At 43.3% G+C, this 264,851-nt stretch overlaps 2 long non-coding RNA genes and 1 other non-coding gene across 4 annotated transcripts, besides 11 other annotated features; 1 reads left to right on the top strand and 2 right to left on the bottom strand.

Moving 5' to 3' along the window:
* Positions 1–24,489: 24,489 nt before the first annotated feature.
* On the bottom strand, positions 24,490–24,592 carry LOC124901532 (small nucleolar RNA U13). Its single transcript, XR_007059963.1, has one exon. It is a non-coding gene; the product is annotated as a small nucleolar RNA U13 (small nucleolar RNA).
* A 14,608-nt stretch (positions 24,593–39,200) lies between these two features.
* LOC124901237 (uncharacterized) lies at positions 39,201–41,300 on the bottom strand. The gene is made up of 3 exons (XR_007059394.1): positions 41,266–41,300; positions 40,088–40,162; positions 39,201–39,251 (listed from the first exon to the last, which is right to left on the bottom strand). It is a non-coding gene; the product is annotated as an uncharacterized LOC124901237 (long non-coding RNA).
* Positions 106,446–107,021: an enhancer, noted in NCBI's record as "NANOG hESC enhancer chr6:1104324-1104899 (GRCh37/hg19 assembly coordinates)". NCBI's record gives its function as "activates a minimal SCP1, AML or CMV promoter by ChIP-STARR-seq in naive and primed H9 embryonic stem cells {active_cell/tissue: H9 hESC(naive and primed)}" and the evidence as "EXISTENCE:reporter gene assay evidence [ECO:0000049][PMID:30033119]".
* Positions 109,467–110,666: an enhancer, noted in NCBI's record as "BRD4-independent group 4 enhancer chr6:1100679-1101878 (GRCh37/hg19 assembly coordinates)". NCBI's record gives its function as "activates an origin of replication core promoter dependent on BRD2, P300/CBP, MED14 and CDK7 cofactors, and independent of BRD4, by STARR-seq in HCT116 cells {active_cell/tissue: HCT116}" and the evidence as "EXISTENCE:reporter gene assay evidence [ECO:0000049][PMID:35650434]".
* LINC01622 (long intergenic non-protein coding RNA 1622) lies at positions 109,778–250,107 on the top strand. Of its 2 annotated transcripts, NR_027115.3 has the most exons (5): positions 109,778–111,397; positions 205,582–205,712; positions 212,638–212,744; positions 248,821–248,974; positions 249,781–250,107. It is a non-coding gene; the product is annotated as a long intergenic non-protein coding RNA 1622 (long non-coding RNA). The 2 variants fall into 2 exon arrangements; NR_027116.2 differs by lacking the exon at positions 212,638–212,744.
* Positions 143,778–144,977: an enhancer, noted in NCBI's record as "CDK7 strongly-dependent group 2 enhancer chr6:1066368-1067567 (GRCh37/hg19 assembly coordinates)". NCBI's record gives its function as "activates an origin of replication core promoter dependent on BRD2, BRD4, P300/CBP, MED14 and CDK7 cofactors, with strong dependence on CDK7, by STARR-seq in HCT116 cells {active_cell/tissue: HCT116}" and the evidence as "EXISTENCE:reporter gene assay evidence [ECO:0000049][PMID:35650434]".
* Positions 182,506–183,019: an enhancer, noted in NCBI's record as "NANOG hESC enhancer chr6:1028326-1028839 (GRCh37/hg19 assembly coordinates)". NCBI's record gives its function as "activates a minimal SCP1, AML or CMV promoter by ChIP-STARR-seq in naive H9 embryonic stem cells {active_cell/tissue: H9 hESC(naive)}" and the evidence as "EXISTENCE:reporter gene assay evidence [ECO:0000049][PMID:30033119]".
* Positions 196,858–196,997: an enhancer, noted in NCBI's record as "active region_23862". NCBI's record gives its function as "activates an Ori minimal core promoter by ATAC-STARR-seq in GM12878 lymphoblastoid cells {active_cell/tissue: GM12878}" and the evidence as "EXISTENCE:reporter gene assay evidence [ECO:0000049][PMID:35858748]".
* Positions 197,138–197,197: an enhancer, noted in NCBI's record as "active region_23861". NCBI's record gives its function as "activates an Ori minimal core promoter by ATAC-STARR-seq in GM12878 lymphoblastoid cells {active_cell/tissue: GM12878}" and the evidence as "EXISTENCE:reporter gene assay evidence [ECO:0000049][PMID:35858748]".
* Positions 208,797–208,876: an enhancer, noted in NCBI's record as "active region_23860". NCBI's record gives its function as "activates an Ori minimal core promoter by ATAC-STARR-seq in GM12878 lymphoblastoid cells {active_cell/tissue: GM12878}" and the evidence as "EXISTENCE:reporter gene assay evidence [ECO:0000049][PMID:35858748]".
* Positions 208,967–209,126: an enhancer, noted in NCBI's record as "active region_23859". NCBI's record gives its function as "activates an Ori minimal core promoter by ATAC-STARR-seq in GM12878 lymphoblastoid cells {active_cell/tissue: GM12878}" and the evidence as "EXISTENCE:reporter gene assay evidence [ECO:0000049][PMID:35858748]".
* Positions 215,392–215,911: an enhancer, noted in NCBI's record as "H3K27ac-H3K4me1 hESC enhancer chr6:995434-995953 (GRCh37/hg19 assembly coordinates)". NCBI's record gives its function as "activates a minimal SCP1, AML or CMV promoter by ChIP-STARR-seq in primed H9 embryonic stem cells {active_cell/tissue: H9 hESC(primed)}" and the evidence as "EXISTENCE:reporter gene assay evidence [ECO:0000049][PMID:30033119]".
* Positions 248,982–249,482: an enhancer, noted in NCBI's record as "H3K4me1 hESC enhancer chr6:961867-962367 (GRCh37/hg19 assembly coordinates)". NCBI's record gives its function as "activates a minimal SCP1, AML or CMV promoter by ChIP-STARR-seq in naive H9 embryonic stem cells {active_cell/tissue: H9 hESC(naive)}" and the evidence as "EXISTENCE:reporter gene assay evidence [ECO:0000049][PMID:30033119]".
* Positions 249,483–249,983: an enhancer, noted in NCBI's record as "H3K4me1 hESC enhancer chr6:961366-961866 (GRCh37/hg19 assembly coordinates)". NCBI's record gives its function as "activates a minimal SCP1, AML or CMV promoter by ChIP-STARR-seq in primed H9 embryonic stem cells {active_cell/tissue: H9 hESC(primed)}" and the evidence as "EXISTENCE:reporter gene assay evidence [ECO:0000049][PMID:30033119]".
* Positions 250,108–264,851: the final 14,744 nt, after the last annotated feature.

Here is a 264,851-nt window from a genome sequence, read left to right as displayed (position 1 = left end):
TTACGTTAAAATTAACCGTAAAGAAATATTAGTAGGACTTAGCTTTGAAGCCAGCTGACTCTGGGATCTTTTTCAATGGTAGGTCTTTAATCATTCTTTAAATGTCTCCTATGGTAGTAATATATTAAAATTTTTTCTTCATTCATGGGGAGATGTTGGCATTTTGTATTTGCTAGAAAATTACAATTTTTTTGTAGATTTCAACTTCATTGCCTCAGAGTTACACATGCTACTGACTTATTATTCTTATAATCCCTTCCATATTCGTATTTTTTCTTCCCTGTATGCTCCCCCTGTTTATGCTCCCCCTGTTTATGCTCCCCCTGTTTATGCTCCCCCTGTATGCTCCCCCTGTTTATGCTCCCCCTGTATGCTCCCCCTGTTTATGCTCCCACTGTTTATGCTCCCCCTGTTTATGCTCCCCCTGTATGCTCCCCCTGTTTATGCTCCCCCTGTATGCTCCCCCTGTATGCTCCCCCTGTTTATGCTCCCCCTGTTTATGCTCCCCCTGTTTATGTTCCATCACACCCATGGAGACCTATTTTAATTCTTTCCAAATAATCACCTTTAAAATTTATATTTTCTACTACTTTTTTCTTATTTTTATTAATTTCAGCAAATGTCTTTATTGATTCTCTCTACTTTTAAAAAATTTTGGCTTTATTTTCATAGCCTTTTTTCTAATTTCTTAAGATCAAGTAGTTAGTACTGCTTTAGCTATATCTCTACATATAAATATATCTAGAGAGCAATTATTGGATTGCTTTCTACATGTATTTAATTTTAAGTTCAAGTTCTAATTTTATTAACATGATTATGTAGAAAGATATATTTTGGTTCCTAAGTAATTAAACTATTTTTGCTGTTCTTTTTATTGTATTTTTCTAATTTTATTGCATTATGATGAGATACTATCTTGTCCTTTTAAAATTGATGTCTAATTCTCTGAGGAGTGTGTTAAATTCTTCTATAATTTTTTTTTGGGGGGAAACACATGTTTGTGACTGTTATATAGTCTTAATCTTGCTTAATGTTTTAAAAAGCCCTTTAAATACCTTTAAACTACTTCTTTCTTGAAATTAATGTTGTGATTCCTGCTTTCATCTTGTTGCCTTTGTCTGAAATCTCTGCCCGCCCCCTGCTACCTCTCTGCTCATGTGTTCTGTCCATGTTTAAAGGCTAGCCTTGTGCATCAACATTATAACAAGGTAACATACAGATATGCATCATAAATTCTTCCCAGAACAAGGAGGAGAGTGAATGTGAAAGGAAGAAAGAGAGGAAGAATGAACAAACCAATCAGCCAATAATGGAGGGAAAGGTAGAGATTTAAGCATGAGGCCAGGCAAAGCATATAATAGGCAAGATAACTGAATATGCTCTGAAGTAAGCATCTTTTATTTATTTGTCCTGGTTCTCACTTCAAACCAGGCCTTTGTTCTTCTATAAAATAGTTATTAATTTCCAATATATGTTCATACACACATATACACAATACATCTGTCATCCGTATGTATTGTATATAATTTATACATATTTTGAGAGAGGTAGAATAAGTGCTATCTCAATTTAGCAGTCAGTCCCTATAAAGGATCTCATGAAGAGGAAGACCAATTCAAGATGGGTTCCAGTTTGTGGTTTGAACTTGTACAGTTCAGTTGGACCAAACTGAACATCCAATAAGGTGTGCTGGGAAATGTTTAACAACCAGCTCTGGGGCATGGGTGGAGGTGAAACACCCTGAGTTGTGGTGTTCGTGGATTTCTATGGTGTAAATGCTGGTCAACTTCAAGCTATCTATGTGATGTCACTGGACATGGAGTTGGGGACACAGCATTAAATCCAGTGGAAATTTAGATGTTTTATTCCCCAGGATAAGTTTCAGGGGGAGTCCCTGACTCCTGTTTCCACCAGCAGCCAGACCTTACTAGACTAGTGGGCATTACTAGATGTGGGCATGAAAATAACATGAACTACCTGATGGACAAGCTTCCCAGACACATTCCTGTGGTTCTCCAGTTGTTTTGAGCAATTTAGTCACCACTTTAAGTTTCTAATTACAGAGTTTTGTTTTTATTTTTAAAAACAATGTGGTCTCGATGGAGGTAATCTCTTTAGTGTACATTCTCTGCATTACTCACAATCTTTTCTTAACAAATACGGAGTAGTTATAGTCTGCCTATCCTGACACTTCAGAGAATTTAATTTTAATGCTGGAAAGAGTTGCAAAGGTGATTTCTTATTGCATATACTTAAGGAGAGTGCTAAGGAAACGAAGTAGGTTGCGTGAGGACCCAAGGCTGGTTATTATCAGAGTTGAGACCTAGAACATATGTATTTGAATCTCAGTTTGTTCTCTTTCATTCTATTCACCCAATTTTAATATGATTTAATTTATATGGCTGTAGGGGCAATTAGGCTACTAATTTATGCTAGGAAAAACACCTATCACCTCAATAGGAAAATATCGGCCTAGAAAAATTAACTTTAAATGTCTTTTCATAAAGTTTGAGTTACATAATGAAGAAAGCAGGATTGGATTGAGATTATTCTGATAAAAAAAAAAAAGATGGACATTCATTAAACATCTCATCTGCCAGGCATCACTCCAAGTGTTCTGTGTATCTTCTTTCTTTGAATCCTCACTTCTGTCTTAATGGCCTTATTTCATCCAATGAGGGGACCAGGCACAATTACATAATTTGCCCAAGGTTGGTGTATTAGTTTGTTTTCACATTGCTGTAAAGAACATCCCTGAAACTGGGTAATTTATAAAGGAAAGAGGTTTGATTGACTCATAGTGCTGCATGTTTGGGGAGGCCTCAGGAAACTTACAGTCATGGTGGAAGGGGAAGTAGGCACCTTCTTCACAAGGTGACAGGAGAGAGAAAAACGAAGGAGGAGATTCTGAACACTTATGAAGCCATTAGATCTCATGAGAACTCACTCACTATTATGAGAACGGCATGGGTGGGGGGGAGCTGCCCCCATGATCCAATCACCTCCCTCCCTTAACACATGGGTATTACAGGTCCCTCCCTCCACATGTGGGAATTCCAATTCGAGATGAGATTTGTGTGGGGACACAGATACAAACCATTCAGTTTTTCACACAGCCAGGAAGTGGCTGAGCTGTCGTTTGACCCCACATGTCCTCTTAAACCACCACACTGTCCAATGTTAAAAGGTTTCATTGAAGGTGTCAGCGTTGGTACTTAGAGCTTCAGTAACATATTAGGATAAAGGAAAAAATCCCTGGACATAGGATGCTTCGGGGCAGGAGTCACATTCTCTACACAAGTGACTTTTGAACAGGCCACAGAAGGCAGTGCCTGCCCCAGAACAACCCAGCCCCATGTTTCCATCAAACAGTTACTGAAACTCCAGAGTTACATAGAGGTCGGAGGATGAGAGAGACGTACAATCTTGTGTGAGATTTGCTTTATTCGCTGCCACCCTGTTTTTTAAAAATGGTGCTTAATTTTTTTTTTGAGATGGAGTCTCGCTCTGTCACCCAGGCTGGAGTGCAGTGGTGTGATCTCGGCTCACGGCAACCTCTGCCTCCCGGGTTCAAGTGATTCTCCTGCCTCAGCCTCCCAAGTAGCTGGGACTACAGGCATGTGCCACCACACTGGGCTAATTTTTTTTGTATTTTTTTAGTAGAGACGGGATTTCACCATGTTAGCCAGGATGATCTCGATCTCCTGACCTTGTGATCCGTCCACCTCAGTCTCCACAAGTGCTGGGATTACAGGGGTGAGCCACAGCGCCCGGCCAGTACTTAATGTAAAAGACAGTCTTAATCAACAACAAGTTGAGTGAAAGATTAGGTTGTCGATCTTGTGGCTGACAGTGTTTCTCCTATTCTTGCATCAAATAGAATCTGAGAAATGAAGCACTGGTTTTCTCAAGCCAGTTTCTTCTCAGACACAGGAAGTTCAGCAACCATTTGATAATAGAAGCAAAGATGCCTTCGGATGGGATGGCAAATAAATCACAAAAGTCTTGGACTCACAAGTGTGTTTCTGGCTTGTGTATTTGTTCTAATTAATTTTCACGAATAAGAGTAAAAGAGCACATATAATATATTTAACATACAGAATAAAGGATGATAATAAAACAAATGCCTGCAGGAATTCTAATAGAGAAAAGGTAAGAAAGAAGGTTTCATGATAATAAGAACAAGCAAAAGCTTTGGGACTGATATAAAAAGGTGATTAAAATGGAAAGTAGGAAGAAATAAACAAACCAGCAAACAAATAACTCCTATTAGGTGATACCACTACTCTCTAGGGCAAAGGTATTTCCAGACATTTCCAGGTGGCTCCAAGGGAATGTGACACTCATGTCAGAATTATAGGGCGGGTGGGTTGGTAAAGGTGATTGGCAGTCAGTCACAGGAACAGGGACGAGGCCGTGGGGTGGTACTTCTAAGAGCCAAGGGAGGAAGAAAGCGCCTTAGTTTCCAGGGGAAATGAAATTCCCTTAGAACTGTACTTGGCCCTGCAGCTGGCCAACCGCAGGGTCTTGGATGTCTCTGGAGGCTCAGGCAGGGAAGAAGGTGCCATTTGTATGTCAGTAGCTGTCTGAGGAACTGAACATGCATACCTCTCTGGCCTGTGTACTTCAGTGTGGTACTGTGATTGATCAAATAGTAGGAGATTTAGCAAATAAAGAAGCCCAGCTAAACTTGAATTTCTGATGAAATAGAGATGTTTTTATTTTTAGTATAAGTTCCATGTGATATTTAGAACATACTTATACTAAAAAGTATTTATTGTTGATCTGAAATTCATATATAACTGAAGGTTCTGTGTTTTATCTGGCAACTCAACTGTGTACAGCAAAAAACACTGACATTTGGATGAGGCCAGAAATATTCTGGGCAAGTTAAGCTCTCAGAGGCTCGTTTTTCTGTAGAGTGATCCGAAGGTGATCTAAGTGGTAAGGCTGTGGTGGAGACTGAATGACAGGTCAAAGCATGATTGTGGGGCTGGTGCATAGCTGACGCTTAGTAGGGCCACCTCCAGCGGATGGGCACATCAGGGTGCAAATGAGATGAGAGGCCTGGAAAGATTCCGGCTCTGCTCACTGGTGCGCGTCCACACGGGCAGCCTGGACCGGGCTCACTGCTGCTGTTTGCTCCTCCAGAGACTGGAACAGATGCAGAGTGCTGTCTTCCTTCTCTTCCCTTTGTCTCTTGACCTCTTTCCTTCCTCCCTTCTTCCTTCCACAAGTGTCTATGTATCAGGGGCTGGGATAGAGTGGGTGCTGGGATAGAGTGGGTGCTGGGATAGAGTGGGTGCTGGGATAGAGCAGGTGCTGGGATAGAGCGGGTGCTGGGATAGAGCGGGTGCTGGGATAGAGTGGGTGCTGGGATAGAGTGGGTGCTGGGATACAGTGGGTGCTGGGATAGAGCGGGTGCTGGGATAGAGTGGGTGCTGGGATAGAGTGGGTGCTGGGATAGAGCGGGTGCTGGGATACAGTGGGTGCTGGGATAGAGCGGGTGCTGGGATGAAGTGGGTGCTGGGATAGAGCGGGTGCTGGGATGAAGTGGGTGCTGGGATAGAGCGGGTGCTGGGATGAAGTGGGTGCTGGGATACAGTGGGTGCTGGGATAGAGCGGGTGCTGGGATACAGTGGGTGCTGGGATACAGTGGGTGCTGGGATAGAGCGGGTGCTGGGATAGAGCGGGTGCTGGGATACAGTGGGTGCTGGGATACAGTGGGTGCTGGGATAGAGCGGGTGCTGGGATAGAGCGGGTGCTGGGATAGAGTGGGTGCTGGGATACAGTGGGTGCTGGGATAGAGCGGGTGCTGGGATGAAGTGGGTGCTGGGATAGAGCGGGTGCTGGGATAGAGTGGGTGCTGGGATGAAGTGGGTGCTGGGATAGAGTGGGTGCTGGGATAGAGTGGGTGCTGGGATGAAGTGGGTGCTGGGATACAGTGGGTGCTGGGATAGAGCGGGTGCTGGGATAGAGTGGGTGCTGGGATACAGTGGATGCCAACGGACAGGGCTGTTGTTTTCCAGCTCCCACAGCCTGGCGAGGGGAGAGGGGGCAGAGAATAAACACACGGCTAATTAATTACCAAATGGCTCGATCTTCTCTTGAAAAAGTTCGGTGGGCTGTGGGATGGTGTAGCTGACAGATCCCTAACCTGGTGGAGGTGGCTGTAACCTGATTGGAGTTAAAGGGACAGGAGCCATCCGGGGAAGCCTTAATTTCCCAGTTGCCGAGATCTGCGGAAACAGTGCAGCGGCTGTGAAACCAGCCAAGTGCAGACTAGCCGGGACTTTACATCACTCCTGCCTTTCTGGCAGCCCAGCCTGGCTGACCCTCACTCCCCTTGGAGACCCTGGGCAGGGCCTTCCCAGGTCGGAGAATTGCCCTCCTCAGACTCCTGGGACAGAGATTCTTGGCTTGGCCAAGCTTTAGCCAGGCTCCCGGGCCTTCCCCTAAGCCCATCCGTGCACTTCCTCATAAAATCCAGCTTTAGCAAAGAACATTGCTAGGCTAGCTTAGCCAGAACCTTCCTCCTTTGATACATCATCACCCTCCATACCCGATTGGGCTCCTCATTTTTCACCATCCCCGGGGCTGTCTGATCACCCTGCCCTGCCTTTAGCAAGAATCCTGTGAGGTCAGTTCAGTCAGAATTCCCCTGACCCCTGATGTCTCCTCAGCCATTTTCCATCCACTGACCCAAACCTGCTCCTTTACTATAAATCCCCACTTGCCCAGGCTGTATGAAGAGTTGAGTCCGGTCTCTCTCCCGCGCTGCAGGACCCTGTTACAGTAGTCCCTAACCCTATGGAGATGGCCCTGAATAGTCTTCCTCACTGAGCTGCAAAAAGCGTCACGGAGCAATTTCTTTCTGAACACCTGTTCCTGCGACATTGGCATTCCCTCAGCTGTACCCTCGGCTTCCTTCTTTCTCCCCTGCCCTCTCCCTGGGGTGGTCATATCCTCTCGTGTGTCTCCAGGACACCCCATAGGTCATGGCTCCCAGATCTAAACCCAAACCCACAACCTAGCCCTGAGCTCTAGACCTGTGGCACTGACTTGCCTCTGGTGTCTGCGGCCGGATGTCCCACGGGCATGAAAGGTGAACCACTCCCCAGGTTCTGCTTGTCCTCCAGCCCGTCGCCCTCAGTGAATGCCTTCATCATCTAGACAGCTGACCAGGCCAAAAGACTGGAAGCCGACAGTCTCCCTGCTCTTGACCAATGCAAGCATGTCCTGAGAATCAGCTTGCTTCTGTTTCTGGGCCACTCTCCCTGTTCAGGTCAATTGACTTCCACGTGGATGCCTACAACAGCTTCCTCGCTGCTCCCCAGCTGTCAATATCATTCTCTGAGTGTTCCTCGAGGACTCTCCTGAGATTCATAACTGAGCCTTCTTCCACAGCTCCAGAGAGGCTTGAAAATAAAGGCCGGAATCCCTAAAGTGGTGCCAGGCCCTCCATGGTCTCATCTCTGCTTACAGCAAACTGTATCTCTTCCACTCACACACACTCCTCCAGATCACCAAGCTCTTCCAGGTCTGTCAGGCTTTCCACATTTACCCTCAGACACACCTCAGCAAGTGTTCTAATTTGGGAGATCACTATTGCTGTGCATTGCACTGTATGCTTATGCAGAGGAAACACATTCAGTGATCCCCTCGATGGAAATGAAGCTTGGCAATGCTTTTAACTGACACCTGAAAGGAGGCAGTGGATGGGAAATAAGCCCTGCAGATCATGTTAGGGAGCCACCCCTGCAGTGTGCAGATGGATCCAGTCTCCATGCTTGACTGCACAGAAGTTTCGGGGACCTGCCCCTGGCTGCAACCTGTGCTCGAGTCACAGGTACGGAGGTGAAAGCAAGCCCCTACCTGAAAGGTTGCAGTCCAGCTGCAGGAATCTGACAAAACCCAGACAGAGTCTGAGATTGACCATGGGAAGGTGAGAAGGAGCTAGCACAGCTGTGTCCATGGGCCAAGAAGGCCCAAATTACACGGGACTGTAGGGCAGTGGGTGAAGCTCCGGGAAGGCTCAGCGGAGAAAGAGTGCCCGGAAGTGCCTCTGAAGGGCTTCTAGCAGTAGGTCTCCACTGCTGAGCCTAAGATCACCAGGGAAAGTTTTTATGAATCTCAGTTCTGTCCCCCACCCCTGACCAGAGGTATTGCTTCAGCAGGACAGACTTGATGTGGGGCATGCACCTGTTTAAAAAATGCCCTAGGTGCTTCAAGTGCTTATGCTGGGCTAAAGAACCACAGGATCCTTAACAAGGGGAGCCAAGGAAAGAGCACTAAATGCAGAGGCACGGAGGGAGCAAAGGCTCAGCAGCCATGTCGGGGGAAGGGTGAGCAGCCCATCTGGCTGGGGGAAACTGGGGCGGAGTAGTGCTGGAAGGCAGCAAGGAGCTGTGTGCTCCACAGTTCTGGGGTGCTAATGAGGAACCTGCACTTCTGTAGCTGGGTAGAGACGGATTGGTGTTAAGGGATCAGAGCTCTAATGGAGGGGCAGCCCCCGGCCTGGTGATTGCCATGGCTGGGGTGAGGAGGGAGAGCGGCCACAGCACTGAAGTCCAGGTGAGCAAGGCGAGAGAGCCTCACCTGGGAGAATGCCAGCGTGGGAAGCTGGGGAGATACCCTGACATCAGCAGGCTTCTAATCTTCACCCTGGCTGCAAATTAAGCCCACAATTAAGAGATAACACAGAAGATGTGTTGAGAATGAGCAGCTAATCACGTGGGAGATGTGAAGAGAGCATGAGATCAAAAGAGCCTCAGAGGAAGGTAAAAACCTCACCACAGGGCTTCAGGGGCAGGGAATGCAGCTTTGACCTTCAGCACATTGTTATTCAGACTATCATTATTACTAAGAAACGATCACTCATCCTTAAATGCGTGATTTGAAAAATATTGTTTTCCTTTTATTCTTAAAAATCTTGTATAGGGACAACTCTATTTTGCCAAAGCCCATTGCACGCTGTAGTTTAGATTAGGCCCCCAAATTTGAACAGGTGGAAAAGCTCTGCACGTGGCCACTCTTTCATGTGGGATTTGAGATGCAGGGTAGGCCTGGGGGCGGGGGCTGTACCTTCTGATGCATGGGGGCCAGTTCTGCTCGTCACCTGTCTGGGTCTCTGAGGTCAAGATGGGGATTTAACTACTCCGATGACTCAGAGATTTTGAGCTTGTGTTTTTTCCACTGGAAACATGAAGTTCCAGAAAAAGAAAGTCCCTCTAATAACAAAAGCTTCCCGGAGCCTCACCCACTCCCTACAGTCCAGTGTGATTTGGGCCTTCTGGGCTCATGGACAATTGCTCCAGAGTATAGGAACTGGTCTGCAAGAGATAAGAAATACCAGGAGAGCCAGGCTTCTGGCCGGGGCGTCATGCTGGTCTGGGGTTTGGAGATGCTCAGGTGGAAACTTACAGAGGCAGAGAGGAGGACGTGGAGGCCATAACATGGGGGCACAGGCACTGGCCCTCTGCCTGGTCCATGGCTGTCTCTGCTTTCCCTGGAGAGCCAGGCTTCTGGCCAGGCATCATGCTGGTCTAGGGTTTGGAGATGCTCAGGTGGAAACTTACAGAGGCAGAGAGGACGTGCAGGCTATGGCATGGGGGCACAGGCACTGGCCCTCTGCCTGGTCCCTGGCTGTCTTTGCTTTCCCCGCTCCCCTTCGTTACCTGGTAGCACGGGCTTGAGGAGGGGCTGGCTGGAGCGGTGGGGGGTCTGCTGTGCTCTGGGTGCCGCTCCTCCCCTCAGTGGCACCATTTTGGCCTCTCATGGTCATTCTGGCCAACACCAGGCAGCACAGCACAGCAGTTCTGCACATTGGCACCTACCATATCTGGGCCTGCCCTTCTCCTCTGCCACCCACTATCTGGTACGACCCTGAGCAAGTTACACAGCTTCCCGAGAGAGCCTCAGCTTCTCTGTCTCCCTTTGTGAAGATTACAAGAGAAATATATATGAGATGCATGTCACTTTGTAGACACTTGATGGATTGTAGCTTTGTTAGTAGCGGCATGTTCTTTTTCTGGAACTTGATGTTTCAAGTGGAAAAAACACAAAAGCTCAAAATCTCTGAGTCATTGGAGTAGTTAAATCCCCATCCCTGGGCCCAGCCACTTCCTTTCCTCTCCTCTTTCACATTCCACAAAGTGGCAGATCAAAGTGAAGTTGCACCCAGGGACATAGGGATTAGGGAACCCATTAGTGAAAAACTGAGGTTGCAGCCATACGATCCTGATGGCCGTAGGACAGCGAAGGCGAGCCCGTTGGGAACAGGCCTTGCGTGTGGTCATTGGCGTGGAGTATGAGCCGTCATCACTGCGGTATTCTGTGGGCTTACTTAGCGGTCACCACACCCAGACATTGTGCCATATGAGGACATATCAAAGTCACAGGGAAGCTAGGCACAGTTTACAAAAACACAGAGCTGATGGGATTTAACTTTCCTGTGGATCCTGAGGCAGGAGGTATTGATCATAAAACAACCGAAACTAGTAAAGAGCTGGAGCTGCTCCAGATTTGTATGTGGTGCAATTCCAAATGCTTGGTGGCGAGGCTCCAAGGACAGGAGTAAGGATTTGGTGAGTTTTATGACAAAGAGGGCTCTGGAGAAAACAGCACCATGACTCGTTCCACAAGGCTGGGCCTGACTTTGCTAACCCCCCGAGAGAGGACAGAGGATGTTTCCCAATCCAACAGGGGACAGCTGGGGAACTCAGCTCCCCTCCCTTCCTTGGGGCTGGTCATGCTTCTCCAGGTCTTCATAACTCCCAACTGCGCCTTGTAGCTCAGCAGCAGGGGTATGAACAGTGAACAGGTCCCACCAACTCTCAACCACTGCATGTGGTGAGAGAAAAAGGCTGGGCAGGAACCCTCCTTTGATGTAGCATTAAGGAGAAAGGAGATTTAAGACTGTTCATTGTTGAAATAACTGCAGCTCTGCTCACAAGCAGTGTAATTATTAACGTATATTTACAGGCCTATGCCTGGGAGGTATATTCATGAAGCAGGGATGCATTTCACACCATCACAGTCTACAACAAAATTCAGAATGTTTTCCCGATCAAAATCTACCTGACAGTGAGTCGCATTTAGCCAGGGTGATGAGAAGTTCACTCTGCATCTTTCCCGGTAGGTTCACTCCCCTGCTCTGCAGTCGGGTGAGGCCCAGCATCCGTCTTCAGAGGCTTTGTTGGCATCAGCCATATCTGGGCTCGCACCCCTCCCCTGCCGCTTGCTAACTGCTCCTGGGAGAGCCCTGGACTTTTGTGCACATTGGGTCACACCCCGTGGTCATCTGAAGGCGAGTTCTGACGCTTACTGGCCAAGTTGTGCTCCCTGGCTGGGCTGGGGGCCCTTGACCCAGGACACAGCCTCCTGGGTGGTCCTTGCAAGTTCTTCCCCCTCCGTGGGGCTCTGCAGATGATACGCTCCAAGTCCTTACTCCCCATGGAACATAAGCCACTGTCTTCTTCTCCAGTCTTGTCTCTTCTCCCCAAGTACTTGCCCCTCTACCCTTCCTTTAAGGGAGGGTCCCACTCATCTCCCTTCCCTGGGTCTCTCTCCACTGGAGGGTAGGGGGACAAAGACCAGCCAGACATCCATCACTGGTTTTCTCATCCACTCATTCACCTGCCTATCTTTGCGCTCACACCTGGGGAACAGAGCAGAAGACAGGCCCTTTTAGTGGAGAAAAATATGTCTCTGCCCTCTGGTCTTTCCCTCCTCCCCTCTTCCATCTCTTCTCATGAGATCCTATTGCCCTGATGGGACAGCCGCCATGACCCTGGCTTTAAGGAGGAAAATAAAAAATAATAAAGCCAAGGCTCTCTTACAATGCCACTTCACAATTTGACAAATATCAGAGGATTGTGAGTGCGAGCTCCACCTGCTCCCCACCTTGTACAAACGGAGCAGGGGAAAAATGGAAGGAGGGAGGCTGACTATGAGGGGAGACCTAACTCTAACTCTAACTCCAACTCTCTCCAGAAGTCTCTGTCTTTCACTTCTGAGGCTTGTTTGCTAATCAACCATCCTTTAACACAGGTTGCCAGTAATTTTTGTTCAAATGGCTCTGACCATGCAGAAACAAGAAAACATTCAAGTGGCATTGTCTCTTAGTGCTGCATGAAATAGGAGAGTTGTCCCAATAGTTAGACATGACATGGGTGAAAGCTTGGAATCCAGGCTAGGAGTCACAGTTAGGAGAAGGTCGACTTGGCTGGAGAGTTTTAAAAAAATATCTGGGTTGGATAAGAGATCATCTGCATTCAAATAATTAGAAGTAAACATGCTGACATTCCAAACTTTCTAGATCAAATATGTAAAATCTGTTTGATGAGTTGGGTTTAGAAGACTGCTCCTCCCCCACCAAGGAAACAATAATAGAAATGGAGGAAAGTGTATGCTTTCAGAAACTCCATGGAATGATACCATTTGGTAGTAAGAGGATGGAACCAGTTCATGGTTGACTATGGTTTCAAATGCAGGTACGGTTGTATATTAACACTGAGTGCTTTGTATGTGGCAAGAATTGTTCTAAGTGTAAGTTACCTTGGTTAACATAATTTAATTATCTAACCACCCTTATAAGGTAGGTTCTATAATTATTCCCATTTTGTAGGTTAGGAAATAAAAGCACAGGAAAGTTAAGTAACTTGACAAAGACCACACACCTGGGTAAGTGGCGGAGCTGTGATTTGGACCCAGGCAATCAGAAGCCTTGCTTTTAACCACCAACCGTTGCTCTCCTGAATAGCTGGGCATCCTATTTGACTATTTTCAAACACCAGCAGGACTCCACAGAGGTGCGACGTAGAAGTGCTGAAGATCATAGATACTGTTTTTTTCCTTTTATATGTATTAAATTCCATATACTTCCCTATAATCCCTTAAGCCCTATCCAACAACAGCTTGGTTATTATCTGGAATAGTTCAGTCTTAGTGATCTTTCTCTCTGAGTGTAAACATCAAATCTTGTGCTTCATCTGGTGTTCTCAAGGGAAGCAGTGCTTCAGGAGAGAACTTGCTGAGAAAGAGAATGCGAGATTCAGGAGCTATTGTTACCCTTGTGGGAATCCCACTGTCATTGTTAGAGGCCTCGGTATTGCAATTCCTTATTCAGCTCTCCCAGGTATGAAAACACAAGGCAGCCATTAATAGATGCCTGGCCACTGCCTGGAGGCCCCACGTGAACATCCAGGACCCGTTTCTTGACCCATCTCCTTGCCCCCCACATCCTGAGCTCTGTACCCCTCAGAAAGGAGTCTAAGCACACTAAAGCTACATCTTCAGCTCTGGTGGCTTCTCCCTAAATCTGTAGGAAGCCTTTGAGGTTGAATGTTTGTTTTGCTCTTTTGAATCCTAAGAATAGTAAGTGGAAGAAGTCAGCAAGATATCTAAAGAATGCTCATTTATTTAAGTTAGCTTAATTACCTCCATTAAACTTAATTGTCATAATTGTTGCTTCACTGTCATTATTGTTTTTCCTTTATAGGAAAGGCATTGTGAGCTTTGTGCAGCTGTTTACATGGTGTTTGATCCTATTTATTTTCTCATTGCTTACTTCCTGCTCTTCAGGGATTGCATAGTTTGCTCAGGACCCTGCCCTGTCTCCAGGCTCTTTGAGGATGGGACAAGTAATTGTGCCCATCCTCAGCCTATGATGGCATGACGAAATTAACCCTGCAGACACAGTAAATCATGTAAATACACAAATATTCCCCGGAAATGTTCTCATTACTGCTAGAAGCAGCTAACATTTATTGAGACCGTAAGTCAGGTACTTTACCTATTGCCTCTGATTTAATCTTCTCAGTGACTCTTAAGTGGTAGAAATTATTATCATGATTTTGCAGATGAGGAAACTGAGGCACAATAAAACAAAGGGCCAAGGTCACAGAGTTAGGAAGTGGCAGTGCTAGGATAAAAACCTAGGTGTATTTTAAGCTTGGAGACATCCTGTTAATTTATTTACTATAGAAAGTAGGGTGCTAGGCTTTTGTTCTTTGATTTCAGGAATATGATGTAGGAGAGGAAACTATCTATATCGTTCCTGATAGCTTCACCCTTAGAAGTCCTTCTTTTTCTTTTAAAATTGTCATTATTCTAGACAGACTTTCCCCCCTATTTTTCTATATAATTTTTTCTGCTGTCATGCTTTTCTTTTTTAGGTTTTTGTTTACAACAGAAAAATATTGGTGCAAATAAAACTTTAAAAAATCGGTTATCATTGGGAATCCCCAATAAGCCAAATTAATTTCATTTAATATGCCCTTTTAACAAGGCCCCTTTTGAAATGCCCATGGATTCTTGGGGACGATAACACCTGGTTATGTTGCCTAAGTCACTTATCCAGTTATTTCATTTCCACTTAGAATGGCATTGTGAAAGCGTGAGTTTTGATGGAGGTGCAAGGTCCAGGTGTGTTCAGTGTTCCTTAGTAGGTGCCACTGGGTAGAATGAAAGTAGTTGGTACAAATGTGGGGAAAGAAGCATTTGATCATGTCCCAAAGGATATTCGTTATCTTTTTTTCCTGCAGAGATTTCTACTTTCCTTATTTCATGGATTTGCTCACCATTTCCTCTGTTGCCTGATTGGAATAATTGGGAGTCAACCTTGACTTCCCTCTCCTTGACGGCACCTACTCCCCAATCCAACCTGTGACCAGATTCTATTTACTCCATTGGTATGTCTTAATCAAACCACCTTCTTCTCCTTTCCACGTTTCCTGCTTTCCTCCAATCTATTGTCCACAGACTGTCAGAATCAGCTTTCTAGAATACAGATTTACTCAGGCTACTCCTTTCTTAAAATTTTTCAGACTCTGCAGGCCTACTGGATGAAGCCCAAACTTCTTACCATGGCAAAGGAGACCATCTGTGATCCAGCTTCTGTGCCTGGTCTGTGTCTTCTCTTATTCTTCCCTTCCTGTATTCCATGCTCTAGCCATGCCCAAGCACTGACAGATTCCCAAATGGGCCATTCTTTCTTATGCTTCTTTACCTTTCCTTATGTTGTTTCCTCTAATGAGATTCTTTTCTATTCCCCATGCCACTTACTTGCATATATCTATTTTAAGGGCAATTAACTATCACTTCTTGAATAAAATCTTTCTTTTTGACTACCCATTTCAAACAGCTGAAAAAGGCTACCTCTCCATTTTGTCTTGTTTTCTCTTATACATATTCGCTCATCATTATCATCATCATCTCAGCTCTCACCGTTGAGCAATTACTCTCCTGTAATTGATTTACCAAGTATTTATTGGGTACCTACTATATGAAGAAAGCTCTCATACATGCTGGGTGTACAGTGCTGAGAAAACCAGATATCATTCCTGCCCTACTGGACTCATATAAAAGAGACAAATCCTAAACCAACCAACAACTACAAAATGATGAATTAAAATATAACATAAAATGAAAGAATGGGGAAATAGAGGGAGAATAAGCGTAGGAGGAAGCCTACTTTAAGTGTTAGGGGAAACATTTACTGAGGAAGAGACACTTTCCTTATTTCATTGATTTACACACCATGTCCTCTGAGACCTTATTGATGAATGTCTCAAAATTACAAGCTTTTATTTCATTGATTTTCCCTACTGTTCTCTGTTTTCTATTTTATTGACTCCCTCTTTAATCCTTATTATTTCATTTCTTATACTTATTTTGAGTTTCATTTACTGGTTTTTTCTTATGTAGGAAACAGATCTTTGATTTCAGACCTTTCCTCTTTCTAATATAGATATTTTAGTGCTATAAATGTTCCTTTAAATACCTCTTTAGCTGCATCTCACAATTTCGAAAATGTATTTTTATTTTCACTTAGTTCAAAATCTTTTCTTCTTTGATCCATGGGTTATTTAAAAGTATGTTATTTAACTTATAAATATTTGGAGACTTTCCAGATATCTTTTCAATATTCATTTTTAATTTAATTTCACTATGTGCTGAGAATATACTTCGAGACTTATTTTATGGCTCAGAATATAGTTTATCATGGTAAATGTTCTGCATCCACTTGAAAAAAGTATATTCTGCTGAAATTGGGTTGACTGTTCTATAACTATTAGGTCAAGTTGATTGAGTTATTCATGTCTTCTATGCCCTTACTTATTTTTTTGTCTACCTGTTTTATTAATTATTGAGAGCACTATTGAAATCTCTGAATATAATTGTGGGTTTGTCTGTTTCTCCTTGCAATACTATCAGTTTTTACTTTACGTATTTTGAAGCTCTCTTATTAGGGGCATTTATGTTTAGGATTATTATGCAGTGCTGGTGATCTTAAGGGGTTAAACTATTTCTTCTACTGCATACACAATCTCCTTCTGATATGATTATATTCAGGACTTCAATTATAATCAGTGTTTTATATTTCCAATTGCTTTATGAGTAAATTGAGTGGGATATTGTATGGGTGTCTCAAATATAAAATAATACAAACAACACAATATCCCAGTCAATTTGCACACAACTAAATTTTCCCTACTTCCTGTGTTCTTCATGTTAGTTAATGATGACTAAATTAGCGCTTAACAGAGCCCAAATAAAGTTGGTTGAATCAGGTAGAGATTTATTTTTAATATGAAAGACATTTGGATAAAGGAAGTCCAGGGCTAGTGCAAAGGCTTAGTGGTCTTTGGGACCCCAGGATACCTCTATTTTTTCTGTTTCATCACCCCTAAAATATGGATTCCATCCACGATCTTATCTATTGATGGAAGATGGTTTTTGGAGCTCTGGCCATTGCATCCAGTTTGCAGTTAGGATGTAGAAGAAAGGTGTAGAAGGGCAGCAAATACGCACACCATTTTCTTTTTAAGGAACTTTCCTAGACGTCCCATCTAGCAACCTCTATTCGTATCTGATTGACACCCCCGAGTTGCAGGAGAGGCTGAGAAATGTGTTGCTGCCCTGAAAGAAACTGAGGTCCTGTAACTACAAAGGAGAAGTAAACATGGTGAGTATAACTAACTGACAATACCATTGTTGCTAACAATGTATTGTATTCTTAAAAATTGCTGAGTTACTTTTAAGTGTTCTCACCACAAAAATAAGTATGTGAGATAATGTATATATTAATTAGCTTGATGTAGTCATTCCACAATCTATACATATATCAAAACATAATCTACATGACAGGTATGTACAATTTTTATTTGTCAATTAAAAATAAATTGAAGAAGTAAGTAAATCAAAAAAGAAAGAAGATAGGTGAGTGGATACTGGGTTGGCAGTGCTTGAATCCCAATAATTCCCTTAGCAAAAAAATCCAGGACTTCTCACTAGTTCCTCTCTCTCTCCTTTCACATTTGAGCACATACACACAGTCATGCACTCATGCATGCAACCAGTATCTCCACTTCGGTCGTGGTATCTTGGATCCATTCCTCATCCTCTTTGCTGAACTTTTCGGGAGTTACCAGTGTCCTCCTCTCATTTGTCTTTCTTCAATACTGCTGCTAGAGATACTTCACTAAGCGACACTTTGCTAAGGTCATATTGCTCTTCTGATTTAAAAGTTTCCATTATTTCCCGCTCGTGAAAGAAGAAAATCCAAATACCCTAGATTGTCTACATCACAAACCCTTTTCTTGCATGTAAACTCTCAGAGTTCTTCTCAAGCCCATGCTCCATTTACAACACTGAGCCCAAGGTCAAGGAAGACACAGAGCTGGGGTTCTAGCTCAGGATTGTGAGCCTCCAAATCCCAAACTCTATGCGTAGGCATCTACTCCCTGAAAAGGAGGGGAAGGAGAAGAAAGTGGAGGAGGTAGTCAGCATGATCGTATGGGTTAAACAACAACTTAACACCAGAGAGAGACTCTCCGGAGAGGCACTTGGGCCTTAGGTAGGGTGCATATAAGAACCTCAACTGGGTGATTTACTGGCCTTCTTGATTTCCAACTTGACATAAAAGTAATAGCTTGGAAAGTAATATGAGATAAGGAGGAAAGTGACATCGGGGTCTATTAAAATAGTATTTGTTGTATTTTTTTTCTGATTAAAATGATACACATAAATAGTAAGAATTTCAGAAAATAAAGACAAAGAAAATATTAAATCACTAGCATTTCTACCACATAGATATAAAAGTGTATTTGTTTCATATACATACATGAGTACATGGGTATGTATGTATATTTATTTATATGGATCTTTTTCTGTATTGTAAGATTCATTTTTAAAATAAAACTGAGATAAAATATAGAAGAGATATTTAGCTTCCTTTTTGCATTGAACAAATATGGTAAACATGTTCCCATGCCTCTGAATATTTTTTGCAACTTGATTTTCAACGGCTAGATACAATTCCGTTGCATGGATGAAATAAACATTCCTTTGTTGAGCCTTGCTTCTGGTATTTGCTATTATAATGAATCATCTTGATATACCTTTTTATTTGGTGTATATCTGATTGTTTCCTTAGATAAAGAAGTAGAATTATTAGGTCAAATGATATAAACATTGTTTTATACCAACTGCCCTCCAGGAAGATTATACTAAAGTGTACTTATACCAATAAGGTAGGAGAATTTTCCCTATACTCCATATGTTGTCATTTAAAAATATTATTGTTTTAAAAACACACCTGTTTTGACAGCTGATGAGCAGGTCCCATTTCATTTGTTTGCCATTTGTATTCTTCTGGTTTGAAATGCCTTTCCAAATTTTTGTTTCTAATTCCCTTGTGGTATTTAATAATAATAATTTATTTATTATATATAAATATAAATATCATGTATTCTTTTATTATACTAATGAATAATGATATAATAATACTTTTGATAATAATGGCAGCCACAATTTAGTAAGCCTTTACTATGCTAATTTTCATGTATTTTCTTTTATAATCCTTGCAATCCTCTGAAATATATTTGATTATTATCCCTATTAATATAATAGAAGTCTGAAATTAAATGACCCCCCAAAGTCACATAGCTAGTGATAGGCAGACAGACTTGTTAGAAGCCCCGTATGTAGAATTTTAATCACTTGCCTGTCAAATTGTTCTAACTTCTCTCCTCCTGGTTTATTGTTCATCTTTTAATTTAGTTAGTGCTCCTTTCTATAGAGAGAATTTCTTTTTTTAAAATTTTATTATTATTACATTTTAAGTTTTAGAGAGAATTTCTAATTTTCTTACAGTTCTACATAGTGTCCTTTCCTTTATTATATCTTCTTTTGTGCATATGCTTAGAAACACTCCCTTGACAGGGATTGGATAGGTATTTAGTTATATTGCTTTCAATTCTTTCATTGGTAATTTTCAGTATGCCACTCTGTAATCTATTTGAAATTTATTTTGGTATATGATGTGAGTTAGGAATAGAGCCCTATACTAAAGAATCTATTTTCCTTTCTAATGTTAAAATCAAACTTTTATTATATGTGTAGCTATCATTTGTATAGAAACACATTTGTTTAGAAATGTATACATTTGTACACATTTGTATAGAAATGTGTATAGAAATATGGGTCTGATCTTCTACTTTATTCTGTTCAATTGATTGGTTATTTATTCTTACTCCAGGATCACGCCATCCTGACCTCTGCACCTTTCTAACATGTGCTGGTGTCTTAGCGGCATGCCTTCTCTTTCTTCGTTCATCAGAGTGCTCTTAGCTGCTCTTCCAGATGGTCTATAATCTGGGCTCACTTCAGAGTGGATTTCTCCCAAGGCCCCGCCTCATCCACTTATACGTATTCTCCTGCCCCATAAACAAACCACTTGGTGCTTGGTTGGCCGACCAGAATCCTTTGAGGTGTCTTTGGAGAGTTTTCTGACTTCTCATTCCTTGCCGATGCACCGTCCTGTGTAGGCTCCTCCCCGGCCCTACATGGCAGCCTGGCACCCAGGCCCTCTCAGTGTCTCTGGACACTGGCAGGCATGGCCGGGCTGAGCATCTTCAAGAGTGTTGTGGACAGGTTGTGTCGCACTTTCTTGGCATCTGCCATCAGCACTCAGCCTCAGCTTCTTCCCCAATTGTGGTTTTGGTTAATCCACCTGAGAGTCACCTTGGCCAGCATTTGGAACGGGAGGTAGCGACCTCCACACCAGCACAGATGGTATCCAGGCTATCTCAGAAATCCTCAGAGATGCCTGGAGCAACATTAAATTAGAGCTGAAAGGACCTTGGAGATAATAAATTCCAACCCCATCATTGTCCACATGAGGAAAATAAAACTTCCCTCAGAATCCCCACACCTGCCTCCTGCCCAAAGCTTTGATCCTCCTAACAGCCCCAGGTATTTATCGTGGAAGCCAGCACTGGCACCCAGGTGTTCTGGTTTCTAGCCCACAGTTGTGTCCTCAAGCCTTGCTTCCATCCTGACCTAAAGCTGTCACTGTCAATGGCAAGGGTTAAATGCATCCCATCCGCACATGGAAGAGATCGCTCCTGTGACTCCTGAAGCGTTTCCCCAGTTCAAGCACACAGCTTCAGGCTTACCCTGATTGAATCTTGGCCAGCTCACTCTCAACTAAGCCCCTGGTTCAGCCAGGCAGGAAATGACCTCATCAGGAGTGGATGAAAGGGAGCGTGACTGCTGAGCAGAGGAGATTGCTATGTGGCTGATGGTGCAAGACAGAGGCTTCCCAACAGGACAAACAGTTATTGGCTCTGGGAAACGATGTCAAATTCCCAATGACTCAAAGAGGGACAGATGTCTATATATCCATCCACAAACACTGAAAACCTTGGTTACTTTTTTCCTTCAAATTAGTTACTCACACTCCCCTTTCCTTATAGCATACCTTTCATTCCTTCTGAATGTAGAATGGTACAAGAGACAACTGATTTTCATCTAACTAGCCATTTGGGAAGATAATTAGAAAATAATGTTTGGGGAAGTAGCATATAGAATTAATTTTCGACATATGTTTACAGAGCATGAACTGTTTTATGTGCTTGGTGGATAAGTTCATGAACAAAATAAAGACCTCTACCCTTATGGATATATATTTTTTAAGAGATAGAGTCTCCCTCTATCACCCAGGTTGGAGTGCAGTGGTATGATCATAACTCACTGCAGCTTCAAATCCTAGGGATCAAGTGATTCTCCTGCCTCAGCCTCCTGAGTAGCTGGGATTGCAGGTGGGAGTCACTGTGCCTGGCTCCTCATGGAGTCATGATTTTTCTGATTTGATCTTGCTTGAGACATCTCCGTACCATTTCTGTGAGACCTGGTGGTATGAAATCGATAAGATTGTGCAGTTGGGCACTTCTCATCCATAACTGGTCATTGTATTCATATGTTCTCATGCTGCTATGAAGAAATACCCAAGTCTGGTAATTTATAAAGAAAAGAGGTTAATTGACACAGTTATGCCTGAGTAGAGAGGCCTCAGGAAACTTACAATCATGATAGGAGGCACCTCTTCACAGAGCAGCAGGAGAGAAAGAGTGCCAGCAGGGGAAATGCCAGACGCTTATAAAACCATCAGGTCTTGTGAGAACTCTGTCACTATCACGAGAACAGCATAGGGGAAACCACCCCCATGATTCAATTACCTCCCAGCAGGTCTCTCCCACGACTCGGGGGGATTATGGGGATTACAATTCAAGATGAGATTTGGGTGGGGACACAGCCAAACCATATCAGTCACTGTTGGTGATGCTTGGTTCTCTCCGGTGTCTCTGAGATTTATGATGAGCAATGGACAAATTGAACCAGGAGCAAGTGCAAGGCACATGTTCTTCAGAGCTTCACGGTCTACCTAGGACATCGTGGACCAGACTTCTCGACTGAAATGGAAAGGTTGTGCTGGTATTGCAGAAAGATTACAGATGAGGACCCCAAAAGCCCATCATAAAGTAAAATACCAAAAAGTCTTGTGTTTTATATTCAAATTTCCTGCAAATTAGGCATAGTCCTGTAAGTCATCCATACTTCAATATTAAAAACACTGGACTTGCTCTTAAAGTGAAAGAACATTTCTTAACACCCCTTCCCCTAAATCTTCAAGTGAAACTTGCTCTAAAAAGATGTTCTAGGTATATTGTATAGATTCTAATCTCCTGGTTTACCTGTGCTTATCTATAGAAGTAAAGCCTATTCTAATTAGAGAAGCATGGATGTCTGAATCTTTTACAAGACCAAATTCTGGGCACCAAAGTGAAGGGAGGTCTGGGTGAGAGTCATTATTCAACTTCGTCTGCTAGTTGTGTTGTCCCTGGTTCTGCCTGGGCCTGCATTCTCAGGATGTGTTCATCCTATAGGCAAAGGTGGAAGAAGCAAAAATTTAGAGCATTGAAGATAAATGAAATCCAATTATTTATCTTCTCAATATTCCAGCCTTCACTTACAACTTTTAGCTGTTAATTAGATATTTTACAAAAGTCTGTTTATTTTAAAGGCCCAAATGTTTGAAGACTATAAGGTCACTGTCAGTATATTTCTGGAGAAGAAATGTTTGTCTCTTGTCTTCAAGGTTGATGTTTATTAGTTTTCCCATCTAAAGACTAGGTCTGATGCCAACAAATCAGACTTTTTTTTCCTGCATCTATGATCAAGCACTTGAACATTTCCCCACGAATGTGGATGCGCCCTGGGTTAGAATTGTTTTCTGCTGTGAGCCAAGGCTGAGTTCCAGCTCTCATTTACCTGCAAGGAGGAGAGGGATGCAAAGGATCGTCAGTGGTGGAGAAGATGCCACTTTTTTGGCTGTTTTCCACAGCATTCAGATTCATATCTGAGTTCAACATGCTTTGTATGTTTTCCCCACATGCTGGGACAGGCCTGTTTTTAAAGACAAGGTTGAAGAGTGGAGAGAAGAGGCTTGTTTATGCACATGGTCATCAGTACAGCACAATCTGTCTCCAAAATGGGAAAGGTCCCCTCACTAGGGATGAGCTTCAGTTTTGGTCTGTCTCTGGATTCTCACCTACCTGATTTTCCACTCTTATCCCCCAATCTTGGGCCTGTCCTTTAACTGAAAGAAAGACACCCTTTTCTACCCTTTTGATGTTTCATCTGAATCCTTGGCAAAAGTATAGCTTATAATTTTTTAATTAAGATGCCTGTGTTTGAGAAGGTGGTGACAACTGAACTCCAGGCTCATCTGGTTTATCACATGCTCCAGGACAGGTTTGGGTCTGGGTTTCAATCAGGTCATAACATGAAGTCAGTATCTGTGATCATTGCATTATTCACAGGAGCAGAGGCTTGTGGAAATAAAGGGAGGCACTCCAGTCCCCAACACACCCAGTGTCTTTTCACTCTGTCATTGGACGGAAATTTCTCCCCACTGGATCGGGACTTGAAGATTTCGCGAGACTTGTTGCTTACCTTGCAAGAGATCGTCTTTCTCTTTGGCACCCTGAATAATTTTGACTCACTTGGACAAATAATTCAGAGTATTTACAGATACCACTTGACAGGGGATTTGCCAATACTTAGGCAAACTTTGGTTTGGTGTAACTGGTGGGCTGTCGTGCAAAGCCAGGAGGCTAGCAGTAGCTTTACTATAAGTTCCCTACCAAGGAGCAGTAACTCATTAAGTCCTTCACAACTTTTTCATTTTAGCTCCTGTTGAGTGGTAGGCAGCATGGTCCTGTGGGGTTGAGACTAGAGTCAGCTAAGTTTGATTGGGACAAGGATTGTGAAATCTGAGCCTGAGGCTCTCAGTGAAAGAGTCAGGCACAACACAGTAGAGAGAGGTCAAAGTCAGCCACGGGACAAATGGAGAGGACTGCAAATGACAAACTTATTTTGGAGAGATATGTGGTGTGCATTAGTAGGCATGGCTGAGAGTTCCCAGAGGCTGAGGCCATCCCTTTAAGGACTGAAACCATAATGTCAGCTGTTGTTGATGTTCATGTCCTACACACTGTTAAATATTGCTAAGCTTTGGGAGGAAATGTTGGCCCCATCATATGTCACAGTCAACCCGGGGCAGTCTCTGTTTATGCTGATGGTCCCAAGCTCATTATTAACAGCACCCCTTTCATTCTCAAAAGTCTACTTGTTTGGAAAGTGCCTGGTATGATCACACCAGATAAGGAAAGTGGATGTTGCTGCTTTCTTTTTACATATCAGAGATACCTCAAGCTTTGAGGTGCTCCTCTCCCAACTTTAAGGCTCTCTTAAAATATCTTTTTATATCTTTAATATGCTCACATTTTTCTCCACCTTCTTGAACATATGGAATGTAGTTATAACTGTTTTGATGTCCTTGTCTACTAACTCCTGCATCTATGTTATTTCTGGGTCTGTTTATGTTGATCAGTTTCCCTCCCGCTCATTGTCCATTATGTTCCCTTGCTACTTTGCATGTCTGGTAATTTTTGAGTGGATGGCCAGATGTAATTTTTATCTTGTTGGATGTCAGATATTTCTGTATTCTTTTAAGTATTCTTGGTCTGTTCTGGGACATACTTAAGTTGCTTGGAAACAGTTAATCTTTTTGAAGTTTGCTTTCAAGCATGGTTAGATGGAACCAGAACAGCCTTTGGTGCAGGGATTTTTTTTTTTCCAAGTCAGATGGGTGATGTGCCGACATCATAACGAGGTTTGAGGGAGGCACATCTCACACATGAGCAAAAAACCCAATCATCACACTTATGAACCACAAAAGAACCTGGTCTAGGGGTACTTTTTTCCTTTTGAGGGCACGACCATGTATTACAAGATTTCTCCACTCTGCTATGGGGACATCAAAGTTCCTTGCCCCTAGCTCAGGGATGATTCCACCCACTCACTCCTGATGGGTGCAGCTTCTTCACATCCACACCCTGACCAGTACTCAGCTGAAGAGTAGAGGAACCCCCTTTCCATCTCCAGACTCTCCTTCTGTGCAGGTCTCTCTGTGCAGCTCTCTTCCCTGTGAAGCTCTCTTTCCTCCATTACTCTCCTCTACGGGGTTAGCCAGAGTGTCTCCCTGAATTCTCACTTGTGTCCATAAACCAGTAGGCTTTGTTTAGATTCCATCTTTTTGCACCATCACTTAACTGAAAACGCTGTCCACCTGGTAAGCCGGGGCATCTCAGGGCTCACCTTGCTTGTTCCCCCTTTTCTCAGGAATCTCTGTCCTCTGCTGCCTCTTTTCCAGTGTCTGAAATTATTTAAAATTATTTCCATTTGTTGTTGTTTTTTAAGGTAAGAGGGTGAATCTGATCCATGTTACTCCATCATGGCCAGAAGTGCAAGTCCTGAGTATTGGGCTGTTTCAGCTTCTGTATCTTTGGGACTAATGCATTCTCTTCTCTAATTTCAGTGTCAATGTATCTTCTCCCTCTGCACTGGTTTTGCTAATGGTCAACACCTTAGCAGCTATTGCCTTAGATCCTCTTCTTTACCATCTTCTGTTGTTCTCTTCACTTGTTTAGTTCTTGTCTAGTTTCTCCTCTCATTCTTCCCAGCTTTTGCACAAGGTGGCTGGTCCTCCACAGATATCACCATCTGTGGGATCAGACCATAAATTTCTTTTTAGCAGATCCCACTGACAGTCCATTGGCTTCCACCTTCCAAATGTCCACATTTTTTGCCTGCATTTATTTTTGCAACAGTGTTCTGCCACTGCAGCTTCACCAGCAAAACAGCTATGGCCAGCCTGTCTGTCTGTCTGTCTGTCTGTCTGTCTGTCTGTCTGTCTGTCTGTCTATCCATCTGTCTTTCTATCATCTATGTATTGCCTATCTATTTCATCTATTATCTATCATCTGTCTATCACCTATCATTTATCTATACATCGTCTATTTATCAATCATCTATTTATTCTATTTGATCTCTGTATCTATCATCTATTATCTATCATTTATCCATCATTTATCTGTCCATCATCTATCAATCATGTATCTATTCAATTTCATCTATCATCTATCCATCATCTACTTACCAATCATCTATTTATTCTATCTTATCTATCCATCCACTGCCTATCTTTTCATCCATCCATTTATCCATTATGTATTTATCTTTCATGATTATTATTTTTACCACTGCTTCTCCCTGGCTGAAGTTGTTGTGCATGGAGGAAAGCTCCAGCAGGCTGGTGTCACTTTTTGTTAAGGGTTATCACCAGAGTGCAGTGCAGGGTGTGCCCATTTTCACCAAGGCTTTATGCCAGACACTGTTAGACCTGGGATATTTACGGATTAGTTTACCCTTCAGCTGATGAATCCATTTGTCCCTTTAGGCAATTAAATATTTCAGTTATGATCTTTATGTTATTTAAATCGTTGAGATCAGGCTTCCTTTTATTCCTCTTAGTTCCCTGTTGAAGTCCCAAACTCTGAAAACATAACAGATCATCTGTCTCTCACAATTGTTAACATAATAGATCATCTGTGTCTCACAACTGTTAAATGTGCCTATAAACAAACTCTCCCCGATGTATGGTGTCCCTTTTTGCTTTCCTTTCTTCTTTTCTAGATTAATTCATTCCACAAACTTTTATTGACCACCTATTATTGCATGGACTCTACTAGGTGATAGATACAAAGATGAGTAATCCATGTCTGTCTTTTGGGATGCTAGCTTTGAAGATGATCACAACCCAATATGGTAAGTACCACGACAGAGGGGCAGAGGTGAGCACAGGGTGCCACGAGAGGAAGGAGATGGGGGCCAAGTCCACATTTTCTAGCATTGACCTTACCTTATATAGGAGTGTGGAGGGGTTAGCAGGGAAAGAGTGTGACAGATATGGGAGGATAAGCACAAAGATGAGCGTGAAGGCCATTTGAGATAAAGTACGGAGTTTGCTTTGACTAGATTGTGGAGGCACAGGGTAGGAAGGACAAGGGTCAAAAATGGAGAGGGTGGGCAGGTAACAGATCATGAAGGATCTTATATGGCATGTGAAGACTTTTGGACTTTATACAGAAGTGTCTAGAGTCAGTGAGGTGAAAGGACCAGATTAGAGTGGAAAATGGATTATGTTGGAACAAGACTAGAGAAAGAATAACTGAGGGACTTGGTGTACTTGGTTTAATTCAGATGAGAAACAATGATGAACTAAAGGCACCACTGCTGGGTGGAGAGAGAGAGGGAGAGAGAAAGGGAGAAATGGAGAAAGATGAAATCAGGAAATATGCAAGGCAAACCTGAGAGAACTCAGTTGTAGAGGGAAGAAGATAGAGAGGAGTCCAAGTCCGAGGTGACCCTTGGGTCTCCAGCATGAATGGTTGTAAGAATACCTGGGCTATTCACTGGAATAGTGGATATTAAAGAAAGAACGTATTTGGACTACAAGATTATGAGCTAAATTTTGGATACTTTTGATATATTGAATTTGAACTGTTTGTGACATGTAACTGGAGCCATCTGAAAGCTAATTGGATGTATGGTTTAGCAGCTCAGTAGAGACTTTGGGAGTGATATAGCAGTCTTCAGCTTATAAAGGATAAGTCCAAAGGATGGTGGAGACTGGGGGTGGAGGCAGGTCACTCTCATGCAACAAAATTGCACTTGCAGCCTGTAATTACGTGCTTTCCAGATCTTTACTGTCTTATTTTCTTTTCTAAAGAGTTGTGAAAACATGACTTCTGGCATTGTCTGTCTTTGTCATTACATCTGATAGCTATAAGAATATTTAACAATGAATTAAGCAATTTTTACATTTATACTTTCAATCTGCGTATCTGCATTTTTTTCTGCTGGCTAGGGAGAAAGAAGGGTGTGCCAACTACATTCCTGCGTAAGGCTGTGTGAGGCGCTGCACCACACCCCTGCACACTCGGCTCCTCCAGTGGAAACGTGGAGCCTCAGTTATACAAGTGACCCTCACTGGCTTGTTGGGTGTTTTAGTTTTTACCCCGTAACACTGAACTTTGTTACACAGAATGTCCTGTGATTTCCCAACACAGTAGGTATCTTCCTGAGTTTCTCGACCGGTAGTTTCACATTGGTCAGAATTCCTCTGTTGGCCAAGCTTAATCTTACACATTGATTGTTTTAGTGACCTATTGATGTGAAGGTGGAGTTTTGGGACTTTACTCAGGTTTCTCAGTGCGGTGGTAGAAAATGACCTTGAAAGTGAGACAGATCTGGGGTTGATCCCAGCTCTGTGACTGACTGGCTCTGTGATGAAGGAAAGTCTCTAACCTCTCTGAGACTGAATTTCTATAGCTAAGAATCAAGGAAGAAATAAGGTTGTCATGGGGTTGTTGCAGGATCTGATGATACGCGTGAAGTGCTCAGTGCAGAGACTGAAACCTGCAGAAGAGCTTAATGAGCTGGTCATTGTCGATGTCATTTCTGTCATACTTACTCTGTGCTCTGGGGGTCAGTTTTGCTCAGTTCAACTAGCGCTTAGTGAGAACCTTGTGCTTTGCCCAGGCCTTGCATTGGTGTTCCTCCTTGGGGGTGGGGGAAGCACATTCTAAGTTTTAAGAAATGAATTAATATCCTCAAAGAATTTACCCTAAAGTTAAGTTAAATCGCCGTTATTTCCTACTTTACATTTCCTGTGGTACCCACTCCCTTCCTCCATCCAAAGGAAATATTTTAAAAGGATTTCCCAATCTTCTTTGGACTTTGGGAGAATTTTGGTCTACGGTGATGAGGCTTTCCCACTCCATGTTGCCATCTGGAATTCTTTGTTCAGGCTTTGGCCAGAAAAAACACCGCCACCACCACCAACACACTAACTTAGGAAAATAACATTTGGCAGGAACTTGGCAACAATAACCCTTTGTTGCCAGAATCCTTGTTCACAGTGTGGGTGGCTCAGATGGCACTTAATTAAATGTATTTCCCTATAAATTCTCACAGTGTGCTTATTTTCACTGATGTCTAATAACCACCCTATCTCTAAAGCAACCAAATTTCACAGCCTGCAAAACAGGGAAATCAGCCTGTGTAAATAACATATTGCTTTTGTTAGTACTCAGCCATATTCCTCATCATTCTGAGTGACAGTGGACTTATCTGTTATTATTTCCCACTGAATGCTTTGTCATTCAGTATTTTCCTACTACCTGGAGTGACTATATAATAAAAATAATACCTACTATTTTCAGTGTCAACTATGAGTCATGCACTGTACTGGGCATGTATTCATTATCTCAATGAATCTTCACCGTCTTTGTGATAGGTACCAGTATTCTCATCTAAAAGATGGGAAAAAATACAGTGACTCCATCTCCACAAAAAATTTTTTTAAACAATTTAGCCACGTGTGTGGCACACACTTATAGTTCCTGCTACTTTGGAGGCTGAAGCTGGAGGATCACTTAAACCCAGGAGGTCGAGGCTGCAATGAGCTGTGATTGCACCACTGCACTCCAGCCTGGGAAACAGAGCAACGCCCTGTCTCACACACAAAAAAAGGAAAAAATGAGGAAAAGAAGCCTGAAAAAGGTTAAATATTTTGCCCAAGAACGTACCACTGGACTGGGAGTGATGGGCCTGGCCAACACGGCAAAAACACGTCTCTACTAAAAAATACAAAAATTAGCTGGGCATGGTGGTGCACACCTGTAATTCCAGCTACTTGGGAAGCTGAGGCAGGAGAATCGCTTGAACCTGGGAGGCGGAGTTTGCAGTGAACCAAGATTGTGCCACTGCACTCCAGCCTGGGTGGCAGAGCAAGACACTGTCTCATTAAAAAAAAAAAAAAAAAAAAAGAATTTGGCAATTATTTTCAGCATTTTAAAGACACCATCCCATTGTCTTCTGGATTCTACTGTTTCTTCTGGAAGATCAGCTATCAGCATAATTGTTACTCCTTTGAGTATGATGTGTGCTTCTCTCTGGCTGCCTCCAGCCCTCACCCTCGGCTGTTTTGAAGATTCTCCTGTGTTTTTTATTTTCAGCATGTGTGCCCATGAGGTTTTCAGCAAGATGTCACTGTGATGTATCTCAATGCTTATTTTTTGCCTTCTGAATTTATTCTGCTTTAATCTTGTAGAGCTTCTTAAATCTGCAGATTAATGTCTTTAGCATTTTGGGAACATTTCTGGCCAGTGCCTCTGTAAATATTGTTTGTGTCCCTTTATTCCCCAGCCCCTTTTCCTAGAATTCTAATGACCTGTACATTAGACCTTATCACTGTGGCTTATGTTTTTCAATCTGTGTATTCACTTATTTGCGGTTTCTTTTTCTCCAAATTCTTTGCTTCTCTAGTTCTGAAGCCTCAGTAGTCCCGGATTCCAGGTTTTGGAGTGAAGCCTCCTGAACACTGAGTCTCTGCCTTTGTGTTAGTGTTGCTTGGGAAATAGCAGATGCTTGAAGGGGAGAAGCAAGGAATGACATTGGACTCACCTGTTGGGGGCTTTTTCTCTGGCATCGTTGCCCCTCCAGTACTGGCTGACTTGGTTATTCTCTGTTGTCTTTCAACAACGTGTTTTTTATTTTGTGCAGCTTTTGTAGTTAGGATGTAGTGCAGGACGGTCGGATTGATGCACGTCACTCCATCAGAGCCAGAAATGGAAGTTCTGGTTTAATAAGTTTGAGTTAGAAGTTCCGTTTCTTTTCTTTGGTCTCATTTTTCCTAGTCAGGTAATGAAATACATATTACAGAGGCCATAGTACTGAAATTAAAATTTTAAAAACTAGATTTTCATTCTAGAATCAATGGAAAATTGCTTTGCGATGATGAGCCTTCTGGTTTCAATTTCTTTGTCTGTAAAATGGACACGATCTCATCTACATCATTAGCAGGCTATTGTTTTTTTTTAAAAAAAGTTTTTTTTTTTTTCCTGACAAAATGCTCTCATTATTCTTCCTCATTCTTTTGTAAGTTAGCTCCACGGGGAATTGAGAAATGAATTCTTAACTAAAAACCTTACAGTAAGAGCCGGCGGCAGCAGTCATGCTTACACTGTGTCATGCCCGTGTTTACCACCTCCTCACCCTCAAAGAACATGGGGCAGAAGGGCGAGCAGATGCTAACTCAGTGTGCAGCCAGTCGGAGGGCAGTGGGGGTTCAGTTTGTAATACCCGTACAGGCTGGAGTCTGCACAGCATTCGGAAGAGATTTCAGGTATTTTCTAACAGGAAAGAGAAATGCGTGTGTTCACAGAGGTGACTCTTACCTACATGGAACACCTGCGCCCATTTCAGAAAACCACAGCGTTACGAGAGTGGATACGTGCCTGTTAATTTGAGCACTGCTAAGTACATAAATAGATGATCCGTTAATGTACACAGCTTGGTCGTCTCAGTAAGCCAGAATTGAGTCAACCTTTTTCCAGGTTAACCTAATCTAAAAATAACACTTTCATCTCTTATTAATAGGCTAGTTGTTATCTAATGTTTTGCTGTGGGTTCAGGGTTCCAGAATAAATCATGCTTTGATTACAGGGTGGATCAAGTTAACGTTGACTTACTCAGGATGAGGCTGGGCAGAGCTGTGGCCTGTCCCAAGTCTCATCTAAGACAGAACTCATCAAATCCTAGGTCTTGTTTATGTCATGCAGGAGAAGGTACAGAAATGCTTGTATTTTATCTGGCAAGAGGCACAGTGTGGCTGGAGCAGGGGAGGGAACAAAGCATCTAAAAATATTCTTTCTTGCTTTTAGTCCTAGTAAGAGATTTTGTCCCATTATTAATCCAAGTTATGAACTAGAAGGATTAACCCCAGGGGCAGGTACACATCTTAGGTCCACTGGTCCTCCATTCGCTTAAAAACCCCTCCAGGTTCAAGGTCTCTACTTCATTTCCATCTTGACAAAGTCTTGTGGACTTTTTTTTTTTTTGAGACAGAGCTATTGCCCAGGTTGGAGTGCAGTGGTGCGATCTCAGCTCACTGCAACTTCTGCTGCCCAGGTTCGAGCAATTCTCCTGCCTCAGCCTCCCGAGTAGCTGGGATTACAGGTGCCTGCCACCGTGCCCAGCTAATTTTTGTATTTTCAGTAGAGACAGGGTTTCACCATCTTGGCCAGGCTGGTCTTGAACTTCTGACCTTGTGATCCACCCACCTCGGCCTCCCAAAGTACTGGGATTACAGGCATGAGCCACCACTCCCAGCCCTTTTTGGGGGTTTTAAGAGACATTTCAGAGTATCTAAGTTACTGTCATTTTATTTTGAAATTACACAGGTAAGAAAGAGAGCAGGAAGCAGCCCCAAGAGTGGCCTGGCTTGGCCTCAGGCAGGGAGGCATGCTATATAGGACATGAGACATCTAGGGATCAGGTGATCTTGTCATCCACTCAGCAGTGGGTGACACTTTCTACACTGAGCTCCAACATCATGGTCAAGAGCTCCCTGATGTCTTTCCTTCTTAATCTCCTGCTACTGCTGCCAGACATCTCCCTATTCTTAAATCATTCTCTAAACACAGATTAACTGAACACCTACCCATGAGCCCATGATGGCTCTGGGTAGCTGGGATTCACGGGAACACATCCAAGTTGGTGTTCTTTCTGCAGTGTGCTTCTGCTTGCTGATATCCTCTGAGGTTCATGGGTTCTGTCCGCTGCCTTTGCTGTGTTTCGCAACTGTCTGCCTCTACAGGTAGCACAAACACTGCAACCCAGAGCATGTGGTGGTTCCTGCCAGTCTGTCATCTGTATTAAGCACTCACATTGAGTGGAGCTCTTATTCCAGGCTCTCTTCTGGATCATACTTGGGCCAGACACCAATATTTGGTCTAGTTCACTGTGGCCAGGATAGCAAGGTCTCCAAAGTAACTATGGTGACTTATACCTCAGGAGACCCTGACCAGGAGGCTCTGAGGGTGAGATGTGACGGGTGCTCTCCAGAAAGTGTCCATTTACACCATACATAGCTTGTCCAGCATGGTAGTGATCATTATCCAGACAACATGGAGCCAAGCGTGTATCATAATATAGAACCATCCCACCTATGTATCTGAACTGAGCAAACAAATTTAAAAAGTTAAATATCCAACTCTCTTTTAGGTTCCCTTCTGACAACAGCAAGGGCTTCTAATGTGAATGAGGCTCAGGGGAATCTGCTAGCTATCTCTGGCTTCCCTGGCACCATGCAAAGACATGCTCCTGTAGAAGAGAATATTGAAAGCCATCCAGACCCCAGCTGTAGCAGCACTGGAAGCCAGAATGGTTTTCTCATGGAGAATTCCTGAAGGACCTCCTATTGAGCTCACCTGAGTGACATGGAAGGATGACATGTGGGACAATCGGAGTGAACCTGGGGTGGTGAGAACACTGCAGGCATCCAGTGGATTCCTTTAAAGCAGGTTGCTCAACTGTGGTCCTGTTGACGTTTCGGCTGGGTGATTCTCCACTGTGGGGCCTAACCTGGATGTTGTAGGATGGTTGGGGGCATCTCTGGCCCCCAACCACCACGTGCCAGGAACATCCAGTGCTCATCCCCAATGTCTCCAGACACTGCCCAGGGTCCGAGTGCCATCACTTTCAACTGAGAATCACTGCTTAGAGGGAAGCAATTTGTGGATGAGAAGCATGCAGGCTGTGACTCACAATTTCAAACCAATGAAGTTCAACCTCAGACTGTTGCAAAAAAAAGTACTCCGCACTCACCAACAGTCAACATAATTTCATTCAGCCAAATCTTGTGTATTTGCTAGTAAACTGTGCACCGAGTGAATTATTTGCAGCATTATTTAAGACCCTGAATTAACATTATCTAACATGTTTGGAAGCAGGGCAGCCCTCAAATCTCTGGTTAATGTGATTTCAGGAAAACATAAATAGGTTCATAGTGTTTTACAGACCAGAGTGGGTCAAAATTGAGGAAGAAAATCTGCTACCAGAAATCTATGCAATTAAGGAAGCTACCTGTGACTGACTGCAGAAAAGCTCTCACGACGTGGGACAGGGAACATATGAGCTGGAAGCAAACCTAGGGAAAACAGATTCTGGATTTCTCATGTGTGTGGGGCTGAGCAGGAGGGAGACTTGGGCTTGTAGGGAGCCAGGAGCTCTGGAGAGGGGATGGAGGCAGAAAGAGCAACCCTCGGATGTGGAATTTGGGTGGGCTGTGGCTGTGAGTGAGCAGGTGGAGCCTGGAACAGAGGTTCCTGTAACCAGTCTCCCTTGCAAGAGAGCTGGGTTTGTCGGGGGAAACCAAGGTCTATTTCCCTTCATCTACCTCTCCCACGCCAGGAAGCAGAGCAAAATCACACATGTAACCCTGCAACTAGACCCCCGGGCTGTGTCTTACCCATTTTTCATCCTCTGTACCTAGCACGGTGCCTGGCACAGAGGAGGCACTCAAGGGGCACTGGACTGAACCCAGTGGCTTCAGAACAGCTCCCAGGAGAAGCTGGAGTGACTCCATTCAAAGGGCACTGGAAAGATGCCTGGAGTCCTTTTCTACCCAGGCACAAGCCTTTTCTTTATTGCCCAACTCTGATGCCTGAGGTAAAGCAATAGCATGACTGAATGTCTTTCACATTAGAGTGTAATTTATCCACATCAGCCGCAGCCTTTGATCTCACCAAGCTGAGAGAGGAGAGAAGTGATGAGGCGTACAATGTGTACGAGGTGAGTGAGGTGTATGTGGGCTGCAGCAGCTGAAGGGAGGGAAGGGCCAGGAGGCTGCGGGTGTAGATAGAACGTTCCCGTTGGGACTTGGAGGCCCTTGGCCAGCACATACAACCCAGGAGGAGAGATCTGAGACTTGGTCTTGCCATGGTGGGCCATGTTTTAGTATTGTCTGCGTTATCTGCTGGGGATAACAGAGCTTCCTACAGGCTCCTTGAGAAGTGCTTGTGAACCTCTCTATAGTCGAGGCTTGTGGGCCGTCTTGTTATGCCCTAAGCCTGGATCCGCTTGCAGGTTGCTCTCAGATGAACCTGAGTGATGGCCTGTCTTTTGTGGGTCTGCTTTTCGGGACATGAAGGCCAAGAAATGATTGTTCTGGACTGCATTTGTTTTGTTCGATGAACACAGACTTGGACCTTGTTTTTCTTGACTGTCACTGTCTCAAAGGTTTTAATCAAAGGCTATTTGGAAATCATGCCAGCTAATTAATGTTGATGAGGCAACAAGGGTGACTCTTCCTTAGTGCCTTAAACCTTTCACCTGAAACACAAACATGCCACATTGGAGCTTTAATTGTCAAGGAAGATGAAAAGTATACCAAACCATTTGCTGGGCAAAGGCCTCCTGTTGATATAGGCAGCAGGAACCCACAGGCTTGTGCAATGCAGGCTTGTAGCTGCAGATCCATTTCTCCCCAAGCACGCTGCCCCATTGAAAGTGGGTAAGTGATGCGTCTGATCTCTAGCAAGCTCCACCGGGAGAGCACTGAAATCTTAGCCAAGTAGCCCTGTCTCTCCGTTGTTTTCATGGAAAGCCCTACTAAAAATCAGACTGCACAGAGTTCCTCTCTTGAATCAAAACTTGCAAGAGAAAGATGAAATAAGATTCAAACGTGTGTTGTTTCCTACACTTGGGTACTTATTTGTTTGTGGATTTATAAAGGGCCCCTCTTTCATTTAGCCAGTGACATTTATTTAGAAGCTAACATGTGCCAGAGACTGCAGATAAAAAGATGTGAATCCTGCAAAAAAGGGGCATGCAGTCCAGGATTAGAAACAAATAGCAGATGATCACAAAACAGCATTACAAGTGCACTGTTAGTACCACTTTGTGAGGCACTTAACTCAAAGGGGTGAGGATGAGAAGTAAGAATTAAGGAAGAGGTTTGCTTGCGTTGAGAAATATTCCAATATATATGTCTTGAAATATGGGTCATGGCTCAGATCAAAACTAGCAGGTTGATATTAGTGTCAGCCATATTCATTTGCTAAGAACCTGGATGTGTTCGGGCGGCAGTAAGTCTACCTCTAATCCAGTTCCTGCGCTCCGCTAACAATGTTTTCTGTCTAATCTTTATAATGCATCTTTTTCCCTTATCATTTTGTGGATGATGAGATTATCCAATGCTGATGTTAACTAGTCTCAACATAAGCCATTTTCTGGTTTGGTACGTGAGTGTCTTGTTAACTATCTGCGTTTATGTAATATAAGTCAATTGATTTTGAGTCTTGTAGTTGGCCTATGAGGTAATTTAGATAGAAGTTGAACTGATTCAACCTGAGCTATCAGCAAAAGAAAGGATTTGGTAAGTAAATTAATAGCTAAATAAAATTACTGGAATTTTAAAAGTTTATAACTTTTAAACAGAATCCATTGTTTAAAGTCTTTTTAAACTTGACAAGTATCCATTTACTTTCAAAAGAATTAAATAAAATTAAAGAGATATTTTCCTAAAGAGATATTAATATTAGACATAAATATGGTCATGCATCACTTAATGATAGGGATACACCTGAGATATGTGTCGTTAGGTGATTTCATCATTGTGGGAACATCATTGAGTGAACTTACACAAACCTAGGAAGTAGAGTCTATTACATGCCTAGACTCAATGGTAGAGCCTATTGTTCCCAGGCTACAAAGCTGTACAGCATGTTACTGTACTGAATACTGTAGGCAATTGTAACACAGTGGCATTTGTGTATCTCAACATAGAAAAGGTATTTTAATCTTATAGGGCCACCATCCTAAATGTGGTCTGTGGTTTACCAAAACATTGTTATGCTGTGTGTGACTGTATTAAATCTAGTTCTATAGGAATTTCTTGAATGTAGTAAAGTTGAATATCTTAAAACAATTCTGTAATTAAGATGAGTTGCCAAATCATATATAATAGTGTAAATTAAGGCCATTTTAACTTTTTTGTTGAGATGTTAATGTCAACAAAACGGTTCAAATGAAGGTCTTGAGTTGGTTGATGTAACAGGACCATTCTGAAACTTTCTAAGGACATGAACCCTTTTGAAAATCTGATGAAAGATGTGGGTAGACTTCTCAAAAAATACATGTATTACAGACCTTGCCACACTGTTTTTAATAGTTTCTGACTTCCCAGGAGCCTCTCATGATGTTAAAGCAAGTCCTCTTGACCTAATGCAATAATGCAGTTCACGTCAGATAGAGCAGTTTCTCATCTCTCCGCTATTTTCACGGAAAGCCTTACTAAAAATCAAACTGCTCTTCAGTTTAATTAGATCCCATTTGTCAATTTCGGCTTTTGTTGCCATTGCTTTGGTGTTTTATTCATGAAGTCTTTGCCCATGCCTATGTCCTGAATGGTATTGCCTAGGTTTTCTTCTAGGGTTTTTATGGTTTTAGGTTATATATTAAGCCTTTAATCCATCTTGAGTTAATTTTTGTATAAGATGTAAAGAAGGAGTCCAGTTTCAGTTTTCTGCATATGGCTAGCCAGTTTTCCCAACACCATTTATTAAATAGGTAATCCTTTCCCTATTGCTTGTTTTTGTCTAATTAAACTAAAGAGCTTCTGCACAGCAAAAGAAACTATCATCAGAGTGAACAGGCAATCACAGAATGGGAGAATTTTTTTGCAATCTATCCATCTGACAAAGTGCTAATATCCAGAATCTACAAGGAACTAAAACAAACTTACAAGAAAAAAAAAACAACCCCATCAAAAAGTGGGCAAATGACATGAACAGACACTTCTCAAAAGTTGGCTGTTATGCAGCCAACAAACATATGAAAAAAAGCTCATCATCACGGCTCATTAGAGAAATGCAAATCAAAACCACAATGAGATACAATCTCATGCCAGTTAGAGTGGCAATTATTAAAAAGTCAGGAAACAACTAGTGCTGGAGAGGATGTGGAGAAATAGGAACACTTTTACCCTGTTGGTGGGAGTGTAAATTAGTTCAACCATTGTGGAAGACAGTATGGCAATTCCTCAAGGATCTAGAACCAGAAATACCATTTGACTCAGCAATCCCATTACTGGGTATATACCCAAAGGACTATAAATCATTCTACTGTAAAGATACATGTGCATGTATGTTTATTGCAGCACTGTTCACAATAGCAAAGACTTGGAACCAATCCAAATGCCCATCAATGATAAACTGTATAAAGAAAATGTGGTACATATACACCATGGAATACTATGCAGCCATAAAAAAGAATGAGTTCATTTCCTTTGCAGGGACATGGTTGAAGCTGGAAACCATCATTCTCAGCAAACTAACACAGGAACAGAAAACCAAACACTGCATGTTCTCACTCATAAGTGGGAGTTGAACAATGAGAACATGTGGACACAGGGAGGGGACCATCACACATTGGAGCTTTTGTGGGGTGGGAGGCTAGGGGAGGGGTAGCATTAGGAGATATACCTAATGTAAATTATGGGTTGATGGGTGCAGCAAACCACCATGGCACATGTATACCTATGTATAAAACCTGCATGTTCTGCACATGTATCCCAGAATTTAAAGTATAAAAAGAAAAAATCAGACTGCACAGGGTTCCTTTCCTGGATTGAAACTTGCAAGAGAAAGATGAAATAAAATTCAAAGGTGTGTTTTGTTTCCTACACTTTGATTTTTGTTCGTGGATTTATAAAGGACCCCTCTTTCATGTAGCCAACATTTATTTAGAAGCTAACATTTAGAAGCTATGAAATTAAAAGAACTCTTCCACACACGGCTCAGGCAAGGAGCCAGTTTATGAAAAATCCAACAAACAAAGGCATTTTGTAAACTTAAAATATAGAAAAATAAATCTAGCCATCTCAAAAGAAGTTTTGATACATCAGCTCTTTTGTCATATGTACATGGAGTATACATGGAATCTACATGTGGGATGCATATGGGGTGTATGTATGGAATATACACATATACATTTCCAGAGTATAGTTTATGTTTTTCCTGTACTCTCATAATCAAAATGGCTTAAAAATTATATACCTGATCAAATATGCAAATACCAGGCTGGGAGCAGTGGCTCATGCCTGTAATCCCAGCACTTTGGGAGGCTGAGGCGGGTGGATCACGAGGTCAGGAGATCGAGACCATCCTGGCCAACATGGTGAAACCCCGTCTCTACTAAAATACAAAAAATTAGCTGGGTGTGGTGGCACGCACCTGTAGTCCCAGCTACTTGGGAGGCTGATGCAGGAGAATTACTTGAACCCAGGAGGCAGAGGTTGCAGTGAGCCAAGATTGAGCTCCTGTATTCCAGCCTGGCAACAGAGCAAGACTCTGTCTCAAAATATATATATATATGCAAATACCAAAACATGTCTCATAATCAATATGGCTTAAAAATTTTGTACCTGATCAAATCTGCAGATACCAGAATGTACATCAAATATGTCTGTCTATGGCCCAATCTTTGTCATTTTGTAAAACTTATCAAACAACAACTTGAGTGTGGACTCAGCAACTTCCTAGGCACTTTCCCTCCCATCTGGGAATGGTTCCTGCTTATGCTGAGGACTTCAGTTTTCACTTCGGGCTTTGACATTTGTACAGGCTATTCTTTTTCCTTAGTGAAGTTCAAACCTGTATGGGTAGAGGCAGAAAGAAATGTCAAAGTGTGATCACCTACATGGCAGGTAGGACCTCTTTGCTTTTGAGTGATTTCTGTTTTCTGATTATTGGGACCAGACTTCACCCAATGGTGGGATACCTTCCCTTAGAAAGTTGTAGGCCGGGTGCAGTGGCTCACACCTGTAATCCCAGCACTTTGGGAGGCCGAGGTGGGCAGATCACCTGAGGTCGGAAGTTCGAGACCAGCCTGACTAACATGGAGAAACCCTGTCTCTACTAAAAATACAAAATTAGCCAGGCGTGGTGGCACATGCCTGTAATCCCAGTTACTCGGGAGGCTGAGGCCGGAGAATCACTTGAACCTAGGAGGCAGAGGTTGCGGTGAGCTGAGATCGCACCATTGCACTCCAGCCTGGGCAATAAGGGCGAAACTCCATCTCAAAAAAAATAAAAATAAAAATAAAGTTGTAAAGTTGGGATGGGCCATGAATGCAGTAGATGAGAGATGGAAGCAGGGGTGACTTCCCTCCTTTCTTTAGTGCGTGTGTTGGATTATTAGGTAAAAGCAAATGGTGCCAGGGATGCTGCCCCCGGATGGACCTGGGCAGCAAATTGAACCACGGTCCAGAAGCCCTGATCTGCCTCAAGTCTCCCTGTCTCCTCAGTTCAAACCTAGGGTGCACTATTGCTCACTGAGGAGTATGTGGAAGGTCCCAGGATGGTGCCCCTTACCTTCAGAAAACTGTGTACTCCCTCCTCTTATCTAAACCTCCGGCAGAAGTAGCACATGAACAGTGGATTTTCAGGCAGGAAGGGGGACGTGAGAGGCCTTGGCAATGTGCCAGTACCTGGAAAGCACTCAAGGCCGTCTTCCATTCTTCGTAGAGTCAGCGGCTTCTGGCTGCATGAAGATGCTGTCACTGCTGGTGGCATGATCCATGTTGATGTCACTGATGAGACCCAGATTCTCAGCCCAGACCCCAACCCAGCACCTGTGACACTGCCTGGGGCTGGCACTGTTGTCCCTGCATGAGAATCGGTCCCTCCTAGCTACCGTGTTCTTGCATTTTCGGCTCTCTGTGCCTCGGCCGTTGAACACAGACAAGTGAGGTAATTGGGATCCCTGGTTTCATTTGTTTATACCCTGCCTACTTCAAGATGGAAGGACGCCACTCATAATAGAAGCACAGATGCAGTAAGAACGAGGTTTGGTAATGCAGACGAAGGGCCAAAAGCCAACAGTATGATGGGGAGGGATTTCTCTTTATGGACAGAGATAAGTACATCAGAGCTGGAAGGAACGCAGTCCCCCAGCACACAGAGAGTTTTCTCTGTTCTTTTTTCCCCTCCTGTCTTCACCTCTTCTCTGCTTTCGTTGCCTTTCCCTTTTTAAAAATTTCAGACCACACATGTTATAGTTAGAAGGAGTTCAGAGATGGTTTTGTCTGACTCCCCCATTTAACAAATGAGGTATCTGAGGCCTGGAAGAGGTATCCAGCTGCCCCAGCATTCTTGGGCGAGAGCTCAGGTCTCCTGAGGGGCCATCCTGAACCTATGGAGAGAGGGCTTTAGGCTGCTTGACCAGTAGCTCTCTAGCTGCCCTGTATTTTCAGCTGAGCAGCCCATAGGGACCGAGATGGCATGAGGCTCTGACCCTGGAGCCCTGCCCATGGAGCACCCTGGAGCCGCAGGGACTGTCAGAGCTTGGGGGCCTCCAGGCTCGTGCGGGGCTCCTCTCTCTGGCCCCATCCAGCCAGTCTGCATTTGCTGTTCCCGCTGCCACCCTGGTGGCTTTTTTCATAGGCCCCACAGCTATTTTTCTGGCCTCCATGGTCCTCAGAGGCGAATGGCAGCTCTCTGTGCCACTGCCACTGCCAGACCCAAGGTGTTGTTCTTCCTGTAGCCCACCCATAGTCAGCCATCTCCCCCCAGGCCCCTCCCAGGCCAGGGGCTGAAGCCTGCTGGGTACAGACAGGTTGGGGTGAGCTACACACCCCATCAGCAACTGTCTCGGAATGAACCTTACCTTCCGTCACCCCGGCTGTGCTTCCAAGACCATTAGTCCCACGCGTCTCCCTTCTCCTGAGCCTTTCTCTGGGGCTCTGTGTGCCGCGGGCCTGAGTAGGAAAGTCACGGCCCCTTCCCAGCTGTGTGACCCGGGGCTGGTTTCCGTGGCTCTGTGTGTCTGTCCTCTCATCTGTAAAGTGGGGCGATCACAGTACCGCCTCATGGGTTGTCCTGAGGATTAAATGGGTGAGTTGATCTGGAGCACTCTCAGCAGTGTCTGGCAGCGGCAGTCACGACACATTCGCTAGGATCTCTGTGTTCAAATGGTGTGTGTGGGGGTGTGTCTTGGAGGAGACTGTCAGTAAGTGGGTTTGTTACAGGAAGACATCTAGCCTCTGTTTGCGTCAGTTTCCTCATCTGTAAACTGAGAATAAAAATTCTGCCCTCCCCACGGTGTTATTACATGTTTCTTCACGTGAAGCCTACAGAACAGCCCTTAGCATGTAGGGTTTAATAAATGTTTGCTGTCATTGTTTTGCTTGTAATTCATTAATTACTCAGTTATCGTTAGAAAGCTGATCTCGTGTGCATGAGGCTTTCTTGCTCATAGGGAATCCATGGATGCAGATACATTTATAAGGTGGAGTTATAGTTAAAGCTTTGCGTCTAAGACCTAAATACAAAAGGATATTTTGTTGAAGGAGTGAAAGTTTAACTCCAGGGCAGAATCCAAGCCCTAGACTCTTGCCCAAATTCATTCGGAAAAGTGTGGATTTAAAACATTTGTTATTCTGGGCTGGGCATGGTGGTGCATATGCCTGTGATCCCAGCGCTTTGGGAGGCCGAGGTGGGAGGATTGCTTGAGCCCGGGAGGTCCAGGCTTCAGGCAGCTGTGAGCACGCCAGATCCACAGAGCGAGACCTTGTCTCTAAAAACAAAAAACAAAACCCCCAACATTTTTTATTTGGATACAGTACTGTATTAGTTTCAGTATTGTATTCAATATTGCTATCGTATCAAGTTACCACACATTTAGTGGGTTAAAACAAGACGAATTTGCTCTCTTACGGTTCTGGAGGACAAAAGTCTGAAATCAAGGTGTGGGCAGGGCTGGTTCCCTCTAGAGGCTCCCAAAGAGAACCCGTTCCCTTGTCGTGTCCAGCTTCTAGAGATGCCTGCACCCCTTGGCTCTCAGCCCCTTCCTCACCTCACCCTGACCCCGCTTTGTCCTTGCCGCTCCTTCTCTGATTTTCTCCCTCCTGCCTTCTTCTCGTAAGGACCTTGTGGTAACCTCTGGGGTTCCCTGGATCATCCGGGATCATCTCCCCATCTCCAGACCCTTCACTCCATCCCATGTGTGAAGTTCCTTTTGTCATAGAAGGTGACATGCATGGGTTCTGAAGATTAGAACATGGGCATCCTTGGGTGGGGAGGGCATTATTCAGCCTCCACAGACACTGAGGGTGCACCTTGACGATGTCTCTTCCAGATTGTCCCTGAAAACATAAATATTTCTGCAATGGGTAAAACTCTTCTGTTCCTTGGTCAGTGTAAGATTTTCATTCTGGTTTGCTCAGGAGAGTTCTAAATCATGCCTGTTGTCCTGGCATAATTGCCTTATTTATTTAATTCATTAAAAAATAAAAACCGTATATTATTATGGTGTACAACATGACATTTTGATATATGTGTACATTGTAGAATGGCTAAACCAACTTAATTAACGTATGCATTACTTTACCTATCACTTGTTTGTGATGAGAACACTTGAAATCTATTCTCTCACAATTTTCAAGAATATACTATGTGTTACTATACACTAGAGTCACCATGATGTACAATAGATCTCTTGAGCTCTGGTATAATGATCTTAAAAGGTATCATGATTGTAATTCATAATAATTAAAAATGATCAAAAGCATCCTCCCCCTTTCCCTTTCAAAAGTGTTCCAGGTCTGGGCAACAACTAGAGGGTCATGAATATTCAAAGTGGGGAAACTAAGAGGCCCTCCTTCTGCAGGGCTTGGTGGGAGAGCCCCCGCGGCGGGAAGGGATGAAAGTGTGCAGAAGCTCTCCGATGGCTGAAGCCTCTGCAGACGTTCTCTCTGTAATGTTAAGTCGCTCTACCGGGTCATCCCTTGGGCCCTGGACCCTCAGCCTCACCCACAGCAGCTGGTACACCTCAGACTTCCATGCTGGAGGATGTTCCAGAAAAGGGTCCTGCTGCTCATACAAAGCCAGCCGAGTGGAAACCTGGGAGCCCTTTCGCCGGCCGCCTTTCTATCGCGCTGTCCTAGAAAAGACATAGAAAGACTTGCCTTGAGCAAGTCCCTAAACTCCCCTTTAAAATGGGGGCAAATGATGAGTATTTGGCAGAGCTTTGGTGAATACTAGAAAAAGTATGAGTAAAAAGCTAACAAAGTGGACATATGTAGGTGCTAAAAAATAGGTTGTTATTGAGATGTGAGATTTTGGGGAGTCAAGGGGATCGGTAACTTATTATCCTAATGCTGTTCTTATGCTGTTGAGGGAAAGAAAATATAATTTCAGAGACTGAATGAATAGTGTGACAACTTTTGTGCTTCAGGTGCACAAAAAGGAACTAACTTCTGGGCCTCTTCGCTGGGGCCCTTGGGGATAGATCCTAAAGTCAGATTCCCCTGTAGTGTTTCAGGAGACCCAAGATGCAGGTGTGCTTTCCTGGACTGAGAGAAAACCAAGGGAAACAATGGCTCGGTCTTGGGATTCTCTGCTGTCTCTGCTCCACTCTCCCCAGCTGCTGGGTGGGTCCAGCCTGCCTGGAGTTGCTCTCATGACCTCTTTCCGCTCTTCCCCTGCACACAAGGATGGCACAGGCTTCCGCAGAGCCCTGGGTGTTAGCCCTTGCCATGTGTGCCTTTGCCCTCGAGTTGGGTCCATTCCCAGTGAGGCCCCACGAGAGAAACTCTCATTCCATCAATCTGCCAGTCAGGCACACGCAGGGGCTGGTTTTGTTTGCCCAAGGCTGGATTGCAGTCACACAGTTGTTGAGACCAGTGTTCCTCTCTGGATACACTTTTCTTGTCAGAGAGCACCTTTATTAACTTTCAAAGCAGAGTTACCATTTCCCAAGATGAATTCAGTCCAGACAGAGTATCACGGGAAACAGTAACTGTCTGGGCTCTCCTTTTCGAGGGCAGGGGAGGGGAGAGCTGGGGCAGCTTTCGGGATTACAGAGACCGAGAATTGGTTCATTTTATGGCAAGTGTGGAATGGAGATCATACCCCCTTAAATATTTGAGGGCATGGCTGGCGCACATTGCCTTCAAGGCTGCTAGATCTAAGATATTGGATTCTATACCAGCTTGCTCTGCTCTCAGAGATGTCAGCCGACCACGGAGATAGGCCGTGGGGAAGTCTGCACAGTTGGCCTCCACCAAAGCCTCCTCTCCCTGCTCATGCACCCCACTCCTTACATCAAGAGGAATAGTCTGATTCCCCTCCCCTTGCTTCCAGCCTGGCCTTAGCAATGTGCTTGGCTGATGGAAAGTAGTGGCATTAATACATTCTGGGACTTCAAGGCCGTGGCATAGCACTGCCTAGATTCACTGGAATGCTTGCTCTTGGGAGCTCTGTCTCAGAACCCAGAGGCCTACTGGTGCAGGGTATCTGGTCAGCAGCCCCAGCTGAGCTCCCAGCCAAGCATGTGAATGAGCCAGCCCAGCTCTATGGAGACTTGAGATGGCTGAAGCCCGAGCTGACCTGTGTCTGCCTCCACATGAGAGATCCCAACAGAGAAATGCCTGGGTGAGCCCAGTCCATGCACAAAGCCACGAGAGACACACAAGCTGCCCCCTGGGTTGTTATGCAGCAGCAGATGGCGAGAATGAACAGTGATGGGGCAGGCAGGTGCTGTTGTCTGGCTATTTGTCTGCAAGTTTACAGAATGGACCCCAGCTCTACCGCACTGGTGGTTCCATTTCCAGACATGACACAGTCCAGAGGGGTGGGCCTCCTGACTCAGTGGTCTCAGACAACTTGAGAAACCTCCAGGTGTCTGAAACCACAGGCTTAATTTTGGAAGGGCTGACTTGGCCTCTTAGCTACCTCCGTCCCGTCGGCTGTTTTGATTCATTAGGCTTTTCCGAGCTCTAGTAATGAAGGATTGCCAGGTAGCACTTGGTTCAGGGGAAGGAGATTTGCAACCTGATGGCCAAAAATAGTAAGTAGAGACCTGGCTCAAGAAGGCTGGGAGGCTTTAGAAAATGATATGCTGACAATACAATCTTTTTCCTGTATTTTTTTTTCAGCTTTACCCGAGATGCCTTACCTATTAGTAGATACTCTATAAATATCACTTAGAGTAATTAAGTAATAGAGATTGCAAACATTTAAACAGTGTAATGATAGCCTCTGCATGCATAATATTTGCACACAGTATCCACAGCATTTCAGGGGAGAAAACAAATTAATCTGTTGGCTTTAAGCATTTAACAAATCACATAATACGTATGTGGATTAGTTGACTCCATTAATGCTTGAGTTGAAAACCTCAGCTCCCACCTCTTTAAATGCTTACAATTGAAAGCTGCATATAACTTGAAAGGGAAATTGACCCTGTAGTCACTGAAGTAAATCTTGAAAGGTAAATCATTCAAGACATGGCAGCTGCGTGTTAAGGAAAAGAACAGAAAAAGAACAGAAGAGTATGTAAAATTATGTAGGGCTCATCAGGAAGGGAATGTTCTCGTTTGCTGTGAGCTGGCCCCATGGAAGGGAGTGACAGCTGTCAGTCACATCCACCCGGCCACAGGAGAGGGACATTCACAGGAGGTGAGCTCAGCTCCCTTCTGTTAGGGTCCGAAGCTCCCTGTTATGTGGGGTGGGTCCCGTTACTCACTCCAGCTGCTTCAGAATATGGGATGTGGCTCCTGGTTTCTCCTTTTTTTCCTGGGGCCAGAATGTGGGGCCTTCTGACTGAGGCCCATCTGCCTTCCCTCCACACTAAGGGCCTTGTTGGCATTAACTGGGATCATATGACTGTCCAGTGAGTTCTGACAATGGACTCTTGTTCTGGGTGCCATACTAGTAGGCAATCTAAATTTGTGATTCGAGCTTGAAGAATGCACTGGGAATTCAGGATGGTAAGCCAGACTTGTGGGAGATCATGTCTTCATAAAGCAAAGCTGTCCAGATGAAAGCGTCATGGCAAGGGGGCTTGCTCTCTGTGCCCAACCTCTGTGATTTCACTGCTCCCGCACACAGCAGGAAGCCCGAGCCATCCCTCTGCCTTGGGCTCTCCTTGGAGGAGTTCACCCATTCACAGTCTTAAAGGGACAGAGAACTTCTCAGAGCTTGGGTTTTACTCTTGGCTTGGGCACTACGTTGACTATAAGATCTCGGGACAATCTCAAAAGTTTTCTGATCTCAGTTTCGTCAGTTGGAAAATAAGTTCTTACTAGATAATTTCTAGCTTCTTCCAACCCTGATATCCTTTTTTTGTTTGGTTTTGCTTTGTTTTTTAGATTGTGAGAACATCTATTAAAATGTAATTAATTGGTAATATAAGCTGCAGGTTTATTTATCTTTATTAAGGCATAATTGACTAATACAAATTATATATATTTACAGTGTACAATGTGATGTTTTGAGATATGCATATATTGTGAAAGGATTAAGTCAAGCCAATTAATATATCCATCACCTCACATATTTACCAATTTTTTTGCTGGTGGGAACTTTTAGGATCTACTCTCTTCTTAACATTTCATAAAAAAGTGGTAAGCCGGTGAGGTGATGGGTTAATTATCTTGTTTTAATCTTTCTACAATGTATATGTAGATCAAACATCACATTGTTATACCCCCATAAATATACACATTTATTATTTGTCTCTTAAAAACAAATAAATTTGTCATTAAAGATCTACTCTCAGCAATTTTCGAGTATATGATACAGTATTATTAACTATAGTTGCCTTGCTGTATAATAGATCCCCAGAATTTATTCACCGTATGTAACTGCAAGTGTGTACCCTTTGACAACATCCCCTAGACCCAATCCCCCAGCCCCTGGAAAACATCCTACTGTCTGCTTCCATGAGTTCAACATTTTTAGATTCCACATATAAGTTTCTCTGGCCATGGCCAGAGAAAATGCTCTGATATTTTATGCTTCTATCAGCATTTCCCGTTTCGTCCATCCTCTCATTTGCTTTTCCTTTTGTTTAGCTTGGTGAGTTTAGGAGGGATATCATCCCCCTCGCCTTTTCATCTATCCCTTCTGCTTCTTTCTTCAGACAACATTCATCGTTCCTCCCTATCCCTGTGGGTCAGATTATTCCCTTGTAAGGTTTTTCCTTATGTTTTCTTGAGCTTCTCCTTCCTTCTTCATGAACCAGTCCCCAAGCAAAAGGAACTAAGTTTTGACCCTTTCCTAATCCCAAGAGATTGCACCATGTACTCTAATGCTCTCTGAACACATTGCTCTTCATCCTTTGTTTTGGAAAATTAGCTTAGGTTTTATTAAGTGCTTAAGAGCTCACGATGTGCATATCTGCATGTCAAACCTTAATAAGGTTTCTGAGAAAGCTGAGAGTATTTGTCTTTTTTGCCCCAGGCACTGTTGAAAAATTTAGTAAGAGTGAACTCTAAAAAGTGCAATATTCTTCCACCTGTTTTGCCAAAAATTTAATTTACAAAACTTTGGTCTTACTAAGCAAAATGTATCGAGCTTACCTGAACACAGTTAGAGTTCTCAAAATAGGAGGGTGGCTAAGCAAAGTAAATAGTGTAACAAGCCTCAGTGTGATTTCACAACAGGTTTTTCTTCATCTTATGGTGAATTCCAGAGACTCAGTTTTCTTCAAGTCATTCTGTCTCAGTCAAACAGGGAAAATAAATGCAGTTGAATGAATGCAGCTCCAGCCTCATTTTAAACTATTCATTTGTTTCCATTTCTTCCACCCCAAAAGTCTCAGCATTTCTAGCGAGTAGGCAAAGTGAGAGATGCCAGTTTCACTTTTTCTTTGTTCTTGTCTCTTCCTTGCTGATAAGCAAGGACCTGTGATAACAGGAGCCCTCAAGGGGAAGAAAATGATAATCCCGTTGTCTGGAGAATGAGAGGGACTTAATGGTAGTAAATGCTCAAAGCGACCTTGTGACTATATACTGCTCAGGTCACCATAAGTTTGGTGGCTGTGCATGAGGAATGTGTGTTCAATGATGAAAACGAAAATGGAAGTTTTCCTGGAGTCTGTGGCAGGGGCTGGTTGTTGTCTGCATTGTACTCATTCCCACGCTGTTGCTAACACAACTCCAGTCATTCTGGAAGAAGATAAGCCCAGATACTTACTTTTCTAGCTTCCCTTATAAGTAGGGATGACACATTTGTCACAGCGACAGATACGTCATGGTTCAAGCCAATTACACATAAGCATAAATCTACTGGATCTCAGAATGCTGCCTCTCTCCCAGTAGAGGGACAGATATGGCTGGTGTGGTCTTTTCTTCTTCTTTCTGCCTTGAATGTGAATGTATTGATCAGAGCTGCAGCAACCTGGCATTATTAAGCTGCTGAACCAACACTAGCAATTGCTTAGATCAAAACTTCTTACTTACATTGTTGAAAAATAAGCCTTCTTTTTAAGCCACTGTAGTTGAGTTTTTTTTTTTTTTTTTTTTTTTTTTCTTTTTTTTTTTTGAGACAGAGTCTCGCTCTGTCGCCCAGGCTGGAGTGCAGTGGCGGGATCTCGGCTCACTGCAAGCTCCGCCTCCCGGGTTCACGCCATTCTCCTGCCTCAGCCTCCCAAGTAGCTGGGACTACAGGCGCCCGCCACTACGCCCGGCTAATTTTTTGTATTTTTAGTAGAGACGGGGTTTCACCGTTTTAGCCGGGATGGTCTCGATCTCCTGACCTCGTGATCCGCCCGCCTCGGCCTCCCAAAGTGTGTAGTTGAGTTTTTTGTCACTTGGAGCCAAGAGCTTTCCTAACTGATGGATTCTCTCCCACATATTTTATTATAAATTAATAAATTCCCACCCTCTGTTCTTCCTCCTGTTGTAGACACAAACATGCTTCTATTCATTTGTTGTGAACACCATTTCTGGAGATCTGTGTGTCTGTCAAGGCTCCACCCAAATATACATGGATTAGAACATGTTTAGAGAAGAGGGTGATTATCTGTGTGGGAAAAGGTTCATCAGGGATGAATCGCATGTTCCCACGGTGAGAAGGCTGGGAGCACTTGCCTCTCCGCTCATGCCAGCCCTTCTTCTCCTTCCTGCTCACTGCCTACTACTTTGGAAATTAGGTTCACCCATATAATCGTCATAGTTTGACATGGTTGGACTTGAAAATCTTGGCTTTTTCCTTGTCCCAGACAAGAATCAATCATCCTTGATCTTTTATCTGCCACTCCTGCTAATAAGTTAGCAGAGTTTACATAACCCACAGTCTGGTATTTTATACTGGGCATCATTAAACACTATTATGCAGCTCTATTTCTTGGCATCAGCACATATTTTTCCAGGTGGCATTTTCCTTCTGTTTGTTAGTGTGGGGAAGTGGAAAATGTGAAATCCTCTTCTGCATAACGTTAGAAAAAAATGTAGGAAGTTGGTAAAAGTTGCTTTAATAAATGCCCAGTAGTAGCTAACAATGAGAGGGCACTCCCTAAGTGGCAGGTATCGTGCTAAGCATTTGTCATGCATTATCCCATTTAATCATTATAGTATTCCTAGGACATAGGTATTGTTAGTTTCTCACTTGATAGATGGGAGAAAAGAGGCTATGAAGCATTAGATTGGTCCCTTATTGACTGAGTTAGGGGCCGGTCTGTGCTGTAAACAGCATCTGTGTTGCAAAATGTGCAGTAAGAGGTAGACTACAGTCCTTAGTCTAAACTTTCTCAGCTTTTAAGAGGGTCTTGAAGTCTAAAATACCCAAGCAGAGCAGAAATATATGGCCTGCTGGTTAGTGTACTTGAGCTTTAAGATTCTCAAATCACACATGGACACAGGAAGGGGAACATCACACACCGGGGCCTATTGTGGGGTGAGGGGAGGGGGGAGGGATAGCATTGGAGATATACCTAATGTTAAATGACAAGTTAATGGGTGCAGCACACCAACATGGCACATGTATACATATGTAACTAACCTTCACGTTGCGCACATGTACCCTAAAACTTAAAGCATAATAAGAAAAAAAAAAGAAAAAAAAGAAAAATTAAATGTAAAAAAAAAAAATTCTCAAATCACTGGATTTTCACCATGGTAGTTTGAAGGCAAGTGTTCATGACCTGCAAGATTAATTTGTTCCAGTTTTCTTGCGTCCTACATGAGTTAAGTGGTATATCCAGGTTTAATTGCCAGCCATCACTGAGGCCTCCCGACCTCCCTTGCAGCACAGGTTCTACCGCGGGGCTGAGTATTCATTCCTGTTTCTGTTTTCTCACCAAAACCACTCTGGGCTTTGCCTGTGTGGCTGTGGTTCTCAAAATGTGGTCTGCAGACTCCAGCAACACTCTGTCCTTTTTGCCATCACACTGATGGTGCCAACGCAGTGTGTGCAAAACTGTGGGCATCTTGGCAGGAACCAAACTGGCAGCAGCGACAGCCTGCGTGGTCTCTGTATCTCCTCACACATGCCCCTTGGGAAACCAATGAGCAAATAGAAATGAGTTTCACTAAAGAATGTCCCTGATGAAGGAGCAAAAATAATCGATGGCATTTCCTCTCAGCCCTGGAGGACAGGTGCTCTTCCAATTTGTGTGAGGGAAGCAGAGGCAGTGCCAAGCATGTCTGTTGCCCACCTGGGTGCAATGGGCACCCCCAGGAAAAGTTCTCATGGGACCCAGTTGAGAGCAAGACTCTTGCTGTTTGAATGGCATGACATTTTTACATGCGAGAACAAAGATGTATGCGTGCATGTGTCTTTATAGTACTGTCTTTACAGTAGAATTATTTATATTCCTTTGAGTATATACCCAATAATGGGATTGGTGGGTCAAATGGTAATTCTGCTTTGAGTTCTTTGAGAAATCAGCAAACTGCTTTCCACAATGGCTGGACCAATTTACATTCCTACTAGCAGTGTAGAAGCATTCCCTTTTCTCCACAACCTCAACAGCATCTGTTATTTTTTGACTTTTTAAATAATGGGTAGACTGGATAAAGAAAATGTGGTACATATACACCATGGAATACTATGCAGCCACTAAAAAGAACAAGATTATGTTCTTTGCAGCAACATGGATGGAGCTGGAGGTCATTATCCCAAGCAAACTAACACAGTAACAGAAAACCAAATACGTTTTCACTTACAAGTGGGAGCTAAACATTGAGTACATATGGATGCAAAGAAGGGAACAACAGACTCTGGGGAGTACTTAAGGGTAGAGGCTGGGAGGAGGGTGAGGATCTGAAAACTGTGGGTACTATGCCTATTACCTTATGCTTATATTATTATTTTGGTGACAAAATAATCTGTACCAAACCCCTGCTACATGAAATTTACCTATATAACAAACCTGCACATGTACTCCTGAACCTAAAATGAAAGTTTAAAAAAAGAACAACATACAAAAAAGCCTTGATTACTTGAACTTGAGGATGTGACAGATATTTTCTTGAAAATTAAGAAAATGAGTCTGTTAGTTTAAGGAGGAGAACTATCTTTATTGCCAATGATAAACTTAGAGTTTTGAAGAAAAGACTAGAATTTTGGAAAGCTTTTATCCATCACTGTTAGCTTTATAGCTTCCCAATACATAAAGATTTTTCTGACGAGATCAGTAATAATGTTAATGAAAGTCATTTTTACAGTATTGTACAATGGCATTTTTCATCATTTGGAAGATCTATATAGTGCAGGGGATCCATATTTTTTAGATGAACCATATTACAAAATTATACAAGAGAGACCAACGGATTTTAAGGTAACAGAATATGAAAAGTTCCTTAGTTGCTTTCAGATTCCACCTTGCAACTAATCTTTAAGAAACTACCACTTGTTAAGTTTTAAAATAGTATCAAAGAAGAATATCCACAATTATCCTGAAAGGCCTTGAAAATACTTCCCCTTTTACAACTGTGTATTTAGATACATGTGAGGTGAGATTTTTTTTTCCATATACTTGAACCAAAACAATGCGAACTTCGCAAAATGCTGGATGTAAAGCTGATATGAAAATCCCATACTAAGCCAGATAAGAAAGAGATTTATAAAAATGTAAAACAATGCCACTTGCATTGCTAAATTTTTGTTTTGGCGATTGTGATGAATTTATTTTATTTCGTATATATGCACACTCAGGCGCATGCACGCACACACACACAAGCTCTTTGTGAGGCCCTTAAGGATTTTTAAGACTGTAAGAAAAGTCCTGAGTCCAAGAAGTTTGAAAGTGATTGAGAGAATTGGTGGAGGACCCCACAAGGGTGCCTAGTTCTGTTTTCTCACCCAAACCACGGTAGCTGAGGGGTAGGAATGGATAGACTTCAAAATATTATTTTTGCTATGTCGCTCACGTGAAGTTTTGATTCCTTTGGGCACTAGTATGAGAGGGTCTAAAATTTCCTCTTGGGGTTGTTAACCAAAAAATATCTGAGACAGGTCTCAGTCAATTTAGAGGTTTATTTTGCCAAGGTTAAGGACCACGGCCTGTGACACAGCCTCAGGAGGTCCTGAGAACATGTGCCCAAGGTGGCTGAGTTACAGCTTGGTTTTATACACTTTAGGGAGATAGTAGTTACAGGCAAAGACATAAATCAGTATGTGTAAGGTGTACATTGGTTCAGTCCAGAGAGGCAGGACATCTTGAAGCAGGGGCTTCCAGGTCATAGGCAGATTCAAAGATTTCCTGATTGACAATTTGTTAAAAGAGTTAAACTGGAGCTTAAGAATGTTAGTCCGTTCTTATGCTGCTATAAGGACATTCTCAAGACTGGCTAATTTATAAAGGAAAGAGGTTTGGTTGACTCACAGTTTTGCATGGCTAGGGAGGTCTCAGGAAACTTCCAATCACGGCAGAATGGGAAGCAAATACTCCTTCTTCATATGACGGCAGGAAAGAGAAGTGCCAGGTAAAAGAGGGAAGAGCCCCTTTAAAAACCATCAGATCTTGTGAGAACTCACTCACTATCATGAGAACAGCAGCATGGAGGTAATACTACCATGATTCAGTTCTTCCCACCAGGTCCCTCCCTTGACAGGTGGGGATTATGGGAACTACAATTTCAGATGAGATTTAGGTGCTGACACAGCCAAACCATATCATTCCAACCAGGGGCTGCCCCTGGTTCCTCCCAAATCTCATGTCCTCACATTTCAAAACACAATCACGACTTCCCAACAGTCCCCAAAAGTCTTAACTCATTCTAGCATTAACCCAAAAGTCCAAGTCCAAAGTCTCATCTGAGACAAAGCAAGTTCTTTCTGCCTACTAGCCAGTAAAATTAAAAACAAGTTAGTTAGTTAGTTACTTCCTAGATATAATGGGGTTACAGGCATTGGATAAATGCTCCCATTCCAAATGGGAGAAATTGGCCAAAACTAAGGGGCCACAGGCCCCATGCAAGTCCAACATCCAATAGGGAAGTCATTAAACCTTAGAGTTCCAAAATGATCTCCTTTGATGCCATGTCTCACATCCAGGTCACACTGATGCAGGAGGTGGGCTCTGATGGCCTTGGGAAGCTCTGCCCCTGTGGCTTTGCAGGGTATAGCCCCCTTCCTGGCTGCTTTCACAGGCTGGCATTGAGTGTCTGCAGTTTTTCCAGATGCATGGTGCAAGCTGTCGGTGGATCTACCATTCTGGGATCTGGAGGATGGTGGCCCTCTTCTCGCCACTACACTAGGCAGTGCCCCAGTGGGGACTCTGTGGGGGGGCTCTAACCCCTTCCATACTGCCCTAGAAGAGGTTATTTCCCTTCCATACTGCCCTAGAAGAGGGTATTTCCCTTCCATACTGCCCTAGAAGAGGTTCTCCATAAGGGCTCTGCCACTGCAGCAAACTTTTGCCTGGACATCCCGGTGTTTCCATACATCCTCTGAAATCTAGGTGGAGGTTCCTAAACCTCAATTCTTGACTTCTGTGTACCCACAAGCCCAAGACCACATGTAAGCTGCCAAGGCTTGGGGCTTAAACCTTCTGGAGCAACAGCTTGAGCTGTACCTTGGCCCCTTTTAGCCACGACTGGAGCTGAAGCAGCTGAGATGCAGGGTACCATGTCCTGAGACTGCATAGAGTAGGGGGGTTCTGGTCCCAGCCCACAAAACCATTTTTCCCTCCTAGGCCTCTAGGCCTGTGATGGGAGGGGCTGCTGTGAAGGTCTCTGACATGCCCTGGAGACATTTCCCCCATTGTCTTGGTGATTAACATTTGGCTCCTCATTACTTATGCAAATTTCTGCAGCTGGCTTGAATTTCTTCCCAGAAAATGGATTTTTCTTTTCTATCACATCGTCGGGCTGCAAATTTTCCAAACTTTTATGCTCTGTTCCATGCTTTGCTGCTTAGAAATTTCTTTTGCCAGATAACCTAAATCATCTCTCTCAAGTTCAAAGTTCCACGGATCCCTAGGGAAGGGGCAAAATGCCACCAGTCTCTTTGCCAAACCTTTTCTCCAGTTCCCAAGAAGTTTCTCATTTCCATCTGAGACCACCTCAGCCTGGATTTCATTGTCCATATCACTATTAGCATTTTGGTCAAAGCCATTCAACAAGTCTCTAGGAAGTTACAAACTTTCCTGCATCTTTCTGTGTTCTTCTGAGCCCTTCAAACTGTTTCAACCTCTGCCTGTTACCCATTTCCAAAGTTGCTTCTACATTTTGGGGTATCTTTATAGCAGCACCCCACTACCTGGTACCAATTTACTGTATTAGTCCATTCTCACACTTTTATAAAGAACTGCTCAAGACTAGGTAATTTATAAATGAAAGAGGTTTAACTGACTCAGTTCCACATGGCTGGGGAGGCCTCAGGAAGCTTACAATCTTAGTGAAAGGGGAAACAAACGTGTCCTTATTCACATGATGGCAGGAAGGAGAAGTGCCAAGTAAAGGGAGGAAAAGCCCCTTATAAAACCATCAGATCTCATGAGAACTCACTTACTATCACAAGAATAGCAGCATGGGGGTAACCGCCCCCATGATTTGATTATCTCCCACTGGGTCCCTCCCATGACACGTGGGGATTTATGGGAAGTAGAATTCAAGATGAGATTTGGGTGGGGACACAGCCACATCATATCATAAGGCAAGATTCTTGTCATGTAGATGAAGCCTTCAGGTAGCAGGCTTAAGAGAGAATAGATTATGAATGTCTCTGATCTAACCCTAAAAGATGTCAGACTCTCTAGAAAAGACGTAAGAGAAGATTATCTATAGCAAGCAAATTTCCCTCACAAGAGTCAAGTTTGCAGAGCTAAATGTCAAAGAAATAGATTTTGGGGTAAAACGCTTTTATTTTCCTCAGTGCCTGTTATCTGTCATGTGATGCTCTACAAGAGTCAGGTTGGAATTTGGTGTCTTATTGCTACAAAGAATCTGTTCTGTGTGTCTTAAGGTCTCTGTTTGAATTATAATGCTGATCAGTTTTGTTTAAACTCCAAAGGGAGGAGGGTATGTACAATAAGGGATGTCTGATTCCCCAACTCCCATTATGGCCTGAGCTAGTTTTTCAGGTTTCTTTGGGGTCCCCTTGGCCAAGCGGGTGTCCATTCAGTTGCTGGGGGCCTATTCAGTCGTTTAGACTTCTATTTTTGGTTCATAGGGTCCAAACCCTCTCCACAGGATATGTCAATTAGCCAAGAACACAAACACACATGTTGAGCCCTGGTTCTCTTTGTCCTTGAGCTAATGTGGTGGACCCCAGGAGAGTTATTTACCTGGGGGAACATCAGAACCACCAGCAGAATTGGTGGAGTCAAAATGCTCATGTCCAGGTTTTACTGCTGGAGAATTCTGACTCAGAAGGTCTGGAATTTCTTAGTGCTTTTTCTTCATCGTAGAAAGCCAGTTGTGGGTATCTCTTTTCTACTCTGGTTCAGTAATGTTCCATTCTTAGCTTCAAATATTCTATAGCAGGAGTATTTACACCACAGAAATTGGCAAATGCTAGGAATAAGGGACTTGGGATTTTTAGAGCCAATTATTAAGTATTTACCAACTTTTCACCACAGCTTAGGTCTTATTATGTGGCAGAGAAATTAAAATAATGAACTTTAAGCAGTACTTTTCAATAGATTAAGTGCTCAGCAAAAGCTAGATGCTGTTATTATGGTTACTATTTTGCAGATGCATAGGTAATTTTGATGTATACCAACATTTGAGAATCATTATTTTGGCAGAAAAGGATCTGTTAGTTTTTGTCAAGAGCATGTAATTCCTCAATAATTGAAACACAATGGTGAGGCATCCTGATATCAGCATTCTTCACAGTCCTGGACTTCTGGAATGAGGGGAGTCACATCCAAATGGTACTGGTATATCTAGATTCAACTAGCTTTTGTTCTGGACAAAGCATTCCTGTTTCTACTCAAGAAAGGACTCCCAGCCTGCAGGAGCCCAAGGACCATTTTGGATTTTCCTTGCCACCAGGTTATTATAATCATGGTAAGGCCATGAAAAGGACCTAGGAATTCATCAAACCCATTCTCCATAGGACAATGCCAATTTTTCCCCAGGGTTAATCCACTTTCAGAAATATCTCAAGCAGGGAAGCTCCCACTACTTTCTTTGGAGGCAATTGTAATATCCTCAGAGTTGCAGCATTACAAATCTTGGCTTGAAATCAGCCTAGATATTTTCTTCCCATTTGGTTGTTGAGTCAGAAGAATTGGTCTTTTGAAAATGTTCAAGTCTCTGAACTTTGCACATAGTATCACAATTAACAGGGCTTCACTTTGTTTTTTAATGGCAAAATGAAGTTTTCTGGAATTCATACTTTGATGTGGTTGGCTCAAGAGTCTGAAGACATTCTTCTTGGCTTGTAGAGTCACAGAGCCATAGAGCTCCAGACACTCCTAGGTTTTATCTAGGTCAGAACTTTGCCTCCAAGCACAAAAAGCTTCTGAGACAAATGGTTATCTTATCCATCAGACTTTCCTAGGAACCAGTGCAAAAATTTGTTAAGTGGTTTGTTGCCAAGGTTTACAAACTTGTTTAAGTTTTACTTATGACTGATCTTAGGTAGATTTGATTTAAAGCCTTTTGAATGAGTTAAATCAATTTTCATTTAAGAAGAAGGAGGAATAGAAGGAGGAGGAAGAGGAAGAGTGAGATGAAGAAGAAGGAAAGCACACCACATTTAAATATAGTGCTTATTTGATTACATTTTTCAGATTAATTTTGCACTTAAAGGAGGAAGCAGAATATTAATTTGGTTTATGAGTGCATGGTTACTAATTGAAGTGAATACTTGTCAAGTCATAACAAGGAGAAATGTCTCTAATTAAACATATTAATCATAAATTTAGAGAGGATATTTTTGCACACTGTGCTATAAGCATACAAGAAGGATAGCCACTGTCACATTTAAACAGTACACGTTTAAATTATTTTACTTAAGGAAAAAATACTAAGCTTGTATATTCTGTATAGTTTCCTCATGTTTATTTTTTATAAAAACAGCATATGGACTTTTAATCTGTTTCACATTTCTAAACGTTAAATATAATCCTTTAAAATGAAATTCAAATGGGCTTTCTTCCAGGTCAACAAATAAATATATGATGATGAATTATGTAGTTAATTCCGCCTTTTCCCTTCTCTTCCTCTCCTGTCTTTGGACAAAGACAAAAGGAAAGCAAAGACAAATTTGCTTATCTTTCAAATCACTAAATATTTTTTGCAATTTTACCTAAATTAATTCAAAAGAAGAATATGTTTCTACAGCTGTAGAAGAAGTTTCTGAGGTTAAAATTATCATCACTTCAATAAGTGTTGATGGTTACAGGTGCTTAAACATCTTTCAGTGGGTTACTTGGGACTTTTTTTTTTTTTTAACTCAAACACCCAACTCTGTTTGAAATAATTTTCCTTTGGTGCTAAACGTTCTTAAACTTGGACACCACGTGAGCCATTGACATTGTCCAGGATAATTGTTTTTTCTTCATCACAGTTAACGACACTGACACTAGAATTAAGTATTTGGAAGATGTTCAAGAGACGCTCTGGAAACAAGACACACAGGCCTATATTTTTGTCAATTTTGCTTTGAATGTCCACATAACTGTATCATGTTCTATTACAAATAAAAGTTCCTGTGACATGATGATGAATGTCAGCTTTAACATATCCTTAGCAAAAACTGTCTTTGAATACATTTATCAAACAAACATTTTGACTTTTTTGTTAAAAATTTTTATGTGTTTTCTGACACACTGTAAAGTTCCGCTCCTATTTTTTTGTTTGGCTATCGGCAGAAAATGTTCCCCAGACTGATCTGACAGCAGGGTTTCCCAGAGGCTCTCACCAAGCCAACGTTCTTCTCCCTAGTGAGCCCTGTCCTCAGCAGATGTTTCTTCTGCTCCAAATCTTTACTGAGTCTCTGTCCTCTCATGCTGCATGGGACCCTCTTGAACTCCCACGGCTCCTGCAGGCTGATCTTCAGCCATCTTACTCAGCACCACTCCCTGGAAAACCCCACTACCCAGGCCAGCAATTTCCCTCTGATTCTCACACACACAACTTTCCTTCTTTGCCAGTGACTGACGCACCAACCTTGCTTCTCTAAACTGCCACCCTGTCTTCCTTATTCAAACACACTTAGACTTTATAGCAGATTCGTATTTTGCATGTTTGTGTGCACCTGTAGGGGTGAGCATCGCCCTAGGGAATGTGATGGAAGCTGTCAACCCTCCTCTCTGAGCACTGCTCACAGAAACACAAATGCATGCACATTCAGAGGGCTTGTAGACATGCTGAGTGTCTGTGAACTGTGGATTATCAACCCCTGTGCCGGAACTTGCACTTCAGAAAGGCTGAGGGCTCGATAAAATAAGCCAACATCAAGCCAGTCCTTGGAGGGAGGTAGACTGCTGCACGCGTCTGTCATTTTACCCTATCCCGGAGGGAGGTAGACTGCTACACATGTCTTTCATTTTACCCTATCCCCTGGTGCTTTCCAAGTACTCCCTGCTTTCTCAAATGTTTTACCTTAGTTTTGCCTCTTCAATTAGATTTTAAGTTCCTTAAAGGAAGAGACAAATGACCTTAGATGATAATACAAATCCCTTTGATTAAACAGGATACAGTCAATATAGCTGAACATTCATCAGTCAGAGCACATTAAGATGAAACAGCAGGACATGTTAAAAATAGAACTACCATTCCATCAAGCAGTCCCACTACTGGGTATCTACCCAAAGGAAAGAAATCATTATATCAGAAATATACCTGCACTTGTATATTTATGGCAGCATTATTGTCAATAGCAAAGACATGAAATCAACCTAAGTGTCTGTCAATGGATGATTGAATAAAGAAAATGTGGTTCATACACACCATGGATTACTACTCAGACCTGGAAAAGAATGCAATCATGTCTTCTGCAGCAATATGGATGATACTGGAAGCCATTGTCTTAAGAAATAACTCAGAAACAAAGTCAAATACCGCATGTTCTCACTTCCAAGTGGGAGCTAAATAATGTGTACACATGGATATACAGCATGGGTTAATAGACACTGGAGACTCGGAAAGGAGGGAGATGGGATGGGAGTGAAGGATAAGAAATTACATAACGGGTGCAACGTTCACTATTCTGGTGATGGATACACTAAAAGCCCAGACTTCACCACTACACAACATATCCATGTAACACAATTTTACTTGTCCCCCCTAAATTTATATAATAAATACATAAATTTTTTGAAAAAGCAGGACATATTGTGTTGTGTAAAGGGATAAGTTTTAGGTACCTTAGAGCACGTGTTCCCTGAGGAAGCTGGATAGCTGCGGTGATGTCACACACTGTGTTCTCCACGGAGGCAGAGGAGAGATCCTCCCCCATCCTACTCACACCTCCACGATGCCCTATTGAGCTCCTGCTCTGCCAAGATGAGGGGGATCCACAGTCTACAGCAAGCACAGATGTGGCAGGTAAGAGAGGAGTCAGAAAGAAAGAAAGAAAAGAAAAGAGAAGGAGAAGAGAGTGCTTGGGGAGGGCAGAGGGAGACTGAGTGGAGGTGTCTGGAGGGAGTGAGGACTGGAGGGTTGCAGTTGAAAAAGGGGTCACATTTGTGCCATGGCTTTCCAAATTCAAGTTGTTTGAAATTTTTTGAGCAATTATTTATTCCTCCCTTTTGAGAATTTACTGTTGTCTACTTCTTTTGTGATCGACAGACATGGGAACTGCCCAAGTAGGAAGAAACACATTGACAAGTTCAGGTTGTGTGCTGCTGGCTGCTAAGGGAAGCTGGTCATCAATTTGCTCAGCCTCAGAAAGGGCGAGATTTGCTTCTTGGTTTCTATTCATCCTTACATTCTGTTATTACACCAAACTCCAAATAATATCCTATGCATTTTATTTCACCATCAACTAATATTTTCATGTTTTAGACCAACGCTAACATCTCTAATCAAGATGTCTTTTTGGTGCGGGCTTACAACGATCTCACCTTTACTGGCTTCTTCCAAAGAGCCCCACCCTTAAAACAGTGATCTGATACATTTTAAAAGGTTAGAAGATAAAAAATATTGTGGCATTTAATGAATATTTGCATATGCATTTAATTTACTTGGAGAGAGATAGAGAATTGCTATTACCAAAGCAAATATAATAATTGCCCTAATTAGTTGATAAAGCTGGAATAAGTACTTTGAGAGAGTTCGTGTCAATATGCCAAGTACCTAAGGTACCTATTTGTCTAAGATGGAACTCTGGATGAGTACCTGCTTGAGCTGTCTTAATTGACTTCATTTTCAATTATGAGATCCATGTTTGTTTTTCTTCTGGGACTTTTATGTTTATAAACATACACAGACTGTCGGTCCTTTATTAAATATATTGCCGGAGAGATAGGGCCCACAACCATGTCCTAGGACAGGCTTTACTAAATCTGCTCCTCAGAATGATAGTCTAAGACAGAGGAGGCAAACATTTTCTCTAAAAGGCCAAGTAGCAAATATTTAAGGCTCTGCAAGCCATGGGGTCTTTGTTCGAGTCACCCAGCTTTGCCAGCTTTTCCTGTAGCAGGAAAGTGGCCACACACAATACAATAGGTAAACAATGGGCACGGCTGTGCCAATAAAACTTTATAAAAGCAGGTAGAACAACAACACGCAGCCTATAACAACATTTAAAAGGTGTCAGTTGGTTGGGACTATGGCCTTCAGACTATGCTAGTCTATGTGTCAAGTGTGGAAGTTCGGCTTTACAAACCTGTTGGTTTCTACTGTGACTGCTGAGATGTGTATATTGTCTTCCTCCTCTTCTTTCTAGATTTGTAGTTCAATAGCTCAGGTTGCTGAAGGAGCAACCTGATGTTTCTATAGCTCAGGGGTGAGCGAAAATCTAGCCTACTGCCTCTTTTTGTTCAATAATTTTCATGGCTGCCTTTGGGCTACATGGGAGGAGGTCAGCAATTGATATGGAGAACTCAGGGCCCCAGAGGCCTAAAATATTTCCTACTGGGCCCTTTACAGAAAGCGTCTGTCAACCCCTGACACATATATAATTAACTAGCATCTTAACTAAAAGCCAAAATACAACAAGGTAGTCTGTTGCAGGTCATAGATTCTCAATAAGTATCTGTCTCAGGAATGTTCACCATTCACAGACAAACCTCATAAACAGGTAAATGGAAAAGTACTAATTTTTGTACCACCAAAAATAATTCTCACCTCATGCTCTGAACTCCCTGAAGCCACCTTTCTGGGCCACGCTGTCACTGCCAGGGAACAGCGGCTTTGCCTCTGGCCAGGAGCCTCCTCTATGATCAAAACTGAGGCCAGGAGAAACTGAAGAAAAGAACAACCAATGGAGGGATGAGAACTTAGTCACATATCCTATGTACACATTTTATGGTAAAAAGTAGGATTCTAAAAGTTTAAACAAACTTTTTATTGAGAGTTTTAAAATGTTGGTATTTGCAATGCGGGTGACTGTCATCTCCCTGCCTGCGCCGAGGAAGGTTGGGAGCTGCAGAGGGGTCACTCCACTGTTTAGATCTGCTGTCACTCTTCTTCTAGTTGACATGGTTTAAATCTGTGTCCCCACCCAAATCTCATGTTGAAATGCAATCCCCAGTGCTGGAGGTGAGGTCCGGTGGGAGGTGACTGGATCATGGGTGCAGTTTTTCATGGTGCCGTGGTTGCAATCCTGAGTTCTCATGAGATCCGGTTGTTTTAAAGTGTGTGGCATCTCCCCACCTCCCTCTTGGTCCTATTCCTGTCATGTGAGACATCTGCTCCTGCTTTGCCTTCTGCCATGGGTCAAAGCTCCCTGAGGCTCCCCAGAAGCAGAAGCGTCCATGCTTCCTGTACAGCCTGCAGAGCCATAAGCCAATTATAAACCTCTTTTCTTTACAAATTACCCAGTCTCAGGAATTTCTCTGTAGCAATGCGAGAATCAACTAATACACTAGTTTTTTGGGCTTTGATGGAGGCTGATCCATTGTCTTACTAATATTCCCTGAAAATGTGAGCCTCCTGGAATCAGCAGGGACAGAGACATGTATGGACTCGAACTTTTAGAGATGCTGCCCATGACTATCTCCCTCAAATGCAGAAACAGATGGGATACTGAATTGGTCACACTCATCTCCTGCCCCTGGGGTCACTTTGAGAGTTTGCCTGCTATTTTTTTTTTCTGTGGTATTAATTACCTCCTGAATATGAACCTCTTAAATTAAAGTACACCAGCCGACGGACCCTAGAAGAGGGTCCTGCCACGCGGAAGTTGTGCTGCATCACCTGGGGCCGGTGGTGCCCTATGGAGGTTGGCGTCCAGCACCTTGGACACTTTAGGTGCTTTCATAAAACTTCGAATGAGGACGGAGATGGCCCCTGGGATAAAGTTCCATGTTCCTGCGGAGGCCTCTTCGGCTCATTAAGGCAAAAAGTATTAGCTGCACCTTGCCGCTGTCCCGGATCCGAGTGGGGAGCACCGTGGTGAGCAGGTCCTGGTTCCACCCAGAGGAGCTTTCCCGATGGCCAGGGCACTGCTGGCGACCTTCATCTGTTGGTACATTTGGGGAGTTTCTCTTCACCATGAAATTGTACCCCTTGGTCTCACCTAGCTGCTCAGCCAACCCTGACAGCCTCCCCTGGAGTTATTCTTTGCTAATGAAAACGCGGGTAGTGACAGGGACAGCCCAGGTGTTTTACTGCCTTTCCAGCCTGTCAGCACAGAGGTACCCTGGCTTGAAAGGGCCCTGAGGGGCCATGGCAGGGGAGGGACTCCAGAGGGGGTCACTCCACTGCTGGAGTGGCTGGGGTGGCTGACTTGCTTCTTTGTCATCAAGGCTTTCAGTGTGGCCGGGGCTCCTGAGGAAGGACAAGAGGACGAGACCATTTATAATCACCCCGTGTTGGAAGAATCCTTGTCACCATGTCTCAGTCCCCGACGTGCTGTGTGAGGACGCAGGAGCTGTGAGGAAGTGTGGAGCCCTGGCGGGGATGGGGGAGGCCTGCTCTGTGAGTGGCCTCGGGGGCCCTTGTCACAGGCAAACGTGCAGCCCCTGCAGGGCCCAGCAGCAGGGCCATGGGCGAGAGTACACGGGCCCTGCCACGTCAGAGGCACCATCCCCCGCCAGGACCGCCGTTCTGTTTTCTGATCCTGAGTGCAACTTCACCAACAAAAGCTGCACCGCCTTTCCTTTCCAGTCAGGAGAAACGGGTGGTCCCATCCGTGAAGAGGAGGTTGACGGGCCTGTGGGATGTGAGGAGAGATCATCATTTTAGAGAAGAAAAGGGCTGTGCGGGGGCAGAGATGGCTGGAAAGAACCCACACCTCCCCTGCTCTGTCTGTCTCTCCCCCTCTCCATCTTTTTCTGTTTCTGTCCCCCTTTGTCTTTTTCTTCTCTCTCTCTATCTGTCTTTCTCTGTCTCTCTTTTCTCTCTCTGTCTCTCTCTTCTCTCTCTCCCCATTTCACTGTCTCTGTCTACCTAGTTGTCTCTGTCACTCTCTATCTCTCTTTCCATCTCTCTGTCTCTTTGTTCCTATGTCTCTGTCTTTCTCTGTTCCTCTCTCTTTCTATCTCTGTCTCTATCCCTCTCTGTCTCTCTGCATCTCTATCTCTGTCTCTGTCCCTCTCTGTCTCTTTCTATCTCTGTCTCTGTCCCTCTCTGTCTCTTTCTATCTCTGTCTCTGTCTCTCTGTCTCTGTCTCTCTGTGTCCCTCTCTCTGTCTCTGCCTATCTCTGGCTCTGGGTCTCTCTCTCTGTCTCTCTGTCTCTTTCTATCTCTGTCTCTGTCTGTCTCTCTGTCTCTGCCTGTCTCTCTGGCTCTCTCTCTCTAGCTAGGGGATGCCAGTGGACTGGACACCTGCTGTTCCCTCTCCCAGCCCATGGCTGAGGGTGGACCTGCCCGTTCTCTTCTGCCCTCGTGGGGAGACGCCCAGCTACTCTTCTGGTCCGTGGCTCCTGTTTTTTGGCTGCTGCCTCCAGGGTACCTGGCTGCTTCTTTCTAGGCATGGCAAGCAAGAAGGAACCCATTTTGCACACATCTGCGGGGCTTTCAGTCTCCTCCTCTGATGTACTCAATCGGCCTTGAGAGAGAAGGGTCCCTGCAGAAAAGAAGAGACTTTGCCTGCAGCAGCCGTGGGCCATGGATCCGCTGTCCCCTGAAGTCTGTAAGGTTTTGCTACCTTAGAGGAAGCTGAACTGCTCTTCCATAGCTTCCATCAAGCCCCCGGGAGCCTGGGGCTCTGCCGGGCCAATTCTGGAATGCTGGCAGGGAGATGTGGGGCAGAACAACAAAAAAACATTAGTTATCTTTACAAGGCTCTTAATGATGGGGTAAGCATGTTCAGGCTGCAATCTAATATGTAAGGGTAATTACACTGAGTTATGCCCCACCTCCATGGCACCCCTCACGTTAACTCTTTCCAGCCCTAGTGGGTAGCCAGTAATGTTAGGGAGCCTCCAACCGGGACTTCCTGGGGAAGAGGACGGAAAAGCAGTCTTGAAAACACTTTTATGAGTCAACGTGAGGCTCTGCTATATCTGAAGAGGTCACTCGACCCTGATTTTAGGAGAAAACCACTCTTTTTCTTCCCAGAATGGCACTTGATGGCAAGCTGCCTCTGAGAGGACCTCACTTCAAGGGCTAGATTGCAGTGTCAGGAAACAGGAGTTTTGTTGTGGTGCCTCCTGAATTTCCTCTGGGAACTTGGAACAAAAGCAAACAAACATAAAAGCCCCCAAAGGTCAGGAGACCTGTCAGGCCGTCAGTGCCGCCTCCTTCTGGGGGTCCAGAAATGCAGCCAGGTTCACCACTGTTTTCTTGTCTGGGGGACACACGCTTGGAAGCACACTGTTTTCCTTCCTTCCTTTTATCAATGTGTGATTTAACAGGAGCACCGCTCCCCTGACTTCCAGGAGCCCTCTGGTTGGACCACCCAGTTCACAGTCACTTTTGCCACAAAGAGCTGTTTATTGGAAGATCATTAAAAATCATACTTTGGGAATTCATTGTCTCTTTGTGTGTTTTCCTTAAGATAATTTTGATGTGTAAAGAAATGCTTTTTCACAGTGGCCCTCGCTTAGTCTAAGTTTAGTTGAGGAAAAAAAAATGGTTTAATTTTTTTCATGAGAATGACCACGTGCCTAGTTTCACTTCATGGGGGAGTGTGATGATGATGTTGCTCACAAAATAAAGAACCAAACAAAACAAAGATGAAAGAAGCGTGACACATTTCTTTGGTCAGGAAATATTTGTACTGGTAGTATAGTTTGCTGCATGTGGGTTTCAGTTGTAATATCTAAAATATTCCCACAGATTGAAAACACATTTATATTCTCCCTTGTTAAAGTTAACTTCCAGTAGGAGGAATGCATAACATTTTATATAGTGGGAAATATAATGAGGAATATTGGTTCTTTGAGCAAAAAAAGAAACTTAGAGAAAAAAAACCTAGTTTGATGGTTTTCAAAATTATTTAGTCAATGGACCTCTAATACACACAGCAGAAGAGAGGAGAGCTGATGTGTGGTGGCTGGGAGCCCCCTGCTCCAGGAGCTACCATTTACCCCGGCCAGGACAGACTTAGGGGTCTGTCTTGAGCCTGGGACTCCATGGAATAGGCAAAGGTGTTAAGGGGCATGTGGGAAGAAAGCGAGAAAGTCTACCTATTTGTATCTCATCTTTAAAGAAAACATTTTTGTGACTTTTTACAATGTATATAACATATTGACGTGGTAGAACAGATACATACACAGTCATGCCTCGCTTAACCACTGGGTTATGTTCTGAGACATGCGTGATCAGGGCTGGACACAGTGGCTCACGCCTGTAATCCCAGCACTTTGGGAGGCCGAAATGGGCAGATCACAAGATCAGGAGATCGAGACCATCCTGGCCAACATGGTGAAACCCCATCTCTACTAAAAATACAAAAAATTAGCGGGGCGTGGTGGCAGGCGCCTGTAGTCCCAGCTACTCGGGAGGCTGAGGCAGGAGAATCGCTTGAACCCGGTAGGTGGAGGTTGCAGTGAGCTGAGATCGTGCCACTGCACTCCAGCCTGGGTGACAGAGGGAGGCTCTGTCTCAAAAAAAAAAAAAAAAAAAAAAAAAAAAAGAAATGTGTGATCAGGTGATTTCATTATTGTGCAAACATCATAGCGTGCACCTACACAAACCTGGATGGTAGAGTCTGCTACACACCTAGGCTCTGTGGTACAGCGCATTGCTCCTAGGCTACAAACCTGGACAGCAGGCTGCTGTACTGGATACTGGAGGCAATCGGAACACAACAGTAAGGCTTTGTGTATGAGAACATAGGAAATGTTTAAGAGACTTAAAATATGATACCAGGTCAGGGCCCTTACCGTGAGTGGAGCTTACTGGACTGGAGGTTGCTCTGGGTGAGTGAGTGGTGAGTGAATGTGAAGGCCTAGGGCATGACTGTGCACTACGACAGACTTTATAAACACTGCACACTTAGGCTACACTACATTTATTTTTTTAAATTGTCTTTAATAATAAATTAGCCTCGGGAGGCTGAGGCAGGAGAATTGCTTGAACCTGGGAGGCAGAGGTTGCAGTGAGCTGAGATCGCGCCATTGCATTCCAGCCTGGACAACAAGAGTGAAACTACGTCTCAAAAGAAAATAAATCAATAAATACATAAGCCTTAGCTTACTGTAACTTTTTTACTTTATACACTTTAATTTTTTTAACTGTTTGACTCATTTATAATAGTGCTTAGTTTAAAATGCACACACATTGTACACTTGTAGAAAAGTATTTTCTTTCTTTAGATCCTGATTCTATAAGCTATTTTTCTATTTGAAATTTTTTTAGTTTTTTGCTTTTTAAAATTGTTTGTTAAAAACTAAGCCACAAACACACACATTAGCCTGGGCCTACACAGGGTCAGCATCATCAACATCAGGATCTTCCACTTCCACATCTTGTCCCACTAGATGGTCTTTGGGGACAATGACATGCAGGGAGCTGTCATCTGCTCTAATAACAGTGCCTTCTTCTGGAACCCCTCCTGAAGGACCTGCCTGAGGCTGTTTTACAGTTAACTTTTTTTTTTAATAAGCAGAAGTATACGTCAAGTAATGATAAAACATATAGTATAGCAAATATGTAAACCAGAAATATAGTTGTTTATTATCATTATCTAGTATGATATAGTGTACACGATTGTATGTGCTATACTGTTACGTGACTGGCAGGGCAGTGGGTTTGTTTACACCATCATTAGCCCAACCATGTGAGTGATGCACTGAGCTGCAATGTTACGATGGCTGTGGCTAGGCGATAGGAACTTTTCAGCTCCATTATAATCTTATGGGACCCCCATCCCTCCCTGACCAAAATGTCATGCAGCGAATGACTATATGTCATTTATAAACACAAAAATATACATCTCCTGGGAGTAGCTTCTGAAAACTTTTACTGTAGGGACGTACAATTTAAACAGTTAGGAGACAAATGCTTTAATGGATGTAGTTTGAAAAACACCGGTCTAAGGTGTCTCTGGTCTAATGCATCTGTCCTCTTTGTGCTGTGAGCAAGGTGGGAGATGACGTGCCTTGTTAAGTGCAGATACGAAGCTACCCTCAAGGACCAGATGGGAGCCCAGGCTCCTGACTTGCTCACCCGTGCCCTCAGCATCACACCTGGTGTCTGCCAGGCTCCCAAGCTCCGCAGGGATGGTGATTGAATACTTAGCGCCTTCAATTGGCACAATCCCCACCTGATTAACCCTCACCCACCAAGTCCTTTGAATTTTTCTTTCTACTCCTTCCCTTATAAACATCTTCCTATAACAAACAAATTTTCTTTTTTTCTCCCCCCAGATAGATTCATGGAAATAAAAAGTTTTTAAAAAGGACTAATCACTGACACGTACAAAAGGGAAGAATGAGCACACACAGGATTTAGGTGTGTCCCAGGGAAGAATGAGCACACACAGGATTTAGGTGTGTCCCAGGGAAGAATGAGCACACACAGGATTTAGGTGTGTCCCAGGGAAGAATGAGCACACACAGGATTTAGGTGTGTCCCAGGGAAGAATGAGCACACACAGGATTTAGGTGTGTCCCAGGGAAGAATGAGCACACACAGGATTTAGGTGTGTCCCAGGGAAGAATGAGCACACACAGGATTTAGGTGTGTCCCAGGGAAGAATGAGCACACACAGGATTTAGGTGTGTCCCAGGGAAGAATGAGCACACACAGGATTTAGGTGTGTCCCAGGGAAGAATGAGCACACACAGGATTTAGGTGTGTCCCAGGGAAGAATGAGCACACATAAGATTTAGGTGTGTCCCAGGGAAGAATGAGCACACACAGGATTTAGGTGTGTCCCAGGGAAGAATGAGCACACATAAGATTTAGGTGTGTCCCAGGGAAGAATGAGCACACATAAGATTTAGGTGTGTCCCAGGGAAGAATGAGCACACACAGGATTTAGGTGTGTCCCAGGGAAGAATGAGCACACACAGGATTTAGGTGTGTCCCATGTCAGGGATGAGGCTTTCTTGATTGTGAGTTTAGTCTTCAATGCTGACGGAAGCTGGATGCAGCTGCTTTGTGAAGAAAGGCTTTAACAGAGGGCCATATACCTATGTATGGGCCATATGCCTATGCCTTAAGTTCCGCTGTGGCAGCACTGTGCAAATTCAGACATGCTGTGTTTCCATTATAACTTACTTTGTAATTCAACACATTTTGTAATTCCCCTTTTAATTTCCTCTTTGACCCATGTGTCATTTAGTTTTTAAATGTTTGAAAATTTTCCAGATATCTTTTATTACTGATTTTTAATTTAATTGCATGGGGGTGAGAGAACACACTTTGTTTAACTTGAAATGCATTAAGATCTGTATTGTGGCCCAAAATATGGCTTATCTTGGTAAATGTGCTGTATGTATCAGGTTGGTGCAAAAGTAATTGAGGTTTTGCTATTACTTTCTTTTTTTTGGCAGGGATGGAGTTTTGCTCTCGTTGCCCAGGCTGGAGTGCAATGGCGTGATCTTGGCTCACTGCAACCTCTGCTTCCTGGGTTCAAGCAATCTCCTGCCTCAACCTCCCAAGTAGCTGGGATTACAGGTGTGTGCCACCACGCCTGGCTAATTTTGTATTTTTAGTAGAGACGGGGCTTCTCCGTGTTGGCCAGGCTGATCTCAAACTCCTGCCCTCAGGTGATTCACCCACCTTGGCCTCCCAAAGTGTTGGGATTACAGGCATGAGCCACTGCACCCAGCCCATGCCATTACTCTCAATGGCAATAACCACAATTACTTTTGCACCAAACTAATACTTGAGAAGAATGTGTATTCTGCTATTGTTGGATGGAATGACTTGTTAATTTAGATTAGCTCAGGTTGGTTGATAGTGTTGCTGAAATATTCTATATTTTTGATGCTATCCGATTTTTTTTTTGCCAATTATGAAGAGAAGGTTTTTGAAATCTCCAACTGTAATTACAAATTTCCCTGTTTTTCATCTCAGTTTCATTTTTTTTTTTTGCTTCATGTAGTTTTGCTTCATGTATTTCTTAAGGGGGTACACCTTTAAGATTAAGTCCTCCTGACTGATCAACCCCTCTATCATTACAAAATGACCTTAATTCTACCTGGAAATAGTCTTAGCTTTAAAATCTACTTTGTCTATTATTAAAATAGTAATTCTAGCTTTTTTGGCTAATGTTAGCATGGCACATCTTTTTCTATCTTTTTACTTTTAACCCACTTTTGTCTTGATTTTAAAGTATAGTTCTTATAGCCTGCATATAGTTTTGCCTTGTTCTCTTTTCTAGTCTGACAATATCTGCCTTTTAATAGGGCTACATAGAGACTTACTTTTAATGTAATTAATTTGGTTAGATTTACATCTATCATCTTGCTATTTGTTTCCTACTGATCTTTCTTCACTTTCCTTCTTTTTCTGTCTTTTTTAGATTATTATTTATGTTTCATTTTTATCTTTGTTTTTGGTTTACTAGTTCTAACTGCTTTGTTATTTTAGTGGTTGCTTTAGGATTCGTAGCATGCATCTTAACTTATCATAGTTTACCTTCGAGTGATATTATATCACTTCATGTGTGGTATAAGAACCTAACAACAATTTACTTCCATTACTTCTCTCCTGGCTTTTATTTTGCCATTGTTTTACATATATTATAAATCCAAAATATAGTGGAATTATTTTCATTTAGATTGTCAATTATCTTTTATGCAAACTTAAATAATGAAAAGATCTCATCCATTTGCCCATGTAGCTACCATTTCCAGTGCTCTGTGCTTCGTTTTGCAGGTCCCTGTTTTGATCTGGTGCCATTTTCCTTCTGTCTGAAGGACTTTGGCGAACATTTCTTCTGGTAAGGAAGTCTTTCAGCTTCTGTATGTCTGAAAACATCTTTATTTCACCTTGACTTCTAAAATATGTTTTTTTTGGCTAGGTGTAGAATTCTAGATTGACTATTGTTTTCTTTCAGTACTTTAAAGTGTTCCTTTGCTATCTTCTTGCTTGCATTTTTTCAGTGAGAATTCTGATATTATCCTTATCTGTGTTCCTCTGTATGTAATGTGTCTGTTTCGCTGGCTGCTCTTAAGACATTTTCTTTAGCACTGGCTTGAGCATTTTGATTACAGTATGCCCTGGTGTGGTTTTCTTTATATTTCTTGTGGCTAGTGTTGATTGAGTTCCTTAGATCTGTGGATTTATAGCTCTCACCAAATTTGGAAACGTTTTAACCATTTTTTCCTCAAATATTTTTCTGTCTAGACTCCAAGTATACATATCTTAGGCCACTTGAAGTGGTCCCAAAGCCCAGTGATACTCTTTTCAATTTCTTTTGTTTCTGTTTTCTCTGTGCCTATCATCTGAACAATTTATATTGCTACATCATCAATTAACTAATCTTTTCTCTTGCCATGTCTCATGTGTCATTACATTATAGTTAGCAAAACTATACTTTTTGTCTGTAGAAGTTCAATCTGGACTTTTTTATACGTTTCATTGATTTTTAAAATTAATTTTGGAACATTTAGAACATGATTATAATAACCGTTTTAATATCTTTGCCAATTCTAATATATGTCAGTTCTGGGTTGGTTTCAATTAATTGATTATTTACTCTATTAATAATTATGTTTTCCTGCTTTTGCATAGGTCTGTTAATCTTTGTTGGAAACTTTACTTTGTTGGGTGCTAAATATTCTTGTATTTACTTTTACTATTAGCAATTGGAAATAAGGCCCATCCACAATCTTCATCATTCACCTGTCCAAACTGCAGCATCAGCTCTAAGCATTTCTCATTATAGGTGGAGCCGATGGAAGCAACTGGTTAAGGAAAGAGCTTCTGTTGCTTCGGTGTTCTGTGTCTTTAAGAGATGTCGTTCATTTCTTCAAAAAATACTTAACTGTGCAAGGTGGGATATGTTGGTGAAGAATGCAGACACGGGCCCTGCCCGCATGAAGCTCTAGGAATGCAAGATCTGCATTTAGTACAGAATCACAGGCGGGAGCTATATACAAAAAGGACAGAAATTCAGGGCATGATGAGACCACCTAACAGAATAATGTAGTTCAGGCAGGTGGACAGTTAAGCAGTGGGAAAGACCTGACAACATTTTTTATTTTAGGTCATCATCCAATCTATGGTGTAAAAAAAGTGCAGCTTGGCAGCATTTTGGAATTTATAGTACAACAGAGGAACAATGGCGATTTAGCTGTTCGGTGTTTTGAAAAATATATTTTCTGATTCCAAATACCTCCTTCCTTCCTTCCTTTTCTTTTTTTTTTTCTCAGAGTTTTGCTCTTGTTGCCCAGGCTGAAGTGCAATGGTGTGACCTCGGCTTGCCACAACCTCCGCCTCCCAGGTTCAAGTGATTCTCCTGCCTCAGCCTCCCGAGTAGCTGGGATTACAGGCATGCGCCACCACACCCAGCTAATTTTGTATTTTTAGTAGAGATGGAGTTTGTCCATGTTGGTCAGGCTGGTCTCGAAATCCCGACCTCAGGTGAACCCCCTGCCTCGGCCTCTCAAAGTGCTGGGATTACAGGTGTGAGCCACTGAGCCCGGCCCACCTCCTTTCTAACTTGGGTCATTTCTGACTCCTTCAAATAACAAGAATATTCTTTTCAAATCTGGGGATGTATTCAGTCCACATGGTCATAGATCTTAAAGAAGTCATTTTATCCTTCACTTCCCCTTTTGCTGGGTGTTTCCAAAGTCTCCTAGAACTGAGCTAAAACAGTACACTTGACTACTAGAGCTGAAGTTTACACACAATTCTGCAGTGTAAAACTTTTGTTTCCAGTTCTGTATCCTTTAGACGAATTATTCTCCTGTGCTACAAATTCTATAATCTCAAATTTCTGAATATACCGAGAACGAGTGATACCAGGATTTAAAGCGGACCACTGGGGGGTTCATTAGAGTTGAAGATGCTGCGATTAGGTAATATCCCTCTGAAGGATTTTTGCAATTCACTTGATTATACACAGCCATAAGCTATTTTTTAAAATCCTGTTTGCTGGCCGGGCGCGGTGGCTCACGCCTGTAATCCCAGCACTTTGGGAGGCCGAGGCGGATGGATCACGAGGTCAGGAGATCGAGACCATCCTGGCTAACACAGTGAAACCCGTGTCTACTAAAAATACAAAAATTAGCCGGGCGCGGTGGCGGGCACCTGTAGTCCCAGCTACTCGGGAGGCTGAGGCAGGAAAATGGCTTGAACCCGGGAGGGGGAGCTTGCAGTGAGCAGAGATCATGCCACTGCACTCCATCCTGGGTGACAGAGCAGGACTCCATCTCAAAATGAATGAATAAATAAATAAATAAATAAATAAATAAAATCCTGTTTGCTGTAGATAAAGAAAGTCATATTATTTAAGGTAATCACAAAATGCCACACTGCACTGCAGACAAAACTTAGTGTCTCGCTCAGCCAGGTTCTGAGTTGCTTTGTGTTTATCAAACAGGAGGGCATTCGGTGCTCCTGCTCATATACCTACTTGTAAACGTCTCCACAGACCCAGTTCATGCCCCCATCTCAAGGCATGTTTGTGTCCTGTTAAAGTGGTGACCTTATCTTTGTTAAGTGTACGCATATGGCTTGAAACACATTAATGACTTTTCAAAATCATTCAGGTATTTGTGTGGTAATTTCAATTAACTAGATTTCAAAGCAGGTGGGCATGCCGCCAACAGACGGACCAACCCAGGGGTGGAATTCTGGCATTTTCTGTCGCATACCCCATGCCATTAAGGGAAAGTGTTTCAAACAAAAAGGAGGAGTCCAATTATGCCAAGTTGTAAAAGGGGTTTTTTTTTAATGTTCTGTTTTTACAGTAACTTAAGGTTTTGTGCCAAGCCATAAATATTTCTAATTTTAGCTCAGATCATTAATCTCAGACACTGTATGCATCTTTGTCTATTCAATTCCTAAACTCTACATTTTGGAACAGCCTGGAGAGAAGTAGCAGGTCCTCTAATTATCTGACTCTGCACTTGTTCACCAACAGTGCTTCTGACCACTCACAGTTAATCCGCGGCAGCACAGCCAGGCGCCTGTCAACTCTAATGGATTCATCACTATTAATAAGTTAGGCGCCTAATTTCCTACGAGTTGGCACTAGCAGTGACGCTGAGAACAGATCACATGTCTCAGCTGACGTGCTGATTCTTCCCTGCTGAAACGGACCTTTCTGCCAAAGTCAATGAGAAAAACTGACAGTGCTGGATGAGTAACCCTCCATCTCATGCAGGGCATTTGGCAGCTTGCACCCTTTTGCAAAACACAGCACGTTTTTAAAATTCCTCCAAATAACGATGATAATAATAGAGATACTTATCGAGAGGGACAAGACTGGTTTTCATATTTTCTACCAGGAGCCCACAAAAGTAGAACTGATGTTGGCAGCAGCAATTTAGGATCACTTGTCAGTGTAGATCGATTCTCAAGAGCCTGCACCACACTCCACTGCCTGCGTTGTTGGCCAAACAAATGTGTATCATTGACCTAAGTTGAAAGGCTAATTTCTGGTCTGTTGGAAAGGATCGAGCAACTGAGAATGAAGGCCTTCAGCAAGGCTCTTAGCCTCTTGGTTATGGAGAAATGTCTGGAGAGCTGTATACTGGTTTCTATTTGCTCAGTAGCCAGACATGCCTCCTCAAAGTAATGATGTCCAGAGAACTGATGTGATTTTGCAATTTTACTCTCTAGATGACCTGGGCATGCTCTGGGCATTAAGTGCTAATTCAGAAGATGTGTACTCCCAGGAGAGACAGAAGGGTGATGCTGAGACAGGAGACCATCTCTGGCACCCAAGACAAAGCACTGGGAGACACAGCTCTCCTTTGTGTTACATCAGAGGCATGGAGAAATAGGCCATAAAAATTCAATGACCCAGCTTCGCCGGTTGCAAAATTCAGATGTCGCTTTTATAGGGAGGAGTCACTGAAGTTTCAGGGCTCATTCTACTTATTAATTTGTGGAATAAACTGAAGGCTAAAGAAAAGAAAAAAGATATGAGGTTTTTTTTTAAAATACCATCTTGAATTCTTACTTTTTTTGCTGACAAATCCACGTTATGTCTTTAAGTTCAAAAACATTTCAAATTCAAATGTTTGTTTTAGAGTTTAGAAATGCATTAGAAATTTGTATACTACCCAGAATGATCTACAAATTTCCTATCAAAATACCAATGGCATTCTTCACAGGAAAAGAAAAAACAATTCTAAAATTTGTGTGGAACCACAAAGACCCTGCATAGCCAAAACAATCCTGTCCAAAAAGAACAAAGCTGGAGGCATCGCACTACCTGACTTCAAAGTCTGCTGCAAGTCTAAGTAACCAAAACAACATGGTACTGGCGTAAAAACAGACACATGGACCAGTGGAACAGAAGAGAGAACCCAGAAATAAATCCACGTATTTATATCCAGCTGATTTTCAACAAAGAGTCCAAGAACATACACTGAGGAAACAATAGTCTTGTCTTTGTTAAGGCCTCAAAAGCACAGGCAACAAAAGTAAAAACAGACAAATGGGATTATATCAAACGAAGAAGCTTCTGCACAGCAAAGGAAAAATCAAAAGAGAGAAGAGACAGCTGGAGAATGGGAGAAAATATTTGTAAACTATTTAATAAGGGATTAATATTCAAAACATACAAAAACTCAAACGACTCAACAGCAAATAATAATAATAATCTGCTTAAAATATGGGCAAAGGAGCCACATAGACACTTCTCAGAAGAAGATGTACAAATAGCCAATAAGTATATGAAAAAATACTCAACATCACTAATCACCAAGGAAATTCAAATTAAAACCACAGTAAAATATCATCTCACCCCAGTTAGGATAACAAAAAGACAAAAAGTAACAAATGCTGGTGAAGATGTAGAGAAAAAGGAAAACATTATGAGAAACAGTATGGAGGTCCCTTAAAAAGCTATAAATAGGACTACCAGATGATCCAGCAATCCCTCTACTGGGTATATGCCCAGTATGGATTTGGATTTCTTTTCAATCCAAGGGAAAGGAAATCAATATGTTGAGGAGACATTTGCACTTATGTGTTTATTGCAGCAGTATTCACAATAGCCAACACATGAAATCAACCTAAATGACTGTAACAGATGAATAAAGAAAATGTGGTACATGGTACATATATACAATGGAATACTATTCACCAAAAAACACAAATCCAGTCATTTATGCCAAAATGGATGAGCTTGGAGGACATTATGTTAAGTAAAATAGGGCAGACACAGAAAGACAAATACAGCATGTTCTCATTCATATGTGGAAGCTTAAAAATTTGAAAGTAGGCCGGGCACGGTGGCTCATGCCTGTAATCCCAGCACTTTGGGAGACCGAGGCAGGTGGATCACGAGTCAGGAGTTCGAGACCAGCCTGACCAATATGGGGAAACCCTGTCTCTACTAAAAATACAAAAATTAGCCGGGCATGGTGGCGTGTGCCTGTAATCCCAGCTACTCAGGAGGCGGAGGCAGGATAATTGCTTGAACCCGGGAGGCGGAGGTTGCAGTGAGCCAAGATCGCGCCACCACACTCCAGCCTGGTGACAGAGTAAGACTGTCTCAAAAAAAAAAAACACAACAAAAATGTCTAGGAGCAGAGAGTAGACTAGTGGTTACTGGAGGCTAGGACGGGTAGCAGCAGAGATTGGATAGGGAGAAGTTGGTTAATTAATACAAAATTACAGCTAGGGAGGAGGAATAAGTTCTAGTGTTCTGCAGCACTGTAGGGTAACTATAGTAAACAACCATTTATTGTATTTTTTCAAATAGCTAGAAGAGAGGATTTCGAATGTTACAAACACAAATAAATGATAAAGATTTGAGGTGACAAACTGCTAATTACCCTGATTTGATCATTATACATTGTATACATGTATCAAAATATCACATTGTACCCCCAAAATATGTACAATTATGATGTATCAATTAAAAATATAGACTTAAACATTCTTATATGTTAAATGAAAATAATTTAGGAACAGCTATACTCTAAAAGAAAGTGTTCTGATCATATTCTATAAGAACAAGAAAAAGGATGAGAATGTGAGGGAAAGTTGGTTTCTGTGATAACCTCAAGTCTAATTAGAAGCAGTAATACATTGAGGCAGTCACAGAATCGTCTGTTCTAGTGATACACCAAGAAAGAAGTATTAATAAGTATTTAATATGGGTGTTCTATAAATTATCCCTCTAAAGTTTTTGTACTCTTTTGAGCTTCTTGAATATGTGAATTTCTTTCTCAGCAAATTTGGAAAATATTTGGCCACGACTTTTCAAACATTCTTCTAGAACCCTAATCGCACGCACTGCATCTATTTGAGAGCTTTTGGTTTGGTTGCTGAGGCTTCTTCGCTCGCTTTCTTTTTATCCCTTTTTCTCTTTGCTCTTCAAATTGGTTAATTTCTATAGATTGAAGTCCAAGTTCACTGAATCTTTCTTTTGACCTCTGCACTCTCCCGTTATGCCCATTTAGTAAAATTTTCATTTTAGATATTGTATTTTCAGATCTAGAATTTCCATTTGGCTGTGCTTTCCTAGTTGTTCATTAATTACAAGTATAATTTCCTTTATGTCCCAGAGCTGAGCTTAAAAATCCTTATCTGTTCATTACAACATCTAGGTGATTCTGGGTCAATCTTCATTGAAACTCCCCTTCAGTTTCTTCGAATATCTGATTTTGGATCCTGTTCTGGATGTTGCAAATGATTTGCTGTAGAGGTTCTGAATTATGGTATATTTCTCTGCAGAGTATTGAATTTCCATTTTAGCAGACAGTTAACTAAACTGGACGGAAACTCCAAACACTGTCTCTCTAGTGTGGTGCCTTCCTCCAAGTGTGGACTCCCCTTACTTCTGCCTGCTTCTCTCCAGTGCCTCCAGATAGTTGTTTTTTAAAAATATTTTGACTAGTGTTTATAGCTGTTACTTCCAAGAGATTTAGTCTGATAGGAGCTGCTATTCTGCTACCAGAACCTGGAAGTCCTTTGCACTCTTTTGAACTATCAAATTTTAGTGATATTCCTACCTCAGGAATCTACTTCTAGGCATTATCGTTTATAAATTGTATCTTTTCTATGGCATGTTTTGATTGAGCTATCAAATCCACGTGCAATGTGCTATGATGGAAAATGCCTGCTGGGGGTGTCAGGAGACCTGCTTTCCCTAAACCTGCTGGCCTTGGACTGCCCACTCCCCCCTTATGGAGCCTGTTGTCTCACGCATGAAGTGTGCAGGCCTGACTGCTGACATTGCTGGAAAAAGCAAATCTCAGTAAAAGATCAGGGGGATGCTTTTATTCTGAAAAAGAAGCGTTTGATGAAATAGGAGTTTTTACATCTTGGTGGGAGATAGGCCGTCCTTGCCCCCCACCCACACCCTTACGTTTAATTTTTAAGCCCAAGTGATGAACTTCTAATTGTAGAAGCAGGTGTACATTTAGGGTTGAGGTGAGAACATTTCAGAGGCCAGGTAGGTCCTCTAGGTCTCTGTGAACATGCACGCACCCCCCTGCCCTAGACACATCTCTCATAAGTCTCAATCTAAGTCAACACTGAAAATAGATCTTAAGGCAAGAATTTTGTCCCTTCTGTATTCTAAATGTAAACTAAACTGTAAGTCCATGTGTAATTATTCTGGCCTGGAGGCTGCAGTGCTATATACACACTGCGGCACTGTGAACACTTCCCAAGTTTATTTAGTGCTGAGTGCTATGCCGTGCATGTCAGAGCTGAGAATAATCCTGTCTGTGGTCTCCACTCCTCTGGGGCATTCTTAGTGCTCTGTGACTAACATGCAGGACCTGTCATGTGAGCCCCAGGAAGGGCTGTTGAATCATGCCAATCTGAGAGGCCAACAACACGTCAATTAACTGGAAACATTAACTAGGAGCAGGGTGGGGGAGGGGAGAAACGTGAGTTGGGGAGAGAGAGACACACACACACGGACAGAGACGGGAGAGGAGAGAGAGATGAAGAGATAGAGAGGAGGAGAGGGAAGGGAGGATAGGCAGGAGAGAGCCAAAAAGATAGAGAGTGAAAGGAAGAGAGAGATAAGAGAGAAGGAAAGATGAGAGGGAGGAAGATGGAGAAAGTAGAAGAGCAGGAAACAACAGTTGGAGAGAGAGAAAGAAGGAGAGAGAGAAAGAGAGACACTGAGCCCTGGGGACAGAGGGAAGGACAGCTGGGCTGGAGGCAGGGGGCCTGGGAGCCTGGTCAAGTCAGTCCATGAGGCTGCTCTGAGACGTCACTGGGGGCAGGGAGAGAGTTATCCAGAACTTTAGTACAGTCTTCTTTCTAGAAAACAGTGCTACCAGAAAGGGCTTATGTCCAGATCTGAGGTGCACTTACTTGTTCCCGAAGATCCAAATCTAAGTTGCTTTTAGATTCTACTCTGTGCTTCCACGGAGTCTACTCTAACGACCTTGGCCAGGTCTCTGGCCTCCATCAAGGAACGACCAGAATTCCTGGGTCTGGCCACAGGTTTTGGCCCCGCCTCAGAGGGTTGGGTGAGGGGGCTTAGCAGGTGTAGGAGAGCTTGCTCTGGGCAGTAGCTGTGGGCCTTACTTCTGTATTTGCCGCAGTATCTGATTTGCCCTGTAGAGCATTTATGTCACTAGGTTTTTACAAAAGTTGCTTTTTGACTTATTGCCTTAGTGACGAGTTGTCAGGTTTTTCTCTGTTTAAGTGGCTACAGCTGAATAGCTCAGGCCAAACTTAAAGCTCACACTTGAGACTTGACGTGCTCAGCTCCTGCTAAAGAGGCTCCAGGGCAGCGCCTGCCTTTCCGGGAAGCTCCCCTGAGGGTCACCGAGGCTGCAGAGAACACCCGGTGATGACTGCATGGATCTCCTTCATCTGCTGGGATTCAAGCTGTGTTGCTGGTGAGGCAAAGGGCCCCTTCTCTCCAGGTTCTAGCACAGCCTCACCACCAGGAGCTCCTTCCAGAAACGATGGTGCTGGCAGCTCTGACTAAACAGTTAGGCCAATAGGGAACTAGAGGAGCTGGGTTCAAACCTCTTTTCCAGTATCTTGTTGGGCTGAGAGCCCTTGGAGGAAGGGTTTCAGTGTGAGTCTGGAGAAAAACAGATCCAAACTCAGCGTCATAAAAACATGCGGTTGGAACACCTGTCCTTCATCTGGCTTCAGGAGAGGGCTACAGGCTTGAAGATGCTTCTCCACAACTCCGGAGAAAGCAGCATTTGCCCTTTGTTTCTTTGGGAGCTGCCAGGGCATGTCTTACAAGAAATCCCTACTTCCACCCCTACTTCCACAGCTGACCCACCACATATGATGTGTGTGTCAAAGATGACCGTCAATAGTTAGGACGTCAGCTGAGCCTGTGGCCTCCATCGGGTGGGAGGTGGTCCTGGTGAAAAACAATAGTCAAATGGCCTCAACCATTCCCTCTCTCCTCGGGAAAGCTGTGATGATGGTGGAGTAAAGGGGAGATGCCTTTCCAGGCCCCATGCAGTTGGTGTTTCTGTTCTTCATGTCGCCAGCTGCATTTCCATTTTGGAAAGGCTGGGCTCCTCAGGTCACTCCTAGGTTCCCATGTTTCAGTGAATTCCGGGACGTGAACACTCAATGCTGAAGGCAATCTGTGCGTGCCATTCTCTGGCATTTTTTTTGTTATTTTATTATTATATATATTTTTGGAGGCAAGGCCTTGCTCTGTTGTGCAGGCTGGAGTGCAGTGTGATCAGGGCTCACCACAGCCTTGAACTCCTGGGCTCAAGAGATCCTCCCACCTTAGCCTCTCAAGTAGCTGGAACCACAGGCATGTACCACCACACTTGGCTAATTTTTTCTTTTAATTTTGTTTTTGTAGAGACAGGGTCTCACTATATTGCCCAGGATGGTCTTGAACTCCTGAGCTCAAGCAATCCTCCTGCCTTGACCTCACAAGGTGCTGGGATTACAGGCGTGAGACTCTGTACCTGGCCAGGAATCCTATTATGAAATAAAAAATTGAGAAAAGAAGAAGGAAACTGGGCGTCTCGGCCAGGACTGTGAGCTTCAGGAGCCAGGGGTGCACCTAAAGTGGCATCTTCATATCCTCTCTGGAGGCTGAGCTCAAGGCCTCCAAGGGGGCAAAGGCCCCAGGGTGCTCATCAATCAAAACATCAGTTGTGTGTTGGGATAGACCTTCTAGAATGTCAAGGAGTAATTTGAAAGGACTGCATTTCTCACCACGTCCCACCCCCCAAACCCCCACCCCCGCCAGTCTGGTGTGTTGCTGCTGAGCTCCATTCTTAGATGTGAAATATCACGCGATGACACTGTTTGTATCCCTGTCTGTCTATGTGTCTCTCTGCAGCTAGTTTTCAACAATACGCTCTTTCATTTGAGTGGAATGTCAAGATTCCTGAGCCAGACCAAGTTCACTTGGGAGAACAGGCTTTCCAGATGTGTGGATGAGAGGCTGGGAAGGGAGGGACGAGGCATGTGCTTAGCGAGCCGGATGGGAATACTTGGCCATGAAGGGCCAGCTCTCTTGGTAGCAAGGCTATGGGGAAGGTCTTAGTGGCTTTTATCTTGAACTTAAGTCACCCTCTCCCCTGTGTTTGGACTGCATTTGGAACGCTTCCAAGACATTTCTATAAAATTACTTTTATGTGTTATAAAATGAAATATGTAGTACCAGGGACAAAGAAGTAACGATAATCACAATTACAGCTGCCACAAAAGTAACATCCAGACATCAGGTTGTGGTTTCCAGTCCTGTCTTCCCTCCGCTGTGTGATGTCAAATGAGCCATGTGGCTTCTCAACACCTACGTTTTCTGTAATACTTATTGATGATCCATCAGCAAATGGTGCTTAATTTCTTATTCACATATTGGAGGAGAATTTGTGACTAATTGTGCACTTTCATTCTTTCTCAGCTTCTAACTACTTGACACAAGCTGGGCCAAACTGGTTCACAAAATGGATGGCCATTGGATAACTCCCAAAATGTATGTTACAAAAGGATGCATAAATGTATAATAAAAACAGCTCTGCGATTGGGATGAGTAAAATATGGCTGCTTAATCTTCATATCACGAAAGGCCATCCCAGGGTTCTCCTCTGGTAGAATTTACAAGATTTCAACTGCAGTAGTCTTCAAAAGTAGGAAAGATACGATAGATGTGAAATGATATCCAGAAGTGGATGGACATTAGGGCTTCACATTTTTCGAAATGTGTCTAAAATTTTTGAAATTTGTTTACAGTCATGCCCTGAAGCCCACAGCCCTGCCCTGTAGCAGACGTGCAGTTCGTGGTCACACCACCCTTTCCTGAAAGACGTGACCATGGCGCAGTGAGAGTGGTCAGTGGTGTCTCTACTCCTTATGATCCAGGGCGCTGTCCATTCACAGTTTCGAGGATATTTGCTGCATGTTCTCAACTCCCTAATCTGAAAAACATCACATATGGTACATGGAAAGTTTAGAATGACAGCATTGGTCTCTGACTTTCATTTTCTCTTTTTCTCCTTTTTCTTTGTCTCTCCCTCCCTGCTCCTCCTACCCCAGTATTCTGCTCTGCTGGCACTCCCCCAGCCCCATCCCCAAACCACACACACACACACACACACGCACATGCGTGCGCACACACATGCGCACACACATGCACATGCACGCACACACGCACACACACACACTTCATTGGTTCTTCCTGCAGTGGACAACTGTTAGGTTTTGTCATTACTGCTGCTGATGGTATTGCTTCACTGGCCAGCATCTGGAGTTCCATTCTGCATGTTGCATGTAGGGAGAGGGGGATCTCCTCAATGTATGAATCTTAGTGGTGGGCAGGGTGCTGTGTCCATTTGTAAAACCCTGAAGGGGCCAGGCATGGCCTCTTCCTTCCCCTGGCATGTTGATGTGGGGCCAGCTTTGGGCAGCTGGATGGCTCGTGCGAGATTCTGAACACAGAAGGAGGTGCAAAGATGCAGAGCTGGCAGGAGGCCGTCTGTGAGAGGGAATGGTTCTGTGGACGGGTCCTTGGCCTCTCCTCGGCCACCCAGATGGTCCTGCTTCCTGCGAATGTCACAAGCTTGCTTCTTGGCCTTCCTGGTGATTTCATAGATACCCAATAGCCTTCCAGGAAACCTTTTTTTCTCACTACTTTAGCCAGAATCCATTTCTGTTATTTGCCACCAAGAACTATGACTAGTACATAGGGGTTCAGACGGTCTTCATTTTCCTCCATTTCTATTTGCCGTGAAAATAATTTGGCTCCTGGTCATTATGGTTTTGGTTGTAGAAAATGCACAGCCAATATGTGGAGGAAGCATAATTCGCTTGATTTAGAAACACAGACCCATCTGCCTGAGGCTGGCATCACAGTGGGACTACTAAAGCTACAGAGGCCCGTGAGTGCAGAGGCAGGGGCGGCTGCTTGTTCACGTAGGCAGTTGTGCTGCTCTCTGTCTAAAACACCCAGACCTCTTCTCCAGGCCACTGCGGTGCGCAGGCCTGGATGGGCAAAGTGAGCAAGGGCCCCTCCTGTGATCCAGCAGACGGGACTCTTTCCATCTCAGTCCCAGTATGTCAAGTCCCACCTGAAACTTTAGCTTTATAGAAAAAGAATCTCTCGTCATGTGCAAATTCTGTTGTCAGACAATGAAAACATCACAGCTCAACTCATTTTTCCTTCTAGGCTTAGTTGGTAGAATTCCTACAGCCAGGCTTGTTATTCAGATGTGTTCATCTTTTCGTCCTGGAGCTGGCGAGCTTCAGTCCTTCTTCCTCATGTGATTCTTTCTTTCTTTCTTTCTTTCTTTCTTTCTTTCTTTCTTTCTTTCTTTCTTTCTTTCTTTCTTTCTTTCTTTCTTTCTTTCTTTCCTACTTTCTTTCTTTCTTTCCTTCCTTCCTTCCTTCTTTCTTTTTCTTTCTTTCCTTCCTTCCTTTCTTTCTTTCTTTTTTTTCTTCTCTTTCTCTCTTTCCTTCTTCCCTTTTTTTTTTTTTCCTGGAGTCTCTGTGGCCCAGGTTGTAGTGCAATGGTGTGATATCGGCTCACTGCAACCTCCACCTCCTGGGTTCAAGTGATTCCCCTGCCTCAGCCTCCCGAGTAGCTGAAATTACAGGCAGGGACCACCACACCCAGCTAACTTTTGTATTTTTAGTAGAGACAGGGGTTTCACCATGTTGGCCAGGCTGGTCTTGAACTCCTGACCTCAGGTGATCTGCCCACCTCAGCGTCCCAAAGTGCTGGGATTATAGGCTTGAGCTACGGCACCCAGCCTGTTTGTTCTTTATGCTGTAGTTTGATTTCTAAGTCTGCGTGAGTTGCAGTATAAAGCATAGTAGTAAGTCTGTGTCTGTATACATGTGTGTACATGCAGTGATGCCAGTACCTGTGCATGGAGATGTCACCAGGGCGTGGCACCACCTGAACCCCACCAGGTCCCGTGTAGCTCCCCCAGTGATGCTCCATGTCCTCAGGGTGGAAATGAGGTCTCTCTTAGTGCAGCTATAAATAAGAGCCCAGGGGCCGCCCCCACTGTAGCTCCTACGCTTTCCTCTTTTTACACGGTATCCAGAGCTGAGTTGGAAGAAAAAAGTATGTTTCTGAACAGAGTATGAATCTGTGTGATCATTTTGAATTTTTGTCCAAGTTAACACTTTTATATATACCGTGTGCCAGACATTGAGACAGAACCCTCTGGTTTGGGCATTTGCATAAAAGACAAGGCTGAATAATATTGGAGACAGGTGCAGGAAGGGAAAGTCAATAGATATGAACTTAAAGTGACAGTTTGGGTCCCTTAAGGTCGCCAAACTAAGCAGCAACTTCTCTGGGCCTTTCCCCCTTATACACAGGCTGTGAGGACCCAGATTTGGTGAGAATGATGGTTCTTTGTGTTTTTAAATCAGCAACTTCTCTGGGCCTTTCCCCCTTATACACAGGCTGTGAGGACCCAGATTTGGTGAGAATGATGGTTCTTTGTGTTTTTAAATCAGCAACTTCTCTGGGCCTTTCCCCCTTATACACAGGCTGTGAGGACCCAGATTTGGTGAGAATGATGGTTCTTTGTGTTTTTAAATCAGAAAGAATCAACAGATAATTGGCATTTTACTCTATTGCTAACTTCCCGGCCAGCAGCCAGACCAGAGTGTCCTGTGGTCACTGAAGTCACCACCTGCTCACCCGCCATTGTGGCATATCCCTGGATTCTTTGGAGAGGTCCCCCTCACCTCCTGACTTCCCATCCCTACCCCTCGTCCGGCCAATTCCGACATGCTCAGACCTCCAGCCTTGGTGAAGCCCACAGCGTGGCACCACCCGTACTTGTGCAAACTTGGGTCACTCCCTTGGTTTTCCAGGACCCGCTTCTACAACTATAGAATGACTGATTGATCTGGGTCAAAACCAGGTGTATTGGGTCCCTTACATTCTATATGACAATGATTACCCTTCTGGACTGAGGGTAGGTGGCAGCTGTGAAGCCTTGGAATGCATTAAAATCCCATTAGGTGGCACAGGGTGTAAACATGAGCCTAAATCTGTTGGGCTTCAACAGGTAAATACTCGACTCCTGGGCAGCAGCTGGAACGTGTTTTCACCTGCCCTTCATCCTGAAAGCTCCCCAAGGACTTTACACCCACCAGAGGCAGTGCAGGCTGGTCCATGGGAGCCCCCGGGGGGAGCGATTTGTTTACCTCCCTGTCTTGGAATTTACCTCTAAGAGAGACCTGAGAACGGGGGTGTGTGGGTTTGTTTGCTAAAATGCTGAGGCTACTAACATCTGTGGAATCATGAACTGTGAACCCAGGTAAATCCCTTTCAAGACATTTCTGCGGGATTCAGTGCTGAAAGCTTGTTAATGTGGAATACTTTAAAGAGGGAGGTGAAAAATTTCAACAGTAGAATTAATACCCCAATTAATCTGTGTTGAATTAGGGGAGCTGTGCATGGTCGTCATTCTTTTCACAGGTGACTCCTTCCCAAGTGCCATCCACACGTCCCCAACCTCCTCCTGGCCTGTGCAATCCCCATGACACTGTCGTCTTTCTTTCTTGCCAACTGGAAGGACTTCAGTCTATTTCTATCAATAGAATGGGGAGAGAAAAAAAGCAAACACAGAATTTTAGTTGCTTTTCAAAAGTACCAAGCCTACTGCTCCAGAAAGGGTGGTGAAAGGAGGTGATTAAAAAATCACCAGTGTTTACTTCCTGTATAGACAAAAGAGGAGCAAATGGTGAGGAAAAATCCTTGAGAAACACTCACCTTTCTCACCCAACACAATGGAGCATAGAACACCAAACGTGCCCAAGCCTACAGACTCAGCCGGTTCAGATGGATCCTGGATCGGGTCCATATAGAAAAAGTCTTGGCAGGGGTTGCCAAAAGGGTTATTGAAAACCAGGGGGGACAACCTGAGAAGGACGTTCAAGTTATCTATTTCCAAGTGAACCATCCATCATAGTTTGCTCAGAAAGTCCCACTTCATGCCTGGTGTTCCAGCGTAATCATTAACAGCACCCAAGTGTGTGCCAGTTTGGATGATAAATAATGTGGCTGCCCTCTCTATAACCCTAGCCTTCAGAATTTTTTTGCTTAGTTTTTTAAATGTTTTTCAGAACTCCCATTCCATTGCACATGACCTGTGCCAATCAGAACTCCCATCCCATTGCACATGACCTCTGCCAATCAGAACTCCCATCCCATTGCACATGACCCCTCTGCCAATCAGAACTCCCATCCCATTGCACATGACCTCTGCCAATCAGAACTCCCATCCCATTGCACATGACCCCTCTGCCAAGTTGATTTTCCTTAAGCACTGCTTTCACCATGCCACCAGCTGCTTTACACCTGCCTGTAGGATGGTGTCCTGCGTGCTTGGGTGATCATGTGAGCCCCACATGGGCCTCACTCAGATATTTGCTCGGTGCCTACTATGTGCATTGTACTGTGTTCATTATCAGTCCACACATCCTTCTAGGATTGCCCTCTTGTTAACCCCTTTAGAAGAGCTCACAGAGCCCCTGAGTTCTACCTATCAGCCCCTTTTGGGTCTTGCCCACCCTTCTAGTCTGAGCTTAGCAGCACCTTTCATGGATCACTTGTGCCCATGCTGCTCCCTGTCTACCCATCATTAATTCCTGACCTTTACTCATCCCTTCTACCTCCCACAGCAGGGTATTGCTGTTAGGAAATTGTGTCTTTTAACTAGTTTGGTTATAATCTAAGCTGCTGTTAGGAAAGACTCTAAATGTAGTGAATTAATTAGGATGGAATTTCTTTCTGGTGGTCACAGTCCAGGGGTGAGTGGTCTAGGGCTGGTGCGGTGGCTCTGTCATGCTCAACCTGTGACCTCCCAGATGGCGGTATCATTGCCATTTCTAACCAAGGGGAAGGGGCCAGGAGAGAATCCACAGGAAGGATCTTTCTCTTATGGGAGACTGTGCACTGTTTTACACTTCACTCCTACTCACAGCCCATTGCCCTTCATTTAATGCATCTGGCCATATCTAGTTGCAAAGGAGGCTGGTTAATGTATTTTTATTATTGTTTTGACCTGGCAGCCATATGCATGGCTAAAACTTAGGGGGTTTTATTACCAAGAGGAAGACAAAAGTACTGGGGGGATGGGGCAGTTTCTGCTGCAGTATTCATTAAAAGTGGGTATCTCTAGCTAGAATCTGAGCATCTCAACCACAGAAATCTTTCTCCTTCTTTTCGTAGAGCCTGTACAAAGTTTCACAAATAGCTTGTGCTAAAAAAAAAATTCCATTGATGGATACTGCTGTCCATTCACTTTCACATCCTGCATATAAAAAATAGAAGGCCTTAACTTCTTATTTACATTTAACTAGTGATTGCATTATTTGAATGTTTATGCTGATTTAAGTCAGGCACTGGGTCCACTTTGACACATTGCAGTGAAACATCAGTGTGTACCTTGAGTCTATTTTGACTTTTTCCTGCTTATCGATGGCAGACTCAATCCCATTTTGAGGGACACAGTGACACGTTTGTCCTTCCTCAACTGTCTTACTGGCCTTACCATGTTTCGTATCCAGTCTGATCACTATTTTCCAGGCTCATGGTACAGTTTTCAAATACTCTGCACAGAAAGAAGGATTTGGTTTTGAAAGAAACTGAGATGCCTCTCATATTCTTAAAACACAGACCTGGGACAAGAGAGCATCCATATCAGGTTTGTGATGTGGTCATCCTAGGATGACAGTTGAGTGTGACAGCATTGCTCTTTGGGACACAGGCACTCTGATGTTTCTGGGCCACATATAAGCCTTACTCTGGCATGACATTCTTCTCTAGTTTGTTTCAGAAGATCGTGGATATCTTAGAGTTCTGTCTCCCTGTTCTTCTCTGCCTTCTGCTCTGCTTGGATCTGGGTCAGAGAATTGAGGTAGAGGCACCCACTGTGCTTGAACAGCATAGCGTGAAACAGGAGAGTGTGGGTACTGGATGTCTCCGAGACCAGGGCCACAGGTACCAGTGGGCAGTTCCAGGAGTTAAGTCCAGCTTTGTCTGTTGAGGTTAGTTGATTGAAGGTCAGCATTAGGGCCGAATCCAAGAAAAAGATAGTACCCCACCTTGTCTCAGGCATCCTTTATGTCTAGGAGAAGCCCAGATTTTCACCTTGCCAGAGGTGGAATCCTTGCTGACCTACAGACAGGGATAGTCCTGGGCCATTCCTTTGAACTCCCAGAGCCCTCGACACCTAAAAGCCCTTGGTCAGGACTGATGGTCATGTAAGAGGATCTGGTTTGAGTTTGGGTGTGCACGGGTATGTACCCGTGCGTATTTGGAGATGTGGTCGGGTCCCTAACTAGTTTCAAGGGGCATGAGCTGCAGTGGCTTTTCCCTTTTGTTGGATACTGTGAGACCGGAGTTGGTTAGTGGCTCTCACGTGTGACAGCAGCATACGATTTCTCATCTGTTTCTGATTCTGGAGGGTCTTAGAAGGCCAGGCGGGTCCCATCTGTAAAAATGGAGAACCCTGTGAAAACGCCTCAAGGGCTGGCTTTTAAGGTGTCTCAGGGAGGTCTCAGCTAGTGACAAGCCAATCAAAGCCACCATTTCTTATTGGACATCTGTTTGTCCTCAGAGGGGCTTATTCGGATTCTTCCCACTTAGGTCCCTGGGAAACCATCTGATACTCCTGCAGCCAACGTGGGACAGGAAGAGCATAAGCAATCGGGAGATGCTTCCTTATTGGGAGCAGCACTGGCACTCCACGCAGTCGTTACCTGATGCTTACAGCACTGTAGATCTGTCTGTGTCATGGGTGCCCTTGGGCAACGTCTAGCTTGTTGACTCCCCGGATTCATGCTTAATTGAAGACCTAAAAATAAAGCTTTTCTGTCCCTGGTTTAGAATCAATGCATACTTATACAATGCAAAAAAAGGGAAAACAGCAAGTAATTAATTTCACCACCTAGCGATTATTAATGGCTAATACTTCGCTGTGTGGATAGACCATGCTTCCCTCATCCTTCCTAGGGTCTGTGGGTCCCTGATGGCATATCAGGTTATTTTAGCTAGTGTGAAGATAAATATCGTGTGTTTTTTTGAGACAGGGTCTTGCTCTGTTGCTCAGGCTGGAGTACAGTGGTGCCGTCATAGCTTATGGCAGCCTCAAACTCCTGGGCTCAAGCAATCCTTCCTCCTCAGCCTTCCAAGTAGCTAGGACTACAGGCATGTGCTACCACACCCAGCTAATTTTTTTATTTTTTATTTTTATTTTTATTTTCTTTTTTTTAAATTATACTTTAAGTTCTAGGGGTATATACCCAAAGGATTATAAATCATGCTGCTATAAAGACACATGCCCACGTATGTTTATCATGGCACTATTCACAATAGCAAAGACCTGGAACCAACCCAAATGTCCAAAAATGATAGACTGGATTATTTTTATTTTTAATAGAGATGTGGTCTTACTACATTGACCAGGGTGGTCTCAAACTCCTGGGTTCAGTGATCTTTCCCCCTTTACCTCCCAAAGTGCTAGGATTTCAGGCAGAATCCACTGTTTCCAGCCCAGATAAATACCTTTAATTTAATAGTTTAGTATTCATTTTAATGTATATCAGGAAAAAATATCTAGCTACTCTATGTATATGTTATGTCATGGACATTATTGCTTAGAATGAGGCTAAATGAAAAAGAGTCAATTTGTTTAAAGCAGATTTAAAAAAGAGTGTTAAGTAAATGTAGAAAAATTGTAGGTGACTAAAATCTGAGAAGCAATGTTCTTAATGCTTGTCCTTTTGTTGGACAGTTAGGTAGTTTCCAATGTTTTGCTATAATAAACAATGCTGGATGAACGGCTCTGTGCATAGCTCTTTGTTTACATATGTGATTATTTCTTTAGCATGGACGCCTAGAAGTAGGGTTCTTAGGTTATAAGTTGATATTATGAATAGTAGCACTGGTTTTGGCTCCACAACAGTGAAATCTTGGAAAAATAATTTTGTCTCAGTTTCCTAGTGCTTTTGTGAATGAAAAATAAAAAACGTAAACTTTAATTCATAGGATCAATATAGTAATGCAGATCAATTAAATATATACCCAAAGATCTTTGAGCTCTCCAAGCTTCTCTTCAGTTGTGTATCCAACTCCAGCAGCTACGTGCTTGTCAGAAGGAACGGTGCTTTGAGAGCTCCTGACAGAGGTAATGGATGCTTCTGGCTCATCGCTTCCTTCTTACCCATTTCACCAGAAGAACTGGAGGGGAAAATTCAGGTCACAGGGACAGGACACAATGGCCCAACCAAGGCTACACTACACAGGGCAAGTAGGACAGGTACTAGAAGCTGGAGACTCCAGAGGGTGAAGCATGGTGTCCAAGGGGTGCCTCCTTCTTTGTTCTGATTCACCAATGGATAACTTTGGGTGATAACAAATAGGACATAAAAGGGGCAAATGATAGTCAGTACAGATTACCAAGAAATTACTAACAATTGATGCTCTAGGCAGAAGGCAATTACCTGAAAACTGTATGGGCAGCACACAAGTTCAACTGCTTGAAGTGTGAACTAATTTATGAATTTACAGGTAGATTCATTAAGGAAGCCATAAGTGATAACTGGGGTTGACTTAGGCGGGAGAAATTGGTATGAGGTAGCAGGGCAACGTGCCAACACAGAATAGAGTAAAATTAACTAGCATACCTGGCTGACAGTTCAAATGACTCCTGAGTGTAGCCTTATTATGTGCTGATCTCCAGCCGAGCCAGCCAGCTGTAGATAGCCCATGTGACAGAGGTGGCTTACTGTTCTCCAGTATCCACTCTCCCATGGTGCCTTCTGGAACCCCTCTAGCTGTTGGAAACATGATCACCCATCTGCAGACCACATTTTCTTGTCTACCTTGCAGCTCTTTGTGACCGGGGGTTAAGTTTGATCCAATGGGAGGTGAGTAGAAATGAAGATACATTCGATGTCTCTTCTCTGTTTTTCTCCTGTTAGTTGGAGAAACTTGTAAGCCAGGTGCTGTCAAGACTCTCTCACCTTGGACCATTCATCACTGTCTTGCTACCTAACTGTCTTAGTCTGTTGAATAGCACTGACTGGGTAATTTACAATAAAAGGAACTTATTTGGCTCATGCTTCTGGGGGCTGGGAAGTTCAAGATTGAGGGGCCTTCTTGTTTACATCATCTCATGGCAGAAGGTGGAAGGGCGAGAGAGGGCAAGAGAGAGACAAAAGAGCCAAACTCATCCTTTCATAAGGAACCCACTCCTGCAATAACAAACCTATTCCCATGATAATGGCGTCAATCCATGCATGAGAACAGTGCCCCCTTGACACAAACATCTCCAATTAGATCTTACCTCCCAACACGGCCATACGGGGGATCAAATTTCCCACAGATGAACTTTGGGGGACACATTCAAGCCACAGCATTAAGAGAAAAAACTGTGTCTTATGTGGGAGATCATGTTACAGCATTATTATTGCATTTTACCTAACTAATACAATGTAATAACTGCAATAGCTACTTGTCTGGCACAAAGCCCTGCTCATTAGCAGTAGGTTATGTGTAAAATGTCCCCCATGCCCTCTGAAGCATCCTTTTGCACAAGAGGTCAACAACACAATTCTAGATGCGGGAATTTTAGTGGCTGTGAAACTGGGAAGAGAAAGCAGTTGTTCAAGTCTGATGTTATCAAGGGAAAAATTGTGCCCTCCATATCCTCAGAATAAAACAAAAACCTTTCATTATGCTTTTTTTATCTGGATGAATGACAGGGGCAGGTGGGAGGTTTATTTAGTTATCTTTCCTCTACTCAGCTGCAGAGAGAGATGTCAAGAAGGCAAAGGTCACACTGCAGGGTAAGCAGTGTAGAACATCCTGTCCATTCGAAAACCCACTCTGTAACAAAAAAAAAATGCACTTTTGAGTTTCTACTCTGTTGTTTTTTTCATGATTTTATCACTGAAACAGCAAGAGAGTAGAAATCTAAAAATATCTACTTGGACTCAGATATTCAGAAAAGCCAATTGATAGGTTGGTAATAATAGCAGGATTCTGGGATCTCGGAGCAACAGCATGGCCATTCTCTCCACTTCCTTGCTTAGAGGCAGTCGCTCGCTGCCTTCCCTCCCTGCACCCGTTTTGCCTTCTCTCCTGGCTTGGACGTAGCCCCTCACTCTATGTAGTGCCATGTCCTTGGATTGGAAAAGGGTAGTGGCCCAATGTTCCAACAGAGATGCACCAGGTTCCAAAGTGGGGAAATGACTATTTCATACTCTCATTTAAAATTCCAGTTCTATTAATAATTGATTATTGTAACAATTACAATTGTTACAGTTTCTATAATCAACATTTCTTATTTTGTTTGTAGAAAATGACAAAATGATTTAAAGTGCTCTTTTGGAAAAAGTTGATAGACTCATATTTTATTGACAATTGGACCACTCAAACTTCCTCATCCTACTAGGTCTCTTTCCAGAGACAGAATGAACTTCTAGCTGTATGTGAACTTTGTTCACTTTGGTATCGCAAACTTTGATAGATTCAACAAGATAAGGTATACCAGGAGAAAAAAAGTAGGCTGAACATAAGATTGAAAGACAGAAGACACAGGTTCAAATCTATTAGCCATGTGACCATGGCAAGTTAAATATGAAATGTATACTACCTCTCTTATGGACTGTGAAAGAATCAAAGCTGATCATATGTCAAGAATGAAATAACCCACAAATGCTATGTGATATTAATTACTCCTATTGCTGGGGCTTAGCCTTTCCCCTGCCTGCTATTCCATGCATCTGTAGGGCAGTCATTTCCAAGAATTGAAAGTGGGCCTCTTAGTTAGGAAAAGCTTTGTCTCCATCTCACCACTTTGCTCTTTTTTTTTTTAAGCTACACTATTTGGTCTGTTTTGCAATTAACATTAAGAGCATATGAGATTTTTACATTTCCCAAATGTGGATTATTTTCTAAAAAGGTTGTGCAGCATGATTCTAAGATAGAGTTCTTCATATGGCTTTATGATCTGTGAAGTCACTCAAAATTGCTTGTAAAAATGTGTGCTTGGATGTAAATTTTTCTGGAGAGAGGAGGTCTTAGTCCTTTTTCTCTTGCTATAACTGAACACCTGAGACTGGGTAATTAATTTTAAAAAAGAATTTATATCTTACAGTTCTGGAGGCTGGAAAGTCCAAGGTCAAGAAGCTGCATCTGGTGAGGGTCTTCTTGTGGTGGGGACTCACTGCACCATCCCTAGGTGGCACAGGGCATTACCTCATAGGGGGCTGAGCATGCCAGCTCCGGTCTCTCTTTTTTCTCTTTTAAACCACTAACGCCTCACCCTCATGATCTTATCTAATCCTGATTACCTCCCAAAAGTCTCACCTCTCAAATACCAGATATAGTTGGATTTTTACCCACTTAATATCACTACAATGGGGATTCAGTTTTAACATGAGATTCCAAGGGGACTAATACTCAAGTTTTGAGGTTCAGCTGAGTACTCTAGCAATGACTAGAGTTCACACATTGCTCTTTGTATGAGTCTGAGCTCATTGGTTGAATTCCTTCATATAAGTGAGGGCTGGCATTACATACTATAAATCATTTGGATGATGGACTAACATATTCACACTCTTTTATCAAATGTGGAAAGATTCTGACTATGGAATGTCTGACTTTCATGTGTCACTTCTACAAATGGTGGCCAGACTCAGGACGCTTTCCTCTCTGCACACTATTGCCTCTTGGTATTGTCTTCATCTTTACTTTCTCCTTCCTCCTTGTTGGTACAGACACCACACTGATGCCCAGCACCTTCCTCTCCCAGCCCCCGCCTGGGACTTGGCACCCTGATTGGTCCAAGCAGCAGCCCATGACTAGACTGTGGTCCAGGCTGGCGAGTCCAGGATGAGAGCATACTTGTCTCCAAACCAGCATCTCCTAATGAAAAGAAGCAGCAGCTTAAAATCATCTGATCAAGGGCTGATCCTTCATGTTCCCAGGCTCTGGGTGAAGCAGGGAGATGCTCATTTGTGCCTCTGTGCAATACTGGGGATCTCTGGACTCCATGAATAGAGTGGCTGCCATCATAATGGAGAGATTTGTCTTTTCATGGGTTTGGACCACAATGACTCAAAACCACTCTGTTTGACAGAAAGACATTCTTCTTTTTAAAGTTGAGCTTGCGACATGGCTAAGCAACGTAATATCTTTTGATGTTGATGTTTTAGTTTAAATTTAGTTGGGTTTCAGCCAAAACATAAACTAAGAGATATTGGAAAAGACCTTGGTTTGAAGGACCTACCCTCCTCTTCACTGGACTAGATCTGATGCTACCCATTGGTATGGGAGGAGAGGTTAAACCTAGAGAGTTCACTTCCTACGTGGCTGGGGCCTAGGACTAGTTAACATTTGCATCTCAGCTGTGGGGCATTGATGGGGTGTGGCAGGAAAAAGATTCAAGGAGGGAGACATATTTCCACAAGAAAAGATGTTCTTCTCCATCCCTTTTGGGAAAGATATGATATTTCCGATGGGGATACAGAGAAGGAGATGCTTGGGGTGATGGGGCCAACCTGCAAATAGGATAGCTAGGTTAAAAGTCCAGGGATCCCACTTCTGAAGGGTGGATATCTTGTGAGACACAAGGAAAAGTCCAAATTCACTAGAAATATGCCACTTTGCCAACTAGAGACTTCCTTTTGAAATCGGCCTATTCCAAGAGTAAAGAAATTTACATACACTATACCAATACTGGGAGAACAAAAGAACTGGATGACCTCAAGGGCGGGGCTAATTCTAGTACCTCTCCTCCAGCAGATGAGAGGCATCAAATATTTAAGGAACTATGCCTTAGAGTTCTAAGCCACGACAGGTAGTCACCACAGGGCCAACCACACTGAAAGAGGGGAATTAGAAAATGACTCTTGATGCTGGGGGAACTTGTTAGAGAGACAGTGAAGCCATCACTTCTCACAGCCCTAGGCAGCTCTTTTTGCTCCCAGGGATAAAAGGGATTCATCTAAGTTATCTATAAATCCCTTTCTGATATACCTGCCTCGCTCCCTCAGAGAACTCACCTTGTGAGCTGTGGTTGGGATTGCACACAGGATGTCTGCCCAGCAGGAATATTACCGTTTTTACTCCATACCAGGAACTGTAGGGGTGGGAACAAGGAAGAAGACACTGGTGGAGGTGGGAAAGGAAGGACATTACTGCAGCTGGGGGCAAGAGAGGAAGAAAAAGGAAGGAACATGTCACCGACTTTCACGCCAGGAGGAAATCTCCTGAGTTTAAACAGCTCTTTTCCATTACTTTGAGGCCTATGAAAGATGAAAGTCCTGGTCGGATTGGGTCTTGGTGTCTGGCCACATCACTTTACTCTGAGTCAGAAAAGACTTTCTGAAAAAGTACACCAGAGATGTCCAGAGACAGAGAGGAAAAGAAGCCCCCTGCACCCAGCTCAAGGTTAGGGTTAGGGTTAGGGTTAGTGTTAGGGTTAGGGTGTAGGAAGCGTAAACGGTTGCTGGTTGCTGGAGGCAAACCAACAGCCTTGTTCATTCAGTGATAGAGTAGAAGTAGCTTTTTAAACAAAAAAGTAGAGTAAGAGAGTGATCAGAGACTCTCAAAACACTCTCAGAAAGACAGTGTTCAGGAGGGTGGCAGGAAAACGCGATTCAGCTGTTCATAGGGTTGGGAGGAGCCAGGTGAAAGGGAGAGTTTGGGAAAGGAGAAAGGGGTGCTGGTGGACCAGAGGGAGAACTTCTCAAGGGGCCTTCTTCCTGGGCTGTGATGGAAAGCCCTACTAGACACATAAAAATCACAAGAACTCGCCCTGAGTGATATATATAAATACACTCGCTAATTATTACTGGAAGAGAGCATGACTAATGCAGGAGCAGATGTTTTAAAAAATAAAAGGTCACAAACATTTTCAGACTATTAAAGCATTTATTTATGTAGTAAATTTGCATCTGGATTTTGTTGTTCCTGCTTTGATCTCTTTCTCTCACACACGCAGCGAGAGGCTGGTGTTGGAAAGGTAGAATACCCAGGCACCATAGCTGTGATAGAAACAGTCAGAATGGGGCAAAGTCTCCTGAATATGCTTGTTGTTTCAAATCAGAGGAGAACGGAAATCCCCAGGATTATAAATCACTCAAAACCATCAAATGACATTGGTTATCTACACAATAACTTCAAATAAATGCCTTTTCCCCAGAACGGGGCCAAGTTGCAATGATTAATCTTAAGTTACTCTTGGGCTATTAAATAACAATCTCAAGATCTTTTTTGAAAAGCAAATGTCTTTTTCATATAAGCGAGAACCTGTAGTATTTGTTCTTCTGTGTCTGCCCTATTTCACTTAGCATAATGTCTTCTAGGATCATTGGTGTTGTCACAAATGGCAGATTCTTCTTCTTTTTTTAAAACTAGATAATATTCCATTATATTTAAATACTACATTTTCTTTATCCATTCATCCATCAAAAGACATGATTCCATATCTTGGCTGTTGTGAATAACGCTGCGATAAACACAGGAGAGAAGGTATCTCTTCAACATGCTGATTTCAATTCCTTTGCATATATACCCAGTAGTGGGATTGCTGGGTCACATGGCAGTTCTATTTTTAATTTTTTGAGGAAACTCCATGCTGTTTTCCATAATGCTTGTACCATTTTCCATTCCTACCAACAGTGTACAAGAGTTCCAATTTCTCCACATCTTCGCCAACATTTTTTTACTTATATATATGTATCTATGTGTATATATATATATACACACACACCTATATATACGCACCCACATAAACACACGCACACATATGAAATAGTCACTCTAAGGGATGTGAAATAAATTTCATCATGGTTCTGAGTTCTGATTTGTATTTCCCTGATGATGAGTGTGATATCAACTGTTTCATATACATGCTGGCCATTTGTATGTCTTCTTTGGAGAAATGCGTATTCCATTTCTTTGCCCGGTTTTCAATCTGGTTATTTTGTTTTTCTGCTATTGAGTTGTAAAAGTTCCTCAGATACTATGAATATTAATCTTCTATCAAATATATGATTTTCAAATATCTTCTCCCATTCTGTAGGTTGCATTTTCCTTTCGTTGGTTGTTTCCTTTGCTGTACAGAGCCTTTATAGTTTGATGAAATCCAATTTGCCTATCTTTGCTTTTGTTGCCTGTGCTTTCGTGGTCATACTTAGAAAATTATTGCCAAGGCCAAAGTCAGGAAGCTTTTTCTCTGTCTTTTTTTTTTTTTTTTTCCTAAGAGTCTTAGTGTCAGGTATAACTCATAGAAGCAGACAGTAGAATCATGGTAACCAGGTGCTGGGGACAGGAGGAGAGGGGGAGGTATTGGTCAAAAGGTTCAAAGTGTCAGTTCTGCAGGATGAGTAAGTGCTGGAGATCTAGGGTACAGCATGGCGCCTATAGTAACAATCCTGCCTTATATACTTAACTACTTCCCAAGAGTGTAGATGCCAAGTATTCTTATCAAAATCAGTGAATAGGGCAAGAGGAAGCTTGTGGAGGTGATGGATATATTTACGGCATTTACTGCAGTGATGGCTTCATGGCTGCATGTGTATCTCCAAACTCATCAAATTGCGCACATTAAATATGTCCAACTCTGTGTTTGTCAATTATGCCTCAATTAAGTATTTTGTAAGCTAGTAGCAAATTTACATACTTTCAATGGTGGAGCCAATTTAGAAAGCAGTTTGGCAGTTTCTTAAAATGTTAAACATAGATTTACCATATGACCCAGCAATTCCACTCTTAAGTATCTATCTACACAAGAGAAATGAAAATATGTGACACATATGTCTACACAAAGACCTGTACACAAAGGTGCATAGCAATATTATTTGTAATAACGAAAGCATGGAAACAACCCAAATGTCCATCAACCAGCAACTGGATCAACAAAATATGCTATATCTACACAATGGAAGAATGCTCAGCCACAGAAAGGAATGAAGTGCTGTTGGGTGCCGTGGCTCACGCCTGTAATCCCAGCACTTTGGGAGGCTGAGGTGGGAGGATCGCTTGAACTCAGGAGTTCGAGCCCAGCCTGCGCAACACAGCAAGACCTTGTCTCTACTAAAAATAAACAAATAATTAATGATCATAATAAGAATAAATCAGCCAGGCATGGTGGCACTTGTCTGTAGTCCCAGCTACTTGAGAGAATGAGGTAGAAGGATGGCTTGAGGTTGGGAGATTGAGGCCACAGTGAGCTATGATGGCACCACTGCACTCCAGCCTAGGCAACAAAGTGAGATTCTGTCTCAAAAAAAAAAAAAAAATAGTTAACATATATGATGCTAAGTGAAAGAAACCAGCTTCAAAATACCACATATTGCACGATTCCACGTTATGTAATTTCCAGAAAAGGCAAATATGTACAGAAGAAAGTAGATGGGTGGTGGTGGTTGTGCTCGGAGTGGGAGTGGGCAGTGTCTGCTCATGGCAGGAGGCTTCTTTTGGGGTGATGGAAATGTTGTGAAATGAGCTTGTGATGCTGGTGCACAACTCTAAAAACTTACTGCAAATGAGCCAGTTGTATATTTAAAAGGAAATTCTGTGGTATATGAATTATACCTCAACGAAATTATACACACACACACACACACACACACACACACACGAACTTCCCCATTCCAAACCATGTCACCAACCTACGTTTTCCTCTTTTCCTCCTGGCTTGCGTTTGTTCTGCAGAGCCTGCTTAGTAAGGAGCGTCCTGGGTTCTGTTCATGCAGACACGTTCAGACATCTTTGATTCTGGAGAAATTCCCTCAAGTCACACTTTTCTAGATAATATCACAGGTGCCACATGACCAGTTTGGCTTATTTTAAAATGCATTTCAGAAGCATTAAGACCAAAAAACACTCTGCAGAAGAGCCTCGGCTAGCAAGCTCCTCCCAGTCGCCTTTTGGAATTTGCCTTTTTGTGAAACACCAACGTGTCTGTAGGTGTGGCAGTAATGGAATGTGAGGAGCACAACTGAACAAGTCACCAAACGTCAATGAACCAGCTCACTGCTGCTTCTGGAGAACAGCCCGTGACATTTTCCAAGGTAAAAACATTGGGTTTAACTGGCAGGCTGTAAAGAAGACGCAGCGTGTGAAGGAGCCTGAGGCTGTTCAGTGAGAACGAGGGGGTTCCATGTGCGCCGACGAGGATGGAGAGCCTCATTAGGTCACCACACAGAGTGCTGGGAAACAGCTCAAAACACATGACAATGGCACAGACACATACATGGTGTCTGTGCGTGTGGGTGTGTGTTTACACAGGGCATGCCAAGCTGCCCGCAGTAATTTTTTGTGAGGGAGGGGAATGAAATTGGTTGAGGAAGGGGCAGGGCAGCGTCTTTTGTTTATTTAGCATGGACATTTCTGGATTGACTTTTAAAAATGAGCATGTATGAATGTGGTAAATAAAAGAACAGAGAGCAGGTGTGATGGAGGGCTGACCAAGTTGTCTGGTTGCGTCCTGCACTCTTTAACGCCTTAAGAAATGGTACAGATGTAGGTCCCAGTACGAGGGTGGAGAACATCACCTAGGTCTGCCCAAGTACTTAGCACCACATTTTTTTTAGACACTTTGTCAGCCAGGCTGGAGTGCAGTGGCATGATCATGGCTCACTACAACCTGAAACTCCTGGGCTCAAACGACCCTCCCACTTCAGCCTCCCAAGTAGCTGGAACTACAGGCATGCACCACCATGCCTGGCCAAGTTTAAATTTAAAAAAAATTTTTTTGTAGTGACAAGATCTCACTATGTTGCCCAGGCTGGTCTTGAACTCCTGGCCTCAAGTGATCCTCCCACCTTGGCCTCCTAAAGTGCTGGGATTTTAGTTGTTAGCCACCGTGCCTGGCCAGCGCCACACTCTGGTACACCAGCCACACAGTAATGAGCCTGGTCTGTGCAGCTGCTCATTGGACATTGGAGGTTAATCAGGACCCATCTGGCTAATGAAACACTTCATTGCACTTGCTGCCCCCTGGCTTATGAACATTTTCCATCATAGCTAAGACTGGATTAATACAATGTGAAACAAGGTGACAGTTTATCCTGGAAAGACACGCAATATTAAAAATCCACATGATGGGCTGAGCCTGCCTGATTGCTTTAAAAGGTGGATTTATTTCTTTTATCCCGAAAGGAGTTGTGCCCACAAGCACTAGTGCCAGCCCTTCCATCTGTAACTTCTCCTTCTCTTTTAGAAAACTATAGTAGTTTTAAGATGGTTTTGCCCCAGGCGAAAACCTCTTCATCAACACTGTATTCACCACATGACTTTTCTGTGGTATATACATCAAGAGAAAACTACCGGATGGCTTCTTCTGTTTGTCTGTGTTCCAGAGTCTAATGCGGCTGAAGGTGGCACATCTCAGCTCCTGGTGGATATGAAATATTTTCCATCCTGGAAGGTCTGATTGGCTTGGAACAGAGCTAAGTAGGCTACGGTTCCTGAAGCCAAATCCAGCTCCAGCCTGTTTTTGTATGGCCTGTGAGCTAAGCATGGTTTTTACATTCTTAAATATTGAAAAGAAAATCAAAAGAAGAATAAATATTTTATGACATGTGAAAATGATATGAAATTCCAGTTTCAATGTCCACAGATGAAGTTTTATGGGAACACAGCCACACTCGTTCTTTGTGTATTCGTGCCCCAAGAACAGAATTCAGCATTTGTGATTCAGACCATATGACCTGCAGAGTCTAAGTATTTGTTGTCTGGACCTTTCCAGTAAAAGTTTGTTCACCTTGGCCTGGTGGAGTAATATTGGCATCAAGGTCTTTGGTAGTGCTCACTTGGCAGGAGTCCAAATTGAAGTTCTCCTTGAAGATTCCTGTAAATGGTGATTGGTAGAGGGAGTCACCCTCTAGCCATCTGGGAGGCACAGGTGACTTGTCCTGAGATGAGCTGAGTGGCCCACCTGGGGCATTCAGAGTGGGAGCCCTAGGCAAGCTAGTTAGATGAAGACTGCCATCCTTAGAGCACGGCACCACACTGCGTGTCCTCATTTCTGAGATACTGTTCATGGTAACACACACCATTGATTTAGTAACAGCTTTTCTAGGAATAAAAGACACATTGCTTGCATAATGCGTATTAATTTTGAAAATGCTAATGAGAAAATATGTTATGATTTTTAATGTGATTGCTTCCCCACCCCCACCTGACTCCCAAGTGAGCTTCCTGGGGGCTAGGACTGCACCCTTATTTGTTTTTGCAACCCAGGATTTCCCCCACAGAGCTCCAAGATGTCAGGAAACTTTGCAGAACAAAGTTTTGCAATCATTGGTGGGTTGTGGCATCAATTTAGCGAATACACTGCTGGCATTTAAGAAATAAAATAGGAAAGACGGACTAGACAGATTAGAACAGAAAGATCAGAGTAGACTAGAACACAAAACAAAAAAACAGAAAATGCACATCCCATAGCATAAGGTTCATCTACGATGCCCTTGTTTCCGTTACATATGTGAGTGATGGGAGGTCATGTCAACGTATTTCTCACCGTGGATCATAGTAAAACAAGTGTGCAAGTCCCTGCTTTGGTGCATGTATTTGAGCTGCGCTTGGTCACGAGATGAGATTGCACAAATTGGCATGTGTCACAGAAGCATAGAGCAGTGGGTGTCAGGTCAGGTGTGGCCTTCGGGTCCCCACCAGGCTGGTGAGGATGGCCAGCCCACCAGCAAATGCTTTCCCAGAGCACCTCCCAAGGCTCTATGCTGAGCTGAGTGTGATGAAGGTCACAAATCTCTAGGTGACATGATTCCTGTCCTCGGGGAGCTGATGGTCTATCAAAATCACAAAATCACACCCCAAAGCAGGAAGGAACACAGTGAGATTTGGGGATAGATGTTGAAGGTGTTGGGTGCAGAGGAGGCGGAGACCCTGACAGCTCTGCTGTGCCACAGCTGTGTTGCTCAGCCAGATCCAGACGCCTGATCTCCAGGGTGTTCACCAGCCACGTGGCATCCTCCCAGTTTCCTGAGGCAAAGATGCCGACCAAAGCGCCGTGTCAGTTCACACATGGAACACGGTCATCTCCAGGTAGGTAGACTGGACCACACAGTGCCATTGGCCTCTTTCTCTAGAGAGGGAGGCTCGAAGGTGGGGAACACAAACAGGCTGTGGACTGCCTTGGCCCCACAAGAGTCTCAGGCCCCAGGCCCTAGAACTTCAACAGGAGAGGCGAGTTGAAGAAAACCACCCCAAAGGAAAGGAGGAGCAGAGCAAATATCTCCCTGAGCTGCCAGGACCCATCTAAGCAGCCTGCTGGATTGAAGCAGGAGACGGCAATGTGAGGAATGGGGAGGAGGGCAAGCTGTGCACGAGATGCCACCCCACAATGAAACACCAAGGGACTGCCAGCATTGTGCTCCGGTAAATGCCCTTCATCCTGATCCAGCCACCAGGTGAGAAGGAGGGAGCCCTCACCTCCAACCCACCTCCCAATTCATTAGGGTTTCCCACAACTGGCAACATGGCTGGAAATCCTGCTGAGGAAGATGAGATGGGGCCTGTGCTGGCCCATGGGACATACTGGGAGCAGAGGATGCAGGTGTCTACAGGATGGTTAGCAGGCGAGTGTGGCAGAGTCAGCAAGGTTCAGCACACTGAACCTTGCATCAAGTGGAGAATGGGAGGAGGAAATTGAGATTCGGGGTGAAGAACAGGCCAATCAGAAAGGATGCAGGAACGAGCACAGGATGCTTATTCTTCTGGGCTCCTCTAAAATGAGAAGCCTTCCTTGTCATCCATCCCCATCCCCCAGCAGCCTAGGGGATGGGCGGTGGCTCCCTCTTCTCCAATGCTGCCCCCTCTGCAGGTATCTGCGTGTTTACTTTCCTTTGCTATCATTACTGACTTCTGAAGGGGAAGGATCAGGTCTCCCCTACTCTCATGTGCCCAGAGCCTCTGGGCCACAGCCCCTGGTGCAGAGAAGCAGCACTGAGAGCAATTTTGATGAATAAATGAATGAATGAGGAAACGTGGCGGGTAATTATTCAGTCATTGCTACTGTCTGAATGTTTGTGTCTCTTCAAAATTCATAAGTTGAAATTCTCACTTCCAGGGCGATGGTATTAGGAGATGGGACCTTCAGGAGGTGAGGAGGTCATAGGGGTGGAGCCCTCATGGATGGGATTAGTGCCCTCATAAAAGAGCCCTAGAGAGACCCCTGGCCCCTCCTGCCACACGAGGACGCCACTAGAAGCTGCCATCTATGAAGCAGGGAACCTCACCAGACACCATATCTGCAGATACCTTGATCTTGGACTTCCCAGGCTCTAGAGTTGCAGGACAGTGAACAATACATTTCTGTTGTTTATAAGCCACAAATGCTTATAAACAACAGCCCAAACAGACTAGGAAAATCATCTTCCGAAGGTATGAATGGTGAGCTTCAAAACATCCCCTTAGGGTTGAGAAGGGAAATTAGCTTAATCTGAACCTTGGGCATCTGGTGCAGCTACAGCAGAGAATTTCCTGTTTCAAGTGATTTCAAAGGTGAACAAGTTCCTAAGAAACGTAAGATTACCTAAGTCCGATCACAGAGGCCCATGGAAGCACGGTGGTCTAAGTACGATTACTACAGAAGAGATCTGCCAACAAATGACTTAGAAAAGAACCTCAGGATATCTGTCGGCTCAAAGACATTAGGATTTTAGGCAAACTAAGAGTTTGAATCTTATGCTGGTTGCTTTCATCCAAATCCAAATTTTTGGCATTGTGTTTTAGGGACTGTATCTTCTTCACGTCTGTGTTCTTAGAACCACTTAGCAGAGGGTCCTGGCCGTTATAGGTGCTCTAGGCATACATTTGTTTAAATCCACCTGGTTTAGTTTCATTCCATTTTATGGCAATTAAATACAGGTCTGAGTTTTGTTTGTTAAAATGATTAGGTTTTTTTTTCAAGTGTGATTAATTGGTATGAGTCAGCAGCTATTTAAACTCTTACTAAACAGATACATAAGAAACGAGGGATACTGTTTTCTTCCACAAAAATGTTCCAAAAAAAATGTTCCAGCTGAACATTTATTTCAGCTGGAATTTCAGTGACTTGAATGCAGAATGAATCCCGTGGCTCACTTCCTAGACTATTTGCCAAAGAAGATGTTGCCCTGGCCATGATCAAGATGACACAAACGGTGGCCTTTTGCAGGGAGAACCGCCGTGGAGGCCTGTGTCTGTGGCACTGGTAGCTTCTCTCTGCAGGCAAAGACCCCATGGCTTAGTTCTTCATCAGAGTGAGAATTCATCTTCCACCTTGAGTGGAACAGAATGTCAAGGAGTGCATGAAACCCTAGGTTTGAATTGATGAACCACAGGTCTCAATTTTCCCTTTTCCAAAGATAACGATGACTTCAAAGAACCAAAGACTACGATGACAATGTATTGCAGGATTTTGCATTTCAGAAAGCATGCCTACACAATTACCTTGTTTGCCTCATGCCTTCTTTGCTGGCATGGGCTGGGCAACTATTACTATTAAGAGATGAAAATATGGAAGGTCAGAGAGGTTAAGAGAACAATTCAAGGTCAGGCAACCAGGGATTGAGCCCCTGGAGCCAATGATTTCACACGGAACTCCTCTCTGTGCAGCATTCTTTGCCAGCCATCCTTCCCTTCTGCTAATGGACTAGGGCTAAGACCATCACGATCTAGGTGTGAGGTCATTGGCAGAAGATGCAGGCAAGGACAGGTCTGTGTAGAGAGATTTCCCAATGTTGGAGGCTTTCCTCGCCTTGCTGTTTCTGTTCTGAAGGACGTTCTGGAGGCTTTGATGCAGTGTGAATGAGGCCTTGTTCACAGTTTATTTTCATTTGTAGATGTGTAATCACCTAAAGTAGTTATGTTATGGCTACCTCAGGAACGCAGGTTGTAGTATCTGAGCTTGTGCATGTTCCCACAGGCAGTCCCAGTGGTCATAAGTCCCAATGCCACATGGAGTTTGTTTATACCCAAATATACAGTAATTTCAGTTCACTGGAATCCACACCCCCACCTGCTAGAGGCACCTCTCCGGAAGGTGTCCAGACAAAACCAAAGGGCTTGTCGTCTGCTTTCCTGCTGTTTCTAGAATATACTCAGCTCTCAATTAACATAAACCTCATTTGGTTTAGAAAACATCCATTTGGTTTAGAAGTCAGTGTTGTTTTCAAATTGCATCTCTAGCAAACGATTTTTTTTTTAGGTCTAATAAGCACTGAATAGATTGTATTAGGTTAAAAGCAATTGATTCCCAATAAATAAATTCTGCCAAGTTATGCTCGGGAGTGTGAAGCAACAGTGTTTATTGGTTCTTATCTACGATCATCAAAACCTGTTCCTCTCCTCTCCTTCCCTCTTTCCCTGCCTTCCTTTTTCTTTCCTTCTGTCCTCATACTTGACTTCACCTACTTGCTATTATGAGGAAAATATTAATTCCCTTTCTAATGTCTATATTCTAGCATGTCGCCTCATTAAATTCCCCTGGGTGTGCCCTTTTACAATTAGTGCTACCAAGTAAATAAACTTCAAAGGGACGTGTGTACACACACAGACACATGCACTCAGAGACACACACGTTCATTTGCATGCCAAGAAGAGCCCCCATTAAAGTCTATTAGCCCCCAAATGAGGAAATTCAGAGCTCTGAGCTCTGCACTGATTTTATCTCATGGTGTGGAGAGAGTTTACAAATAACTCTTAAGGTAAAATGCCATTTTTTTCCCCTGTATGTAAAGTTAATATTAATGTTGTGTAGAAGGAATGCGGCTCTATTTCTTTTTGAGTGGCATTTTCTCATTGTCACTCTCCAACCCTATTCTTAGAGACCCTTAGGTGGTATTGTGTGTATTCTTTTGTAGAATAATGAAATGTTTATATTACACAGTCCCATTGTAAGATCAATCCACCCCTGCTGGGGGATTCATAAACATCATCTGCAGGTGGTCCTGGTGTGTCATCCCCCAGAAGAGGAGCTTTCATTTCAGGAAACAACCTTGCTGAGGTCCCACACAGCCCAGGACACCAGACCCAGTGCTGCAGCCCACGGCTTCCCGAAGCCCAAACAGTAACTGATGGTGTTGTCACCAATCTTGGCTCTGAAACTAGCATGTTTTAAATTCCTGCTTCTCCAAGCCTCCTGGGCATGTGCTCTGTAGCCAAAAAGAGCTGGTAATTACACGTGGCTTCTGAGGAACGAGGGTCCAGGCGCTTATCTGGGAAGGGAGATTGGTCCAGACCTTCAGCCTCTGGGCCCCATTCCTCTTCTCATTCTTCAGCGTAGCAACTTGTTCTTAAAGCAGAGGCTGATTTCTGTCTGCATCTCTCAAGCGGCACCTTTGTTTAGCCACTAAGTTTTCTCAAACTGGAAATCCATATGACGAAGTATAATTTTATGGTCTCCTATCATATTTGGTTTTTCTAGAAACATTCAAGAGCTTGTTCCTTCTCACTTAGACAATATTACTGTCATCAAGGTGTGTCTTCTCCTAGTTCCAGAACCACTTCCTGAATTTAAAATGCTCTTCTGGACATTTTTTTTTTTTCCAGATAATGGCAAAGAAAATTGGTCCAAAGAAAGTGGAAAATTGTCAGAGGGCAGTCACCACAATTTTTTTTTCTTCTGTTTTCACATCTGTTCAATCAATATCAGCTCCTGGCCTCAAGGCAGTGTGACCTAGAGGCAAGAGCCCTAGGAAGCTGGGGATCAGAGGACAGCATCTCATGCTGCCTTTAACCAGGGGCACCGTCTCACAGCAAACCCTTAACCTCTCTGGGTCAGGGAGCTCCTTTTTCAACAAAACAGGTTGGTCTAGATGGGTTCTCCTGTGCTTTCCAACTCTCTACTTTCTATTATTCTGAACTTCATGCCTCATTGTATCTGTGCGCCTCTGGTAGAGTTGGCATAAACCCAAGCATATGTTATTGGCTTAGAGAAAGAAAACATTTCTGGGTCTGTGAAATCATAGGCTTTGCTTGACGAAGCTTCGAGGTGTGCGGGCTCTCTTAGTGCAGCGCAACAAGCCATCAGCCGGCAGAAAGCTATTTCTGTAGCGGAGTGTTAAAAGACTGGTATTCTTCAGTGAAGAATAATCTGCTGAGGGCAATGTGTTTTTATTCCCTCTGGGATTTATCTGTCAACGGGCAGATGGGAGAAGAAGCAATAAACTATGAGCTTGCATATGTCAAGGCTTTGATTCTAGGGGGTGACTTCCAGGCCCTGCTTGAGTAGGAGACATTGTCAGGGAAGAAAATTTTGGACTCTCACTGTTACTTCCTGATCTCAGAACACAAAGCCTAGTTTTTGCTGAGTCTTTGAGGAAACTCCATGAGCACTCGGCTTCTCTCTCGTGTTTTCTGAAACCAGAAGTAGAGAGAAAGAGGCAGCTGAGCCCTACAGAACCAACCAACTGTGGAGACCAGCAGCGAACCCAGCGTGTTTGTCATTGGTTTGTGAATCTTATACGCTGTTCTCTTTGGGATACCTATTTCTCCTGGGTCTTTACATGGTCCTGGATCAAGAAACACCTTTTAACAACTCCCTTCAGACCCTGCACTCCCGTGCATTCAGAGGCCTCCTTGGCTTAGCGTGGTGGCAACCCCAGGGTCCAGGTGATTCTGTTGAAGATCTGAGAACAGAGCTTGCTTCTTCCTGCCACCCAGTTTGATTGGACCTTCTCCAGACTTCTGGGTGCATTTCCAGAGCATTTACACAAGGAATTATGTAGGGGTCATTGTGACAATGGTTGTTTGTGGCTTCTTTGTATAAACCTTCTGTATAGAAATTCCAGTTGATCAAACAGATAAACGGAGAGGTGATCAGTCACATTGCTAGATGACTTTTCTCTACCTAGGAAAGGATTCTTTATATATTTAAATAGGAACTCCTGTCCCCATTTCTTCCTGGCTCTGCCTTGCTCTTATCTTGACTGGTCCAGACATTTCCTGGCATCCAGGGCATCAGGGAGGCTGTAAGTCTGTGTTTGATGGTAGCTGTCCTTCTTCAAACTGCTGGCTGGAAGGCAGCGGTCCCTGCTGGGTCCCAGAGAGCTAGGAGTGCAGCTTGGAGAAGTCGGCTCTCTCATCGTGAGTCTTCCAGAAGAGAATAGTAGAGGACAGCAAGGACAAAGGGCGTGACCAGGAGACACATGGCTTGGGGGAAAGAGCACTGGCATGTACATCAGGAGGCTGGACACCAATCTGCTTCTGCCACCAGTTCTCAGGGCAACTGTAGGCTAATGAGGTCACCTCTAGGGGCTTTCTGTTTCTTCCCCCGTGAACTGAATACTGAATGATTTCTAAGGCAACTCTCAGCACAAATATATTATGATGCTTTAGCGTGAGAGAGGTGGGATTTGATGTGGGGAGGGCAGAGCTGAAACAAGCATTTGAAACTGACACTTCGGGCCGTGGTCGTTTAGAGATCTGTTAGAAGGGAAGACAGACATCTTTAGAAATAGATATCAATGAAGGGGAACTCTACTTGATCTATTAAACATCATGAATGTCCATCTGGCCCACTACTGGATCTTGAGGTTTTTGAGGGCAGGGACTCAGCCTGGCTTACTCACTGCTAGGTCACTATCACTAAGAACTGCACCTGACATGATACCCTCAATAAACAATTATTAAATGAATGAATGAGATGACAGTGGTTGCCGTTGCTTCTGCTGTCAAACACAGACTCCATTTCCTGTTTTCCAGGGTCCTGCCTACCCATCTGAGGACATGTCTGCTCATCACCCATGTGCATTCTGTCACAGTGGGACCTGTGTGTGTTCCCTGCTCATTGTCGTTTCCATGGTTTTGCTGATTCTATGCGATTCTTCCAGGCCACTCCAAGTTCCACCTCTTCCACGAAGCCCTCCTTGATTGCTGGGCCCTGGTTGAACTCCTTATTAGTAACACCCAGGTTAGTCCTACTTAATTCTTACCTGCAGCCAAAGTGGACTTAGCATCTCCTTGCATGCCTGGTAAAGTCAAGGGTTTTCAGCCAGGGCCTGTGTATAAAGCAGAAGCAGCACAGAGTCTGGTTTGAAGCTTAGTGCTTGGGTTCAGACAGTTGTGGGTTACAATCCCTTCTACACATGTTCTCTGTGGAAACCATTTGGTTCTCTGTGCTTGGAACTCGCCTGCAACGGGACAAAGCCATCTCACCTAGACTGTTGTTATGAAGATTGAATTAGGTGATTCTGAGAGGCATTTATGCGTCCTCCCTGAGTAACAATCCATGAAAAGTGGGCGTCATTGCTGAAGCTCAAGGAAGAAATATGAAATTTGATTATATCCTTATTCACGGCATTGGGTCACCAACTCAGCACTTTTTATGAAAGTAGCATCTGACCTGGCAAAGGCTGTGTCATCTTATTACCTCAGAAAGACAAATTTACGGGGTCAGACGATGGATGGCTTGTAGATTTCTCAATGGGCTGGAAGGAAGGAGAGAAAAAGAGAGACAGGAGAGAGTACACATTTAATTCTGCTTCCCCTAGGGTGATATTTCCTTCCTCCCCTTCCAGGGTTCTCAAAAAGGCATTCTAGGAAGTCCTGTAAAATACATGCTCATAAAAATCTCATAATTTCCACAAATTGTTGAGAATTTAAAACTCGGTTGGGAGTTTGCTGTTTCAGCCTGAGACACCGGGGTCACGTTTCAGTGCCTGCAGTCTTGAGACAGTACCAGGCATCTGGGATGAAGCTGAGGAAAGAAGATGTGGGGGCCCTGCTGGCCTGCTCCTTCTCTCGAAAGACGCTTACCGGCTGCTGGTGTGTCACAGGGCTTTAGGATTTGGAAAAACAGAGGGATTTAAAAGAAGATAGAATGGTCAGAATTTCGAGAACTGTGTGCTGAAGTGCCATCTTTAGGGTGCTCATAACACGGCCTTACAACATTAGAGGTGCTGGAATCATGGAAGAGGCATCTGGACTCTGTAATGTCCTTCCCCCTGGAAAATCTGCTCCAGAAGTGGGGGATTGGGAGCTGTCAACATATGAGCCATCTTTTGCTCCGTTCAAGATGGTAGGGGCATTCTCAACATGCCCCTCACTCTGATTCTGCCTCACTTTTATTTTAGAATTTTCCACTGCCTTTTCTGGAATGTGCTTTTTCAACCCTCAAAATCTGTAGAGAAGAAATAAGCAGAAACCGAAATGGCTTTCTGGTGTTCTCCATGCTCTCAGCTTACTGGAAAATCGAGCCGCAGGCTCGAGGCTGGACTTTAAGGCAGAGCACTGCAATTATAGTGCTATGGCCTTGGCTTCCTTTCTCATCACCCAGGTACAGTCCTGCAGTCCTCAGAGGATGCCAGTCCCACACAGGGGGATCCTTCTCCATAGGAAAACCGAGGAACAATGCAGGTTCGAGGTGCACAGTGGCTAAGCACACTCAGTCCTCAAGATCTTTCCTCTCAAATGCTAATGCTACCTTCAGATGGGCTGCTGCCTGCTACCATTTCAACATTGAGTCCTTTAAGATGCCATCAGAGAGAGGGGAAGCAAGAGGCCAAGAAAAATGAAAGGTAAGCACAAGACCAGTAGAATGAGTGGGGAGATCTGTCTGTCTGTCTGTCTGTTTGTTTGTTTGAAGTGTCTTCTGCTTGACTGCAGTTACTGTTCTTCAAGTGAGGGCGAAGCGCTTCTCTTCTCCTCTCTGATAGCTCTGCAGCTCTCTAAGTAAACTCTTTGACAAACACATCGCAGCAGCGAGTGGAAACATGTCTGAGACGCTGCAGCATAGCCCGGCTGGTTCTGTTCTTAGCAGTATTTGCTAAGTTCCATCCATTAGAATGTTTTTAAACAATGGGACGCATGTCATCTTGATTTGACAGGATAATCCTGAGTTTATAGAATTTCATCACAGTGTGTGAAACTGGTTTTTAACTTCACTATACTGGCCCTCAGCGGTGGAGTCAACTGGGCACTGAATAGAAAAATCTCCCTCCTCCGTGTTGTCCCCAGCCCACCACATTTCGCCCTAAGCTCTGCCCTGCACCAACACCAGCCTTCTTCTGGAGTTTGGCAGCTGTGGCAACTGCTGGCTGTCTCTCAACCACTTCACAATATGTATCAATGTATTCTACAAATCATTGTATTTGCCAAGCATTCTACTACTACACAGTTCTGATTCAACTGACGTGTATCTTAGAGGTCAATATATTTTCTTTTTCCCTTAGCTTGGCTAGGACTCCATAGGAAACAGCTATTTGAGTGATGATATATAGGAGAAGGATAGTACTGTATTTAACTGTCTGTTAATATCAGAGAAGATGAATATTTTTCACCTCCCTGTACATAGCTATGCATAAGCTTGGTATTCATTTATGAACAATGTAGCATTTTCAAAGGCACAACTGATTTACTTACATTAAGTCAATATAAATAAATTATGTTAGTAGATTGCGAATTTTGAAAGTTGTAATCAACATCAAAAATGAAATGTCTTGGTTGTCCAACTTAAATTATATAATGCAATTTCAACACAGTAAAAAAAAAATCACCTAGCGTAATAGTGAGAGTTTGAATCATTATTAGTTAGATTCTTGTTTGTATTAATTAAGAATTTCACAGACATTGTTTGTAAGTGAAAAAGATATTTTAAATAAGTATTTAGAACAATTTTTGTTTTGTGATCCTTCATGCTGCCTGTTGAATGAGTTAAGCAAAAAAGAATTACAAATGGTTTAAACAGAAAAGGATTGGCAAATAAATAAACTAGAGTTGTGCTGGAGAAAAGTGCAAAACCCTTGACTCATTTTAAAGATATTTTAAATAAAATATTAGTGATCATTTAAATTAATAAACAGTTCTAAGTTTAAAAAAATCAGGAAAACTTTAATTACATTGAAAATTACCAATGTGTCCTGTGTTCTACCAAAGTTTAGAAAATTCTATTTACAATTAGATGACCTTGGAGATTGAGATTAAAAAGGTGAGTTAGTTCCCAGTCCATATTTAACATTTTTTTTTGTACAGAATCCCATTATTATTTTCTCCCTTAGAAAAAATTAGAAGCTAAGTTATGCTATGTTTAGGACAGATATGACTCTGTTTTGGCAGGTAATGGATGTCAGGAATGATTTTCTAATGGCTAGTACAATGTTTTGGGGTTTTTTATTTTTTAATATTATTTTGTAATTGACAAATAACAATTGTACAACAGCACAATGTTTGGTTGTGATTTCTACTACTGTCAAATGTTGTCTTCTGGTGACTAGACCTTTCGCTTTTTGACTGTGTTTAAGCTGGAAGCCCTAAAGCCACTGCAGGGTCAAGCGTCCCCAGTGCAGTGATGGTCATGGGGCCGTCACTACCCACTGAAAGCTGGGAGAGGACAGCCCTGGCGGGGTCTGCAGTGATGGTCACAGGGCCGTCACTACCCACTGAAAGCTGGGAGAGGACAGCCCTGGCGGGGTCAACTCCCCCCCGATGCAGTGATGGTCACGGGGCCGTCACTACCCACTGAAAGCTGGGGGAAGACAGCCCTGGCGGGGCCAAGGAGCTTGCAGTGTCCCATCAACCCTCCTGGAGAGATGCCTGAGACCCGGTTTTACCTATGAGTCTGGCCTCAGGACAGGAAAGATGGGGACACGCACAGCTGAGGCAAGAGCCATGACAGGGCATCTGCTGTCAGCCACATCCACCCCAGAGGGAAGCATGCCCTTACCCCAGAGGTGAGGACACAGAGATCCAGAGGCGGCGCTGGTGCCCTTCACTGGGGCCACACCACAGGGCCTTTCCTTCCTTTGTCAACCTTGCTCTGTGGGCCAGGGGAGCTCACTCAACCTCACTCTCTTTAAACCCTTCATGCCAACCCAGAATCTGGCTCTGCTCATCCTTGCTACGCTAGAGTGGGCTTTACTGTTACTCAGAGGCTGACAAAAATACTTGAGAAGAGTCACTTCCAGCACGACAGAAGGAGGAGGCTGACAAATCATCTTACCTAAAAGCAACTATTATGCCGGACAAAAGTGTCAAAATAATCCTTATGGCACTCCCGAAAATGGCCAAGTCTCTGGCTCAGCTCTGGCACTGAAGGTGGTCAGCCCAGACAAGGCAGGCACTGCAGAGGGGCTCACTGATTCTGAGTGTGGTCGGTGAAAGTGGTGGTCCTGGGGGCAAGCAGACAGGGAAGGTGGCAGCTCCACCACCTGGGGCCGTGGTCAGTCACATTCAGGCAAGCAGCAGGCTGACAGGTCCTTCCTTCCTGCCTGCCTTCCTTCCTTCCTTTTTTCCTTCCTTCCTTTTTTCCTTCCTTCCTTTTTTCCCTCCTTCCTTCCTTCCTTCCTCCTTTCTTCCTTCCTCCCTCCCTTTACATTACAGGAGTTAAGAGTAAACCATACTCCGGGCAACCATCACCCCAAAAGGGAGACAACCAGACCTTCTGTGCCTCCCAATGAAAGTCCACATTCAACACCACCTACGAAGGATTCTTACCAAAGACACCAAAACTGAACTCAGGCAACCCTCCAGATATAACTACCAATTTGCAGAAAATAAAAGGGATAGAAGAACACAAAGATGCAATCAGCAAAATTCAGACAGGACAAGCAATATTTTTTTCAAGAAGAAGAAGAAAATTGAGGGAGTCTGGAAGAGATGTAGAGTAAACTGGTAGAGTGAGACACTTAAGGGATGCATGAGTTCAGAACAAAGTGTAGACCTCGTTGGGATCCCAGTTCAGGCAAGCAAATCTTAAAATGTTCATGAGACTGTTGGAGGAAGGCAAACACAGATAGCATAGGTGTTGACATTAAAGAAATCTTAATTTTCTGTGTGTGGTGACGGTATTGCGGTTATTTTTAAAAGGGAGTCGTCCATGCCTTTTGATGTTATATATTTTTTTAATTACAGATTAACATGATTTTCCAAATGTGCTTCAAAATAATTCACGGGAGTAAGTGAGCTCAGGAATGCAAAATAATAAATTTAGCTACAAGGCGTTTATTGTTGAAGGCAGGCAATGGGCACGTGGGAATTTTTAATATAATTCTCTGCACTTTTGTTCCTGTTAGGAACTTTCCATAATAGAAATTAAAAGAAGAGATGAGGTAGGACAACTGGGATAAGCAGAAGACAAGGGTGGACCCACAGCCTCTCCTCCACAGATTCTGCAGGGCCAGGGTGAGCGTCAGTGCCCTCAGTGCCTGCTCTGAGGCTGGCGTGGCTGGCTTCACTGCCTTCCTGTCTGGCTTCACTGCCTTCCTGTCTGGCTTCACTGCCTTCCTGTCTGGCTTCACTGCCTTCCTGTCTGAGTGCAGCAAGAGGTGGAGGGAGGACTGGCGCAACTTCTGCAGGGGACAATGCTTTGGACACAGCAGTCGTGCAGAGCCCAGTGGGCCGTGTGGGGACAGAGGAGTGTGGGTGTCAAAAAAGGAGACCACCTTTCCATTCTCTTGGGATCCTTCTTCACTGGAAGATTTGGGGCAATGTGCACCGCCTAACCTCCCTCCACTTTCATGTCCTCATGGAGAAAAGGGTTCCTTCCCCCATTCACAGGTTTGTGGTGGTGATCACGGTGGTTTAATGCACTAGTTTGCTTTCCTGATAGGAGGACATAACGGTAGAAGGTGAGAAGGGCAATTCTACCATTTGGTAAGAAAAAATGAAGAAAGTGGGCAACAGAGGCAGTTGTATGAAAAATAAGAACTACTAAATAATCCACAGCCAATTTGCTGTGGTATCCAACTGCTATCTCCAAGACAAGCACCCAAAAGCCACCAGGAGGCCAAACCCCTGATTTGCTTTCATTGGAAATTTTTTTTTTTTTTTTTTTGAGACAGAGTCTCCCTCTGTCGCCCAGGCTGGAGTGCAGTGGTATGATCTTGGCTCACTGCAACCTCTGCCTCCCGAGTTCAAGTGATTCTCCTGCCTCAGCCTCCCAAGTAGCTGGGATTACAGGTGTGTGCCACAACGCCTGGCTAATTTTTTGTATTTGTAGTAGAAACAGGGTTTCACCATGTTGGTTGGCCAGGCTGGTCTCAAACTCCTGACCCCAGGTGATCTGTCTGCCTCGGCCTCCCAAAGTGCTGGGATTACAGGCATGAGCCACCTTGCCCAGCCTTTCATTAGAATTTTTCTAAGAACTGACATTACTTTCAAGTCTTCCGTAATCAAAACTAAAATAACTTTTAGAATAAGGGCAAATTGCCTCCAATAGGGCCTGGATGAGATGATGGAATGGGGTAGGGAAAGAAGAGAGAAGCTGGGCCTCCAGGAGACCCTCGGCTCAGGACTGAGGAGTGTCAGGCCCCGGTGTGTGTGTGGTGTGTGTGCCGGGGGTGTGGAGGGTTGCGTATGTGAGGGTGGGGATTGCAGGTACAGTGTGTGTTCTATGTGTGTCGCATATGCAGGTGTTGCATGTGTGTGTTGGGTTGTTTGTGAGAATTGGGTGTGGGTGCATGTTGGGTGTGTGGAGGGTTTACTTTTGGGTGCTGTGTGCTTGTTGGGTGTGTGTAGGATTGTTTTGGATGGTGTGTGTGTGAAAAATTTCTCTCTTTAAACTCAGACTTTGAATCCTGGAGGTTTTGCTCATAGGTCCCTGGGATTCTAGGAGAAAGGGTATTTTCTTAGGAGAAGCCACATCACTGGACTCTTGAATTGCAATCCAGTACAGCCAGATTCTATTAGCCTTTAGGGTAGAATGTGAAACTTCTCATTTATCTTAAGCACTGAGCCAAATAGATTTTAAAAAAAGAAAGAAAAAATCAACACAGATGTTCAGAAATGGGTCATGAGACAGGGCCAAAAGAGAAGCCTCTCAGATCTTGGGAACTATGAGTCACTTAAAAGGACTCTAGTCCTGGGAGAAATGATACCTACCCTTAAAAAGATTCCCAGTTCACTTTCTGTGGGCTGGAGCATTTTTCAGGCATCCCAGAATTGTTGTTCTTTGTTTTTTGTTTTTTGGGGGACAGAATCTCGCTCTCTCACCCAGGCTGTAGTGCAGTGGTGCAATCTCAGCTCATTGCAACCTCTGCCTCCCAGGTTCAAGAGATTCTCCTGCCTCCTGAATAGCTGGGATTACAGGCGGCTGCCATCACACCTGGCTAATTTTTGTATTTTTAGTAGAGACGGGGTTTCACCATGTTGGCCAGGCTGGTCTCGAACTCCTGACCTCAGGTGATCCTCCCGCCTTGGCCTCCCAAAGGGCTGGGATTACAGCCATGAGCCACCACGCCTAGCCTGAGAATTGTTTTTTTGGCCATAAAATTTCTAAGAAACTATGTGGGGGAAAAACACTTGAATAGAACTTAAATGATAAAAATAATAATATTTATGATTTATAGTGAGTATTTTAATGCTAAATTGTGTTGATGTGAACAGTTTTTTTTTTTAACAACTCATTGATTCATCCATTCATTCACTCGGCAAACATTTCTTTAGCATTTACACTGGGCAGACGGCGTGGCACAGACAGTAAGACACAGCCCATGTCAGGGTCACACTCATAATTCTCTCACCGGACATTTGCTCCCTTCTCTGTGCTAGCTGCCGGGGATGTGGCAGGGATAAGACAAAGTCTGTCTCTGCCCTCATAGAGCTGGCATTCTAGCAGGGAATTCAGACACCAAGTTATTAAGTCCCATGAGGAGAAATCGGGGGGTCAAGGAAGGATTCTTGGAGAAAGTGACAAGCCATCTGCAATCCTGTGGATGTTAGCTAGGCAAAGCAAAGGCTCCTGGGAGGGGAGAGAGAGGGAGGAGGCGATTGTAAATTCAGCAACATCCTGCGGTGATGCTGAGGTGGCTGTGAGTGGGAGAAGTGGGGTGTGTTTGCAGAACTGAAGGAAGGCTCTTGTGTCTGGACCCCAGAGGTGTTGGGGAGAGTTGGGTGGGAGAGGCTGGGGAGGTAGGTGGAGCAAGGTCAGGCGGAGTCTTGGAGGTCATCTTTTGTATTCCATCTATGCTGTGATCAAAAGGATATGGTGATGTGCTTTTGTTTCAGGCCATCAGGATAAATGGTATGGAAGGACATCCCCAAGTCTACTGTCTCCATAGCACTGGGCAACAAGCCTGCCTTTGGTTGGGCCTCCAGGTCACAGCTCATTCTGAAATGAAATGAAATCTCTTAAAGCCTGTGTTTGCATTTTGGGTTGAAAGGGGAGAATCAGCTATGAAAGTACAATGTAAAAAGGAGGAAATATGCCGGGCGCGGTGGCTCATGCCTGTAATCCCAGCACTTTGGGAGGCCAAGGCAGGTGTATCACGAGATCAGGAGTTCGAGACCAGCCTGGCCAACATGATGAAATCCCATCTCTACTAAAAGTACAAAAAAATTAACTGGGTATAGTGGCGGGTGCCTGTAATCCCAGCTACTCCAGAGGCTGAGGCAGGAGAATCACTTGAACTCAGGAGGCGGAGGTTGCAGTGAGCCGAAATAGTGCTACTGCACTCCAGCCTGGTGGCAAGACTGTCTCAAAAAAAAAAAAAAAAAAAGGAGGAAATACTGTTTCTGGTTTTGTTGTGTTGGTCATGATGGTAGTCATCGTTAGTGGACAACATTAGTGGTTTCATATGTTATCTAGTGAATTATAAAAGCACGTGGCTAATAGTGTTCATTTTTCATTCATTACAAACAATTTCTGCATCTGAAATAGAATGAACCTGACTACAGGTTTTTATTGAATCTTGCAGGACTTGACTGTGTGGGTTATACAATACATGAACCTAGTCCTGCATGTGTGTGCATAGATGTGGGATCCATTTTAGATTGCAGAGGGTGTGCAAACTGCTTCTTAATTCTCAAAGGGGTTAGAAAGGCTCAAGTGCATTTAAAAAATATACAGGCATACCTTATTTTACTGCAGTTCGCTTTATTGTGCTTTGCAGATATTGCGGGTTTTTTCACACTATTGTGTTTTTAAACATAATGCTATTACACACTTAAAGGACTACAGTATAGCATAAACATAACTCTTATATGCACTGGGAAACACCAAAATTTGTGTGACTTGCTTTATTGCAATATTTGCTTTATTGTGATGGTCTAGAACTGAACCCACAATATCCCCAAGGTGTTCTTGTAATAGAATTATAGGCCTTTGCGTTGAAAAAGACATTCTGTGGCCATGCTGTATTAGGCAATAAACTCAAAGGGCAGTAAACTCCAGACATAAATAAGGAAGTGTCACGCCACTTATGTCAGCAGTTGTGCATAAAAGGGAATCTTCTACTCAAATCCAGCTCTGACTGGATTTACTGGAGGCTCTGAGCATCTGGTAGGCATTTGATCTTGACCCATGGGAGGGTTCTGTGGACTTCAGAGTTTCTCTCCAAAGTCTTATGCCCATACACATGCCCTGTCTCCTGTAAGCATTTGGTTCATACTGCGTTTAGTATGTATGTGTAAATGTGTATTAAGTATGTTTATTCATACAAAATATAAACGACTTCACATATTAGGCTCTATGTGTATCTTTTTCAGAGAGGTCTCCTGGCTTTGCTGGCTCTTTATAACCAAATAACCACAGAGGCAGCAAACACCTTGACCTGGCAGATGGTCCTATGCCATTACTGCATATCTGAGCTCACAAAGGCCCTGGGATCAGCTCTGGAACCAGCCTCTACCTTTCCCCAGACCAGGGAAAAGGGGAAAGGTTAGAAACTTACACATTGTAAAGATATACCTGGCCGGGCACAGTGGCTCATACCTGTAATCCCAGCACTTTGGGAGGCCGAGGCGGGCGGATCACAAGGTCAGGAGTTTGAGACCAGTCTGGCCAACATGGTGAAACACCATCTCTACTAAAAATACGAAAAATTAGCCGGGCGTGATGGCAGGTTCCTGTAATCCCAGCTACTCTGGAGGTTGTGGCAGGAGAATTGGTTGAACCCGGGAGGCGGAGGTTGAGGTGAGCCACAACCATGCCACTGCACTCCAACCTGGGCAACAGAGCGAGACTCCATCTCAAAAAAAAAAGATACACTAAGGAGTGGAAATTAAAAATGTTTTGTACAGATTTGAGCACTTACAGTCCAAGACAACCAGTTGCCTAAAATCTGGGTGTTGCAGATAGAAATACTCTAAAGGGTTAGGATGGTTTCTATGGGTAACTCCTGAGCCTATGTTTCTAAGGAGATGATCTGTTGATTGTTAATGAGTCCTGTGAGTGCTTTAAAAAAGAAAAATGGCATCGTATTTGAGAGATCTAGACTAAAACTAATTGTCACACACTTCAGGAAATATGACAGAAGAAAAGGCTTTTAATTTTTTTTATTTTCTCATTATTGAAAAGGTCACTGATCAGTTGAGTACAGATGAAAGGTTCTTAGAGTAGATCAATGACCTGTTGTTAGTGAAATTCTTGGGGTCTGAATCTTAGCTATTTAGAGTTTTACATTATCATCTCTAAATGTTTTGTCTATTATAATAATGAATAACCAGCTGGGCGCGGTGGCTCACGCCTGTAATCCCAGCACTTTGGGAGGCCGAGGTGGGCGGATCACGAGGTCAGGAGATCGAGACCATCCTGGCTAAAACGGTGAAACCCCGTCTCTACTAAAAATACAAAAAATTAGCCGGGCGTGGTGGCGGGCGCCTGTAGTCCCAGCTACTCGGGAGTCTGAGGCAGGAGAACGGCGTGAACCTGGGAGGCAGTGCTTGCAGTGAGCTGAGATCGAGCCACTGGACTCCAGCCTGGGTGACAGAGGGAGACTCCATCTCAAAAAAATAAAAATAAAAAAAATAATAATAATGAATAACTAACAGACTAGAGTTTGTAGAACTTTTGATATACATTATTTCATATGATAGAGTTTAAAGTCAAAAGTAACCAGAGAAGTCTTTTAACTTGTACCTAAAACAATTTTGATAACCTATTGTGTTTATGGCAATTTCCTTTATTAATGTCTTCACTCTTTCTTGGGAATCACTACTGCAAAATAGTTAAAAGAATATCTCTAGTTTCACTAAGTAAAAAACCAACAAACCAATTGAAAAATTGTCAAAGGGTAGAATAGCTTATTTATAAAATATAATAAACAAGCCCTAAATGTATGAGAAGGTGTTCAACCTCATCCATAATAAGATAAATGTGAATTCAATGAGAATATCTTTTATCACCTATAAAATGGGCAAAAATTCAAAGTGTGACAGCACATTCTGCAGATGAGGCCATAAGAATAAATAGATGTTTACACAATCTGCAGGAAAATGTGCTAATTGAAGGGAAATCCAGGAATGTTACGAAATCATAAAAGCTGAAAAATCAAGAATCTTTCAACCTGGAAGTACCACCTCTGGAAATTTACCCAACAGATACACTTACACATAGGAAAAGATGAACATCAAGATCATTCATGACTGTACTGTGTGAATAGACAAGAACTGAAAGTGTCCATCAATCCTGAACTGGTTAAATCATGACACAGTCATGTGACAGAATATGCAGCATAAAAGAATGAGAAGGATTTGTATCCTGCTATGGAAAGAGCTATGAGATATATAAATAACAGAGAAAAAAAGGTGTGTAGAGCATACTACATTTTGTGGAAGGAAGGTAGAAGAAACAAAAAGCATATATTTGCATGTGCTTGCATTTTCATTAAAATCTCCAAAGGTATATTCCAGAAACTACTAAAAGTTGTCAACTGCGTATTAGAGTTGGGGTCAGGAGTGGGCAAAGAGAAAACAGGCAGGACCAGAGTAGAAGCAAGACTCCTTACAGCATGCCTTCTAGAATTTTTTTTTAAACCAGGTGATGTGTTACCTATGTTGAAAAGAAACTAAAGTCATTCAAAAATAAAAATGTGGGCTCCAGAATGAGCTTTCCTGGGTTCAGATCGAGTCCCTGTCACTTAGCGGATGTGTGGCCTCTTAGGCATCTTATGCCTCTTGTCATTTATTTCCTAATCTTTGAAATGGGAATAATAATAGTGCCTAAATTACGAATTTGGAATTCAAAGAGGATAGCACTTGAAAAGTATTTACAAGGGTGCCTGGCACCTATTAAGCATGTAATATAGGTTTGCCATCATTATTTCTAAGCCAGTGATTCACTGGGAGAGGCGACACATTGGATTTGAGGAGAAGTGCATTCTAAGAAGATTAGCATTTAGAACACCAGTTATTAGGTTAGAAAAAAATTAGAAATGAGTTTTATTAAGCAGAATAAATCTTGATCTTGAGAATTAAACTTGAACTATGATTTTAAGAGGAGGTATGTAAATATATTTTTCATTCAGAATAAAACTACAGTGCTTAAGACAAAGTGAGCAGTTACTGGATGAAGCTTTGCTAGCTAAAAGGCCTGAGGCTTGCTTAAACAACAGTAATAATACTATCTTTTGTTTTCACATTACTCCGTATCATCTTTTATTGTATATCATCTTACATGTATACACTGTCTCATTTACTTTCCTTAAGATATTCCACCCAGCTGTGTGAGTTGGCATTTTAAGTGCTTATTGGCAAATATGACAGTAAAATGAGAACAAGTCAGGGAAAGAAGTTTCCAATCTCTGTTTGTACAACCTTAAGCCAATCTCTACCACCTCAACGGGCGGCGTCCCTGCAGATGGTACAGAAGTAGAGATGGCAATAAATCTAAAAGCTGAGTAAGCACTATATAAGGAACATTCATTTAGCAATTCAGGATCTGCTTATTTTAATTTGATCTTGTACTGTGCCAAACACTGATGAAACCACGATGAGTAGAATATGGTCTGTACCTTCAGTAGCTCAGAGAGGGACTGGTGTGTCCACAGGTTACCATGGTGAGAAGCTCAGAACTGCAGTGCAGATATGTGGGAGGTACAGGGGTGGAGGAGGGAGGGTAAGGGTTTCACAGGTCAGCAAGACACTTGTTTGGTTCAGGTGAAAGATTTCCACCTTGGCAGGAAAGGAGCAAAGACTTTGGAATGTAGCTTTGAATCACTTTTGGGGCTTTATTAATTTTTGTGAGACTCAACTTCTTCATCTGTTAGATGGGCTGATAATTCAACTTTCAGAGAAGTTATGCAAATTAGAAATAATGTATAGGTAAAGCAGCTAGAACCGAGCCTGGTATACAGCAGATACTCAATGGACGGTAGCAGTAATGATGACTAGCCACTGGAATATAGGGTCCTTAGGGATGGGGATTTTTTTTTTTTTTTTTGAGACGGAGTCTCCCTCTGTCTCCCAGGCTGGAGTGCAGTGGCACAATCTCAGCTCACGGCAACCTCCGCCTCCTGGGTTCAAGAGATTCTCCTGTCTCAGCCTCCTGAGTAACTGGGATTACAGGTGCCCACCACCACACACGGCTAATTTTTGGTATTTTTAGTAGAAACGGGGTTTTGCCATGTTAGCCAGGTTGGTCGTGAGCTCCCTATCTCAGGTGGTCCGCCTGCCTCGGCTTCCCAAAGTGCTGGGATTACAGGCATGAGCCACCGCGCTTGGCCGAGGATGGGAATTTATTTGCTGGTTTTATTCACTTTTATATGCCTCAATGTTTCTAGAACAATGGCATTTAGTAAACATATGTTAAAATAAAAGGATGATGGAAGGAGACAATAGCAGAGAAAACAGCACATGTAAAGGAAATGCCCGCTTAGTCTGGAGGTAGCAGGGAAGTCACATGGTTGGGCACACACCTGTGCGTGTGTGCGCATGGGCTGGCACTCGTCGGGAGAGAGGCAAGGGCGGGGCAGCGAGGAGGTGTCTCTAAAGAAATTTGAACAGCAGGTCCTGCCATCAAGTCGATCTGATATTTTAAGAGACATCATCCATAACATCACTTTTTATAATCCCCAAATACTTGCTTCTGGAAGGAGAGAAGATCTGACAGGAGGTATTGGGATTTGGTTCTGTGATCTAAAAGAGCCATAAATCTTAGGTTCTTTTTAACTAGTGCAGCCCAGGATATAAACACTGTAACTGTATTTGGATTTAAGTTCCGCCTCTTCCTGTGAAGCGAGGAGCTGCTTTGCAGGGGAGTATGAAATGCACACAGGCAATCTGCATGTTTGGCGTTTTCAAGGTTCAGAGTTACCTGATAAACCAAAATACTTCAGGCCTCAGCTTCCTCAAGCTGCTAAACTCTGCCTGCCACAGCAAGTGTGGACAAGGTGATTTGAAGCCCCCTTTAACCAGGTCCCAAATGACCTAGGACATTTGGATGTGGAGGGTTGATCCTGAGTCTAGCTTTGACTAAACTTAGAAGAGAGAGACTGAAGGTAAGAAAAGTTAAGTTGTTCCTGCTTTTACAAACGCTTCTCAGGAAAGCCCTCTGGTTCCAGAAATGCTGTGGATAAGTAATCTGAAACCTCTCCAAATCCAGATATCTCTAAGCGCTAGGAAAATGTTAGCAAACATCCTTTTAAAACAATAACAGTTAATATATAGTGAGCACTTGTTAGATACTATACTAACTACTTTATGTGCTTTATTTTGCTTAATTCTCCATGGGCCAACAAGCAGAACTATTCAAAAAATGATCCTGAGATCTCAGTCTACATGATCTAGGAAATGAGCTGGCTGGAACTGGAGTTTCCCCGCCTCCTCGAAGGAGGATGTGCACCTAAACTCAGTTTCCCACAGGACCAGCCGCAAACATTCCCCAAGAGGAGAGCTGCCCCTCTCCCCAGGACCCATGTTCCCTGGGTGCCAGGCAGCTGGCCTTCCTCAGATGCCTTCTCAGCTCTGCTGGCATCTAGACCCCGACGGCCTGGCAATCGAGTGGTCCCCCTGTCTCCTTACTGGAAAGTGGTGTTCGTGTTCATCCTTCGAGGAGATAGGACACTCAGGTCAGGACTGCAGCCCACTGCATGGCAAAGAGCTTTGTCTTTGCATTGGTTCAGTTTTCCATAGGATTATGAGAAGATGGAGACCCCTATGCCTTTGGGGCCTGACTCCTAGTTTCTAAATTTCCCCAGTAAATGCCATTCCTTAGTTTGCACTATGTGGTGTTGTAGAATCTATCCCAGTGCCCATTGAGCCCCATCCTTGCAGCAAATGTATAAGTTAGGAATTACTATGTTTAGTTAGAGATGAGGAAGTTGAAGACACAGACAAGTTAGCTAGTAAGTGGTAGGATTTGAAACCCAGTCATCTGATTCCTGAGCCTGTGATCTCAGAGAGGCTGGTAAACTCAATGGATCTGGCAATTTATAAAGGTCTGAATGAGTGCTCAACTCTTCAAGGAAGCACCCATGTGGAAGTTCACATCTAAGCACAGGTTCCAATCTCAGCTGCAGCACGTAGCCTAGATTTAGTCTTCAGTGGTGCCTTTTACTTTCTCCTAAGTCTCAGGCTCATGGCACCTTGGGGCCAGCTCCATGGAGAAAATAAGCTGAGAAAAGGAAGGAAGCAACATGGCTGGGTCTACAGAGAAGACGCAAGCTTCACTCTCACTCACTGCATGTCCAGGACAAAGCATGGGAGACGGAAGCAAACATCTTTTTAAATGTGGAGCTGAGCTTGCAAAAAAGTATGGGCTGCTTCCGGGATCAGAATAGAAAAAGGAGCCCATAGGCTGAGGCAGGCTGGGGGTGGGTGGGTGGCATCCCAGGGACGTAGAGCTTGGGCTTGCAGCCGCTCAGCGTAAGCGAGGTGGGCGCTGAGAACCGTGCTTGAATCCTGCCTCTCACCAGGGCCATTAGGGATTGCTGTCTCAGTGAGCGAGCAGCATAAAGGAAACGCCTCCCATCAAACAGCTATGGTAACACTGGGCCTTTCTGCCTTTTCTGGACTGGGAGTGGACAAAAGTCTCCCCCGGGAATTCTCGTCAATGGCCCTGCAGCACGTGGAGGTGAACTATGCAGATTCAGAAGAGCTGGGAAGCTATATTCATAACAAGCTTAACATTATGGTAAAACATCATTATTAAGAATTTTTAAGGCACTAAACAATAAGAAAATAGGCAATTCTATTTTCTTTCAACCCTAGTAACATCATCTCAATGTATTTAAAGCAAAACTTGACAGGCTTACAAGGAGAAAATGGAAAAACTACTAACTTAGTTATCCCTAAATTATAATAAACTCTGTGAGGGAAGGCACCTCAAAGCTTTGCTCACTGTTTACTCCAAGGGGCTAGAACAGCAGGTGCTTGATTAATATTTGTTAAAGGAATTGGCAAATAATGCCAGAAAAAAAAAAAAGTCAAGGATTTTGTCCTGGCCCTTCTGGAGCCACTTAAGGTGGTTTGAAAGATGACAGAGTAAGTTCCCATTCCCAGGGGACGTGTCACCAGAGGCCAAGTGCCCCGTCACTGGAGGGTATCAATGGAGGCTGTGCAGTCCAGCCCTGGAGGGATTCATGTTGCCTCCTGGGATCTCTATAGAGGAAATTCAACCACCCAAAGGAACAAATTAGTTCTATGATCATGTGGCTTATTTGGATATGGAGTAATTCCTTCTTGGCGATGTCCCATGCTCAAGAGAGGGACAGTCAGTGACAATTTGGGCCTTCTGGGGTGTGTATGATCTGGCACACAGCACACTCCTAAGTGTGATGTTATACAATCTATCCCCTTCATTCATTAGCAATGAAAGGTTTTAGAGCACAGCAAGCGCATTTCTATGCTGTTTCTAGCTATGCAACTAACAAAGTTGACGCTATTAACTGTATATAGGCAATTCTGCATTCCCCTAGTAGAATACACACATTCTAGTCAAGCCCCCACGGGACGTTGCCTAAAATTGACCAAGAACTAGCCTGAATGTAAATCTCAATAACAAACAAGAATTAGGGCCAAGTGTGGTGGCTCACACCCGTAATCCCAGCACTTTGGGAGGCTGAGGCGGGTAGATCACGAGGTCAGGAGATCGAGACCATCCTGGCTAACACGGTGAAACCCCACCTCTACTAAAAACACAAAAAATTAGCCGGGCGTGGTGGTGGGCGCCTGTAGTTCCAGCTACTCAGGAGACTGAGGCAGGAGAATTGCTTGAACCTGGGAGGCAGAGATTGCGGTGAGCCGAGATTGCACCACTGCACTCCAGCCTGGGCAACAGAGTGAGATTCCATCCCCAGAAAAACAAAACAAGACAAAATACAAGAATTAGTACGCACTAGATTCTCCAGCTAATATCCAGTTAAATCAGAAGTTAACAACGAAACCCACCACCACCCCGGATGGAATGATGACAGTTCCATAGTTTCCTTTGGGATCCTTGCCCTATTCGTTTTCTCATCTTTGTCAGGTCCCCCAAGTCCAGTCCCTGCACACAGGAGGCAAGGTGGGCATGTCTGTCTTGTTTTCAGCTTTAAAGAATATGACACACGAAGGGTGTGGTTAATTGTGGAATTTTCTTTTCCTTTTTTTTTTCTGAGACGGAGTTTCACTTTTGTTGCCCAGGCTGGAGTGCAATGGCACGATCTCGGCTCACTGCAACCTCTGCCTCCCGGGTTCAACTGGTTCTCCTGCCTCAGCCTCCCAAATAGCTGGGATTACAGGCATGTGCCACCATGCCTGGCTAATTTTTTTGTATTTTTAGTAGAAATGGGGTTTCACCATGTTGGCCAAGCTGGTCTTGAGCTCCTGACCTCAGGTGATCCGCCCGCCTCAGCCTCCCAAAGTGCTGGGATTACAGGCGTGAGCCACCACGCTGGGCCCAATTGTGGAATTTTTGTAGCTGTGTTTTCCAGGTTAAGGAATTTCCCCTCTATTCTTTTTCCCTGTGTTTCAGTGAAACAACATTGAAATGTATCAAATGTTACGGTTTGACAATGCTGAGTGGGAAGTATATGTGAGTGCATTACTGTATTTTCTAACTTTTTCTATACACTTTCAATATTTCACAATTAACTAACAAACAAACACACACACATGCTTTTCACCAGCAAAACGCCCGCTCAAATGTCCTTCTTAACAATAGCAGCCAGTATGGAGCACCAGCCACACACAGTATTTTTAGATGATGCCTGTTGAGTAAGAAATTTATTCAGAAAAAAAAAAAGGAAATGAGCTCCAATTTTCTTGTACAGTAGTATGTTATGATACTATGGGTCATACATTGTATAAAGCGCCTCTCAGTTATTGGACAGAAAACTCCTGAAAATTAGTTTGGGGCCACCTTGATGCTCAATTGGCATCTATTTTCATGTGTTTTGCTTACTTTATAGTAAAATGAGGCCTTTGGGAAATAATGGTCATAGTACATCTACTCTATGTGATACAGATAATAACTCATCTATTTAAGTGAAGTGATAATATTAACAGTATTTATTATATGTCAACTATATGTGTGAAATAAGAGTTCAAAGCACAGACCCTGAAGTCAAATCATCTGGGGTGAAATGCCATCTTGGTTGGTTGCTTCCTGGTTATGTAGCCTCTAACAAGGTACTTTGCATCCCCGGGCCTCTGTTTCCTCATTTGTAAAGTGGGCATAATGACAGCACCTAGGTTTTAACACCGTGCGAGGATTATAAGCCAACAAAACATGTGAGTGCCAATGCATAACTCACAGCGAGTGAGAGAGTCCGGTGCTTCCCAAGCCCTTGCTAACTGCCAGGATCTGCGCCCAGTGCTTTGCCCACGTTGTCTGCATTAATCCTTCAGTGTCTTGAGAGATATCCCTCTATTATGCCTACTTTACACATGAGGTCATTGAGGTTTGTGGTTGCTTAATCCCTGCCTTATGACTGGTGTTGCTCATGTATAGGATCTGTTTGATGCTGCCTCCTTGATTAGAAATAAATCCCTGATTTTTATCATTGTTCCCATGAGAAAATATTATCCACTTTGCAATGATTTACTTACGGTGGTGTTTTGGGGAAGGCACTCAAGCAAACCATGAAATGAAATGAACAATTCACTAAATCAAATAAAGGAAAAGGAATTACAAAGCCAGCAGGGCAGAGTGGAATGGAAACAGCATCAACCTGAGAACCAGGACGCCTGGGTCCTGCTCCTGGTTCTGCCTCAGATTACCGTCTGTGAAATGACAGGCCTCGTGCACATGGTAATCAGCTTCCCTTCTATCTGTGTAAGCAGTGGCTTGAGAACGAGGGGACCAGAATCCTTGTTCTTGTTGCTTCATTTCTCTGCCTTCAGATTTCTTGCCTGTCACCTTAATGGATTGAAGCCAGGAACTTCAAGACTCACTTCCTGTTCTAATATTTCCTTTGCCAGAAAAATTATTCCCTTTATCAGAAGTTATATGTCTCAGAGGTTTTAGAAACAATCAGGTCTAGTGCTGAAGAAGTAGCAATGCTGAAAAAGTTTACAGATTTATTACACAGTCGTTAGTGTGCAGTTATTAATTTGGGGAAATGTCATGGTTAAAGGCGGCTACAATTTTCTGAGTATTGTGTTATGATGTCGTTGCCATGCGTGTTTTATATCATAGGGACATTGGGAAAGATTTACATTTTTTTTTTTTAGGAAAAGTAAGAACATATTACTTTTGTTATAACACTTGATATTCCTATTCTGTGAGATCCTGCATGCACACTACACAATTTGGAAAACATTTTGCAACAGATGGCATAAACAGACCCAGATGAAACTGATTATTTAATCAGACTAACCTCTTTCCTTGGCTGATGACATGCACTTTCCAGCATTCCAATTTGTTATAACTTTAATCAGTTTGGACTCCCTTGGTTTTAAAGTATCTATGTCATAAACAGTCATATGTAGGAAAAAGATTTGAAATCTCTCCAAATCCAAATGTGAAGCTTTTCAGCCAAGCTCTAGAAGGAAAGAAAATGTGGGAAGAAGAGCAGATAGGCAGCCAAGACGGGCGACTCCGAAATGTCCGATTTTGCCTTTACTGGAGCTATTGACTTCATTCGGGACCCAGGGCAACTACTCCTGCTTACCTAGGTCTCATTTATCCCAACTGTAAAGTGAGGATAATAGCCATTTATGTACCTTGAAGGGGTAAGGCTGCGATTAATTAGTTAATGTGCTCAGTGTGCTTTGAAGTGCTAAGTGCTATTAAGCTTCATTTAGATTACCCTAATAATTTCATGAACTCGGGGTTCTTTCCACCAGCTGAGCAGCTGGGATCTCTTGATCAGATTTTTCAAATGGCAGAGCAGTTTTAATGCAAACACCTCAAAACTGGTTCGTACTGGTACTTCACATTAAGAAAAAGAGTTAAACCCTTGAGCAATTACCATGTCCCAGTGTACCAGAGGGCAGGATAATCTCTTCATGATAATGGAGGTAAATATTAACACCTTTTCCCCTTTCGCTTGGTTCCCTCTCCCCTAGTCTTTTATATCTCTTAGAGTTTCACAGTCTGAAATGTTTGCAACAGAAATTCAGAGTCATGACCTTACACAGCTCAGGAACCTGCTTGGCAATAGGCTGGCCGTGATGCGCCATGCTCCCTGGTCCTGAGCGCACGACATGGGGGTGTGGGTGTCTCGGCCGGGTGCTTACTGTTGCCGCAGACACAGTTTCAACCGGTAGGGAACAGGGGTCTCCGTTTATCATCTAAGCCCCCGTTGAAGAAAACCCTAGAAAGAAGATGGAGGTTTCGAACGGGCTTAGTCTGAAGAGGCACCCAAACTCTTTGAAAACAGCTTATTGAAACACACTGGAGCTGCACATATCAGAGCTCGCTTTCTTTCAGGCGCTTCCTGGAGGTCAAGTAAGCGGTGGGGTGGCCAGGCAGGGGCTGGCGGTGCAGCCGGGGCCCACGGCCCGCACACTTCGCGATGCCCGGGGTCCGAGCACACATTCTGCAAGCTGCCTGGCGCCAACCTGCCCCCGCCCCCAGGGTAAACCTTTCCCAGGCGTGCCAGGCAGGGGTCCGGGAAAGGACAGTCAGGGCCTCGGCAGTGTGGTCCGTGGCTTGGGGAAATGCATCCTTCCCACCGTCAGTGGTCTGCCCTCCTCGCAAACAGGCAGCGGGTTTAGAAGTGGTTCCAGATCCATCAGCGTTGTGGGGAAAGTTGCTGATAGGAAGAGAAAGTCAGTGGATTCCACGTCCCGGGCCAGGCCCATTGGCTTGCAGGAGAAACTTAGTTATTCAGTCTGGTCTTTGCTCATCCAGTCTAAAAGCTACCCAGGGGTCCTGGGCAGCAACGTCAGAAAATACTTAGGGATAGAAGTGCAAGTTTTATTTAAAAAACAACAGACACTGTTGAGGGTGGAGGGTGAGAGGAGGGAGAGGGGCAAAAAAGATAACTGTTGAGTACTGGGTTTAGTACCTGGGGGATGAAAGAATCTGTACGACAAACCCTCGTGACACGGGCTTACCTATGTAACAAACCTGCACATGTACCCTCGAACATAAAATAAGTTAAAACAATGTAACTGAGGAAAATAAAACTCATAAGAAGCATAGTCCCTTTCTTACCTTTCTCCAGTCCTTTAATTTGGTTCCTTTGGATATATCTTCCACGTTTGTGGCTCTTATTTGAGGATTGCGTGACAAGGACTACTTACCTTTTTTATTGTATTTAATCAGTACTTTCTAAATCAAGATACAGGAGAAAATATGTTCTGTTTTTTAATTTAGTAGGCTAGCGTGAATTTGATGTAGATAAGACACCCTGGCTTGGTGTTGCATTCTCTGCTGGATAAACATTCCTGGCATATGTAATGTGTGTATCACGGAGATAGCACAGGGAGCCGAGCTGCGATAACTTGCTGGGCCTTTCTAACGAGTGGGTTGAGTGATTTCACTCCAGGCCTGTCCAGTGGTGCATGAGCTGAGGGTTTCCCATGGTCTGATTGGCAGGCCTGACTCTCTGAGAGTAGCCAGCCTTTCTGCTCCTAGACACTTGATGTGTTTACACAAAAGTGATGGGATCAATTCTATCTGGAACAGAGCAGCCCAGCGTAAAGCATCTGAAGGACAGAGGCTTCGGGGATGAAGATTCCCCTAAACCACGTTATTAAGTACTTTTCGTTTTGTTTAAGACGGAGTTTTGCTCTTGTTGCCCAGGCTGGAGTGCAGTGGCGCGATCTCGGCTCACTGCAACCTCCGCCTATGGTTCAAGTGATTCTCCTGCCTCAGCCTCCCAAGTAGCTGGGATTACAGGTGCGTGCCACAACAGCCGGCTAATTTTTGTATTTTTAGTAGAGACAGGGTTTCACTGTGTTGGCCAGGCTGGTCTCGAACTCCTGACCTCAGGTGATCTGCCCACCTCGGCCTCCCAAAGTGCTGGGATTACAGGCAAGAGCCACTGAGCCCAGCCTATTAAGTACATTTTTAAGAGGAACAATTCACTACCATGGCATCTATTTTTAAAAGTCTGTAACTGTTAGAAATAGGCCTGAAAATGATATTAGCCTACACAGACGCATAAGTTAACATAAATTGTAATGAATACCTTTGACAGAAAAATTGGAATGCAATAATTGATACGGGAAATGAGTTTAGTGAGTCTGTCTCACTTTTCTTGCTGTCTTCCTGGGGCTTGGACAAAATCTCCATTTTTTGTTTCAAGTCTTTGCACACTTTTTTCTAAAGTGATCAGCGTATATTTTCCTGCCTTGCTACACTCAATATTATTGAACCTAGTTAAATTGTTTTCATTAATAAGCAATAGAGCCAACTTTAGCAAGTCTCTTCCTAAGAGCTGCTAAGCCCTTCAGGACTCTGGCTGGAGTCCTCTCCTCTATCTGCTGTCCTGGCTTTACCCTTAGGCAGAAGGGTAAAGTTGGTCTCAAACTTTTGAGTAACCAAAGGAGCAGGAGTGGTAAGATCTGCAGAAAATCCACACCCTGGGTCATCGGGATGAAGAACTAATTATTGTCAGAGGGAAAAGTGAGCCCCGCAAGACAGGGACAGAGTCTTGTACACAGTGACTGTACGATGCCGGCACCTCCAGATGGGCTGAGCCCGAGATAGTTTTTTGCAGTATTACCCACGAGCACTGTCAGCCCCTGGGATGTGACTACAGTTGTCACAAGCAACAAAGGGATTCCACTGCTTGGGATTTAACAGAGACCAACATGACTGTATCCTTATGTCTGAAAGAGAACACCATGCCTTCATACCTCGATTAATTAAATGAGGCAATTGTGGGAAATAAATCCCACAGTTGGGGCATTGTCTTTCCTTCTAGGCCCCTTTCTCAAGGCTTCCAGGCCTGTCCTCCTGTGCTCTGTGCTGTGTGCAGAGCTCGTGTTTCGTTCTGTTCTGCTCATCGCCCGTGACTGCTCCCCCCATCGTGGCGCTCCGTCCTTCCTGCTGCGCCTTCTGAGTTTTTCTTCCCCAGTTGCTGGTTCAGGCTGCGAGGCCTGAGTCTTTCTCACCTACACATGTAGAGCAGCGTTAGCTGTGTGCTGCCCAGATCCAGAGAACCATTTCTCTGCCTTCAAAACATTGTTCAAGGACTGCTGCCTGGCCTGCCCCGGAAACATGCTTCTATCTTCATGGAACTGTGGGTTTCTTTGTTGCCTGGCCATCGGTGCTTCGTTGCAGTAGGGGCTGTGGTTATGGCCGGGGTAGGCACAGTGAATTCCAGATTGGTCCACGCTGAAGAAGGCTCCTCGATGACAGAAAAGTTGGAGAACACAGAATAAATAAATCTTGTGCCCCTCTTTCAAACACTCAGTGATGTCGGCTGCCAGCAATTTCCCCGTTTCATCCCAGAGTGTGTTTAATCAAGTGTTTCTCTCTATTGCACTGTCTGGGAGGAACATTTTTTCTCCAGTTGCTGGGCAATATATGTCCTGATGACTTGAATATCCTCCCAATCGCACCACGTATGTTGAAAGGAGGCTTTCTATTCACTGTTTCCTAATGGTGGCATTATTCATCTCTGTTTCAGATAAGCGCCTAACACAATTTTTGGTTTGGTTCTGCCCTTTTGAAGGAGAATTGTAACTCTTTTCTGCTTATAGAGTTATTGGGAATATTAGGGTAGCAGCCCTTTGGAATATTTTTGTCTTAACACAAAGCAGAACGGAGAAAGTGAGCTTAATGTCACAAAGAAGTAAGACCCGTGGTGGGAGCAGGAGCTTGCCTACGCAGCCTAGCAGCCCGCAGCTAGCAGCTCTCACTGGGCCCCCTGGCCCAGCAACCCTGGCCTAGCTCAGCAGTGGCTGCACGCACCCCAGAGAAGCACAAGATCCCGCGGGGAGCCTGAGAACAAGTTCGTAGCTTATCTAAGAAAGCCGTCAGTGTTGATCAAGGGTATGGCTTCTGATAACATTTTCACTCCAACTCCAAACAGAATGACCTAACTTGCCACTCCTGTGAACGTCTGAAGTAGGTTTAGTCACAAAGAAGAAAGTACTAGAACCCTTGCAATAATTTTGTTTGTTTTCATGCTTATTACTCAGCATAGGTCTAGAAAAAGGCTGGCAAACTTATTCTGTCAGGGACCTGGTAGTAAAGATGTTAGGCTTTGTGGGCTGGGCTGTACGAATACCCAGCTCTGCCGTGCAGCCACAGACCATCCACAAGCAAATGGGCTTGGCTGTTTCCCAGTAAAACTTTATTTATAAAAACACTGGGCTCCTGGGGCTGGATTTGGTCTGTGGCCAGCAGTTTGCTGACACCTGGTCTAAGAAGACAAGTGTATAATGTTCTCTAAACACCTCGACATGGGCTTTGCTCAGTAGCCAGGTCTGGGTCTCTGCTTTCTAGAAGCTCCCAGAGGCCAGGGCGGAGTAGGGCTGTGTCCCTCCCATGAGCTGTGGGAGGGCTGCTCTCCGCCCAACAAGGTCTCTGCCCTACCTCCCTGCCCTCTGTCCGGAATCCTCTTCTGCTTTCTACCCAGAAATTCTCAGAGTGCAAGAGGCTGGGCTCCTGGGCGCAGCAGGAGCTCTGAGTCTTTCTGGTTCCTACATGACTGAACTAGGCATTGGAGCCTCTTCCCCGTTGTCTCTAAACCTAGATTTTACTTCCTGAACTTCTGGAACATGAAGCTTGCGCTCTATCAACCAAACCTCGAAGTCTCCCAATTATAAAAGAACAGCAGGGCCGGGCGTATTGGCTCATGCCTGTAATCCCAGCACTTTGGGAGGCCGAGGCGGGCAGATCACTTGATCCCATGAGTTCGAGACCAGCCTGGCCAACATGGCGAAACCCCATCTCTACTAAAAATACAAAATTAGCCAGGGGTGGTGGTGGGCGCCTGTAATCCCAGCTACTCAGGAGGCTGAGGCATGAGAATTGCTAGAACCCAGGAGACAGAGGTTGCAGTGAGCCCAGATCACACCATTGCACTCCAGCCTGGCCAACAGAGATACTTCGTTGCAAAAAAAAAAAAGAAAAAAAAAAGTAGAAAATCTAGGACCATTATGTCCATGGAGAATCAAACAAGCTCACCGGAATGTTTTTGAACTTTACACACATTTGCAAACAGACTGAAATAACCTGAGTAGGAGACTGGTGGGGCAGATAAATAGTTACTAAATGATTTTGAAGTTCGACTTTGAATAGTTACCTGAATAGACTTTGTTAGCTTTGGTAGATAATATATTTGGTAGTTAGCCCTGTATTCCTATTGTCTTTGCTATTTAATATAGCAAATGTTCAAGAGTTTAGGAGACTAGGAGGCTATGGAAACACAAATCCTGACTTTCGTGTGTTTCCTCCTGCAAAGTGCTCTTCCTTGCTTGTGTTAACAGGAGTACAACAGGAAACCACGTTCCATTAGATAGCAATCCTGGGAAAACCATTGAAAGAAGAAACATTCTGAGCATGCTTTGTGAATAGAAGAGTGGATTTAAACAAATTAACCAACATTTAAATTCCTCATCTGTGGGTTATTGCCAGAATAAATTCAGTGCTTGCCTTGGCCAGAGTTTGTTTGGTTTTAAGGGGCCAAACCCCACCACAGCGTAGTAAAAGGAAGCCTTACCAGAAATACACAGGAAGCCTCTGGGACCAGGGGCAGGTGCAGGAGCTGGAAGGGGGCTGGAAGCAGCGGGGCTCTCTCCTGTCCTCCCTGCCTCCTACCCCAGGTCTCTCCTCTCAGGCTTAACATGGGGAATTGTACATTTTCCAGCATTTCTTTGCAAACCAGCCTTCTCTGCTTGCTTCTTGGTGTGCTTAGTTCCTAGTGGGCATCCCCAGAAGATCATCTCATTTCTAGAATCCTCACACCTCAGAGAGGGTCAAAAACTTAGAAGGACCTTCATATTTGTATATCAGGTTAATAAATATTTATTAATTTGATGGCTTGACAGATTGAATAAGTTTGGTATCTAAAGATAACCAGAAATTTCTTGGCCAAACTTGATATTCCTGGGATGGAGAAGCTACTTGGCTGGACTTGAGCCAGTGTCCAAGATTTGTCCAGCCAGCTGTGAGGCTGTGACTCCCTGCACCATGGGGGCCATACCTTGTATCATCAAGAGGGTTTGCAGAAGAGGCCTGGGCATCCCAAAAGGTACCCACTCTTGTGCTTTCACTTATTCTCAACACCAGGTTACCGAAATCAATGAGCTATCAATTTAACAAGTGACTTAGGTCATGTCACAGCCCAAACAATTTGGTGGGCTGCTAAGCTAGATGCTCCTTAGACCCTGATGTATGTGCAGTTGGTGATCTCTTGGCAGAAGGGGAAGCGTGGACTCTAGTGAAATAGTCTATTCCCATGTCCAGCCTGGACTGTTCTGTCGCTGATTCACTACAAGGCTACATTGGGGCTGGGGAGGGGGGGACATTCATCGACTTAAGACAATTTGCCTTTTAGGACCATGTAAGTTTAGACATCGTGCTATGTCATGTTCTGGACTAGAACGCTCCACTAGAAAGACAGGCGTTGACCCTAAGGGCACTACCCTACAGTAGGGTGGCCATTTGTCCTGCCTTGCCTTGGACCATCTCAGTTTTAGCACTAAAAGTCCCATGGTCTCGGAATTCCCTCAGTCTCAGGGAAGCTGGGATGGTTGGTCACCCTCACCTACACTCAGCCGGAGCCATAGAAGTGTGGCTGTGGGTAGCTGGCCCTGTTCTCATCCAGACAGAGAGGACCATCTCCAAATATGATTCTGAAAGCAGCCTCAGAGCTAGGAATGCCCTGTTGAGGCAATGGCTGCCTCACTGCCTATTTTCCAGCTCACACTAGCAATTTCCTTACTTCCCAGAGGCTGCACCCCACAAGGATTTCGATTCCAGGAACCATACTTGATGCCTGGTTTGGCATCCTGGCCAACTGACCAGGAACCGGCTCTCACGGGCTGTATCCTGCCCAGTTTCAGAACACTGGGGGCTGCCTTAGTCCATGTGGGCTGCCATAGTCTGGGCAGCTTATAAACAACAGAACATATTTCTCACAGTTCTGAAGGCTGGAGTCAGGGTGCCAGCAGAGTTGGTTCAGGTGGCTTCGTCTTTTTTTGTTGTATCCTTGAATGACAGAAAGAGCATGGGGAACCTCTCTGGGGTCCCTTTAGAAAGCACTAGCCTCATTCATGAGGGTTCCAGCCTCATGACCTGTTAATACTCAAAGGCTACTCCTCCTCATACCATCGCATTGCGGGTTAGGATTTCAACATACGAAATTTAGTGGGGACACATTTAGTCCATTGCACTGCCCTTGAGCAGTTTGCAGGGAGAAAGATTCGCCTACCTGCAATGGCACCTCCAGCCCTAGAGGTTAAAGAGACACATACTGACCTGCAGCTTCCACCAGACAGCAGGTTATCACAGCACCACTTGGGAGCCTGATGTCACAGGAATGGTTATTGATTTAGCCCCTCCTATAGGCTATGGAATATGTGTCTCCTGCGGACAGACTTTGTCTCTTTTTAAATTTATTTTTGGTTCATGGGTGTATTCCCAGCACCAAGAACAGCGAACAGCACATAGTACACTTAGTAGGCTCTTAATTAATCCTTACTGAGTGAGAACAAACGAACGGAGAAGCTGGGAGTACAGAGGCCAGTTAGGTGGATAAAGGAAACGTTCCAGGAGAGAGATAATAAATTAAGGCCTCAACTAGCTTGGTTCTTAGGAGAAGGAATTACAAAGATCCTCTTTTAGGCCGGGAGCGGTGGCTCATGCCTGTAATCTCAGCACTTTGGGAGGCCAAGGAAGGTGGATCACCCAAGGTCAGGGGTTCAAGACCAGCTTGCCAACATGGTGAAGCCCCGTCTCTACTAAAAATACAAAAATTATCCGGGTATGGTGGCGGGAGCCTGTAATCCCAGTTACTCGGGAGGCTGAGACAGAAGAATCGCTTGAACCTGGAGGCAGAGGTTGCAGTGAGCCGAGATCACACCATTGCACTCTAGCCTGGGCAACACGAGTGAAATTCCGTCTCAAAAAAATAAAAAAGAATAAATTAAAAAACAAAAAATAAAAAAAGATCCTCTTTTCTCTGCCCGGATAGTCCACATTTTTGTATTTCCTTTTACTTGTGTATTTCAAACACTTCCTCCTTTAGGTAATCCTCCCCAACTACACCCCCAAACTTGGTTTCTCTTACTCCTATCCATATATATAATGAGTATGTGTGTAAGTATATATATAGACACACATACATACATATGTACATATTTGTATATAATTGTTTAAAAACATTTTGTAATGAAAATATCAAACATGAAATGCAACAGAAAGACTAGCACAATGAATTCCATGTACCCTTCACCCATTTTCCACAAAATGATCAATGTATGATCCATCTTCTTTCATCCATAGCCCACTTACTTCTCCCCCTTCTTGTATTAGTAGAAAAAAAAATCAGAAACCGTGTGATCTCATTGGTATGTTAGCTTTTTAAATAGCTTCCTACTGCTGTTAAAATTGATGGGTGTTGGCCAGGATGGGTGGCTCACACCTGTAAACCCAACACTTTGAGAGGCTGAGGTGGGAGGATCATTTGAGACCAGGAGTTCGAGACCAGCCTGGGCTCCTACAAGAGTAGGAGTCAGGAAGCGTAGATTTAGTCCAAATTTCCCGGTAAATCAGCTTTATGCGCACAGAGGGCCCTCTGACCTCAGTATCTTCAGCTTTTTAAAATGTGAGATTAGGCCACATGAGTGGATCTCTATAGAGGCCCTTTCTTGACACATGCAGGGGTCTGGAGGTCTATTTTAGTAACTCAGAGACTTGCTTAGATGTCCCCAAGATCCGGAGCATACCATTTGGAAGCCTTGACCCCACATGACCTTGGCGATACCTTCTAGTTCTAATGTTTTCTGAATGTTCCCACCTGTGCTCTCTGGCCTGATGAGGCTGAGAGCTGCTGGGTGGGACTCCCAGGCCCCAGTGGTGGCCAAATGCCTTTATAGTGGCTGGGAGGTATCTGCTGGTTTCAAGACTGTTTTAAGCAGTGAATCCTGGGGGTTGTGGGGAGGAAATCACCCTGGTGGCCTATCTCGTGGCCACTCTCCAGCCCTCTCTCCTCCAGGCCACACTCCTTTGGCTGCTGAGGAGCTTTGGTTATACATGGGTGATGCCGCGCCATGTGGCAGGTGTGGATTTAATTAAACGAGGGCCAAGTCAACGGTAATTGCCTCCCCAGTCATCCTGGTAATTGGACGGTGAGGCTGTATCTGCAGGGTTCTGTGTGTGGAACAAATGGCTGTGTCGCAACCCCTATTGCCACATGGCCCAGGGTGACTCCCCAGCATTCTTCTGCCAAGAGACATGGAAAGGCCCACTCAGAAACGCATGGGGAATGGTGCCCTGGAAGCCCCCGTCTGCTGCATTTCTGTGGAGGGTCTGCTCCCAGATGGGGAAGGTGTGCCCCATCTCACAGTGTGATGCCTTCTCCTACCCCTGGCTAGAGTGGCTGAAACTGAAAGCTCTGGTGAATGACATGGCATTTGCTAATCTGCAGATACTTAGTCCCCCACCCAACAACAAAACAGTGACTGAGTGCCTACTGTATACCAGTTAAACCCTGCTTGAGCATGCACATTCCACTTGTTCAGGCAAGCTCTTTCTTTCCCTTGAAATGTCGCCCCTTTGTGTGAGCTCATCAAAGTCCTCCCCTCTCCATGCCCAGCTCAAACATCACTTTTTTTTTTTTTTTTTTTGGCTGGGCACAGTGGCTCACGCCTGTAATCCCAGCACTTTGGGAGGCCAAGGTGGACAGATTGCTTGAGCTCAGGAATTCGAGATCAGCCTGGGCAACGTAGTGAGACCCTCTCTGTACAAAAACAATTATCCAGGCATGGTGGGGCACAACTCTGGTCCCAGCTACTGCAGAGATTGAGGTGGGAGGATGGCTTGAGCCCAGGAGGTCAAGGCTGAATGTGCCAAGATGGCACCACTGCACTCCAGCCTGGGCAACAGAGAAGACCCTGTCTCAAAAAAAAAAAAAAAATCACTTTTCACGCTTGAGAAAGAAAGCTTGGCCTCTTCTGAACTCCGGTGATACTCACTGTTTACTGCAAGAATGTGAATTCTCACTCCCGACCAGCCCTGTGTGCTGCTTGTTTGCCCACCTATGTCTTAGTGGGTTCCTGGGTTGCAGCTTCCTTGAAGACAGGTGGGGACCTTAACCCTTTCCTTTGGGGACACTGTGGTGCAATGGGCAGGGTTGCCATCAGTAGCTCTGAGCGTGCACATTAAACCTTAAGCAAATCTTGTTTGGTTTGGGATCCCTTTGCCTTTACTGGAGGGGAGGAAGTGGAAATGTTGCAGGAAGATGGCCTTCTAAGTGCTCAGAAGGCACTGAGTTCATGTCTGGGAAGTGTCCGTGAAGTAGTCTCTGATTCAGTAGTTGGAGATGACTTGATCCATGGGAGAGAGACAGGAACAGCAGCAACTTTCTTTGGTTCCTGGTATTTTTTCCGGCTCCAGTCCCAGTTCACTGCTCCCTAGCTTGGTGCTTTCTGGAGCCTAGGGTCAGGGACCGCTGCCGACCACCCTCCTGGATACAGTGCTGTTTAGGGTGCTTTGCTTTATGGGACACTCACCAGCTGCCCAGGGAAGCAGCAACAGGGAGGCCAAGCATCCCAGTTTGCCCAGCACTGCAGGTGTTCCCAGGATGCGAGACTCCCAGTGTTGTGCCAGCACAGTCCTGGCTGGTCACCCTAACCACAGCCATGCGGCTTCAAGCATCCAAGGGCCAAACACCGCCGGGGTGGAGAGGGTCTCATGATTAGTTTTATCTGATTGTGTCAGCTGCGCAGGGAGATGTGGCTGCATGCTGGTGAGGACAGACTGGAACCAAAAGGGCCTGAGCCAAAGTAGTTCACAGATAAGCTGTGCTCTCTGGAAACCACAGCAGACAGCCGTAAAACACCGGGAAGACAAGTCCTGCAAACACTTGCCAGCGCCCAGCTTATCACACACGAGATGTATAAGCAGAGCCCTGGAAGGCACGGCTACCTCGCTTCGGGGAAACGTAAACAGAGAATAAATAACGAGCCTGCCTCGGGCTTTCCCCTGTAGAAAGCTCGAGAATGGGAAGCCTCACTTAGAGAGGTCTAAGATGAGTTCATTTAAAATTTGGGGAGATTTTAAAGCCCATCCACATTGAAGTGGATGTTTAGAAGCTCAGCTCTGTTCTATGGAGTGGTCACAGGACGGATAGAAGTGGCTGAGGCCTCCACTCACTGGCCGCCACTGCCACTCCAGACAATTGAGGGGCTCCAGTCCAGGGCTGAGCAATGGCGGCCGTGGGGCCTTCCCTTTGAGAAATGGGAAATGCAGGCAAACCACTGCCCTCTCAGCACAGGGATGATGTAACTTGTAACATTTATCTCTAGCTTAATTATTAGAGATGGGGCCACTGATAGTACACCAAAGTCAGTGTGAAGCTTACTCCAGTGACAGACAGTTGGTCAATTATCTGGGCAGCATCAGATTATTTTGATCTTTCAGAGGGTTTGATCCTTTTTGCGTGGGTCACTATTACTGTTTTAGAACATCAGCCAAATAAAAAGAAAAATGTTTCATCTTCACAACCCTAGCAGGATAAAGCATTTCAAGAATCCCCTGCAGAATAATAAACAAATCTTTATAAATTAACTTTAGTTAATCCACTGGATGTTGGGAAATTCAGTGAAACCACCTTCATTTATTTTTGGAGAGATGCTGTGTCCAGGTCAGGCAGGCAGAAGATAGAGTCTTGTTTGACAGGGAGGCATTTGCTGAGCACATAATGAGAGTGGGGAGACACACACAGACACGCACAGACACGCACACAGAGACACACACACATGCACACACGGAGACACACATACACCACACACATACAGACACATACACATGCACACACACACGGAGACACACAGAGACACACATACAACACACACACAGACACACACACCTACACCACACATACATACATGCACACACATAGACACACAGAGACACACAGACACATACACACAGACACACATACAGAAACACAGGCACACACACAGACGCAGACACAAATACACCACACAAAGATACACACGCACAGAGAGAGAGACATACAGATAGAGACAGATACATATACACACTCAGAGAGAGATACAGAGAGAGAGACACACAGAAAGACAGAGATAGAGACACACACACAGACATACGCATGCAGAGAGAGACAGAGAGAGAGAGACTCACATATACACAGAGAGAGAGAGAGAGACAGACACACACACAGAGACATATACACATGCAGAGAGACACAGACAGACAGACGGGGGCACCTCCGCCTACCTCCGCGCCTGATGTCTGTTCTAACCCCAGTCCCAGGGTATGTGTGACCTCAAAATATATCCCCCTTTCATCATGGTAACTGAGTGTGTTTCTATTTCTTACATCTAGGACAGCCATCATAGCTACAAAACAGATGGATGCGGTAACACAGAACACCAAAAACCTCCGCTTAAGACTCGGCTGGGAAATTGAGTTGCCTTTTTTAATGGAAAAGGAAAAGAATCACCCATAAGGATAACCTTGAATTTAGAAAGAGCGGGTGGGTGGGGTGATCAGCTGGGCCTCTTCTGTGCATGGTAGAGCACATTTCAGAATTGTGTGTGTATCAGTGGTCACTGTAATTTAAGAAAAAAGAACAAGAATTCAGAAAATTATATCCTATCCGAAAAAAAGGCTACTCTAATGTTCCTGATGACTTCATTATCAACTGGAGTTATTTATTTTTCTAAGAATGTTATCTTTGGAGATAATTTTCATCAGTGAGTCAACCTTTGTTTGCTTGCATTGGTTTCACCTTCTATTATTTTTTACCCATGACTGTCAGCTTTTACCACTTACTGAACCCTGACGGAAGAAGGACGTCTGCTCATTGACATGCTGACAACCTGATAAGTCACCCCACACACATACCACACACACACGTGCACATCCACTCATTCGACTCGCTCAGACCCAGTGGCTAGTGTCGATTTTTCTCTAAAGTTGACTATATAATAATCACTTCATTTCCCAGAAACTCATGTGTCTATTCTTTTTTTAAATTAAAAAAATTCAACTTTTATTTTAGATACAGAGGACACATGAGCAGATTTATTACATGGGGATATTGTGTGAAGATGAGGTTTGGGGTTCAGATCTCATTAAATACCAAGAAGATCTCTGAAAATTACACAAATATATGGAAATTAGATAACTTACTTTTGAATATCTCTTGGGTGAGCATCAAAATCATGGCAGAAATTTTTTTAATTGAAATTAATAAATATAGGGACACAACTTTCCAAAATCTTTGGGATGCATCCAAAGCAGTTTACAGCCCTAGAAATGCCTTCATCAAGAAGCTAGAAAGGTCTCAGGGTAACATCTGTCTCTTCTTACTGTTATGAGTAAACAGCGATCACCATGTACTTTTAGGCATTCTTGCATTGATGAAGAGGGTTCTGTGTGCCCAACATTGCTCCAACCTCGAACCAGCTTTGAATCTCCTGGGGATGACATGCTCCAAGGTCAGCTCCTTCATGCTGGTCATGGCTGTGGGTGTGTCTGGGATGTGTGTGTGTTTCCTCACGTGCAGGCAGAGTGGTATTTGCTGGGCAGGAACTGTGGAATCTGTGGCTCCTATTCCAGGCCTCTAGTCAATAAAAACCAGCATCTTAGAATATTCCAGTCACCAATAGGGAAAATTGCTCCTGTAAATTTTGACTGTGAGGGGCAATCTCTTAGTTCAAGCTGATGCCTTTCTAATATCTCCATCTTTTAATGGTACTACAAAACGTCAAAGGACTCTCACAAACCTGCCTCATAACCAGCCATTCCAGCCATAGAGCAAAGTGTGTATCATTCTTACTGAGTTTGCATTGAGGAATCAGAAGCTCTGAGAGATGGGCCGACACATCCACGGTCACACAGTCTTCAGAATTCACCAGGCCAAGGCTCAGGAGCTTCCATGCTTTCTTCTTTACTTGTAGAATTTTTTTAAACTTATTCCTTTAAGATCTTTCATTGTACTTTCAACGCACTCCTGACCAATGCATTTTAAGACAACAGGGCTAGCGTGCAATTGGATTTCGGAGGGCAGTCATGTCAATGAAACTAGATAAGTCATTGTAAATTGTTATTTAACAACCACAGAATTGCTGTAGAACATCTGTTGCTGACGGCATGCTCAGGGCTGTTTCTTTTCAAGCTCACTGCCTGGCTGTGGAACATCAGACCAGATTTATGCACGTGCTCCTCCTGGTTTATGACTATGAAATTTGAAGAACGGCTCTCTTGGAATCGAGTATTTTCTTCAATTTCCTCTTGCCCTCTAGTTTAATCTAGTCCATCTGAAAGGAGTCCCACAGTATTGGGGACGGGGGCAGAGTATGGTGGCTTCACGTCCTCTGAAACCTGTTGCATTATCAGCTGCACTGGCAGGTCCCAAAGCTGGCAGAGGCCAGAGCCAAAGGCCTCATCTACAGATCAAGAAAGAAGTGAAGAGAGGAGAGGGGGATCCATACCCCTGCGTCCCTCCACTCCCCAGCACACCTCTGCTCACCTAGCTAATGAGGCCAGTAGAAAGGTACGCATTTGAGTTTTATTTTCAAGATTTTGCTATTTCTTTGAGAAGCCTAAAAGGTTAGTTGCTCCCCAAACTCTTGTATAAATCAGGGCTAGTTTCCCCTGGCCAATGTACCACTTCCTCCTCTATCCTGATGGGCCTTGGAGTGGTGATTCTATTATTTGCTCTTTTCTCTTTAGTGTAAATCTTATCTCCCCAATTTCCTTGAGGATAAGAGCCACGATTTATGCTTGATGATTTAGCAAGTCCTCTGCAAACACTCACTGTGGAATTGATGGGTAATAGACGCGGACGTAATCCTTAACATTGTGGATCTGGCTCATCTGGTCAAGACTTTGTCTACTCAGATGAGATTACGGGATCCTACCTTGGCAAGAGTTTCTGTAGGAATTCCGACATTCCTGGAGGAGGGGGTCATGCGTGAATCAGTGTGAGTCCGTCTGATCTCTTCATTCTTGGGAACCTTCTATTCCCTCAGAATGTAGAATAGTAAAGCAGGTAAAAGCACATGTTTAGAGTCAGACTTTCATGGGTGCCCCAACCAAGGTGGCTGACCTTGGGCAAATTCCATGGCCTAAAGACAATTCTGTTTTCTCCTCTTTAATATGGGCATAATCCTGGTAAGTACTTCATAGGCTTGTGAGGGCTATATGGTTGGATCCATATCTAGGGTTTAGAACCGTGTTCAGTGTGAAGCAAGTGTTTAATGGATGCTTGATATTTTCATATTTTCGTGGTTATCATACTGCCTCTCCATCTTCTCTTTCTTTTGTTTTGTTTTTATTGGCTTTTCTTTTTTTTTTTTTTTTTTTTTTACGGAGTCTTGCTCTGCCACCCAGGCTAGAGTGCAGTGGCATGATCTCGGCTCACTGCAATTTCCACTTCCCTGGTTCAAGGATTCTCCTGCCTCAGCCGTCTGAGTAGCTGGAATTACAGGCAGCCTCCACCACACCCGACTAGTTTTTGTATTTTTAGTAGAGACGGGGTTTTGCCATGTTGGCCAGGCTGTTCTCGAACTCCTGACCTCAAGTGATTCACCCATCTCAGCCTCCCAAAGTGCTGGTATTACAGGTGTGAGCCACTGCGCCCAGCCAGGTATGTTGAATGTACAAAACTCTTAAGGCTATTGACACAGTCATACCAAAAAATCTCTTCTCAATTTATCTTCCTTCATCTTTAGCATCTTCTTTCCATGAGCTGAGCTGAGGGGCAGGCTCTCTTCCAAGACCATGCAGTACAAGACTTCCCTTAGGTTCCTCCTTCAGACAAGGGAGAATTACTCCCATCTTGATCCTTTCTTTTGTTTCAACTTTATTTCAGATCTTACCTTTCCAAAGGAGGTGCTCATGTTTTTACATTTCCTCTGGGGTTCCCTGTCCCTGTTTTTGTCTTCCTTTTATCCTTCATCTAACTCTTTGCCCACAGAAATTCCAAAGATACTGCAAGGCAGGGGTTGCAACCTATAAACCAAATTCAGTTCAACGGTGTGTGATTTAAAGAACAAATCAAATTAGTTTCCAACACAAACACTTGCAAATAGAAAGCTGTCAAAATGTTGGGTTTTTGGTTTTTCTCCTGAAGTCTAGAGGACCTGGCAACAGTGGGCCTGCATTGCACAGGGCATAGACCTGCAGGAGCTGAGTGCATAGGCACCTCAGAGTGTTACAGGCTCTGTCCTGCTGCCCTGGGCCCTCCCAGCCAGCCTCCAGCCAACCTCCCTCACCTGCCCTCCCTACCTGGATCTTGGAGGTGTATGATTTTGTGATACCTGCTTTAGAGCAAGAACACTTGAGCACAGAGACCCAGAATGATATGACGACAATGCCTTTGGAGTGTGAAGACCTGGCTACAAGTCCTGGCCTTCACTAGCTGCCTGATCGTGCACCAGTCCCAAATCTTATAATTTTTTGTGTGCTTCTTTATCTGGTAGAGGGTGAGGACACTTGACCTCTGTCCTTACAGGACCACGGGGAGGAATTTTAGAGAGAAGGGGCATGAAAGTACTTTGTAAAGGGCAGTGCAGACGTTAGCTCTGAGGACGGGCCTCCTGTGTGTATCTCAGAGGGCTATCCCAGGATCATTGATGTTGCCAACACAAGAGTTTGTGCCAAATCTTCCCTCTGCCTTTGACTCTCTGAATGTGAGAATTTTTGCTCATGAGTGTTGGAGGCCATGACAGTCAGTATCAGTCCAGCAAGTCATTCTTTTTCCAAGCTTGTTACCTGCCTGAAAGGAGGCAGTAAAGCAGAGGTGCACAGCGCACCAACAGTGTTATCGGCAGGCTGCCTGACTTGGAAAAGGAGGAAGGTCGTTCCTACACATTTTCGTTCCTTGTTGGTTTTCACTACAAAGGACCTCACACACCCCCATAGTGCCCGTGGGCTGGCGTGTCCCCAGGATAAATAAAACCTGCATTTTTCTTATTAATCATCAATATGAAAACACATGACCTCTCTTTCTATTGTTCTGTGCCTGGTTCACGCCCTGTATAATTTTATATGGTTCCTACAGCCCTGACATGCCCTGAGCAACAATCGACATTGATTCACTGACTTATAAAAGTGTATTATCTGTTCTCTGTGTCTACGTAGAGTTCTCTGAGAGTTGCCCAGGCAGTGACTCAGGACTCCAGAGAGAGGTGCACAGAGCGGTCACACACCAGGGAGGGAGCGATTTGCAACTCAGAATACTTCTTAGCAGAAAGCACATTTGGGCTTGATCTGCTCCTTGATTTCTGTGGGAGTGACTTCGTGACAGTTTCAAGCTGAATCCTACATTTGCTTCTTAAGTCAACTGAAATTCCATTCGAGTTAGATCCATTCTGTGTCCACTTTAAAAGCCAAGCTGTTTAGTGGGGGATTGTTATGACACAGCAAGCTTGACAAAAAATACACCTGGTCTTAGAAGCAATCTTTGCATAGCTCTGAATGCACAGAAGAAAATCGTGCTTGGGTAAAGGCAAGGATTTCACTAGGCATAACTCACCATGAGGCATAGATCCTTGAGCAAAAGTCCAGCAGTATGTATGTATGCATGCTGAGCATGATGCTACCAGCTTAGCAGCAAATGTTGGTGAAGGAAAATAAAACAATGCATGTGTCCAACATTAAAAGTTTCTAAGTTTAAAAGTACAACAAAATTCTGCTAAATTTCTAACGGACGCTAATGTTTACAACTTCTCTTTGAGTCAGAAGGTTTTAGTTATTACTAAAACATGCTTCCTCAATTCCAAGCCTCTTCATTTTAATGTATTTGTAACTAGGCAATTACACAGTCTGGAGAGATCCTTCGTGCTCACTAAATATCCATGCTCTTTCTTCCATTTCCCAGCCTTCTTTGCAGTTTTCCTGGACTCATGAAATAAGAACAAAGGCATTGTGCATCGCCTTCAGGTTGAGGCAGCTAAAAGCTAGTAAGCCTCCTTCATTTCCCTCTTCCCCTGACAGTGGGGGACCTGTGCTCTAGAGGGCATCCCCGCATAAGGAGAGTGGCGGCCCGGCCCACATTCAACTGTGACCTGAGAAAGGAATGAACCGTGATGATGTGAAAGAATGCTGTGGCCTTTGTGTGTTACCACAGCATAGCTTGTCCTATCCTGTCTAATACACACATTTAAGGTAAAGAGGATTTTCCCCTGCAAAGCTAATATTACATCTATGACAAATGTTATCATTATTGTCATAGAATCCAAAAAATACAAATTCTATTTATTTAACTTCAGTGGTAAATGAGAAACTTTCGAGAAGCAGTAATTGTATCTAGAGAAGCTATTCTCAGTTGAAGGTAGGGGCAGCTTCCAGACAATCCCTAGAGAGCACTCCCAAACCCCTATACCTTCCCCACCCTAATCCTCTTACCCTCCAGATTTGGAGACAACTTTTTCTTCTACATACTTTTGATAACCACAAATTAGAGAGAGAGAGAGCAAGATTCCAGGAGCATCCACCAGTTGAGCCGTGAACAATGCAGGGTTTAGGGGTGGTGACCCCTGCAAGTCAAAACCCCACATACAATTTTTGACTCCCCAAAAACTTGACTCTAACAGCTACTGTTGACCAGAAGCCTTACTGAGAGCGTAAACCATCGACTAACACGTTATGTATGCTGTATGTATTACATACTGTATTCTTACAATAAAATAAGCTAGAGAAAAGAAAATGTTATTAAGAAAATTGTGTGGAGGAGGAGGAAAAGAAGGAGTTGGCCTTGCTGTCTCAGGGGTACCAGATATGGAAGAGAATGCGCATATAAGTGGACCTGCACAGTTTAAACCTGTGTTGTTGTGTTGTTCAAGGGTCAGCTGTAAGAGAGTTCACATAAAGATGTTATCCTTCCCATTGCTTCCATTTTTTTCTTTATTTTGTTTAAATAATATCTATTGGAGGAGGCCAACGAGGTGAGATTCCAGAGGCAGCCAGAGGCAGTGGGAGTGGTTGGGGCCCAGGAGAGAAGCTCAGAGAAGGCCTGGTGGGTTGAGGCTGAGGAGGGGATGAGGAGAGGCCAGCATAGGGACGACAGAGGAGGTGACCAACCTGGAGACTGTGCATGCATGGGATTGAGAAGGTGAGTGACTGTGCTGAGGACAGAGGGAGTCAGGTTCCTCACCATTGAAGAAGAGAGTTGTAAGTGCAGAAAGTGGGGAGGCTAGAACAAACCCTGTGGTGTTGGGTTGGAATCGGTGGTATCTGGGTGAACTCAAGGTTTTTAGTATACACAGTTAGAGATGGATATAGACATACTTGCCTGTGTGTGTGTTGGGGGGATATGCATATAAGCGTATACCTCCTAGCTCCCTCTGCTGAAGAGCTCAATGAACGTACAGCAATAGCAATGAGCTTATCCAGCATCCACATACTGGTTTCTAAATAACATTCTCCACTAAAAGAATGCAGAATTTCTTGGAAAAATGGCTGATTCCAGGCTGAGGCAGGGTAATTCCAAGATTAGCTTGGAAAATCTTTTACCAGAAAGTAAGGACATGTCCAAGAATGATGGGGGCGTAGAAAGGATGCAGGAGCCACGCAGAGGTGAAACCACTGGCCAGATCTTGGATAAGCTGAGCATCAAAATAAGTGATAATAACAGATTATAACCCACTGAATAAAATAAGAATTCATGAGTTTACTGTGATGCAAAAAAAAAAAAAAATACATGGGAGAAAAAGTAAAAGTTATCCTGATAGTAGGATGCCAACAATTAAGTGTAGAAGGAGATGTGAAATTAAACATTTCCCATTTGGAAACAAAATAGTAATAATTGATTCTGGCAGGAATCACCAATGGGTGCTAAAACCAGTGGAGGAAAGTTTGATAAGGAAGGAGGTATTTGCCTATCTCAGAGTTTTTCACTACAGAATAGTCAGAAACTATAAGCACAAACAAGAACTTTCCAGTGGAGAAGCCAGGAAGACCGTCCCGCCAGGGGAGCTGATTCAGCCTGGGCAGCCGTAAGACACTGCAACATCACCCATCTTGCCGGGTGAGCCACTGAGAAGACACCATTTCTGCGGGATTCCTGTCCAGAATGCACACCCTCAACGTAATCACAGGACAGGTCCAGATAAACCCAAATTGTGGGACACTTTAGTGGCTGTTGTTCTCAAAAATGTTGAGGCCATGAAAGATATGGAAGGACTGAGCAGCTCTTCCTCAGAGGAGGGGAGGAGAGACATGGCAGCCAAGTGCGACGTGCAGTCTTCATCCCATCCTGGACCACTGTGTGTATAGATGGACAGACAGACAGATACATAAATTGATGGATACATAGATAGATAGTTACATAGATAGATAAACAGACAAACATGCATAGATAGATAGATGATAGATACATAGGTAGGAAGATATATCTATTTATATAGATATATAGATTATAGATAGGTAGATGATAGACATACAGAGAGACAGATAGATACATATGTAGATGGATAGATAGTAATAGTATATATTTTATATATATTTTGAGTGTATATATTTTGCAGTAAAAACATTGGGATAAATAGTGAAATTTAAATGGGGTCAGTGGATTAGAGGATAATGATGTATTAATGTTAATTTCTTTTTAACTTATTTTTTATTGTAGTTAAAATGCATAACATAAAAATTACCATCTTAATTATTTCTAAGTGTACAGTTTGGTGGTGGTTGCTATGTTCACATTGTTGTTAATGCTAATTTCTTGATTTGGATGGTTGTACTGTGCTTATAGGAAGGCTTCTTTGCCTTTAGAAAATATGTGTTTAGAGTAAAAAGTGTGTGCGTGTGCATTTATATGTGTGTGTGTGTGTGTATGATATATAGATGTAAAAAAGGGAAAATCATCAAGTAGGTATGCTAAATAACAATTGGAGAAGGCAGAAAAATGGTATATGGAATTCTTTGTACTATGCTTGCAATTTTTCAGTAAGTTTGAAATTATTTCAAAATCAAAAGACAACTATTGAAACCGCTGTGGTGCCTTCGATTCTCTGCTATCCTTCCCCGGACTCACCGCCTTCTGGAACCACAGAGATCCTCTTTGTCATTCACTTTTTGTGAGTCTGCGTTCTCTGGGGGAAAATAGAAAGAGAAAGCGTCTCCAATGGGTAGCAAAATGGAAAAAGAAGAGAAACTAGTGTGTCTAATCCTCATTCCCCCAAGGCATCATGAGGAAAATAAAATTCTTTCTGTCCTGAGTCCCAGGCTCCTCCGGCCTCTGAAACCTGCCTCACCGGCAGGGCTCAACCCCGTGACTCTCTGCCCCAGTCCCTCTCAGATCCCCACCTCCACCCGAGCCTGACATTCCCCTCTCTGAGCTCTTACAGCAACTAAGCCACTTTACACAAAGGTGATTCTCCATCACATTGAGGAGATTTGTGTTGTTTTCTGTATAAGTTCATAAAAGCAAGGTTTTGAGTTTTTAGTTTTTTTAAATTGTGGAACAATACACGTAACATACATTTACCACCTTAACCATTTTTAAATGTGCTGTTCAGTGGCATCGTTGATTGACATTGTTGTGTAATCATCAGCACCATCCATCTCCAGAATTTTTTTACCTTCCCAAGTTGAAACTCTGTCCCCTTTCACCAGTAGCTCCCCGCTCCCCTCCCCCAAGCCCCAGCAACCCCCATTCAACTTTCAGTCTCTGTGATTTTTGACTGTCTAGGAACCTCAAGTAAGTGGAATCATGCAGTATCTGTCCTTTTATGAGTGGCTTATCTCGCTGAGCCTGGGGTCCTCAGGGTTCATCTATGTTGCAGCATGGGTCAGGGTTTCCTTCCCTTTTTTTTTTATTGAGACAGAGTCTCGCTCTGTTGCCCAGGCTGGAGTGCAGTGGCGCGATCTCGGCTCACTGCAAACTCTGCCTCCCGGGTTCAAGCGATTCTCCTGCCTCAGCCTCCTGAGTAGGTGGGACTATAGGCGCCCGCCACCGCGCCCAGCTAATTTTTTTGTATTTTTAGTGGAGACAGGGTTTCACCGTGTTAGCCAGGATGGTCTCGATCTCCTGACCTCGTGATCCGCCCACCTCGGCCTCCCAAAGTGCTGGGATTACAGGCGTGAGCCACCGCGCCCGGCCTCCTTCCCTTTTGACACTGAATTCCATGCTGTATGCATAGACCGTGTTTCCTGATGGATTCCTTCATCTAAGGATGGATGCTTGGGTTTGCTTCCATCTTTTGGCTTCTGTGAATGATGCTGCTATGAATGTGGTTCTACAGGAATCTGTTTGAGACGCTGCTTTCAATTCTTATGGGTACACACCCAGAAGTGGAAATGCTGGGTCATAGGATAATTTTTTGTTTAATTTTTTGTGGGTCTGCCATACTGTGTTCCACAGTGGCTACACCATTTTACATTCCCACCAACAGTGCACGAGGGTCCCAAAGGTTTTAGTGTTTACCTCCTTTGTGTCCCCTGGTCAACAGGTTCACCCTGGCCAACACTTTGGCCTGAAGTTATTTAAACCAAGAGGCTTTGTATACAGTCATTGCCACACCACACTCTGTGTCTGCTGACCAGCACGCTGTGGGAAAACACAGTTAGGCCTAGCGTGCTGGGGCACTCACCCCCACAGTGCCTTCTTCCCTGGATATGGGATCCCAGAGTGTAAGAGTTGGAAGAAACACAGTATCAGTAATGACTGGGACTCTTCTTCAAATCAGTTCTAGTTATGTCATTCAGACCTGCAGAATGACATAACTACAAGGGGTTGGGGACAATTGGACAACTGTAAAATATTGCAAAACATAGTTTTAAGCTGCCCATATACCCAAGTGATAATGTATGGGCTTTTTGAAGATATCCACATGTCCCAGACAAACAGGAAAGGTAAGAACAGGCATTAAAGAAACCTCCATCTTGTTGTTTTTCAAAAAAGACACAGAAATCTGCCAGGAGAGGTTTAATACTCTTGTTATCAGGACTAGCACTTTCTGATTGCAAGTGGCAGATGAGCTTTATCATAAACCTAGCATTTAGAGTGCTTCCAAAAGCAATCTTAATCTCTTCTTATCTTCTCCAGGAAGACGAGGCTGCCGGCACAGCCAGCAGGGACTCGTTTTTATGGTTCTCAGGTGTCTAGATGCTGGAACCTGCTGTCTGGTTTCTATACATTTTACTTGCCTCCTGGGGATGATGGGAGCATATGCCAGGCTGAGATGGGTGGCAACCTACATTTTAATTCTTTAAATTGCTAACTCCACCCTTGAGCCTACAACAAGTAGGTCTGCACTGCAGAAAGAAATCACGTCGCCATGGGGTCGCTGCGAGTAGTTCCTTACTGGGTGGGATGTGGAAGGGGAGCGCTGAGGGACAGCATTGGGTGGAAGCAAGATAGCAACAGCTGCAGGGAGCAGCAGCGGGACTGGGGCGAAGGCTGTGCTCTGGTGAGCTCCGTGTAACACAGGAGGGCTGACGCTGGCCCAGATAGGCTGGCGCTTGCCAGAAAAGGGCATTAGCAGGAAGACCCAGGAGCAGATTTTCAACACGGGTTGCACAGTGTAATTAACTGGAGATAGTTTAAATATCCAGATTTTCAGACCACACCCAAACCAATTAAAAAGAAAAGGGCTTCTGGGGTCAGAACCCAGGCATCCATATTTTCAAAACCTCCATAGGTGAGTACAATGCCCATCGAAAACCATGGAGAACCATTGCAGTAAGACACACTTGCATATCACGTGTGTGACACATGTGTGACACCTTCCAAAAAGCAAAAGCATTTGGGGAAAATTAATGAAGAGTGATAAATAGCTTATCTTTAAAAATGTACATCTTGGCCAGGCCTGTAATCCCAGTACTTTGAGAGGCCAAAGTGAAGGGTCATTTGAGGCCAGGAGTTCAAGACCAGCCTGGACAACATAGGGAGACATCAACTCTCCCAAAAAAAGTACATCCTGCAAAGAACAGACTGGGTGAATATAAACAAAATGTTAGCAATAGTCATCTTTGTATAACAGTGTGGGACTATAGTTTATTTTCTTTTGTGTTATCTTTGCATAACCGTGTGGGACTATAGTTTATTTTCTTTTGTTTTCTTCTATTTCTCAGCAAAAACTCTCTAATCTTTTATAACAAAAGTCATACTTCAAAAAATCTCATGATAAACAGTTTGCAATTTGCTCATAAAAGGAGAGACCATATTATTTAAAGGATGGGGGTTGTTGTGGAATCTGGTGTGCCCCCTGGAAGATAGCACAGAGCTAACACAGGGTCTCTGGCAGCTCCCGGAGGGGCCGGAGCCAGGGGCCAGCACACCGACTCCTTGTGTTTGCCCTGTGTGGGGCCGCATGTCCTGGCTCTGTCAAGGCTGCCGGTGGCTCAGTGTCCCAGATAGGCGGTGCTCACTGTCTCCCAGACACCAGATGAGGACACCCAGGGCTGTGGAGCCTTTTTTTTTTTTTTTCTGAGATGGAGTCTCGCTCTGTCACCCAGGCTGGAGTGCAGTGGCAGGATCACGGCTCACAGCAAGCTCCGCCTCCCGGGTTCACGCCATTCTCCTGCCTCAGCCTCCTGAATAGCTGGGACTACAGGCATCTGCCACCACGCCCGGCTAATTTTTTGTATTTTTAGTAGAGACGGGGTTTCACTGTGTTAGCCAGGATGGTCTCAATCTCCTGACCTCGTCATCTGCCTGCCTCGGCCTCCCAAAGTGCTGGGATTACAGGCTTGAGCCACCTCGTCCGGCCGGCTGTGGAGTCTTCTGCTTCCAGATGTGCCACTGACTTTCTAACTGGCCCGAGTGAGGTCACTTACCCCGAAGCCTGATTGACAGCCCCTCCCCTGGAGTGCGTTGTGAACACTGAAAGTAGTGTCAGTGAAGGGCTTGGTTTCTCTCCAGCAAGAAAACTTGCTGTGCACAGTGCAAAGTCCAAAGACTTGAAGATACTTCAGAGGTGACACTCCCCCCGCCAAAGACTTCCATGAAGTGGGACCTGCTAGATGTTATGGTTCTTTCCATGAAGTCCCAGGAAGTCCTCCTGCTTTGATTTTCAAAGCTGCTATCATGCTGTTTTAGAAATATTGCTTTCACGGGTCTTCTCCAGTTGACAGTAGATGCCCTGTGGTTCATTTGTTCTCATGCTGGCCTTAGCTCTTTTAGGATAGCCTCCAGTCTCTGTGTTGAATAAGGCAAGGTCAAAGCAGCAGCCTCCTTGCATTTATTCCGTATGCAAATGCACCTTTAGCCTGTGCTATTCTCCAGGGCAGTGGCATGAAGTCAGGAATCACAGGGGATAGGTAGGTCTTATTCCCCCGCTGGGATGGGTACTCGTGGCCTGGAGCATGGACAGATTTCCGAGGATAGAGAGGAAAGGCAGGGGCTGGAGATTTTAAGTGGACTTTTCTCACCCACATGTGGAAAGGAAGTTTGGAGTAGAGAAGAGTTGTTCCCTCCGACACGTTTCAGGCCATGCCTTTACGTCCATCTAGCCTGCTTGTCATCTGCACCCCAGCACCCATCCCCTGCAGCCCCCACAGTAACACCAGGTCTGGCCTCAGAAGTGCCTCCCCCAGCCTCAGGTCCAGTCTCAGGTGACCGTGCAGGGTGCTGCCTCCTGGGCTCACTGCCCAGTGAGGAGAGGAGGCAACGGGGAGCTTCCACATCTCCTCTAAAGACTCACTTCTTTCCTCATTCCATCCTTTTCGATCTTTGCTTTGCCAGTTCCCACCATGGGCATCTGGAATGAAGGACGGGAAGAAAGAGAGAGGGAGAAAGGGGAAGAGGAGGCGTCTGCCACTGCCTTGTTTGCTCACTTCAAAGGGCTCCCTAATGAGTCTGTCTATTGTCTAAGCTCCTTGTCTATACCTGAGTTTTGCAATCTATACACCTAGGGAGATCACAGGGAACCGAAAGGAGCCTCTCACCGCAGGACGGGACAGCCCACCCTCCCCCTCCACATGGAATCAAAGGGGCAATTGTCAAAGGCAAATGAATTTGATCTGGAGGATTGCACAGATACTGGAACAGGTTCAGTGAAAGAGAAAAGAATGTGCATAGCCGGTGGGGGTGGAGGAGGCAGGAAGATGGGGAAGGGGAGCTGTTGGAAGCCAAGATCAAATTAATTCCCACTTAGATCACCTTTTGATGTATTTCCTCATCCCTGCTGCCACAGTGGTGAGCTCCTGGAGATTTCTAGAAATTCCTTTCCCATATCTATTCCCCACTCTGTTCCCTGTGTGCTGGGCCACTGGTTGTCAACCGGTGTCTGGGGAGGGAGGAGGTGATGAACATTTGCCAAAGTCGGAGATGCTTTCCATTGTCACCACAAGGGGAAGGGGGTCCCTGGCCCTCAGCGGTGGGTGGAGACCAGGGGTGTTTCTAAGTAGCCTACAATACACAGAACAGCTTCCCACAACAAAATATTATCTGACTTAACACGTCAAAAGTGTCATGATTGGCCGGGCGCGGTGGCTCACATCTTAATTCCTCCCACAATATGAACTGATGAAGTGGCAACAGTGCCAGATATGGCTTGCAGAATCCAGGATGTGTACTGTGCCATGGGTGTGCTGAAGGGGGATAGTCACTACTTCCCCAGCAGCATCCAGAACACTATGAAACCATGGTGCACACACTGTACTATGTGGCTGAGAAGATGCTAGAAATGGGACAGAAACACTCTTAGTGAGTAGAATTTCCTGTTTCCAAATTTCTTTTGCTTGAGCAGTGTCCACAGAAGACAAAGAACTACTGATATGAATATGTGCATGTCTGTGTCTGTGGGTATGGCTGCAGTTATGGCTGTGTCTACGGCTACATCTGCTGTGTCTATGATTACGTCTATATTTATGTCTGCCTCTATGGCTATGGCTACCTTTATGTCTATGTCTATGGTTTTGTCTACGTCGATATCAGTGTAGATGTCGATGTTAATGGCTATGTCTATGGTTTTGTCTATGTCTATGTCACTGTTGATGTCTGTGTTGATGGCTATGTCTGTGTCAATGTTGATGGCAATGTTGATGGTTATGTCTATGTTGACGGCTATGCTATGTCTATGTCTATGTTGCTGTTGATGTCTGTGTCTCTGGTTATGGCTGTGTCTATGGCTATGTCTATGTCACGATTGATGTCTGCGTCTGTATTGATGGCTATATATATGGATGTGGCTAGGCTATGTCTATGGCTATGTCTACGTCACTGTTGATGTCTGTGTCTGTGTTGATGGCTATGTCTATGGCTGTGGCTATGGCCATGTCTAGGTCTATGTCTACGTCTATGTTGCTGTTGATACCTACATTAATGACTATGTCTATGTCTACGTTGCTGTTGATGTCTGCGTCTGTGTTGATGGCCGTGTCTATGGCTGTGGCTATGGCTATGTCTAGGTCTATGTCTACTTCTGTGTTGCTGTTGATACCTACATTGATGACTATGTTTATGTCTACATGTACATCTGTAGTTATGGCTATGGTTGTGTTTATGTCTGTGTCTGTGTCCGTGGTTGTGTTTATGTTCATGGCTATGGTTATGCCTATGTGAGTTTTCGGACCTAAATTGGGGTCCGTTGTGGAGGACTAAGACTTCCAGTATGTCTTTGCTCAAAAAAATACCCAGAGAATATGATTTAAGCTCCAAATGATAATTAGTTATTGGATCTCTGTCTTGTTCAAGTGCTTAGTTACCATTGCCACATATGCCTTCAACAATCCACAGTTATTGATGTTTTCCTATGTGTCAATTACTGGATAAGCACTGAGTACACATGGGTGAAAAGGACAGACACTGCCCCTGTCCTCATAGAGTAAGTAGTCACTTGGTTGCTCACTCTTTTTCTCCCTCCTCTTTCAAAGCTTTCATGAAATTCCATCCTAGTTTTTTTTTTTTTTTTTTTTTTTTTTCAGACAGAGTCTCACTCTGTCACCCAGGCTGGAGTGCAATGGCACGATCTCGGCTCACTGCAAGCTCCGCCTCCTGGGTTCACGCCATTCACCTGCCTCAGCCTCCCAAGTAGCTGGGACTACAGGCGCCCACCACCATGCCCGGCTAATTTTTTGTATTTTTAGTAGAGATGGGGTTTCACCATGTTAGCCAGGATGGTCTCGATCTCCTGACCTCATGATCCACCCACCTCGGCCTCCCAAAGTGCTGGGATTACAGGTATCAGCCACCGCACCCGGCCTCCATCCTAGTTTATGACAGAGGCTATGAAGTACCAACAGCAAAAGTATCTCAGAAAGATACCATAAAAAGCCTACAGAAAACATACCTATAAAAAGCCTTCTGTGAAAGTTGTCTTTTAAGAGCAAAACATAGAAGCACAAATCATTCCACACAGCCCACTGTTTAGGAGTCACAGCTTACTGGGCAATGCCAAGTGCATCAGAAGGATGGGGGGCTATGGATCCTTTTGGGAATGAACTCATTTTCCAGTGAGATGAACTAGTGTCAGGAAGGGAGAAGTGGTTCTGAATACACCCTCAGGTGGACAGGTCACAGAAACCTACCACCAGCCAAGCCTTGGGGACTCATCTCTGAGCCTCATGAAAGAGGAGCTAGAGGTACTATCTTCATGAAGAGGTGGTGAGATCCAGAACCCAGTGACCAAGGATGTGTGGGGAGTACAGGGTGTCTCGGGCAAAGAAGGACCAAAGAGCACACAGGGTGCTTTTGCATCTTCAAGGCTGGCAGCTGCAGGAACGCTGGGAGAAGACACTACTGGCTCACATATTGATGTCGTCCTTGAGGATAGATCTTGGTAAGGGGTCACCCTCAAAAGCTCTTCCTGCAGGGACCTTGTTGTGGGCTGAATTCTGTTCTCCTTAAAATTCATACATTGAGTCCTGACCCCCAGGACCTCAGAATGTGCTGTCTTGGAGATAGGGTCTTAATGAGGTAATTAAGGTAAAATGAGGTCATAGGGGTGGGCCCTAATGTGATGGCTGATGGCCTCATAGAAAGAGATTAGGACTAAGACAACACACAGACTGAGGGGTGACCATGTGAAGACACAGGGAGAAGACAGCCATTGACAAGCCAAGGAGAGAGGCCTCAGGAGACAACTATCCTGCCCACATCTTGCTCTGGAACTTCCAGCCTTCAGAACTGTGCAGAAATGAATGACTGTTGTTTTAGCCCCCTCATTTGTGGATTTCGTTATGGCAGATCCAACAGACGAATGCAGACCTCAGTAAGAAGAAAATGGGTTAGAAGAGCACTAGGGGCCCTTCATGGCTATTGATGAGGCCCTCTTGGACAGGCTAAAATCACTGGGTATTTTCAAGGGCAAGCATTATGAATCCAGCAGCAAAGCCAATGGAAGTTGTTACAGTTAATGTCAGCCAATAAGAACTGCTATGGTTTGAATGTCTGTCCCCTTCAAAACTCGTGTTAAAATTTAATCCCCAACATGGCAATATTGAGAGTTGAGATCTTTCAGGAAGGCTCTTCCCTGATGAATGAATTAATCCATTCATGGATGACTGGATTAATAGATTAATGGGTTATCCTCGGAGTGGGACTGGCAGCTTTATAAGAAGAGGAAGATCTGGCTAGCATGCTCAGCCCCCTCACCATGTGATGCTCTGCATTGCCCCAGGACTCTGCAGAGAGGCCCCACCAGCAAGAAGGCTCTGGAGCCCCATATACAGCCTCTCGACCTTGGACTTATTAGCCTTCATAACTATAAGAAATAAATGCCTTTTTAAAATAAAGCACCCAGTTGTGGGTATTCTGTTATAAACAACAGAAAACAGAGACAAGAACCTGGAGAATAAAAGACCCACCATGAATATTGAAACAAACAAAGTATCTCCTCTTCATGCCAGTCCTTCTAAAGGCCAAGCCTTGTAGATCTTGGATTCCCTCTTCTCTCTCATTACTCATATTTATTCCCGTATGGAGCTCGACTGTGTTTTCCTTTAGAATGGCCAGCGGGTCTGCTCCTTCCACTCCGTGCACATGTCCACTTGTGCGTCTGAGTCTTCACCACCTACACCGAGATGGCTTCCACAGTCTCCTCTCTGGATCCCTGCTTTCAGTCATCCTCTCTCAGTATCCATCCTACATGGTTTTACAGAGAGCTAAAACCACTCTTTCATCGTGTCATTCCATGAATATGTATTTGGTCTTCAACCCACTTCTTGGCATACAACTCTAAATATCCTGGAATGTCCAAAGTAGTGTCTTTTCATGTGAATGAGTTGACTGATGGCTGACAGCTCCTAGGCAGCTCCTGGACAGGATGGGGCTGGACACTGAAAAGACCAAACCAGGATTAGAGGGTTGGGACTTTCAGTCCATCCTGCAGCCTCTGAGGAGGAGAGAGTGGCTGAAGATTGAGTTGATTGCCAATGGCCAATGGTCTAATTAATCCTACCTACATAATAAAGCCTCCATGAAAACCCAAAAGGACTGGGTTTGGGGAGCTTCCAGGTAGCTGAACGGGGGGAGGTTCCTCAAGGGAGGCATGCCTAGAGATGGCAAGGAAGCTCTGCGTCCCTTCCCCCCTACCTTGCTCTATGCACCTCTTAATCTTTATACTTTGTAATATGCTTCATGATAAACCAGTAAATGCACATGTTTTCCTGAGTTCTGTGAGCCACTGAGGTAAACCAATCAAACCCAAAGAGGGAGTTGTAGGAACCCCAACTTGAAGCCGTTCAGTCAAAATTTCCCCAGACCTAGACTTGTCACTGGTGTCTGAAGGGTGAACAGTCTTGGAGACTGAGCCCTCCACTATGGGATCTGACCCTGTCTCCAGGTGGAGAGTGTTATAATTGAATTGGAGGACAATCAGGTTGTCCTCACACATCTGGTGTCAGAGCGTGCAGTGGTAGAGACACAGTTTGAGTTTTCTCCACTCATACACTCTTACCCAGAAGTCTTTTCCCAGTTCCTCCATACTTTGTCCCCTCTCTGTGCCCACTGTCTCATTTGTCACTGTCACCTAAGACTTGCTGGACCAGTTCTTTATCTGGCCTTGGAACAAGTCAGGCCGTGTTCATGCATCGTGACCATTCATGCTGCTTCTCTTGCTGAAACGTGCCATGTGGGTATTAGGGAAACCCTTTCTGTGGATTAGAGAAATCTCACCTATTTCTCAAACTCCAGCCTAAAGACCCATATCCTCCAGAAATCCTTCGCTGACAACTTTATCACACCCTGAACTTTTTTTCCCTTTTCAAATTTTACATCACACTTTTGGGCCACTGGGCATATAATTTAGTATTTCATCAATTTCTGTAGCTGTATGTTAGAGTTTTCTTTAAGGAGCTCGTCTCATTTAACTGGTCCCTTCCCCTGCTGTCCTCCCATCAGCATTATTCTTGTCTGCACACGTCAGTTGGGATGCTCATCAGATCACAGTGCTCCTTTGCTCAAGAGCCCCCACGTCTTGTCATCTCACTGGAATAAAACCCAGCATCCTCAGCTGATCTGCGAGGGCCTTTACCAGCCATGCAATCTTGGCTGCAGGTAACAGTCATTTGAAGAACTTTGGAAAACAATCAAGTCTTGGCCCCAACCTATACAACAATTGAATTAAAATTTCTCAGAAATAAGTGCAGGAATTGGTATTAATTTTAAATGTCCAAGATGAAACTTTACCAGAAGATAAGCTCCATGAATGTAAAAAAATTGCTTGCTGTGTTCACTGCTGAATCCCTAGGTCCTAAGACAGAGCAGATATAAATAGATTGAATACATCTTTCAAATGAAATTGTACATATGCTTGAAGATGGAAATCAGAGGTAAAACTTATTTTTTCATATTCATATTACTGAGCATTCGGGGCTTGAAATGCTGGAATTTGTATTCAAATTTTCCACATTTTATTTTTAGCAAGTTTGAATCATACCTTACTCCTTGACTCTGAGGCCTAAATGTTTTCAATCTTCTCAACTGCTAAGTATCCATTGCAAAAATGGGGTGCTTTCATGCACAACAGGTGAAGTGAACATTCATTTTCGTTAACAGTCCATCAGTTTTATTTTAAAAAAACTCAATGTCTACTTAGCTTTTATCTCTAAAAGATAAAAGATTAATCCTTATCTATCATTCTGTGGCTGTCCTAAGTTCCTATTGTGATCTAGCTCATGCAAAGTGTCAAAGAGCATGGAAAACATACTTCCCACAACAAGGTGTTGATGACCCACACTGTGGCAAGCACTGCCCAAGTAATTTTGCATGGATGATTTTTAAATTAAGAAACAAAACATGTAAGGCAGAAATAGGTGTTTTTAATTTTAAAGTCAGAGAAATTAATGTTCAGAAAGGCCAGTTTCTTGTCCAAGAAACTGCGAATGAGTGGCAGGTTTGTTACACTGATCCGAGCTGGTCTGATGATGAAAACCTGGTTCTTTCTGCTACACTGTGTTGTTTTCCCAGTCATCTACCTCGGGTAGGAAACAACTCCTCCCACCGCAGACATAATGGTGCTTACTACTGTCAACAGGCTTGAGACCACTGGGTGAGAAAATTCGGGAGAAGAAACCTGAAAAATTCCCATCAGATTTCAAAACACATTTGACAGAACATAGCAAAGAGGCTGAAAGTGGACAGGCGCTGAGCCTGTTCTTCCGGAAGGCCGATGGACATGAGCTCACTTCTGTCCTCAGCAGGAACCTCTGCCCCGCCATAGACTCCCAGTCCCCATCAGCCTGAGCAGCCGAGACAACAGGAAACAGATAACAAAACCCTTGTCCCTCTGCCCACAAGGTCGCTGGTTGTGTTGTAGGTAGGTCTCAAGGAAAGGTCAAGCAAAGCTTCAGCAGCCCCCTGGAGTTGAACATCTGAGCTTAGAAGCCTTGGAGAAGGAGTCTCTTTGAAAATGAGGGAAGTTTAATTCTTTTTGAATGCTGGCAGAAGTCCAGGATGTGAGAATGTTTTCTTTCTTTTGTGCAAGTCAAGCAAGCAAAGGGAAAAGCGTGTGTGTTTGAAGGACGGTGGGAGGGGAGTTACTATTTTGGGGCATGACAGCAGCAACGTGGAAATGCGAAGTCTGCCTCCAGCCCCAAACTCCTGAGCAGAAAGCGGGCAGAGGCCACGGACGTGGCTTAGAGTGGGCTCTACTGGGAAGGAGCTGTGAAGTGACAGTGGCAGAGGGAGGGCGTGCTGCTGCTTTCCTTGGTCTTATTTCTTTCCTGTGGAGGTCGGGGTGGGTGGGGAAAAGGCTGAAGAAGCTGGAAGAAGAATTAAGACGTCTCTTAAAGTATTCGTGTAATGAAGAAGTGACCTGTGGTCAGTTTCCTGGAGGGTTGTATGTGGCCCCTCGAGTGTGATTAGCCATGGAAAGCAGGAATAAAAACCTCGTGGTAATGACTTGCTCAGGAAGGCAACTACTGAGATTCTAGAAAAATAGTTAAAATGGTTGCTTCATAAGCTGAATACAAACTCTGACAAGAGGAAATGCTGAAAGTCGAAAAGAAATTGGAATGGCTTGAGGGATGTCTAGAAGATACTCACAATCCACCCAGAACTGATCTTGAGGCTCCACGTCTACCAAGAACTTGGTAGCCAAATATCTTTGGGTTTTTTATGCTTTTTATTTTTAGTTGACACATGATAATTATACATATGTATGGGATACATAGTGATATTTGTGTACTCAATGTATAATGATCAAATCAGGGTAACAAATCCACCAGCTCAAACCTTTATTATTTCTTTGTGTTGTGAACATTCAAAATCTTCTTTTCTACTTCTTTGAAAATATACAATAAATTATTATTAACCATATTCATTCTGTGGTGCTGCAGAAGTCCAGAACTCATGCCTCTTATCTAGCTGTAATTTTTTTTTTTTTTTTTTGAGACAGAGTCTTGCTCTGTCACCCAGGCTGGAGTGCAATGGTACGATCTTGGCTCACTGCAACCTCTGCCTCCCGGGTTCAAGTGATTCTCCTGCCTCAGCCTCCCAAGTAGCTGGGATTACAGGTATGCGCCACCACGTCTGGCTAATTTTTGTAGTAGAGATGGAGTTTCTCCGTGTTGGCCAGGCTGCTCTTGAGCTCCTGACCTCAGGAGATCCGCCCGCCTTGGCCTCTCAAAGTGTTGGGATTATAGGCATGAACCACTAGCTGTAATTTCGTATCCCATAACCAACCTCTCCCCATCCTTTCTTCTCCCCATCAGCACCTCTCCCAGGCTCTATTCTACTCTTTAGTTACGTTAGTTCATTTTTTTCTTTCTTTCTTTTTTTTTTTTTTTTTTTTTTTGTTGTTGTTGTTGAGACAGAGTCTTGCTCTGTAGCCAGGCTGGAGTACAGTGGCACGATCTTGGCTCAATGCAACCTCCGCCTCCTGGTTCAAGTGATTCTCCTGTCTCAGCCTCCCGAGTACCCGGGACTACAGGGCTGCAGCACCACGCCCAGATAATTTTTGTATTTTTAGTAGAGACGGGGTTTCACCATGTTGGCCAGGATGGTCTCAATCTCTTGACTTCGTGATCTGCCCACCTTGGCCTCCCAAAGTGCTGGGATTATAGGCGTGAGCCACTGCACCAGGCTGAGTTCATTTTTTTTTTTTTAATCTCCTGCATACGAGTGAAATTATGGTCTGCCTCAGACATTGCATTACCCCCGGACCAGTAGGAAAAACCTGGAAAACAGAGCATGTCAGTGTTCTACCGTCTAGTTTATATTCCTTTGATCCTTTAACATTCCTTCAATTCTGTGCAGATGTGGTGCTAGCTACAAAGGAGGGATATTAGAAAATCATAAACATTGTTTGAGTTGCACGTGGGTCTGCCATGCAGGCAGAAGGATGCAGCGGGAGTGGGGCGCACCAGGTGGCTCAGTCTGCAAACCCAGGTGTGAAAGAAACCAACTTCATTTTGAATGATTAAGCCCAGTTTCTGTTAAGAGCCGAGATTCCCCAAATCCAGTGGGGCAGTAATATTCTCCCATTTCCTAAATTCTGCGACTCATTATTTCTACAGAAAAATGTGGTCTAGCCTGGGCAACATACAAAGATCCTGTCTCTACAAAACTTTTTTAAAAATTAGCTGGGTGTGTAGCCCCAGGCACTCTGGAGCCTGAGGAGGGCTGATCCCTTGAGCCTAGGTCTTCACGGCTGCAGTGAGCTGTGATCACAGCACTTTAATCCAGCCTGGGCGACAGAGCGAGACCCTGTCACTTAAAAAAAAAAAGTGATCAGAGTTCCAAGGTTCAATGCCAGCAACACCTCTCTTTAGTAGGAATAGGGGTTCTCTTCCTTGCTCAGTGCCCCTGCAGACAGCACTGGGAGCACACTGTCTCCATGGAACAGGCTTCAGAGGATTGGACGTTCAGGCTCAGCAAAGGGAGGAACAGGGACATCGGTAAGTCACATGCACAAAATGAGACAGAAAATGAACCCTGCCTGATCTGTCTCCATTGTAAGACTACACGTGGAATGACACATTCTTTGCTCTCTGCGGATATGTCATCAGTTTTTCCAGCAGGTTTAAAAAATGCTAGTTATTGAGTGTTTTCTTGTAATTATTCAGAAGAAAAACATATCATCTTCATTTTGAGGAACATAAGCAAATTTTTCAGTGACCTCTTTTACCCCAGTAAACCCATAAAAATCTCACAGAAGAATGAGCTATAAACAGTTGCCAGGTCCATGGCACCATTTTATGGCAGCAGCAATCAGATAAAATGTTTCTCACCCCTTCCTTACATCTCCTCCCTCTTCACCACCCTTGACCATGTCCAGGTCAGAAACCTGGCAAGCAAAACAGAGAAATAGAGAAGAATAAAACCCATTTTCCTCCAGCCCCTATGCTGCTGCCACTATAGGTCGGCAGAGGCAAGGGGTTGAAGATGTCATGCGATGTCAACCTGGAGTTGTGTATCATGTGGACTGAGCATTATGGTTTCCTAATTTATTTTGCTTTTGAATCCTAAAGTGTTGGTAGTATTTTCTATTACAAAACAGTGACCAGACAGTCTTGGAGATGGCCTGATTTTTCATCCAGGAGCAAAGGAGGGATACCTCTAAACCTCTTTGAGAAGGTTTCAAAGGGTAGTAGAAGAAAAGTAAACATTGCTTTCATGATTTCACCCCTCAGTCTTGCTTTTCGATGTACCCATTACATAGTTACGGACACGCTTCTCCTTTGTCTTCCAACTTCACTTGCAATCATTTCACCAAGTAAAACAGAATAGATTAGGAGTGCAGACCTGTAACAAAAATAGCCCATTTAGACTTCACGGTGTGCAAAGTAAATGTCTCCTGGAAGCTAGAAAGTGGATCCACCCTTTCTTCTTCCTGCACTGTCTTCCCTTGCCCTCCTGATTTGAGGCTTCCCAGTGATGCCTTTCACCCCTTCTTGCCTACACAGGGAGCATTTTGCCTGATATTTAACCAGGATTTTTGCTCTTAATCCATGTTAAAGCCAACCCATTGCTTCCCCCAACTTCGTCTGCCTTGCCTCCATGTGGCGGGAAGGAAATTACAGTCTCTGCCATTCTGTGTGTCAAAGGAGGTTTGTTTATCCTACTAGTAAAGTCAATAGACCAGTGACTTCCTGCCAAGGACTGCATTCTGGGACAAGAAAGCCAAGCTGATAAAAGCAATTGTTCTGAAAAATATGCTCATGGTGCACCTGATAGCTCCTCTCCCCTGTGAACCCACCTATTGAAGAGGAAGCTGAGTGTTCCATGGACCAGGGTGGTTCCAGTTGCAGGTCACTGCCCTGCTCACAGGAGACTTTGGGCTCTCACCAGTTGTGGGAACCTCGGGGTGGAAATCCACAGGATGTGCTCCCTAGAGAAGTGATACTGGAGACCACCCTGCCCTGCTCTGGCTCAGCACCCAGGGCTGCACCTGCTCAGGAGGTTTATTCAACTGAGCTCCCAATCAAGGCAGTGCTGGGGTTCAAACAAGTTGTCTCCGATGGGCACTCGCTATTTTGGCAAGACCTGTTCAGAGCAACAGCCTGACTCCATTTTCTCGTGATCCTCTGTGAGCCTAGCCAACTGAAGTCTCCTTTGAACCTGTGAGTCTTAAACTACGTTCCTGCAATACCTTGGTTTGATGTGTTGCAGCCCTGACCACACTTAGAATCTGTTGCTCAATGTCAATCTTCCCAGATGGATTTCAGACGAGGGAAGGGAACTTTGCCTGGTCCAGCCGCTGCATTCTCTATGTCTGCCACTCAGTAGTACTCAAAGTGATTCAAGAAGATTTTATTTACATTTGATTCAGATGATATTAGAAATGGACACTACCATCCTCAGAGCATGACATCCTCAGAGTTGCTACTTGCTGTTTAGCCAGAAGTTCTGTGTAAGAGAGGAGTTTAGGGTTTAGGTTTCCGGATTCCTGTCCCTGGGTTTGATGTCTTAATTTCCACCACATTCCACATTTCCCTCAATACTCCTTCCAAAGTAAGGCACATGCCTCTTGGCTTACCACTGGTAAACACGGCATGTCTCCCGATAATTACACAAAGAAAGGAAGAGAAGTGACTTGAGCAGACTATTTCCAAACAGCGTACATCACTTCCCTCACTGCACACGCTGTACAGAGTGCTCCAGGGAGGACGAGGGAGAGTGCCGAGTGCAGCAGTAGAATCGCAGGACAGCCAGGACAGGAACATGCCACATGGACATGTGTTTTTGGTGAAAGACCAAATGCTGAAGAACCCAGAGGAAAAATCTAATCACCACATGGCATTTCCCTTAGTGCAGTTGGCCTCAACATGCTGACCTGCCCACAATGAGCAAGACCGACGCAAAATCAAAGGCGTCTCTGAGGCAGGAGGCTTCCCACACAGCAGCAACCTGGCACCCGACTGACCTGGGTCCTCCAGCATCTCAGCAAGGGTGAGGAACTCAGGGTCGCTTATCAGGGTACCCTGTCCTGTGGCTGGGCCAGATCACCCTCTTCCTGAATCATCCCGACATCTAAGTACTATCAAAAAGAGATGCTTTTCTTACTTAGCAGCTGGACTAGTTTGGCTCAGAGAAAGTCACCCTTTTGGGAAGATGACAACACAGGGATGAGCATCTGAAAGCACCATTGCCTGAACTGTGAGGCCTGGGATCTCTCAGGCATGGAAGGGAGAGAGGTGAGCAAGCATCCAGCGCCAGCCATGCGCCGGCCATGCCCCAGCCCCTCGAGCACCACTCCTGTTATTCAACTCTCATGATATTCTCGTGGGGTGTTTAAAAAGTGATTCTCCCCATTTTACAATAAAATAAGCAGATCCAGGTGTCTCGGAGTAAGCAGTCTACCCAGGAAGCAGAGTGCAATTTTAAACCCTGACCCCTGACATCAAAGTCCAGCCATTCACTGCCAGGACTCAACAATGACCTGCTGCACTATTGAGCCAGCACGTACCTGGCTGAAGAAAGCTTTTCTCTAGTACCACAGGGAAAAGCTACACCAACTCGGAAATTATCATGGCTTATTTATATGTTGATGCATATTTCATGTTTTTTAAAAAAACAACTAAATATCCTTTTAGAAAAATGGATAAATATCCGGTTAGGTTTTCTTGGGTAGGTTGTGAGTCCCTGTATTGTTCAGTGCACGTATGCAGTTGATAACTTCCCAGTATCAGCCTTCCTTCCTACATTTGTTTGCCCAATTCTTTGATTATTTAGGCTTTCAGAGCCACATTTAGGCTTGCTGACCCAAGAAAGCATTATAGTCTTAACCCAGACTCAAGCTCTTCCTATATTTTTTTTTCATTTTACACTCCACTTTCACTAATTTTCAGTGAAGATTTTCATCCCTGTTATGAGTCATAAACCTATCAAAACCTCTGGGATTCAGCAAAGGTGGTGCTTAGAGGAAAGTTCATAGCCTTAAATGCCTACATCAAAAAGTCTGGAAGAGCACAAATGGACAATCTAAGGTCACACCTCAAGGAACTAGAGAAACAAGAACAAACCAAACCCAGCAGAAGAAAGGAAATAACCAAGATCAGAGCAGAACTACATGAAATTGAAATAAACAAACAAACAAAAAAAAAAACAACAAAAAAGATAAATGAAACAAAAAGCTGGCTCTTCAGAAAGATAAATGAAACTGATAGACCATTAGCAAGATGAACCAAGAAGACAGAAAATCCAAATAACCTCACTAAGAAATGCAACAGGAGATATTACAACTGACGCCACTGAAATACAAAAGATCATTCAAGGCTACCAAGAATGCCTTCACACACATAAACTAGAAAACCTAGAAGAGACGGATGAATTCCTGGAACTTTGATGCAACTCTTAAAAGAGTGACAGGATCAGAAGTTGCAGCTCTTAAGAAAGCTCCCATCCTAACTTCTGAAAAGGTGGGAGAAATAATCAAAGCCATATTTACTGAGGATTACACACCACAGGGATGAGAGTCATGGTAAAAGGGAATAACAATGCAAGCCTAACCTTGACTCCAAGGGCCCTGGCAGGAGCTGCAGGCATCATGTAGTGAGATGGCTCATTGTCTGCCCAATGGCAAGGGAATTTACAAAGAAGACACGTGCACCCCGGGTTCACAGCAGCATTACTCACAATAGCCAAAAGGTGGAAGCAACCCAGGTGTCCATCCACAGATAACTGGATAAACAAAATGGGGTATACAGATGCAATGGAATATGATTCCATCTTAAAAAGGAAGGACATTCTGTCCATTGCTGCAACGTGGATGATCCTGGAGGACGCTATGCTCAGTGAAATAAGCCAGTCACAAAAGGACAAATATTGCATGATTCCACGTTTACAAGGCACCTAGAATGGTCAAATTCATAAAGGCAGGAAATAGAATGGCGGCTGCCAGGGATTGGGAGAGGGGAACTGGTGTTTAATGGACACAGTTTCAGTTTGAGAAGATGAAAAGAGTTCTGGAGATGGATATGGTGACGGCCGCACAGCAATATGAATGTACTTGACGCCGCTACACTGTACGCTTAGAAATGGTTAAGATGGTAAAGTGTACGTTGTGTGTATTTTACCACATTTTTTTAAAAGGCAAGAAGTGCTTCTGGGGTTCTAGCAGTTTCTCCCAGCCACAGTGCCTAGAGTGCATTATGGAAGAACTGTTTTTGGGTATTAAAAAGACAAACCTGTGTTTGGTACAGAACTCTATAGTGATGGCTTTATACCCTGGACTGTTTTAATTAGAGAATTTTATTCCTAAGACCTACCAATGAATTTTATGATATACCTTATTCTGACAAATATGTAAGTGAAGAATCAAAAGGCTAAGGATTTTTTTAAAACATTGGTTTTCAGTTTATCTTTGTTTAACCAAATTCTTTACCCAGTGGACTTTGCCAGTGTGTTTTGGGCACTAGCCATCCGTAATTGGTGAGAGAAGTACTGCTTCCGGCAGCCCTTGCATTTTCCTCTAAGCGCCCCCCCCCCCGACACACACCCCTCCCCGTTGTCTTTGGTTGAGGAACAATGGGGCACCAGGATGGGGCGGCTCCCAGAGGTGGGCATGACCTCTCTGCCCCGCTGTCTGTTTTCCTCCCTAGCTGAGCCCTGTCTGTCCCAGCACTCCTCTGTTCCCAGCTGCCCCTGCCCTGTCTAGCCTGCTATGGAAAGGAGGTCATCCCCTAGCTGCTGAATACTCACCCACCTACCACGCCGAGGACAGCTATGCCGTCTGTCCTGGTGCTCGTGTGTTAGAGGAGAGACCACAGATCTGTTGTACAGCAACATGAATGTGCTTAACACACGGAACTTGAAAACGGTTGTGGAGGCAAATGTTATGTTATGTCTTTTTACCATAATTCAAAAAAATTATTTTAAAAAAGTGGGGACTATAGGAAGAAAGCAACCCAATCACTTCATGGGGAAGAGAGGTGGAGGTCCAGGCATGAGACTTCAGGCCAGTGAATGGGGAAGAGAGGTGGAGGTCCAGGCATGAGACTTTAGGCCAGTGAAGTGTGTGGTGTTTGCAGTGGAGCAGAGAGGAAGGCATTTTACAGGGGCCCCTCCTGTCCCTGGGCCTTGTGAGCAAACCAAGGCAGGACCTGGGCTGGGAGGAGATGCTGTACCTGACAATTCCTATGTGGCTGAGCAAAGGGAAAGGGAGAGAAAGAAGGTTCCTGCTCAGCTTGGCAAGATACTTACAAGACTAGCAACTTCACAGTCAACAAGCCAAAGCTGCGGGCATGAGTAAGTATGCACTGAACCAACCTCTCTGGTGCCTGGATGCCTGAGCCAGGCCCTCTTCAGGGTTGTACAGGGCTGCCCTGAGGCTTTCAATCTGTTCCTTCCTGGAACTCAGAAGTTTAGTGAAAACCACAGAAGCAGAGAGGTTGGAAAGAGAAAGTTCTGCACCCTTCCCTGATTACTTCCCAGTGGGGGCTGGGAGCGTCTTCTCCAAGGTGGGTTTGCAGCAAATCAAAGTCTTCTCTTTCCTGGTGAATTCCAAGCCATCTCTCTTTTCTTCTCTTATTTGTCCTGTTCTTCTTATCACTGCCCCCTCCACACAACTGACAAAGTGACCCTAAGCCTTGACACATGCAAGATGAAGCTATGAGCAGAACAGATGCCACGCAGAGCTGCGAGGTTGCACAGAGGCCTGAGGGGGCCTGAGAGCACAGCTGTGTGGATGAGGAGAGAGTGCAGGGCAGCCCTCCCGGTGTGCGCACATCTATCTGCCTGGCTCCAAGTCGGCAAAGTGGATGGCTGGCTGGTGGCTGTGCCTCAGACATCACTGATAATGGCTTTCGGCTCGCCCAGCGATGGAGCAATCCTCAGGAATCCGGAGCCCTCCTCCCTGGCAGAGGTCTAAGTAAACGGCAGCACACCTTGGTGTGTGGGTGGCAATTAATCAAAGCAGTCTATGAGTTCTCCTTGCAGAATTTCTTTTATTTCTTTGTTCCTGGTCCCCACCCTTTGGTGTGGTTCCCTTGGGACTTTTTTTCTTCCTGGAGTTAGGGTTATGTATACATGCATACCATCACTCATGCCAACAAGTTAACAAGAGTTTACATCCCCCACCCCATGGACAGGGCAGGACCACCGGTCCATCCACCCAAGCACTAGACCCGCTCAGACATGTATTGACCGTGTGGCCTCTGGCATGTAACTTCTGTTTATTGACTGGAAAAATTTAGACAATGATGTCTGTTTTACCTATTTCACATATACGGGAGAGCATTTTAGCATCTTCCACAAACGTTAAATACCTAGGAAGGGAAGGGCCCTGCCGCTGATGGCACTGGTGAAGGTGTGAGAGCAAGCTCAAGATTCATGGATTTCTTCTTTCTTTCTTTTTTTTTTACATTGGGTGAAATTAAACCACTCATTTTTACAAAGTGGGGGGAATCCTCCCCAAATATAGACACACACACACACACACACACACACAGATTTGAAAGTGTTGTTTATAGTTCTTAAATACTAGATTAGGATTTAGAGACACAAGGTTTTAAAGTGCCAGTTGATTAAGTATCACTGGAACAAGCTTATGTTTTAAAATTAAGGGTGAGAAGCCACAAAGCAAATCACAATTGTGATTTAATTCATCACAATTTAAAACTGGGTAATTCTGGGGTTTAGTCACACCTATCCATGGTTTGGTTTTAGGCTTTGTCATCGTCCTGCTGAGAGGTTTGTGTGTGCATCTCCGGAGTGAGGAGGCCAGCCTGGATCTCCTGTCACGGCCCCTGAGCCATGTCTCTTCTTTCAGAATAGTGCCAAATATTGGACATGAGTTTCATATCCCTGTGGTCCAGAGTGGTTTGCACACAGAGAGACTGGGTGTTTCTCCCAGTTACAAATGGCGTGCCTAAGGTCCAGCACCAGCAGTCAACTCCCATGACCATTGACCACTGAGAACAGCAGCCCTGTACCACACAAAGAAACTAACAGTCCATGAATGAAATCCCAGACTGAAAGACATGTGATCTCTTGAAATACGGGGTTCTTTAGACAGAAGCCACTGCCTGAGCCCAGCAAAGTTTCGGGGAGGAGGACGGCAATCCTGTCCGCCCCCTTCTTGCTGCTCACTGTCAAGGGCTCTGCATCCATTTCTTTTATTGCCTCTGATGGCTGAGATGCTTGAAGAGTGGATAAAAGCTTTTGCTGATTAATTCATGAATATGCCTGCCGTACAGTGAATGCCTAATATAGATCAGGCAGCGTGCAGACCTGCTGCATGAATTACGTGTGCATTGCTCAGAACCGCCTCATGGGACGGATGTTAAGAGACAAGAACACTGAGCTGTATTAGCTTATTTGCCCAAGGGCCACAGAGTTAGAGTGGGGAAGTCTGGGCTCCCTGCTCCCAATTTTTTGTTATTGTTGCCCTCTCAATATTGCACAGAAATTGCAAACATTATTTGGCTGTATTTCTAAAACCATTGGGGAGGAAGGAGATAGCTGGAAGGGGACATGAGGCAGAACCTGCCAAGTGGCATCTAACTCCCTCCTGGTGCACTTCTAAGTTATCAGTGTCATGATTCCCAGGCAGTGTTTGTTCCTGTGGATTTTGAACCATGTTCCTGGAACACCTGTGCCCCAAAGATGTGCTTCCGTGGTTCTGCAAACATTCTCTTCCAATTTAATTTTGCAAACAAACAAACAAACAAACAAACATTTTTTAACTGTTTAGAAAACCACAGAAAAGAGCACGTTCTCTTAAAGGCATTATCTGTAGGCTTTTCTACACACTATCAACCACCACTGCAATTACCTGGGCTATGAGTTTAAGCCTTTGCTTTGTTTTGTTTGAGATGGAGTCTCGGTCTGTCGCCCAGGCTGGAGTGCAGTGGTGCGATCTCAGCTCACTGCAAGCTCTGCCTCCCAGGTTCAAGTGATTCTCCTGCCTCAGCCTCCCAAGTAGCTGGGACTACAGATGCATGCCACCATGCCTGGCTAATGTTTGTATTTTTAGTAGAGACGGGGTTTCACCACATTAGCCAGGCTGGTCTCCTGAACTTGTGATCCGCCCACCTCAGCCTCCCAAAGTGCTGGGATTACAGGTGTGAACCACCGCACCTGGCCTAGTTTAAGCCTTTTTAAAAAGACTTTTAAAAATTGCCTTCTCTCCACCCCTATATATACGTTTTTACTTGTTATCCATAACTCAGCAATGGAAAAATGCAATCCTGCATTGATCTTGTTTTAAGGGGAAGCGTGTTGATATCCAGGCAGGTAAGGGCACACTGGCAGCCCACCTGCCTGGTACAAAGCCAGGGAGGGCCAGGGAATCTGCACAGCACAGCATTCATCTACGCATAACCATTTCTGAATAACTAACTGAACGCATCACGTTATAGCTTGTTTAAACATAGTTTGAAATGCTTTTTGTGTGTAACTATGCAAACAATTCTGTAGAACAGAATTATTATAAATTTGGAAATTGAGTTTAAGTGATAATTTTTCATTATTTTCTATTTTTTAGTTAAAAAGCTGAAAACGTTTAAGAAATTTAAAATGAATAGGAGAGACTAGAGTCAAGATCAATAACAAATCATGCTAGACAGCAAAACTGATATTTCCATTGTGTCAACTCTGCTAACAGCAAGACATAAAATCAATGAGATGAAAAATAAGAAAGTGTTACATATTTTCCATGAGGATTCACCTTCTAAGATAATCAAATTGCCTGAGTCCTCGATATTTTATGAATTTTTAGAAAACAGCCTTATGGACCCCACCAAGATGAAACATCATGAAATTATCACATCAAAACAAAACTATATAGAGTATAAACATAACGCTCTATTTTGAGCATAAATTGAATAATTCAAAGTTGTAAGAAATGCATACATGCACAAAATTCCAGCAATGGAAAGGCATTTAAAGTGTCTGCATTAAGTTACTGCATTATGTGTGAGGGAAGGCACATCCTTTAGGCTGCACCTGGTTGTCTGTGATGCCACTGACTTTGTGTTAAGTGTGTTAGATGAGCAGGTGCCCACAGAAACGCAAGCTATAGTACTGGCATCCACCCAGCTAATAAAGCCGTAAGGCTGGTCATCCTTCTTGACATTTCCCTCCCTCTTACCCCCACATTGATGCCATGTCCATTCCACCTCCCAAATCAATGTCAAATCCCTTCCCTCCTCTCCTCCTCTTTCTTGGAAGCACCTTGGACCAAGCTATCATCACGCAGGCCGAGACTGCAGCAAGAACCTCCCAGCTGTTTACCCAGCTTCCCCCGTTGCTTTATTTTAAATTCACCCCGTCCTGAGAACTCAGGATGCTATTTTAAAACTGTGAGCGCTAACACGTAACTCCCCTGATGAACGTTCGTCTGTGGCCTCCTGCTGCACTTAGCGCACGATCCACGTGCATTTTCCTACAGCCGGGAGGCCTGGCACAGTCCGGCCCTATTCATCTCAGCCTTGTGCTGCGCGCCCATCCTCTTCCACTCCTGGCACACACCTCACCTTCTCCCTGTGCAGGATCCACACTTGCCACCCCCTCGCCTGGAGGTCCCTTCCCTGCACCCCCACACGGAGGGCTTTTTCTCCTTCTCAGGCTGCCGAGAACACACCCCCTTCTCAGAGGCTCCCTCCGTGCCTCTAAGGCCTTACCATCCTCGGTGTTCCTCCTCCAGCGGCTTGTGAATTCCTTCTTGGTGCTGTTTACCATCTGGATCCACTGATGTACTCGCTTGCTTGTTTATCGCCCGCCCCACCCCAGTAGCCTGTAAACTCTATAAGGATTGGACAAGAATTGATCTTGTTTGTCATTGTATCTCCAGCACCAGAACCCCCAGCACCAGGCATGTAAGAAATACAGTTTTCATCACAACCCAAGACACATATTTGTGTGTATTTTTATTATCTGTAATTCGTTCTGACATTTTCTATGCTATCACACTTACTCTATCTCATTTCCTTTAAAGGCTGGTTGTGATCCAATAGATTTCATAACTCACTGAAGAGTCCCAACCTGTCATTTAAAAACATTATGGTAATGCAAGTTACAGAACAAATGTTCAATATTCCTGATTCATTTGGATGCAAAAATGTTGTGAAATCTTTATTCAAGTGGAATAGACAAACTGTCGATTAGTCTTCAAAATGGTGAGGACTCGGGCAATTACAATTTCACTTTAATTAATTTAATTTAGTGTTGTCATGCAGTGAATGCAGGAATTTTTATTATTTTGTAAAAGCGAAAAAGATAAGAGGAGGAAATTATTATATATTAGTTCATTCTTAATATACTATCCAATATATCATATACATTCATAGTAACGCAGCATGACAGCCAAACTGGTGCTGCAGAAGGAGCAACAAGCTGGCCGTCAGGAGCCATGACTCCTCCACAAGCCATGGCAGAACCGTGTCCTGCAGAACCTGCATGCTGCATGGGCAAATACCCACTAGAGAGAGCCACAGTTTCCCAACACGGGGACAGTCACATCAGAATTTTCCAATTTTATAAGAGAACATTTTTTATCTTGCTTCATTTATTTTATTTACTAACTTTGAAATAGGATATATAATTTTTAATAAATAGAAATTATGATGAGAAACTATATGTAGTGGCCGGGTGCAGTGGCTCACACCTGTAATCCCAGCACTTTGGGAGGCCGAGGCGGGTGGATCACCTGAACTCAGGAGTTTGAGACCAGGCTGACTAACGTAGCGAAACCCCGACTCTACTAAAAATATAAAAATTAGCCGGTCATGGTGGTAGGTGCCTGTAATCCCAGCTACTCAGGAGGCTGAAGCAGGAGAATAACTTGGACCAGGGAGGTGGAGGTTGCAGTGAGCCGACATTGCCCCATTGCACTCTAGCCTGGGTGACAGAGCAAGACACCATCTCAAAAAAAAAAAAAACCCGAAAAAAACAACTATATGTAGTGAAAAACCTCCCTTTGTCTCAGACACCCAAACTCCACTCTTTGAAATGGTTTAACAGTTTTGCATATACTTCTAGAGATGTTTTCCATATATTCTCTTTTAGAAAAAAAAAAAAGGCACTTACACTTCTAAATCATGTTTTTTTCAAAGGCTTACGATAAATTTGAAGCATTTATCCACATCGGTGCATATGAAGCTTTCCCATTTCTTATTTCAGTTGCGTAGTATTCCACTATGTGGGTGTACCCTCAGGTATTTAACCAATCTCACATTGTACATTTAGCTTATCTCCAATTACTTGCTACCAGAACAATCATCTAATGAGTAATAACCTCGTACAAACCTCACACAGGATAGGTGTAAGTATTTCTGTAGAATAAATTCCCAGGAATGGAGTTGCTGTGTCAAGGGTATATGCATTTATAGTTTTGATAGATATTGCCAACTGCACATAGCTGGGGATGTAATCATTTATTGTCCAACCAGCAATGTGTCGGCAGATCTGTTTCCCTACACTCACATCAACATGGAGTTTTGTCAAGCTTTTTGGTATTTCCCAATTTGATAGGTGAAAAATGGATCTCAGTGTAAGTTTAATTTGCATTTTTTAAATAATGAACGAGGTTGAGCATCTTTTAATATGCTTAAGAGTAATTTGTGGTTCATTTTTTGTTGTCTGCTTATATATTTTGCTTATTTTTATTGGGTTATCAGTCTTTTTCTCGCTGATTTCTAGTATATATAGCTGAACAGACATGCACACACACATACACACACATACATACAATACACACATATAGCAGGGAATTAATCCTTAGCCCATATTATGAATTGCAAATCTGCTTTATCATTTTTATTGTTTATGTTTTAAATTTTCTTCTGGGGGATGTTGCCATGTAGAAATCATTTCTTTTTATGTAGTTAAATTTATCAATTTTTTTCTTACTTTATTTTATTCATATTAGAAACAGCTTCTACATTATAAAATTATGAGAATCAAAAAATTCTGCCATGATTTATTCTATTTTTTAATAGTTTATTGTTTTCCATTTTAAACATTTATCTGTAATTTCTCAATAAACCATATATTAACATTGTTTGAATCCAAGTTTATGTTATCTTCCAGTTGGCTACACCATTTTAGAAAACAATTTGTGTTTGTTGAATAGTGTATCTTTTCCCTGCAGATTCAAGTCTGTGCCTTTACACATATTGCATTTTCGGAGTATATGGCTCTATACCTTGACGTTATCTACTACATATTGATTTGTCAGCCTATAAGTATACCAATGCCTCACTTTTTAAATTATCTTCATTTTATAATATATTTTCATAGCTAGTAGGATAATCTCACCATACTACTACTTTATAATGTTTTTCTTTTCATACTCAATGCTAAAAGACTGAAAGCTTTCCCCCTAAGATCAGGAACAAGACACGAATTCCTGCTTTGGCTATTTCAACTCAGCATAGTATTGGAAGTTCTAGCCAGAGCAATTAGGTAAGAAAAAGAAATAAAAAGTACCCAGATTGGAAAAGAAGATGTAAAATTACCTGTCTGCAGATGACATAATCTTATGCGTGGTGGCTCATGCCTGTAATCCCAGCACTTTGGGAAGCCAAGGTGGGCAGATCACGAGGTCAGGAGATCGAGACCATCCTGGCTAACACAATGAAACCCCGTCTCTACTAAAAATACAAAAAATTAGCCGGGTGTGGTAGTGGGCACCTGTAGTTCCAGCTACTTGGGAGGCTGAGGCAGGAGAATGGCGTGAACCCAGGAGGCGGCGGTTGCAGTGAGCAGAGATTGTGCCACTGCACTCCAGCCTGGGTGACAGTGTGAGACTCCATCTCAAAAAGAAAAAAAAAAAATCCCTAAAGTATTCATTAAAACCTGTGAGAGCTAATAAAGAAATCTGGCAAAGTTGCAGGATACAAAATAAACACATAAAACTCTGTTGGCATTTATAGACACTAAAAACAATTCAAAAAGGAAATTAAGAAAACAATCCCATTTATAATCATGTAAAAAGAATAAAATATTAGGAATAAATTTAACCAAGAAGGTGAAAGATTTCTCCATTGAAAACTACAAAACATTGTTGAAAGAAATAAAAGATTATATAAATAAGTGAACAGTTATCCCATGTTCATGGATTGAAATATTTAATATTAGGATGACAGTACTACTCAAAGTGATCTACAGAGTCAATGTAATCTTTATCAAATTCCCAACATTTTTTTCAGAAATAAAAAGCTCCTGATAAAATTTATGTGGAATCTCATGGAACCTCAAATTGTCAAAACAATCTTGAAAAAGTAAACAAAGTTGAAGAACTAACACTTTCTGATTTCAAAATTTACTATCAAGTGATCAAAATAAAAACAATGTGTTACTATCACAAGGACAGACCTATAAGACCAATGTACTGGAGTACAGTCCAAAAATAACAAACAGCCAGTTGATTTTCAACAGCTGCTAAGACCATTCACTGGGGAAAGGACAGTCTTTTCAACAAATAGGATGGGAAAACTAGATGCCCACGTGCAGAAGAATGAAGTTGGACTCTTCCTTTACGTCATACACAAAAATTAATTCAAAATGAATTTAATACCTAACCTAAGAGTCAAAACTATAAAACTCATGGAAGGAAACATAGGGGAAGATCGTCGTGACACTGGATTTGGCAATGATTTCTTTGATATGACAGCAAAACCACAGGCAGCAACAAAAAATAGATAATTTTGGACATCAGCAAAATTTAAAACCTGTGCATCAAAAGAGTGAAAATACAACACATGGAATGGGAGAAAATATTTGCAAGTCATATATCTGATAAGGAATTAATATCCAGGATGTATAAAGAGCTCTTACAACTCAATACTTGCAAAGAAACCCCCACAAACCCAATTCAAAAATGGTCAAGAGACTTGAATAGACATTTCTCTAAAGAAAATATACAAATGGCTGGTAAGCACATGAAAAAATGCTCAACATCAGTAATAGTTACTGCAAAGCCACAATGAGATACCACCTCACACCCATTAGAATGGCTATCATAAAAACAAAACAGAAAACAAGAGTGGGCAAGGATGTGGAGAAATTGGAAAACTTCTACATCATTGATGCGGTAGAAAATAGTTTATGACAGTCAAAAAAACTAAAAACTAAAACTTTCCATCCCCCATTTTCCAGACATTTAATTGTAATTACTTTGAAAAGTTATAATATTTATATTCTCCTATGTAACAATAATTTTCTCAATCTTTAAATTTATTTTTTCTCATTTCTTGATGATTTGTTTACCACCAGAATTGCTATTACATTTTAAAAACTGACCTTATTAAATATGTATATTTAGTTAGCCTTATAATTATATGTAATGTTCACACCGAGTTCCTTCATTCTGCTACTTCTGCATTTCTGAATTCTTTATTTTGATTTCTTTTTTAATAAGGTAAATACACTTTCTCCCTTTCCAAATCCTGGAGCATTTTCTCATTTATCTTACATGCTGAATGTTCCTGGAGAGATGCTTGAGGTTCACCTTCTTTTGTCCTGTACAAAGGACTTGCTTTCTGTCTGGATGTCTACAGCATTTGTGCCTTATCCTTAAAGCTCAGAAACATTCCTCAGTGTTGATAATATTGTATCTTTTTTTCCTGGTACAAAATATTCCTTTTGTATCTTCAGGTTCAGATTTTCTTTTTATTTTTTATTTTTTATTTTTTTATTTTTATTTTTATTTTTTTTATTTTTATTTTTGAGACAGAGTCTCGCTCTGTCGCCCAGGCCGGACTGCGGACTGCAGTGGCGCAATCTCGGCTCACTGCAAGCTCCGCTTCCCGGGTTCACGCCATTCTCCTGCCTCAGCCTCCCGAGTAGCTGGGACTACAGGCGCCCGCCACCGCGCCCGGCTAATTTTTTGTATTTTTAGTAGAGACGGGGTTTCACCTTGTTAGCCAGGATGGTCTCGATCTCCTGACCTCATGATCCACCCGCCTCGGCCTCCCAAAGTGCTGGGATTACAGGCGTGAGCCACCGCGCCCGGCCTTTCTTTTTATTTTAAAAATGTTCTAACTCTTCTTGTCTCTGTATTATATTTGAGTACTTTTACTTTTCTGTTTATTCTCTTCACCTCTTCAAGAACACCAATTATACTCAATTTAGTTCTTTTCTATTCTACCTGAGATATTTCTCATTTTGCTTTTATTCACTATCTCTTCTTTCTTAGTTTATTCTTGGGTGATTTTATCAGATTACTGACTCTGTTCAGTGGCATATAATCTGATTTTTTTCCTTGTAACATTTATATTGTTATCTTCTATTGCTGTTCTGGGTTCTGTAATTTCATTTTATATCTCCTGTACAACTTTTTAAAGGTATTTTCCAACCATCCCCCCAAAATAGTCTTGTTTACTCTTCAATGTATTTGAGAGTACGGAGAAGTATTTGAGAGTACAGAGAAGTATTTGAGAGTACAGAGAAGTATTTGCCTAAAATTTTATTCTATTACCTGCGGCAATTCTTCTTAAGTGAAGTCTTCTTAGCTCTTTGCTTGTGATTTTCGTTGGCTGTGCATGTGGTACATCTTAGGTCCTTTCTGAATATTACTCATATTTTTATTGGAATGGGTATTATTAGCGCCAGCTAATTGCTCAAAAAACAGGGTGGGGAGTGCAGAGAATGTGTGTTAGTTCATTGTGCCTAATTTACAAAGAAAATAGGTTTATTTGGCTCTCTGTTCTGCAGACTGTACAAGAAGCATAGTGTCAGGAACTGCTTCTGGAGAGGCCTCAGGAAGCCTTTACTCATGGCAGAAGGCAAAGCCGGAGTGGATGTGTCACATGGCGAGAGAAGACGCAACAGATGGGAGAGGTTTCAGACTCTTTAATAAGCAGCTCTCCCGCAGCAGCAAGTCACGCATGAGGGAACTGCTCCATGACCCAGACACCTCCCACCAGTCCCTGCCTCCAACACTGGGGATCACATTTCAACAGGAGATGTGGAGGCCACAAACTAACTATCTCAGAGCATTGGCTGTTACAGTCAATAACTTTTAAACAGTTCTGCTGTCACCAAATACCTTTCCCCCCACAAAATCTCTGTCTTCTCTGAGGACACATCCCTTTCCTTAGATTTGGGGGCATCACCTGACTGGGGTAAAATGATGCCCCACACAGGAGCTGGCAGTGACTCTCAGATGCCTCTTAGCTCAATGGTTTGTGACTTACCATTGATTTTTCTCTATTCGTACATCTCGGGTTAGCATTTTCTTCTGTCTGGCTCTTTCTCCAGGTTACGAAGCCATGTCCATAGAAAATAGGCCAAGAATTCCAGAGGCAACCTCCCGCCCACACGCTGGGGTGGAGGCGGCCTGTTCCCTAGTGCTCCTGTCACTCATCTGTGCCGGCACCTTTGGTTTTCACCATAGGATCCTCGGATTCCTCAAGGCCCTTCACCTCCAGGAAAAGCTAAGACTCTCAAGAGGTGTGTGTCAACTTTGGGGCAGTTGCCATTCAGACCCCCTTGCAAGCTCTAGAAAACCCAACTGAAACAGCCCTAAATGTAAACACTCTATTTTCCCCCACAGAGCATCCCAGAGGCATGTCTGGCTTCAAGTGAGATTCATCCAGGCCTTAAACAACACAGCCATAAAACAGTTTCTATTTCTCAATTCCGCATCCTCAGAGTTGCCCCAATTCTCTAGCAACTCCTCCACTGTGGTCTCAAGAGCCTGGCTGAATCTCCTGCCCAACTCCATGTCTCATTTACTTCCAGTAGGAAAACACTGCCTTTCTAGAAGATCAACAAAAGGGTTGGAGCTAAGTCCTGCAGGTCCGCATGGACCTGACTCGGACTGTATGTCCGTTCTCGAACACATCACCCCAGCCCAAGGGTGGAGAACGTCAACCCCCTCCAGCTAATCAGGGCCGCCTACTGCTTGAGCAAGGGAAAGTTCAATCCCATTGAAAGTAACTCAGCAGGATGTCACAGCACAGTTAGGAAAGAGGAGTCGATGTGGTAGAGGCAGCCAGGAAGTATTCTCAGCAGGTCAAAGCGCCACTTGAACTGGTAGAAATTCTTTGTATTCTTGAGCTGAAAATGTTTCCTTTTCTTAATTTAAAATGGGGTCTTCTACTTTATTTTTATTTTTTGTCCATTTTTGTCATTTTTAGAGATAAGGACAGTATGATTGCTTGATTTCTTATCTTTAATTGGAAGTCCTAACTTAGCAATTTTATCAGCTTCATGATTTGGCTTTTTCTTTATTCATTAAGCCAACATATTTTGAACATGTGTCATGTGGTAGGCATTGCTCTAGGACTGGAGTTTTGACAATGATGGGGGCAGACGTTGCCCCTGCCCTTTTGGAACTTATAGTCTAGTGTGTGAGACACAACTGGGAGGAAATAAGCTCAACTTAAAAAATGTTTAAAACCATCAAGCTATTCTGGCTAATAGTCTTCCTTCTTTCCTTCCTTCCTCTCTCCCTCCCTCCCTCCCTTCCTTCCTCTCTCCCTTCCTTCCTCCGTCCCTCGCTTTCTCCCTCTCTCCCTCCCTCCCTGCCTACCTGCCTCCCTTCCTTCCTTCCTTCCTCCCTCCCTCCCTCTCTCCCTTCCTCCCTGCCTCCCTCCCTCCCTTCTTCTGTTTTTTTCCTTTCTATTTATTTAGGGGGAGGCACGTGAGGGATGACACAGGATTGAGTCATGGAAACTGCTCATGGTAATGAAGGGAGTCCTAGGCAAGAAGGACCTCTCCAGAAAGATGCTGCACATTTCTGCTTTTTCTTGGCTTTCAGTTCTTAAGGCTCCCAAAGAAAACTCCACTTGCACAATTTCTCCTTGTTCCTTCGGCCTTTCAGCAATTACCCAGCCCATTCCCAAAGCCTGGGACTCTGTGTCATCTTGAATGGTTCACGCCTCCTTGTTCCTGATCTTCTTTCCCCACCTCCTCCCATCCTTCCTGCCCCCAGTTCCCCAGATAGTAACGAAAGCAAGGTCCTTGGGTCCTGGGAGCACCCACATGTTCTTTTGGGAGGGCTGAGTGGCTACTGACAGCAAGAACAGAACCTAGGGCCAGTGTCGCAGAATTCCCAGAGCTGTGCCAGTTTAAGGGCTACCCACAGGCATCTCTATGCTTTGCCATTTGCCCCTGTAAGAAGTAAGGTCGGGAGTCCTGGAGAAGTCAAGCTCAAGTCGTCCTTTGTAACGACACTAAAGCTCACCTTGAGTTCACTTCACACGGGCCAGTCACAACCACTTAATTCTGTCCTCACAGCCCATCAGCAGGCACTGTGGTGTTTCTATCTTATGGAGGAGGACGCCAGGGCTTGCCCAACGCTATCACCTTGCCAGAGTCGTGCTGCTGAATGATGGCAGATCTAGGGTGCTGTCGTGGGTGTCTCTGTCTCCCTCCCACATCCCAGTCTCTACCCACCATACTCCCTGGAAGTGGAGAGCAATCACAGATCTGCTGGTTTCTTTCTCTGCACCTGGCAACCTCTGGAGGGCAAGGCCTGCACTTTTCCAGCTGTGACACCAGCCCATGTGTCTCATATCATTTCTCTCTCATGTAGCAAGAATTTCTCCCCAGAAAGGAGGTGGCAAAGATGGGCAGGGGGTGCAAAGGTGGGGGCTCTGACAGCCAGGTTCCAGGGTGCACTGCTGAGCCAGCCCACAACCATGGTGAGGCAGGGAGATTCCGCAGGACTCCGTATCCGTGCTTTGAAGATGGCTTTCGTGCTTTTAGTCTTTTCTTTGTTCATTTGTTGTTTGTTTTCTGATGATGTTTTAGTAAAAAGTTCTTTTGAAAATCCCAAGCTTTCTCAGCTGTGCAAAGGGGAACAAAGAACAGGGCTTTGGTGTTTTGTCCGGACTTGGACAGGTGTCCCGCTGAGGAAGTGGCCTGTCCCAGCCCCAGTCGGGTGGTGCTGGGAGGGTGGGGAGAGAGGCAACCAGGCTCAGCTTGGCCGGGGCTTCTGTGTGCCCTTCCGTCGGCTACCTTCCTCCTTTAGAGCTGTCTTTGTTGGATTTGCCCTTTTCCATAAGGAGCCATCGACCCCTTTATCATCCAACACAATGGAGGTTTATGAGAAACATATTCCAGGAAGGTTACCAATTTTTCCCTTAAATAGACCCAAGTCAAATTGCTGATCCTCCCAATCTCATCCTTGCCACTGTGACCAGCCCTCTAGGAGGGAAATCCAGTGAGGCCCAGTGGGTAGAGAACATTCCTGGCAGTTTGGCCCACCCTGGGGGGTGTCCCTGAATCCTATTGAGCATCAGCTTCCAAACCCAAAAAGGAAGAAACGCCACTGACTTCACAGGCCTTCTGTTATGATTGAAGGTGGAGCTGCCCAGTAACCATACCTCTGTGCCAGCACCACCACAAACCCTGGAGGACTCGGAGGGCAGAGCGCATTTGCACTTTGTGCTACTGAGGCCAGAGTTTTTGTTAGGCTAAAAGGGTAGAGAAGGTGGACCATGTGTACTCAATGGAACCAAGGAGGGCAGAAGGCGGGTTAGAAATTGGTTTGGTGGCTAAGTTGTTCTCGGCCATTCCAACTCCTGAGAACAAATTCTGCACACCTCTTCCCATCCCACATCCCAGGACATCACCCTGGAGCCTTGGGAAGAGCCATGGTGAGTGTGTTCACATCACAGAAATCAGGAAATGCTGCAGGATTTTTATGATCACTGTTGGCAGGTTATTAGAGAAAAGTTTCTAGAGTCTTAGTTATTATTTAAATAAGTAAAATCTGACAACGTAGAGGCAGTTTAATGATCCATATATTATGAGCACCTCAGTGTTAACTGAACGTTATCAATATAGGCTTAATGTTTGCAATGAATGACTGTCATACCACAAAGCATTCCATTATTATACATGGAAAATATGTAATTTTTTCTTAATCTAAGGTATGTTTTCCATTTAGCATGGTTGGTTTTGGAAAGATGCTATAAACTGACTACAAAAAATAAAATCCAGGGAGAAATGAAATCAGATTTTTAAAAATATCTAAAAATGGGACAGGCGAAATCAACGTCAGTAAAACACAACTGTAATGTCTTAAAGGATAATGGGATTAATTTCACAATTGAGTTCCAAAGCATCCTCACAATTATTATTTGTCAAGAAAGATCTACAATGTGCATTTGTGTTAAAGACAATGACTGTCACTTGGAGGAAGTTTTATTAAAAGGACAGTAAACCCGAGGTTGTTCTTGGGAGAATGCATTTTCAGATAGTCCCAAGTAGCTTAGTTTATTACATATTTATGTTCTTCAATGCAAGTCAGCAGGGGACCCACTCATTACATTTAGTATATTAAATACTTCATTTAGAACATCTTACAGTGGAAATTTCCTGTTTTTTTTTCATTGCTGTTTGTTACCCAAGAGCAAACCGCAGTGTCTCATAAAAGCATCAGCCTGTCTTTGGTCCTTGCAGAAAGCACATTGAATAAACATCTCTCCACAGCGGGGTTCCTGGCAGAGCACCGCCCCTGAGTTTAACTTTGCTAACTTGGCACTGTGATTTTTTCCTAGTTGTGTCATAATAAAGAATGCATGCTCCTTCAAGCTCTAAGAACCCCTGGTTGCCAGCTGTGCAGAGGCAGCATTCAGGAAGTTCCTTGCAGGCAGTGCGGTGACCCCGTGGGGAGGGATGTGACTGCCGCGTCCTAGTTTCTCCAGACCTCTTCGGCCATGACATCGGGCTTTGCCTTTTGGCCACTGAAAGAAAGTTCAACATCTTCTCTAAACAGAGCAGAAATTAATTCCTCATGTCCTTGTTCTCCTAGCGATTTTCTCATTACAGTTACAATAATGAAGTTGTCACGTGCAGTGGGCTCCAGGAGCCATGGAAAGACCTCGGGAAGGAAGAAGGGTGGCTTGTGCTCCCAACTCCACTGTGGTCCTGAAGCTACACCCACCCAGCTCCAGCCAAGGAGTGCAATTGGCCAGCGGCCTCCTGCCAGGCCTGCACACCTGCCCTTCACCTGGGTCAAAACCATGCTCCCCACAGCAGCCAGCCAACAAGGAGAGACGGGCTGCTGTGAGTGCTGGCTTTGGTGAGGACCCACAGCAGCCTATAGGGCCCTCCTTAGAGGGTACAGATCTGGGACTTTCCACCCAACCTTCAGTCTCGCTGACCTTATCTTGGGGCTCATACCTGCATGGTGGGGAGGCCTGCCTCTTAGCCCTCTCCACTTTCTCTCATGCAGGCCTTTCTCCCACTAGAATCTTTGCAGACTTCTGCTTCTCAGAAGACCCAGACTCACAGGAGTGGTACCAAGAGTGGTCAGAGAAAAAAGGTGACAAAATATGGGTTTCGGTCTAGATCGTGAATTAGCTAGCAGGTAGAAAGGTCTCCATGATGACTGGTGGAAGGGCAGAGACTCATGTCCTCCTTGATAAGGGATGGCAGCTCGATTGCTAAAGATTTCACTGAGGTGGGCCTTGAAACACCGCTCAGTGGAGGATAATGCAGAGACAGGTGCAATGATGGAAGCATTTGGAAAATATTGGGGGAACAATGTCTACAAGACAGCACAGTTGACTGGTTATTGCAAAGCTGAATTCATGTACTGCAGAAGGAAAAGGAGTCTGGGATGTATTAACTAGCAGTTAATGGTCAAGTGTGAGAGCCAGAGAGCTTCAAGGATAGCTTCTGAAGGGACCCTCATCACCTGGCATGGGTGGGCAGATGCAGTTGAGCAGCAGGTACTTGTGAAAGTGTCAGAGCTCTGGAGATGTGTGGGTGCTCAGTCCAGGCATTTCTGTGATCTGTGAGGCAGAACCTTGGTGGGGAAACCTCTGCATGGCGTTCCCTGTGGACGCTGACTCTACAGTCCCTGTGAGTCCTCTGAAATTGCAGAGGTGGCCCCGCCATATCCTAGTACAAGCGCAGAAGCTTCCCCAACAAGCAACAGGCATCCTCCCCTCTAGGAGGCCAGGGCACAGCTAGGCTTCAATCCCAACAGAACCCAGCTGAGAATATGCTGGGCTTGAGAGGGGAGGAAAAGACTTTTCATCCCAATAATGGAAAGGCCAGCTGGCATGTGTCCACATGGGAGCTAAGGGAGTATGCCTGGGATTGGATTTTGAGGGTGTTTGATCAGACTGTAAATCAGATAAGCAATAGTTAGAAGTAATTTTTTTCAGAATATAAGATTTAACATTGTAGACAGGATGTCAAGAAATGAAGCAAAGCTCCTGGGGTGGCTCTTGGAAGACTGGGTCTTTTTGGGGATGATGGGGCCCCAAAGTAATGGGGGCTAGAAACCAGAGGCCACAACAATGATGAATAGGAAGGTTGGAGGGGTGGCCAAGGGGGCCTGAGCTGCAGGGAGTTTGGGGATGGCTGATACAGCAGATTGTTCTTAGCCTCAGATAGGCCCACAAGGGTGCCACCCCATGCCTGTAATAGTAATGGTAAAGAAGGAAGAAGCGGCAGGCTGAGGACTGCCTCTCCGCAACCAAGACAAAGCCTCCTGCTCAGTCCCCAGGCATACCCAATTTCAGACTTGAAACCCATTGACTGAAGAGCTGGCTTGTCCTGCAAATACAGATTCCTGCAGCATGGTGGCCAGCATATGAGCATTCCCCCAGTCCTTCCTCAAGGGCACCTAAGGCCATTTACTCATGTGACTTTAATCTGGGTAGGGGGAATTACCTGACATTTCAAAGACTATTGGACACAAGGTCTGAATTTCCAGGGATACCTAGAGATTCCACAGAGTCATCTTGGCTTTCCCGGTAGAGTAGGGGACCTGGGGGCCAAGTCATTACTGGATCTGGCTGTTGTCCAGCTCGCAGTGGGCCTGCTGGGTCTGTGGCTTCAGCAGTGGTCTTTCCCAGTTCTTCAGTGGACTGTTAGACAAGAGCTACAGAGCAGGTGGAACTACGCCCACATTAGGGTTCTTGGTTTGTGGGATAAGAGCTATCATAGTGGGAAAGGCCAATTGGAAAAGGTGAAAACCCCCGAAGCTGCCCCCTCAACCTCGCTGAATCTTGGCAGGAGATGGGAAAGAAAGGCAGACTGAAGTCCACCATTAAGGACCTAAAGGGTGCACAGTGTTGGTACCGATCACTGCTCCATCGAATTGTCAGGCTGGCCCCTGCAGAAACTCTATGGATCCCAGAGAACGAATGTCGACTACCACTACTACCAGACTTAACCTAGCAGTAGCCCAGATCACACCATTAGAGCAGATTAGCAAAGCACCAAGAACGGGGCATGTGCCTCTTAGTTTGCCAGTGCATGCTCGACCATTCCATTTGGAAAAGAGGACCAGAAACAGCTCACATAGGACTGATGATATGCACTGCTAATTTAACCACAGTGCTGTATGAACTCTGTGCCTCTTGGCATTGAGACGTGAAGCCAGCTGGACTTCCTGGGTCCAGTGGGGACTTGGAGAACTTTTCTGTCTTACAAAGGGATTGTAAAATGCACCAATCAGCACTCTGTAAAAACGCACCAATCAGTGCTCTGTAGCTAGCAAGAGGTTTGTAAAATGCACCAATCAGTGCTCTGTAAAATGGACCAATCAGCAGGAGTCTAAAAGTAGCCAATCACAGGGAAGATTGAAAAAAGGGCACTCTGATAGGACAAAAACAGAAGATGGGCAGAGACAAATAAGGGAATAAAAGCTGGCCACCCCAGCCGCAGTGGCAACACTCAGGTTCCTTTCCACCTGTGGAAGCTTTGTTTTTTCACTCTTCACAATAAATCTTGCTACTGCTCTCTCTTTGGGTCCATGCCTTCTTTAAGAGCTGTAACACTCACCGTGAAGGTCTGCTGCTTCATTCTTGAAGTCAGCAAGATGAGACCACGAACCCACGAACCAACACTAGGCACAGCATGAGCAGTCCTGGACTGCTTGGCCTAACTGTAGAATACTGTAATGATCAATGACTTCATGCAGACTGAACGAAAGAAACAAGAGGGGGCTCATGCACTGAGAGAGTAAGGAAGACACATGTGATGCTGCAGGTAGGGGGTAAACCCTGCAAAGACTCGGGAGTTGACCACTCCAGTGAAGATTTTAGGGGCCAGAAATTAAGGAGTGCGAGGATTTTGCTCCACAGTGAAAGATAAGTCACTGCATTTTGCATTAACTACTACAAAGAAGTAAGCATGGTGCCTGGGTTCTGGTGGCAACTCATCCCATTCCTAGATTGTGTGTGACACAGAAGGCTTCCAGGTATACCGTGGTGGGCAGGAAAGGGCTGTGCTGTGGGTCCAAGCTGTGGTGCATTCATCCCTACTGCTGGGGCCACACAATCTTGCAGACCCTATGGTGCTGGAGGCATCAGTAGGGATCAGAGGCAGCTTGGAGCTTCCAGTAGTTCCACAGAAGAGCCACAACACAGGCTCCTGGGATGCGGGAGCAAGGCCTTGCCATCTGCAACAGAGGATTAGGCAGCCTTGAGAAATGTTTCTTGGGTGCTGCTGGCCTTGGTGAAGGCAGGCTACTTGACTGTGAGACACCAAGTAACCCTGCTTCCGGAGCTGTCCTCAGGAGGTGGCTGAGGAAATGGACCCTGGTCATTGAGAGGAGCTGTGGCTGCTTGTACACAGTGGGGCAGGGAGGAACATGCCTAGGGCTCCACTCGGGTGCCTCCTGGTATACCCGGGTTCCACCGTAGAGGTAAATGGGTGCTCTCAGCAAGCTTGGATGAGAAGAACACGATGACCAAGGGTGTGATCCTTCGGGTCATGCCATCAGACAAGCCACTGAGCCCTGCCAAAGTGCTGAGGGTGAGGGACATTTAGAATGAGTAGCAGGGTTAGGGGATGATTAGTACCAGCTGGGGCCCCAAGTGAATGACAGCAATGTGGCCTACAGCCCATCCCACCTGCCTCCCTCAGCTGTGTCTCCCTCTGCAGAAAGCCCCATAGGGGCCCTGGAGGAGCTGCTCCTGCAGTGTGTGGTCAGTGAGAACCCCTACCCATGGTGGACCCTGGTAGCCATGAGTAGCACAGACCCCCAATTATGGAAGCACACGTGAACAAAAACCCCGGCGTCTGCCTCTGAAATCTTTCTCGACATTTGCTTTTCCCTGGTTCTCCCAGCCAATGACTGAGGACAGCAGGGGCCCTAAGGCCAGCCCGGTGCTGGAAGACCAGGGCTTCTCTGACGTTTGCTTCACAGCTCTCCTAAACCTTCCTCTGGGTGCATGGCCCTCTGGGACGCCGCCATCCAACCTTACCTCCCTCCCTCTTTCACTGGTCAGACTTGCTGCAAGGTCTTACCCTGGCCCCTCACCCATTCTCTTTCACACATGGATTTATGAAGTCCTCACACATCTAAGCCCATCTCATTGTCTTCTAAATGACTATAATCATGTCACTTCACCTCTATGGACTTTGGTTTCTCATCTGCAAATTTACAGAGTTAGAATTTAAGAAGTCAAGGTGTTGTTGGACTTATTCACCTCTCAGAATCTGAATTCATGCCCCACCAAATACCTAGTGCAATGGGGAACTAGTGCATATTCATGAATTTTGTAGGTTACAGTAATTTGAGTGATGGGATGTAAAAATCAGAAAGAAAGCTTTTCTTTGTGGTAACTCCTCTGAGAGCGATTTTCTAACATGTCCCCACACTCCCATTCAGCCCCACACCTCTTCTAACACTGCAGTCACTCGTGAACTCAGTATCTCTGCGTTTTTGTTTCCTGTTCTCCCCAGGCTTCTGCTTCCGTGGCAGCTTGATTCCATGTGTTTGGGTGGAAAGAGCACAGAATAGGTGGGGGCTAAGCCTTGTGTTTGAGCCCCTCTGCCATTTTCTCCCCCATCCTGAAAGACACGGGTGTAGAAGAAGCCTGAGTTTTACCATATGCTTTTCCCAAGAGGCTAAGTTTTAAATAAGTGTATGGAATAGCAACAATTACTTATTCAGTACTTAGAATTCTGTATTTACTATATAATTTTGTCAAATATCCTGGGGTTCATATTATTATCCCCATTTAAAGATAAGGAAACTCCGAAAGGCTAAGTCATTTGTTTAAGGTCATAGAGCAAGCATGTAGCAGAATTTGAAATCAAATGTAGGTTTTTTGGATCTCCCTAAGTCAAAGCATGTTTCTGTTGCTTAACATTTTAATAATGAAGTATTAAAAATCAGATGAGTCCTTCCCAGAACGCTCAATGCCTGAATCATTTCCTCTTTCTGAGGCGTCTAGAGAACAGCCAGGTGTAGCCATGTGACTTTATCTCAAGACTCTGTCATTGCCTGCCATCTTGCCTGTCTTATCCATAAACGCACAGGGCTCTCCGTGGGCAGGGGACTGGGTCTTAATCGTTGTATTCCCACGGTAGAGCGTGATGCTTAGCACACAGGAGATGCACAACAAATACTTACCTAGTAAATGAATGGATGGGTAAAAGAAATGATGGGTTTTAAAGATTGGATTAATTTATGACATGAGATACAATGCAATCTTGGGTAAACCATTGAAGATGTTTTCATCTTGATTCCATTTCTTCATATGTAAAGTTAATACAATTAGGTCTCACTAAGTAACCTCTGAGTTGCTTTTCAGCTGTGAATGTCTGTAATACTAAACAATACACGCATATTATGAAAGCTTAAAATCACATGCTCATGTGCACAGTAAAAGAAGAATAATGAGAAATTAATGAAACTTTTCTCAATTCAGTTGTTTAAGGCAATGGTTAATGGTGATTTACTTAACACTTTTATTATAAGCGTCAGTATTGGAACAACACTAGCTATGAATTGGAAAATGAACTAGTTTCGTGGAGACTCACATGTGCCATTTGTACACTGGCACAAAAACTTAATAAAGCTCAAGAAGCAACACTCACACAAAGAAGCTGCAGTTGGCTGTAAGAAGCCAGTGTAGTCCTTCCTAACGAACATTCCGACTGTTCTTGTAAATGTGGATGGCAGAGTGATATACACACAAACGTGAATCACTAGTTTTAGAAAACACAAATTTCTTAAATCAATAGCATACTTTTTATGGTGACTGTAAGAACAGATTTTTTTTCTTCCCATTCTCAATGTGTTTGGAGTGGAATTTCTTGGGGAAAGCCAGGAAAACAGACCCCATAAATTAGCCTGATGTAGAAAGTGTTTATGTTTATTGTTTGAGCCTGTAACTGAAACAGGATGGGGTTTAGCTCTGGGATGTACAGGTGGAAACACTTAGTGGGAACAGTATCCTCTGCCACACACAAGTATCCTGAGGGAGAAAGACTAGAACATTCCCCAGAGGATAAAGAGCTCTCTGGATTTTTACCTACAAAGTAAAGGCAGACAATCTTTTACCTGGCAGGGTTATTTCCTTGGGTCCCGCTTGTTATTAAGGAGTGACCCCACCGGAATTGTGGTGAGTAGCATCCCAGGTCCACCTAAAAGCAGTTTCATGACCTTCCAGCCCAGCAGCTCCCCTGTGTCTGCCAGTAAGGACTGCACATCCACATGTGGCTGTTTTGCCCACTGGACCTAAAAGCAGTGGGTTTTAAACTCCGATTTCAACAAGGCTATTACAACAAAGCTGTCTTTGACTAAGAATCTCAGAAGCTATTTTTGTGTTCAATGTTTAGTCTAAACCTTGCAAAGTTACCAAGTATTAAATTAACATATATTTTCTTTTAAATCAAATAGAAGTGCACCCTTAACTGCAGTTTTAATTTTTCCGAGAACATGCTGGGATATTTGCTTGATTCTGAGATGTCTTTACTTATTCTTGTCTGCTCAATAAATTATTTTTTTTAAGTGGAGGGAAAAAATTATAAATTAGGACTCCATTCTTCCCACAACACAATGACTTTCAAGTTAATAACAAAAATGTATTATTAATCATAGTATTTAGCATTTATTGAGCACTAATAATGCACGAAGAGTTTGCTAAGAACTTTCCTTTATTATTTCATTTGTCTCACAATTACCTGTAGGTAAATATATCTTATATATCCTGTATTTCTCTCTTTTTCAAATGAGAAATTAAGTCTCAAAGAGGCTAAGTGGACTGCCCTAGGTTACACAGTTAGTGATTAGTACTCCTGGGATTCAGGATCACAAAAGTCCATGTTCTTTCTCCGGCACCTCTGATGTTCATCCCTGGATGTGCAGAATCACTCTGGGAACCTTAGAGCTGATCACCCAGCCCTGGGCCACCTCACATCGGCTGAATCATATCTCCGGGTGACGTGGGAAGCATCCTGCTCGTTCATTTAACTCTCCAGGTGACCCTAACGTGCAGCCACTGCTGCAATCCACCCCCAATCAAGCCAGTCCCCAGTGAACTGTGGGCATTCACTCATAACTGGCACAGCCATCCCCTGAAATCTGTTGCGAGGAACAATACTCAAAGGCTAACTACCAAGTTAATCTGTTTCTCAGGTATCTCAAACCCAAATCAGTTCCCCTTTTCCAAATCTAAACCAACATTTTCACTGCTGCCTTGCCGGTGTTTACTGAGTGCCCATAACATGCGCAGACAGACCTGACATCTGTGTTCCCTGCAGCACGAGCCCTGGGCCTGGCACAGGTACATTTTTATTGAATAAATCAATGAGTGAACGAATGCAAGGTTGAATAAACATACAATGCTTGATGATGTCATAAATCCCCAAATAATCACTTTTTTCCGTAAATAATTTTGTACAGGAGGAAACGGAAGGTTTATACTAAACATGGGGTTCATCTAGGACCTTTATTCAAAGGAAACTTGAAAACTTGGTTGCTGTAATGCTGGTTTGTCATGATAGCCCTTTGATAGGAGGAGTTATTATGACAGGATTTTATGGGGCTGCCATAAATAGTGAGTAAACAGGAACGAGGAAAACAAATGTGACAACCAGGGGTTTGTTTATTTTCCTTATTTATGCTCTGTCTTCCGTCTCTAGATTAATTTCTATGTCAAAGCGTTAGAGGCAGTTGGTGTGCCGGGCTGTAATTAAGTGTGTGAGTGTGTGTCTGTGCATCCGCACTACATGATGTTTAAATGAAGACTAAAAAATTTAATTAAATAAACAATTAACAAGTTTCCCTATGGCTCCAAATGCACTAATAGTTGCTGACATCCCATATTTCAATGTGTCCCCTGGACTTGGGATGTCACAGTTATAGATCTTCAGGTGGGAGGGCCCAGCTTGCTGAGACTGGACTGATTTATTCACCCTCAGTGCTCCCTTGGGTGTTCATGAAGGAGCTCAGATGAACATGGCCACAGCAGTGCCACATTCCTCACTGAGGGCAGCAGTACCAGGATCTATTCCAAATGCATAAAGCTAGTGCTGTGCAGTCAGGCCTCTCATGCTGTGAAGTCATGTTTCCACTGGAGGTGCTGTGTGGTGGGGTTTGAGGAAGGCTGACTGGGCTTAGTTTTTCTGTGTCTTCAGAGCAGCAAATCCCATGACCTGGAGGGCCCTGCAGCCACCCCTTATACAGGAAAGGGCACTCTCTTAGTTCACTCAGGCTGCTGTAACAAAACACCTGACACTGGGTAGTTGTTTTTATGTTACTTTGGCATAAAAATTATCTTCTTTTTCTTTTTTTAATTTTACTTTCAGTTCTGGGATACGTATGCAGAACATGCAGGTTCGTTCCATAGATATACATGTGCCATGGTGGCTTGCTGCACCTATCAACCCGTCGTCTAGGTTTTAAGCCCCACATGCATTAGACCTTTGTCCTAATGCTCTCCCTCCCCTCACCCCTCACCCCCCACTCCCAAATAGGCCCAGGTGTGTGATGGTCCCCTCCCTGTGTCCATGTGTTCTCATTGTTCAACTCCCACTTATGAGTGTGAACACGCAGTATTTGGTTTTCTGTTCCTGTGTTAGTTTGCTGAGAATGATGGTTTCCAGCTTCATCCATGTCCCTGCAAAGGACATGAACTCTTCCTTTTATGGCTGCATAGTATTCCATGGTGTATATGTGACACATTTTCATTATCCAGTCTATCATTGATGGGCATTTGGGTTGGTTCCAAGTCTTTGCGACTGTAAATAGTGCTGTAATAAACATACATGTGCATGTGTCTTTATAGTAGAATGATTTATATTCCTTTGGGTGTATACCCAGTAATGAGATTGCTGGGTCAAATTGTATTTCTGGTTCTAGATCCTTGAGGAGTTGCCACACTGTCTTCACCAATGGTTGAACTAATTTACACTCCCACCAGCAGTGTAAAAGCATTTGTATTTCTCCACAGCTTCGCCAGCATCTATTCTTTCCTGAGTTTTTAATAATTGCCATTTTGACTGGCATGAGATGGTATGTCATTGTGGTTTTGATTTGCATTTCTCTAATGACCAGTGATGATGAGCTTTTTTTTCATATGTTTGTTGGCTGCATAAATATTTTCATTTGAGAAGTGTCTGTTCATATCCTTCACCTACTTTTTGATGAGGTTGTTTTTTTCTTATAAATTTGTTTGAGTTAAGACTTCATGACTAAAACATCAAAAGCAATTGCAACAAAAGCTAAAATTGACAAATGGGATCTAGTTAAACTAAAGAACTTCTGCACATCAAAAGAAACTATCATCAGAATGAATGGGCAGCCTACAGAATGGGAGAAAATTTTTGCAATCTACCCATCCAACAAAGGTCTAATATCCAGAATCTACAAGGAACTTAAAAAAATTTACAAGATACTCAGTAATTTATAAGCAGCAGACATTTATGTCTCACAGTTCTGGAGGCTGGGAAGTCCAAGAGCAAGGCGCTGGCTGATTTGGCATCTAGGGAGGGTGTGTTCTCTGCCTCATGGGCAGCACCTTCTCTCTGTGTCCTCACATGTTCGAAGAGGCTAGCCAGCAACCCAGGATCTCCTTTATGAAGGCACAAATCCCATTCATGACCCAATCTCCTCCCAAAGGACCCTTGTCCCAAAAGGCCCACTGAACTCCCAGTGAGTTCAGAAATGAACTCATTTCTGAAGACATATCTTGCCCCGACTTGGGTTGATTTGCTGTGTTCCCAGGCAACTCATTTAGCCTTGTTGGATCTTAGTTTTATACTTACTTACCTCTCACAATTGTTTTAGGAACTGAAAGTTTCGGGCAGACCCCCAAAACTGGGCCTGGCTTCTTGTGAAATGTTTCTATGAGTGCAAACCTCCCGAATGGCCTTCAGGTGACATTTCATTGCCGTGCCTCTGCTGAGGATTTACACCTGAGTGAAAAGTACCATCATCCCCTGCAAGCATGTGCAAAAACATCTGAAATGAGTATAAAGTACAAGCAGGAAGATGAATAGATCCCTGGGGAGATTTTACTTCACTGATAGGCTTCTACCAGTACTACATTTGTTAAAAAAAATATGCAAGTTGGAACGCTAAGAGGAAACACCCCAAGTCTAAGGAGAAACATCGTTAAGAATAAAGTCTTAGAAAAGCATTTCAATTGGAAAGCCCCATCCCTTGAGTCAGTCCTAAAAGTGGAAAGCGAAAGCACTGAGTGGAGAATATTTGTTACAAAATGCTGAGACTCATGAAAAATCTGTCCTGTAGAGGCAGGACAATAATCCCAAGCAAACATAAGCTTTCAAGTGAAATATGTTTATAAGATGAGTTGTAAGTTTGTCATAGCTTTACTTGGCCTAATGGTTAACTACATCAAAAGAAAAAAAAATCATAAATATAACATGATTTATTAAGCTTTAACTAAAGTACACTTCTCATGTAAGCCCACAGTGGGTTCTCAGAAGAGAATGAGTAGAGCTGAAGTTTCAAGAGAAACACAACAACAAAAAGGCAAAATTGACCAAGACAGAAGAGTGGAGGAAAGTTACAATTCTTGCAGGTTTTTTGAAAATATCAGTTAACAGAAAGTGACTTGAGCTGACAAGTCTACAAATAAGGAGGAGAAATTCGGGGATAGATAAGATGAGTGGGGCTTAGAAAGTGAGAGCAGAGGTCACTGTGGGGTTGGGTGGGGTTCACCACCACAAAAAGCCATTTGGATGTGGGTGTCAACTGTCTGAGGGGGTGTGGGCTCTTCATGAAAGGCCAGAAGACATGGCCTCCTCGTGGGGGATGCTCAATATTCTGGGGATGTACATGGATTCCTTTCCTCCAGGAGAAGCACTAAGGGAGAGGCCACATGTACAGCCACTAATATGCAGCCACTCTGTCTCAAATTGTTCCTACAGAGACCACTCGCTGGCTTTTCCTTGGAGAGGGTCTGGGAAAGCCTGCAATATCAGAGTCACTTCATGAGGAGCCCAGGAGAATAAATAAGACCAAGACTTGTCGGCCACCATCAGATGAAATCTTGCCCATAAGGCCATGGAGTCATATTTGGTGTCTGAAAATCCATACGCACAGCATGCATGGTCTATAAATCCCCCAAATAACGTCATTTACCCATACCTGTATTGTCTTTTGAATTATGTGGATACCATTGTTATTAATGAAATACAAATTTTTAAATATTTGTTACTGAAATCACAGTAGCTTGCAGTCAACACACTTTGAACGTTACGGATAATCATATAGGGAGATGGCCTTGCAAATTTTTGATTTCAAAGCAAATCTATTAAACTCATAACAGTTAGAAATAAGTGCTCCCAAGCTTAAAACTACAGAGGTGAATTCTCTCCTCTCTCTGTAACCAGACCAAGGGCTTGGAGAACCCTGGTTGAGCTCTGTCTTGTTGGGGGGCTGGGGACAACAACTCACAGCTAACCTACCCCAGGATGGCTAAGGTTTCTTCTTTGGGGACTGCAGATTTGGTCAGATTGGTTCTGCGGCATCTAGTGGAGAGAAAAGTCACACCCAGAAGTCAGGAGGACAATTTAGATGAAAAGTATAGACAGCAATAGGAAGCTTTGGGATGGAAGACAAGCAGGGACCAGCTCTGAGGAACAGCAGAGCATATGGGCACTGTGGTAGTAAAGGAAGCCCCTTGCCCTCCAGCACTGTGCCAGGCAGAATAACACCTACGCGCGCGCACACACACACACACACACACACACACACATCCTACCTGTGTGTAGGAACCTGTGACTGTCGCCTTAGAAGGCTGGAGTCGCTTCGCTGATGCAATGAAAGATCTTGAGATGGGGAAGTTATTCTGGATTATCCGGGTGACCTAATGTGATCCCAGGGATCCTCACAAGCAGAGATCTCATCTTTGCTGTAGTCAAAGGGAGAAGCATGTGACCACAAAAGAAGGCTCAGAAAAATGCCATATTGCCGACTTTGAAGGAAGGGACCATGAGCCAAGGCATGCAGGCAGCCTCTAGGAGCTGGAAAAGGCAAGGAGACAGGTCCTCCCTGAGATCCTCCAGGGGGGTCAGCCCTGCCGACACCTTGCTTTATCCTGGTGAGACCGATGTTGGGCTTCTGGCCGACAGAATCACAGGGTAATAAGTGTGCATTGTTTTGAGCCAATAAGTTGGTGGAAATTTGTTACACAGCAATAGAAAACTAATAAAATGCCCAACTACATCCTCGTCACCAGATTGAGAGTTTGGGGAAACAGGCTCCTGAGGTCAGTGTTTGGCCTGGTCCTTGGAGCCCAGGACTCCTGGAAATTTCCTTGCCTTCTGTGGATCACACAAGCAGTCAATCTCCACAGATGCCTGAGTGAAGGCACCCAGGGGACCCACAGGATTGGACTCTGCAGAGTGCCTTCAGAGGACTTGGGTGCGGGTCTCCAGAATCCTGGACTCCGGCAGAAACCTTAAAGCTGCTCAGTCAGTGGCCCTGATAAGCCTCTGAAGGAGGCTGCCCAAGGGAGGAAACTCCAAAATAGGCAACTCCATTATTTCTTCAGGAATTGAGCAAATTACTGAGGGAAAAGACTTTGAGAGAAAAACTTATTATTTGCAAGAAAAGAAATTACCCTAGAGTAAACCTGGAAAATAGGGTTTAACTGTATTATTTTTAGGTCACTAAAATTGATTGCCTGGGTTTTTAAAAAATGCTGCCCAATTCAAACCATTTACGGGGGGAGCCCTTTGCAGTACCTGCACATACGTTTAATGATGGAATAAAATGTCCTTGGTTTTTCCTGGGAAGCACATGTTCTTTTGGTCTGCATGTTTACTGCATACTAAAGACGATTGTAGCTCATTTGCCCTAAGCACCAGAAACTGGGGTTATGTACAGGGCAGAGACACTCATAAAATGTGCACTGGGACGTTGGACGTAAGCTTTGCAGTGACAGCTTTCAGAGTTGACATTATCGTGTGTGTGCCTTGTAGCTAGCAGACCAGGAATGCAGAAGCCCAGAACCTCATCAGGCAATATGGGCTTATGAAGCTGATGTCACAATGTGTACAGTAAAAGGATCAGAGCACAGTCATGATCACTATGTAGCGTGTCCTTGTACACTGAGGAGAAAAGCGACCCTAAACTACACAACGAGGCTGCAAGTAGATGTCACATGTGTCCCTGACACTAGGGCCCTTTTGGCTTCCCTGTCTCTTGATGAGTGACACCTTGTCAGTACCTCAAGAGTGTAAAGCAAATTGCAAGAAAAGTAGAAGAGAGATCTACTTCTGCGTGTCCTAGGAGCCAAGAGCAATCATTCTAAGGAGTCTGGGGAAGCCGCTGTGAGGGTTTCAATGACCTGGGCAGTAGCAGAGGAGGGAGGACCCTAGTGTGTGTAAGATGGTTAGGACTGGGCAACCAGAGAAGGTGGAAGGAGGTTCAGTACTGGGTGATGGGGCTCGAGAGGCCAGAGGTAGGAAAAGGAGTGGCTTGTTTAGTGGACAGTAGGCAACTGACAGGAAGGAAGGGAGGGAGGAAATGAGGGAAGAAGGGAGAGGGGAAATGAGGGAAGAAGGGAGAGGGGAGGGAGGGAGGGAGCATAGGTTAATGGTTGTGAGACAGACATGAGTGAAAATAGGAAGAGGGATTAGAGCCAAACAGCAGTGGGTCCTGACTCCCAGGAAGAGGCGCTTAACCTCAGCCTGTTGTCTTTGGGAGTGATTTTGTCACCTGTGACACATGCGTGAGTGACACAAGGGTGCTGGAGGGAGCGTAAGGCTAATGTGTGCCTTCTGTTTAAAAACTCCTTGTGTCTGCGCCATACTTTCATAGAGCTCATAATTTGATGTGTTTGGGAGGATTCGCTGGTCTCTCCAGCCTGGCTATTAGAGAAGCCATCAGTTCCCAGTGACTCAGTGAGCGTGAGGACCTGCCCTGGCTGGGTGTCAGACCTGAGGGAGCGAGAGCAACCATAATTCAGCAGTTAACCCATGCTCATCAAACCCAGCCTCCCTGGCTTTAAACACCTCCTCACCACACCTCTCGCCTCTCTTCCATAGGGGACTGATTTCAACTTTGGGTTTTCAACTTCAAACTCCCTGTCTGAATGTTCCCAGGCAGATGGATGCCCCAAAGCCACGGATTTCATGGAGCTCTGCTGCAAACACGTAGCTGCCTGTGCAGACAGAGAACAGGTGGCCACAGGAAGAATGGATTACAAACAGGGAGAAGCCCATGAACAGGCGCTCCCCATCACTAATCATTAGGGAAATGCAAATCAGTACCACAATGAGACACACAGCCATGAGGATGGCAACTATCACAAAACAAACACAGAAAACAGAAAGTAACAAATGCTGGTGAGGATGTGGAGAAATAGGAACCCTTGTACAGTGTTAGTAGGAATGTAAAATGGTGCAGGTGCTGTGCCTCTTCCTCAAAAAATTAAAAATAGAATTGCCATATGATCGCGCTATATCATTTCAGGGTGTACGCTGAAAATAAAGCAGGGAATCTTAACAGGTGTTCGTACACCCGTGTTCATAGCAGCGTTATTCACAATAGCCAAAGGTGGAAACAGCCCAAATGCATACAGACAGATCAATAGATAACAAAATGTGTGTGTTCCCACAATGGAATGTGATTTGGCTTTAAAAAGAAAGGAAATTCTGACACATGCTACAATGTGGATGAACATTTAGGACATTATGCTGAGTGAAATAGGCCAGTCACAAAAGGACAAATACTGTGTGATTCTACTTGTCTGAGGTTCCTAGAGCAATTGAACTCATAGAGACAGAAAGTCAAACAGGGGTTGCCAGGAGCTGGGGCAGAGGAAAGGGGAGTGAGTGTTTGATGGGGAGGGAGTTTCAGTTTTGAAAGATGAAGAGAAGTCTGGAGTTGGATGGTGGTGATGGCTGTACCACATGCAAATGTACTTAAAGCCGCTGAACTGTGCACTTAAAATTGTTAAACTGGTAAATTTTATAGTGTGTGTGTGTGTGTGTGTGTATATATATATACACATATACTACATATATATATGTAGTATATGTATACCACAATAATTATAAAGAGGCTAAAATGCATGAATATCACACATACACTCACTTATTGAGAGACAATTATTTAGCAGTAAATAGGGAGGTAACCACATGATGCTGATAGATAATTCACCTGCAAATCAGAAGACCTGGAATCTAGCTTTGGTTTCAGCTTTTCAATCCATAGAATCACTTGGGAATGACACTCCTGTGCTTCTCTTGGCCTCAGCCACCTTATCTGTAGAACATGCACTTGGATTAAATAATCCTTAGGATCCTTTCCAATTCTAAAGTTTTGTGTTTCTGAGATGGTTTGTGGCCAGGCTGACAAATCTAGCATATTTGTAACTCAGACTGATGTGGCTACAGTATGAGCATATTTCCTTGTCCAAAAGTAGCAGGATTTGCTTAATATGGTGTAATCTAATAGTCCACAATCCTTAAGTGAGAAAAATGCCTTCTAGAATAATCTCAGGTCAAATAAGCCATTATCTCAGGTCAAATCAGCTAACAACCCTGACTCCAGAAGGCTCTTCTGGACCTGAAGGCTATTTAAGGGTGTGCATGCTAGGAGCATTTCCATTAACCTACCTGGGGGAGCTGCAGAGTCTGGTCTCCCAGTTCCCTCTCCTCCTCAGTACACTGGCAGCTCCTGAGCCTTCCTCGGTGGGCGAGAAACTCTTCAACTCCTGGTGCTGTTGCCATAAGGAAGTTCTGCATCCAGGCAGTCTGTTCTGGTGGCCAAGGCTTCAACTGCCCCGTGTTGCCCAGCTCCAAATGTCGGCATCCTGGTCTCTACTATAGTGTTTGCTCTTCAGTGTGAGCCTGTGTTCTGCCCACTTGGGACTAAAGAAACCCTTCTTCCCAGCCCTGAGCCCAGATAGCACTCTGGCTTCAGACAGCCTGGTCTTAGAGCAAATATGGTTCTTTTAAGATCCACAAAGAGCGCTTTGGTCTAGCACTGACAGTTGAGGATGGGGCAGATGATATTAGAGTCACATCTCCTGGTGTGACTCACTCCTGAGCACAGGCCCTTACCCTCCTAGGAAGAACAGCGATGGCACTCTCCCTGTCCCTAGGATGGAGTCTTGCCATTAGCCTCAGGCTCATAGTTGGAAAGCACGATGGGGGAAATGGGCAGAGACGGCCTCACTGAAGTGCAGTTGCTGACCAGACACTGGCAGACACAGGGATGGCTTGACACGTGTGTGCCAAAGCTCATTGCAAGGTTTCTGCAAAGTCCATCAACACCTGGAGGCACTTCTGCTGGAATCCCAGCTGACCTGCTCCTCGTGGATCTCCTTGCCAGCTGACAGCAAATAAGCTGATCCCAAGTGTGCAAACTGCCTGCATTGCTGTCTTCCCTCTCTGCTTTTTTCTTATATACATCTGTTGTTAGATAACATAGATGAAACTGACCTATGTCTCCTCTGGCACCAAGTAAACAACTGACGATAATCAACAGTTTCATTCCTCCATCCGTCAGGGCAAGGTTTTCGTCTCTTCTAGTCAGGGAAGCATAACTCTGGGGCCTCAAGTCTGAACAATGGCCCTAACGTAGCATTTCATTGCTTTTTGAGGAGCAGGCCATGCACATGGGGACCCTGAACCCTGCTGTGAGCCACCCTCCAGCTGGGGGAGCCTGTCAGGCTGCACCCCATCTCACTTGACTTGGCCTTGATTCACCATCTTCAAACAGGTAGCTGTGAATGGCTTAGGACCATTCTCAGAGTTCACTTCACCAGCTGAGTTTAAAACATCCCGCTATCCTGTGAGAATGATGAACAGCCACAGCCACGCTGGGCCTGTGCTTGTACAACAAACTTGACTTTGCTTCTGCGCTTCCCAGAAGACACTCCAGCATGCTCTGGGAGTAGGCATACTGGGTATTTGCACCTGATGTGCAAGAAAGAGTGCTTGGAAGATCACAGAAGAGTCAGACAGGAGGAGAGCCGAGGGGTTGAAACCCTCCCGCGAACAGGTACCTGGCACGTACCTGGCACACCATTCTCCTCCGGAGAGTGCTGCTCTGTCGCCCAGGCTGGAGTGCAGTGGCACAGTCACAGCTCACTGCAGCCTCAAACTCCCGGGCTCAAGTGATCCTCCTGCCTCAGCTTCCTGAGTAGCTGGGACTATGGGCATGCTACCATGCCTGGCTAATTTTTAAATTTATTTTGTAGTAGAGACAGTGTCTCACTATGTTGCCCAGGCTGGCCTTGAACTCCTGCCCTCAAGGGATCCCAAATAAATATATTTATTTCTAAATTCATTCTAAATGTTTGCAATGTTAAGTATGTGTGGCAAAAGAACAGATACCTTTCATTTTTTCAATCACCTTTCAAATATTGTTACAAAAGCACATATTACTGTGAAATAGTCGTAATTTCAGAAAGAAATTATTCTTCATTCAACTTCTCTTAAGATTTTTAATTAAACTTTTTATTTTGAAAACATTCAGAACCTACAGCAAAGTTGCAAGAATATTACAAGTTAATGATTATATGCTCTTCCCCTCTATTCTCCCACCATTGATACTTAGCCATGCCAACTCTCTCCATCTCTATATTCTACACATTTACAGTGCAATTATCAAATTTAGAAAACTTAACATTGACACAATGCTATTATCTAATATGTGGTGAATATTCAAATTTTGTTGATGGTTACAAAATTGCCTTAAAAGCAACTTTTTCCCCTCAACACAAAATCCAATCTAGGGTGATGCGTCGCATTTAGGTGTCATGTCCCCTTAGACTTCCTTAATCAGGAGCAGTCCTTAGCCTTTCTTTGTTCCATGAGGCTGAAAGTTCGTTTCTGAAGTGCTCAGGGTCTTTTTGTTTTGCTGACGTCTCAGTTTGGGTATCACTTGGTTAAGGTGGTGTCATCCAGAGTTATCTTCTGGAAAGGCACCTTCTATCTTGGATAGGAAGGAATTTAAGAGCAGGCACTAGGCAACTGTAAATATCACCCCACAATTCCACTGAATGATATTAATATTCAGCGACGATCTTTGCCCGGGCCAACAATTATTATGGTGGTTTCAAAGCAGTCATTTTCTGACTCCTTTATCAGTTGGCCTTCTATAAGGAGAGGCTTTCTCATGGATCCCACCCCTTCACTTGCTTGTTTTCTGCCAGCATTCTGTACTCACAGGTTGGTTTCTTTGTCCAGTGAGTTGTCACCCACTACCTTCATGAGCCATTTTCAAGCTCAATTTGTCTCATGTGTGCCCAGTGGCAGCTCCTTCAAACTAGTCCTTGTTTCCTTTTGTCCCCATCATGTTTTGAGCAGTTCCTTACTTTGGGGCTGATCCTGTACTTTTCCTGCCTCAGCCCTGGAGTCAGCCATTCTCTAGGGAGCTGGTTCCCTGGAGTGGGTCTGGCACATGTTTAACAAAGGAAGGAAGATGCAAGAGAAGGAACTCCAACATCCAAATCCTTCATTTAAGAGAGTCTTGAAAATACCCGGGAACAGGGGAACTCTTGCTGTCCAGTGGACTTTAACCTTAATTTTTCCATATTTTCATATTTTAGGCCCTGCATGTTTTTCTTCGGGAAGGCTGTGCAGTCTGCTCTGAGGAGACAGATCAACCTAGCCCTTCTCCAGGACGAACTCCGAAAACCACAGGAATTCACGTTCAAAGGATGACGCATCTCAGAATCAGGTCTGTGTGTATGTGAATTGCTTTTATCTCGTAGGAAAGAAAATCCCCATCTTATACGGCCACTTTTTGACAAAATATGTTCATGCATCCCCAAATCAGAAAAATCATTTGTTACTTCAGTTTCCTGGAAGGAGAAAAGCACTGAATAACTTCTGCAAGCAAGGAAACCTGAGTTCAGTGTGGTTCCCAGGGCCTGCTACCTCCTTACTGACTGAGACCTGGGCGTTTGGCCGAAGCACACATCTCTCAACAGGGGCCACTTATATCTTTATCAAGGGGTGCCTGGGGTGTGTGTGTGTGTGTGTGTGTCTCTGTGTGTGTATGTGTCTGTGTGTGTGAAAAAACAGAGAGAGAAATGAAAGTTGTGGAGGTGAGAAAGTATTTCATAGGTTAGATATTAGTCATCATGAACATTTTTGCATTTAAAATGAGTATCTTATAGGACAGAAGTTCCTAACGCAGAGTTTTTAATTTTGTTTTGCTTTTTATTTTCTAAAATGACCTTTTAAAATAAAATTCCTCCAGCCTGGCCAACATGGCGAAACCTCATCTCTACTGAAAATACTAAAATTAGTGGGGCGTGGTGGCGAACGCCTGTAATCCCAGCTACTTGGGAGGCTGAGGGAGGAGAATCGCTTGAACCTAGGAGGCAGAGGTTACAGTGAGCCAAGATCATGCCACTGCACCCCAGCCTGGGCGACAGAGCAAGACTCCGTTTTGAAAAAATAAAATAAAATAAATAAAATTCCTCCCTACGAGACATGATACCACTAACTCACCCCTCTTCCCAAATTTGCAAATCAAGTTATTAAAGCTCTTTTCAATTCATTTTTCCTTTCTGAACAATGACTATTTAATATAAAGAGTTAACTCGTTCTGTTTTTCAATACAAATAAGAATTACAAACTGTAGAGCTATTTCTAGCAGAAGTACTTTCTTACGGAACCAATTTTTCTTCTGATTAATTCAAATTTATTTTAAACGTGTGAAAGAATTTCAAATACTGTTACACAGATATTCTAAATGTCTAAAATCAACTCTGAAATAAAGTCCCTACCTGGAGCCTCCCTGGCTCACTTTCTCTTCCTTAGCTATTCTCTTTTTCTTTCTTCCTGTATTTTTTCATTGCAAATCTTAAAGTCGTGGTAAGACCGAAAACAAGCAAACAATTAACTGCACAAGGTAACCCCCATTAGAGATAGTGCTGTGAATACCTGCAGAGGGGGCTGTGGAAACAGTGACAGGCTGCACATGGGGTGGGGGTGGGAGTGAGGAAGACCCAGGAGGGGCCTGGCAGGGGAGCCAGAAGGGCAAAGAGCAGCAGGAGCTCCGCAGGACTTAGTGGGTGAGCAGGCGGGCGAGTGAGGGTCTTGCGGGGTGCCGGGAGCAGGCGGGCGAGCGAGGGTCTTGCGGGGTGCTGGGAGCCCGCAGGACTTAGTGGGTGAGCAGGCGGGCGAGCGAGGGTCTTGCGGGGTGCTGGGAGTGGATGCGCTAAAGTCTGAGAAGTGGCCAGGGTCCTGATCGCCGGGGGGTCTGTCGTCCTCAGGGAGGAGCTGGACTTTCCGGCCAGCACAAAGCAAAGCCCTTTGATGAGATGCTTTGCTTCAGAAGTCACCTTGGCAGCTGCGTCAGGGAACGGATGTAGCGGCTCAAGAGTGAACCCGGAAAGGCTCCTAAGGAGGTCCCTGCCTCAGTCCAGGCAAGGCTGTGGCCTAGACGAGGTGGCGGGCTCGTGTGGATGTGGAGAGAGGTGGGTTTTAGGGGTAGAGCTGGTCCGACTTCCTGATAAGTAGATACGGAGTGGGAGGAGTCAGGAGGTCTGTTCCGGGCCCGCCATTGTGGAGCCGGAAGGGAGGCCACGCTGACAGGGAAGCTGCTGTGAGGTGAAGAAGGTTCGCTGGTTTTCTGGCCCGTACCTGTGCAGGGGTCCCAGGGCCCGGTACTCTGTTCTTTGGCGGGAGCTGGTTGACCTTGTCTGAGGTCATTGTTCATCTACGCATCAGGGTCCTTCTATGAGTCTTCGAAGCCAGAACTAGCGAAGAGAGTCAGTCCAGCCCCTCCACGTTCCCTTCACTTTCTTGAGGAAGAAGGTCTGCAACAGGACCATGTAAAACCAACGCGGAGGAGGAGAGAGAGAGAGAGACGGAGGGGAGACAGGGAGAGACGGAGCGAGAAGGGAGACAGAACGAGAGAGAGGGAGGGAGAGGGGGAGAGAAGACAGGGAAGGATGGCGGGGAGGGAGAGAGGAAGAGATAGGGAGAAAGACAGGGAGGGAGAGGAAGAGGCAGAGAGAGAAAGGGAGAGAGAGGGAGGTGGGGGAGAGAGACGTTTGAACGAAGTCTACAGATTAGTTAATAGTGTGATCATTGTTAACTTGCTGACTTTGATCATGGCTGTGGTTATGGGTGTTAATATTTGAGAAAGCTGAATGAAGGATGAACAGAGATTTTTCACCCTAAGTGAAAAGCCATAAGTCTGAAATATAAAACATTAAAAAGTTTTTTAAAAAGAAAAAATCTAGGCAAAAATTATAGCACCTCAAATACTGCTTTTGATATAATTTGTGCCTAGTCAATTTCCTAAAAAACATTATTTTTCTCTTGAAAAATATAAGGTGCTTTGTAGGTTAGTCTTGGCTGGTAAAAGAGAAAAGTATGCAAGATAGAGTATGCTCTAAAAAAGTAAATACATAGCATATGGGGCTTCTAATTTCCTAGTTGCCCCTTTTGGCATGGAGGCATTGTTTTAAAGAAAATCTATTCTTTAAGCAAAAGCTCCAGGTGAGGAGTAAGGGGTGAGTTTGGGGGCCCCCTCTGGCTCTGGGGAAGGGGGAAACAGGCTTTAAAGCTGGGGCAGGAATTTCCCAGCCTAGAGAGTTGGCTGCTCTTCTAGTTACCCGATTTTTCCCCCTGAATGTATCCTTCCCCATCTTTGGGTCTCCCCTTCTTCATGTTCTTCGCTCAATATACAAGGTGCCGAAGTTAAATAAAGCCTTTCTTTTCTTCATAATGCCGCTTGGCATCACGGAGCATCTTGTGCTGGGTGTAGTGTGTGGTCCTAGAATGTCTCAGCTCAGTTTTGCTCAAAAGCTTGCTCTTCCTGGTCTTTCATCTACTTCTCACAACCTTACCCAAAAGAATGTGCAAGTCAACACACAATCGCATAAATGTAGCAGCCTAATTTTTCATAAAACTAAGGCGCATTGAAAAAAGAAGTGAGACTGCCAATTTGTTTTGTATCTTGTGCCTTATTTTATTTTGACTCAGAGCATGTATTTACTTCCACGGTGGAAACCATGCCTGGGGCAGAGGGGAGATGTTCACCACATTTTCTTATATTTTAGAGAGATGTCACTAATGTGGATTCTGTGAGGCAAAGTTTGTTGTAAACTTGGAAATAATGATGATTTGCAGCCCACAGAGCCATTGTTTCATGTAATTCTCAGGAGTTGAACTTAAGTTAACATCAACATGGGGCAGAACCGTACTGTTCTGAAAGTGATTTGAGGTTAGCGGCCAGAGTGAAAGCATGAGTCTCTTCCACAGATGGCTGAGCTAAGACACGGCGTATTCGGTAACTCACGCATGATGAGTCCCACAGCTGGCTCTGTAGATTCTTGGCCCAGTGTTCTGGTCTCCAAGCCCAATCACGCCTTGTTAGGGTTTCGTGGTGGAGTTTATTTTGGTGCATTCCATGGCAGGGTTAGTGGGGTTGGGTGAACATCAAAAGGTTCCGTGTGAGGGGGGAGCTGCTCCAACCAACCATTCTGACTCTCAGAAGCATCTGCCAGCATCATTGGTCTACGGGATTAGACTGGGAACCTTTTTGAAGACAAGATTTCTCCTTTCTCATCTTTTGAAAACAGCAGTAGAGCCCACCTCAGAGGGTTTTGACATCACTAATTTTGACCTCAGAAAAAATAATGTGTGTTTTCAAAATTTCAAGTGATCCCTGAACACCAGAATCTTGGGAAAAGCATGGTGGTCCTTACCAAAGCTTTCTCCCTGCCATGAGCATAGGCCCTACAGATAGTTCCCAGCACAGTAAATGAAACAGTGTCTGCATTGGACAAAAGGCATCTCAAACCTCCAGTAGCCTGGTTATTTTGAACAGTTTTTTTTTTCTTTTTTGCATGAACAAATTTCAGTGCAACAAAGAATCAGAATGGCCACATGAAGTAATCCTAAGTGACACTAGCCTGATGTAGATCCCATTCAATGCAGTCCCTGCCTTCCAGGTGAGACACAGTCCTCAGCTCTGCAGATACCTACAGAGAGTATCCCCTTTCCCATATTTGACCTTCCCTGTTTCCAACCCTAACATGATGGTTTATGTTTGTCTATTGTGTGAGAAGGCAGTTGGTGTTTTTTTGTTTATAAGAATTATTCTGGAATTCCTTCCCTGATAAAACTGCTGATAGACTGGGACCAGATCGGATAAGATTTGGTGTTGAGGACACCTGTCGATTGTTTTGTCAAGATAGAAGGTCCAAGACACAGAGGTGGCTGCAGTGCAGAGAGCAAATGGCCTGAGGTCGACAGGAGGCTGTGGGAATACCAGTTTGGGGCTTTGTCTGTTCACACAGCTCTTGGGAGACAGAAGTGAGACCCAAGAGAGAACCTCTGTGGTTCAGAGAAGGCACCTCACCTGTAGGGGGTCAGCTGTTTGTCTAGGGTGGTCCCACAAATCACCTAGCCACGTCAAACTCACAGAGCAGTGATGTAGTCATTTTTTACCTCACAATAGCACGGATACAATGCAACAGAAAAAGACTTGCAATAAAATAAAACATTTCCTAAATGGAAGGTGGGGATGATGTAAGGTAAGTTAAAACACCATACAGCTGTTTTAGCAGGTTTTTTGTGTTTTTTTGTTTGTTTGTTTGTTTGTTTGTTTGTTTTCTAGATGGATGTGAACAAGATTCCCAGGGTACTCAGAGGGCAGGTGAATGACGAATTTAATATATGCCCCATCTCTAACGTAAGATAGAGACAAAGTTTGTCAAGTTTTATAATGACTTATTTGGAGTAGTGATTGATGAAAAATTATTGTAAAGTAGAAATACAGTATCACAGAAGATTATAGGACCAATCATGAGACCATATAATTATATATCCTCATATATCTTATGTATGAAACTTTGTGTTTTACAAGCTTACCATATTAGAACGGGCCCCCTGTTCCCTGTTCTGAAGGCATATAAATTCACCATGGGCTTTTGAACGTCCTTTGTCCCAACTTCACAATCAGAATTTGTAAAAGCAACAAAAGGTCAGAGTTCGGAGGGCAATTTCTATCTCAAGCATGGAACTAACAGGTAAAGCAATGATGATGGCCCCTGGGAGTCACTGGGCTGTCACAAACCCTGCCAGGGGAAGTTGGCTTTCAGTGTCTTCCCTCTAGACTTCAATGTTTTTGTGGGTGCAGCTCTGCAGACATTTACATGGTTTTAAAAAATGGAACAGTTCAGCTCAGGGGCAAATATATAGACACATTCAGTCTTAACTACCACTTTAAAATACAGATTTTCTACCCACATAAGCGGTTTAGAATCCCTACCATCATTGTCAAGTGTTTGTTTCTGAAAAGTAAATAAGATCAGAATGAAGAGCCGGTGATCAAAGGAACACAGCATTATTTGTAGCTTCCTACAGTCGTGCGGGCTGGCACGCCTATTATCGCTGCTCAGAAATGAAGACCATACCGTTAGAGATGGTTCCTTTGATCATTTCTCCAAAGCAATCTCGTTGTCAGTGGACAGCTTCCCAGAAGACAGTGTGAAAGCACAGCACAAAAGACATTCATTTCGGCTTTACTATGAACAGACTTCAAAAAGCCTTGCTAAGAAATATTTCCAACTCGGCTGGGTACCAGGAATGGGAAGCACAGGCACAGGCCATGCCTGGATCCTAAGAGTTCATGTTTCTCTGTGGCCAGCTTAGGGTTAGGGCTTCATGAAAGGGTACACCAAAAGCTCCTCTCAGGTTTCCCCTTGAAGAAATATATAAATTAAGAAACTGAGAAAGCCTCACAATGGGAAAATTGTGACTCTTCCATCACGAATTTTTCAGATCTGTTGAACTGCATGACTTCCACTCAGCCCTGACGTTCGTGGATGCTGACATCGTTTTTACAAGCATTTGCTGCCTGGACATAGAGACAATCATTGACATCTACATGGCATAGCCCATTTTTGTTCCAGAAAGAGCCAAAGTTACGATGTTTTACTCATCCATATGTAACCTATGTGAAAATAGAGTATCCTAAGACTGATGGAGTGGACTCTGTGGCAATAAGATACCAAATTATAAATAAGATCCAAGGCCATGCACACGCCTCTACACTTAAACAGTAAGCTCTGTTCTGACTGCCACAAGGTTCTTCTTCTTCTCTAGCAGCTAAACAGCACTGGCCACGAGATAAGCAATATCGAAACAATTGCAGCTCATCTGCTGCCGGACGCTGACTAGTTGACTCCCTGTTCCACCAGCCAGAACTAAAGCTTTGACTGGACAAGAGGCTGATTTCAGTCACTTTCTCCTTCATGTGCCTTCATGTGTTTGCTTCACCTTTTGATGTGTAGGTCCTAATTGCAATGCATTTAAATGTTTGATCTCCACCCCAAAGCGAGGATGCCCATGTGACACGCACGTTAGCTTACTATGCATGTGCACGCCCACCTTCATGACCGTCCGTACCTCCTCCTATAACCTGCTGAATATGTTTACTTAGCCAACCTGTTCAGCATCCATTTCTGCCTCACCTTTCCCCACTTGAAGTGTGTGCCTTCAGTCTCTGCTGGAGGCTACACTTCCCAGCTCGCAGGATGGCCAGTCTGCAGGTCGTAAACCCCTATAAGAAATAAAACTCTCATTTCCAATTTATAGATCTGGTAATTCTAACTTGACATCTGTCTCCTTTGTAGGTGGCCTTTAGTGAGCCAGTGGCTCGGATTTATGTGGTCAGATTCTGAGCCGGCAGACACAAGGACAAGCCAGCGAGAGGTGTGGCAGGACTGGAGATTCTGTGTAGGTCTGTATGTGATGGGCTTTATGAAATGCATCTATTTAATGTACTCCAAGCCAATTCTAAATGAAGCATGATGCAGCCAAATATGAAAGGAGCTCATTATTGATACATTTTATGGACCGAATTGTGTTCTCTGGAAAAGGTAGTTGAAGTCCCTTAATATGTGACCTTATTTGGAGGAATAGGATCTTAAAGAAGTAATCAAGTTAAAATCACGTCATTCAAGTGGGCTCTAATCCAATATAACTGATGTCTTTATTAGAAGGTTAAATTTGAACAGAGACAGATGTGCATAGAGAGAAGGTTGTGTGAAGAGACACAGGAAGGAGACGGCCATCTATTTGGAACAGAGCTTCCCTTATAGACCTCAGAAGGAACCAACTCTGATACCTTGGTTTTGGGCTTCCAGACTCCAGAACTGTGAGACAATAAATTCCTGTTATTTAAGGCTCACCAGTCTGCGGGGCTTTGCCATGGCATCCTAAGAAAGTGAGCGTGAAACTTAATTCATCAGTACGGAAAACATCTTGGCAGTTTAACCACTATTGTAATACTCATGTATTGATACGTGTTTCAGAATTTTTCTGCTCTCTTCCTCAGTATGTATGTACAGCAAAAGCTTCAGAGAGAAACTCCAGGCCATGCAAACTCATGAACTAAACTCTGGGAGAGGTGCTGGTGATGACCTGGAAGGGAAAGATGAGTGTTTGGCACAGGACGGGACCGACCGAAAGTGGTTGTGTGGGAGGGTTTGATGGGGTGGCTGCTGGTTGTTGTTGGGAGAGGAGGGGCAGGTGGGTTCTCTCCTCTGGCAAGGCCACGGGTGTGGTCTGGCTTGGAGCAGGATCCAGAGCCATTGAACTCTGAGGAACTATGAAGCTCCTGCTGCAGGTAGGAAAGAAAGAGAAGGTGAGAAGATAGGAGGAAGCTTCCCAATGCCCTAGACAGGTTGCAGGTGAGGGCACAGACCCCTGTGCAGATGTGCTGGAGCTGCAGTGCAGTGGGATGCCCGGGAACATGGGGGGCTCCTGACTTAGTGCTGAGATGCCTGGAAGTCAAAGGCACGTGGAGATGGCGAGCTGCACGATGAGAAGTGTGATCTCCTCCTTCCAAACTGCAGAGAGACCTGGATTACCCTGTCCCTGATCCTTACTGGCTGTGGAATCCAGAAAAATTCTCCTAACCTGCAGTCTCAGTTTTCTCATCTCAAAAATGGGGTTAATATTAGTGTATGTATCACATTATGTTGTGAAGATTAAATGAAATAATGAACATCTGGAGCATAGTAAATGCTCAATAAATGTAGGCTGAATAAAAAAGAGATCCCCAGACCAGCATTATACAACTTCCAAGATTCCTATTGTATATTCCAGTAGGTAGAGTAGCTTTTTTTAAATTAATGGTACAGATAATAAGTTACTGTGCACAGAAAACACCCAACAGGCAGTGCCGGCATGAGTTTATGATACTGTTCCTCTTTCTTCTGTGCAGACGTGAGTGGCCTCCAGGCCATAGCAGTGTGACCTTGGTTTGTCTGCAGCATCCATCCAGGCACGTGGGAAATGTTGTTTTCAGGGACACTGAAATGTGGAATTTATTCATCCCCTCAGCAAGAATTTGCTGAGCCGCTGCCCTGTGCCAGGCAGTGCCACCTGCTCTCAGCTCACACCTGGCATTCTGACAGAGGGAGGCAGACAGCAATGGCCCAGAGTGTCAGAGGGGGTTAGTGCCGCAGACCAGGAGTGAGCGGCGTCGGGAGGGAGTGCAAGATTCCAGCAGGCGGTATGACAAAGCACAGCACACAAGATGAAATGGATTGGGTGCACCTGCTCACAATGGGGGACTAGGGAGTGTCTCAAAGTTATAGTTTCATTTTCAAGAATGTTCTGATACCTCTGTTACTGTACCTAGATTTGTTTTGAGCCTACGTTTCTTTGAGGTAATTGAGGGGTGTCTGATGGAGAATATATGATGAATAGGCACAGAAAGGAATGCGCACCCACCACCAGACTCCCAGCACTGCCTGTGTAAAGGAGAGATCAATAGGCCAGGAGAACCAGATCAAAGAAAAAGAAAAATGGGAAAAGTTTATTCAGCCACCTGTCTGCATCTCCACTATGGGCCTTGTCCTCATGCCCATGGCTTCACTTTCTTTTTAGTAACAACTCTACTGAGAGATAATTCACATACCACACTCTTCACCCATTTAAAGTGTAGACTTCAGTGGTTTTTAGTACATTCCCAGAGTTGTGCAACCTTCCCCACAATCAATTTGAGAACATTTAAACCACCCCTAAAAGAAACCCCGTCCCTATAAGCAGTACCTCCCCACTTTCCCCAGGCCCCAGCGCCTGGCAACCACTAACCTACTTTCTGTCTGTAAGGATTTGCCTTTTCTGCACATTTCATATCAATGCAGCCATACCATGTGGTCTTTTGTGGCTGGTTTCTTTCCCGTAATGTCTTCCAGGTCCACCATATCATAGCATGTGTCACGCTACCTGATAATGTGTGATTCTTCATGCCTGAATCATATTCCGTCAGCTGTGATCTATCACAATGTGCCTACCCAGTGTCAGCTGGTGGATTGCCGGCCTCATTTAATTTCCCACCTGTACGCCTCTGTATGCCCAGCTCTGCTGCTCACTCAGCCCTCTGCGCTGTTCTTGGATTCCCACACCCAGAAGCTGGCAGGAAGCAGTTGAGGATGGAGAGGGAAGGAGGCAGGGGCTGGGGGTCGCAGACAGCACAGCAGTGAGATCATGTGTGTCCTGGGACTCTTCCTTCCTGGCCTCAGCTCTTTTTCCCTCACCAGTCCTATACCTGAAAACCACCCGTCCTCCTCCTCCTCCCTGGCTGCCAGAGTTTTGGGAGCAAATCCTGTAACCGTGCAGATGCCCTCCCTGAGGTGTGTCCCTGCAGCCTGCCTTCATTCTCCTTGTGGTCAGGGAGAGGTGGCTCCCAGCTCCTCCCAAGCCTTCACTGCAGTTCCAGAGCTTCCATCTGGACCCTCCCCTCTCATAGTTTCTGCCCACCCTCAGCCACACGGCACTAGAGCATGAGCTTCTCGGGGGCAGGACCAGACCTTATGCATCTTGACACTCCATGGTGCCTAACACGTGTTCTTACCATGGGGGTGTGGTCCTGGGACACGCAGCCCGGCCTCCCTGAGATCTGAAGGACTGAGGGCTTCATGCCCCGCTGCTGTGAGTGCTGCCAGCACCATCCCCTGCCTGCCCTCTCTCTAGACATTGCCCTCTGCTGAAGGGACCCACCCTGACCATGGTCCCTGGAGCAGCCTCAGTTGAGTGATGTACTTGTGATAAGAGGGCCCTGCCCCTCTCACCCCGATTCCGCACAACCTTAAAGGGCTGCTCCCACTCCAGAGATCTTCCTGTGGGGTGGCTGAGGCTTTTCTTTTGACCACGTGGAAGCCCAGCCTGTCCCTCTGCCCATCTGCCGCTTTCCCTCCCCACAGGTGTTGGTCCTGAGAGCATTCCCAAATAAATTTCCTGAACCATCATCACCATAGCAAAGCAGCTTCCTGGGCAACCTCACCTACAACAGCCATTTAAGAATAGGAATTTGAAAGACATTGAGTGAAAACAATTTATAATTCAGAAAGGAAAGCTTGCCTTATAAATAAAACTATTCATTATTACTTAGCTAAAATAGTCGTAGTTACTTTACAAATGTTTACGGCTCCCCTGGCTTGGAGATCAATCTAATCTTTTTTTTTTTTCTTAATGTTCAGTCTCTTTATGTCTATGGATATGTAAATATTTAATTAAAACATCTTTGTATAAAATAAATGGTGGTATAAGGAAATGGAAAAAAACCCTTACCTGCAGAGAAAATTTGTGAAATATATTTTTCACACAGAAGGGTAAATAGAATATCCATGTTCCATTCAAATAAAAGTGAAACAAATGCCCATCTATCTTCCAAACAGCTGAAGAAATAGAATATCCCCCACTATAGATAGAAGCTGTGTTGTGCCCAGTTAACTGCTATCCTGAATGGCCAGCTTGCTAGAGGATAGATCAGATAGATAGATAGATAGACAGACAGACAGACAGACAGACAGACAGACAGATAGATAGATAGATATACATACATACATACATACACACATACATATATAGATGATGGATTGGTAGATGGTTGATACATGTTAGATAGATAGATAGATATATGGATACATACATACATACATACATACATAGACAAATTGGGTACATAGATACATAGATGATTGACAGGTAGATAGATACATACATACATACATAGATGGATTGGCAGATGGTTGATACATGTTAGATACATACATACATACATACATACATACATAGAAGATGGATTGGTAGATGGTTGATATATATTAGATGATAGATAGATAGATAGATAGATAGATGATGGAAGATATATAGATGGGAGATAGGTGGATAGATAGATGATAGGTGATGGGTAAATAGATAAGTAGATGATGCATAAATGATCTATGATAAGTAGATAATATAGATGTCAATACATAATCACATACACACGTAGTGTAGGTTTTAGTGTTTTTTTCTTTCGTATTTAACTGGAATTTTATACCATATTTTTTTCTGTGACTTGCTGTTTTACTCAATGACAGCTGCGATTCACCTATGTTGATGTGTGCCCTCATGTTTCCTTCACCTCCACTGCTGTGTAGGACTCCCTGTGTGACTGCCCTGTAGCTTATTTAGGCATGGTATGCACTGAGATGTGGTCAGAGTTTGGGGCCACTGGGTTTCCTGCAAGCTCTGCTCCTGTGCACACGTGGACTCCCAATTGTTACAGTGTGACTGTGGGTTACTGCTCAGGTCTGGCACACAGCACTAGTTTCTCCGGGTGTGTGTCTAGGAGTAGAGTCACTACGCATAGAATATAGGCATGTTCAAGTTTGGTAAGTCATTCCAGACCTTTTCCAAGGGATTCCACTGATGTACGCCCTTCCACACAGCGGATGAGAGCTGGTGTTCCTGCATACCCTCACTAATGCTTGGATTTAAGATGGGCCAATTTGGTGGAGGTGAAGTGCAATGTCACCATGGTCTCCATCTGCCCTGCCCCAGTGCCACTGAGGTGAAGCATATGATTATGGGCTATTCATCTTCCCTCCTCTGCTAAGTGACGGCTCAAGGCTCACACTTGTTTTTTTCTATTGGGCTGTTTGCCGTTTTATTATAATTTGTAGTTCTTTATATCTTCTCTGCATACATTCTTTATTAGTTTTATGTAATACAAACATATCTCTTTCAGTTTTTGTCTTTTTTCCACCCTTTGTTGTGTTTTTTGATCAAGATACATAATTAAATTGATTACTTAAGTTAAAATTAAACTCTTAAATTTTAATGTGGTCTAATTTATCAAGTGTTTTCTTTAATATTTGTACATCCTTGTCTTGTATAATGAATGTCTGTGTTCTAAATTTGTAAAGATATTTTCTTACATAAACTTCTAAACATTTTATGAATTTGTCTTTTATAGTCATTTATTCTATCTGAAATTGATTTTTAAGACTGGTGTAATATAGAAATTCACGTTCATTCTTTTCCATTTGGATAAGCAGCAACATTAATTTTTTAAAGTTTTTTGAATTGATAATACATTCACACGCAGCAAAGTATCAAAGCAATGTCAAATGGCTTACAGTGAAAAGTCTTACTTCCCCTCCCTCACAACCCAGTTCTCCACCTGTGCACCTACAGACAACGACTTTTAGTCATTATTTTATAAATTTCCTTGGCATCTCTGTGTAAGTGCAAGAAAACATGAAATTATATTTCCATTTTCCTTCTTTGCTAGACTCCTAAGAAACTTGTTTTTTCACAATTCGCAGTAGACCTTGGCAATTGTTCAAAGTCCCTACCAAGACCTTCCTTGTTCTTTTTGAGGGATGGCACAGTATTCCATTGTACAGTAAAGCCATATCTAGAGATTTTCTTTTCACTCATGATGTAACAGACTGGATCTGCCTCCCTCCCCACCTTAAGCAATTGGAATTTCTGAAGCTAAACTCTAGAACGCAGGAAGCTGTGGAGACAGAAGTGATAACAAACTCCAGAGATGTGTGGAGCATTCTCCTTGAGTCTCTGAGTTGGTCGTGATCTGCACTGGAGTAATGTGGAATGAATGAAGATATGTCTCTTCAAGCCTTTTGCCCATTTTTAATTGGGTGTTTGTGTTTTGTTATTGAGTCATAGAGTTATTTGTATGGCCTGGCTAGCAGACCCTTATCAAATATATGATTTGCAAAATAGTTCTCCCATTCTATAGGTTGTCTTTTCACTTTATTTATAATGTATTTTAAAGCACAAAGCTTTTGGTTTTGATGGAGCCCAATTTTTCTATTTTTTTCTTTTGCTACTTGTGCTTTTGGCTTCCTGTGTAAAAACCCCTTGCAAAATCCAAGATCATGAAGATTTACTTCTGTGTTTTCTTCTAAGAGTTTTATAGTTTTAGCTCTCACATTTAGGTTGTTGGTTCATTATGAGTTAATTATTGTAAATGATGTGATGTAAGCATCCAGCTTCATTCTTTTGCATATTGGTAGCCAGCTGTTCCAGCATCATTTGTTGAAGAAACTGTGTTTCCCATTTGAATTTTATTGGTGTCCTTGTTGAAAATCAATTGGCCTTAGATGTATGGGTTTATTTTTGGGCTCTTAGTTCTATTCCATGGGTCTATATATTTATCCTCATACCAATACTATGCTATTTCAATCACTGTAGATTTGTAGTAAGTTTAGAATTAGGAAGTGTATGTCTTCTCTTTCAGAATTTGTGTGTGTGTCTCTGTGTGTGTGGCTATTCTGGGTACTTTGCAATTCCCTATAAATTTGAGAATCAGTATTTCCATTTCTCCAAAGAAGGCCATTAGAATTTTGATAAGGATTGCATCAAATCAGTAAGTTGTTTTGAGAGTATTGCCATCTTAACAATGTTAAGTTTTCTAATCCATGAACATGGGATATCTTTCCATTTACTTATGTCTTCTTTAATTTCTTTAAGCAATATTTTGTAGTCAAACAATGTCAGTGTACAAGTCTTTCACTCTCTTGATTGAATTTCTTCCTAGATATTATATTCTTTAGGATGCCATTGTAAATTGAATGGTTTTCTGAATTTTCTTTACATATAATTCATGTCCAGTGCACTGATTTTTGTATGTTAATGTGGTATCCTGCAATTTTGCTAAATTTGTTAATTATCTCTCATAGTTTTTTGTAAATTGTAAAGGATATACATATATATATGATTATGTCATCTGTTAATAGGGTAATTTCACTTTTTCCTCCATTTTGGATGTCTCTAATCTCTTTTTCTTGTCTAATTACTCTTAGAACTTTGTATTACTTTATTTTCACACTACTCTAAAGATACTACTTGAGACTGGCTAATTTATAAACAAAAGAAGCATAACTGACTCACAGTTCCATGTAGCTGAGGAGGGCTCAGGAAACTTACAATCATGGAAGAAGGTGAAGGGGGAGCAGGCATCTTCTTCATAAGGCAGCAGGAGAGAGAGAGCAAAGGGGGAACTGTCAAACACTTTTAAAACCATCAGCTCTTATAAGAGCTCCCTATCATGAGAACAGCATGGGGGAAACCACCTCCATGACCAATCACCTCCTACCCTCTGACCAGGACCCCCCTTTGATACATGGGGATTCCACACCTGGCTAATTTTTTGTAGTTTTAGTAGAGACGGGGTTTCACCATGTTAGCCAGGATGGTCTCAATCTCCTGACCTCATAATCCGCCCGTCTTGGCCTCCCAAAATGCTGGGATTACAGGCGTGAACCACCATGCCTGGCTGTGTTAATTCTTCTTTAAGTGATGAGTAGAATTCACCAGTGAAGCCATGTGAATCTGGACTTTTTTGTTGGGAGGCTTTAGTTTACTGATGTAATCTTTACATATCATAGGTCATTTCAGGTTTTCTATTTCTTCGTCTTGATCTAATTTTTTTTAGCATGCAATTGTTCATAATATTCTCCTATAATCATTTTAATTTCTGTAAAGTCAGTAGTAATGTTCCCACTTTTATTTTTGATTCAGAAATTTGAGTCTTCTGTCTGTTTTCTTAGTCAACCTGGCTAAAGATTTCGCAATTTTGTTGATCTTTTCAAAGAAACAACTTTTGGTTTCATTAATTTTCCCTATTGTTTTTCAATTCTCTATTTTATTTCACTTCACTCTATTATCTTTTCCTTCTGCTGTCTTTTGGTTTGGTTTACTCTTATTTATTTAGTCTCCTATGGTGTTAAGTTGTTTTGAAATCTTTATTCTTTTTAATATAGGCATGCACAACTACAAATTTATTCATAAGCACTGCTTTTGCAGCAGTCTATAACTTCTGGTTTGTTATATTTTTGTTTTAATTTGCCTTTAAGTATTTTCTTAATTTCCTTTGGGATTTCTTCTTTGACCCCTTAGTTATTTAACAGTGTGTTGTTTAATTTCTATACATTTGTAAATTTAAAAATTTTTTTTCTTCTTTTGAGTTCTAGTTGATATGGCTTGGACCTGTGCCCCCACCAAATCTCATGTCAAATTTTAGTCCCCAGTGTTGGAGGTGGGGCCTGGTGTGGGGTGGTTGGATCATGGGGGAGAATTTCTCATGAATGGTTTAGTACCATTCTCTTAGTGCTGTTCTTATGACAACGAGTAAATTCTTATGAGATCTGGCTGTTTAAAAGTGTGCAGAACCTTTGTCTCTCACTCTTTCTTGCTCCTGCTCCCACTGTGTGAGATGCCTTGCTCCCTCCTTGCCTTCTGCCATGATTGTTAAGTTTCCTGAGGCCTCCCCAGAAGCCAAGCAGATGCCAGCATCGTGCTTCTTGTACAGCCTGCAGAACCATAAGTCAATTAAACCTCTTTTCTTTACAAATTATGCAGTCTGAGGTATTTCTTTATAACAATGCATGAACAGACTAGTTCACTGGTCTTATTTCATTGTGGTCAGAGAAGATACTTTGCATTATTTCAATGTCTTAAAATTTATTGAGATTTGTTTTGTGGGTTAACATATGATCTATTCCAGAGAAGGTCCCATGCGCATTTGAGAAGAATGTGTATTTGGGGTAGCATGTGTATTATTGGGTAGAATTTACTGATACTTTTGTTAGTTTATAGTATCGTTCAAGTTATCTGTTTTCTTTTTGATCCTCTATTTGTTCTATCTATTACTGAAGGTGGGATATTGAAGGCTCTAACTATTCCTTTCTACAATTCTGTCAATGTTTGTTTCACATATTTGGGGGCTTTCTTATTATATAATTGCTGTATACCTTTGCTTGACTTATCTTTTTTGGTTACTTTTGCATACAATTTATTTTCTTCACTCATTCACTTTCAACCTATATGTGTCTTTGAATTTTAAGTGAGTCACTTATAGACAACATATAGTTGGATTTTGTGGATTTTTTTCTTTCTCCCAATCTCTGCCTATTCTAAGGACAGAAGTATCTTCTTTTCTTATCAGTAAATACTTTAAGTGTGAATATACTAAACAGAAGAGGATCAACTGAAGAGTTTAGTATATTCACACTTAAAGTATTTACTGATAAGAAAAGAAGCTACTTCTGTCACGTTGATTTTTGTTTTCTATATGTCTTATATCTTTTTTGTTCCTCAATTCATAGGTAGACATATAGATCAATGCAATAGAATTGAGAGTTCAGAAATAAACCGATAAATCTATAGTCAAAAAATTTTTGACAACTGTCACAAGACCATTCAATGAGGGCAAGAAGAGTCTTTCCAAAAAATGATATAGAACAACTGGATAGCCAATACAGAAGAATGGAATTGGACCTGTACCTCACACCATGTGCAAAAATTGACTCAAAATGGATTAACGACCCAAATTTAAGAGCTAAAACCATAGAAATACTAAAAGAAAACATAGGGATAAGTCTTCATTACCTTAGATTTTGCAAAGGATTCTTATATATGACACCAAAAACAAATGGAAAGTTATGAGCTCCTGGGAGACAGTTACACTTCTGCCTTGGATGAAGGTGTAAAGTAGGTAAAATGCTGTAATAGGAGTGGAGATGCTCTGCCAGGCCTCCCTTCAGGAAAGGATTTGCTTCCCAGTGTGGGGAATGAGGGCACACACTCTCCAGCTGCCAACTCCTTCAAGGTCTGCCTCCCTGGGTGTCCCGCCATCCTGAGGCAGCCTGGTTTTGGAGAACCCAACCTGTCACAAATATCCACATAGGTCATTTTAGATGGGAATAGGGAAAATTTGGAAGAACTGATTAAAATTGCATAAATGAGTAAATTCCTTGAAAAAGGAATGTAACAGATTATTAGCAGGGGATTGAGACGTTGACAGCTGGTTTTGATTCTATTCATTCAGTGCTCAGACTTTGAGCTTCTACTTCATGCTAGGTGGTAAGGTGTGTAAGTAGACACAATAAAAAATGATAAAGGGGATATCACCACTGATCCCACAGAAATACAAACTACCATCAGAGAAGATTATAAACACCTCTGTGCAAATAAACTAGAAAATCTACAAGAAATTGATAAATTCCTGGACACATACACCCTCCGAAGACTAAGCCAGGAAGAAGTCGAATCCGTGAATAGACCAATAACAAGTTCTGAAATTAAGGCAGTAATTAATAGCCTACTAAACAAAAAAAAAGCCCAGGACCAGACAAATTCACAACCAAATTCTACCAGAGGTACAAAGAAGAGCTGGTACCATTCCTTCTGAAACTATTCCAAGCAATAGAAAAAGAGGGACTCATCCCTAACTCATTTTATGAGGCCAGCATCAACCTGATACCAAAACCTGGCAGAAACACAGCAAAAAAAGAAAATTTCAGGCCAATATCCCTGATGAACATCAGTGTGAAAATCCTCAATAAAATACTGGCAAACTGAATCCAGCAGCACATCAAAAAGCTTATCCACTACGATCAAGTTGGCTTCATCCCTGAGATGCAAGGCTGGTTCAACATTTACAAATCACTAAATGTAATCTATCACATAAACAGAACCAATGACCAAAAGCACATGATTATCTCAATAGATGTAGAAAAGGCCTTCGATAAAATTCAACACCTCCTCGTGCTAAAAACTCGCTATAAACTAGATACTGATGGAACATATCTCAAGATAATAAGAGCTATTTATGACAAACCCACAGCCATTATCATACTGAATGGGCAAAAGCTGGAAGCATTCCTTTTGAAAACTGGCACAAGACAAGGATGCCCTCTCTTACCACTCCTATTTAACATAGAAGTTGAAGTTCTGGCCAGGACAATCAGGCAAGAGAAAGAAATAAAGGGTATTCAGATAGGAAGAGAGGAAGTCAAATTGTCTCTGTTTGCAGATGACATGATTGTATATTTAGAAAACCCCATCATCTCAGCCCAAAAACTCCTTAAGCTGATAAGCAACTTCAGCAAAGGTTCAGGATACAAAATCAAGGTGCAAAAATTACAAGCATTTCTATACACCAATAATAGACAAACAGAGAGCCAAATCATGAGTGAACTCCCATTCAAAATTGCTACAAAGAGAATAAAGTACCTAGGAATACAACTTACAAGGGACATGAAGGATCTCTTCAAGGAGAACTACAAACCACTGCTCAAGGAAATAAGAGAGGATGCAAACAAATGGAAAAAAATTTCATGCTCATGGATAGGAAGAATCAATATCGTGAAAATGGCCATACTACTCAAAGTAATTTATAGATTCAATGCTATTCCCATCAAGCTACTACTGACTTTCTTCACAGAACTACAAAAAACTACTTTAAATTTCATATGGAACCAAAAGAGAGCCCATATAGCCAAGAGAATCCTAAGCAAAAAGAACAAAGCTGGAGGCATCACCCTACCTGACTTCAAACTATACTACAAGGCTACAGTAACCAAAACCACATGGTACTGGTGCCAAAACAGATATGTAGACCAATGGAACAGAACAGAGGCCTCAGAAATAACACCACACATTTATAAACCATCTGATCTTCAACAAACCTGACAAAAACCAGCAATGGGGAAAGAATTCCCTATTTAACAAATGATGCTGGGAAAACTGGCTAGCCATATGCAGAAAACAGAAACTGGACCCTTTCCTTATACCTTATAGAAAAATTAACTCAAGATGGATTAAAGACTTTAATGTAAAACCTAAAACCATAAAAAACCCTAGAAGAAAACCTAGGCAATACCATTCAGGACACAGGCATGGGCAAAGACTTCATGACTAAAACGCCAAAAACATTTGCAACGAAAGCCAAAATTGACAAATGGGATCTAATTAAACTAAAGAGCTCCTGCACAGCAAGAGAAACTATCATCAGAGTGAACAGGAAATCTACAGAATGGGAGAAAATTTTTGCAATCTATCCATTTGACAAAGGTCTAATATCCAGAATTTACAAGGAACTTAAACAAATTTACAAGAAAAAACAACCCCTCAAAAAGTGGGTGAGGATATGAACAGAGACTTCTCAAAAGAAGACATTTATGAGGCCAAAAAACACATGAATAAAAGCCCCTCGTCACCGGTCATCAGAGGAATGAAAATTAAAACCACAATGAGATACCATCTCATGCCAGTTAGAATGGCAATCATTAAAAAGTCAGGAAACAACAGATACTGGAGATGATGTGGAGAAATAGGAACACTTTTACACTGTTGGTGGGAGTGTAAATTAGTTCAACCATTGTGGAAGACAGTGTGGCAATTCTTCAAAGACCTAGAACCAGAAATACCATTTAACCCAGCAATCCCATTAATGGGTATATACCCAAAGGACTATAAATCATTCTACTATAAAGACACATGCACACGTATGTTTATTGCAGCACTATTTACAATTGCAAAGACTTGGAATCAACTCAAATGCCCATCAGTGATAGATTGGATAAAGAAAATATGGCACATACACACCATGGAATACTATGCAGCCATAAAAAAGATTGAGTTTATGTCCTTTGCAGGGACATGGATGATGCTGGAAACCATCATTCTCAGCAAACTAACACAGGAACAGAAAACCAAACACCACATGTTCTCACTCATAAGTGGGAGTTGAACAATGAGAACACATGGACACAGGGAGGGGAACATAACACACGGGGGCCTGTAGGGGGTTGAGGGCAAGGGGAGGAGAGCATTAGGACAAACATCTAATGCCATGTGGGGTTTAAAACCTAGATGATGGGTTGATGGGTGCAACAAACCACCATGGCACATGTATACCTGTGTAACAAACCTGCACATTCTGCACATGTACCCCAGAACCCAAAGTAAAAAACAAAAAAATAAAAAAGGAAACTTTTAACTCACTTCTGTCTGCAGGTCACATTCAATGCTTCTGGCAACATCCTGGGGCAAGCGGACATGTGATGCTGAGGTGTATTTTGGCAGTGATTAACTTTGGACAGCAATGAGCATGGCTTGAGTTTATTCAACACCCCAAAAGTAAAACAATTAAAACCCCAAGAAACACTGAAATGACAGCCGTGAAATAATAATTACTCAAAATGCTCAGAAACGTTACTGCCGCAATATATTTGAAGCACTGAATTGCTGTACTTCACATCCCGGTAGAAGAAGAGCTGCACCCAATCTGAGCTTAAGATTGCATCTCTGTAAGGAACAGTACCCTAAATATAGAATGCAAAATGCTTTAAGTCTATTAGTGCCACCTGAAACACTTTTGTACATAAGTTGAATAGATCACTGTCATTATAATCTGGCCTAAAACCCTCTTTTTAAACAAAATGAAGCTATTCAATAAAGCATACCCAATTAGGTTTTACTTGCCAGCCCCACCCTGCTCCTAAGCTGTGTCTTCATAAGCTTGTGCCACATGCAAAAGTTAGCCTAAAGCTTTGGGGCAGAGTCACTGAATCATGAATCTTCACTGTTAGAACATGTTTTGTATGTTTAGAAAACACCAAAATATTGAATTAAGTAAAGTTACTAGGGTGACTGTAGCTTGGTTAGCGCCAGATAAACTGTCATAGACAGAGGGATACCAAGATACGGAAGAGGACATCAAAAGCTCCTGCTCAAACTGCTAGTCGTGATGTGTGCAGACACCTGTGCACACAGGCAAAACCCATGTGGGAGAGGTGGTAACATGCCCAGCTGTGGGCTTTCCAATAAGTCGCAGGATTCTGTCCCCTCATCTGTGGGTGGGACTACAGTGTCACTGGTCTGTGGCATCTAGCTTTTCAGTTTTCATGTATTATATCTTCTTTTTACAGATTACTTTTTAAATTTTCCCTTCAGTTTTTGTATTATTTGTATTCTCTTTTTACAATTTATTTTTTTTTGCCAGAAATCTCATTCTCTTTCCACGTAATCTAGAACTAACTCTTAAAGGAAAGAGATATCTGAAGAAGTCCTGCAAACTTCTACAAAATGAGAAGGCAGAGAGCTCGCCTTTATGCACACTGATCCCACACCAGGCACTCGCCTGTGTCATTTTATTCTATCCTCAAAATCATCCTTTTTCCCACTTGGATATTTCTCTCATTTTTCCAGATGAGAATATCAAGACATGACAAATGCTGCCCAAAGTCATCTTTTCAGTAAGATTAATAATGAACACTGTTTGCAGCCAAGCCCACCATTCCCCCCACCCCCCAATAGCCCAGCTTCTCTCCAAAGTTAAACTAAACATGGTTCTTTTTTTTTTTTTTTTTGAGATGGAGTCTTGCTCTGTCACCCAGGCTGGAGTGCAGTGGCGCGATCTCGGCTCACTGCAAGCTCCACCTCCCGGGTTCAGGCCATTCTCCTGCCTCAGCCTCCCGAGTACCTGGGACTACAGGCGCCCGCCACCACGCCCGGCTAATTTTTTTTTTTTTTTTTTTTTAGTAGAGACGGGGTTTCACCGTGTTAGCCAGGATCGTCTCCATCTCCTGATCTCGTGATCCGCCCACCTCAGCCTCCCAAAGTGCTGGGATTACAGGCGTGAGCCACCGTGCCCAGCCATAAACATGGTTCTTAATGATGACAACGGATAGAGCATCCACAGCCTAACCACAGGAAGTTCTTTCTTGTAGCTAACTAAATTCCCCAGAAAGTTATTCCTTTTTTTTTTTTTTTCTTTTTTGAGAAGGTGGCCCAGGCTGGAGTGCAGTGGCCTGATCTCAGCTCACTGCAACTTCTGCCTCCTGGGTTCCAGGGATTCTCTTGCCTCAGCCTCCCGAGCAGCTGGGATTATAGGCACACACCACAACGCTCAGCTAATTTTTTTGTATTTTCAGTAGAGACAGGGTTTTACCATGTTGTCCAGGCTGGTCTCAAACTCCTCATCTCAAGTGATCCAACTGCCTCAGCCTCCCAAGTTATTCCCTTTTTATCATATTCTGTCTTCAAAGAGATTGAGGCTGGCAGGTTATCATCTCTGGCACTAAATATTTTACTTACTTATCTTTCATTTTGTGGCCTCCACATAAAGTTCCCAGTTCCTGTCATCTTTGTTAGAATGACTACTTCTTGGCCTTAAATCTTCTTCGTTTTTCTCCACTGCACCTCTTTTAAGCCAGTGCCTCTTTGTAAAGAGCAGAGCAGCCCAGTGACATGCAGGGGCCATACTTTGACCAGATGGGTTTGGGTTTCACCCTGAAATTTGCCATTTCCAGGCAGTATGAAATTGAGCAAGCGACTTTCTCTCTCCTAGCCTCAGTCTCCTCACTTCTAAAATAAAAATATGAATGCCTAACCTCATGGGGTGGTTGTAAGGATTAAAAATAATACTTGGATAGTCCCTGGCACACAGTATTTGTGCTACAAAATTAAAAATGTCTGGCATAACTGTTTGTACTAAAAGTAACCTGGGCCAGGCGTGGTGGCTCACCCCTGTAATCCCAGCACTTTGGGAGGCGGAGGTGGGCGGATCACCTGGGGTCAGGAGTTTGAGACCAGCCTGGCCAACATGGCGAAATCCCATCTCTACTAAAAGTACAAAAATTAGCTGGGCATGGTGGCAGGTGCCTGTAATCCCAGCTACTCAGGGGGCTGAGGCAGGAGAATCGCTTGAACCTGGGAGGCAGAGTTTGCAGTGAGCTGAGACTGTGCCACTGCACTCCAGCCTGGGCGAGACTCAGTCTCAAAAACAAACAAAAAAAAAAACAGTAGGATGTGTATACAATGAAGTGCAAAGATTTCCAACTTGTGTCCTGAGATAGTTTGCATGATTGGCAAGAAAGACCCTGGTCAGCCACCTTCCAGATGGTCACTGTAAATGGCAGCTACCCGGACATACTGAGAACTGAGAACCCTCCTCTGGTGGCCGGCCTTTGTATGGTCCATCAGCATATCACACACTCTATACCAATTTGATTTCTGGGTTTACAGGAGATGTTGGGACTATGGCGCAAGGCTTTTCTACCACAACTCTACATGGCATGCTCAGACCCGTTTTAATATATGCAGTGGCAACTGAGTATCTGCCTTAAAGCTGTGCAGGTGTTTCTATGTACAGCCCTAGCAGGGAATTATGGCTGTAAGAATACCTGGGTTCCTACAGTAGCCCAGAATTTCAGTGCCTCTTACAAAGCCATTCTGGTGACTTATGCAGGATCCAAAGGGTGATATGGGATTTTGCACATAGAAGGGAACTGGCTGAGAAGGAGAGGAGTGGGAGGGAGATTTTCTGTTGTTACATCCTTCTGTAACTTTTTAAATTATATGAATATATTCAAAAATGAATGGCTAAAATTTGAAAATAGGCACTTCACATATGGAGCTCTGGAGAACTTGGTTTGGTGTCAAAGAGCTATAGGGAGCACCAAAGTTTGTGAGATTTGTCCATTGCAGAGCTGACCTCCAGGTAACTGTCCAGATTCAAGATGTTCAAAGGGTTCTGATGCATTTTTCAGAGCCAGGTTAATATGTGACAGACAAGTGGAAAGCTCTTGACACATGTTTTGTGTTAAAAAAAAAAAATCCAGAAGATTACAGAGCATCTGTAACTTCTCATTCCAGCGCTGAGGAGTGGGGTGTTCAAAGACATTTTTGGACACTAAGAAGCTCATAGGAAGAGGCCTGTAGAGAGCTTTCTAGAAAAGCATTAGAAAGAGCACTAAAAAGCTGATCACCAGAACTGGCACAGAATGGCAAAGTTTCTCCATGCTGTCTCTAAAAGTGGATCCCTTCAAAAAAAATTTTAGAGAAGCAAAGAGAAAAACCAATTTGATGTATTTCCAAATTTGTCATACAACACATCCAGTAAAAAAAGAAATCAAGCAAGTTATAAAACAATTAACTAAAGGCAGAAAAAGCCTAAGAGTCTGAAAGGTACTCCTGGAATCGTCTGCAGTACTAACTCCACTAACACACTGCCGGAATAAAAGCATTCAAAGCCTCTGGTAACTGACCAAAAACTAAGGAGATCACTTCCACTCTCTTCCCAGCCTTCACTGCGCACTCCTCCCATTTCTCTACTTTACTTTGAATTTATTAATGTGTATTCTGTTGTAACTAATCACCCTTTAAGTCTTTGACTCTCAATCTTCCTGCACATTGACAGTTTAGAATCTCTGGTCAGATGCATTTATTATATAATAGTGTGTGCCAAGTACTCATAAGCAGGAAATATTATGTCCTAACTCCCACTAATGCTAAGCCATTCTGGTGACTTATGCAGGATCCGAAGGGCGATACAGGGTTTTGCACATAGAAGGGACCTGGTGCTTCATTCTTCTCTGCTGGCTTTTTCTTCTTTTTTTTCAATATTAAATCCTTGTTAAACATTTGTTTGGCCAAAGGATTAACAAAAACAAATAATTCTGCCGTGCATAGAGTTGAGCAAAGTTCTTAATTTCCCTGAATTGCCATCTGAGCTTCAGTCTTTAATTAGAAGCCCTCAAGTTGCTGGTGACCTTGGGGAACAGGACTGGGGAGATATACAACGATTGGTGTATAACTTGAATTTTTACAGGGCAAAGTGGACATGCAATTTCTTTGTGAATTAGCAACTTAAGAGTGAACAATGAAGTGGCTATATTTTCTGAATTCAAACCTGTGACATAGAATATGATATTACAACTGTACTTATGGGGATATTATAAGCCAGCTGAATTGAACATTTTTGTCAGCTTACAAAATAAGCTGTTTATAGTGATGATTCCCATGAAGGACTCTTAAGTGGTTGAGGAACAATGTTAGAAGCAGACTGATTTTTGTAGAGCATATAATTTTATATCTGTCACATTGTGTAACATGTCCTAGGAATTATCTTTTAAAGAATAAATAGAATGTTTCTTAGAAAATTATAAAATAACTTTGCTTAACTCTATGCAAATAAATTTGGAAAATGTAATAAACTGAAATGGATGATTCTTCTGGAACATATGAAATGCCAAAACTAACTTTAGAAAAGGAGAACCTTTAAATAGACCACAAAAGAAATAGAACTAATCCCCAAAGAGCACCAGGCCCGTTTACAATCGAATGCAAAGGCCTGTGCATACCTTGTTAATTTAGAGTAACAAAAAGAGATCCATAACATCTCCGGGAGGAAACAGAAGCACCTGCTAACTCCTTTGAGTGGAGGAAGTGGGTGCGGACAGAGAGGAGGCAGGGTTTTCAAAAAGGCCCCTATAAAATTGTATTCCATTTAGATGTGTAACTTGGTCAGGATTCCTTTTACTCTTACCATAAAAGCAGGAACTGTGCTAAGCAAATCAGATGCATTGTTTCTTTTTATACCCATAAGAAATTTTGAAGATAAGCACCATAATAGGGTTGTAGGAAAAAATGGTGGATAGGAGACAGAACTAATGTGCAGCTCCCACTTAGTTGAACAGAACAGTGTTTGGAGACTCACATTGTGAACTTTTGCTCCAAGAACCACCACAGGAACATACCAGGAAAACCAAAAGAATTCAAAGAGCCTTTGAAAAAAGTGGCTTGCCATTGCAAACACTGTGAGACAGTCGAAAAACTGTGAGTTCCCTAAGAGTGAGAGGGGGAAAAGTTGGCCTCTGAACTTACTTCCCCAATGGAGAACCTGAAATTCCAGATCATGGGGAAAGATTTAACCTTACTTAGAGCTGAAATTGATTTAGGGAGCCCAGCAAAATATAGCAGTAGAAGAAGCGGTGGGAAGATCAGCAGTAGGCACTCCTGATCTCCAGCTTGAGCCAAGGGAAGCCCTTCCTGGCCTTACCTCTTTGCAGACCTTCCCCAGCACCAGCCTGGAGCCCAGTAGCCCCCACTAGATGGCTAGATCCAGAGGACAATAACAGTTGCTGCAGTCTGGCTCTTAGGAAGCCCTGTCCCTAGAGGAAGGGGGAGAGCACCACATCAAGGGATCACCCCATGGGACAAAATAAACTGAAAAGCAGCCGTTGAGTTTCAGATCATTCCACTGAAAGTCTACTCAATTGAAACGGAACCAGAAAACTAATTATGATAATATGACAAAACAAGGTTCTGTAACACCCCCAGAAGATCACATTAGCTCTCCAGCAATGAACCCAAACCAAGAAGAAATTTCCAAATTGCCAGGAAAAGAATTCAGAAGGTTGATTATTAAGCTACTCCAGGAAGCACCAGGGAAAGGTGAAAAGCAACTTAAAGAAAATTAAAAAGCAATACCAGATATGGAAGAAAAAGTATCCAGAGAAATAGATATCATAAGGAAAAGACAATCATAACTTCTGGACATGAAAGACACACTTAGAGAAATGCAAAATACACTGAAAAGATTCAACAATAGAATCAAAGGAGTAGAAGAAAGAACTTCAAAGCTTGCAGACATGGCTTTTGAACTAACCCAATCTGACAAAGAAAAAGAAAAAAAATTTAATGAAAAAAGCCTCTAAGAAATTTGGGATTATGTGAAATGAACAAACATTTAACTGGTGTTCCTGAGGAAGAAGAGAAATCTAAAAGTTTGGAAAACTTACTTGAGGTAATAATCAAGGAAAATTTCCCTGGTCTTGCTAGAATTCTGGACGTACAAATACAAGCAGCTCAAAGAACACCCAGGAAATTCATCGCAAAAAGATCATCACCTAGACACATAGTAATCAGGTTATCTAAAGTCAAGACAAAGGAAAGAATATTAAGAGCTGTGAGGCAAAAGCATCAGGTAAACTATAAAGGAAAACCTATCAGATTAACAGCAGATTTCTCAGCAGAAACTGTGCAAGCCAGAAGGGATTGGGATCCTATCTTTAGCTTCCTTAAACAAAATAATTATCAGCCAAGAATTTTGTATCCAGTAAAACTAAGCTTCATAAATGAAGGAGAGGTTTTCAGACAAACAAATGCTGAGAGAATTCACCACAAACAAGTCAGCACTACAAGAAATGCTTAAAAGGAATCCTAAATCTTGAAACAAAACTGCAAAATACACCAAAATAGAACCTTCTTAAAACATAAATCTCACAGGACCTATAATATAATAACACAATGAAAAAGAAGCAAGGTACTCAGGCAACAACTAGCATGATGAATGGAACAGTACCTCACATCTCAATACTAGCATTGAATGTAAATGGTCTAAGAGCTCCACTTAAAAGATACAGAATGGCAGAATGGATAACAATCCACCAACCAAGTATCTACTGTCTTCAAGAGGCTCACCTAACACATAGGGACTCACATAAACTTAAGGTAAAGGAGTGCAAAAAGATAATCCATGCAAATGGACACCAAAAGCAAGCAGGAGTAGCTCTTCTTACATCAGACAAAAAGCACTTTAAGGCAACAACAGTTAAAAAAAAAAAGATAAAGAGGGATATTATATAATGATAAAAAGATTAGTCCAATAGGAAAATATCACAATCTTAAATATATATGCACCTAACACTGGAGCTCTACTAGACCTAAGAAATGAGATAGCAACACAATAATAGTGGGGGACTTCAACACTCCACTGACAGCTCTAGACAGGTCATCAAGACAGAAAGTCAACAAAGAAACAATGGACTTAAACTACACCCTAAAACAAATGGACTTAACAAATATTTACAGAACATTCTACCCAACAACTGCAGAACATACATTCTTTTTATCATCACTTGGAACATTCTCCAAGATAGACCATATGATAGGCCACAAAACAAGCCTCAACTGGGCATGGTGGCTCATGCCTGTAGTCCCAGCACTTTGGGAGGCTGAGGCAGGTGGATCACGAGGTCAGCAGATCGAGACCATCCTGGCTAACATGGTGAAACCCTGTCTCTACTAAAAATACAAAAAATTGGCTGGGTGTGATGGCAGGCACCTGTAGTTCCAGCTACTTGGGAGGCTGAAGCAGGAGAATGGCGTGAACCCGGGAGGTGGAGCTTGCAGTGAGCCGAGATCGCACCATTGCACTCCAGCCTGGGCTACAGAGCAAGACCCTGTCTCAAAAAAAAAAAAAAAAAAAAAAAAAACAAGCCTCAATCAATTTAAGAAAATTGAAATTAATCAAGCACTCTCTCAGACCACAGTGGAATAAAATTGGAAATTAACTCCAAAAGGAATCTCCAAAACTATACAAATAAATTGAAGTTAAATAACATGCTCTTGAGTGATCCTTGAGTCAACAATGAAATCAAGATAGAAATTTAAAAATTCTTTAAACTGAATGATAATAGTGACACAACTAATCAAAACCTTTGGGATACAGCAAAAGCGAGACTAAGAGGAAAGTTGATGGCACTAAATGCCCACATCAAAAAGTCTGAATCCAGAGAACAAATAGACAATCTAAGCTCACACTTCAAGGAACTAGAGGAACAAGAACAAATCAAACCCAAATCTAGCAGAAGAAAAGAAATAACAAAGATCAGGGAAGAACTAAATGAAATTGAAACATAAAAAATAAAAGATAAATGAAACAAAATTTTGTTCTTTGAAAAGATAAAATCAATAGATCATTAGTGAGATTAACCAAGAAAAGAAGAGACATGATCCAAATATGCTCAATTAGAAATGAAATCGGAGCTATTACATTCAATACTACAGAAATACAAAAGCTCCTTCAAGGCTGCCATGAACACCTTTATGTGCACAAACTAGAAAATCTAGAATAGATGGATAAATTCCTGGAAATATACAACCCTGCTAGATTAAGCCAGAAAGAAACAAAAACTCTGAACAGACCAATAAGAAGTGGCAAGATTGAAACAGTAATTTTTAAAAACTGCAAACACAAAAAGTCCAGGACCAGATGGATTCATGGCTGAATTCTATCAGGCATTCAAAGAAGAATTGGTACCAATCCTACTGAAACTATTCCAAAAGATAGAGAAAGATGAAATCCTCCCTAAATCATTCTAGAACTTCTTTGAAGTTCTTTTTTCTACTTGCTTGAAGTTCTAGCCAGAGCAATAAGACAAGAGAAAGAAATAAGGGGCATCCAAATTGATAAATAGGAAGTCAAACTGTTGCTGTTTGCTGATCATATGATCATATACCTAGAAAACCCTAAAGACTCATCCAAATAGGTCCTAGATCTGATAAATGAGTTCAGTAAAGTTTCAGGATACAAAATCAATGTACACAAATCAGTAGCACTTCTATACACCAACAGTGACCAAGCTGAGAACCAAATCAAAAACTCAACCCCTTTATCAAAAGCTACAAACCCCCTTTTACAAAAGCTATGGAACTCCTTTTACAAAGCTCCAAAAAATAAAATACTTGGGGATATACCTAACCAAAGAGGTAAAAGATGTCTACAAGAAAAACTACAAAGCACTGCTGAAAGAAATCATAGACAACACAAACAAATGGAAAGACATCCCTTGCTCATGGGTGGGTAGGATCAATATTGTGAAAATGATCATACCACCAAAAGCAATCTATAAATTCAAGGCAATTCCCATTAAAATACTATCATCATTCTTCACAGAACTAGAAAAAACAATCCTAAAATTCATATACAACAAAAACAGAGCCCACATAGCCAAAGCAATACTTAGCAAAAAGAACAAATCTGGAGGCATCACATTACCTGACTTTAAACTATGCTACAAGGCTATAGTTACCAAAACAGCATGGCACTGGTGTAAAAACAGGCGTGTAGACCAATGGAACAAAATAGAGAGCCCAGAAATAAAGCCAAATACTTACAGACAATTGATATTCAACAAAGCAAACAAAAACATAAAGTGGGGAAAGGACACCCTATTCAACAAATGGTGCTGGAATAATTGGCAAGCTACATGTAGAAGAATGAAACTGGATCCTCATCTCTCAGTTTATGCAAAAATCAACTCAAGATGGATCAAAGACTTAAATCCAAGACCTGAAACTATAAACATTCTAGAACACAATATCAGAAGAACAAAACTCTTCTAGACATTGGCCTAGGCAAAGAGTTCGTGACCAAGAACTCAAAAACAAATGCAACAAAAACAAAGATAAATAGATGGGACTTAATTAAACTAAAAACTTCTGCACAGCAAAATAAATAATCAGCAGAGAAAACAGACAATACACAGAGTGGGAGAAAATATTCACAAATCATGCATTCAACAAAGGACTAATATTCAGAATCTACAAAGAACTCAAACAAATCAGGAAGAAAAAAACAAATAATCCCATCAAAAAGTGGGCTAAGGACATGAATGGACAATTCTCAAAAGAAGATACACAAATGGCCAATAGGCATATGAAAAAAATGCTCAACCTCACTAATTATCAGAGAAATGCAAATCAAAACCACAATGCAGTACCACCTTACTCCTGCAAGAATGGCCATAATTGAAAAATCAAAAAATAATAGATGTCAGCATAGATGTGGTGAACAGGGAAGACTTCTACACTGCTGATGGGAATGTAAACTAGTACAGCCACTATGGAAACCAGTGTGGAGATTCTTTAAAGAACTAAAAGTAGAACTACTATTTGATCCAGCAATCCCAGTACTGAGGAAGAGAAGTCATTATAGGAAAAAGACACTTGCACATGCATATTTATAGCAGCAAAATTTGCAATTGCAAAGATGTGGAACCAGCCTAAATGCCCATCAACCAACAAGTCGATAAAGAAAACGTGATCTATATATATATACACACACACACCCCATATATATATACACACACACCTTTTATATATATACACACATATAAATGCCCATATATATATATATATACACATACATATAAATGCCCATATATATATGTGTGTGTATATATATACATACACACACCATGGTATATATATATATACACACACACACATATATATGGTATGTGTATATATATATATGGTATGTGTGTATATATATACATATACACACATGGTGTGTGTATATATATGTATATATATATAGTGTATATATATGTATATATATATACACCACAGAATACTATCCAGCCTTGAAAAGGAACAAAATAATGGCATTCGCAGCAACCTGGATGGACTTGGCGACCATTATTCTAAGTGAATTAACTCAGGAATGGAAAACCAAACATTGTATGTTCTCACTTAAAAGTAGGGGCTAAACTATGAGGATGCAAAGGCATAAGAATGATATAATGGACTCTGGGGACTTTGGAGAAAGGGTGGGAGGCAGGTGAGTGATAAAAGACTACAAATAGGGTGCAGTATACACTGCTTGGGTGATGAGTGCAACAAAATCTCAGAAATCACACCTAAAGAAATCCATGTAACCAAACACCACCTGTTCCCCAAAAACTATTGAAATAATAAGATAAAATAAATCTATGATTAATCACAAATGGATGGACAGAGACAGCAGAAATTAAATTACCAAAGAAAAACTACACATTTCAGGGGTTTTATGAACATGGGAAACTTTAAGACAGACGGCTTTCTTTGTGGATTGTTTAGTGGATTTATTTCTTCTCTAAAACATTTTAAAGAATTTTAAAAATTAAAAAATTAAAAAAGAACTGTAATAGTCCCAGCTGCAATCTACATTTTCATTTCTAATAGACTTTCATCACAGATATATTAATTGACAAATCTTAAGGTTTCTAATATAAATTTCTAATGCATCTTTTTATGTATGTATAAATTTATACTGAAAAATTATATGCCAAAAATACACTGAGAATTCAGCTGACAAATTAGAGTTCCACAGTCTAGGATGATTGAGATTTTCACCAAATATCCAAGGATCTCAAAGTTCTTTAATTTCATATCATTTCCCTCCTGCTAAGCATACCAAAATACTGGTCAGCCAACTTTAAATTATTAACTAATTATTTTTTTAAGTTGGGGTCTTACTCTGTTGCCCAGGCTGGAGTGCAATGACGTGATCGTAGCTCACTGCTGCCTCAAACTCCTGGATTTAAGTGGTCCTTTCATCTCAGCCACCCAAGTAGCTGTGACCACCACACCTGGCTAAGTTTTTTAAAGTTTTTTGATAGAGATGGGATCTGGCTATCTTGCCCAGGCTGGTCTTGAACTCCTGGCTTCAAGCTATCCTCCCACCTCAGCCTCCCAAAGTGCTGGGATTACAGGCATGAGTCATCACGCCTGGCCCCAAATGTTTTAAAAAGTGGAATGTAACAGGGTGAAGCTTTGAAGCTTTGAAGTCTGTCATGCCACCTGGGACTAGATCTACCTCCTGCACCTGTAAAAGATGAGGCTGGGGACAAATGTGTTTATCCTAATCACCCTCATATCTTATATAAGTGAATTTGTGGGGCTTTGGGTACCTCAAAGTGAAGAATGCAGCTGACATCCCTGCTCTGAAAGAACTTACAGTGTGGTGGGGAGGACAGTCAGTAGTAACCAGTCATCACTAGGGCAGTGCTGGTCACAAAGTAAGTGCTATAGAGTGGATGGCAGGGAGTTCATGTAGACTCGCCTGAGATAGGGTTCTCAAATTCATTGGAATCACCTAGGGAGCTTTAAAAATATCCCCGTGGCTGGGCCACAACCGCAGACTAATTGAAGCAGGATGTCTGGGCTGGGAGAGGCAGGCAGCAGACTCTTTAAACACCCACGTGATTCCAAGACACAGACATGTTTGGGAACAGTGGCGTGGCAGGTCTGTGGTGGCTGGTGAGGGCGGGGTGGGGGACCAGGAAATATGCATCCCAATAGCTGATAGAAGCCAAGTTTCTAAAATTCAAGTAAGCTGTTGTTTCACACGACGCAATGGCCGAGTGAGGGCAAAGACAATTTTCTGTTGCCTAAATATAGAATGGAGCTTGCAGGGGCAAGACACGTAACTCTATTGATTTTGCCTGGCCTGAACACGTCACCAGCTGAGAGGGCTCATGAGGCATGGTTTTGTGGTCTGTGTAGTCGGGCGGGTCTTCCACACACAGACACGGGGTGCGGCAAGTGTCGCCAAGAGTCCTCCTTAGGTTTGCTTGGTTCAGGGAATCCCAGGTGGGACAAGCCACCCCTTCTGAACGTATCTCCCCATCTCATCAAACCATGGAATGCAAAATCACTTTTATAAGAAATGCTCAGTTTGTTAATAGCTTTCTAGGAGTTTTCTTCCCCCTCTGACTTTTCTCATGGTTTCGTAATTCATTCATTGTGTCATGAGGTGAATTGCGTCCCTCAAAATTCCTGTGTTGAAGTCTTAACGTCCTGTACTTCAGAATGTGAATACCTTTCAAGAGGTAATTAAGTTAAAATGAGGTCATTGGGGTGGACCCTGATACCGTATGCCTGGTGTCCTCATCAGAAGAGGAGATGAGGACACAGACACGCACAGAGGGAAGACCAGGCAAGGACACAGGGAGAAGATGCTGTCCACAAGCCAAGGAGAGAGACCTCAGGAGAAACCAACCCTGCCCACACCTGGGTCTCAGACATCTATCTTCCAGAATGGTGAGAAAATAAATTCCCATTGTTCAAGCCACTCAGACTATGGTATTTGTTAGAGCAGCCCCAGCAAACTAATCTACATTTCTTTTTTAATAATTTCTTTTAACAAGCATTTACTTAGCACCTACAGAAGTAGCCCAATTTGGACTCATGAACACATAATTTCTTACTACTTTAGAGGACATGATTTCTGGAACATGCTTTCCTAAATAGAAGTCAAATGTTTTTGTTTGCTTCTTCTTTTCCAGAACCTGTGCCATATGTATTATTGCATTTTTCAATTTCAAATACCTACTTCCATATAAGGTCAATTCGAAATGAAAATATGAGCTTTCTGTAGATCACCATCCCTACATTGAACTGTTCCGTACTTAGTTTGGGACATGTTTATCCCTTGAGCACTGTGTGATTGTTTATAAATTATTTCATACCTGTCCCTCATTTATGACTTATCTGGCTTGTTTTGTCCATGAGGTTTCTAACTGGGAAAAAAGTATCGAATAAAGTCACCTTTAGAAGTTTTCACTGTATGATAATATACCAGAATATAATGAAAATTTTCTAATGAAAATGACATGTTCATATTAACATTAAAATATTCCCCAGTAAAGTTGAGCATATACTCACAAGCTAAGAAAGACAATCACAAAACAATCTTTTTTATAATCTCATTCTGGAAAATAAATATTTACCTATACATGGAAAAATGTCCAAAAGCTATATGCTTGTAGTGGGGTTTTATTGGATACTTTTCACTCACATCCATCCTCACTTCACATTCTTAATAAAAGTCCTGATTTCCAAAAAGAAATTGAGGAAATAGAGAAGAGAAAACATCAGTGTAAGATTTTTAATAATTCCCTAGAATGAGTTTCTAGATTGAAGGAGACACTAAGTCCAAAACAATCAATGAAAATAGTTTCATATCAGCCCAAATCACTGACATTTCAAAATGGTGAGGATGAAGTAAGATCCTACAAGCTTTCTGAAAGAAAAGAAAACAGCAGCAGCGACAGCATCCACAGGTGACAAGGAAGGGATGGGAATTAGAATTTAGCTTTCTTTTTTCCCAGCAACAACATTGGGAGGTAGATTGCAAAGAAATAATACTTTCAAAATTCCAAAGGAAAACCATTTTTTAATCTAAAATTCTATTCCTAGCCAAACTATCTATTGAGGAGGAAGGTAGAAGAAAAACATTTTTTCAGACACTTTCTTAAGGTAATGGAAACGTGCTCCACCAAATAAGGTAAATAAATGAACAAAAATAAATACATGGGACTCAGGGAACAGGATAACCAAGAGTATAGTCAAAGAAATTTCAAGAAGGAAGGTTAATGGGGACCCAAAAATGACTGCTGACCAGCAAGAATGAAGGGCAAGCAAGACCCATGGCAGGAGTTCTAATATTTGAGGTTGTGGAATGTGCAAGGCTCTGTATCAATAGCCACCCTGGAGCTGAACAATCAGACATGGCAGAAGTCAAAAGCACCTTCTGTTTTATTGGTGAGGTTCACAATGACGATGGCAAATGACTGAAACCAAAGGGAAACACAAAAAATATGTTCGTAATCTGAGCCGCTACACAGACATGAGATGCCTCATGTGGGCGAGATCTCCCTGATCCCTGTAGAAAGCAGTGAAGTTGAAAAAGCAAAGCTATCAGGATACAGCCACATTGTTTACATATAGATGGAATATCCCGGAAAGACCACCCAAGACTCTGCCTTGTGGACAGAGGAACAGCGTGGCTGGGGAAGTTGTGCCCTGGATGCACACTCTTTGCATATTTGTTCCTTTGGGCTTTTTATTGGATAATGTATCATAGCATCAATAAAGGGAATAAAATTAAATTCGGCTGGGCATGGGGGCTCACGCTTGTAATCCCAGCACTTTGGGAGGCCGAGGCGGGCAGATCACGACGTCAGGAGATCGAGACCATCCTGGCTAACATGGTGAAACCCCATCTCTACTAAAAATGCAAAAAAAAAACTAGCTGGGCTGGTGGCGGGAGCCTGTGGTCTCAGCTACTCGGGAGGCTGAGGCAGGAGAATGGTATAAACCCGGGAGGCGGAGCTTGCAGTCAGCCAAGATTGCGCCACTGCACTCCAGCCTGGGTGACAGAGCAAGACTCCATCTCAAAAAAAAAAAAAAAACAACAATCAAATTCATTCTCTAAAATAATAAGGACAAGGATAAGAACAGAGAGAGGCTTTGAATACTCAGAAAAGATCAAGTAGTCAGCACTTTCCTCTGTAGAGGCTGACCTAGCCATGAGTCCTGCAGAGCTATAGTGATCAGAGAGCAGTAGGCTGAGTCTCAGGGCTCCAGAGTCCTGGGAGTGGGCGTGTGGGAGCAGAAGGATGAGCTGCAGGAAGGAATTCTCTTAAAAAGTAATAGAAAGCTTAAATATAAAACCAGGAGCGCAACGTGTACCGAAAGTAGAGCAAATGACAAAGAGATGAAAAGAAAGAGAGAGAAAAATGTTTTAAAAATTGCATGTCCAACACTTAAACTGGGATTCATGCATGGCTGGCTGCTCTGCGATTGAAGGGTAAGGTGGGGGTGGCTGCCAAGCTGAGAGCTGAACATCCAAGCCTTACTCTGGAAGTTGAAAGCCTTTGGATAGACTCCAGAGTTCCGAAATAGCTACATCAGGCAGATCCCGCCAGGGCAACAGTTGTCTAGGTGGGGAGATGGATCCCCGGTGCTTCCCCCTCTGCCATCTTCCCAGAGCCCTCTTCATGACTCTCTTTTTTCTCATTTCTCCTACCTTGTTTTTATTCATCAAGATCATGCTTTGATTCTGCAAAAATGTCTTTAGCATCTTGTTCTGGTTTCTTAAATCCAATATCTTATCTGCTTTTAGGAAAACTCCGATGGCAATTTTCTGGTTGTACTGATGCAGAGCAGGTGAGCCCCACAGTGGGCTCAGCCTGCGAGGGTTCTTGGCCTTGTCCAGGAAGGAATTCGAGGGCAAGCCAGAGGCAGAAGAAAAGAGCTTTATTGAGGCAGCAGTGTGCGTCATGCTCTGTGACTGCTCCTGCAGGGCAGGGCTACCCCATAGGCACCGAGGAGCAGCTCAGGGCAGTTTTGCAGTCCCATTTATACCCATTTTTAATAACATGAGAGTTAAGGGGCAGTGTATGCAGAACTTCCAAGGGAACATGCGGGTTAAAGGGCGGTTTATGCAGAACGTCCTAGGAACATGCGAGTTAAGGGGCGGTTTATGCAGAACATCCTAGGGAAGGGTAGTAACTTTCGGGCCATCGGGTCTTCTCATGGAAAGGGTCAGTAACTCGCGGGTATTGCCATGGCGATGGTAAACTGACTTGGCATGCTGGTGGGCCTGTCTTATGGAAAGCTGTTTCTACCCCATCCCTGTTTTAGCAAGTCCTCATTTGGTTCCGTGTCCGAGCCCTGGCTCCAGAGTCAAGCCCTGCCTGCTGCCTCAGTACCTCTTGAACTGGTTAGCTGGTCAGGTTTCCCACAGAAAAATCAAACCTGGTCTAGGACAGAACTTTTCATGTGATATAATTTACAACCTCCCTCTTGGAAGAAATGTGAATTCCTGATCAAATGTTTAAGCAGTTAGGCGGTAAAGTTTAATGGAATTGAGATCTCTTCCAGGACACTGGCTTCTCACCCCTCAGTCTGTCAGCCGGGTTGATGATTTCTAACAAGACATTCTTTATCTTATAGTCAGGCTGAGAGATCTCACTTAGCCTTTTTCATTAAAATGTTCCTAGCAAGGGTTAGTATTTCAGGAGGCTTGTCTCAGGTTTCTTTCCTTAGAGCAAGTTTGAAATGAGTTTGTCACATGCTCATCGCTAAATGACGTGAATATTTTAAATCATGCAGTCAGTGAGGTCCCTTGCTTTGGGTATAGCACAACTATGCCTAGAGCCCTGTTCCAGGGACTCTGTTCAGAGACAAAGCCTCCGGAGTTCAGCCCCACTAGGGGGGAGGCAGGCACGTGGAGGTGGCGGGGGTACCGAGGGATTTATCTGCTCTCAGATTGCTTCCACAAACCTCCTTATATCAGCCACCCTCCCTTCATCCTTCCCCCCAGGAAACTCTAGTGCTGCTAGCTTTCCCCACTTCTCAGGTAGCCACTGCCATACCAGGTGTACTTGTCTCAGGACCACGAAGCCTGTCCCGTCTCCGCTGACCTCCCAGCTCCCACAGCTTGGCTTCTCTGACCCTTTCTCCTTCCCATTTTGACCGTCTCCATGTGCCCATGTGCTTCTGCCCTTTTTCCACGAGTTAGTAAGTAAGGTGTGGAGAGCAGCATTCATGCCAGCTGCCCCTGAAACTTCTCTTTCTTGTTTATAGTTTTGTCTCCTCCAACCGCCCCCAGCCAGTATTCCAAAGCCTGATATACTTTGGGGAAATATCCTCAATTTAAAAATTAAAAAATCTTTTGTAAACCATAGGGCTCTTATTCTCCTTTCATCGTGTTTCAGTGTTTTCTTCTTTACCTGAAGGTCATTTCATCTTTACTTTGTTTGAAATGGCGCATTTAATAAGCTCTCCTGGGTTATCCTTCGCTTCCTGGACTCAAATGCCCCAACTCAGGACTTTCCAATCTCTTCACAAGGATCAGCCCCTTGGAAACCAAAGCAGAAATGTACATTTCCATGCCCTTTGCTATGGGTGTTGCTTTCTTTTTACCTGACTATTAGCATAAACACGCATTAATACTTTTTCACTTAAATGTTACCAAAGAAAGGTCCATTGAAAAATGGGTACACATCCCGACGCTTTAGGAGGCTCAGGCAGATTACTTGAGCCCAGGAGTTTGAGGCCAACCTGGGTAACGTGATAAAATCCTGTCTCTACAAAAAATACAAAAACATTATCCAGGCGTGGTGGCACATGCCCGTAGTCCCAGCTACTTAGGGGGCTGAGACAGGAGCATCGCTTGAACCTGGGAAGTTGAGGCTGCAGTGAGCCATGATCATGCCACTGCACTCCAGCCTGGGTGACAGAGTGAGATCCTGTCTTAGAAAAAAAAAAGGTACTCGAGTCTTAGACCAAAGATTTTGTACTTCTCAGGCAAATATTTCTTTCAGGAACGTTTCTTGGTCTCCACGAAAAGCAGCTTAAGTGCTTCACACTCCCAGAGAGAGGGAAAGAGACATGGTAGTGGGGCGGCTACCCCATTAAAGAATGTCAGATCATCTACTCCAAGCCTTCAAGTTAGAGACAAGCAAAAGGAGACCCAGCAAGTTATAGTCGCACAGGGAGTTACAGCCATACAGGCCATTTCAGTTGCACAGATAGTTTCAGTCACACAGGCAATTACAGCTTCAAAGATCATTTCAGCCACACAGGTCATTTCATTTGCACAGCACGCTTCAGTCACAGAGCTAGTTTCAGTCACACAGGGTGTTTCAGCCACACAGGTAGTTACAATCTCACAGGACATTTCAACCACACAGGTAGTTACAGTCTCACAGGTTGTTCAGTCACACAGGTAGTTACAGTCTCACAGGGTTGTTTAGTCACACAGGTAGTTACAATCTCACAGGGCATTTCAGCCACACAGGTAGCTACAGTCTTGCAGGATGTTTCCGCCACACGGGTAGTTACAGCCTCACAGGGTACTTCAGCTGCATGGGTAGTTACAGTTTCACAGAGTCTCTCACCCACACAGGTAGTTGCTGTCTCACAGGGTGTTTTGGTCTCACAGGGTTCAGTCACATAGGTAGTTACAGTCTCACAGAGTGTTTCAGACACACAGGTAGCATCAGTCTTACAGGTAGTTACAGTCTCACAGAGTGTTTCAGTCACGCAGCTGGTTCCAGTCGCTGAGGTGGAACCACCAGCCGTCAGTGTCTGCCCTCCCTCAGAATGAAGCCATGGTGGCCATGGTTGACCAGAACGCGTGGCCTTGTCTGTACAAGCTCCATTTCTTCATGTGTCCCCATCACATTACACTTAGTGTCAGTGTTTCAGGCACCTTCATGCTTTTCCAAAAGTGTTTCATACCATTTCTCAAATGTTTTCAGTTTGGCCATATCCCAAATGTATTTTTGCCAAATTTCTTCCTCTTCAATCTGTCTACATTTCAAAGAAAATTTGAGCCATCTGTTTCTGTTTCATTGGCTTCATTGTTCAAAATTCTCTGTGGTAGAAACTAAGTGCAAGAAGTCTTTCAAATCTCTACTTAAGCCTTCCACACCTTTCTCTGAAGCACTTCATAACCAAAGGGTCTGTGGAATTAAGTTCTTATTAGAACACCTCATTTTAACTCAATGCCTTCCCTGTTTCTACTGGGATCGCACACCTGCTCACCAGTGAAATGTTAACTGGGAGATGAGTCTGGGGGAGCCAGGGCCCTTATAGCATGAGTGGATCACTCACCCAGATTACCCTCCTCTCCCTCCATGCCTAACCTGCTCTCTGTGTGCTTAGGGCATGTACTCCAGGAGAACACAGACAGCATCTCTTCTCTATATACTTCTCTGCGTTGGAATAAATGCAATAAAATAGGTGCCATTTATGTTGTTATACTAAAAATTAAAAGCAGAAGAATACAATGAAACTGCAATTCTCATTTTAAGCAAAATAAGCATACATCTAAAATGAGAAGTAGTTTGTTTCATACTAAATCACATTTATTAAGAATAGAAGGAACTTGGAATCAAATTGCATGTATATTTTTGTGTCCTGAAATCTTTTCATTCAATATTGTACCTTGGGCACTTTTATTAAACCTATTCTTTGAAAACATGGTTTTATGGCTATATTGCATTTAATTTTACAATTATCTTTTAAACTCTTTCCAATTTTTTATATTTATAAATCATGCTCTGTCTCAGAGGACTTGAGTAATTTATTTAACAGCTCCCTTAGAAGTTGGGCATTTTGGTTCTTACACATTTTCCCTACTACAAATAACAATTGATTCTTAATGGCATTAATTTTAAAACACATTAATTTTACTCAGTGAGAGGGTATAAAATAACTAAGAATCCATTTCCTGAGCCTCTCTAACATACTAGAGGAAAAATTAAGAGAGAAATAATAATTTCCATTTAAAAAGACAACTGGAAATTTTCAACCAAAAGATTAATCACAGTGATTAGCCAAAGAATTAAATCATGTGAAGAAAAAAATTTAAAAAATCTTCATTGAATAATGCATTTCAAGGTGGAGCTAGAAACAGATGCTGGGAATCATAGACGCATGATCCAGAAGGGCTTGTGAGCATGAGAGCACTGGACAAATAACGTCCAGGAAAGTCACAGAGGAAAAGTAACAACTCATAAACCAGTACAGCGGAACTGAATTCAAAAAGCAAATAATAATAATAAATCACAATTGTTTATAAAATGTGTATTTGATGAGAAAGATAAAAATAATGGTGAAAAATGACAAAGTAATGAGAGACCATAGAACAGGACTTAACAAGAGGGAGAATGTGAACTACCATGTGTGGATAATTCTGGATGTACAATTCAGATTCCGATGACATGTATCCTGAAACCTAGAGGTTGACAAGATTGCCAAACATTTTAAGCATTAAGGTAAAAGTTCACATGTAAGAGAAAAGCAGGGCAATTATTCTTCTGAAAGCAGACTGACAACAAACACAGAGTAATGCTATGAATTCCAGAGAAGCAAGTCTGCAGGCACACCCCAGCTAGCACGGGGAGAAGAAGGAGGAAGAATGGATGCTACTTAGACGATCCTAGTTTTTTTTGCTTGTTTGTTTGTTTGTTGTTTTAAAAGAGCAGACCTTGGCTTTGAATTCTTTGCTTACTGGCATATGACATAACTTTTCTGAATCTCTGTGTTTAACTTTGTAATGTGGAATTAGCAAAATCCACCCCACTTGCCACACAGAGTTTCCGTTAGGATGACGTTCCTTTGTAAGTTGTGAAGAGTCATATAAATGTGAGTTGATTTTGCGTCACTCATCTGAAGACGAGAGGGCTCTCTGGAGGCTTTCGACACTGAGAGGCCTTAGATGAGTCCCAGGGGCCAGGACGAGCCTGCCTAGCCTCTGCACTTTGTTGACCCAGATGCGAAAGTCAACATCCCTTCGAATTCCCCTAGATAGCCCATTCTTATAAGATCGTCAGGAACCAGTGTGAGCTTTATTGAAGATTCTTGATGTGAAGATGGAAGTGAGGCACACACTTCACATTAAACAGTCAAACCCACATGTGGCATTTCTGTCCCCGAGGGCTGCCTTGCTGTTCAAAACTGGCCCTTCTCTTCTCCATCCTAGGTGCCAGTCTTCCTCTCTCCTTTTCCATCTTCTCCTCCTCCTCTCTGTGTCCATAGAACATTCCGCCTTTCCCAGTTACTACTCCCAGGATTACAAACAGAATTGCTTCAGGATGCTCAGGAACATCGTACCCTTCCCATTAATGGGATGCACTCTGTTTTGAAAGCAGTTGGAATAATGGAGCAAAAACAAACAGCTAATGAAAAATAAATTTAAATAAAACCTTTTACACAGAAAACAAAACACTAGAAGAAATTTTACTACTTTACTGGAATATTACGCAAATAATCTGTTTATTAAACAAACTCTCATTGGTGTCCAAAGAAGAAACAAAACAAATTAAGTATCACAAGCAAGAGCATAAGAGGGAATGCCAAGTAAGTGCTCAGAGGGGGAGAGCCTTGACTATTTGAAACAAAAGACCCTGAATCTGTGACCCTCAAAGAATTCTTCTAGAATGCATAACCTTGTCAGGAAGAAACATGCACATAGGTAAAAAGTAAATGAACAATATGTGTATGAAATAGTGAGATTTCTCAAGACAGAAATGTAAGAGGTAGCTAATTATTAGCCAAGGAGGGGTTTAATCACTATGAGCCATGAGTTGAGAATAAGAAGAGATCATTGACGGCTGAAATCAACCGAGAAGCTTCATGGGAAAGTTAGACTTCAACGGCTCACGAAGGAGCTGTGGGGAGAAATCAGGGAGCAGGCATTTCACTAGGGGGCATGGTGTGGGAGGAACTGTGGAATGAGTGTTTGGGGTGCTGGCTTCACCAGGGGAGATGGAAGAGCTAGGACTGAACCCCTGCAGTGGAGAATCGTGAATGTCAGACTGGAGCCTATCCAGTAGGAAATCAATGCTCACGCACCGTGGTATGATGCAGTCGATGGCGTGTGGGGAGGCCAGTCTGATGAAGGAAGCATGCACCTGCAGGAAGGTAGGGAGATGAGAGGAGGCCGTGTTCTGAAGTACTAATTAAAGGATATATTTAAAATAGATGTAGTCCTATCAGTCTCCCTCAGTTCACTCTGCTTGTCCTTCCCACAGTGAATTTTAGGAAAATGACTCGATAACTGCAACGGTGATGTCATGTGTGTGTCTACTTTAGAGAGCAGATGGTCGATCTGGTGCTAATTTGCCCAATACGGTAGCTACGCGGCAATGAAATTCCAAAACTGGCACAAGGCGGGCCTGGTTCCAGGTGAGTGGTGGCCTGAGAAAACAGAAAAAAAGAAAATCTGCAAGCTGCAGCAATTGATTAGATGTGAAGATGGGGAGGTAAAACAAGGAAGGGGTCAGAGCTAACCCTGGGGTGAAAGTGAAAAGTGAGGGTGTCATGTCTGAAAGTGGAGGCATAGGAGAGGGATGGCCTGGGGAAGAAGGTGGGTACGTGGTGTGCTGGCTGGGACTCCAAATACGTGCAGCAAAGATTTTGAAAAGGGACAAAGAAAAGTCAGGCAACGCCAGGAAACGTGTCAGAGCTGAATATCACAGCATGTCTCCTAAGCCTCTCCCTCCCCAAATAAACCATGCCAACCCGGATACTCGCAGCTGGCATGTCCATTTGTGTCTGGAGCACTCCTGCCAGCCTGTGAAAGAAGTTCCTTGGAAAGTCCAGGCATTAATGCCACGGTCCATGTGGCTCCTGGCCCGGGGACTCTGATTCTAGGTCAGGGAGTTGCAGAGCCTGCGCTGTGGTCCCTGCTACCAGGCCTGCTGTGGGCCTGCAAAGGTGCAGGTACTTTCCCTTCCTGCCCAGTCCAGCTCCATAGGCAGCTCCTCCCAGGGGAGGTACAAAGGGTCCTGCAAGCTGGACGAGGCAAACAGGGGAGGGAGAGAAAGGGGAGATCCCCAGCCAGGTGAGAGAGTTAAAGCCCAGAGCTCCAAGCCTTACATGTCCAACCTGATGGGGGCAAGAGGAGGACAAACCCTTGCAGAGATCACTCAGTAAAAGTTGTTACTTTTTCCTTCCCAAAATGAATCCAAATGCCCTTCCTTGAGCTGCAGGATTTCCACGAAACTTGTGGGGCTACAGGCCAGTGGAACACTTCCAAAGGGCTTGACACCAGGCCAATGGCCTTCTTAGAACACTGTCATCATTGATTCTGTATCTACAGAAGTCATGTAACTGTGGCTGCCTCTTTTCAATGGAAACAGAGCGAAATACAACCTGGTCAGCTAAATCGTGCTGACCTTAAAAACACTGCATCCTCTTAGGCAACCACTTTGGCTTATAAACCACATGTACAATATTCCTGCTACTTCAAACATGACTTTTTTAATGAGCCAAAAAAAAAAAAATCTAAGTTTGTAAATAAACCGAATTCATTGCCATAATGTTTCTAGTCTGTAAAGAAAATAGCTACTCTTCAATGGAGCATGTATGGTTGTTTTCATCACTAAAGCATGTCATTTCATTAGACCACTCTGTAACACACCACCGCTGGATGTTTCACACTTGATATTGATTATTTAACTAATCATGTTTACTAAACTGGTCTCTACCTTTCCCCTCTTCTTCTGGTTGGATTTCATGCTGTCTGGGAGGACACAAAACCCCCTTGCACATTTGTCTTTAATGAAGGAGAAGTTAAGGAAGATCATTGTGTAAGGGTAGAGATAAATGACGATGGCAAAACTCAAAAAGAATAGAACGAAAGTCACCGGCAAGATTACTTGTCGGTCTGCACAAGCCTGAAAACAAACGATTAGCGATTAGCGTTAGAACAAAAACAGCATCCTGTGTAAATGACAAGGCCACGCAAACACACTAAGTTGGCCCTCCAGGGATCCCGATGGGCAGAGCAACACTTAGATAATCCTGTCAGAGGGAGTTGTTGGAATTAAAGAACCAGCTTCTCTTTGGTTCAAGGAACACTTGCTGTTGAAGGCCAAGCTGGGAAACGGATGAATAAAAGAGATGCCGACCAGCATATAAACAAACAAGACTGAATTATTTTTGTGAGTCATTGTGTGTTCATGTTTTAATGATTTGATAAAAGAATTTCAAAACTAATTATGCCTAGCTGTTAAGAAGCTAATTTTATATTTTAAACCTCTGCCAATTTACCGGTAACTAAGAAGGCAAGCACCAAGACACATACATAATCATGTAGTTTTATATTATCGTGGTATGGTATTAAGTTACATCCAGCATATATTATGGTACATATGAATTTATGTATAAATACATTCTCAGAGTCTTCTACTACTTATTATTTATAAACTGTAATTGTGAATTGATCCTTCTTTTGTTTATTAATATTATCATCAATTAAAGCTTATTAAGCCAAATTTTTCCAAATAAAGTCACTGCCTCCTTGTAAAAGAGCATATTCGGGAGGTAAATTAACTGCTTTTGTCACTAGGTACAATATAGCAAGTGATGGTTGTGCTGAACTAGAGAGTCAAACTGGGTTAAAAGAAGTACTCTGATTTTTCAGATAGCTGAAAAACCAGAAAGGTCTATTTATTTTATTTGCTTAGAGACTCTAGATTAGCATTATTTAATAGAAATAGAACAAAAGCAAAAATGCTCATCATATGTGTAATTTTAAAATTTCCAGCAGCCACATTTTTCAAAAGAAAAAAACAGAAGTTATTTAAACAATACATTTTATTTAACTTAATATATCCAAAATATTACCATTTAAGCAGGCAATGAATTTTAAAATATTGGCATGTTTTATATTCAAAATCTAGTATGTTTTACACTTACACCACATCTCAATTTAGACTAACAACACGTAAAGTGCTCAATAGTTACCATAATGCTATATTGCTAAGTAGCTGCCATATTTGATAAATTAACCCTAGAACAACTATCTGCGCTCAGAAACACATACAAATATATAGCACTAGTACAACTATTGATTCACTTTTTAAAAATTCATTGTGAGAAAACAGAGTAGATTTTAAAAGACTGATATGATTAAATATCCTTTAGACTTATTATTTAATTACTACTTCAGAACATGACCATATTTGGAAATACAACATAGTATTGGAGTTCTAATCATGGAAATAATTCATTGGAGATAATATTTGCTGTCACGTGTCTTTTATACAAAAATAGATGGCTATACAGGGAAGCAGCTGATCAGAAAGATTTGTATGCAATATTCTTTTAAAGCTTCAATTTGATTTATTTTCTAGATAGCTACAACTTAGTGGAAAGTCATTTCTAAACTGTAAATATCAGTAAGATTCTTCCGATATGTGTCTTAAAATACAGGCTTGAGAAATGCTAGACACCGTAATACTAACATGGACAAAAACTAAAGACTATGATAAAAACTGAATTATACATGAGAAAAACTTGATCTTCGGAAAAGAGTTGGGCAAGCTTGCCCCTTGCTTGTGCTTAGCCATATTAAATAGCATATTGGAAGGATTTGATTTTTAGGCCTCCATTAAGCACAGCAGTGTTCTAATGAGGAACACTTCGGCCTCTGGATCAGAAAAGGGCAAGTTTTGCTCCCATCTGGCGTATAATCTCTTCACCAGAGGGGATGGCTTAGTGGGTTTTAGACTCCTTGGAACCAAAGATTCAGCCTCTGTGAGGCTGACTCAGCCCTTACTCATCCAACCCATCTGTTTCCCATAGAAGGTCTTTGAGATGAAGCTCTGAAAATGGGTCCTGAATCCATCGCACGTGTGATTAAAGGTCGTAGGCTGTGTGTAGTATGAGCAGAGTGGTTGCGTCTCTTGGGGCACTTGAGTGCATTTCAAATTCTTATCTTTTAGGGATCACTGGATCTAAAAGAAAAAAATCCAATGAATGATGCATCCCACTGGCATTCCAAAGAGCAAGTAAACAAAAGAAATTATGGGTTTGGGCTCAGAAACCCCAACCCTTGAGATTTCAGAAAACAAAACGACTCATTGGCAAGAGGCACTGTAACGACTCAGGTTCAAATCCCACCTCTGTTATTTACCAATTGCATAACTTTCAGCTTCAGTGTGACCTGACCCTGAGCTTTCCAATCCAAAAATAGAAGTAATGTCTATGTCATGGAGTAGTCGGAATGATTAAATGAGATGACATACACAACACATCGAACATACTGCCTGGTACAAAGTCATCATTTATTATTAATTAATTCATAGGTCCAATAAGCTTTAAAAAGTTGTTTTCATTTTTATACTAAAAAAAAAGTACACACTAAGCTATTTACCAAAAGACAAAGTCAAAGCAACCTGAAAAATTCAGTCAGAACAATTGATTTTGTCAGCATCTATACCTAATTTATTGTTCTTGTTAGCTAAGTTTGCCCAGTGTATAGAGGTTCCAGGGAGCATGATGCAGTTCCCATGTCCTGTCTGTGGTATTTCATACAATCGTATGTTAATGTCTCAAAGGAAGCCTGGGGAGAACATATGCAGATATTTCCTGATACTTCAGTTATTTGGAAAGCAGGCACTTATTTCTAGGGACCATGACATGAAAGCGAGTTGGTATTTCCTAAGGACAGGGGCTATGGTGGGCATCGAATTTGCACTCCGCTGAGCCTGCCATTCAAACAGGACAGCAACGAGGGCCTCTCTTTCTCAGCCCCGCACCTTCTGTGCAATTCCTCCAGCCCAATGACCACGGAAGCACAAGACAGCAGTTGTCTTTTGTATAAAAAAAAAAAAAAGGTGACAGGATAGGCTGAAGGGGGCAGGTTAAATGCAGCAGTGACTAAAGAACTGCACCTGCCCTCCTTCCACTTTCTTTCTTCGATTGATTTGAAAAATACAGCAGTGGATTTGTCTTAAGAAAGGTGTGCAGTTTATTGACACTTACAATTATGTATTCCCTTGGAGGAAGACATGAAACCAGTTTTCAGGCAGGGTTTGGTTAGGAAGATACATGTCACCAACACACGGGATCTTCTCGTGCCAACTGCTTCGTATTTGTAAAACTAACAAATTGAGTCAGTGTCTACTATAATGAGATGCTGTTCCTGCTCTATGCGGTATAGGGAAGTAGGCAAAGCATTCGTGCAAGAGTCTTGCAGCCTGCATTCGATTCTTGGCTGTGCCACCAACTAGGTGTGTGACTTTGGATAAATCACCTGACCCTTCTAAGCCTCTTAGAGCTGTGAGCTGGGTGTAGCAACAGAACCAACTGTTCTTGGGAAAACTTAGAAAAGGTTTATTACAATGTCAGACATATAACTAACAAGCATCTTTTTGTGAGCTATTTTCTGGCAATTGAAGGCTTCAACTTAATTTTTTTCTAAATGTCTGAATGAATCTGTAGCTTGCCAAAATGATAGCAATACCTGTCATTTTTGAGTTCCTATTGCTTGAGTTCCTTAGAAAGTTTAGGCAACCCATCTAAGGTCTCACGCCTGGTTCATGGTGCAGCCAGGATTTGCACACACACATTGAGCACTCTACGTCTATTTAATATGGTAACAAGCCCACAGATGGAAACATGACCCTATGGTGGTGCTGGGAAGAGACAGCCCAGCTGAGGCTGGAGGCAGTCCCTCTTCACAACACTGACTCTTCCACCAAGAAAGACCACTGGCTATGGCACAGAGGGGCATGAGCTAAACACCAGCCTTGGCCACCATTTTACCCTGCTCATGAGGGCTAAACCTTGCTGTATTTTGATTATCTTTTTTTTTTAGACAGAGTATCGCTCTGTCACCAGGCTGGAGTGCAGTGATGTGATCTCGGCTCACTGCAACCTCCACATCTCGGGTTCAAGCGATTCTCCTGCCTCGGTCTTCCGAGTAGCTGGGACTACAGGCGTGCACCACCAGGTCCAGCTAATGTTTGTATTTTTAGTAGAGACAGGGTTTCACCATATTGGCCAGGATGGTCTCGATCTCTTGACCTCATGATCTGCCCACCTCTGCCTCCCACAGTGCTAGGATTACAGGCGTGAGCCACCGTGCCCAGCCTTGATTATCTTTTTGATAAAATGATCCAGAAAGTTTTCTCCCTGAGGACTTTTTGGTGGAGAAGCCTTAGTGCACACACAGAAACACCTCGACTATCTGTCAACTTCACACAGTGACTGCCGGATGGAGTAATAGGTGCTCCTCTTCCTCAAAAAGATGAATTTTATTGGCCTAGAGACAAAAACAAAGCTATTAACCTGAGAAAGGTAAAAATCGTGGGCAGGTAGAAAAGTCTTCACAAAGTCAGACTTCTTCATTTCTATCTACTTGTTTAAAATTGTGCTAAAGGCTAAAACATATTCCTGGAAAAGACCAAGCAAACATAGCTGGAGACCAGGTAAACCCAGTTCTAAAATTCCAACCTATTTGCCTATTATAAATGGAAGCCTTTTCAGGAGGACCTTAAGAAAAGGCAAGCTCCAGATATGTTCAGTGGGTGCAGACCTAGACAGGGCTCCTCAGGCCTGAGCTTCAGAAGCTGTGAGTTGGGTTACTAAAAGCGCCCTTACAAGGAAACCCCTAGTCCTTCCCAGGTGAGTATGCCTTCCAAGGCACCCCAGGGGCAGCTCCTTAATGTCCAGGAGTTTCTTCCTTGCCCAGCTCCAGTGCTCAGCCCAGAGCCACACTCCCCCCAGAGCCCCCTGGCCCTGTGTTGGCTTCCTGTTGCCTCTGCAGAAAATCACTACAGACCAGGCGGCTTCAGGCATCATAGATCTACTGCCCAACAGTCCTGGAGGCAGGATGTCCAAAATGGGTCTGACTGGCTTAAGACCCAGGTGTAGGCATAGCTGGCTCATGCTGGACACTCCTCTGGAGGATCATTGCCCCTGCCTTTCCCGGACTCCAGGGCTGCCCACACTCCTTGGACACACTGTCCTGTCACCTGCTTCAGTCGGCTTTCTCTGTCACGTCTCCTTCTCTCTCTGGCCTTCCTGCCTTCCTCTCACAAGGACCCTGTAATTACATGGGCCCCACCCAGATAATCCAAGATCACCCCCCACCTCAGTACATTTAACTAAATCACATCTGCAAAGTCTCCTTTGCCTCGTAAAGGGACATAGCCACAGATTCCAGGGAGTAGGATGCGGGCACCCCGGGGGCCATTCCACAGCCCACCACATAGCCCAAAGGGATGCACCAAGCAGGAACTAAAGCAGACGCTGTCCAGGCGGCTTAAAGAAGGGAGGGCTTTAAGGAGCGGACCTTCCCACTGCTGGGGGGCTGCCTTTCTACAGCACCATGAGCACCATGAGGCTGTTGGTTTTATCCACTGAGAATGAAATAAACTACTGAGAGAAAGCTTTTATCTCACTAATAGATCTGAAGTCATGCCCTTTAAAAAATGAGAATAAGAGATAAATGTATAATAATAAACTATGTTGCAATTTCCAATAATTAAATGCATTCCTTTTTTATATTCATATATTATGGGGTTTTCCATTAGGGCATGTTGTTGACGCTGACATTTTCAGAACCATTAAGTTTGTTTCCACAGCTAGTTTTCAAGGGCCAATAAGGAAAAATAATAGAACCTAATTGGAAAATAAAACAGAATTGAGCCCAGAACATCTCAGTTAATGAGCAATAGAGATTATATTGATTTCATTTTATAAATAACATTAACCCTCAATAGCAATTAACACACAAAGAGATTGATTGTTTAAGTTATCTGATAAAACAGGTTCATACATTCAGAGTATTAATCTAAAAAAGGATATTAGTATCCAGGAAGTCATTGATCGGTTCACCAGGATTAACGTTGATAAAAACCTTACCAGTTCTGCACATTAAAGCACACAAGGAAAACTGAAACCTTCCTGCAACTAGTGATAAGAGAAAAACATATTCTGGCTAAAAATATACTTTTTAAAGCTGGTTTTCCTGTCAAATCATCAATGGAATGATTTTGTACTAGCTTATTCATTCTAGAACACTTATGGTTATGATCAAAAAGAGAAGAAAAGAAAAGCTGTTAAGGTCAGCATTTGCAAAACAAGTTCAAGTACCAGAGCAAGACCACAATCAACAAATCTATGACTAATGGTTGGAAATTTTAAAAACCGCTTACCATCCTACCAGTGTGATGGAAACTATTCAGTGGATCAATTTGTAATCTTTATTGTTCTAGAAGGCACCATCTTTTGCTCTCTAAATCCTTCCACTTTCTTCAGAGGTCTCTTTGACTTAATTGCTAGTTTTTGAGTGTTGACTATTTTTAAGGGAGACACAAAATATCCAACCAACTAACCATGAAGCAACCTCAGTTGGTTGTTCCTGTTCTGGGATCCTCTGGATGGAACACATTGAAGGTTCATATTTTCTGCATATTTCCTACTGCAAAGCAACAGATTAGAAATGGATCCAATATAATTTTTAAGATCATCTACATAATCTGCTACAGATTAAATTAAATCTCATGGGTAGTTTAGGAATACCATCAATCAATGCACACAATGAAACCTGAAACCTTCCTGCAATTGGTGATAAGAACTAGCGAAAAGAACAGCGTGGACAGAAAGCAACAAAAGAGTCCCTAGATAAGTGCCAAGAAGACAGACTGCAAGCTGAGAAAGCGGGTGGCACCATCTTTTTGTTGGCATTAGGGACACAAAGATTCTCAATTCACCATTTCCGGTCTCTAAGAGCTCAAAGGAGGAGATAATCACATCAACAAATAAATATATGCAATCACCACAGCAAAAGGAAAATTTGGTCAAAAATTATTTCGCTCTAAGGAGTCAGTCAGGTCAGCTGTAGAAATGAAGTGGCATTTGAACTGAGTATTGAAAGATGAGAGAAAAATGGAAGGAAATTCCCCCAAGAGGCAAGGAGTGGGCCAAGTAAGACAGGACAGAAGGACACGGTCTTTGGTTGGAGTGGCTGAGTGGACACGAGGGGAAGGCTGGAGATGACAGTCCTATGCTGACCTGTGGTGTGACGAGATCACTGCACCTTGCTAAAGCACCTGGCCACAATTCTCTCAGCAATGAATGTTAAAGCAGGAGAGTTTCATAATCACATCTATCAAAGATATCATGGGGATTCTAAGAAGGGGGAAAGACTGTGATGGAAAGCAAGTTAGGAATGCAAGCGTTCAGACAAGCTAGGCTAGGGAGAAGACAGTAGAATAAGCAAGATGCCAAGGCGCTCCACTGGCAGACTCACCGAAGATGAGTGAGGGCAGGTAGCTGTCCAAGACAGCTCTGAGATTCTGGTTCAGAATGGCAGTGCCAATGACCGAGCAGGAAAGGTGGAAGGAAAAAATACGTTTTAAGGAAAAGATGATTCTCTCAGGAGCAAATGGAAGCTATGGTATGTGCAGGCATGCAGAGAAGAGATTTATTAATAGTTGGTAGCAGGAGGTATAAACCTGGCTATACCAGCCAGAAGAGGAGTGGCAGGCATGGGAGCAAATGAACACATGCTAAAGAAATAACTCTGTGAGAATTCATGTTGCTTTGCCTGATATTAGGAAGGAACATAGTGGAGTGAAAAATACATCATCCTGGAACTCTCAGAAGTTACTAGAGGGAAAAATTTAACACAAGTCTCTGGAAATAAAATTATCAAAATGTATTGAGTCTTCTAGATATTTCACTTCTAAGAATTTATCCTAAGGAACAATAAAAAATATGATTAGGACTTTACTTTGGAAAGAGACTGTCCTGAACATTTTAATAACTAAATTTAAAAAATTATGCAGATGGTCAAAAAAAGGAATGGTTAAGTGGTTCCATATAGTAAAACATTGTACCATAACTAAAAAGTCATGTTGTTTAAGGAATATTTAATACCATGAAAAAAATCCTCATGATGATAACTATGAGATATGATGGAGCTGACCTATTATAAGATATTATGCAAGCTTAGAAAAATTGTCAGAAGGTAGTGGCATTACAGGCAATTTTCATTTTCTTCTTTTTATTTTACATGTTGTCTATATCTTCTTCAAAAAGTATATTAGTTTTATGAACAAAAACAATTTTTAATAAATGGAGAGAGATATAATTATGTATCTAGTTACGTCATTGGTGGAAGAGAAGGAAAAATAAAATAAACACACTTGGGAGGAATGCAAAGAATGAAGGACAGCAGAACAAACATAGGAAAAAGGCAGCAGAAGAAAACTGAGCAGCTCACTGAATAGGGGTCTAATTTTTCCCCTGAGGTTCCTTGAGTTTTAAAAGGTACAGATTTTGTTGCAGAAGAAAGCTACCAGCTTCAAGACTCCAACATAGCCTGATGATGGGAAGAATACAGTGGTCCTGTCTACATAGCTGTGGAAGGTATTTCTCATTAAATAATTAGAAGTTTCCATTTTGGAGTCAAACAAACAAGAAACAAAAGATGTGCCATCATGCATCTGTACTGCAGGAAAGCAGAGACGGTTAACACCACCACCCTCAGATCCCTGGCTTACTCTGATGGCTTCTCATAGCAGTTAAGCAACATCGATTGCAAGACTGGTGAATATTTGCTGACTATATATTGACAAATCATCTCATTCACTATTTGCTAAGTCAATTGGTAATATCCCAGTGCCTAAACGTCATAAAATGAAATGATCTGTGGAAATTTAGCATTCGAATTTGGATCAAGTTTCCCCTCCCCACCTTAAAAAAGTCTGATTATTTTTATTATCGGTGGCGCCAGGCTACATTAGAAGGAACTGAAGCAATACGACGAAGGAAGTGATTTATTTTTGCTGACAGCTTTCTTGTATTTCATAGTCACATGTCCAAGGATTCTTTGATAGTGTAGCTTTTCTTTGATATTTCATGTGCAATTGCTTTCCTCTTGGGTTTTATTCTCTTCTTGTAATCCAGCTAGTAGCAAACTACGTAATTTACATTTATTGCAAGAATTTATAGACTAGTTAAAAAGGCAACATATGGACACTAAGAAGTTAGAGGACTATGTAAGATAAAACTAACAAAATGCTTAAAAAGTCCTTCTTCTGCTGAAGGCATGCTCAATAAATGTTTGTTGAAGAAATGAATGAATGCAGTAGCAAAATATGTAATACAGAATATAAGTATTTTGTGCAATAAATTACAGAGAGGTAGAAAGAGAGGCAAAGAAGCAATGGGAGACAAATTAATGGCCAGAATTTGGAAAGCAAGAAGTCACTCTAGGTACCAGGCAGCATTCAGCAGAGCTCAGAGGCAGGGGACCTGTTCTTTAAGAGCTCATGAGAGAACTTCTTGGGGCAGAGTTATATCCTTATGCTGCAGAGCAGGACAAGGGAACTTGAAAGAGTAAACTGGTTCTGCTCTGAAGATGGTCTAGACTGGAGAGCAGGGACTTTGGACTTGAATAGCAGGCACCAGGGAAGCTGCTGGAAGCTCTTGAGCAAGGGAGTATGATGTTAAAGACAGTGTTTTGAGAAGGCACGTTAAATGGGAGCCCACAGAGATGGGAGAAAGGGGAGAAGTGGAGAAGACTTACCTCTCAAGCTGGGGTTGAGAGGAGAGCACAGCCTAGGATGGTGGACACATGAATAAAGGCACTGAACAGCACCAGGAGGTAGGTCAAAGGAGGAAAGAGCTGATTTAGTGACTTATTTGGCTACAGGGAATAAAGGAAAGAATAGAGAAAATATTTTCAATTTTCAAGTCTGGTTGCCTGGGACAATTATGATTCATTAAATTCAGTGAAGAATTTGAAGAAAAGTTAATGCAGCCTAATTATGAATTTAAGATACCAGCAAAGTGAAGGCACCATCATTTTACAAAATAATTTGATATTTTAGAAAAAAAGCACGCAAATTTTTGTGCTGGGAAACATTAGAACTTAAGACTTTCTTACACTTCCTCTGTGGTTTAGTCTTTGTGGTAGTTTGGGAAGATGGAGTCATATAATTCTTTTCACTTTTGAGGGATGCTGTAGATACTAGAACTGGGCTTGGGACATAATAAATTTGAAATGAGAACTTGGATATCTCATTAGATCCAACAGGCCATTGATAAAATGGTTCCGTCATTCACCAGACTCAGGGCTGTGAATGTAAGAAGGAACTTACCAATTTTATTTTGAGAAGAGACAGCTCCACCCTGCAAAATATTAACATTTTTTATAGTTCACTGTAGTCTTTGACTATCTCTATGAATGCCTTGTGGTCGCAATAATTATGCATGCAGTTGTGTGTTCTGGGTTTTTCCAAAGTAGTCTCAGAAGCAGTTCTCCATAATTCTACAGGATTCACAAAAATCGTTTTAATAGCTGCATACTATTCCATCAAGTGATGTATCACAAATATAATTCCCCATTTCCCTGAGCTTTTGATTTTTCTTCACCATAGATAAAGTTACATAAACATTTTCTCCACCATTGATAATGTTATGTTAAACATTTTTTTCCTATTGAATTATCTCATAAAGGATGAACTCTCAGGAAACCAAATCAAATTATGTAAGCAATGTGCAATTCTTACCATGTTGCTTTTATTTTTATTTTGTTCTGCTCATGAAATAGTTACTCGTATTTTATACAAATTACAAAATTTATAGAACTCCCAAGCAGAGAAAAAGAAAATTCCTCATGATCTGAGCTCCCAAAAGTAATAACTGTCAACAATTTGTATTTATCTTCCCAATTACTTTCTTCTCTATGCATGCACTGACATATTATTATTAATTTATATGAAATTTTGATCATGCTGTACTCATATGTAAATCCTTCATTCTCCTTAACGAAGGCATAGGCTGTCTTTGTATAGTTAGGCCATGATTTATTTATTCATTCCCCTGATAATTATTTGCAGTTCTTTGCCACTAGAAACAGTGGTGCAGCAAAAGTGTGTGTATGCACATGTGTCTATCACACTTTTGTGAGTGTTTAAGTAGAATTCATTCACATGCATACACACTTTCATTGTACCATTCTACGTCTAACAAAAAAATGTTGCATTCAAGGGTACAAATAATTGAACGTAATAGTTGTTCTGAAATTGTGCTCAAAAGCATATAGCATAAGAGAAAGAAGCCAGTCACAAAAGGCCACATATTGTATAATTCCATGTATATGAAATGTCCAGAATTGATAACTTCACAGTGTTGAAAAGTAGATTAATGGTTGCCTAGGGCTGGGGGCCAGTGGGAGGAGTGACTGCTAATGAGTGCTGGTGTCTTTTTGGGGTGATGGCTGCACAACTCTCTACATATACTAAAAACCATCAAAATGTAAAACAAAACAAGCAAACAAACTACATTGCTTTGCAAAATCAATTTCTGAATCTTCGCTGAACCCTCCCATCACCTTCTCTAAGGGGAGTTTGTCCCTTCCACAGGACAGCACTGCCTTCAAGGCCTTACCAGGGGTGGTCTCCCATGCCCTCATACTGCTGGGGCTGGAGGAGAATGTGTGCCCTCTGCTCCTCATTCCCATTTCTCCTCCCTCCTCCTTCTTTTCTATAAACAGAACAAAACAAACCAACAAGCAATGATCAAGTTGAGTCTCACATCATTAGCTGCACACTCAGGCCTCATCACTAGTTCCCTGAAGATGGGAGCCCCAGGTCACTCTTACTTTCTTCAGCACCACTCCTGTCCTGATTCTCTGTGATATCAGCAACCGCATAGATGTTCCTGATCTCTCAGTTCCTTGGTTTTCTCTCATGTAATGACATTGCCCTCTCCCTTAACTCCTAATTATGCCCCATACATCACCATATCAATTATTGCATAATCTCAAGTTCAGGCATTCACTCTCCAGCCAGGACTGTCTTCCTAATTCCCTCCAGCACCACCATTCCAATCATTTTCCAGCCTCACAGGAACAAAAGAGATCCTCCCTCCTTTCTCAATGCCTCCTCACGCTCAGGCCTCCCTCCTGTTCTCTCCCAGTGTGAATTCCCTGGTTCCAGCATTGTAAGAATTAGGAGCCATCACATTAGACTTCAATGTCTTCCCCCTTCTTCCTCCTCTCCTGGAAAAAGCACAATTCTGTTTAAACACAGTTCACTACCTGCTTTGTACTTGTGCTCATGCAGTTGAATGTGCTGGGAGGTCACAAGATGATACTGACAGGTCTCACTTTGAATTCATGGCCACAAACTTCCAGTGGTCTTTGGTGCTGCTGGGCCATCACTATGTTTCCCTCATCCATCCACTTTCCTTTCTTCTAGATGATGATTCCATACTTTCTATTCCCATAGAACCTCCCATAGTTCCTCTCCCTTCCTGGGGCAGAGATGATGACCTTGTTTCTTATTTCACCAAGAAGACAGAAGAGCTCAGAAGAGCAGTTGACACTTGTCCACCACACAATGTCCACACTGCCCAGCACTGGGCCTGCCATGCTCTCTGCCTTCCCTGCAGGCTGCAGAACAGCTGAACCACCTGTGCTCCACTTAGCCCATTCCTGCCTTTCTCACCTGCTTGAGGACACTGTTTCAGCAAATCACCGTTTTCTCCCTGCATCAATAGTCCCTTACTTCCAGTGCTTCATTGCCTGGGACATACAAATGTGCATTTGTTTCTTCTATTAATTTTCATTGTTGTCCCCTCAATTCTCTCTCTAGCTACCAGCTCCTTACTCTTCTCCTTTGGAGCAAAATGTCTCCAGAATTTTCTATACTCAGTTTCAAATCTCTCTCTTCCCATTATCCTGAAATTCACATCAATCAAGCTTTTGCATCACTAAAGTGGCTTTGGTCAAGGTCCCCCCAGAGCCACCTAGGGGTCAGACGGCAGCCCTCATGTCACTCACCTGTTAGGAGTACTGACGGGCAGCTGCCAACTCTGCTTTGTGGAAATGATTCCTTCACAGGGCTCCTGGGGCACCACACCCTACTGGTGTCTTCCAGCACCTGGCTGTGCTGTCTCAGGTGCTTGCTGAATCTTTATCTTCCCATTTCCCTAAATATTGGACGTCCCAGGGCCAGTCTTTGGATGTCCTTCCTTCTCAGTCCACACTTACTGCCTTGCGCCCTGCCCTGGTCTTGTGGCTTTCAACACCCGCTGTGTGTGCATGTCTTCCTAAGGTCCTCCTGGGCTTCCACCTGCAAGGTGGCTTCCCCACTGCCCTGGGCCCTGGCTTCCATCCTGCTCTGTCCACGCACCAGGGACCCCTCCAGCCCAGGGTCAGCACAGCACATGGGCCCAGTGAGCCACATGGCCCTTCCCCTCACTTTCTTCAAATTTGTGCTGAAATGCCCCCTTCTCAATGAGTTTTTCCTCGAATGCCTTATTCAGAATTGCAACCCCATTCCATCCTTGGCATGTCCTAATCGCCCTTCTTGCCTTTTATCCATATCATGTACGACATAGACTCCTGTGATTTAGTTTGTTATGAGCTGTTTCTCACCCCACTCCACTGTACCTAAGCTAAATGAGGGAGGAATTCGTGCATTCACTGGTTTATCTCTAGTGCCTTGAACAGTTTCTCAACAATGAAACGCTGAATGAATAAAAGAATAAATGAATGCCAACAGCAGTTTATCAATGTGCTCCTTCTATTATAAGGAGTGTTCCAAGTTTAAAAAACTGTTCATTTAGTAAGTTTTAAATGAAACTTCAGGTTTCCTAATTTACAGTTCTTTAAAAACTATCAATTACTTAATAAAATTTCTATTTTCTTACCGTGCCTATTTAAGGCTTAGATTTTGGAAAGCAGCAAGACTGTTTTCCATTTGTTTGCCATGATCTCATGCAGCAATCTAAAATAGCAAATGTGTAGTGAAGCGTCTGATGATACTGAAGTAAAAAATGCTGCACCCTGAGAACGTACTGTTATTAATAGCCTGGAGCCAGGAAAAGCTTCCTCAAATCTTGAAATTAAAGTGTGTTGTTTATTTCTCTAATAAGAACATTACTTTTCTTCCTTGAATTTGGTTTGAAAAGTAAAATGCAGAAAAATAGCACTCTTTAAAAGCTGAGGGATCCTATCATGAAAATAAGAAGCTGGGAAGATTCGCATTACCACCAGCCGTGGGTGGCTGTTAAGAGGCAAACACAGCTGGTCCTCACTGACATCCACGGCAAAGGTCAAATGTGCCAGATTCTGAAGATTTATCATGAAAAAAAAAAGAATGTACAATCTTTTATTAATATGTTTATTTTGATTACATGTTAAAATCATCAAGTTTTAGAGAGGCTGCATTAAAGCAATATAGGCTTGAAATTAATTTCAACTGTTTCTTTTTCCTTTTTAATGTGGTTATTAGAAGATTTAAAATTG

The sequence above is a fragment of the Homo sapiens genome, chromosome 6 (assembly GCF_000001405.40).
Source record: "Homo sapiens chromosome 6, GRCh38.p14 Primary Assembly".
Taxonomy (NCBI): domain Eukaryota; kingdom Metazoa; phylum Chordata; class Mammalia; order Primates; family Hominidae; genus Homo; species Homo sapiens.
This window is presented reverse-complemented; position numbering and strand designations above follow the sequence as displayed.